Source organism: Lissotriton helveticus (genome assembly GCF_964261635.1).
Source record: "Lissotriton helveticus chromosome 1_1 unlocalized genomic scaffold, aLisHel1.1 SUPER_1_unloc_2, whole genome shotgun sequence".
NCBI classification, from domain to species: Eukaryota; Metazoa; Chordata; class Amphibia; order Caudata; family Salamandridae; genus Lissotriton; species Lissotriton helveticus.
Window position 1 is genome coordinate 1,053,199 of NW_027611659.1, and position 288,358 is coordinate 1,341,556.

The 288,358-nt window shown below is 47.9% G+C and overlaps 1 protein-coding gene across 2 annotated transcripts; it reads left to right on the forward strand.

Moving 5' to 3' along the window:
- The first annotated feature begins 23,615 nt into the window (after nt 1-23,615).
- LOC144805716 (pyrin-like) lies at nt 23,616-213,646 on the forward strand. 2 transcript variants are annotated; one of them, XM_078672216.1, is made up of 4 exons: nt 23,616-23,706; nt 123,692-124,005; nt 157,684-157,725; nt 212,614-213,646. In XM_078672216.1, the coding sequence occupies exons 2-4, from the start codon at nt 123,714-123,716 to the stop codon at nt 212,619-212,621; spliced, it is 342 nt and encodes a 113-aa protein (XP_078528342.1). In that variant the 5' UTR covers nt 23,616-23,706; nt 123,692-123,713; the 3' UTR covers nt 212,622-213,646. The 2 variants fall into 2 exon arrangements, with proteins under 2 accessions (XP_078528342.1, XP_078528341.1); XM_078672215.1 differs by lacking the exon at nt 23,616-23,706 and having other exon boundaries at nt 123,932-124,005.
- The last annotated feature ends 74,712 nt before the right edge of the window (nt 213,647-288,358 follow it).

Genomic DNA, 288,358 nt, shown 5'->3' on the forward strand with positions numbered 1-288,358 from the left:
TCTCTAGATCGTTGCCGAGCAGGCAGTCCACGGGCATGTCGGAGCGGACCGCCACTCGTAACTCTCCGGAGACGCCCCCCATTCGAACGGGACTTGAGCTATCCGGCAGGTGCGGACTGAGTTATCAGCTGCGATCACCCTGCAGGAGATGTGGGGAACAATCTGGGCTTCAGTGACTAGGTGCCATTTGACTGCGGTGATACTGGCCCCGGTGTCCCGGAGCGCCTCTATGTGGTGGCCATTGACAGTCACCTGCTGTCGGTACTTCTCGGTGTTGTCGGGCAGGGGGGCTCCTGGGACCATCTCCCTATCACCCAGGGAGACTAACATCATGGCTGCGGGGTCAGCTCCCTCGAACTCCTCTTCCCCCTCCTCTTCTAGGGCTACCGAGGTGATGTGGCGCACGGGGGGCCCTGCAGCGGCAGGCTTCTTGAATAAAGGGCAGCGGGGGTCATTGGCATAGTGCCCTGGTTGCTGGCAATGGAAGCAGGTTTGGCTGACTCGGGCCCTGGCTTGGCTGGGGGGAACCCTGCGCGCGCTGTGGGAGGCAAAGTGCCGGGCTGGTTTCTGGGGGGACTGCGCGGGGACCCTATCTGGGATCCCCTCTGTCTATTCTGACCCCCTCCTCCCCTCGGGCGGGATGGTCCTTGTTCGTTTCGGCCAGAGTCTCCCCCGGGCCCCCGGGGTACTCTGGTGCTCACCCAGCGATCGGCCTCGACGGCCAGCTTCCGGGGGTCAGCCAACTTGCTGTCCAGGAGCTGCTGTCGGAGTTCCACAAAGCAGTTCAGAGACAAATGTTCGTAGGCAATGAGGTCAATGAGCCCCTCGAAGGTGGATACTTTGCTGCCCTTGATCCACCCTTCCAGGGCCCGGCTGTAGAAGTTGACATATTCCACCCATGTGGTGCCGGGGATTTTCTTACATTCTCGGAAGCGTTGGCGGTACATTTCAGGGGTGAGTCCGTATCTTGTGAGGAGGGCCTCTTTCATGTGGCTGTAGGAGGTCTGTTCGGCCGACGGTAGGTCGAGTAGGGTGTCTCTCCCCTCACTCAGGAATCGCCCCCACAGCCCGGCTCCCCAATCTTTCTACGTAACTCGGCGGGAGGTCATGGCGACCTCGTAGGCCCTGAACCATTGTTGGATATCATTGTTTTTATAATATTCTTTGACCACATCCTTGGGGATGTGGACCTTGGGTTCCACCGGGGGAACGGACTCTCGGGTCGCCGATGTTCTGTGGTCTTCGGTCCTGGCCTTTAGTTCGATCTCCTTCATGCTGAGCTCGTGCTCCAGCTGGAGTCTTTTCCCTTCGTGTTCTCTCTGGAGTTTTTTCTCCTCCAGTTCTCTCTGGAGTTTCTTCTCCTCCAGTTCTCCCTGCAGCTGCAGCTGCTCGATGGCTAGCTTCTTCTCGGCCAGCTTGAGTTCTCCTTCCATCTTCAGACGGGCTAGTTCTAGCTCGTGGGTTCGGTTGCGTTCTCGGTCGGTCATCTCTTCTCGAGACAGAACTCTCTCTGTGCTGTGAGTCCGCGTCGGGGACTCTGCTCTTTCTTGCTCTGGGGCGTGGGTTTCGGTCAGGGGTGCTCCCCCTCCATCGGCTTCTGTCGGTGCTGGTGGTTGTGCTCCGGCCTCCACCCAGGTGGTTAGGGCTTGATGAAAGTCTTCTTTGGTGTTTAATCCCGTTGTCGGGATGTGGAGATCTTTGCAGAATTGCTTCATTTGTCGGTGCGTATAGTCCTTCAGGAGCTCCACCCGGAAGGTAGTCTCGTCTTCCATGATGCTCATGGTTGTTCTTCTTTGTTCGGGTAGTGTGTCAGTACTATACGATCCCTAGACGTAGGTTCTTATCGCGACGCTGCCACCAATGTTGGAAGGGGCAATCTCAGAGGGCCAGGTTATGCTCACCCGGTCACCCCAAGACCCACCTCTCCCACAGATCTTGCCGAGTCTTATCGTGAGGTCCTCACCGGGGAGGACTTCGAGTCTAGTATCGTACACACTGAGCTCACACCACACTTCGAACAGACACCACACCGTTGGGTTCTTAGTAACAAGTTCTTTATATACGGAATAAAAGAAGGAAGCACTTTTATGTACACAGTGATCGAAGGATCACAAAGTCGTTGCGGGTTCAGGGAGGGAGAAGCGGGACAGTCTTTTAGTCTCTGGGGCAGTACGGGGCGTACCCTACGCACAGCTCTCAATCCTCGAGCCGGGGGGTACGGACGATGATGGTCGTACTGGCTGCTTCACCTCCGTCGAGTCGGCTCGGTCGTGATGGTGGCCTCGATGGTCCAGCCGGACCAGAGTACTCCTCGAGCCGCGACGAGGTCAGCAGGGCTCGATCCGGAGAAGTTCGTGGGGAGCCGCGACAGCGTCAGCAGGGCTCGGATGGTTGCAGGTTCAAGCTTGAGCCGCGACAGCGTCAGCAGGGCTCCGGTGGTCTTAGAGGTCGAGCCGCGACAGCGTCAGCAGGGCTCCGATTGTTACAAGTTCAGCTCGAGCCGCGACAGCGTCAGCAGGGCTCAGGTGGTTCAGTTCCTTGTTGCGAAGAGGGAGCCGCGACAGCGTCAGCAGGGCTCAGAGGTTCAAGATGAGTTCTTCTTAGGGTCAGCCGCGATCAGATCAGCAGGCTTCAGGTCCAAGATACAACTGCCCGCTAGTTGTCAGACGGGCCCAGATATAGTCCATTAGCCCTTTGATGTCCGGACCCTCGCAGGCGGAGGTTGCAAGCCCTGGGGGCTGGTCGTGGGCGAGGTCGGGCGGTCGGCTCTTTGATCCTTTGAAAAGAGGGGTCCGGGAATTCCCAGACGCCCAGCGGGTCTGGAGCCAGCACTCGGGGAGGCCAGAGGTGTGATCGAAACGGGTCCATAGAGGAGGGCCAAAGGTGTGACAGATACCGGTCTCTCAGGGGAGGCCGGAGGTGCCATCGAAACTCCCTGGCTTATCTCACTCGGGGAGCGCTTACCCCCCAGCCGGGACTGGCGCGCCTTTGGAGTCTGGGTTTTGCTGGGGCCGGGGTCACGCTAGGCCCGGGGAGCCAGGGATGTCGGGAAGGGAAGATGGCGTCCGGGCCTTGTGGGGCATGCAAGGTTAGGCGCTCGGAGCCGGTCGTGGGACGGGAAGGGCAGGCCTGGTTGAGGTGCTAGGGGGATCTAGGCTTAACTGGAGTAGGGCAACCAGGCTCGGGGTGCAGGCTACGCTAACAGGGAGGCTGCGCAGGGGACTCGGGGTACAGGACTGCGCTCACAGGGTGTGGAGGGACAGAGGCGAACCACTCCACGAGGCCGGGTCCAACACCAGCTCTTCCCAGTTACCCTTTACCCCTCCCTTGTGAGAAGTTTCAAGATATCGATTGCTATAGCAGGCAGTTGCTGTTTTGCCATCAGTTTAATCCCTTGCAGTGTAACTTTGCTTTATTTATTTATTTGAGTCTTATATAGCGCATGGTTACCCTTGGGCATCCCAGCGCTTGTCAAGAAGTCCGTCAGACCAATGCAAAGCTATTCAGCGTGTTTAAGATGGGAAAAGATATGTTTTCAGAAGCTTCCGAAAATGAAGAAAGCAAGTCTCACGACGCAGCTGCAAAGGGAGCAAATTCCAAAGGGTGGCTGTATGCACCGAGAATCTTCTACCTCCAGTGCGAGCCTTATGAACTCTGGGGACCTGTAACAAAAGTTTTTGATCAGAGCGAAGAGCTCTGTTGGGTTTATAAGGCACCACTAGCTTCCTTAAAGAGGGGGGTCCTTTCCCTTGAAGAATCTTATGGGCCGTACAGAGAGCCTTAAACTTGACCCTCTCTCTCACCGGGAGCCAATGCAATGCTTTTAAGGTGGGCTTAGCTGATTGTCGCCTTGATGTATTAGTCAGCAACCTGGCCGCAGCATTTTGCACCTGCTGCAGCTTACTGAGTGTGGCTTCCGGAGCACCAAGGAAGATAGCATTGCAGTAATCAAGCCTGGAGATAATTAACCCCTGGATGAGTAACCTCCTCGATGACAAGGGGAGGAGGGGCAAGATTTTACGGGCTGAGCAAAGAAGCCCAAAGCAAACCCCCGCCGTTTTCTTGGCCTGAGTTTTAAAAGAGAGAGCCTGCTCCAGCCAGACTCCCAAGCTCTTGATCTCCTGCTTGGGGCTGGGGAGCTCCCCCAGGCAGCTAGGCCAGACGGACAAGGGGAGAGAGGGAGTCTTGTGCCCTAACAGCATAATCTCCGTCTTAGAACCGTTTAGTTTAAGTGACGATTCACTCATCCAAGTATGTACATTAGTCAGGCATAGGCGCAGCACGTCTGGCTTCTTCTCCAGTTGGGATAAAGCGACCACCAGCTGGGTGTCGTCAGCATAGCTTACAATTTTTATCCCAAAAGGGGCCACCACATCCTCCAGGGGGGCCATATAGACGTTAAATAACGTAGGGCTCAACGAAGAGCCCTGTGGCACACCGCACTGGAGGGGGATAGATGGAGACTTCTCGCTGCCTTCCCAGACCTGATAGGTACGGCCATGCAGAAACGACCTGAGCCATTGCAACGCAACTCCTGTGACCCCCACATTGGACAGCCGTTGGATCAACACTTGGTGGTTTACAGTGTCAAAGGCAGCACTGAGGTCCAGGAGGATCACTGCCACTGACCCTCCTGAATCCAAAATGCTCCTTGCTTCCTCAACGACTGCCAAGAGGGCGGGGTCTGTGCCCTGCCCTGGCCGGAAGCCAGTTTGAGAATCTCTCAGCAAGCCGTTGGACTCCAGAAAGATGGATAGTTGTCGATTAACCAGTCTTTCAGCGATCTTACAAGACCCGGCAACAGAGAGATAGGCATGAAGTTGGCCAAATCTGACGAATCTAGATTGGGTTTCTTCAGAAGAGCCTTTACGACCGCTCTTTTCCAGCTTGGCGGCACCACACCCTGAGTGAGTGATGTGTTAATCAAGTTCGCTATAGGAGCTGCAACCACAGATGTAGCTTGTTTCAAAAATCTCATTGGGGCTGGGTCCTCTGGAGAGCCACTCTTCATGGATCCCAGCTCCTTTGCGACTTCAGCTACAGAGATTGGACCGAAGGTATCCAGGCGGGGGCCTTCTCCTGCTATCTGATTGCCTATCTGTACAACCTGTGCGACCTGTGGCAGGGCAGCTATGATGTTCTCAATTTTTAGATGAAAAAATTCTGCTAGCTCTCTACACTTCTCAGCAGGATTATCCTGAGATGGTGGGGGCTCCGGAATTTTGAGGAGTTCCTTTACCACTGCAAAGGTCTCTCTCGAAGAATTAGAGGCACTTTTTATCCTTTCTTCAAAGAATTGCATCTTAGCACTGCGAAGGGCGTTTTTAGATGTTCTTATTGCAGTGCGATATTCATCCCGGCTTGCCACCTCCCAGTTTTTTCTCCAGATTCTCTCCAGTCTCTTGCATCCTTTCCTAAGGATGCGTAAGTCCGGCGAATACCAAGCGGCGGAACCCATCCTTTTACCCCTCTTTGCTACTCTTTTTTTGGGGAGAATGGCATCCAGGGAGTTGGTTATCCACAACTCAAAATCTGTATCAGCTGTAGCCGGATCCGCTGCTACCGGGGGGCATGAGCTCTCAAGTCTCGCAATCCAGTTATCAACTGATAGCCTGGACCAAGCTCTCTCCAGAGTACAAACTCTCGGAGAGGGGGCCGCTCTCGGGTCAACCTGCAGACTAATCGGGACCAGAAAGTGGTCGGTCCAAAGCAGCGGACAAGCGGGCAGAGCTGTAAGATATGAAATATTCGTGAAGATAGGATCAAGAAGGCGACCCTTGGAGTGGGAGGGTCCCAGGTTTTTTAGGATAAGATTATAGGCTTTCAGATCACTCAGCAGATCCGCCACCACAGAGTCCGTTTGGTCATTAAAATGGAGATTTAAATCTCCTAACAGCATAAAATTAGTTGTCGAGGAAGCCAACTGCGTGACTGTTTCCATCAAAGAGCCAATAAAACTCCCTAACACTCCTGGTGGGCGATAGATCAGGATGCCAGACACAGTCACCGTAGGAGACACCTGAAAAGAGAACTGGCAACTCTCACAGTCCAATACGTCACTGTTGTGCGCCTTACACACCAATGTGTCTCTATATATAATGGCAATACCGCCACCCCGCCCCTTATGTCTTTCAAGATGGTATATCAAAAAACCAGGGGGAAGGGCTTGAACCATGTCTGCGCCTGAGCTGGCAACAATCCAAGTCTCCGTCAAGAACAGGATGTCCAGTTCGTGATCTTGTATCAGGAAATTAATTTCCAGAGCATGACACGGAAGAGATCTACAATCAAGCAGCGCCATTGAGAAGGAGCTTTTTCCCTTAAATGGTAGCATAGTAAGGCATGTCCTACAGGCGGTGTAGGGTGATGAATCCTTATAGATGTACTTACATGAAGGCTTTTTAGGAGCTCGCAGCGACATAATGTCCTCTCGGGAATACGTTATCAGTGTTTCAGGAGAAAGAGCCAGCGAATCAGGCCCTAGGCCCGTCTGGGCCCGGACGGGCACAGACGGGCTGGACTCTGGCGTGACTCCGGCGCAATTACGGCGCGCCCGCTGCGCGTTTCCATGTGAGGATTAAGTAGGGAGCTCGTGTGTCCAGGCAAACACTAGACTACTGCCTCGAATGGCCAGTCACGTCCCAACCTCCACCCAAGATGGCCGACACGCTTTCCCCAAGACCAGCAACCCGCTAATGGCCCGCCAAACAGCGGTGAGGATCACCAAGTTAGAGTGCAAATAGGCGCTCTAATAGCAGTGCAAAAACGGCGATTATGACAGCAAATACGGCGCGTTTAAAACTGGGGCAAATAAATCAATACTACTGAGATACAAAACAGGGGAAGCAATTTAAAAAGCGCAAGCGCCTAGAATGCAGTAGCTGTAATAAAAAACGCTGGGAAGTGCAGGGCAGCGTCATGCAGGAAGCCTTGACCAGCTTGTGTAACAGTAACATTTCACAGACTGCCTTCCGAGTGCGTAAGCTTGAATGGAGCCCCCGCCACCCTTCTGGTTTTGAAACAAATACTCAGAGGCAACATTAGATGTTTTGCACATTGACCCTTTAATAATACAACGTTAGAGCAACTTCAGAATTATGCTGATCTGTAGGGATACGGCACTGCATAAAGGATGTATGGAATATTGGCTGTGAGTTGCAGTTTTAATGCCTTTTCACTTGCCTACCCTTAGTGGTGTGAAACGCACTGGTACCAGCATGCTGCACAGAGGATGGATGCATTCTTTAAGTTGCAGCCCTTTTGCTGTTTCCTACACACACTCACCTAGCACCATTTTTATGCACAATAAGCATTGGCATAGCCAATAGGTCTCGCCTTTGGGACCTTATAAGTGTTAACCATGCAACAGTTAATGTTGTTGCACCAAGGATATTGTGCTGCATAACTTAATACTTATATGGTCGCAAAAGCAAACCCTATTGGCTCTGCCAATGCTTGTTAGTATAGTTCGCAATTTTATCTCCCACAAGCATGCATTCAATCTCCTGTGGAATCCCAAGACCTCTGTGACTCTGTGCCTAATTTCTTCAAGGAAAAACCATCTCTAAACGAGAGCAGACAAAAGTAACCCTCAACACGCTAGACAGTTTTCAGCCTATCACTGTAGAGGAAATACACAGCTCCTTGGATGCAGCTAAGTCTGCCCCCCCCCCGGGGTCTCTGTCCACTTAAAATAATATCCCTTCTATCTACCTGCTGCACCCCAAGGATCCAAGAGATCTTCAATTGACCCGCTGCGCCCCAAAGATTCAGGAGATCTTCAATTGACCCGCTGCGCCCCAAAGATCCAAGAGAGCTTTAAATGCTCCAAATCAGGAATTATTCTGACAGAGTGGAAGGCAGCATGCGTACGGTCCATATTCAATTTAAAAAAACAACGCTGCACCAAAAACTCTCGGCAACTATCGCCCAATATCCTTGTTACCCCTTCTGGGCAAACAGCTGGAAGGCCTAATAAACAAACAGCTGGGATCCTATCTTGAACTCAATCATAATCTTGATCCCTCACAATCTGGCCTTCGCCCGGGGTACAGTACAGAGACTGTGCTCCCGGCCGGACCGATTCATTGAGACAGGGGGTGAATACAGGACTGCCATTGATGCTGATTGTGAGAAGTTGGCCTGGTATATGATGTTCACTATTCTAGTGAGCACCCTGCACTAGTCCAAACAACCCTTATGGTGATGGTTGTAAAGTCAACCTTATAGACCAGCTATCCTAGTGGTAGCATGGACAGAGCAGTCTTAGGCTAAACTCAAGAGCGCATGTGAAGCCAGATGTTTTACCATATTCAATCCCTTTAATACCAAGTGAAAGGACGCCACACAGGTTATATATATATAATATATGTATTTATTACTAAATTAATCCTCTGAACTCTTTATGAGGTCAGAGGCACAAGCATATAACAAGATACTCAATCAACATACAATAAGTTGCACAATATACAGTAATGCCCTAGGGGCACTTCGAACCATATACTAAAATAGTGGTATAAGAACCACGTCACGAACAAAGGATAGGCCTAGGGCCTAGGGAATTGCTGGGGCTACGCTGTACTATCAAAGGTTAGGAAGCAGGAGGCCCACGGGAAGCATGTGCAGTGTCTGAACACACACGCGGGTTCACATAGAGTTAGAATGGGAATGAAAGAATTGGAAACTAGTTCTTTTAGGTCACTTCCGACTAGACTAGGAAAAAGCTAAGTGAAACTAGGACACTAGGATAGTCAATCTTCACAGGAGCACCGAAGTACTCGCGTTACCTCACCCACAGGAAGCGGGTGCATAGGTCCCAAAGTGTGTCGGGTTTCGTCGTTGATTCCTATGGAGCCTCGAAGAAAGATGCTGCAGGCGACCAGGAGAGAAATGTCCGGTTGGATCCAAGGGCGGATCGAGGATGAAGAGTACCTGAAAGCAGAGGGGACAGAGTCTGGGTAACTAGCCAGTGACCAGGATGGAACCAGGAAGGAACCAGGCGATGTCGGGAAGCAATCAGGCGATGTTGTGAAGCTTGTCTCTGCTGCCACGTGGACCAGGAGGTGTCGACGACAACCAGGAGCTGGGCACGGACTGTCCCACGAAGCATCTCACTGTCGGCGGTGTCGGCTTCCAGATTGGAGTCAACAAGCCTTGGCAAAGGTAACCCATGCAGGATTCGAAGATGGCTTCTTGATCAGACCAGCAAGGTCTGATGGACATCTCCTGTTCAGGGAAGCAGGGTCCAGTCTGGAGCAACCAGGCCAGCATTGGAAATTCAAAGGTTCATCGTCACAGAGGCCACTAGCCAACGGGCAAGTGACCGGACAGACGCGTCGAGCAGGAAAATGCAGAAGGGCCCGACGCAGAACTCGTGGAGTGTGGAGGGCTGATCTTTGGTGCAGGTGGTGCTCGGGGCTGGGGCCTCTCTATCCCCAATGCACAACTTCGAATGTGCCTCAGAAGTTGCACGGAAAGCAATTCGCTGGCTTTCCAAGATGGCCGGTCCCACGTCTCGCGTCGCCTCCACGGGTCTCAGCTTTGCTGTGGCTGTGGATCGGGCTGAAGGAAGTCTGGGTCTTGTCAGGCTCTGTGTTCGGCTCTGGCGGGAGCGACAACAAAGCAAACCGTTGATCCCTTGATGGTGCCTACTTGCACAGGGTGGTCGCTCCTTGACCACAAGGGAGATTCTTCAGTCTTCTAGTTGCAGTAGAATGTCAAAGGTCCAGAGTTTCGTTTCAAGTTTCAGTCAGGATAAAATCTAAAGTCTTGGGACTCAGCTCCTACCTATATACCAAATCTAGGGGCTGGATTACCTGCTAGGTCCCTCCTATGGGTGAGACCCGGGAAGGGGGTGGCTACACCCCTTTCTCTTAGTCCAGTTTTGCACCAGAGCTGGGGCTAGCGTGCCCCAGCACCGGTTTGAACTGGACTATGCATGGGACACCTTGTGTGCCTCAGGCAGTGTCTCGTTTCATTCAACCCTCCCTGCCCCCAATACACTACGGGCTGTCTGGGGTGGTGCTAGCACCTCCCAAGACAGGAAACCTATTGTCCAAGCCTCCCTCGCTGGAAGGGCTCCCAGCAGCAGGAGGTCAGACTTGTGTCCGTGGCAGCAGCATCCATTTTGTGATGCTGAGGCTCTGGTTAACTTTAACCGGGATTAGTAGGAACAACATGTCTTCTCCCTCCAGAAGGGTGGAATGCTACCCCTGGCACCGGAACTGGCGAGGGGATAGTATTCCAAAGCGCATGACACCTTACACGACATGTTTTGATAAAGCCAAACCAGAGTTAGCATTTAACCGCGAGGTTCATAATACACTTAAGAGTATATGGTATGGCAATATCATAGAACAGCTATAAGGACATGGTTCCGAAAGCTGCAGACAGGCTCAGCTTATGCTAGAGCACCATCTCACATAAAACCAAGCATTCTGCCTTCAGGATTGTTAAGGCCTGCCATAGGAGTGACTTATAGGTGCATATGTGTCTATATATAAGGGTAAATATAGGAATACTACATCTAAGCAAGGGGTGATTACACCACCTTGCCCCAGCTGAGTGATCAGCCAGTTGTGTCAGATTGGATGGCCAGCATTTCCTGACAGACAGGCAGCAAAATGTCATCACGCAAAATGAGTTTAGACGAGGGTGTCCTGTAGGGCTCATGACAGAGCCTCACTTTGTTCAATACCTATATGGACCCGTTAGCAAAGATTGCAGAGCACTTTGGCTTTGAGATAATATCCTACGCTGATGACATCCAGCAGATGCATAGTCTAGGCCAAGACCTGATAATAGCAAAAAAACGTTTCGCATCAGGAATGCTAGCAATCTTCAACTGGATGACCGAGAACTATCTCCAGCTGAACCCAGAAAAGACGGCATCATGCTGCTTGGAAAAGCCCCCTCCAACCGGTCGGATGGCTGGTGGCCCCACCAATTGGACACTACCCCTGTGCACAAACTAACTGTAAAGAATTTGGGGATAAAACTGGACCACTCATTAACGATGAAAGATTAGATTGCGGCAACTACAAGCGCATGCTACTACAACCTGCGACTTCTGCGCAGAATTGTTCCCTTCCTCCCCATTACGGTCCGTAGAACTCCGGTCCAGGCCCTGGTGATAAGCAGACTGAACTATGGAAATGCCCTTTTGGCGGAAGCTAGCGAATCACTGCTCTCCAAGCTCCAGATGTTTCAGAATATGGCAGCTAGGCTTATTCTGAACCGCCCTTCTGGAACTCCCTCAGCGCCTTTGATGAAGGAACTGCATTGAATACCAGTGAAGAAGAGTTCCCATTTTAAGATCTGTTGCCTCACGTACAATGCTTTAAAAGGCAAAGGCCCATTATATCTCCAAAGAAAGATAACAGTTTACACCCCTAGCCACAATCTTGTATCCAGCGACAAAGCCTTACTGTGTCCACCCCGCATCCGCCAAACACGCACTGGGGAAAGACCTTCTCCTATCTTGCTCCAAGGTCACGGAACAAACTTCCCTTAACCCTGCGATCCACTCCCAAATACAGTAAATTTAGGAAACTACTTAAAGCCTACTTATTCTGAACCATCTGATACGTGTTTCCTGTTAGGATCTGCATCAGCGCCAAGATGCCCCCGAGTGTTGTTTCCATGCTGTAGTTAGCATTAATCCAGACTTGGTGTCCTTGAGGAGCTGGTTGTTGAGGAGGTAGTTGGTCAGACGCCTGTTGATGGTGGCCTGTAGGACTTTGGCTGTGTCCGGTAGGAGAGAGCTCGGTCAGTAGTTGTAGAGTTTGGTGAGGTCCATGGAGGGTTTATTCAGGAGGGCTGTACCAGCTTCCTGTTTCAAGGCTCTTGGGAAGAGGGCTGCATTGATGGAATCAATCAGGATAGGAGTGAGGACTTCACTGATAGTGTTTAGGCCATTTTAGGTATCGCGCCTAGCGTTGCAGTGGGCAACATTTCTCGTGCGGCGAGTATGGGGTCTGAAAGCTGACCACACACTTGTGCGTGTGGTTTTCCTTTCGCCGGCTGCCATTGGCTTTAGCGTGTTTTTTTTTTTTTTTAAAAGAAGGCACGCATTTGGGTAAAGGCAGGCGCATATCCCGCCTTTGCTCCACCCACGTCCCACCGGTGTCTGTTACGCGCACCATCGCGGCACAGACAGAAGGCTCCCTCGCCCCCGTTCCTCTGTGGTGCGCGCGCACCACTGGTTTTCTTTGTTCCGTGCCCACTATGAACTCAGCCTTCTCTAGGAACAGCCTCCCCTCTCCATCCTTACCTAATCCCATCTAAAGCCTCCCGCGCGCCAGGGTGGAAGCTTCCACTGCCAACAGTGCTTGAATCTGGATTTATGCTCCCTAAATAGAGCCTTTCGGCACTACCACTGCCCGGGCCCCCTTATAGGGGGACGGAGAGGCCTCACGAGGGCTAGCTCGGCGTCCTGAAGTGTGCAGCCCAGCTTTTTAGGGTGAGGAAAGAGAGAGGGCGAGCGGGAGCGGGAACTCTGCAGTGATTAATTTGAGCTTATGCTTTCAGGTGCTCAGCCTCGGCACTTAATTGGATTCCGGTGCTCAGCACAGCACCTAATTGTCAACACCATACTTAGAACAGTCTACCACATGGTGGCACTGCTCATCTAATCTAATATCTGCCTCCCCAGCCATTCCTTTAGCTTTGGGGACCTGGAATAATCAGAACTGTTGCATTTACATGCGAGAGAGATGGTTAGTAGTTGTTTTGGCAGTGATGACATGGGCAATGGGTGGTGCAAGCTGCAGTGGCTTCCTGGTCAGAGCCCTGGCACTTGATATTTTACAAATGAAGCACTGGAACTCTGCCAGTTTGGCTCTGTGCTTTGAAAATGTGGCATGTTGTTTACCCAGCAGCAGATGCGTAGCTTTGAATTCATCTCTGCGCCCGACAATGGAGCTGTCAAACGTGCTTCGTTCCAGTCCACCGTGTCACCCCCCACTGCCGCCGTGCCACCCCCACCGCATTCCACCCCCAATGCATGCCACCTCCCACCTTTCCGCCTCGAGCCCCATTTTGGCATCTTTTATCTCCCGCGATCTGGTTGTGCGGTGGCGCCTCGGTGGGTTCTGAGTAGGGCTTAGCGGAATTTGCGTAATCGCGTTACGCAAATCTCCACAAAATGGTAAAAAAAATTCTGCGAACACGCAGAAATTCCGCGAACACGCGGAATTGCTTGTTCGTGATGCTTTTTTACTGTTCGTAATCGCTATTGGCGTGCTCGGGGGAAAATATCTCACGAACACGCATTTGAGAACGCAAACAAGCATACAATTTCAATAAGTTGCGGAACGCAGAATTTTGGGCAATTTTGTGTTCTCCGCGGAACGCGAAATTACCTAAATTCCGCGAGCGGAAAGGAATTTACCGCCCAGGCCTAGTTCCCAGCCCGTCACACAGGTGTTTCCGCTGGGCTGACTACCGTTTGCCTCACCTCTAGCTCATCCCACGGTGTCTGCGCAGAGAAAGTTGAGAATATCTCAAGCTGCCGAAGGCTTGGTGTCCAGAGCACGCCTGCTGTGCTTTACGCTCCATCATTGGGACCATGACTTCTTTTGGAGGCGTATCCTGGTGCTAAAACAGCGGCTGCAAAGAGGTGCCTTCAGTGAGCTCAGACACCGCACTCCGCACTCTTTCTCTCCCCTTAGAGCAGGCGCCAGGCCCCGCTCCTTCTCTCCCCTTGGAGCAGGTGCCAGACCCCGCTCAGTTTGCACCAGACCCTGCTCAGTTTGCACCAGAAGGCGAATAAACTTCACATTGTACATCGTTCGCACCATAAAAGAAAAAATGAATTATATTTCATATCTGTAATGGAGGGCTTTTGGGCAAATACAGAGATGCCCTTAAATGACGTCAAATGTAGATGCGAGGAATCATCTCGCGACCTCCGGAAAAAAGAACACATTTTGTTTCGTTTTTGCAAAATCTGAGTTTTGACAAGTATTTTTTTTATTACCATTTATTTATGGTATTTGTACACATACATACAATACAGACGGGAATCGTTCTGTAGGTTACCAGCCTGAAAGAACACAATGTAAGTAGTTCATGCAAAACACCTTGGCTGGTTTCCCCTATGTTGGTAGGATAAGGATAGAGAGAGGAGAAGAGGAGAGTATGAATAAGTGTAGAAGAAGCAAATCAGACATTACCCAGCAGACATGATGGAGGTGGATATAGACCATTGGTACACAGTTCATTCAGTCTTTACAGTTTCGTTCACTGTGTCGGTTTTTCCCTCACCCCTGTAAGTATCAATTATAAGCGAGGGGGTTGACGGGAGGGTACAAACTACCACTCAAATAATAATGTATTTTTTTGGCATCAGAATCTTTGGGGTTCTAAGCTTAGGTGCTTGAGTCAACACTACTGTCAGTCGCTACGTGCAAGTGTTCTCCCATTTTGTGGCTGAATTTGCCTGATTGCAACAAGAGAGCCACTTACCGCTAGTGTTGGGAGCCATGTTTATTGTCGCTATGTTCATCTTGCTCATGGGTCATTTTATAGATTCATTTATTAATTCCTTTGTTTTGTATAGTGCTGCTGGCCCCAGTGCAGATGTATCTAAGCGCTTCGAAATATCTCTGCTGCCTTTATCTTTGAGGCACCTTTGGTTTAAGCCAGTTTCCACATAAGGTTCCTTGGCTGTATGGTGTCGGTCAGTCCACACACCCCAGAGTGCAGCGTGCCTTTATACCTGTACCCTGAGTCCACACGGGATTCTGATGACGTGCCACGCTGGTGGTGAGGAACATAGAGAGGGTTCCTCTACAGATGGCAGAATTAGGTTCCTGTTAAAGCATTTTCCTAATTATTTAATATTTTTTTAGGTAGTGATACTTTTAACTGACACAACTTAATTTTTTTTTTACTTTATTGTCCCTGGAAATCGCTGAGGTCTTATCTTTATTTCTGTAAAGCTGTCTCTTGCAAAAAACTAAAATAGGGAAATATCTGCTTTGCATTAGAAGACATGCCCGGCTCCTGTTGGATAACTGATGCTTCTATGACCACTCCTTCTGGCCATAGAAAGAGCCTTGTCTCACCCCTTCAGAAGTGCTCTGAAGTCTGCAGGAGTCACGCATGATGTGTACGTGGCGGTCGGTGCAGAGGTGGCATAGTTTCAAAGGTGTTGTGTGGCTGAAAGATATGTTTTCTATTGGTCTCTTTCCACTTACAGCTTTGCACACGCGAGTGGGTTCCTCATAGTGCCGGTAAATACCAGACATTAGGTGCACATTTGACCTCGCTCGTGATGTGCTTGTTTATGTTTACCTTAGTTCCCCACGTGGTTTCTCTTTTACTACAAGCCCGATAATCGACCAATGACCATTCTTGGTCTTTGGTTAGGTAGCCAATGAGTGCGCACCTTGCATTGTTGATATCACCAGAACCAATGACAATGTGCGCTAATTCGACCCACGTGACTATGTGACCAACGGCAGCGCGTTTTATAAACAGCCTCGCGCCTGCCGTCCGGTACCTCCCCAGTCGGCCAGGACGCCGACCTCGGAGTACCGACAGATAGGTAAGACAAGCCCCTCCATTTCCCGCTATGCTGCTGCATCTAGGCACAAGTTCTTTGGATGTGGCGGAGCCTTTTCTCCGTTACTCCGGGGAATGGCGTCATTTACTATGGATGCAAGCCCCATTTACAACCGGCTATCGATAGTGAGAAGTGTTCTGTTTTTTTGTGTGCATACTGTGATTAACATGTGTTTCACATGTTTTTTTAGAGCGGTGCTTCATCTTCCCCTGAGCCGCTGCCAGGTGGGGTGAGGCTAGTCTACCTTACAGATCAAGGTAAGGACTTACGACATTTGGCATTTGAAGTCTCTTTCCAAATGAATAACATTTGGCTCTATTAACATTAAGAGCGTTTAGATCAACTTCTTGAGTGTGATTTTAAGATTGATCCATAGATTATGGACTTACTTCATAGTCCATGAGATATTGATAGTTATACCCAAACCCCCTACCTCTTTTCTTTCCACAGTGATCGACACAGACTGTAAGGGCACTCGGATTATTCAGGTGACTGCGAGCACTTGTTTTACATTTCCTTGTGTCACTCTTTTCACTTCACTTATTATTAGTTCACGTTGTGCAGTAGCTCTAATTGTTTAGTTCTGGTCCTGATGAATGCAAGGACGTAATAGTCCCTATATTGCAGAAACATGTCGACCACCCTTACCTCAGGCAGTCTACATAATTAGACTGCTTAAGGTCGCACATATTTTTAATCTTGGTATTTAAGGCACGCATAGAATAAATATTATCTTGTGCTTTTTCTAAACCAATTTTAATACACATTTTGTCTTGGTTTTCTTTCTCACTCACTTTTTCTTGCACTGCACACCCCAGTCCCATTTTCTTAGTCCACTCATTAACATCGAGTGGTAGACCACACTGTTAGTGTCTACACTTTCTGAGGGACCCCTTTCCACCGGGTTGACCTCTGATTGTGGCACTGATTTTCTCAGACGGGTGGTCCGGATAAAATCCCAAATGATGAAGGGCGGATCCGTATGGTGACTGATGGGTAATTTCCTCATCCTTTGAGAGCCTCCTGTGCCGTAACAATTTAGAGGTGCTGGTGCCTTGGGTAACTTCTTTATACTTCTGGGCGCTTTTTTTGAGACCCTCTGGTACCTTTTGTTGTTTATAAGCACCTGCAAGGTGGCCATTTGAAGGCCTTCCCACCAGAGGACATTGCTTGCAGCCTCCTTGTGCATTGTCCTGGTTATGCACCTTTACTTCCCACCAGAGGGCATCGCCTGCAGCCTCCTTGTGCATTGTCCTGGTTATGCACCTTTACTTCCCACCAGAGGGCATTGCCTGCAGCCTCCTTGTGCATTGTCCTGCGTTATGCACCTTTACTTCCCACCACAGGGCATTGCCTGCAGCCTCGTCGTGCATTGTCCTGGTTATGCACATTCACTTCCCAACAGAGGACATTGTCTGCAGCCTCCTTGTGCATTGTCCTGGTTATGCACCTTTACTTCCCACCAGAGGGCATTGCCTGCAGCCTCCTTGTGCATTGTCCTGGTTATGCACCTTTACTTCCCACCAGAGGGCATTGCCTGCAGCCTCCTTGTGCATTGTCCTGCGTTATGCACCTTTACTTCCCACCAGAGGGCATTGCCTGCAGCCTCCTTGTGCATTGTCCTGGTTATGCACCTTTACTTCCCACCAGAGGGCATTGCCTGCAGCCTCCTTGTGCATTGTCCTGGTTATGCACCTTTACTTCCCACCAGAGGGCATTGCCTGCAGCTTCCTTGTGCATTGTCCTGCATTATGCACCTTTACTTCCCACCAGAGGGCATTGCCTGCAGCTTCCTTGTGCATTGTCCTGGTTATGCACCTTTGCTTCCCACCAGAGGGCATTGCCTGCAGCCTCCTTGTCCATTGTCCTGCGTTATGCACCTTTACTTCCCACCAGAGTGCATTGCCTGCAGCCTCCTTGTGCATAGTCCTGGTTATGCACCTTTACTTTCCACCAGAGGGCATTGCCTGCAGCCTCCTTGTGCATTGTCCTGCGTTACGCACCTTTACTTCCCAACAGAGGGCATTGCCTGCAGCCTCCTTGTGCATTGTCCTGCGTTATGCACCTTTACTTCCCAACAGAGGGCATTGCCTGCAGCCTCCTTGTGCACTGTCCAGCGTTATGCACCTTTACTTCCCACCAGAGGGCATTGCCTGCAACCTCCTTGTGCATTGTCCTGGTTATGCACCTTTACTTCCCACCACAGGGCATTGCCTGCAGCCTCCTTGTGCATTGTCCTGGTTATGCACCTTTACTTCCCACCAGAGGGCATTGCCTGCAGCTTCCTTGTGCATTGTCCTGCATTATGCACCTTTACTTCCCACCAGAGGGCATTGCCTGCAGCTTCCTTGTGCATTGTCCTGGTTATGCACCTTTGCTTCCCACCAGAGGGCATTGCCTGCAGCCTCCTTGTCCATTGTCCTGCGTTATGCACCTTTACTTCCCACCAGAGTGCATTGCCTGCAGCCTCCTTGTGCATAGTCCTGGTTATGCACCTTTACTTTCCACCAGAGGGCATTGCCTGCAGCCTCCTTGTGCATTGTCCTGCGTTATGCACCTTTACTTCCCACCAGAGGGCATTGCCTGCAGCCTCCTTGTGCATTGTCCTGGTTACGCACCTTTACTTCCCAACAGAGGGCATTGCCTGCAGCCTCCTTGTGCATTGTCCTGCGTTATGCACCTTTACTTCCCAACAGAGGGCATTGCCTGCAGCCTCCTTGTGCACTGTCCAGCGTTATGCACCTTTACTTCCCACCAGAGGGCATTGCCTGCAACCTCCTTGTGCATTGTCCTGGTTATGCACCTTTACTTCCCACCAGAGGGCATTGCCTGCAGCCTCCTTGTGCATTGTCCTGGTTATGCACCTTTATTTCCCACCAGAGGGCATTGCCTGCAGCCTCCTTGTGCATTGTCCTGGTTATGCACCTTTACTTCCCACCAGAGGGCATTGCCTGCAGCCTCCTTGTGCATTGTCCTGGTTATGCACCTTTACTTCCCATCAGAGGGCATTGCCTGCAGCCTCCTAGTGCATTGTCCTGGTTATGCACCTTTACTTCCCACCAGAGGGCATTGCCTGCAGCCTCCTTGTGCATTGTCCTGCGTTATGCACCTTTACTTCCCAACAGAAGGCATTGCCTGCAGCCTCCTTGTGCACTGTCCAGCGTTATGCACCTTTACTTCCCACCAGAGGGCATTGCCTGCAACCTCCTTGTGCATTGTCCTGGTTATGCACCTTTACTTCCCACCAGAGGGCATTGCCTGCAGCCACCTTTTGCATTGTCCTGGTTATGCACCTTTACTTCCCATCAGAGGGCATTGCCTGCAGCCTTCTTGTGCATTGTCCTGGTTATGCACCTTTACTTCCCACCAGAGGTCATTGCCTGCAGCCATCTTGTGCATTGTCCTGGTTATGCACCTTTACTTCCCACAGAGGGCACTGCCTGCAGACCTCCTTGTGCATTGTCCTGGTTATGCACCTTTACTTCCCAACAGAGGGCATTGTCTGCAGCCAACTTGTGCATTGTCCTGGTTATGCACCTTTACTTCCCACCAGAGGGCATTGCCTGCAGCCTCCTTGTGCATTGTCCTGGTTATGCACCTTTACTTCCCACAAGAGGGCATTGCCTGCAGCCACCTTGTGCATTGTCCTGGTAATGAACCTTTACTTCCCAACAGAGGGCATTGCCTGCAGCCTCCTTGTGCATTGTCCTGGTTATGCACCTTTACTTCCCACCAGAGGGCATTGCCTGCAGCCTCCTTGTGCATTGTCCTGGTTATGCACCTTTACTTCCCACCAGAGGGCATTGCCTGCAGCCTCCTTGTGCATTGTCCTGGTTATGCACCTTTACTTCCCACCAGAGGGCATTGCCTGCAGCCACCTTTTGCATTGTCCTGGTTATGCACCTTTACTTGCCAGCAGAGGGCATTGCCTGCAGCCTCCTTGTGACTTGTCCTGCGTTATGCACCATTACTTCCCAACAGAGGGCATTGCCTGCAGCCTCCTTGTGCATTGTCCTGCGTTATGCACCTTTACTTCCCAACAGAGGGCATTGCCTGCAGCCTCCTTGTGCACTGTCCAGCGTTATGCACCTTTACTTCCCACCAGAGGGCATTGCCTGCAACCTCCTTGTGCATTGTCCTGGTTATGCACCTTTACTTCCCACCACAGGGCATTGCCTGCAGCCTCCTTGTGCATTGTCCTGGTTATGCACCTTTACTTCCCACCAGAGGGCATTGCCTGCAGCTTCCTTGTGCATTGTCCTGCATTATGCACCTTTACTTCCCACCAGAGGGCATTGCCTGCAGCCACCTTGTGCATTTTTCTGGTTATGCACCTTTACTTCCCACCAGAGGGCATTGCCTGCAGCCTCCTTGTGCATTTTTCTGGTTATGCACCTTTATTTCCCACCAGAGGGCATTGCCTGCAGTCTCCTTGTGCATTGTCCTGGTTATGCACCTTTACTTCCCACCAGAGGGCATTGCCTGCATCCATCTTGTGCATTGTCCTGGTTATGCACCTTTACTTCCCACAGGCCCCAGTCTGGGGGTCTCCTGAGGGGGGCCCACAGAACGCCACAGGGGCCACAGGGCAGTGACATCACACAACACTATTCCTGCTCCCGCAGAAAGTGGTGGGACCCCCACAGCTCACAGAAATCCACAGGCCTCGCTCTGAATGGGGGTCTCCTGAGGGGGGCCCACAGCAGGCCACAGGGGCCACAGGGCAGTGACATCACACAACACTATTCCTGCTCCCGCAGAAAGTGGTGAGACCCCCACAGCTCACAGAAATCCACAGGCCTCGCTCTGAATGGTGGTCTCCTGAGGGTGGGGGGCACACAGCAGGCCACAGGGGCCACAGGGCAGTGACATCACACAACACTATTCCTGCTCCCTCAGAAAGTGGTGAGACCCCCACAGCTCACAGAAATCCACAGGCCCCAGTCTGGGGGTCTCCTGAGGGGGGCCCACACCAGGCCACAGGGGCCACAGGGCAGTGACATAACACAACACTATTCCTGCTCCCTCAGAAAGTGGTGAGACCCCCACAGCTCACAGAAATCCACAGGCCTCGCTCTGAATGGTGGTCTCCTGAGGGTGGGGGGCACACAGCAGGCCACAGGGGCCACAGGGCAGTGACATCACACAACACTATTCCTGCTCCCGCAGAAAGTGGTGTGACCCCCACAGCTCACAGAAATCCACAGGCCCCAGTCTGGGGGTCTCCTGAGGGTGGGGGGCACACAGCAGGCCACAGGGGCCACAGGGCAGTGACATCACACAACACTATTCCTGCTCCCGCAGAAAGTGGTGAGACCCCCACATCTCACAGAAATCCACAGGCCCCAGTCTGGGGGTCTCTTGAGGGGGGCCCACACCAGGCCACAGGGGCCACAGGGCAGTGACATAACACAACACTATTCCTGCTCCCGCAGAAAGTGGTGAAACCCCCACAGCTCACAGAAATCCACAGGCCCCAGTCTGGGGGTCTCCTGTGGGGGGCCCACAGAACGCCACAGGGGCCACAGGGCAGTGACATCACACAACACTATTCCTGCTCCCGCAGAAAGTGGTGAGACCCCCACATCTCACAGAAATCCACAGGCCTCGGTCTGAATGGGGGTCTCCTGAGGGGGGCCCACAGCAGGCCACAGGGGCCACAGGGCAGTGACATCACACAACACTATTCCTGCTCCCGCAGAAAGTGGTGAGACCCCCACAGCTCACAGAAATCCACAGGCCTCGCTCTGAATGGTGGTCTCCTGAGGGTGGGGGGCACACAGCAGGCCACAGGGGCCACAGGGCAGTGACATCACACAACACTATTCCTGCTCCCGCAGAAAGTGGTGAGACCCCCACAGCTCACAGAAATCCACAGGCCCCAGTCTGGGGGTCTCCTGAGGGGGGCCCACACCAGGCCACAGGGGCCACAGGGCAGTGACATAACACAACACTATTCCTGCTCCCGCAGAAAGTGGTGAGACCCCCCACAGCTCACAGAAATCCACAGGCCTCGCTCTGAATGGTGGTCTCCTGAGGGTGGGGGGCACACAGCAGGCCACAGGGGCCACAGGGCAGTGACATCACACAACACTATTCCTGCTCCCGCAGAAAGTGGTGAGACCCCCACAGCTCACAGAAATCCACAGGCCTCGCTCTGAATGGTGGTCTCCTGAGGGTGGGGGGCACACAGCAGGCCACAGGGGCCACAGGGCAGTGACATCACACAACACTATTCCTGCTCCCTCAGAAAGTGGTGAGACCCCCACAGCTCACAGAAATCCACAGGCCCCAGTCTGGGGGTCTCCTGAGGGGGGCCCACACCAGGCCACAGGGGCCACAGGGCAGTGACATCACACAACACTATTCCTGCTCCCGCAGAAAGTGGTGAGACCCCCACAGCTCACAGAAATCCACAGGCCCCAGTCTGGGGGTCTCCTGAGGGGGGCCCACACCAGGCCACAGGGGCCACAGGGCAGTGACATAACACAACACTATTCCTGCTCCCGCAGAAAGTGGTGAGACCCCCACAGCTCACAGAAATCCACAGGCCCCAGTCTGGGGGTCTCCTGAGGGGGGCCCACACCAGGCCACAGGGGCCACAGGGCAGTGACATCACACAACACTATTCCTGCTCCCTCAGAAAGTGGTGAGACCCCCACAGCTCGCAGAAATCCACAGGCCTCGCTCTGAATGGGGGTCTCCTGAGGGGGGCCCACAGCAGGCCACAGGGGCCACAGGGCAGTGACATCACACAACACTATTCCTGCTCCCTCAGAAAGTGGTGAGACCCCCACATCTCACAGAAATCCACAGGCCCCAGTCTGGGGGTCTCCTGAGGGGGGCCCACAGCAGGCCACAGGGGCCACAGGGCAGTGACATCACACAACACTATTCCTGCTCCCGCAGAAAGTGGTGAGACCCCCACAGCTCACAGAAATCCACAGGCCTCGCTCTGAATGGTGGTCTCCTGAGGGTGGGGGGCACACAGCAGGCCACAGGGGCCACAGGGCAGTGACATCACACAACACTATTCCTGCTCCCTCAGAAAGTGGTGAGACCCCCACATCTCACAGTAATCCACAGGCCTCGCTCTGAATGGGGGTCTCCAGAGGGTGGGGGGCACACAGCAGGCCACAGGGGCCTCAGGGGCCACAGGGGCCACAGGGCAGTGACATCACACAACACTATTCCTGCTCCCTCAGAAAGTGGTGAGACCCCCACATCTCACAGAAATCCACAGGCCCCAATCTGGGGGTCTCCTGAGGGGGGCCCACAGCAGGCCACAGGGGCCACAGGGCAGTGACATCACACAACACTATTCCTGCTCCCGCAGAAAGTGGTGAGACCCCCACATCTCACAGTAATCCACAGGCCTCGCTCTGAATGGGGGTCTCCTGAGGGTGGGGGGCACACAGCAGGCCACAGGGTCCACAGGGCAGTGACATCACACAACACTATTCCTGCTCCCGCAGAAAGTGGTGAGACCCCCACAGCTCACAGAAATCCACAGGCCCCAGTCTGGGGGTCTCCTGAGGGGGGCCCACAGCAGGCCACAGGGGCCACAGGGCAGTGACATCACACAACACTATTCCTGCTCCCTCAGAAAGTGGTGAGACCCCCACATCTCACAGAAATCCACAGGCCTCGCTCTGAATGGGGGTCTCCAGAGGGGGGCCCACACCAGGCCACAGGGGCCTCAGGGGCCACAGGGGCCACAGGGCCCCACATGACGCCCCTCCTTCAGGGCATCACTCTGGGCCCAGCAAGGCTTGATGGGAATCGGGGTATCTGAAAAGGTGCTGTAAAACCAGAGCCCTGCAGCCCCCCTGGGTGAACTGGAGACAGGGTCACGACAGACCGGGGGCCCAAAGGTGGCTTCCTGTTGTGCACGTCTGGGCTGTGTGAACACGCCTTCTTTAACTCCGACATGTTTGAGGTCCTGCCGCACAGTGAGGCCACATGACACATTTCATCATGCTTTGACAGGCAGACGCCACTTCCTCTTTAGGGTAAACCACGTGCAGCTGCTCTGTGAAGGGGAAGTGTTTCCAAAGAGCTGCAAGCAGGACTGTTTGCCACATACAATCTGAGATGAAACATTTGCGAGCTGTGACAGAGGGAGCGATGCTGTGAAGGTAAGAGGCTTTGCTGCCTGATTGTAAATAATCACAGGTCTGCCTGAGGGAGAGCTCTGGGTCGATGCAATGACCAGTGACGTAGGTGGGGGTTTAGTGAGGGGAAGTTTGTGCCCTAATGTAGTGAAGGAATGCCCCCCGCGATTGCTGGTTTGCTAGAATCAGGCCATCATTGAGGTGCAGGGGCCTCTCACACTCCGGGCCCCTTGCTCTACACCCCTGGAAACTGCCTTCAGATGATTCTCTTGGCTGTGCAGTGGTATGCCATGCAGTGGTAAGCTGTGCAGTGGTATGTTGTGCAGTGGTATGCCATGCAGTGGTAAGCCGTGCAGTGGTATGCCATGCAGTGGTAAGCCGTGCAGTGGTATGTTGTGCAGTGGTATGCCATGCAGTGGTAAGCCGTGCAGTGGTATGCCATGCAGTGGTACGCAATGCAGTGGAAAGTTGTGCAGTGGTATGCCATGCAGTGGTATGCTGTGCAGTGGTATGCTGTGCAGTGGTATGCCATACAGTGGTAATCCGTGCAGTGGTAAGCTGTGCAGTGGTATGCCGTGCAGTGGTATGCCATGCAGTGGTAAGCCGTGCAGTGGTGTGCCATGCAGTGGTAAGCCGTGCAGTGGTGTGCCATACAGTGGTAAGCCGTACAGTGGTACGCCATGCAGTGGTAAGCCATGCAGTGGTATGCCGTGCAGTGGTATTCCATGCAGTGGTGTGCCGTGCAGTGGTATGTTGTGCAGTGGTACGCCATGCAGTGGTAAGCCATGCAGTGGTATGCCATGCAGTGGTATGCCGTGCAGTGGTATGCCGTGCAGTGGTATGCCATACAGTGGTAACCCGTGCTGTGGTAAGCTGTGCAGTGGTATGCCGTGCAGTGGTATGCCATGCAGTGGTAAGCCTTGCAGTGGTGTGCCATACAGTGGTAAGCCACACAGTGGTACGCCATGCAGTGGTATGCCGTGCAGTGGTATGCCGTGCAGTGGTATGCCATACAGTGTGTTGCTGGGTAATGTCTGCTGGGTATCTTACCGGGCACTCTGGGTTTTCTATGATGTGTCATGGGGTCCTGGGTGATGGTGCAGGTACTGGGCGTTATCTGGGCCTCTGATATTAAGTGCTCTGCAAAGTGTGCTGCTGTGCTGTGCAGTGCTTTGTATTCCATAGGCTATGCAGTGGGTGGGTGCTGCTGGTTATTGTCACTGTGCTGTGCAGTGCTTTGTATTCCATGGCTATGCATTGGGTATGTACTGCTAGTTATTTTCGCTGTGCTGTGCAGTTCTTTCTATTCCATGGTCTATGCAGTGGGTATGAGGCTATGGTTATTGTCGCTGTGCTGTGCAGTGCTTTGTATTCCATAGGTTATGCAGTGGGTGTGTACTGCTGGTTATTGTCGCTGTGCTGTGCTGAATGCAGTGGAGTGTGCTGCTGGTAATTGTTGCTGTGCTGTGCAGTGCTTTGTATTCAATGGGCTATGCAGTGGGTGTGTACTGCTGGTTATTGTCGCTGTGCTGTGCTGTAATTTGTATTCCGTAGGCTATGCATTGGGTATGTACTGCTAGTTATTTTCGCTGTGCTGTGCAGTGCTTTCTATTCCATGGTCTATGCAGTGGGTATGAGGCTATGGTTATTGTCGCTGTGCTGTGCAGTGCTTTGTATTCCATACGCTATGCAGTGGGTGTGTGCTACTGGGTATTCTTGCTGTGCTATGCTTTGTATTCCATACGCTATGCAGTGGGTGGGTGCTGCTGGTTATTGTCACTGTGCTGTGCAGTGCTTTGTATTCCATGGCTATGCATTGGGTATGTACTGCTAGTTATTTTCGCTGTGCTGTGCAGTGCTTTCTATTCCATGGTCTATGCAGTGGGTATGAGGCTATGGTTATTGTCGCTGTTCTGTGCTGTGCAGTGCTTTGTATTCCATAGGTTATGCAGTGGGTGTGTACTGCTGGTTATTGTCGCTGTGCTGTGCTGTAATTTGTATTCCATAGGCTATGCAGTGGGTGTGCGTTGCTGGTTATTGTCACTATGCTCTGCAGTGCTTTGTATTCTATGGGCAATGCAGTGGAGTGTGCTGCTGGTAATTGTTGCTGTGCTGTGCAGTGCTTTGTATTCAATGGGCTATGCAGTGGGTGTGTACTGCTGGTTATTGCCGCTGTGCTGTGCTGTAATTTGTATTCCGTAGGTTATGCAGTGGGTGTGCGTTGCTGGTTATTGTCACTATGCTCTGCAGTGCTTTGTATTTTATGGGCAATGCAGTGGAGTGTGCTGCTGGTAATTGTTGCTGTGCTGTGCAGTGCTTTGTATTCCATAAGCTTTGCAGTGGGTGTGTGCTGCTGGTTATTGTCACTGTGCTGTGCAGTGATTTGTATTCCATAAGCTATGCAGTGGGTGTGTGCTGCTGGTTATTCTCGCTGTGTTGTGCAATGCTGTGTAATCCATGCAGTGGGTGTGGCCTGCAGGTTATTGACGCTGTGCTGCGAATTGCTTTGTATTCCATAGGCTATGCAGTGGGTGTGTGCTGCTGGTTATTCTCGCTACGCTGTGCAGTGCTGTGTAATCCATGCAGTGGGTGTGGCCTGCCGGTTATTGACGCTGTGCTGCGAAGTGCTTTGTATTCCATAAGCTATGCAGTGGGTGTATGACTGCTGGTATTGTCGCTGTGCTGTTCTGTGCAGTGCAGTACTTTGTATTCCATGGACAATGTACTGGATGTGCGACTGCTGGTTATTGTCGCTGTGCTGCGCAGTGTTTTATCTTCCATAGACTTCGTAGTGGGTGTGTGCTGCTGGTTATTGTTGCGGTGCTGCGCAGTGCTTTGTCTCCATAGACTATGCAGTGGGTGTGCTGCTGGTATTGTCACTGTGTTGTGCTGTGATTTGTATTCCATGGACAATGCAGTCGATGTGTGCTGCTGCTAGGGTCGCTGTGCTGTGCAGTGTTTTGTATTCCATCGGCTATGCTTGGGTGTGTGCTGCTGGTTATTCTCACTGTACTGTGCAGTGCTGTATATTCCATGGGCTATTCAGTGGGTGTGTGCTGCGGGGTATAGTCGCTGTACTGTGCAGTGCTTTGTATTCAATCAGCTATGCAATGGGTGTGTGCTGCTGGTTCTTCTTGCTGTGCTGTGCTGTGCAGTGCTGTGTAATCCATTGGCTATGCAGTGGGCGTGTGCTGCTGGTTATTGTTGCTGTGCCGTGCAGTGCTTTGTATTCCATGGGCTATGCAGTGGGTGTGTACGGCTGGTTATTGTTGCTGTGCTGTGCAGTGCTTTGTATTCCATGGTCTATGTAGTAGGTGTGTGCTGCTGGGTATTCTCACTGTCCTGTACAGTGCTTTGTATTCCCAGGGCAATGCAGTGGGTGTGTACTGCTGGTTATAGTCGCTGTGCTGTGCAGAGCTTTCTATTCCATAGGATATGCAGTGGGTGTGTACTGCTGGTTATTGTCGCTGTGCTGTAATTTGTATTCCATAGGCTATGCAGTGGGTGTGTACTGCTGGGTATTGTCGCTGTGCTATGCAGTGCTTTGTATTCCATGAGCTATGCAGTGGGTGTGTACTGCTGGGTATTGTCGATGTGCTGTGCAGTGCTTTTTATTCCATAAGCTATGCAGTGGGTGTGTGCTGCTGGTTATTGTCACTGTGCTATGCAGTGCTTTGTATTCCATAAGCTATAAAGTGGGTGTGTGCTGCTGGTTATTCTCGCTGTGCTGTGCAGTGTTGTGTAATCCATGCAGTGGGTGTGGCCTGCAGGTTATTGATGCTGTGCTGCAAAGTGCTCTGTATTCCATAGGTTATACAGTGGGTGTATGGGGGCTGGTATTATCGCTGTGCTGTTCTGTGCAGTGCGGTACTTTGTGTTCCATGGACTATGCACTGGATGTGTGACTGCTGGTTACTGTCGCTGTGCTGGGCAGTGTTTTGTCTTCCATAGACTTCTTAGTGGGTGTGTGCTGCTGGTTATTGTTGCGGTGCTGGGCAGTGCTTTGTCTACATAGGTTACGCAGTGGGTGTGCTGCTGGTATTGTCACTGTGCTGTGCAGTGATCTGTATTCTATGGACAATGCAGTGGATGTGTACTGCTAGCTAGGGTCGCTGTGCTGTGCAGTGTTTTGTATTCTATAAGCTGTGCAGTGTGTGTGTGCTGCTGTTTATTCTCATTGTGCTGTGTAGTGCTTTGTATTCCATCGGCTATGCAGTGGGTGTGTGCTGCTGGTTATTCTCACTGTACTGTGCAGTGCTTTGTATTCCATCTGCTATGCAGTGGGTGTGTGCTGCTGGTTATTCTCGCTGTGCTGTGCAGTGCTGTGTAATCCATTGGCAATGCAGTGGGTGTGTGCTGCTGGTTATTGTAGCTGTGCTGTGTAGTGCTTTGTATTCCATCTGCTATGCAGTGTGTGTGTGCTGCTGGTTATTCTCACTGTGCTGTGCAGTGCTGTGTAATCCATTGGCAATGCAGTGGGTGTGTGCTGCTGGTTATTGTAGCTGTGCTGTGTAGTGCTTTGTATTCCATGGGCTATGCAGTGTGTGTGTGCTGCTGGTTATTGTCGCTGTGCTGTGCAGTGCTGTGCTTTGTATTTCATGGGCTATGCAGTGGGTGTGTGCTCCTGGTTATTGTAGCTGTGCTGGGTAGTGCTTTGTATTCCATCGGCTATGCAGTGGGTGTGTGCTGCTGGGTATTCTTGCTGTGCTACTCATTGCTTTGTATTCCATAGGCTACTTAGTGGGGGCCCGATTCCCAGAACTAACTTAAGACAAAATCCTAAATTTACTACCATTTCCTCATTTTGGTATTCACAGAAGGCACCTACTCATTGATGAGTAAGTGCCTTCTGTGAACACCAGAATGAGTAAGTGCCTTCTGTGAGTACCAAAATGAGTAAGTGCCTTCTGTGAATACTGAAATGAGTAAGTGCCTTCTGTGAATAACAAAATGGTTGTAAGTTTAGGATTTTGTCTTAAGTTAGTTCTGTGAATCGGGCCCTGGGTGTCTGCTACTTGTTCTTGTTGCTGTGCTGTGCAGTGCTTTGTATTCCATAGGCTGTGCAGTGGGTGTGTACTGCTGGGTATTGTCGTGTGATGTATTCCTATAGGTTCTGTATCGATCCCCCTATTCCTGACCCTGTTCTGGTTAACAAGTTAACTAGCAGCCATCCCATGATGCAGAAACCGTTATCTGATTAAGCCACACTACGGCACAGGAACGTGTTATCTGATTAGGTCATAACGCTTGCCATCTAATTAGACAAGCGATATTCCTCCAGCCCCTGATAAGGCATACGGAGTTCTCAAAACAAATCAAACCTATGACAACCTGGGAAAAACCCTGCGGCCATTGTTTTGATTTCACCGAGAACTTCAGCAAAAGAATGTGCTAACGACCAGCTCGTATGACATCCTTATTGACGTATCTATGTCCATCCTTACGTCAATCTCGGCACCTTACAGGTATAAATATTACCGTATTGCCTTAAGCAAACACACGCGGTGGTGACGAGATCGGAGCAGCCAGACTTGCCGAAGCCCAGAGCAGAGCAGACCCCGCTGGCGCAGCCCCGCCTTCCTGACGCGCTGAGAACGAGACGCTGCCTTTCTCCTGCCGAGAAATCCAGCTCCGGCGCTTCCAAGCAGCCCTCGCAGGCAGCCTGGAATATCGAGACCAGAGACGAGAGATACCATCCCTCATTCATCCTAAATTCCAGGTACAGAACTGAATAACCCCTCGCAGAGAATTCTTGAGTCAGTCACTTGGCAAAAACAAACTTAACTTAAACTGCTACTTTCCATCCCCACCCACGTATTAGGCTTAGGTCAGGTACACTGGGGTAGGTGTAGTTAGAAACACCAGTTGAGTACGATTAGTCAAATGTATATGTGTATGTATCTATTTTATCCATTTTAAACCACCATATGGCTTAGAAACCATATAAATGTTTTTACAGTATTATTTTATCCTTCTGCTTTATTGTATGCACTTTACTTAACCATAAGTATTGCGATAATATCGATCCATTTCTCTTGTATGAGAAAAGAGACTGATCAATAAATACCATCTTTTATTGAACACGCACGTCTCTTCCTTTTCTCTACAATCTGGTGAGACTAAGAATGCACGTACTGACTGAGTAAAATAAGTTGTCTTTTGTTTTCACACGACTCTAGAGATACACTCTTGATTAGGGGAGAGCAAAGTTGTCATGTTCTATGGTTGTCAGAAACTAAATCCCTTCTTGTCTATCCAGGGAGGTTCAACTCCTCCTTGCCTATTCGAGAAAGTTTCTAGTGAACTCTGAGCTAGCTGGCAAACCCAAAACTTTAAGTCTAATATCGACAGTAGAAGACCTAGTTAACGTCTGGTCTAGGCCTATACTATTGAAGGTATTATTCCAATGCGCAGACCCTATTGGGATAATAGGAACTACACTACAGTCGCTGTGCTGTCTAGTGCTTTGTATTCATGCAGTGGGTGTGTGCTGCTGGGTATTGTCGCTGTGCTGTGTAGTGCTTTTATTCATGCAGTGGGTGGGTGCTGCTGGTATTGTCGTTGTGCTGCTTAGTACTTTGTATTCGATAGGCTATGCAGTGGGTGTGTACTGCTAGGTATTGTTGCTCTGATTCTTAGCACTTTGTATTCCATACACTATGCAGTGGGTGTATGCTGCTGGTTAATGGTTCTGTGCTGTGCAGTGCTTTGTATTCATGCAGTGGGTGGGTGCTGTTGGTTATTGATGCAGTGCTGTGCTGTGCAGTGCTTTGTATTCATGCAGTGGGGGTGTGGCTTATCTCAGCAATGCCCTTGCCGGCTGGTATTTGCGTCTTGAGAGACAGTAGGTAACAATTCAATCTGTCTATTATGAATGCACATGTGTGGTTCTGTGGATCAAAGGCAGACTTCCCTCTGAAACTCTGATTACACATTTCTGAAGGTCAGATGTTCAGTGCAGGGGACGGTGCTATGGAAAGGCAGGGGTCGTGTCCAGATGTTCAGTGCAGGGGATGGTGCTATGGAGAGGCAGAGGCCGGGTCCAGATGTTCAGTGCAGGGGACGGTGCTATGGAAAGGCAGAGGTTGGGTCCAGATGTTCAGTGCAGGGGATGGTGCAATTGAAAGGCAGAGGTCGGGCCCAGATGTTCAGCGCAGGGGATGGTGCTATGGAAAGGCAGAGGTCGGGTCCAGATGTTCAGTGCAGGGGATGGTGCTATGGAAAGGCAGAGGTCGGGTCCAGATGTTCAGTGCAGGGGATGGTGCTATGGAAAGGCAGAGGTTGGCTTCAGATGTTCAGCGCAGGGGATGGTACTATGGAAAGGCAGAGGTTGGGTCCAGATGTTCAGTGCAGGGGATGGTGCCACGGAAAAATAGAGGTTGGGTCCAGATGTTCAGTGCAGGGGATGGAGCTATGGAAAGGCAGAGGTTGGGTCCAGATGTTCAGTGCAGGGGGTGGTGCTACGGAATGGCAGAGGTCGGGTCAGATGTTCAGTGTAGGGGATGATGCTATGGAAAGGCAGAGGTCGGGTCCAGATGTTCAGTGCAGGGGATGATGCTATGGAAAGGCAGAGGTCGGGTCCAGATGTTCAGTGCAGGGGATGGTGCTGTGGAAAGGCAGAGGTCGGGTCCAGATCTTCAGTGCAGGGGATGGAGCTATGGAAAGGCAGAGGTTGGGTCCAGATGTTCAGTGCAGGGGATGGTGCTATGGAAAGGTAGAGGTCGGGTCCAGATGTTCAGTGCAGGGGATGGAGCTATGGAAAGGCAGAGGTTGGGTCCAGATGTTCAGTGCAGGGGATGGTGCTACGGAACGGCAGAGGTCGGGTCGGATGTTCAGTGTAGGGGATGGTGCTTTGGAAAGGCAGACGTTGGCTCCAGATGTTCAGAGCAGGGGATGGTGCTATGGAAAGGCAGAGGTCGGGTCCAGATGTTCAGTGCAGGGGATGGTGCAATGGAAAGGCAGAGGTCGGGTCCAGATGTTCAGCACAGGGTATGGTGCTATGGAAAGGCAGAGGTCGGGTCCAGATGTTCAGTGCAGGGGATCGTGCAATGGTAAGGCAGAGGTCGGGTCCAGATGTTCAGTGCAGGGGATGGTGTTATGGAGAGGCAGAGGTCGGGTCCAGATGTTCAGTGCATGGGAGGATGCTACGGAAAAACAGAGGTCGGGTCCAGATGTTCAGTGCAGGGAATGGTGCTATGGAAAGGCAGTTGTCGGGTCCAGATGTTCAGTGCAGGGAATGGTGCTACGGAAAAACAGAGGTCGGGTCCAGATGTTCAGTGCAGGGGATGGTGCTATGGAAAGGCAGTGGTCGGGTCCAGATGTTCAGTGTAGGGGATGGAGCTATGGAAAGGCAGAGGTCGGGTCCAGATGTTCAGTGCATGGGATGATGCTACGGAAAAACAGAGATCGGGTCCAGATGTTCAGTGTAGGGGATGGTGCTATGGGAAGGCAGAGGTCGGGTCCAGATGTTCAGTGCATGGGATGATGCTACGAAAAAACAGAGGTCGGGTCCAGATGTTCAGTGCAGGGGATGGTGCTATGGGAAGGCAGAGGTCGGGTCCAGATGTTCAGTGCAGGGAATGGTGCTACGAAAATACAGAGGTCGGGTCCAGATGTTCAGTGCATGGGATGATGCTACGAAAAAACAGAGGTCGGGTTCAGATGTTCAGTGCAGGTGATGGTGCTATGGAAAGGCAGTGGTCGGGTCCAGATGTTCCGTGCAGGGAATGGTGGTATGGGAAGGCTGAGGTTGGGTCGAGGTTCTTGGTGAAGACCTGGGTGTTGTTCAATGCAATGCATTTCTTAGGCGGGTGCCCTAGCGGAGGATTACTGCCTGCAATGAGCCAGACACAAACAGACACTTTGTCATGTATTGGTTGCTTTATAAACCTTCTTGCTTTCTCAAATTTGCATAAAAATGCACTATTTCCCCACTTAAAAAAAAATCCATGGGGGATAACCCCCCAAACTCCTCTTATGACAGTCGGCCTAGCGCGACACACTCGCCTAAGGGGAATTGTTCCAAACTTTTACACTGCATCACTTTGAAATATCGCCTGCCGCCACTGGACACGTGTCAGTAAATAAGGTACATGCATACGTCACAGTGACACATGTGAGACATGTAGACGAGGAGGATGGGTTTAGATTATTGGACAGGAAGATCTGGCGCTCAAGCATGTGTGATTCTGAGTAAGACTTCTGATTTACAGTTTCACAATGCAAACAGGTCAGGGGAAACAAACCCAGACAACAAAACAACCCCTGCAGTAGTGTAGGGAGGCCTACACCAAACAGATAAATACAAAGTCCTGTTCACACGTTATAGAGTAATAGGTCCTGGCTTCAGAACCCAAAATTAGAGACAATGTTCATTAGAATTAAAGGAATGAAGGTCAAACTCCAAATTTTGCATGAAGAAAAGATTTATAATTCAATCTTGATCAGTACATTTGACATAAGCCAGCCGACACGTGTAGAAGATGTAACTCTTCAGGGCTTTAAGTTCCTTATGTAAAATGGTGATCGCAGTAACGGTGTAGTAATCCAAACCGGCTGCGAGCGAAATGGAGTCAATAGCGGTAAAGAAATGACCTGACCCTGTTAGGCGTGTGAAACCGCATGGGGCACTAAGGACGGATACGTCCCAAGTTAGAGGCAGGGATCTGTATGTATTTCAGGTGGATCGCACGGATCGGTGCGCGGAGTAGCAAGCCAAGGATCCAGGTTACAGAATGTGAGACGTGCAGCGTGTGCTTGTAAATTCCAGATTCACACGGTGCTCGTGTGTAGGATCTCATGAATCGGAGGTCCGTTCTAAACCTGGAGTCTCACAGGGGCGGACACTTCATAGCTGTAAACTACTGGGGGGAGGGTCAGAATATTTGGGTCACAGATATCAGAGTAAAGGGCTACTGACTGCAGAACATGGACCACCAGGAAACTGTGAAAACTGATATATAAATAAGTACAGATTTAATATCCTGAACACATCTGTGAACCTTGAAAGTATAGACCTCACCAGGGTACGTGGACGTGCTGTTAGTTGTAAATCCTGACTTACCTCTGTATATTTACCTTTACGATGCTTCGGTGGGAGGGATGTTCAAGACTGAATATTGTTGTAGGTCAGTGTCAATCACTCCATCTTCTGGTGCCCCCCCCCCCGAGTGGGCGGTCCCAGGACAGTGCGAGGGAGGGTTCCTTGAAAGTGTGATACTTACAAAGAGGCATTATCTGGGTATACACAAAGCAATTTAAAACCCTTCCCAAAGGCATCTGCCCTTCTACACATACACCTGAAGGAGCCAGGAGTAAGTGGTGGAGCAAATGTGAGAATATAAGGTTAAGGTCCCATCTTAAAAGCGAGGAAGGGAGAAGGAAAGGCGGCTTTGGGATTGTAAATCTTATGTCTGGGGCTGAAATGTCTTATTTCTTTGTGAATTGGGTACTGGGTGTTTCCCAAATTCATCACACTTTTAGGTGCTGCTAAAATAAAAAAACAATTGGAATATCTGTTCCAATAGTAGGTTACGAATTCTGTGTATTTTTATTTTACTTTGGGTGAGGTCTTGTAGGGTCTTTTCAGCAGGCATATGAATCCACTAGTTGCCATACCATTGACTGACAGCTGCAAACATGCCACAGTACTCCCCCTCCTCAGGAAGCCCTTCACAGACCGATGACGCTAACCAAGTATCGACCCATCTACCTGCTCCTCTACCGGCTAAAGCCCTAGAGAAGATGATCAGGGTCCCACCCATCAACCTCCACGAAAAGCACCTCCTCAACACCACTCCCTTGAGTCTCAGGCCGCACCGCAGCATGGAAACAGCCCTCACCGACCTGACGACATCTGTATAATATGGACAGAAGAGACACCGCAGTCCTCATCCTCCCTGACCTCTCTGGAGCCTTCAATACAGTCTCTCACCCGATCCAAAATCAACGACCCACACAACATCTGTATGATATGGACAGGGGAGAAACCACAGCCTTCATCTTCCCAGCCTCTCTGCAGCCTTCAATACCGTCTCCCACCCGATCCACATTCAACAACCACATAAAGCCTGCATTCAAGTACCTGCAGTCCACTAGAGATGTTCCTTCTTGATACAGCGAAATCACAGTCTGTTATCCTGCTCCCGCTACCAGGCACCCTGAACCACCTCTGCCCCAAGTGTTACCACTCAACCTGACCTTTTCAACACCTACATGAACCCGCTTGTCAGCATCATCCACCCCCACGGAATCAGCGTCCTATCTCATGTCAACGACCCACAGCTGATACGATCCGTCTGCGACAAAAAACAAAAGCCTCAGACCAAACTCTCCCCTTGTAGGATGGAAGTTTTCAAATGGATGAAAACCAACGACCTCAAACTAAACATAGACAGGACGGGAGTTATGATATTCAGAAGATATTCCACGTTGAGGAACTCCACCTGGTGGCCAACAGAACTGAAACCCACACAATCCCTCCCACCAACATCAAGACCTTTCTTATCGTTATCAAGAACCAACCCACCAGGACCACCCAGGTAAACCCCGTCTGCGCCTCCTGCATCCACACACTCAAGGCGCTGAAGAAGATCTTCACACAGCTCCAAACCAGCACCCACAGAACCGTTAGCCAGGCGCTCATAACCAGGAAAGTGAACCACAGGAACACCCTCTACCCTGGGTTCAAAACGTAAATAACCTGATGACTCCAAACCATACAGAACTCTGCAGCCACAGTCAACCTCCCATGCAGACGTACATCACCCCACACTTCAGGGAACCCCAATTGCTTCCTATTCACAGGTTAGCTCTTTTCAAACTTCTCACGCTCACCTTCAAAGCATTACACAGCATGGGCCCAGCATACCTCAATAATGGCATCTGCTTCAAGAAACCCACCAGACACCACCCCTCACCCATTCTTCTACTTGCAGAAATACCACACACTCAGAGAAACAAAACACAACATAAATACCAAAACCATACGAAACGTAACATAACCAACCAAAAAAACCTTCATACATATGTATATATATATATATCTATATTCACTGAAAAAAACATAGGTTTTAGGCCTTATATAGTTAGGAATTAGCATTTAAAAAACCATTGAAATTCACTCAAAAAACTATAAGTTTTTGGGGGGTTATAGTTAACTGGACATTTCACTCATACAAAACCATTGAAATTGCTCCTATATAATTAGTTGTACTAACTATATTTCGCGCACCCGCAATCCACTGCTGATAATGTCACATATTACATCATTCATGACATGGTCAGTGACATCACTGATGACATCTCACATGACATCACTAATGACATCCTCCAGTAAATGTGGTTTGCTTCGTTATTTAAATATGCATCATATATATAGCAATTTGCATTGAAGAATGAGTGGATATATGAAAATAAATATTTGGATAGAGGATTTAGTAGCTGTGTAATGACTGTTTACTTTAACAATTTATAGTGTCTCACTAAATATAGTGAATAGTGACTAATCTGTGTGAATATCTGTATCACTTTGCCAGTTGTTGGGTAAAGTGGTTCTCCAGTTGGTTACTAGCTATGTGAAAGTCTATATTAGTTTTTGATTAGTTAACTGAGTATTTGTATGGGAGAGTGAATGTGTGTGTGGTTCGGTGGGAGGTGTGTGACTGCCCAAAGATGTGCGAATAGTTGATTCAGTAGATATATGAAGTTAAAACTACATGTTCTAACAGTTGTTTGGGTGAGTGAATGTCTTTATGGGTGTGGTGATGACTTTATAATACACTAAGTATGACTTACTATCTAAATGAATAGATGAACTGGTGTTTGTATAACTGTGTAGCCAAGTAAGTATGTAAGTATGATCAATTATTTACATAAGTGAGTACCATAACTTCATATGTGAATAGGTTGTGTGCTGGTGTGTAATGTCGATATAGGTGTTTAAGTATTTTTGCTAGTGTTCTATTGTTCTTCGACAGCATGTATGAGTGAATCTACAGATAAGTGATTAGATGTGTGTATACATCTAGGAATCTCTTAGTGGGTTTTTAGATGCTTGTATTGCTGTGTCAATGGATTTAAATATGATATTCTGTATTTTACAAAGAGTGATGAAAGATTTTACTAGTGTATGAAAATGTGTATGTGATTGTCACGTGGATGATGTCATCAGTGATGTCATTTGACATGTCATCAGGGATGTCACTGACCATGTCATGAATGATGTAATATGTGACATCAACAGCAGTGGATTGCGGGATTGCGGGTGCGCAAAATACAACAGCTAAACACTCAAAGTCGTTTTTTTTTTTTTTTTTTACGTGCGCGCAACGTGCGTGCACCTTGAATTTTTTTTTTTTAAATACATTTTTTTTTAGCTCTTCTTGATCCTTCACGGACCCCCTGAGAAGGGCTAAGGGTTCAGGAAGTCTCTACCCTGCCCCCTTTTCATGTTTTCCACTTTTCTTTTTCACTCTCTTCTGCCTCGGAGGTGCGAGCCCATGCGAAGGTCTAGGGGGTCAACGAGTCTCTTCCTCGCCTCCTTTTCATGTTTTATGAAAGTCAGGTGATACTCATTTACATGCGACGTGCGCGCACCGTGCCCGCACGTAAAGTCATATGACTTGAAAACGACACTTTTTATTGGTTCATGGCAGTTTCTGTTCTAGAATCTTCAAACACCCCACACACTTTCTTTACTATCTATTTCACTCTCTTGGAAGAAGGACCTTTCCAGTTTTCTTCAAGGATTGTTCCAGAGATGTCAGGAAGAATGGACTCCTCTTCAGATTCAAATGTCCAGGAACTTCAGGCACCTGCCAAGAAGAGCAAAACATCTTTCATTTGGAAATTTTTTATATATCCACAGGGGCAGAAAAAAGTAAATGCCCCAAAGGTGACAAGCACCATATGTGGATCTGTGCTCTCCAGGGGAAACCCTCAAAAGAAATATTCCTTTTCTATACACACTATGATTAGGCATGTTAAAAATGTGCACCCTGCACAGTATGCTCAAGCTTCCACCAGCGCCCTTGCTTCTCAAGTACCACCTGCTGTGCCCAGCACATCAAGAGGAGCACCTTATGCCTCACCATCCACATCAGCATTGGATATACGCCCGTTCCTCAGCAATGTGAACATGAGATGCAATATCTGCAACGAGATCCTCTGCTACGGGAAGCAGAGCCTCAGCTTGATTGAAATTAGAAGTACGCAGCACCAATGCTCCTAGAGGAGATAATTTATTTTTTAATTTGATTTAGTTTGTTCCCGTTTAACAGTTTTTCATTTCCTGTTTCCTGTTCTTGAACAAAAAACTCAAAAAAATATAAAACTTTCAAAAAAATATATATAAAAGAACAAAACAAAAAAAAAGTTATTTTAAGAACTAACTTACTAACTTCACTTTTCAAAAAAAGAGCTGTATTTCTTATAAACTGTGTCAGTCTTTTTTCGAATGAATGTGTAGTGTATAAATGAATGACTGAAATGACTGAGTGAAGGGGAGGAAGGGACTGAGAGAATGAGTAAGGAAAGGGGAGTATGATGAGTGAGGAAAGGGGAATCAAAGAGTGACTGAAACAAGGAGACTAAGGGTTGTGGAGTGAGGTAAGTGGAGGGGAAGGGCAGTAAGGAAAGAAAAGTGAGAGACTAGGAGGGAGAAAAGGGGAGCATGGAACAGAGACAGAGAAGGTAAGTAAGGGATGGAAAGGGAGAAGTAGAGCAGAGTGAAGGGAGTGAAAGTAAGCGAAGTGGGGTGAGGGAAAGGGTATGAGGCTGAGGGAAGGGGGTAATGGAAAGTGACAGATGGGGAGTGAGGGACAGAGAAGTGGAGTGAGGGGATGGAGGAACTTAAAAAACAGGACTGAGAGAAGGGGAGTAAAGAATGGAATGACAGAAGGACAGCGAGGGGGAGTGAGAAAAAGGGAATGGGAAAGTGAAAGTGTGAAAAATACAGACAGGAGGAAGTGTAGTGGGGTAAGGGGAGTGACGGTGAGTGAAGGACAGTGACGCTTACGGAAGGTGTATAAGGGTGAGGGAAGGGAAATGAGAGTGAAGGAAGGATATTAAGAGAGAGGAAAGGGGACTGAGAGATAAAGTAGGAGTGAAGGAAAAAGAAAGAGAGAGACAAGAAGAGTGAGGGAGAAAAAGAGAGAGAGAGAGTAAGAGAGAAAGAGAGGGAGAACAAGTGACTGAGAGGGAATAAGGCGGTTACACTGAGTGAGACAGAGACACAGAGGGAGAGAGAAAAGGAGTGAAGGAGAGTGGGGGAGTAAAGGAACGTTATCATCTGACTCAGATGTGGAGTTTATTGAAGAGCAGCCACATAGTAAGAAGACCAAGGTGTCCATCATCTGGAAGTTTTTCACCTTTCCAGAAGGGCATAGAAACCAAAGTTCACCTGCAAAATATGTGGTAGTGTGCTATCTAGAGCACACCAAATAAACACTAGACTTTTAGTATAAACACATTGATTACACACATAAAAAATGTAAAAATGTACATGATGATGTCACATATTACATCATTCATGACATGGTCAGTGACATCACTAATGACATCACTGATGACATCATCCAGTGAATGTGGTTTGCTTCGTTATTTAAATATGCATTGAAAAATGAGTGGATATATAAAAATAAATATTTGGATGGAGGATTTAGTAGCAGTGTAATTGACTGTTTACTTTAACAATTTCCATGTCATGAATGATGTAATATGTGACATCATCAGCAGTGGATTGCGGGATTGCGGGTGCGCGAAATACATAAGCTAAACACTCAAAGTAGTTTGTTTTTTTACGTGCGCGCAACGTGCGCGCACCTTGAAAATTAAAAAAAATATTAAAATGTTTTTTTTAACTCTTCGTGATCTGTCACGGACCCCCTGAGAAGGGTTAAGGAGTCAGGAAGTCTCTACCCTGCCCCCTTTTCATGTTTTCCACTTTTCTTTTTCACTCTCTTCTGCCTCGGAGGTGGGAGCCCATGCGAAGGTCTAGGGGGTCAACGAGTCTCTTCCTCGCCTCCTTTTCATGTTTTATGAAAGTCAGGTAATACTCATTTACATGCGACGTGCGCGCACCATGCCCGCACGTAAAGTCATGTGACTTGAAAACGACACTTTTGATTAGTTCATGGCAGTTTCTGTTCTAGAATCTTCAAACACCCCACCCACTTTCTTTACTATCTATTTCACTCTCTTGCAAGAAGGACCTTTCCAGTTTTCTTCAAGGATTGTTCCAGAGATGTCAGGAAGAATGGATTCCTCTTCAGATTCAAATGTCCAGGAACTTCAGGTACCTGCCAAGAAGAGCAAAACATCTTTCATTTGGCAATTTTTTATATATCCACAGGGGCAGAAAAAAGTAAATGCCCCAAAGGTGACAAGCACCATATTGGATCTGTGCTCTCCAGGGGAAACCCTCAAAAGAAATATTCCTTTTCTATACACACTATGATTAGGCATGTTAAAAATGTGCACCCTGCACAGTATGCTCAAGCTTCCACCAGCGCCCTTGCTTCTCAAGTACCACCTGCTGTGCCCAGCACATCAAGAGGAGCACCTTATGCCTCACCATCCACATCAGCATTGGATATACGCCCGTGTGAGGAAGGGTATGCAGCGGGCCGGAAAAGCAGGCGAGGAGGCCGTATATAGTGTGCTATACTGGCTGTTTATTTGCAGATAGTCACAGAGTGAGACATAGAAACCAAAACAAAGAAGGCTCAAGGTAAGGGATCCGCTCCGGGTCTTGAAGGCAGCTCGCTGGCTCCGGGTGTTCCAACGGCGGCTCCGGTGAAGTGGAGGATCCACGGAGGGTAGGAAGCAAAAGAGAAAACAAGGGACCGTTAGTCCTCTCCTAGTCTTAGGACACTCTGTACCGTTTACCGTCACCCGGGACGTGTTGTGGAAGGGACGGAAAGAGACAGTGAGGGAAGGGAGGTATCGGGAGGTAGGAACACAGGTAGGTACGAAGAAAGGGTGCTCAGTCGGAACGTGAAGGGAATGGCCGGGCATACAGTGGGGTGCTTTACAGATATACTACAGTGCAGGGGACGTGACTCTAAAGAGAGGGGGAGATATGTACAGGGATTTACAGGGACTCCTAGCGAGTAGTAAATAGGAAGGAGTAAGGCACTCACGTGGTCCGCCGTAACTCTCCAGGGGAGTTACGGCCGCTCTTCAGCCACCTCCAGCGGACTCCACCACTCCTCGGTCCACACGTCTGCTTCGCCCGTCTGCTCTCCGTCTCCAGCTTCTTCGCCGTCACCACCTCCAGTCCGAGGGTCCTGCCACGAATCTCCGACGGCGTTCTCTTCCTGGTTCGCCGTTTTATCTTGTTCTGTCGCTGCCTTAGGGGCGGGGCTTCCGCGGTCCGCGAGATTTGAGTCTGTCAGACTCGGTGTTCTGGTTGGTCCCTGGGGGAAAAAGAAGGGCGGGTTTCTCCGGGTTATGGCTGGTGCTGTGAGTTTTGTCCCGGTGATGGCGTTCTGGGGTCGGGGATACAGTCCGGTGGCAGCGAAGGAGGTAGGTTCGGGGAAGGGCTGTGTTCCGGTTGGGGTTGCCGGGTCGTCGTCTCACATCCCCTTTCCCTAGCTGTCCTTCTTGTACTGGAGGGAGTAGAAGGGTATCTCGAAAGGAAATCCGCATTGCCCTGATCGGATCCTTTCCGATGTTTGGTTTTGAAGTGGAAGGGCTGTAGGGAGAGAAACCATCGGAGGACCCGGTCGTTCTGCCCTTTGTTCCGGGCCATCCACTCCAAAGGAGCGTGATCTGTATAGAGGACAAAGTCCCTGCCCTCCAGATAATATCGCAGACTGTCCACAGCCCATTTGATGGCTAGGGCTTCTTTTTCCACCACAGCGTAATGTTTTTCACGGGGAAACAGCTTGCGGCTGACATAGAGGATGGGCCGTTCGTTACCCAGGGCATCTGTCTGGGACAGTACTGCCCCTAACCCATGGTCAGAGGCATCCGTTTGTAGGACAAAGGGTAGGGAGTAGTCGGGTGGAACCAAGACAGGACTTGAGGTCAAGGCTTCTTTTAAGTCCGTGAAGGCCAGCCAGGCTTCGGGAGAGGGGTTTCTTAACTTCTCGTCGGTTCGGCTTGATTTTTTTAGCAGATCCGTCAGGGCGGCTGCTCTCTGGGAAAAGTTAGGCACGAACCGTCGATAGTACCCGAGAAGCCCTAAGAAGGCTCGAAGGTCCTTTTTTGTTTGGGGAAAGGGAAGGGACCGAATTGCTACTGTTTTACTTTCCTGGGGTCTTATCAAGCCATCCCCCAGAAGAAAGCCCAGGTATTTTACTGTTTTCGCCGCCAGGGTGGTTTTGGCGGGGTTAATGGCGAACCCAAAGGAGCCTAGGGAGGAGACAACGTCAAATAGATGCTGCATGTGTTGGGGCCAGCTGTCGCTGAAGATGACGATATTATCTAAAGAGGCGCCGGCGTACTGTGAATGGGGTCACAGGACGTGGTTCATAGCACGCTGAAATGTGGCGGGAGCGCCGTGAAGACCAAAGGGCATGACTAAAAACTGGTATAACCCCTCAGGGGTGGAAAAGGCAGTCTTCTTTTTGTCTTGTTCCCTGAGAGGTATTTGCCAATACCCCTTGCATAGATCCAGGGTCGATATGTACTTTGCCTTTCCGATCCTCTCAATCATTTCATCGACCCTGGGCAAGGGGTAGCTGTCAAAGTTAGAGACCTTGTTGACCTCCCGGAAGTCTATGCAAAAACGGACTGACCCGTCAGGTTTTGGCACAAGGACGATAGGGGAATTCCATTCACTAACTGAGGGCTCTATGATTCCCATCTTCTGCATGGCAGCTATCTCTTGTCGTATAACCGCCCGACGGGCCTCGGGGAGACGGTAGGGCCTCAAGCGGACAACTTTCCCTGGTTCAGTCTCTATTGCATGCTCTGTGATGTTAGTTCGGCCAGGCGAAGAGGAGAAGACCCCTTTTAGCGGTTCCAGGGCTTCTCGTAACTCCTGGGTTTGTACGGGGGTCAGGTCAGGGTCAAGACAGGAGTCAAAAGAGAAAGGAAGGGGGTTGGAGTTTCCGGACAGAACAGGCCGGGGTCCTTCCCATTTTTTTAACAGATTCACGTGGTATATCTGGGAGGTTCCACGTGTAGGGTCTATTTCTACCTCATAGGTAACCCAGGTCACCTGCCGGAGGATGGTGTACGGCCCTTGCCACTGTCCAAGTAGTTTCTGGTCGGACGAGGGCATCAGGAGGAGTACCATATCGTTGACAGCAAAGACGCGGGACCTGGTGCCCTTGTCGTACTGCTTCTTTTGGCTGTCCTGAGCGCTCCCCAGGTTCTGTCTAACTATGTCCCTGATCATGGACAGGTGTGTTTTCAGGTTCTCAAGGTATTCGGGGAGCGGACGCGTACGGTCTGGTTCGGCTTCCCAGGCCTCCTGTGCCATGTCTAGCAGGGTACGAGGGGGACGCCCGTACAGCAACTCATACGGAGAGAAGCCTGTGCTACTCTGGGTTTTGCAGCGGAAGGCAAAGAGGGCCAAAGGTAGCATGTCCTCCCACCTTCTTGCTTCCAGGCCCAAGAGTTTTTCAGGGTTTGCTTTAGGGTGGCGTTGTAACGCTCCACCAATCCATCCGTTTGAGGATGGTAGGCAGAAGTTCTGATTTGTTTTATTCCGAGTTCAGCGCATACACGTTTCATCAAGGCAGAAACAAAAGGAGTTCCCTGATCGGTCAGGATCTCCCGGGGAAACCCCACCCGAGAGAATAGGGAGATCAGTGCTTTAGCTATCGTTTGGGTAGTGGGTTGGCGTAGGGGTATGGCCTCTGGAAAGCGGGTGGCATAGTCCACTACGACTAATGCATAGCGACACCCGCTACGGGAGGGTAAGAGTGGTCCTATGATGTCCATCCCTATTCGGCTGAAGGGGACGTCTATGAGAGGGAGGGGTTGCAAAGGTACCCTGGGGGGTCTATGTCGGCTGTTTTTCTGACATACGATGCATTCGCGACAATAGGTTTTGATCCTTTGATACACCCCGGGCCAGTAGAACTTCTCCAGGATGGCATGACTGGTTTTCTCGTCCCCGAAATGACCCCCCAACAGGTGGCTGTGGGCCAGGAAGAGGACTTTGTCCTGGAAGGGACCGGGGACAAGTAGCTGTGCGTTTTGTTGTGGCCCCCCTTTTCTGTAGAGCAACCCGTTTTTCTTAAAAAAGTAGAGACCTACTTGTAGGGGGTCTTCGTGGTCGAGGGCTCTTCCCCATGCTTCCTGAAGGAGGGGATCTTCCTGTTGGGCGGCTCTGAACTCCCTGTCAGTCTGCCACGGGTGGTCTTCAGTAAACGCGGGGAAAGCGCTGACAAACTCTTTCTTCTCTTTTCTCTTCTGGCTTTTAGTCTTGTGGGCTTTAGGTTCCGTCACTGGATGGGTCTGTCCCTGATAAGGAGCGTCCTTCCACCACTGTGTCAGGGAGTCAGAGGTGTCCTGGAGAAGCATGGGAAGTCCCGGATGTAGGAGAGTAGGGTCTGCTATCCTATGGTCACCCCAAATTTTTGCTTTTTGCTTCACTGGTTTTCGACTACTGAGGCTGTGGGCCTGCTGATCAGACCCCCAGCCTGCTGTTCTCTCACTAAATTAATGACACATGTGCTATAGGCACATACCAATTGGAAATGGACTCCTTGTCAGCCCCTGTAGAATGCACTATAGGTGCACAGGGCACAGGAGCCACTAAGGCCTACCAGGGGCTGCAGCATATCTTTTGCCACCCCTGGCTGGTTCTTAAATTGACACAACTGGCTGATCACTCAGCTGGGGTAAGGTGGTGTACACACCCCTTGCTTAGATATAGTATACCTATGTCTAAACCTATATCTGGACACATGTAAACCTGTGAGCCACTCCTATAGACAGGCCTCACCAATCCTGGAGGCTGGGTGCATGGTTTTTATGTGAGATGGAGCTCTAGCATGAGCTGAGCCTGTCTGCAGCCGTCGGGAACAAATCCCTAAGCTGTTTCAGGATAATGCCATACCATATACTATTAAGTGCCTTATAATCCTCGCGGTTATTTAGCAACTCTGGTTTGGCTTTATCAAAACATGTCGTGTAAGGTGTCATACGCTTTGGAATACCATCCCCTCGCCAGTTCTGGCGACGGGGATGGCATTCCACCCCTCTAGAGGGGTAAGACATGTTACTTCACTTTAATGCGGTTGATTTCTCCAAAGGCCTTAAGATCCACAAAATGGATGCCTCTGCCACAGACAAATGTCTGGACCCCTGGAGCTGACCGAAACCCAGTCAAGGGGGTCCTGGACAAAGGGTTTCCTGTCACAGGAGGGTGTCACCGCCCTCCAGACAGGAGATAGTGTATTGTAGCAGGGAGGTTTGAAAGAAACCAGACACTGCCTGGGGCGCACAAGGCTGCCCCTTGCATAATCCGGCCAAACCGGTTCTGGGGCACTCCAGCCCTCGTGCCAGGGCGGCCTGGATCAAAGGAAGGGGGTGTATCCACCCACTTCCTGGGTCCCACCCATAGGAGGGGACCTAGCAGGTAATCACGCCCACCAGATTCGAATAAGAGTGGGAGCAGTGCCAATGCACATCAGATTTCCTGGAAGAAACATTTGAAACGATATTCTGGACCCTTCGCCCTCCATCTCAACGTGGAAGCCCGAAGAATCTCCCTTGTGGTCAAGGAGTGACCACCCTGCAGCAGCAGGCACCATCCAGCCCTCGACGTCTACTTAGTTGCAGTTCCCGCCGGAACTCGAGCGACTGAGATCGACGAGATCAAGCCTGCCCAGCTTCTAACAGCCCGATCCACAGTCCCTGCAAAGCTGAGACCCGTGGAGGCGACCGGAAGCGTGGGGCACGCCATCTTGAAGTGACCACGAGACGCTGACCGTGCAGCCCACGAGTGACCCTCGAAGCTGTACACCGGGGTTTGAGAAGCCCCCACCCTGAGCTACTCCTGAACCGAAGTTCAGCCCTCCACACTCGACGAGTGCTGCGTGGGGCCCTTTGGCACGATTTGGCTCAACGCGTTGGCCCGGTCACTTGCCAGCTGGCTTGTGGTCCCTGTGCCGACGAACTACAAAAGAAGACTCGTGATTCTGGTTGCTCCAGATCCACACCAGCTCCCCTGAAAGGGAGCCCCGACTCTGACCTTCCTGGTCCGAGTGAGACGCCATCTTCCAATCCCGCGTGGATTGCTCTTACCAAGGCTTGTTTGCTCCAAACCGGAAGCCGACTGCACCGACGGTGAGAGCCTGCGTGGGACAGATCGTGACCTGCTCCTGGACGTCGCAGATGCCCCAGAGCCCACGTGACAGCGAAGAGAAGCGCCTCGACGACCACCTGATTGCGCCCGACATTGCCTGGTTCCGTCCTGGTTCCACCCTGGTCACTGCTGAGTGACCCAGACTCTGTCCCCTCTGCTTTCAGGTACTCTACAACTTGAGTCCACCCTTGGACTCCACCGGACACTTCGTCTTCACCCTGCCTGCAGCCCTTTCAGCTTCAAGCACCAAGAGCCTGCGTGTCAAAACCCGACGCCACTTCGACCCTGTGCACCCACTTCCTGTGGGTGAGGTAACTTTGCTCCGCTGGTGTTCCCACACTGGTGCACACCTCTAGGGTCTGTGTGTTAAGTTTTGTTCCTCTAGGTTCAGCGGAAGTGTCCTTAAACTTTAACTATTTGACTTTTACGCACCATTGGTTAACATTGGTGCATGCGTGCGCTTTCCGCACATCTCCCGAATCCCGAGGGCCATTCCCGACTTCAGCATTGCTTGTCCTGACTGCTCCCAGCGATTCCCTAGGCCCTAGGCCTAACCACTGTTCGAGTGGCCTCTCTTATACCACTTGTTTAGTATATGGTTTGAGTGGCCCCCTGCCCTCATCCATAATTGTGCAACTTGTATGTTTAAACAGTGCTTTTGATTTAACGCTTGTGCCCCTTTATTCATAAAGAATACTGGGGATTGTTTTTAGTAATAAACACATATATTTTTATAATATATACTTGTGTGGTGTCCTTTCATTTGGTATTACAGGATTGTATGTGGTAAAACAGCTCGCTTAACACGACCTCTTAAGTTAAGCCTTTAGGCTGCTTAGTCCATGCTACCCCTAGGATAGCTTGTCTAATAAGGTTGACTTACAACCAGACACCATAAGGGGATTGTTTGGTCAGGTAGTAGGTGGTTCCAGAATTGGAAACATCCCCTACCAGGCCAACTTCTCACATTGGTGAGCAGCGGTGCGGATTTGAGCTTGCTGTTGTTTTACCATTGCAATCTTTATATCAAATTGAAAGATCACATCAAGTACCTCTAGGTACATATAAAATCAAAAGCTTAGCATATTAAGTTCTACTGAACTTAGTAGTTGTAGGTTGAAGGGAGTAGCACACCCCTGACTACAACTCACTAGCAAGGTCCAGTAGGAAAACACTTAGTGTAGGTAAGTGCACCACTTACACCTCACTAGTAACCATGTCTGACACAGGAAAGGCCTCAGGGTCTAGTCCTGTGACAGTTGACCCTACCCAGGCAACTTTTGGATATGACAAACTAACCCGCAGAGACTTGATTGCCTTGTGCAAAGCAAGAGGGTTAAAAAGGGGCAGAAGCCCCACCTGCCTAACCCTGGTAGAAATCCTAGAACAGGATGACTTAGAGAAGGCTAAAGCAGCTTCCCTAGACACAGGAAATGGAGAGAACCCCCCTGTAGTTGATCCCCCTGAAGAGGAGGATGATGATGACTTGGATGAGGACTCAGATGCTGGGGACTTAGAAGTACAGGATCAGGGTAGCCAGGTTCCAGTTGGTAGGCTTAGCCAGGCCAACTTGGACCTACTGGGGAATGGAGAGGGCCAGCACCTCCCCAGAACCCAACATGTGATTCTCCCAGGCAACAGAAGAGTGAGATCTCCCTCAGGGGACTCTCATCTTTCTAGTGCCTCCAGAGAATCAGAGAGAGGCATGAGTGCTTCTCAGAAAGCTGAGCATAGGGCTAGAATGAGGGCTGTCAGACTCCAGATAGAGAGAGAGGAGGTAGCCCTGAGTCAAGCTAAGCTTACCTTAGCTCAAGCTAAACTTGCCTTGGCAAGAGAGCAGAAATTAAGTGGCTTAGATGTCACTGGTGGCAGCAATTTTCCAAGAGAAAAAGACAGGGCCTATGATAATAGAAACCTGACCAAAATTGTGCCCCCCTTTAAAGAAGGGGATGACATCCACAAATGGATGACTGCTCTTGAGAGAGCCTGCATGGTACAGCAGGTTCCTGAGAATCAGTGGGCTGCAATTTTGTGGTACTCCTTTTCTGAGAAAGGGAGGGACAGGCTCCTCACAGTTAGACCTGAGGATGCCAAAAACTACTCTGTTTTGAAGAGTGCTCTCATTGAAGGGTATGGCCTAACCACTGAGCAATACAGGTTGTTGTTCAGAGACACCCAGAAAGCACAGACTCAAGACTGGACTGATTTTGTGGAGTGTGCCACTAAGGCTTTGGAGGGTTGGTTACAGGGAAGTAAAGTTTCAGACTATACAGGATTGTACAATCTTATGATGAGAGAACAGATCCTTAATAACTGTACAAACCAGCTGTTGCATCAATACCTTATTGACTCTGATCTGACCTCTCCCCAAGAATTGGGAAAGAAGGCAGACAAATGGGTCAGAACAAGGATTAAGCAGAAACCCCAGAACCAAGGTGGTGACCAGAAGAAAACAGACCAGAAGGGTGGTAATCAGAATCAGAAAGATAAAGAAAAAGACCAGAAGTCTTCAGGCCCCCAAACTAATAGTAAGGAGGGTGGTTCCCAAAATGGTAACAAGAAGAAGAAGAACAAAGGTCCAAAGACACCTTGGTGTAATACCTGCAAATCAGTTTCACACTGGGGCAGTGAGTGCACCAAGGCAAATCCAGTTCCCACCACTACAGCTCCTAAAGCAACTGCAACCCCAAGTACAGTAAGCAGTGGTGGAACACAGTCCAAGGGTGTAGCTGGGTTGACCCTGGGTATTGAAGTAGGATCTGGCCTAGTCAGAGTCCCTACACAGGCAGTTCTCCTGTATGATGTGGACATTGAGTTGCCCACTGCAGTAAGCCCCACTAACCTGGGCAAATACAGGCAGACTCCCTTAATAAATGAGAAACTGGCTCAAGCTTACAGGGACACATGTGCTAGTGTCACCATGGTGACCCCTGGCTTTGTGGACCCTGGACAGATTGTACTAGGAGAGAGCTACCTAGTAACCAATGCAAGCAACTCCACTACCTCCCATAGTGTGGCAGTTGTGAACTTCTCCTGGGGAGGGGTTGATGGCCTAAAGAAAGTTGTGGTGAGTGCAGACCTACCAGTAGACTGTCTGTTAGGCAATGACCTTGAAAGCTCAGCATGGTCAGAAGTGGAGTACAGGACTCATGCAGAAATGCTAGGGATTTCAGAGCATGTCCTTGCCATGACAAGGGCTCAGGCTAAGAAGTGCCTTCCTGAACCAGTGGTGGATCTTGAGACAATAGACCAGCCACAACCCAAGAGAAGGAGCAAGAGAGGAAAGGCCTCGCCTTCCACCTTGCCCCAGGTTGAGGATCAGGTTTCAGAGGAAACTGATTCTGCAGTCCAAGAGGAGACTGTCTCTGAGGAGCTTGAACCTGACCAGGTTGAGTTTCTGGGGACAGGGGGACCCTCAAGGGCAGACCTGAGGCAGGCTCAATTAGATTGCCCTTCCCTTGAACCCCTCAGACAGCAGGCTGCTGCTGAGGCTGCTGGGGATGCCCAAGGTACCCATACTGTGTATTGGGATGAGGGACTCCTTTACTCAGAGGCTAGAGCCCCCAAGCCTGGCATGACCAGGAGGTTGGTGATACCTCTGCAGTTTAGGGGATTCCTCCTTACCTTGGCCCATGATATTCCCCTTGCAGGACACTTAGGCCAGAACAAGACGTGGGACAGGCTTGTTCCACACTTTCACTGGCCTCACATGTCAGAGGATGTCAAGGAGTTTTGTCGCTCCTGTGTCACTTGCCAAGCCAGTGGTAAGTCAGGTGGCACAACAAAGGCCCCCCTAATACCACTACCTGTGGTGGGGGTCCCCTTTGAGAGAGTTGGAATTGATATTGTGGGTCCAATGGACCCCCAAACAGCATCTGGGAACAGATTCATACTGGTGGTAGTGGATCATGCCACCAGGTACCCAGAGGCTATTCCCCTAAGGACCACCACAGCACCTGTGGTGGCAAAAGCCCTCATTGCAGTTTTCTCAAGAGTGGGCTTTCCTAAGGAGGTACTATCAGATAGAGGGACAAATTTTATGTCCAGCTATCTAAAAGCAATGTGGAAGGAATGTGGAGTAAACTATAAGTTTACCACCCCATATCATCCACAATGCAATGGGCTTGTGGAGAGATTTAACAAGACCCTTAAAGGCATGATAAAAGGATTACCAGAGAAGCTCAGGCGGAAATGGGACATTCTTTTACCCTGCCTGCTCTTTGCTTACAGAGAGGTCCCACAGAAGGGGGTTGGCTACAGCCCTTTTGAACTTTTGTTTGGCCACCCTGTGAGAGGTCCATTGTGTTTGGTGAAGGAAGGATGGGAGTTACCTCTCAAAAAGCCCAAACTAGACATAGTGGACTATGTACTTGGTCTCCGCTCCAGGATGGCTGAGTACATGGAAAGAGCATCCAAAAACCTGGAGGCCAGCCAAGAATTGCAGAAAGCTTGGCATGACCAAAAGGCTGTACTGGTAGAGTTCCAACCAGGACAGAAGGTATGGGTACTGGAGCCAGTGGCTCCAGCAGCACTCCAAGACAAATGGAGTGGACCCTATCCTATTATTGAGAAGAAAGGGGAAGTCACCTACTTGGTAGACTTTGGAACACCCAGGAGCCCTCACAGGGTAATCCATGTGAATCGCTTGAAAGCATTTGTAGACAGGGAGGACATGAGCTTGCTCATGGCCACAGATGGGGAACAGGAGGAAGAGAGTGACCCTCTCCCAGACCTGCTTTCCCAGAACCCTGATGATGGTTCAGTTGATGGAGTAGCCTTGGCAGGCAGCCTCACTGACCAGCAACAGAGGGACTGCAGACAAGTTTTGCAGGCTCACAGGCAAATGTTTTCACTCACACCCAGCCAAACTGACTGGTGTACCCATGTTGTGGACACTGGTGACAGTCTGCCTGTCAAGAATAAGATCTACAGGCAACCTGATCATGTCAGGGATTGCATCAAGGCTGAGGTGCAAAAGATGTTGGAGCTTGGAGTGATTGAGCCATCAGAGAGCCCATGGGCCAGCCCAGTAGTCCTGGTGCCAAAACCTCATACCCAAGATGGTAAGAGAGAAATGAGGTTTTGCGTGGATTACAGGGGTCTCAATGCTGTCACTAGGACAGATGCTCACCCCATTCCAAGAGCAGATGAGCTCATTGACAGATTGGCTTCTGCCAAGTTTCTGAGCACATTTGATCTGACAGCTGGCTACTGGCAAATCAGACTAGCTGAGGAGTCAAAGGCCAAGACAGCATTCTCTACCCCTAGTGGGCATTATCAGTTTGTGGTAATGCCCTTTGGTTTGAAGAATGCACCTGCCACTTTCCAAAGGTTGGTGAACCAAGTCCTTACTGGGTTGGATGACTTTTGTGCAGCTTATCTGGATGATATTGCTGTCTTTAGCTCCACCTGGGAGGATCACCTGATCCACCTGAAGAAAGTTTTGGAGGCCCTGCAAAAGGCAGGCCTAACTATCAAGGCCACAAAGTGCCAGATAGGGCAGAGTAAGGTTGTATACCTGGGCCACCTAGTAGGTGGAGGCCAGGTTCAGCCACTGGAAAGCAAAATCCAGGCCATACAGGACTGGGCTCCTCCAGTTACCCAGACACAAGTCAGAGCCTTCTTGGGCCTGACTGGGTATTACAGAAAGTTTGTGAAAAACTATGGGTCTATAGTGACACCATTAAATGACTTGACATCCAAGAAGATGCCAAAAAAGGTTCAGTGGACAGTTAGCTGTCAGAAGGCATTTGAAGACCTGAAGAAGGCCATGTGCTCTGCACCTATCCTAAAGAGTCCTGACTACTCCAAACAGTTCATTGTTCAGACAGATGCTTCTGAGTTGGGGGTGGGAGCTGTACTCTCACAACTTAATCAAGATGGTCAAGACCAGCCAATTGCTTTCATTAGCAGGAGGCTAACCCCAAGAGAAAAACGTTGGTCAGCCATTGAGAGGGAGGCCTTTGCTGTGGTTTGGGCATTAAAGAAGTTGAGGTCCTACTTGTTTGGAACTCACTTCCTGGTGCAAACAGACCATAAGCCCCTCTTATGGCTTAATCAGATGAAGGGTGAAAATCCCAAACTGCTCAGGTGGTCCATTTCCCTACAGGGGATGGACTTTACAGTGGAGCACCGCCCAGGGACTGACCATGGTAATGCAGATGGTCTCTCCAGGTACTTCCACTTAGAACATGAAGACTTATCTGGTCAAGGTTAGTTTAATGTCCCTGCGTTTGGGGGGGGGTTGTGTAGGAGAGTAGGGTCTGCTATCCTATGGTCACCCCAAATTTTTGCTTTTTGCTTCACTGGTTTTCGACTACTGAGGCTGTGGGCCTGCTGATCAGACCCCCAGCCTGCTGTTCTCTCACTAAATTAATGACACATGTGCTATAGGCACATACCAATTGGAAATGGACTCCTTGTCAGCCCCTGTAGAATGCACTATAGGTGCACAGGGCACAGGAGCCACTAAGGCCTACCAGGGGCTGCAGCATATCTTTTGCCACCCCTGGCTGGTTCTTAAATTGACACAACTGGCTGATCACTCAGCTGGGGTAAGGTGGTGTACACACCCCTTGCTTAGATATAGTATACCTATGTCTAAACCTATATCTGGACACATGTAAACCTGTGAGCCACTCCTATAGACAGGCCTCACCAATCCTGGAGGCTGGGTGCATGGTTTTTATGTGAGATGGAGCTCTAGCATGAGCTGAGCCTGTCTGCAGCCGTCGGGAACAAATCCCTAAGCTGTTTCAGGATAATGCCATACCATATACTATTAAGTGCCTTATAATCCTCGCGGTTATTTAGCAACTCTGGTTTGGCTTTATCAAAACATGTCGTGTAAGGTGTCATACGCTTTGGAATACCATCCCCTCGCCAGTTCTGGCGACGGGGATGGCATTCCACCCCTCTAGAGGGGTAAGACATGTTACTTCACTTTAATGCGGTTGATTTCTCCAAAGGCCTTAAGATCCACAAAATGGATGCCTCTGCCACAGACAAATGTCTGGACCCCTGGAGCTGACCGAAACCCAGTCAAGGGGGTCCTGGACAAAGGGTTTCCTGTCACAGGAGGGTGTCACCGCCCTCCAGACAGGAGATAGTGTATTGTAGCAGGGAGGTTTGAAAGAAACCAGACACTGCCTGGGGCGCACAAGGCTGCCCCTTGCATAATCCGGCCAAACCGGTTCTGGGGCACTCCAGCCCTCGTGCCAGGGCGGCCTGGATCAAAGGAAGGGGGTGTATCCACCCACTTCCTGGGTCCCACCCATAGGAGGGGACCTAGCAGGTAATCACGCCCACCAGATTCGAATAAGAGTGGGAGCAGTGCCAATGCACATCAGATTTCCTGGAAGAAACATTTGAAACGATATTCTGGACCCTTCGCCCTCCATCTCAACGTGGAAGCCCGAAGAATCTCCCTTGTGGTCAAGGAGTGACCACCCTGCAGCAGCAGGCACCATCCAGCCCTCGACGTCTACTTAGTTGCAGTTCCCGCCGGAACTCGAGCGACTGAGATCGACGAGATCAAGCCTGCCCAGCTTCTAACAGCCCGATCCACAGTCCCTGCAAAGCTGAGACCCGTGGAGGCGACCGGAAGCGTGGGGCACGCCATCTTGAAGTGACCACGAGACGCTGACTGTGCAGCCCACGAGTGACCCTCGAAGCTGTACACCGGGGTTTGAGAAGCCCCCACCCTGAGCTACTCCTGAACCGAAGTTCAGCCCTCCACACTCGACGAGTGCTGCGTGGGGCCCTTTGGCACGATTTGGCTCAACGCGTTGGCCCGGTCACTTGCCAGCTGGCTTGTGGTCCCTGTGCCGACGAACTACAAAAGAAGACTCATGATTCTGGTTGCTCCAGATCCACACCAGCTCCCCTGAAAGGGAGCCCCGACTCTGACCTTCCTGGTCCGAGTGAGACGCCATCTTCCAATCCCGCGTGGATTGCTCTTACCAAGGCTTGTTTGCTCCAAACCGGAAGCCGACTGCACCGACGGTGAGAGCCTGCGTGGGACAGATCGTGACCTGCTCCTGGACGTCGCAGATGCCCCAGAGCCCACGTGACAGCGAAGAGAAGCGCCTCGACGACCACCTGATTGCGCCCGACATTGCCTGGTTCCGTCCTGGTTCCACCCTGGTCACTGCTGAGTGACCCAGACTCTGTCCCCTCTGCTTTCAGGTACTCTACAACTTGAGTCCACCCTTGGACTCCACCGGACACTTCGTCTTCACCCTGCCTGCAGCCCTTTCAGCTTCAAGCACCAAGAGCCTGCGTGTCAAAACCCGACGCCACTTCGACCCTGTGCACCCACTTCCTGTGGGTGAGGTAACTTTGCTCCGCCGGTGTTCCCACACTGGTGCACACCTCTAGGGTCTGTGTGTTAAGTTTTGTTCCTCTAGGTTCAGCGGAAGTGTCCTTAAACTTTAACTATTTGACTTTTACGCACCATTGGTTAACATTGGTGCATGCGTGCGCTTTCCGCACATCTCCCGAATCCCGAGGGCCATTCCCGACTTCAGCATTGCTTGTCCTGACTGCTCCCAGCGATTCCCTAGGCCCTAGGCCTAACCACTGTTCGAGTGGCCTCTCTTATACCACTTGTTTAGTATATGGTTTGAGTGGCCCCCTGCCCTCATCCATAATTGTGCAACTTGTATGTTTAAACAGTGCTTTTGATTTAACGCTTGTGCCCCTTTATTCATAAAGAATACTGGGGATTGTTTTTAGTAATAAACACATATATTTTTATAATATATACTTGTGTGGTGTCCTTTCATTTGGTATTACAGGATTGTATGTGGTAAAACAGCTCGCTTAACACGACCTCTTAAGTTAAGCCTTTAGGCTGCTTAGTCCATGCTACCCCTAGGATAGCTTGTCTAATAAGGTTGACTTACAACCAGACACCATAAGGGGATTGTTTGGTCAGGTAGTAGGTGGTTCCAGAATTGGAAACATCCCCTACCAGGCCAACTTCTCACACCGGATAATCGCTCCCTAGAATGGCTTGTTCGGGGAGAGCGGGCACAAGACCAAAAGTGAGGGAGGTTCCGGGGTCGTGTCGATGCTGGACACGCACCTGGGTAGTGGGGTACTGTTTGGTGTCCCCATGGACACATTGGATGGCAACCATCCCCGTAGGACTGACTGGATGCGCCAGGTCTTGAGGCCTCAGGACACTTTGACGGCAGCCGCTGTCGGCAAGGGCCCTCAGTGGTTGACCGTCGATGGAAACCGGACAGTGGAATGCTGGTGGTGCGGCCCCTGGAGTGTTGCAGAGATAGTTCCTTACAAGGCCGACCTCCATCGGCTCTTCCTTCTGCGGGCACATCCGGGCGATGTGTCCGAACCCACCACACGCATAGCACTGAGGTCCTGGATTAGGGGGCCGGAATAGGACCGGTGAAGGAAACAGGGGTGTAGGTTCTGGTCTTCGACTTGGTAAGGGCCGGAGAGGACGAGACTGCGCAGCATTCGGGCCCCGGTGTGGATGCTCCTCCTTGCCCCGTTGGAGTTCCTGTGCCCGACTGAAGGCTGAAGCTATCTCAATGGCCGTTTCTAGGGTGAGTCCGGAATGTTGTCTCACCCAACGCTGGGTGGCCGGATGCAAGGAGTTCAGGAACTGTTCCAAATATATCTTTTCAAGGATGTTCTCCTTTGTGGAGGTCTCGGGCCGGAGCCATCTGTTTGCAAGATCCCTAATCCGAAAGGAGAGGGCCCTTGGGTTCTCTTGGGGCCTCTCTTTTGCCTGTCGTAGTTTAAGTCTGTAGGTGTCATCGTCAATCCCAAGACGTTCCAATATGCACCGCTTGATGTCCACATACGGGGTGGTCCCCTGTATGTTGGCCTGTTGATAGGCAGCTTGTAGGTCGCCCGTGAGAAGGGGACCCAGATACTGACCCCAACGGTCCACTGGCCAATTGGCTGCTTGGGCAAGTCGTTCGAAGTTCGTGAAGAAGTAGTCCGGGTCTTCTCCCGGGACGTACTTCTGTAACACCACAGAAGGGAGGGAAGCTAGTGGTCTCTGTTGACCCAAGGCCGTTGTTAACTTCTCCATGGATTGCTCGTGGACTGTCCCTTGTCCCTTCAGGACGTCATGAAGCTGCCCCCTGTCGTCCTCGGCGGTCTTTAGGAACTGCTCCATAAGTTTACCGAACTGTTCCTGGGATTCCGCCATCTTCCTGACAACGGCCTCCATACTTCCAGCTGATCCCACTTCTGACACCAGATGTGAGGAAGGGTATGCAGCGGGCCGGAAAAGCAGGCGAGGAGGCCGTATATAGTGTGCTATACTGGCTGTTTATTTGCAGATAGTCACAGAGTGAGACATAGAAACCAAAACAAAGAAGGCTCAAGGTAAGGGATCCGCTCCGGGTCTTGAAGGCAGCTCGCTGGCTCCGGGTGTTCCAACGGCGGCTCCGGTGAAGTGGAGGATCCACGGAGGGTAGGAAGCAAAAGAGAAAACAAGGGACCGTTAGTCCTCTCCTAGTCTTAGGACACTCTGTACCGTTTACCGTCACCCAGGACGTGTTGTGGAAGGGACGGAAAGAGACAGTGAGGGAAGGGAGGTATCGGGAGGTAGGAACACAGGTAGGTACGAAGAAAGGGTGCTCAGTCGGAACGTGAAGGGAATGGCCGGGCATACAGTGGGGTGCTTTACAGATATACTACAGTGCAGGGGACGTGACTCTAAAGAGAGGGGGAGATATGTACAGGGATTTACAGGGACTCCTAGCGAGTAGTAAATAGGAAGGAGTAAGGCACTCACGTGGTCCGCCGTAACTCTCCAGGGGAGTTACGGCCGCTCTTCAGCCACCTCCAGCGGACTCCACAACTCCTCGGTCCACACGTCTGCTTTGCCCGTCTGCTCTCCGTCTCCAGCTTCTTCGCCGTCACCACCTCCAGTCCGAGGGTCCTGCCACGAATCTCCAACGGCGTTCTCTTCCTGGTTCGCCGTTTTATCTTGTTCTGTCGCTGCCTTAGGGGCGGGGCTTCCGCGGTCCGCGAGATTTGAGTCTGTCAGACTCGGTGTTCTGGTTGGTCCCTGGGGGAAAAAGAAGGGCGGGTTTCTCCGGGTTATGGCTGGTGCTGTGAGTTTTGTCCCGGTGATGGCGTTCTGGGGTCGGGGATACAGTCCCGGTGGCAGCGAAGGAGGTAGGTTCGGGGAAGGGCTGTGTTCAGGTTGGGGTTGCTGGGTCGTGGTCTCACAGCCCGTTCCTCAGCAAAGTGAACATGAGATGCAATATCTGCAACGAGATCCTCTGCTACGGGAAGCAGAGCCTCAGCTTGATTGAAATTAGAAGTACGCAGCACCAATGCTCCTAGAGGAGATACTTTTTTTAAATTTGATTTTGTTTGTTGCCGTCGAACAGTTTTTCATTTCCTGTTTCCTGTTCTTGAACAAAAAACACAAAAAATATAAAACTTTCAAAAATATATATATATAAAAGAACAAAACAAAAAAAAAATATTTTTTAACTAACTTCACTTTTTCAAAAAGAGCTGTATTTCTTATACAGTGTGTCAGTCTTTTTTTGAATTAATGTGTAGTGTATAAATGAATGACTGAAATGACTCAGTGAAGGGGAGGACGGGACTGAGAGAATGAGTGAGGAAAGGGGAGTATGGTGAGTGAGGAAAAGGGAATCAAAGAGGGACTGAAAGAAGGAGACTAAGGGTAGGGGAGTGAGTTAAGGGGAGAAAACAGTAAGGGAAGGTCACTAAGGAAAAGCGAGTGAGGGAGGGGGAGTGAGAAAAGGGGAGCGGGGTGGAGACAGAGAAGGGGAGTAAGGGACGGAGAGAGGGAAATAGAGTATGGTAAGGGGAGTGAAGGTAAGAGAAGTGGAGTGATGGTGAGTGAAGGGGTATGAGGATGATAAAAGGGAGGTAAGTGAAAGTGAGAATTGGGAAGTGAGGGAGAGAGAAATTGAGTGAGGGAATGGAGGGACTTTAGAAAGCGTAGTGAGGGAAGGGGACTGAGGATTTAAATGAGTGAAGGAGAGTGAGGGAGAGCGAGGCAAAGAGAGCAGAAAAGACAAGAGGGGTGACATAGAGACAGGAGGAAATGTAGTAGGGGAAGGGGAGTGACGGTGAATAAAGGCCAGTGACAGCTACAGAAAGGGTATGAGGGTGAGGGAAGGAGAATGAGGGAGAAAGAGAAGGAGAGCAAGTGAGTGAGAGGGAGTGAGGTGGTTAGACTGAGTGACACAGATGAAGAGAGGGAGAGAAAAATGGAGTGAAGGGGAGTGGGGGACTAAACGAATGGGAATTAGCAAAAGTGAATGAGGAAAGTGAAGTAAGGGAAGAGGATTGACAGATGGAGTGAGGCAAAGAGAGTAAGGGGGAGTGAGGGAATAGAAGCAGGTGAAAGAGAATAGGAGTGATGCGCAGAGATAAGAATATGAAGTAGGAGAAGATGAGTGCGAGTTAGTGAAGGGCAGTGACAGGGAGGGAAAAAGAAGCATATTAAGAGAGAGGAAACAATAGTCAGTGAGAGAGAAGGATTTATGGAAAGAGAGAAAAAAGAAAAGGAAGAATGGTGGAGAGAGAGGCAGACCGTAAGAGAAACAAACAGAAAGAGAGTGAAGAAGTGTGAAGGAGTAAATCAGTTATACTGACTGAGACAGAGGAAGAGACTTAGAGACGGATGAAAGAAAGGAGAATGACGGAGAGAATAAAGGAAGGGGAGTGTGGAAAAGGGAGTGAAAGAGTGAGAGAAGTGGAGTGACTGAAGGTCAGTGAGGGATGATGTAATAGAAAGAGAGTAAGGGGGGAGTGAGAACAGATTGAGCGATACACCAACACAAGGTAGTGATTGAGGAAGATAGGAAAGAGAAGTGAGAGACATGCAGTGGAAAGAGGGAGTTAGACAAGGTCAGTTATGGTGAAGGAAGAGTACTTTTGGAGAGAAAAGGAGTGTAGAGGTGAATGAAGGGCAGTAATCACAACAAGAAAAGGAGAGTAAGATCAGTAAAGGAAGGTTAGTAAGAGAAAGATTAAAGAATGTGAAAGAGAGAAAGAAAAGTAAGAGACTGATGAGAAAGTATTTTTTGTTTGTCAAACTTACCTTATAAATAATGACAACTTTATAGTATATTTTAAAAAAAATATATACTATCTGTGGAAGAAAAGAAAACATTTAGTTATAATATATATTTCATAATATTAAAGTAAATAGGAGTGAAGGAAACAGAATGAGAAAGAGAGGAAGGGTAAGGGAGTGAGAAAGAGAGAGAGAGAGTGAGAGAGAAAGAGAGGGAGAGCAAGTGACTTACAGGAAATGAAGTGATTACACTGAGTGAGACAAAGGGAGAGAGGGAGAGAGAAATCAACTGAAAGAAGTGAGAGAGTAAAATAATAAAAATTAGCAAAAGAGGTTGAGGAAAGGGGAATATGGGAAGGGGATTGACAGATGGAATGAGCGAAAGAAAATGAAGGAAAGCTAGGAAATGGGAGCAGGAGAAAGGGAATGACAGTGATGCACAGAGAGGAAAACATGAAATGTGAGAACACAACTCAGATTGAGTGAAGAGCAGTGACAGTGAGAGAAGGGATAAGTGTAAGGGGAGGTGAGAGATTGAAAAAGAAACATTTTAAGAGAAACAAAAAAGAAGTAAGTGAAAGACAAGTATTTATGTAAAGAGACAAAAGAAAAGTAAAAAAATGGAGAGAGAGAGAGAAAGTGAAAGAGACAAACAGAAGGAGACTGAGGGAGTGTGAAAGAATAAAACAGTTATAGTGACTAAGACAGAGGAAGAGATTTAGACATGGGTAAAGGAAAGGGGAGTGAAAGGGAATAAAGGAAGGGGAGTGAGAAAAAATGAGTGAAGGAGTGTAATAAGTAGAGTGACTGAAGGTCAGTGAGGGATGCTGTATTTGAAAGAGAGTAAGAGGGGAGTGAGAACATATTGAGCGATACACCAACACAAGGTAGTGATTGAGGAAGATAGGAAACAGAAGTGAGAGACAGACAGTGGAAAGAGAGAGTTAGACAAGGTCAGGTATGGTGAGGGAAGAGTACTTTTGGTGAGAAAAGGAGTGTAGTGGTGAATGAAGGGCACTAATCACAACGAGAAAAGGTGAGTAACATGAGTAAAGGAAGGCTAGTAAGAGAGAGATTAAAGAATGGGAAAGTAAGTGAGTGATGAAAAAGTATTTTTTGTTTGTCAAACTTACCTTAAAAATAATGACAACTTTATAGTATATTTAAAAAAAATATATACTATCTGTGGAAGAAAAGAAAAAATTTAGTTATAATATATAATTCGTAATAGAAAAAAAAGTAGAAGTAAAGGAACCAGAAACGGAAAGTGAGGAAGGGTGAGGGAGAGAGAAAGAGAGAGAGAAAGAGAGAGAGAAAGAGAGGGAGAGCAAGTGACTTACAGGAAATGAAGTGATTAGACTGAGTGAGCCAAAGGGAGAGAGGGAGAGAGAAATGAAGTGATAGAAGTGAGAGACTAAAGGAATGGGAGTTAGCAAAAGTAAATGAGGAAAGAGGAGTAAGGGAAAGGGACTGACGGATGAAGTGTGGGAAAGACAGTGAAAGAAGTGCAGAGAGTGAAAGAGAGTGAGGGATGATGAGTAACGGGAGAGTGAGAAGAGACTGATCAATACAGCAAGACAAGGGTAGTGATGGAGGAAGGTAGGAAGAGAAGTGAGGGACAGAGAGGGGAAAGAGGGAGTTGGATAAGGTACTTCAGGGTGAAGGAAGAGTACTGATGGTGAGAGATGGAATGTAAAGGTGAATGTAGAGGAGTAAAGAGAATGATGGAAGAGGACTAACATAAACAAAAGGAGGGTGAGTAAGAGAGAGAGTGAAGAAAGGTAATAAGAGAAAAAGAAATAATAGAGTGATGAAAAGATATTTTGTTTTTGTCATACTTACCTTATAAATAATGACAAATTATATAGTATCTGTGGAAGACAAGGAAAAATGGAGTTATAATATATATTTCACAATACAACCGAAAATAGGAGTGAAGGAAACAGAAAGTGAAAGAAAGTAAGGGTGAGGGAGAGAGAGAGAGGGACAGAGTGACAGAGAAAGAGAGGGAGAACAAGTGACTGACAGGAAATGAATAGGTTAGACCGAGTGAGACAAAGGGAGTGAGGAAGAGAGAAATGGAGTGAAAGGAGTGAGACACTAAAGGAATTAGAGTAAAGAAAAAAAGATTGAGGATACGGAAATAAGAGAAGTGGATTGACGAATGGAGTGAGCAAAATAGATTGAAGGGGAATGAGGGAATGGGAGCAGGACAAAAGGAATTAGAGTGATGCAGAGAGAGGAGAACATGAAGTGGTGGAAAATAACTAAGATTGAATGAAGCACAGTGTCAGTGAGGGAAGGGATATAAGGGTGAGATGAGAGATATGATGGAAAAAACATATTAAGAGAAAGTAAAAAGAAGTAAGTGATAGAGAAGCATTTATGGTAAGAGAGAACAAAATTATAGGAAGACTTGCAGAGAAAGAGGGAGACAGTAAAAAAGACAAACAGATGGAGATTGAGGGACTGTGAGGGACTAAGTCAGTTATAGTGCCTTACACAGAGGAATAGACTGAGAAACGGATGGAAGAAAGGGAAATGAGGGAGGAAAAAAAGGAGAAAGGGAGTTAGCAAAAGGAAGTGAGGAAGTGAAAGGAGTGGAATAAGTGAAGGTGACTGAGGGATAATGTGAAGGAAATAGAGTAAGAGGGCAATACAGCAAGACAAGGGTAGTGATAGAGTAAGATAGAAAAGAGAAGTAAGGGACAGACAGGAAAGAGGGAATAAGGAGAATGAGAGAAGAGAAGTACGTTGAGGAATGGTAAAGGAGTGAAAGAGAGAGTGAAAAAAATAAAGAGAGAAAGAGAAGTAAGAGAGTGTTTTTCTTTGTCGTACTTACCTTAGAAATATAATATCTGTGAAAGACAAGAAAGAATCAAGTTATCTATAGTACTATTATAAAGAGAGAACTGTGTCCTTTGAGCCAGGTAAACTCGAAAAGTACACCACCAATCCAAACACACAAGACATCTTTGAAAACCTCAGGGCAAGCAGAAGGACATAGGCTATATAAAAATAAAAAATATACGTTGTTTAAAAAATTAGGAATAAAAATAAAGTAGTCCCTTGCAAGTAGCGCCGGCCGCGACGTCTGCGTGATGACATCGGGAAAGAACCTGGGCGTTTTAGTATTGTTTCAGCAAAGGGGACTACTTTTTCTTCGTTTTATATCTGCCCCGTTTTTATAAGGTATTGGCTGATGCCTGCAAGGAAACTGTCGCTCTTACTAGCGAGAGTCTGTTTATTCGTATTTTATAGTGCACTGCCCTTGGAGCTGGCAACACTGACCATCGGTGAAAAAACGGCAAAACGCTGAGGAAATCTCTCCACGGGACTACAAAATGACATCACAGCGGCCATTTTTGTAGTTCCGCCGGCTCGCGAAGTCAGTCCTTCCTCATTGACAAGTGTGTTGAGGGTGAACGGGGCATGCTACAATCTCTGGCATGGAGGTGGGGTGGGATAGCGCTAAGACAGGGGTCCCTCCTAAGCAACAAGCAGAGAGGCTAACGTTAATTAAATGAAGGGAGACCAAGCAGTGACCTGGCACGATAGCAATTTAAAGCTGATCTGGCTCACTTTCTATTTTAGCATCTACAGCGCTGAAGAAGCAGCAGAAAATAAACGGCATGCGTCTTTAAACCTCCTGTCTGTTTTGTGTGCACGGAGGCCTGCGCTATTATGCCTGGAGTGGAGGAGAGGGCAGGCCTAATCCATGAAACCGAACCAGTTATATATATTCTCTGCACCAACATTTTCCTTTGGAAACAAATTTGAAAGTAATCGTGCCTGTAAAGCTTCTTTGCCATGTTCACTCACTTTTCCAATTCTGATATCTTCAAGAATACTTTTAAAATCAGCCTCCTTTGCCTGTCGCATATTTTGAGTTAGTTCTGTATATTTGAAATATAACCATATATTAACATTTCCAATGCTTCCCAGGCACTTTCTGGTATCTTCATGTGTAATGGTTTGAAACGCTGGTTGTCCTTTCACAATAGTTAGCAGTAGTAGATCTCGAAAAACGATGATGTTTGCCTCCAAATAACACATCATACTCTGTTTTAAGAATTTGTTGCATTCTTCAATGCACAAAGGCAAGCATTAAATTTGATAACATGCTTACCTCATCAATAATGAGAAGTTTCATTTTTTTCAATACTCTGGAAACTTCACAACAAGCTTCTCCAGATGGCTTGTGGTATTCTAATTTATTTTTGTGCTCTACTGGCAGCATCAATAAACGATGTAAAGTAATCCCTTTAATGTTATGTGCTGCCAACCCAGTTGGAGCGGTAACAACACAAGAGAGTGACGACTCTGTTCTTTTCTGTAGATAAGTTGTAATTACTTTAATTAGGAAACTTTTTCCAGTTCCTGCTTCTCCACTCACGTACAGTCGAACAGGTTTAAATAACGTGCATGAGCACTCTTTTTTATCATGACATAAACCATGCTCAATCTGCTCTGTCACTTCATCGAATATTTGTTGTTGCTCAACATTTGGTTGTTTTTCCAATTCTTCTAAGTTTATTACATCCTCCTGAGCTTGTTCCATTGCTCTTTCCACCTCATCCATGGTAGTGGCTGCTTCATTTTAGATAATTGGTCCTCCTAGTGGATCCTGACTCAACGAAGCAGAACTTTGACTGTCTTGAGAACTGTCTCTAGCAATCTCTGCTGCAATTGTAGCTTCTTGCTGTATTTCCTCGTTCAACATTTGGAGATAATTAGTAAAAACAGGACATTCTATAGTATTTTTGATTGCGTTGAATGAATCTTCATAACTAAGAAAATCTCCAAGTAGTTCCTCTTCTGTACGCCATGGCTTAAAGAGTTGCAAAAGAGCTAAATAGTAAAATTCCCTTTTGTCAGCAGTTTCGCAACTCAGTTTTCGATGATTAATCAAATGTCCTTTTCTTTGTTTCACCAGACATCCTTCTGATCCAATCACAGCATAAACTCCTTTATTGATATCTTCTGTAATGTTCTTCTTAAAAGTATAGCTTTGCAGTACTTCATAGAGACAAACATTCTCAAGATGATTACTTCTATTTGGATAGTATGTATCCAACATATGTGTCTTCAAAATATTTGTACTGTTTGGTTCTCTCTCTGCTAAATACTCAATTTCTTGTACAGATTTCAAAACTCGTGTTCTTGCAAGACCTAAATTCACCCAAATGATTGTTCTAGATTTGGCATATAGACTTGCAGATGATAAGCGATCTGAACATTCCTATGCTCCGATTTCTTGATGAGACAACATCTTCAAACTGTAGCTGTACAATTTCCTGCTTAGGCTCTTTTCATGAGAAATTTCTTCCCACATTTCCTTTAGTTCTGTCTTTTCAGATTTCGTAATGTAAGAAGTTACATATCGAGCCACAGCAATGGAGTTGTCTGCAACATATTGAATATCCATGTTTGCATTCCACATGGACAAAATGACTGGGTATATATTTTGACTCTTCATTTCTTCTTAAGTTATAGGTATTTTTCTGTGAATTTCGTGTCACAGTATGTCGCAAAGATGACATAAAATGGTTCACTCTTCCTTTTGATGTTACTGGTTGTGGAAATCCAAAACAACATTTTGTGTAGAACTTGTCCTTTGATTTGTACTTTCGACAACAGTATTTTCCACAACGATGGGTTTGAAACCGCAAGACTTAGGGCCCGATGTAGGTAATTCTTATTTACCACTTCTTAAATACCGAATTTTACCGATTCGGTATTTAAGAAGTGGTAAATATGAAGGGGGGAGATGTAGGTATTTCAGAATCTGTAAATACCGAATCGTTAAGATTCGGTATTTACCGATTCTGTAAATACCGAATTGGTATTTCCCATTGATTCCTATGGGCTTTGAAGCCCATAGGAATCAATGGGAAATACCGATTCTGTAATTACAGAATCGGTAAAATTACCGAATTTGCAAGGGTGACAGGGTGTCACTGACACACTGTTGCACCCCTGTTCCTGGCTTGTGTGCCATGTGACACACAGACATGCCCTTAGGGCATGTGTGCCATGTGACACACAGACATGCCCTTAGGGCATGTCTGTGTGTCACATGGCACAGGTGTACATGCACAGATGTGCATGTACACTGGAATTCGTTATTTACCATGGAATAGTATTCCATGGTTAATAACGAATTCTAAAGGCCCTGTAGCACTGTTTAAAGTGCTACCTACATAAGAAAATACAGATTCGGTAATTTTACCAATCGGTAATTTTACCGAATCTGTAAAATTACCGATTCGGTAAAATTACCGAATCTGTATATTTTTCAAATCCCTACATACCAATGTCCAAATACCGGTCGGAAACGGCCGAAAATTGGTATTTTCGGCCGTTTCCGACCGGTATTTAGACACCTACATCTGGCCCTTAATGTTTTAAATTCTTTTGTTCTGTGTTTTTAGGAACAGCACATGTAGAATACTGTTCAATAAAACTCATCACTGTGTCATCCGAATCTGTTCCAAATTTGGGGGCCTCTTTAATCCATAGCAGCATATGTATGTGAGGAGCACCTCTTGCTTGATACTCCTTTCTCCAAAAGAAATCCAGAACCTCTCCAAGAGGAGGATTTTTTTGTTTGTGATAAAAGACATCATAGCTTCAAATCTATGATTAAAATACCTGCATACATTAACTGGATCCAAAGAGCACATTTCTCCAGGTGTCTTGTATTCTATATTTTCTATGTTTGCATTTGCCCCTCGAACAAATTGAAGTAAATCTTCCCAAGCATACTCAGCACAGCTTAGAGTAAGGAACCATGTAGGAGTTCCTAAGTTTCTTAGCATACATTTCAATTCCCCATGACGACGGTACCAATACTCGTTAGTACCACGCTGATATGCCATGAGAGTAATTAGCTGAGATTCCAAAACAGTGTCATTCTGTTGGACTTTATTCATAAAGTCCCTTGCCGAAACACTCTGCAGATGTAATCCACCTATTAGTATGTGGTTCACTGCATAAGAAAGTCCAGACAAGTCACTCTCAAACAGAAGATGAAACAAATATGGAATACATTGGCAAAACCTTGGATCTTCTGCATATAATCTTGATGTCTGGTATTCAGATTCTGGTATTTGCACAGGTCGCTCATCATATCGTCCACCTTGACCTGTTGGAAATAACTGAGGAAAACAACGAGCTTCCAAGCTTTCTTCCCATACACTAATGGGACTTCCTTTTGCATCTTTCATTTGAAATAACTCAATAGCATTCCCTATTACTTCTTTGGAATGCAATGGATGAACACTGTAATGTTCGTATATTTGTTAACTTCCGGACACATCCACTTTTTCAATTTGTCCAGCTGACAAATCACTGTCCTCTTCTACAGTTGTTTCCTCTTCTACTACATGTACATTTTTGTAGTATTGATTGTTTTTTACCAAATACAAGGTTGCCTTTCTCACTTTCCTAACATCCACTAATTCTTGCCAGGTTTTCTTGCTCTTCGTAGGTACGCCATTAACTAGAATAACTAGAGGTTCCTCTTCCACATTTTCAACACCAATTGTTTCAATATTTTTCTTTAAATCTAGAGGCAAATATACAACTCTTCCCTTTAATCTTCTCTGTAAATCAGAAGGAGGCAATTTCCCTGGCTTTGGATCGATACGAACAATAGCCTGAAATGGATGCACACATTGAATCAAAATAGACTCATAAATATTTAAATCCATCAGTTCAGAAGGAATATTTACCAACTCAAGATTATTATGTACAGCTCTAGCTGGCATTTTGTTTTCATTTAATTTATTATAACAATATTTACAAACACGTAGATCAGAACCCAAATCAACACAATTCTCTACCAACAACTAAGTTGCAAATTCCTTCCACTCATTATTATTCTCCTTTTCACTTTTTAAATATAGATCAACTAACCTGGTCTGATTTTTATAATGAATTCTTCTACAACAAATACAAGAAAAATTGGGCCTTTCTCCTGAAATGACCTTAAACCTTGTAATTTCTTGGTCAACATTTTCTGTAGTAAAACTTTGTACATTTTCTTCCATTACTGTATCAGTTTCTGCACTGCCCTCTTTTTCACAAAAGTAACTAACCTCAATTTCTTCACAAATGTTCTTCACATCTAATACAGATCCATGTATAAGAGCACTGTTTAACTGTTTTATCTTAAGTGCTGGACTTTTTACATAATACATCCTTCTTACTAATTTCCTCACTTCAGTATGATGCACTGCTAACATCCTAAAATGGTGAAAAACACTCTGGCATACTTTTTTAGAAAGACAAGTCAGAGAATGACCTTGCAAACCCGTTTTTTCTCTCACTTGGCAGGGGTCTAATTCTTGCAACATCTTAATCGTCTGTTTAATACTTTTCTTAGAATACTTACGTAAGAAATTGCGGAAATAAATCAATTGAATCCTGCCGTACACTACAAATACTACTACAATTCCAAGTGTACACTGGAGCCTTAGGACGTCTCCCTAAAACTTCAACAGATAACACCTCTTCTGCATTTCTTGGGACATTTTTCTCTTTTTCAATCACACAACCGTCCTTCACCTCATATGCTCGACCACTGGTGTCAACTGCATGCAACAAATCATTAGTCTGAAAGTAAGTCTCTTTATTAAAAAATGGCTCAGAGCTTGAACTATGCTTCCATTCTCCAGAAAAAACATTACAAATATGATTTCGATTAATTAGTCTTTTCCACTTACTTTTCGCTTTCAAAAGATTAATTGCCTTGTCTAGTGTACGAAGTCTATTGATTACTAAAATAAATAATTTCTTTTTTAATTCAAACGCTTCATCCACAGTACCTTCAATTTTTTTTTGCTTATAAAAAGCTGTTTTCCTTTTAGAAGTCTTTCCACTTTTCAACAAATTTAATACAATTCTGTTATAAATCATTCTCTTGCGAATTTCAACAAACATATTTTTTCTTGTGTTACTGTAGATAATTTGATCGCCACACACTTTTCCAAAAATGTTTTAACTCCTTTTTTTGATCTTTTCCACATTATACATATTTTTTTTTTCTTTCAGTTAATTTCCTTATAAAATCCTTTGTTGTCTTACCAGAAGCAATCTTCTTTTTCTCTGTACAATGTTGTTTAGATACATCTTGTAATTGTGTTGTCTTTGATAAGTAAGCTTGTTTATATTTTCTTCTTTTAGAATCCTTAGTAGGCATCTTGATTTTCTTTCTGTAGATAATAACAATCTATTGTGAAGAAAAAAAACATGTTATACACCACTACTAACATACTACATAGCAATTTCAACAACTACATGATGTAAACACTGATTCACTTCATAAGTAAGTTGAAGGTACAGCAACAGTGTCTGAGCAGAGTAGGAAATCATACAGTCACTGCTGTTTCTCAGTTTATGGCAGTGCAGCGGTGTTTCAACATTATAGGGGAATTTCCTTAGAATGGTGTTTCAAGGTTCTGAACAGTGCAGTGGTGTTTAGACAGTGTAGGAAGTCATGGTGAGATTCATATTTCTGACTTTCGAGTAATACAATTGTGCTTGGGCAGTGTACAGTATCATGCAAGGGCTAGGAGTTTAAAGCACTACATGTCTTAAACTCTAACTCACTGCATGAGTACATGTATTCCCATGTCTTAAAACACATATGCAGAGGAAGAGAAATGATTACTGCATGCTACTGAGAGACTTGCTATGGCATTTCTACAGCACGGCCAGGATCTTCAGTACACAGCATGGAGACTATTTCCAAATGAAGAGGCCTGACACACATACTGCATAGCAGTTTCTAGTACTGCATACCCTAAAGTGGAGAAGTGTGGCTCAATGTGGAGAAGTGTGGCTCAATGGTTAGAAGAGGCAGACCATGAAGCAGAGGTCAGATCCGGGACCAGGGTTCAATTCCCGACGCGGCAGGGTCTTGAGCCCAAAATGTCCACAAACTCGATAATTCTCGCCTCGGTGCCTGCTCGAATCACGGGGTCACACTCTGCAACTCCAGGCAATAGCTTGCTTAATCTACACTACGGCCCCCCGTGGCGGAATGCCTGGCTTTCACCTTGGGGATGCCCAGTACGGGTTATCTCACAGGGAAAAACCAGGACGGGTTCCCAAAGCAAGCGCTTATAGACCGTTGGTGATAATGCGCTATATAAATTACAATTACAATTACATACCCTAAACCCTAACACACTTCATCAGAACATGTATTCCCATATTTTTTAAACACATCAACAAATTAAATTATTACAATACTACAAAAAGACTCACTCGAATAATTTTTCATTATAAATTATAAATTTATTCATCCAACATTTCGTATTCCAATAAAACCTCCTACATCACTTTGTCCGGTATTTCATTTTGATTTTCCTCAAATTCAAAATTTTGATCTTCAAATTCTAAATCTTCCACCGCTTCCAGTAATTCACTGTCCAAAGTCTCATCAAAGGAATCTGCATTTTTTTAATTAATTTCCTCTGCAAAAGGTCAATCTATAAGGTCCTCTATTAGTTTGTCTTACATGTCAGAATTTAAAGCAAAGTTCTCCTGATGCTCTTCCATTGCACCAATATGATGATGTTGTTGCACCTTGCAAAAAATATAAACACTTAATTATATCATTTTCTCTAATAGATAATAAAAAACTACCTTTATCAATTTCATAAGTATATATATTCCCATATTTTTAAACACACTAACTATGCAAATTATTCTGCCACCTTCCTCTTAAATGAACACAGACTCACACTGTGATCTTACACACATAACAATATCCCTTCCAATCAGTAAAATGATTACTACAATCAAAGGGAGTCTTGCTGGGAATATTCTTTCATGTTTTACAACACTGCAGTTGTGTTGCAAGAGTTTTGAATATTTTTCTAGGAATGGAGTTTCAGGATTTAGGACAATGAAGTGAAATTAAAGCAGTGTAGTGAGTCAAGGTGGGACTGAGAATGTACAAATGAAATTCACTGAAATGATTACTGCATGCTACAGACACAGTTGCTTTTGCATTTCAACAGCACACCAAACATCTAAATTGCACAGCATAAACACAATTTGAAAATGAAGATGCCTGAAACACATACTGCATAGGACTTTCTACAATTACATCTCCTAAATCATGACTCAATTCTTGATTAAGATGATTTAGCACACAGAGGGAGAAAGAGGGTGTCAATTGGCAAAAGATATGCTGCAGCCCCTGGTAGGCCTTGGTGGCCCCTATGCCCTAGGCCTCATCAATCCTGGAGGCAGAGTGCGTGGTTTTATGTGAGATGGAGCTCTAGCATGAGCTGAGCCTGTCTGCAGCTGTCGGGAACAACTCCCTAAGCTGTTTCAGGATAATGCCATACCATATACTCTTAAGTGCCTTATAATCCTCGCGGTTAAATAGCAACTTTGGTTTGGCTTTATCAAAACATGTCGTGTAAGGTGTCATACGATTTGGAATACCATCCCCTCGCCAGTTCTGGCGACGGGGATGGCATTCCACCCCTCTAGAGGGGTAAGACATGTTGCTTTACTGAAACGCGGTTAATTTCTCCAAAGACCTTAGATCCACAAAAAGGATGCCTCTGCCACAGACAAATGTCTGGACCCCTGCAGTTGACCGAAACTCAACCAAATGGGTCCTGGACAAAGGGTTTCCTGTCACAGGAGGGTGTCACCGCCCTCCAGACAGGAGATAGTGGATTGTAGCAGGGAGGTTTGAAAGAAACCAGACACTGCTTGGGGCGCACAAGGCTGCCCCTTGCATAATCCGGCCAAACCGGTTCTGGGGCACTCCAGCCCTCGTGCCAGGGCGGCCTGGATCAAAGGAAGGGGGTGTATCCACCCACTTCCTGGGTCCCACCCATAGGGGAGGACCTAGCAGGTAATCACGCCCCCCAGATTCGAATAAGAGTGGGAGCAGTGCCAATGCACATCAGATTTCCTGGAAGAAACATTTGAAACAAAATTCTGGACCCTTCGCCCTCCATCTCAACGTGGAAGCCCGAAGAATCTCCCTTGTGGTCAAGGAGTGACCACCCTGCAGCAGCAGGCACCATCCAGCCCTCGACGTCTACTTAGTTGCAGTTCCTGCCGGAACTCGAGCAACTGAGATCGACGAGATCAAGCCTGCCTGCCTTCTAACAGCCCGATCCACAGTCCCTGCAAAGCTGAGACCCGTGGAGGCGACCGGAAGCGTGGGGCACGCCATCTTGAATTGACCACGAGACACTGACCGTGCAGCCCACGAGTGATCCTCGAAGCTGTGCACCGGGGTTTGAAAAGCCCCCACCCTGAGCTACTCCTGAGCCGAAGTTCAGCCCTCCACACTCGACGAGTGCTGCGTGGGGCCCTTCTGCTCTATTTGGCTCAACGCGTTGGCCCGGTCACTTGCCAGCTGGCTAGTGGTCCCTGTGCCGACGAAACTACTAAGAAGACTCGTGAATCTGGTTGCTCCAGATCCACACCAGCTCCCCTGAAAAGGAGCCCAGACTCTGACCTTCCTGGTCCGAGTGAGAAGCAATCTTCCGATCCCGCGTGGATTGCTCTTGCCAAGGCTTGTTTGCTCCAAACTTGAAGCCGACTGCACCGACGGTGAGAGCCTGCGTGGGACAGATCGTGACCTGCTCCTGGACATCGCAGATGCCCCAGAGCCCACGTGACAGCGGAAAGAAGCTCCTCGACGACCACCTGATTGCGCCCGACATTGCCTGGTTCCGTCCTGGTTCCACCCTGGTCACTGCTGAGTGACCCAGACTCTGTCCCCTCTGCTTTCAGGTACCCTTCGACTTGAGTCCACCCTTGGACTCCACCGGACACTTCATCTTTAACCCGCCTGCAGCCCTTTCAGCTTCAAGCACCAAGAGCCTGCGTGTCAGAACCCGACGCCACTTCGACCCTGTGCACCCACTTCCTGTGGGTGAGGTAACTTTGCTCCGCCGGTGTTCCCACACTGGTGCACACCTGTAGGGTCTGTGTGTTAAGTTTTGTTCCTCTAGGTTCAGCGGAAGTGTCCTTTAACTTTAACTTTACAACTTTTACGCACCATTGGTTAACATTGGTGCGTGCGTGCGCTTTCCGCACATCTCCCGAATCCCGAGGGCCATTCCCGACTTCAGCATTGCTTGTCCTGACTGCTCCCAGCGATTCCCTAGGCCCTAGGCCTAACCACTGCTCGAGTGGCATCTCTTATACCACTTGTTTAGTATATGGTTTGAGTGGCCCCCTGCCCTCATCCATAATTGTGCAACTTTGTATGTTTAAACAGTGCTTTTGATTTAACGCTTGTGCCCCTTTATTCATAAAGAATACTGGGGATTGTTTTTAGTAATAAATACATATATTTTTATAATATATACTTGTGTGGTGTCCTTTCATTTGGTACTACAGGATTGTATGTGGTAAAACAGCTCGCTTAACACGACCTCTTAAGTTAAGCCATTAGGCTGCTTAGTCCATGCTACCCCTAGGATAGCCTGTCTAATAAGGTTGACTTACAACCAGACACCATAAGGGATTGTTTGGTCTGATAACAGGTGGTTCCAGAATTGGAAACATCACCTATCAGGCCAACTTCTCACATTGGTGAGCAGCGGTGCGGATTTGAGCTTGCTGTTGTTTTACCATTGCAATCTTTGTATCAAATTGAAAGATCACATCAAGTACCTCTAGGTACATATAAATCAAAAGCTTAGCATATTAAGTTCTACTGAACTTAGTAGTTGTAGATTAAAGGGATTAGCACACCCTGACTACAACTCACTAGCAAGGTACAGTAGGAAAACACTTAGTGTAGGTAAGTGCACCACTTACACCTCACTAGTAACCATGTCTGACACAGGAAAAGCCTCAGGGTCTACTCCTGTGACAGTTGACCTTACCCAGGCAACTTTTGGATATGACAAATTAACCCGTAGAGACTTGATTGCCTTGTGCAAAGCAAGAGGGTTAAAAAGGGGCAGAAGCCCCACCTGCCAAATCCTGGTAGAAATCCTAGAGCAGGATGACTTAGAAAGGGCAAAGGAAGCTTCCCTAGAAACAGGAAATGGAGGGAACCCCCCTGTAACTGACCCCCCTCAGGAGGAAAATGAGGAAGAAGAAGAGGAGGAGGAGGACTCAGAAGTTGAGGACTTAGAAGATCAGGATCAGAGGGGTAGCCAGGTTCCAGTTGCCAGGCTTAGCCAGGCCAACTTGGACCTACTGGGGAATGGAGAGGGCCAGCACCTCCCCAGATCCCATCATGTTATTCTCCCAGGCAACAGAAGAGTGAGATCTCCCTCAGGGGACTCTCATGTTTCTAGTGTCTCCAGAGAATCACAGAGAGGCATGAGTGCTTCTCAAAAGCTAGAGCATAGGGCCAGAATGAGGGCTGTCAAACTCCAGATAGAGAGGGAGGAGGTAGCCTTGGCTCAAGCTAGACTTGCCTTGGCAAGAGAGCAAAAATTGTGTGGCTTAGGTGCCACTGGTGGCAGCAATATTCCTAAAGAGAAACCCAGGTCCTATGATAGTAGAAACCTGACAAAAGATTGTGCCCCCCTTCAAAGAAGGGGATGACATCCACAAATGGATGACTGCTCTTGAGAGAGCCTGCATGGTACAGCAGGTTCCTGAGGAACAGTGGGCAGCAATCTTATGGTACTCCTTTTCAGAGAAAGGGAGAGACAAGCTCCTCACTGTCAGACATGAGGATGCAAACAATTACAAAGCCCTGAAGAGTGTTCTGATAGATGGGTTTGGCTTAACCACTGAACAGTACAGGTTTAAGTTCAGAGACACCCAGAAGACACAGACTCAGGACTGGACTGATTTTGTTGATTGTGCAACTAAGGCTCTGGAGGGTTGGCTACATGGCAGCAAAGTACATGACTTTACAGGATTGTATAATTTGATTATGAGGGAGCAGATCCTAAGTAATTGTCAGAACCAGCTCTTACACCAGCACCTGGTGGACTCTGATCTGACCTCTCCCCAAGAATTGGGAAAGAAGGCAGACAAGTGGGTCAGAACCAGGATTAGGCCTAAGAATCAGGACAGTAACCAGAAGAAGGAGTCTACCAAGCCTCAAGATAAGGGTGGGGATAAAAGTAAAGAAAAGACTTCCCCAGGGCCCCAAAACTCCAAGGATGGGGGTGGGTCCCAAGACACTTCTTCAACTGAGAAAAAGCCTTATTGTTATCCCTGTAAACAGGTGGGGCATTACAAAACAGACAACTGTTGTCCCAAGAATAACAATAAAGAAAATATACCTCCAAAGCCAGCTTCAACACCTCCTGTTACTGTCAGCAGTAATCCCCCAGGAAGTGGAAGCACACCCAGGAATCTGGGTGGGTTTACTGTTGGAGCTCAGGTGGACCCTGGCCTCTCCAGGTCCCCATCACCCAATGATCTTGTTTATGAGACTGGCATGGGGTTTGCCAACTTCTCTGCTTGCCCAAATACTTTGAGCAAGTATAGACAAGAACCCATCATCAATGGTTTGAAAGTTGAAGCTTTTAGAGACACAGGGGCTAGCATCACCATGGTGGCTGATGGCATAGTCCCCTCTAAGCAACTTTTACCTGGTGCCACATACCAGGTTACAAACATTGATGGAATCCAAACAAATCATCCCATGGCAGTAGTAAGTCTCAGCTGGGGAGGTGTCATTGGCCCAAAGAGAGTGGCAGTGTCACCAAACTTGCCTGTAGACTGCCTACTTGGTAATGATTTGGAGATCTCAGCCTGGGCTGAGGTTGAACAGGAAACCCATTCTATAATGGTGAATTCCAATGGAAAGGTTAGTGGGGCTGTAATGGCTACAGCCCCAATTCAAGATGTCCTCCCTGAAAAGGTTGGTAGGGCTGAGAAACTCTCTGCCCCATCTTTAGCAAAAGCTCTTCCTGAACAGAATAGCAAAGCTGTTATGATAACAGCAGAAACCCAAACTGAGTCTCCTCCTGAAAAGGTTGGTGGGGCTGTGATGGCCACAGCCCAAACTCAAACTGACATGTGTGTTGTGAAACCTGAAATGATGGATAACTCCACACAAACTGAGAGCATGGAGGAGGAAGAGAAATCTCCCCCTCACCAGACTTTAGGACAGGATCAGCCTCCTCAGGGAACTGGAACTGATCTTACCCCTGATGAAGGAGCTGCCCCAGAGGTGGTTGGGCCTAGCCTGACAGAACCTCTGATGTCAGTGGACCCTTCTCAGGTGGGACCCAGTCTGGAGCAGGTAACCTGCCCCTCTCTACCTTGCCTTAGCCAGCCCAGGGCTGCAGAGGACAAGAAGGACAGTGAGACCCAGAGGGCCCCCTGTCAAATAAAGCACCCCCATCAAAAGATTAGGTGCACCAAAACTAGTAGCCCTAGTAAGGTGAAAACTTTAAAAACTCCTGAGGGAGCCCCCTTAAAAACAGTTAGGGACCTCCCACAGATGGATTCTGTTGGGCACAGCCAAACCTGGGACCCAAGGGGCCCAAACCTGAACTGTCCCTCCAGCAAGCCAAACAGAGGGACCCAGCCTCCAGCTTTAGGTAGCCAGAGGTTGACCCTGAGAGCACAGTGCAACTCAGTTAAAGAGAGAAAGGCACACATGGTGGAAGATAATTGGAGGAAGCTAAGCCCTAAATTAGTAGAGCCTCGCTTCAATACTCCATATCCAAACCAGCCTTTAACTTTGCATAAACACACCCAAGGTAGTGATTCCCTATGGTGGAGACCCTCTGATACCCTAAGGGTGAGGGACTGCTTAGTGGACCATGAGACAAGGGGTACCCATGCTAGTGCAGGTACTTCCTTATATGGCCACTCAGGCAATATAGGCTTACCTGGCCAAGGATAGCCTTATCTCCTTTCGTTTGGGGGGGGGTTATGTAGGAAGGTGGCTACCTGACTATGGTTACCCCGGATTTTTTGCCTGTGTTTAGCTGGTTTTTTGACTTAGTTGACCTGGTTCCCTGCTAATCAGGGCCCCAGGCCATCTGCTCTCTCTGTAAAATGGATTCCATGTACCCTAGGTACATACCACAATTGGAAATGGACTCCTTGTCAGCCCCTGTATAATGCACTATAGGTGCCCAGGGCATAGGGGCCACCAAGGCCTACCAGGGGCTGCAGCATATCTTTTGCAACCCCTGGCTGGTTCTTAAATTGACACAACTGGCTGATCACTCAGCTGGGGTAAGGTGGTGTAAACACCCCTTGCTTAGATATAGTATACCTATATCTAAACCTATATCTGGACACATGTAAACCTGTGAGCCACTCCTATGGAAGGCCTCATCAATCCTGGAGGCAGAGTGCGTGGTTTTATGTGAGATGGAGCTCTAGCATGAGCTGAGCCTGTCTGCAGCTGTCGGGAACAACTCCCTAAGCTGTTTCAGGATAATGCCATACCATATAGTCTTAAGTGCCTTATAATCCTCGAGGTTAAATAGCAACTTTGGTTTGGCTTTATCAAAACATGTCGTGTAAGGTGTCATACGATTTGGAATACCATCCCCTCGCCAGTTCTGGCGACGGGGATGGCATTCCACCCCTCTAGAGGGGTAAGACATGTTGCTTTACTGAAACGCGGTTAATTTCTCCAAAGACCTTAGATCCACAAAATGGATGCCTCTGCCACAGACAAATGTCTGGACCCCTGCAGTTGACCGAAACTCAACCAAATGGGTCCTGGACAAAGGGTTTCCTGTCACAGGAGGGTGTCACCGCCCTCCAGACAGGAGATAGTGGATTGTAGCAGGGAGGTTTGAAAGAAACCAGACACTGCTTGGGGCGCACAAGGCTGCCCCTTGCATAATCCGGCCAAACCGGTTCTGGGGCACTCCAGCCCTCGTGCCAGGGCGGCCTGGATCAAAGGAAGGGGGTGTATCCACCCACTTCCTGGGTCCCACCCATAGGGGAGGACCTAGCAGGTAATCACGCCCCCCAGATTCGAATAAGAGTGGGAGCAGTGCCAATGCACATCAGATTTCCTGGAAGAAACATTTGAAACGAAATTCTGGACCCTTCGCCCTCCATCTCAACGTGGAAGCCCGAAGAATCTCCCTTGTGGTCAAGGAGTGACCACCCTGCAGCAGCAGGCACCATCCAGCCCTCGACGTCTACTTAGTTGCAGTTCCCGCCGGAACTCGAGCGACTGAGATCGACGAGATCAAGCCTGCCTGCCTTCTAACAGCCCGATCCACAGTCCCTGCAAAGCTGAGACCCGTGGAGGCGACCGGAAGCGTGGGGCACGCCATCTTGAATTGACCACGAGACGCTGACCGTGCAGCCCACGAGTGATCCTCGAAGCTGTGCACCGGGGTTTGAGAAGCCCCCACCCTGAGCTACACCTGAGCCGAAGTTCAGCCCTCCACACTCGACGAGTGCTGCGTGGGGCCCTTCTGCTCTATTTGGCTCAACGCGTTGGCCCGGTCACTTGCCAGCTGGCTAGTGGTCCCTGTGCCGACGAAACTACTAAGAAGACTCGTGAATCTGGTTGCTCCACATCCACACCAGCTCCCCTGAAAAGGAGCCCCGACTCTGACCTTCCTGGTACGAGTGAGAAGCAATCTTCCGATCCCGCGTGGATTGCTCTTGCCAAGGCTTGTTTGCTCCAAACTTGAAGCCGACTGCACCGACGGTGAGAGCCTGCGTGGGACAGATCGTGACCTGCTCCTGGACGTGGCAGATGCCCCAGAGCCCACGTGACAGCGGAGAGAAGCTCCTCGACGACCACCTGATTGCGCCCGACATTGCCTGGTTCCGTCCTGGTTCCACCCTGGTCACTGCTGAGTGACCCAGACTCTGTCCCCTCTGCTTTCAGGTACCCTTCGACTTGAGTCCACCCTTGGACTCCACCGGACACTTCATCTTTAACCCGCCTGCAGCCCTTTCAGCTTCAAGCACCAAGAGCCTGCGTGTCAGAACCCGACGCCACTTCGACCCTGTGCACCCACTTCCTGTGGGTGAGGTAACTTTGCTCCGCCGGTGTTCCCACACTGGTGCACACCTCTAGGGTCTGTGTGTTAAGTTTTGTTCCTCTAGGTTCAGCGGAAGTGTCCTTTAACTTTAACTTTACAACTTTTACGCACCATTGGTTAACATTGGTGCGTGCGTGCGCTTTCCGCACATCTCCCGAATCCCGAGGGCCATTCCCGACTTCAGCATTGCTTGTCCTGACTGCTCCCAGCGATTCCCTAGGCCCTAGGCCTAACCACTGCTCGAGTGGCATCTCTTATACCACTTGTTTAGTATATGGTTTGAGTGGCCCCCTGCCCTCATCCATAATTGTGCAACTTTGTATGTTTAAACAGTGCTTTTGATTTAACGCTTGTGCCCCTTTATTCATAAAGAATACTGAGGATTGTTTTTAGTAATAAATACATATATTTTTATATATATACTTGTGTGGTGTCCTTTCATTTGGTACTACAGGATTGTATGTGGTAAAACAGCTCGCTTAACACGACCTCTTAAGTTAAGCCTTTAGGCTGCTTAGTCCATGCTACCCCTAGGATAGCCTGTCTAATAAGGTTGACTTACAACCAGACACCATAAGGGATTGTTTGGTCTGATAACAGGTGGTTCCAGAATTGGAAACATCACCTATCAGGCCAACTTCTCACAATTTGTCACTCTCTTTTAAAACTACACAAAATGGCGGCTATAGGGCGCGTGCGACGTGCGCGCACCTCACAACTTTTTTTTTAAAATGTTTTTTTTGCCCTTTGGGGTCCTTCAGGGACCTCCTCAGAAGGCCTAGGGGGTCAGGGAGACTCTACCCTGCCCCCTTTTCACACTTTCCACTTTTGGCCTCTGCCTCAAACAAAAAATGGCAGCCAACACTTCATCATTTCGTCCGAATAGAATGTTGACAGACGTCTAACAGCAAATCAGAATTCAGCTCGCCTACACCTGGTGCGCGCACGGTGCTCGCTTATAGATATTTAATTTTTTTTAACTCAATTTTCTCAACAACTACTGGAGGGATTTACACCATTTAAACAAAAAGGCGATCTGCGAATCAGACTCTACCTTTTTGCCAAATTACCAGGAAATCCGTTTAGCCGTTCGGACTGTAGCCGCGTCTAATCGTCCTATGGAAAATTGCATGGGGAAAACACGTTTTGGGACCCCCCTTTTTTCTCAGCCCCCCACTTGACAAATCCCCCAAAACTTTCAGGGAAGGAGCGGAGCAGAGCGGGCCATCTTCTCTGAGAAATTCGCGAAAATTCATCAACTGGCGCCAAAGTTATGTTCCGATTTCCTATGGAAACTTGGTCCTAACTATATATACCTACTGGCGACCGCCAGTAGGTAATATATCTATATATACATGCATATCATAACTCTCATCATAACTCTCATCCAGACTGGCTGGCAGACTGACTCTATACCTAAATTTACATTGCACACACTAGAAGACAAGGTCTCTTTACTTTGTCTGTACTGTATCAGGTACTCTTAGGAGACGGCCATTAACATATGGTTTACTGTAGCAAACACACTTTTAGGAGCTATAAAACAATAACACAAGGAGGGGCTGTCGGAGCTGGTTTCGGAGCCCCGGGCCTGTGCGCCATGGGACCTCCGAGAACCAACTGCCGGGGGCCCCGCATGAGTGTCGATTGCTGGGGGCCCTGGGTGCTGGGATCTTCCCCTGCCAAGACTATGGCTCCAGCCAGGGTCATGAGCTTCCCATGGCCCCAGACCCCCTGCACGAGTGTAGACTGCCGGAGGTCTTGGGCCCTGGACCTGGATCCTGTCTCGCCATAGTGAGAGGGGATGCCCCTACTGGGTCTCCCACTTATAGTTCAGATAATATTACACTCAGGGAAGTTGAACTGGCAATTGAGAAACTGCTCCTGAATAAGGCCCCGTGTCTAGATAAGCTCCCTGGAGATCTCTTCCGCTCTCAGCCAAAAATCTGGGCCCCATATTTGATGGTTTTGTTCAATGCTGTCTTACAGGGCTCCCCAGTACCGGAGACGTGGCTGGGAGCCGAGATCGTTCCAATTTTTAAAAAGGGCTGTCCGCTTGCTCCATCAAATTAGTCTACTCAATACTACCCAGAAGCTGATGGGCCGAATCCTGCTGGAGAGACTACTGGGCTGGATGGAGGAAAACAAAACTTTGACCACCCTCCAAGCCGGTTTTAGACCAGGGGTTTCGACTCTGGACCAGATCTTTCGACCCCAGGTCCTATTCTGGAAAACTGCAAGAGTAGAGGGTGGCAGCTCTACCTTGTTTTTGTGGACCTGCGGGCCGCATTCGATCTGGTCCCTAGGGAGAGGCTCTGGACGGTGTTGGAGGAACTTGGTCTCCCTCCTTATTTACTAGATGCCTTAATCCGGCTTCACGCGGGGAACTACGCCCAGGTGAGGTGTGGGAAAAACGGGGAATTATCCGATCGCTTCCCTGTTACTCGGGGAGTATGCCAGGGTTGCGTACTGGCCCCTACTCTCTTTAGCCTATATTTCAATGGCCTGATTGATAGACTCAATTGTGTCAGGGATAACGATTCTCCACGCCTGGCTACTGGTAGGGTGCCCGCTCTGATGTTCGCGGACGACACTTTGTTGTTGTTGTGGACATCATCGGGCATCCAGCGGGTTTTGGACAGGTTTGTTTCCTTCTGCGCCTCGCGGGGTTTGGAGATCAACTTGGAGAAAACCAAGTTTATGATCTTCAACCCCCCGAGGCACACCCGCCCAAACCCCACGTTGAATGGAACCCCACTTGAGCGAGTTAAGACCTTTATATATCTGGGGGTAACTTTGACTGAATATTTTACATGGGACCAACAAGTCTCTAAATCCTCCTTGAGACTTGCACAGATTATGGGTGGCATAGGCAGATTCCATAGTGCCTCAACTTTTAAACCGGCTACCCCTGCCCTAGAGATATACAAAACACAGGTCAGGTCTGCAGCCTTATATGCTGCTGAACTCTGGGGACACACCAATGCATGTAATCTTATGAAAGTCGAGAACTCTTTCATGCGACATCTCTTTGGTCTTCCACAAAGCACGCCCTGCTACCATTACGCTTGGACCTGGGTCTGGAACCTATTATTGATCTGGTGGCAGCTCGACCTCTGCTCTATTGGAGAAGGCTCTGGTCTGTGCCGGAGCTTGAACCTTTTAGAGCAGAATTCAATACTATTTGGGGGCAGTTAAAGAACAAGAATATACCTTGGCTGGCACATGTTAAGACTCTCCTTTACCAAATTGGTCTTCCCCAACTTTGGGATACACCGGAGGACAGTTGTTTGAGGATGCAGAGGACTGTACTGGTGGCAGCTGTAAAATCCGATAACCTCAAACTGCTACACTGTTCCACTTCCCTGGGCAGATTGTCCACTGAGTTCCTCATAACAAAAGTTGAATACTGGATGGAGGCGTTTTTGGACCTGGTGCAGCCGCCACTGGCAAGAAAACTATATATTCAATTGAGGCACGGCTCCTTACCAGTTGGGGCATTCACATCCAGATGGTCAAAAACGATGAAGGCTAATTGCCCTGCCTGTAATCACGCCAGGGAAGACATTACACATATCCTCTTTTTTTGCCCAGCATACAGCGAAATTCGGAAGTGTTGGATTACCCCATTATGCAAAAACCTGGGTTTTAGACATTGTATACATGCCTGTAGAGTCCTAACCTATGACACTGCCCCTCCCATTGTTTTTGCCGTTTCCCAGTTTTTATTCGGCATTTGGCGGAGAAGAACTGCATTTATCCATAAGGAATAATCGACTACTGTTTTTATGCTTTTCTATTCCTTTGATAACCAACGTTTAATAACGTTTTAATTCTGAAGTATTTATGTTTTATTATCCTGCTTGTACATATTTTATTGCACTTTTATGGTCATCGACCGAAATAAAGTTATCAAAGTGAGGAAGTGAGAATGCCCATAGGTGTCTTGGTGCTAGCTTTAATGCTATCAAGAAACAAGGAATGGAAGATTAAAGCTCATTCTGCATTAAACAACCAGGTTTTCAAAGCCTTCCTAAACATCAGTGGAGGGGGCCTGGCTCTAATGCGCCGGGGAGAGAGCTCCAAGCCTTCCTAAACATCAGTGGATTGGGAAAGGCTCTAATGTGCAGGGGAGAGTTCCAAGCCTTCCTAAAAATTAGTGGAGGGGGCCTGGCTCTAATGTGCCGGGAAGAGAGATTTCCAAGCCTTCCTAAACATCAGTGGAGGGGGCCAGGCTCTAATGTGCAGAAAGAGAGTTCCAAGCCTTCCTAAACGTCAGTGGAGGGGGCCTGGTTATAATGTGCAGGAGAGAGTTCCAAGCCTTCCTAAACATCAGTGGATTGGGCCTGGCTCTAATGCGCAGGAAAGAGAGTTCCAAGCCTTCCTAAACATCAGTGGAGGGGGGCTGGCTCTAATGTGCAGGGGAGAGAGTTCTAAGCCTTCCTAAACATCAGTGGAGGGGGCCTGGCTCTAATGTGCAGGGGAGAGAGTTCCAAGCCTTCCTAAACATCAGTGGAGGGGGCCTGGCTCTAATGTGCAGGGGAGAGAGTTCCAAGCCTTCCTAAACATCAGTGGATTGGGCCTGGCTCTAATGCGCAGGAGAGAGAGTTCCAAGCCTTCCTAAACATCGGTGGATTGGGCCTGGCTCTAATGCGCAGGAGAGAGAGTTCCAAGCCTTCCTAAACATCAGTGGATTGGGCCTGGCTCTAATGTGCAGGGGAGAGAGTTCCAAGCCTTTCTAAACATGAGTGGAGGGGGCCTGGCTCTAATGTGCTGGGGAGAGAGTTCCAAGCCTTCCTAAACATCAGTGGAGGGGGCCTGGCTGTAATGTGCAGGAGAGAGAGTTCCAAGCCTTCCAACACATCAGTGGAGGGGGCCAGGCTCTGATGTGCAGGAGAGAGTTCCAAGCCTTCCTAAACATCAGTGGAGGGGGCCTGGCTCTAATGTGCATGGGAGAGAGTTCCAAGCCTTCCTAAACATCAGTGGAGGGGGCCTGGCTCTAATGTGCAGGGGAGAGAGTTCCAAGCCTTCCCAAACATCAGTGGAGGGGGCTGGCTCTAATGTGCAGGGAGAGAGTTCCAAGCCCTCCTAAACATCAGTGGAGGGGGCCTGGCTATAATGTGCAGGAGAGAGAGTTCCAAGCCTTCCTAAACATCAGTGGATTGGGAAAGGCTCTAATGTGCAGGGGAGAGAGTTCCAAGCCTTCCTAAACATCGGTGGATTGGGCCTGGCTCTAATGCGCAAGAGAGAGAGTTCCAAGCCTTCCTAAACATCAGTGGATTGGGCCTGGCTCTAATGTGCAGGGGAGAGAGTTCCAGGCCTTTCTAAACATGAGTGGAGGGGGCCTGGCTCTAATGTGCAGGAGAGAGTTCCAAGCCTTCCTAAACATTAGTGGAAGGGGCCTGGCCCTAATGTGCAGGGAGAGAGTTCCAAGCCTTCCTAAACATCAGTGGAGGGGGCCTGGCTCTAATGTGTAGGAGAGAGAGTGCCAAGCCTTCCTAAACATCAGTGGATTGGGAAAGGCTCTAATGTGCAGGGGAGTGAGTTCCAAGCCTTCCTAAACATCGTTGGATTGGGAAAGGCTCTAATGTGCAAGGGAGAGGGTTCCAAGCCTTCCTAAACATCAGTGGATTGGGCCTGGCTCTAATGCGCAGGAGAGAGAGTTCCAAGCCTTCCTAAACATCAGTGGATTGGGCCTGGCTCTAATGTGCAAGGGAGAGAGTTCCAAGCCTTCCTAAACATCAGTGGATTGGGCCTGGCTCTAATGTGCAGGGGAGAGAGTTCCAAGCCTTCCTAAACATCAGTGGAGGGGGCCTGGCTCTAATGTGCAGGGGAGAGAGTTCCAAGACTTCCTAAACATCAGTGGATTGGGCCTGGCTCTAATGCGCAGGAGAGAGAGTTCCAAGCCTTCCTAAACCTCATTGGAGGGGGCCTGGCTCTAATGTGCTGGGGAGAGAGTTCCAAGCCTTCCTAAACATCAGTGGAGGGGGCCTGGCTCTAATGTGCAGAGGAGAGAGTTCCAAGCCTTACTAAACATCAGTGGATTGGGCCTGGCTCTAATGTGCAGAGGAGAGAGTTCCAAGCCTTCCTAAACATCAGTGAATTGGGCCTGGCTCTAATGTGCAGGAGAGAGAGTTCCAAGCCTTCCTAAACATCAGTGGAGGGGGCCTGGCTCTAATGTGCAGGGGAGAGAGTTCCAAGCCTTCCTAAACATCAGTGGATTGGGCCTGGCTCTAATGCGCAGGAGAGAGAGTTCCAAGCGTTCCTAAACATCAGTGGATTGGGCCTGGCTCTAATGTGCTGGGGAGAGAGTTCCAAGACTTCCTAAACATCAGTGGAGGGGGCCTGGCTGTAATGTGCAGGAGAGAGAGTTCCAAGCCTTCCTAAACATCAGTGGAGGGGGCCTGGCTCTGATGTGCAGGAGAGACTTCCAAGCCTTCCGAACATCAGTGGAGGGGGCCTGGCTCTAATGTGCAGGGGAGAGAGTTCCAAGCCTTCCCAAACATCAGTGGAGGGGGCTGGCTCTAATGTGCAGGGAGAGAGTTCCAAGCCTTCCTAAACATCAGTGGAAGGGGCCTGGCCCTAATGTGCAGGGGAGAGAGTTCCAAGCCTTCCTAAACATCAGTGGATTGGGAAAGGCTCTAATGTGCAGGGGAGAGAGTTCCAAGCCTTCCTAAACATCAGTGGACTGGGCCTGGCTCTAATGGGCAGGAGAGAGAGTTCCAAGCCTTCCTAAACATCAGTGGATTGGGAAAGGCTCTAATGTGCAGGGGAGAGAGTTCCAAGCCTTCCTAAACATCGGTGGATTGGGAAAGGCTCTAATATGCAGGGGAGAGATTTCCAAGCCTTCCTAAACATCAGTGGAGGGGGCCTGGCTCTAATGTGCAGAAAGAGAGTTCCAAGCCTTCCTAAACGTCAGTGGAGGGGGCATGGCTCTAATGTGCAGGGGAGAGAGTTCTAAGCCGTCCTAAACATCAGTGGAGGGGGCCTGGCTCTAATGTGCAGGGGAGAGAGTTCCAAGACTTCCTAAACATCAGCGGAGGGGGCCTGGCTCTAATGTGCAGGGGAGAGAGTTCCAAGCCTTCCTAAACATCAGTGGATTGGGCCTGGCTCTACTGCGCAGGAGAGAGAGTTCCAAGCCTTCCTAAACATCATTGGATTGGGCCTGGCTCTAATGTGCAGGGGAGAGAGTTCCAAGCCTTCCTAAACATGAGTGGAGGGGGCCTGGCTCTAATGTGCAGGGGAGAGAGTTCCAAGCCTTCCTAAACATCAGTGGATTGGGCCTGGCTCTAATGTGCAGGGGAGAGAGTTCCAAGCCTTCCTAAACATCAGTGGAGGGGGCCTGGCTCTAATGTGCAGGGGAGAGAGTTCCAAGCCTTCCTAAACATCAGTGGATTGGGCCTGGCTCTAATCCGCAGGAGAGAGAGTTCCAAGGCTTCCTAAACATCAGTGGATTGGGCCTGGCTCTAATGTGCTGGGGAGAGAGTTCCAAGCCTTCCTAAACATCAGTGGAGGGGGCCAGGCTCTGATGTGCAGGAGAGAGTTCCAAGCCTTCCTAAACATCAGTGGAGGGGGCCTGGCTCTAATGTGCAGGGGAGAGAGTTCCAAGCCTTCCTAAACATCAGTGGAGGGGGCCTGGCTCTAATGTGCAGGGGAGAGAGTTCCAAGCCTTCCCAAACATCAGCGGAGGGGGCTGGCTCTAATGTGCAGGGAGAGAGTTCCAAGCCTTCCTAAACATCAGTGGAGGGGGCCTGGCTATAATGTGCAGGAGAGAGAGATCCAAGCCTTCCTAAACATCAGTGGATTGGGAAAGGCTCTAATGTGCAGGGGAGAGAGTTCCAAGCCTTCCTAAACATCGGTGGATTGGGCCTGGCTCTGATGTGCAGGAGAGAGTTCCAAGCCTTCCTAAACATCAGTGGAGGGGGCCTGGCTCTAATGTGCAGGGGAGAGAGTTCCAAGCCTTCCTAAACATCAGTGGAGGGGGCCTGGCTCTAATGTGCAGGGGAGAGAGTTCCAAGCCTTCCCAAACATCAGTGGAGGGGGCTGGCTCTAATGTGCAGGGAGAGAGTTCCAAGCCTTCCTAAACATCAGTGGAGGGGGCCTGGCTATAATGTGCAGGAGAGAGAGTTCCAAGCCTTCCTAAACATCAGTGGATTGGGAAAGGCTCTAATGTGCAGGGGAGAGAGTTCCAAGCCTTCCTAAACATCGGTGGATTGGGCCTGGCTCTAATGTGCAGGAGAGAGAGATCCAAGCCTTCCTAAACATCAGTGGATTGGGCCTGGCTCTAATGTGCAGGGGAGAGAGTTCCAAGCCTTCCTAAACATGAGTGGAGGGGGCCTGGCTCTAATGGGCAGGGGAGAGAGTTCCAAGACTTCCTAAACATCAGTGGATTGGGCCTGGCTCTAATGCGCAGGAGAGAGAGTTCCAAGCCTTCCTAAACATCATTGGAGGGGGCCTGGCTCTAATGTGCTGGGGAGAGAGTTCCAAGCCTTCCTAAACATCAGTGGAGGGGGCCTGGCTCTAATGTGCAGGAGAGAGAGTTCCAAGCCTTCCTAAACATCAGTGGATTGGGAAAGGCTCTAATGTGCAGGGGAGAGAGTTCCAAGCCTTCCTAAACATCCGTGGATTGGGAAAGGCTCTAATGTGCAGGGGAGAGAGTTCCAAGCCTTCCTAAACATTAGTGGATTGGGCCTGGCTCTAATGCGCAGGATAGATAGTTCCAAGCCTTCCTAAACATCAGTGGATTGGGCCTGGCTCTAATGTGCATGGGAGAGAGTTCCAAGCCTTCCTAAACATCAGTGGATTGGGCCTGGCTCTAATGTGCTGGGGAGAGAGTTGCAAGCCTTCCTAAACATCAGTGGATGGGGCCTGGCTCTAATGTGCAGGGGAGAGTTCCAAGTCTTCCTAAACATTAGTGGAGGGGGCCTGGCTGTAATGTGCAGAGGAGAGAGTTCCAAGCCTTCCCAAACATCAGTGGAGGGGGCTGGCTCTAATGTGCAGGGAGAGAGTTCCAAGCCTTCCTAAACATCAGTGGAGGGGGCCTGGCTCTAATGTACAGGAGAGAGAGTTCCAAGCCTTCCTAAACATCAGTGGATTGGGAAAGGCTCTAATGTGCAGGGGAGAGAGTTCCAAGCCTTCCTAAACATCAGTGGATTGGGCCTGGCTCTAATGCGCAGGAGAGAGAGATCCAAGCCTTCCTAAACATCAGTGGATTGGGCCTGGCTCTAATGTGCTGGGGATAGAGTTCCAAGCCTTCCTAAACATCAGTGGAGGGGGCTTGGCTGTAATGTGCAGGAGAGAGAGTTCCAAGCCTTCCTAAACATCAGTGGAGGGGGCCTGGCTCTGATGTGCAGGAGAGACTTCCAAGCCTTCCAAAACATCAGTGGAGGGGGCCTGGCTCTAATGTGCAGGGGAGAGAGTTCCAAGCCTTCCTAAACATCAGTAGAGGGGGCCTGGCTCTAATGTGCAGGGGAGAGAGTTCCAAGCCTTCCCAAACATCAGTGGAGGGGGCTGGCTCTAATGTGCAGGGAGAGAGTTCCAAGCCTTCCTAAACATCAGTGGAAGGGGCCTGGCTCTAATGTGCAGGGGAGAGAGTTCCAAGCCTTCCTAAACATCAGTGGATTGGGAAAGGCTCTAATGTGCAGGGGAGAGAGTTCCAAGCCTTCCTAAACATCAGTGGACTGGGCCTGGCTCTAATGTGCAGGAGAGAGAGTTCCAAGCCTTCCTAAACATCAGTGGATTGGGAAAGGCTCTAATGTGCAGGGGAGAGAGTTCCAAGCCTTCCTAAACATCGGTGGATTGGGAAAGGCTCTAATATGCAGGGGAGAGATTTCCAAGCCTTCCTAAACATCAGTGGAGGGGGCCTGGCTCTAATGTGCAGAAAGAGAGTTCCAAGCCTTCCTAAACGTCAGTGGAGGGGGCCTGGCTCTAATGTGCAGGGGAGAGAGTTCTAAGCCTTCCTAAACATCAGTGGAGGGGGCCTGGCTCTAATGTGCAGGGGAGAGAGTTCCAAGCCTTCCTAAACATCAGCGGAGGGGGCCTAGCTCTAATGTGCAGGGGAGAGAGTTCCAAGCCTTCCTAAACATCAGTGGATTGGGCCTGGCTCTAATGCGCAGGAGAGAGAGTTCCAAGCCTTCCTAATCATCAGTGGATTGGGCCTGGCTCTAATGTGCAGGGGAGAGAGTTACAAGCCTTCCTAAACATGAGTGGAGGGGGCATGGCTCTAATGTGCAGGGGAGAGAGTTCCAAGCCTTCCTAAACATCAGTGGATTGGGCCTGGCTCTAATGTGCAGGGGAGAGAGTTCCAAGCCTTCCTAAACATCAGTGGAGGGGGCCTGGCTCTAATGTGCAGGGGAGAGAGTTCCAAGCCTTCCTAAACATCAGTGGATTGGGCCTGGCTCTAATCCGCAGGAGAGAGAGTTCCTAGGCTTCCTAAACATCAGTGGATTGGGCCTGGCTCTAATGTGCTGGGGAGAGAGTTCCAAGCCTTCCTAAACATCAGTGGAGGGGGCCTGGCTATAATGTGCAGGAGAGAGAGATCCAAGCCTTCCTAAACATCAGTGGATTGGGAAAGGCTCTAATGTGCAGGGGAGAGAGTTCCAAGCCTTCCTAAACATCGGTGGATTGGGCCTGGCTCTGATGTGCAGGAGAGAGTTCCAAGCCTTCCTAAACATCAGTGGAGGGGGCCTGGCTCTAATGTGCAGGGGAGAGAGTTCCAAGCCTTCCTAAACATCAGTGGAGGGGGCCTGGCTCTAATGTGCAGGAGAGAGAGTTCCAAGCCTTCCAAAACATCAGTGGAGGGGGCCAGGCTCTGATGTGCAGGAGAGAGTTCCAAGCCTTCCTAAACATCAGTGGAGGGGGCCTGGCTCTAATGTGCAGGGAGAGAGTTCCAAGCCTTCCTAAACATGAGTGGAGGGGGCCTGGCTCTAATGTGCAGGAGAGATTTCCAAGCCTTCCTAAACATTAGTGGAGGGGGCCTGGCTGTAATGTGCAGAGGAGAGAGTTCCAAGCCTTACCAAACATCAGTGGAGGGGGCTGGCTCTAATGTGCAGGGAGAGAGTTCCAAGCCTTCCTAAACATCAGTGGAGGGGGCCTGGCTCTAATGTGCAGGAGAGAGAGTTCCAAGCCTTCCTAAACATCAGTGGATTGGGAAAGGCTATAATGTGCAGGGGAGAGAGTTCCAAGCCTTCCTAAACATCGGTGGATTGGGCCTGGCTCTGATGTGCAGGAGAGAGTTCCAAGCCTTCCTAAACATCGGTGGAGGGGGTCTGGCTCTAATGTGCAGGGGAGAGAGTTCCAAGCCTTCCTAAACATCAGTGGAGGGGGCCTGGCTCTCATGTGCAGGGGAGAGAGTTCCAAGACTTACTAAACATCAGTGGATTGGGCCTGGCTCTAATGTGCAGGGGAGAGTTCCAAGCCTTCCTAAACATCAGTGGAGGGGGCCTGGCTCTAATGTGCTGGGGAGAGAGTTCCAAGCCTTGCTAAACATCAGTGGATTGGGCCTGGCTCTAATGTGCAGAGGAGAGAGTTCCAAGCCTTCCTAAACATCAGTGAATTGGGCCTGGCTCTAATGTGCAGGAGAGAGAGTTCCAAGCCTTCCTAAACATCAGTGCATTGGGCCTGGCTCTAATGCGCAGGAGAGAGAGTTCCAAGCCTTCCTGAACATCAGTGGATTGGGCCTGGCTCTAATGTGCTGGGGAGAGAGTTCCAAGCCTTCCTAAACATTAGTGGAGGGTGCCTGGCTGTAATGTGCAGGAGAGGGAGTTCCAAGCCTTCCTAAACATCAGTGGAGGGGGCCTGGCTCTGATGTGCAGGAGAGACTTCCAAGCCTTCCAAAACATCAGTGGAGGGGGCCTGGCTCTAATGTGCAGGGGAGAGAGTTCCAAGCCTTCCTAAACATCAGTGGAGGGGCCTGGATCTAATGTGCAGGGGAGAGAGTTCCAAGCCTTCCTAAACATCAGTGGAGGGGGCTGGCTCTAATGTGCAGGGAGAGAGTTCCAAGCCTTCCTAAACATCAGTGGAAGGGGCCTGGCTCTAATGTGCAGGGGAGAGAGTTCCAAGCCTTCCTAAACATCAGTGGATTGGGAAAGGCTCTAATGTGCAGGGGAGAGAGTTCCAAGCCTTCCTAAACATCAGTGGACTGGGCCTGGCTATAATGTGCAGGAGAGAGAGTTCCAAGCCTTCCTAAACATCAGTGGAGGGGGCCTGGCTCTAATGTGCAGGAGAGAGAGTTCCAAGCCTTCCTAAACATCGGTGGATTGGGAAAGGCTCTAATATGCAGGGGAGAGATTTCCAAGCCTTCCTAAACATCAGTGGAGGGGGCCTGGCTCTAATGTGCAGAAAGAGAGTTCCAAGCCTTCCTAAACGTCAGTGGAGGGGGCCTGGCTCTAATGTGCAGGGGAGAGAGTTCTAAGCCTTCCTAAACATCAGTGGAGGGGGCCTGGCTCTAATGTGCAGGGGAGAGAGTTCCAAGCCTTCCTAAACATCAGCGGAGGGGGCCTGGCTCTAATGTGCAGGGGAGAGAGTTCCAAGCCTTCCTAAACATCAGTGGATTGGGCCTGGCTCTAATACGCAGGAGAGAGAGTTCCAAGCCTTCCTAAACATCAGTGGATTGGGCCTGGCTCTAATGTGCAGGGGAGAGAGTTCCAAGCCTTCCTAAACATGAGTGGAGGGGGCCTGGCTCTAATGTGCAGGGGAGAGAGTTCCAAGCCTTCCTAAACATCAGTGGATTGGGCCTGGCTCTAATGTGCAGGGGAGAGAGTTCCAAGCCTTCCTAAACATCAGTGGAGGGGGCCTGGCTGTAATGTGCAGGGGAGAGAGTTCCAAGCCTTCCTAAACATCAGTGGATTGGGCCTGGCTCTAATCCGCAGGAGAGAGAGTTCCAAGGCTTCCTAAACATCAGTGGATTGGGCCTGGCTCTAATGTGCTGGGGAGAGAGTTCCAAGCCTTCCTAAACATCAGTGGAGGGGGCCTGGCTGTAATGTGCAGGAGAGAGAGTTCCAAGCCTTCCAAAACATCAGTGGAGGGGGCCAGGCTCTGATGTGCAGGAGAGAGTTCCAAGCCTTCCTAAACATCAGTGGAGGGGGCCTAGCTCTAATTTGCTGGGGAGAGAGTTCCAAGCCTTCCTAAACATCAGAGGAGGGGGCCTGGCTCTAATGTGCAGGGGAGAGAGTTCCAAGCCTTCCCAAACATCAGTGGAGGGGGCTGGCTCTAATGTGCAGGGAGAGAGTTCCAAGCCTTCCTAAACATCAGTGGAGGGGGCCTGGCTATAATGTGCAGGAGAGAGAGTTCCAAGCCTTCCTAAACATCAGTGGATTGGGAAAGGCTCTAATGTGCAGGGGAGAGAGTTCCAAGCCTTCCTAAACATCGGTGGATTGGGCCTGGCTCTAATGCGCAGGAGAGAGAGTTCCAAGCCTTCCTAAACATCAGTGGATTGGGCCTGGCTCTAATGTGCAGGGGAGAGAGTTCCAAGCCTTCCTAAATATGAGTGGAGGGGGCCTGGCTCTAATGTGCAGGAGAGAGTTCCAAGCCGTCCTAAACATTAGTGGAGTGGGCCTGGCTGTAATGTGCAGAGGAGAGAATTCCAAGCCTTCCCAAACATCAGTGGAGGGGGCTGGCTCTAATGTGCAGGGAGAGAGTTCCAAGCCTTCCTAAACATCAGTGGAGGGGGCCTGGCTCTAATGTGCAGGAGAGAGAGTTCCAAGCCTTCCTAAACATCAGTGGATTGGGAAAGGCTCTAATGTGCAGGGGAGAGAGTTCCAAGCCTTCCTAAACATCTGTGGATTGGGAAAGGCTGTAATGTGCAGGGGAGAGAGTTCCAAGCCTTCCTAAACATCAGTGGATTGGGCCTGGCTCTAATGTGCAGGGGAGAGAGTTCCAAGCCTTCCTAAACATCAGTGGAGGGGCCTGGCTCTAATGTGCAGGGGAGAGAGTTCCAAGACTTCCTAAACATCAGTGGATTGGGCCTGGCTCTAATGCGCAGGAGAGAGAGTTCCAAGCCTTCCTAAACATCATTGGAGGGGGCCTGGCTCTAATGTGCTGGGGAGAGAGTTCCAAGCCTTCCTAAACATCAGTGGAGGGGGCCTGGCTCTAATGTGCAGAGGAGAGAGTTCCAAGCCTTCCTAAACATCAGTGGATTGGGCCTGGCTCTAATGTGCAGAGGAGAGAGTTCCAAGCCTTCCTAAACATCAGTGAATTGGGCCTGGCTCTAATGTGCAGGAGAGAGAGTTCCAAGCCTTCCTAAACATCAGTGGTGGGGGCCTGGCTCTAATGTGCAGGGGAGAGAGTTCCAAGCCTTCCTAAACATCAGTGGATTGGGCCTGGCTCTAATGCGCAGGAGAGAGAGTTCCAAGCCTTCCTAAACATCAGTGGATTGGGCCTGGCTCTAATGTGCTGGGGAGAGAGTTCCAAGCCTTCCTAAACATCAGTGGAGGGGGCCTGGCTGTAATGTGCAGGAGAGAGAGTTCCAAGCCTTCCTAAACATCAGTGGAGGGGGCCTGGCTCTGATGTGCAGGAGAGACTTCCAAGCCTTCCAAAACATCAGTGGAGGGGGCCTGGCTCTAATGTGCAGGGGAGAGAGTTCCAAGCCTTCCTAAACATCAGTGGTTGGGGCCTGGCTCTAATGTGCAGGGGAGAGAGTTCCAAGCCTTCCTAAACATCAGTGGATTGGGCCTGGCTCTAATGCGCAGGAGAGAGAGTTCCAAGCCTTCCTAAACATCAGTGGATTGGGCCTGGCTCTAATGTGCTGGGGAGAGAGTTCCAAGCCTTCCTAAACATCAGTGGGGGGGGGGGCTGGCTGTAATGTGCAGGAGAGAGAGTTCCAAGCCTTCCTAAACATCAGTGGAGGGGGCCTGGCTCTGATGTGCAGGAGAGACTTCCAAGCCTTCCAAAACATCAGTGGAGGGGGCCTGGCTCTAATGTGCAGGGGAGAGAGTTCCAAGCCTTCCTAAACATCAGTGGAGGGGGCCTGGCTCTAATGTGCAGGAGAGACTTCCAAGCCTTCCTAAACATCAGTGGAGGGGGTCTGGCTCTAATGCGCCGGGGAGAGAGTTCCAATCCTTCCTAAACATCAGCGGAGGGGGCCTGGCTCTAATGTGCAGGGGAGAGAGTTCCAATCCTTCCTAAACATCAGTGGAGGGGGCCTGGCTCTAATGTGCAGGGAGAGCGTTCCAATCCTTCATAAACATCAGTGGAGGGGGCCTGGCTCTAATGTGCAGGAGAGAGTTCCAAGCCTTCCTAAACATCAGTGGAGGGGGCTGGCTCTAATGTGCAGGAGAGAGAGTTCCAATCCTTCCTAAGCATCAGTGGAGGGGGCATGGCTCTGATGTGCAGGGGAGAGAGTGTACAGCCTTCCTAAACATCAGTGGAGGGGACTGGCTCTAATGTGCAGGGAGAGAGTTCCAAGCCTTCCTAAACATCAGTGGAGGGGGCCTGGCTCTGATGTGAGGAGAGAGAGTTCCAAGCCTTCCTAAACATCAGTGGATTGGGCCTGGCTCTAATGCGCCGGGGAGAGAGTTCCAAGCCTTCCTAAACATCAGTGGAAGGGGCCTGGCTCTAATGTGCAGGGAGAGAGTTCCAAGCCTTCCTAAACATCAGTGGAGGGGACTGGCTCTAATGTGCAGGGAGAGAGTTCCAATCCTTCCTAAACATCAGTGGAGGGGGCCTGGCTCTAATGTGCAGGGGAGAGTTCCAAGCTTTCCTAAACATCAGTGGATTGTGCCTGGCTCTAATGTGCAGGGGAGAGTTCCAAGCCTTCCTAAACATCAGTGGATTGGGCCTGGCTCTAATGTGCAGGGGAGAGTTCCAAGCCTTCCTAAACATCAGTGGAGGGGGCTGGCTCTAATGTACAGAGAGAGAGTTCCAATAATTCCTAACCATCAGTGGATGGGGCCTGGCTCTAATGTACAGAGATAGAGTTCCAAGCCTTCCTAAACATCAGTGGAGGGGGCCTGGCTCTAATGTACAGAGAGAGAGTTACAATAATTCCTAAACATCAGTGGATGGGGCCTGGCTCTAATGTACAGGGATATAGTTCCAAGCCTTCCTACACATCAGTGGAGGGGGCCTGGCTCTAATGTGCAGGGGAGAGAGTTCTAAGCCTTCCTAAACAAGAGTGGAGGGGTCCTGGCTCTGATGTGCAGGAGAGAGTTCCAAGCCTTCCTAAGCATCAGTGGATTGGGCCTGGCTCTAATGTGCAGGGGAGAGAGTTCCAAGCCTTCCTAAACATCATTGGATTGGGCATGGCTCGAATGTACAGGGATAGAGTTCCAAGCCTTCCTAAACATCAGTGGAGGGGGCCTGGCTCTAATGTGCAGGAGAGAGTTCCAAGCCTTCCTAAACATCGGTGGAGGGGGCCTGGCTCTGATGTGCAGGAGAGAGAGTTCCAAGCCTTCCTAAACATCAGTGGATTGGGCCTGGCTCTAATGTGCAGGGGAGAGAGTTCCAAGCCTTCCTAAACAACATTGGATTGGGCATGGCTCTAATGTACAGGGGAGAGAGTTCCAAGCCTTCCCAAACATCAGTGGAGGGGGCCTGGCTCTAATGTGCAGGGGAGAGAGTTCCAAGCCTTCCTAAACATCAGTGGAGGGGGCCTGGCTCTAATGTGCAGGAGAGAGTTACAAGCCTTCCTAAACATCAGTGGAGGGGGCCTGGCTCTAATGTGCAGGGGAGAGAGTTCCAAGCCTTCCTAAACAACATTGGATTGGGCATGGCTCTAATGTACAGGGATAGAGTTCCAAGCCTTCCTACACATCAGTGGAGGGGGCCTGGCTCTAATTTGCAGGGGAGAGAGTTCCAAGCCTTCCTAAACATCGGTGGAGGGGGCCTGGCTCTGATGTGCAGGAGAGAGAGTTCCAAGCCTTCCTAAACATCAGTGGATTGGGCCTGGCTCTAATGTGCAGGGGAGAGAGTTCCAAGCCTTCCTAAACATCAGTGGATTGGGCCTGGCTCTAATGTGCAGGGGAGAGAGTTCCAAGCCTTCCTAAACATCAGTGGAGGGGGTCTGGCTCTAATGTGCAGGGGAGAGAGTTCCAAGCCTTCCTAAACATCAGTGGATTGGGCCTGGCTCTAATGTGCAGGGGAGAGAGTTCCAAGCCTTCCTAAACAACATTGGATTGGGCATGGCTCTAATGTACAGGGATAGAGTTCCAAGCCTTCCTAAACATCAGTGGAGGGGGCCTGTCTCTAATGTGCAGGGGAGAGAGTTCCAAGCCTTCCTAAACATCGGTGGAGGGGGCCTGGCTCTGATGTGCAGGAGAGAGAGTTCCAAGCCTTCCTAAACATCAGTGGATTGGGCCTGGCTCTAATGTGCAGGGGAGAGAGTTCCAAGCCTTCCTAAACGTCAGTGGAGGGGGCCTGGCTCTAATGTGCAGGGGAGAGAGTTCCAAGCCTTCCTAAACATCAGTGGATTGGGCCTGGCTCTAATGTGCAGGGGAGAGAGTTCCAATCCTTCCTAAACATCAGTGAAGGGGGCCTGGCTCTAATGTGCAGGAGAGAGAGTTCCAATCCTTCCTAAACATCAGTGGATTGGGAAAGGCTCTAATGTGCAGGGGAGAGAGTTCCAAGCCTTCCTAAACATCAGTGGATTGGGAAAGGCTCTAATGTGCAGGAGAGAGAGTTCCAAGCCTTCCTAAACATCAGTGGAGGGGGTCTGGCTCTAATGCGCCGGGGCGAGAGTTCCAAGCATTCCTAAACATCAGTGGAAGGGGGCCTGGCTCTAATGCGCCGGGGAGAGAGTTCCAATCCTTCCTAAACATCAGTGGAGGGGGCCTGGCTCTAATGTCCAGGGAGAGAGTTCCAATCCTTCCTAAACATCAGTGGAGGGGGCCTGGCTCTAATGTGCAGGGGAGAGAGTTCAAAGCCTTCCTAAACATCAGTGGAGGGGCCTGGCTCTGATGTGCAGGAGAGAGTTCCAAGCCTTCCTAAACATCAGTGGAGCGGGTCTGGCTCTAATGCGCAGGAAAGAGAGTTCCAAGCCTTCCTAAACATCAGTGGAGGGGGCCTGGCTCTAATGTGCAGGGGAGAGAGTTCCAAGCCTTCCTAAACATCGGTGGATTGGGCATGGCTCTAATGTGCAGGGAGAGCGTTCCAATCCTTCCTAAACATCAGTGGTGGGGGCCTGGCTTTAATGTGCAGGAGAGATAATTCCAAGCCTTCCTAAACATCAGTGGAGGGGGCCTGGCTCTAATGTGCAGGGGAGAGAGTTCAAAGCCTTCCTAAACATCAGTGGAGGGGGCCTGGCTCTGATGTGCAGGAGAGAGTTCCAAGCCTTCCTAAACATCAGTGGAGGGGGCCTGGCTCTAATGCGCAGGAAAGAGAGTTCCAAACCTTCCTAAACATCAGTGGAGGGGGCCTGGCTCTAATGTGCAGGGGAGAGAGTTCCAAGCCTTCCTAAACATCGGTGGATTGGGCCTGGCTCTAATGTGCAGGGAGAGCGTTCCAATCCTTCCTAAACATCAGTGGAGGGGGCCTGGCTTTAATGTGCAGGAGAGAGAGTTCCAAGCCTTCCTAAACATCAGTGGAAGGGGCCTGGCTCTAATGTGCAGGGAGAGAGTTCCAAGCCTTCCTAAACATCAGTGGATTGGGCCTGACTCTAATGTGCAATGGAGAGTTCCAAGCCATCCTAAACATCAGTGGAGGGGGCTGGCTCTAATGTACAGAGAGAGCGTTCCAATAATTCCTAAACATCAGTGGATGGGGCCTGGCTCTAATGTGCAGGAGAGAGTTCCAAGCCTTCCTAAACATCAGTGGAGGGGGCCTGGCTCTGATGTGCAGGAGAGAGAGTTCCAAGCCTTCCTAAACATCAGTGGATTGGGCCTGGCTCTAATGTGCAGGGGAGAGAGTTCCAAGCCTTCCTAAACATCATTGGATTGGGCATGGCTCTAATGTACAGGGATAGAGTTCCAAGCCTTCCTAAACATCAGTGGGTTGGGCCTGGCTCTGATGTGCAGAAGAGAGTTCCAAGCCTTCCTAAACATCAGTGGAGGGGGCCTGGCTCTTATGTGCAGAGGAGAGAGTTCCAATCCTTCCTAAGCATCAGTGGAGGGGGCCTGGCTCTGATGTGCAGGAGAGAGAGTTCCAAGCCTTCCTAAACATCAGTGGATTGGGCCTGGCTCTGATGTGCAGGAGAGAGAGTTCCAATCCTTCCTAAACATCAGTGAAGGGGGCCTGGCTCTAATGTGCAGGGAGAGAGTTCCAAGCCTTCCTGAACATCAGTGGAGGGGGTCTGACTCTAATGCGCAGGAGAGAGAGTTCCAAGCCTTCCTAAACATCAGCGGAGGGGGCCTGGCTCTAATGTGCAGGGGAGAGAGTTCCAAGCCTTCCTAAACATCAGTGGATTGGGCCTGGCTCTAATGTGCAGGGGAGAGAGTTCCAAGCCTTCCTAAACATCAGTGGATTGGGCCTGGCTCTAATGTGCTGGGGAGAGAGTTCCAAGCCTTCCTAAACATCAGTGGAGGGGGCCTGGCTGTAATGTGCAGGAGAGAGAGTTCCAAGCCTTCCTAAACATCAGTGGAGGGGGCCTGGCTCTAATGTGCAGGGGAGAGAGTGTACAGCCTTCCTAAACATCAGTGGAGGGTGCCTGGCTCTAATGTGCAGGGGAGAGAGTTCCAATCCTTCCTAAACATCAGTGGAGGGGGTCAGGCTCTAATGCGCCGGGGAGAGAGTTCCAAGCCTTCCTAAACATCAGTGGAGGGGGCCTGGCTCTAATGTGCAGGGAGAGAGTTCCAAGCCTTTCTAAACATCAGTGGACGGGGCCTGGCTCTAATGTGCAGGAGAGAGAGTTCCAAGCCTTCCTAAACATCAGTGGAGGGGGTATGGCTCTAATGTGCAGGGGAGAGTTCCAAGCCTTCCTAAACATCAGTGGAGGGGGTCTGGCTCTAATGTGCAGGGGAGAGTACCAAGCCTTCCTAAACATCAGTGGAGGGGGCCTGGCTCTAATGTGCAGTAGAGAGTTCCAAGCCTTCCTAAACATCAGTGGATTGGGCCTGGCTCTAATGTGCAGGGAGAGCGTTCCAAGCCTTCCTAAACATCAGTGGATTGGGCCTGGCTCTAATGTGCAGGGGATAGAGTTCCAAGCCTTCCTAAACATCAGTGGAGGGGGCCTGGCTCTGATGTGCAGGAGAGAGTTCCAAGCCTTTCTAAACATCAGTGGACGGGGCCTGGCTCTAATGTGCAGGAGAGAGAGTTCCAAGCCTTCCTAAACATCAGTGGAGGGGGTCTGGCTCTAATGTGCAGGGGAGAGTTCCAAGCCTTCCTAAACATCAGTGGAGGGGGTCTGGCTCTAATGTGCAGGGGAGAGTTCCAAGCCTTCCTAAACATCAGTGGATTGGGCCTGGCTCTAATGTGCAGGGAGAGAGTTCCAAGCCTTCCTAAACATCGGTGGATTGGGCCTGGCTCTAATGTGCAGGGAGAGCGTTCCAATCCTTCCTAAACATCAGTGGAGGGGGCCTGGCTTTAATGTGCAGGAGAGAGAGTTCCAAGCCTTCCTAAACATCAGTGGAAGGGGCCTGGCTCTAATGTGCAGGGAGAGAGTTCCAAGCCTTCCTAAACATCAGTGGATTGGGCCTGACTCTAATGTGCAATGGAGAGTTCCAAGCCATCCTAAACATCAGTGGAGGGGGCTGGCTCTAATGTACAGAGAGAGCGTTCCAATAATTCCTAAACATCAGTGGATGGGGCCTGGCTCTAATGTGCAGGAGAGAGTTCCAAGCCTTCCTAAACATCAGTGGAGGGGGCCTGGCTCTGATGTGCAGGAGAGAGAGTTCCAAGCCTTCCTAAACATCAGTGGATTGGGCCTGGCTCTAATGTGCAGGGGAGAGAGTTCCAAGCCTTCCTAAACATCATTGGATTGGGCATGGCTCTAATGTACAGGGATAGAGTTCCAAGCCTTCCTAAACATCAGTGGGTTGGGCCTGGCTCTGATGTGCAGAAGAGAGTTCCAAGCCTTCCTAAACATCAGTGGAGGGGGCCTGGCTCTTATGTGCAGAGGAGAGAGTTCCAATCCTTCCTAAGCATCAGTGGAGGGGGCCTGGCTCTGATGTGCAGGAGAGAGAGTTCCAAGCCTTCCTAAACATCAGTGGAGTGGGCCTGGCTCTGATGTGCAGGAGAGAGAGTTCCAATCCTTCCTAAACATCAGTGAAGGGGGCCTGGCTCTAATGTGCAGGGAGAGAGTTCCAAGCCTTCCTAAACATCAGTGGAGGGGGTCTGACTCTAATGCGCAGGAGAGAGAGTTCCAAGCCTTCCTAAACATCAGTGGATTGGGCCTGGCTCTAATGTGCTGGGGAGAGAGTTCCAAGCCTTCCTAAACATCAGTGGAGGGGGCCTGGCTGTAATGTGCAGGAGAGAGAGTTCCAAGCCTTCCTAAACATCAGTGGAGGGGGCCTGGCTCTAATGTGCAGGGGAGAGAGTGTACAGCCTTCCTAAACATCAGTGGAGGGTGCCTGGCTCTAATGTGCAGGGGAGAGAGTTCCAATCCTTCCTAAACATCAGTGGAGGGGGTCAGGCTCTAATGCGCCGGGGAGAGAGTTCCAAGCCTTCCTAAACATCAGTGGAGGGGGCCTGGCTCTAATGTGCAGGGAGAGAGTTCCAAGCCTTTCTAAACATCAGTGGACGGGGCCTGGCTCTAATGTGCAGGAGAGAGAGTTCCAAGCCTTCCTAAACATCAGTGGAGGGGGTCTGGCTCTAATGTGCAGGGGAGAGTTCCAAGCCTTCCTAAACATCAGTGGAGGGGGTCTGGCTCTAATGTGCAGGGGAGAGTTCCAAGCCTTCCTAAACATCAGTGGAGGGGGCCTGGCTCTAATGTGCAGTAGAGAGTTCCAAGCCTTCCTAAACATCAGTGGATTGGGCCTGGCTCTAATGTGCAGGGAGAGCGTTCCAAGCCTTCCTAAACATCAGTGGATTGGGCCTGGCTCTAATGTGCAGGGGATAGAGTTCCAAGCCTTCCTAAACATCAGTGGAGGGGGCCTGGCTCTGATGTGCAGGAGAGAGTTCCAAGCCTTTCTAAACATCAGTGGACGGGGCCTGGCTCTAATGTGCAGGAGAGAGAGTTCCAAGCCTTCCTAAACATCAGTGGAGGGGGTCTGGCTCTAATGTGCAGGGGAGAGTTCCAAGCCTTCCTAAACATCAGTGGAGGGGGTCTGGCTCTAATGTGCAGGGGAGAGTTCCAAGCCTTCCTAAACATCAGTGGAGGGGGCCTGGCTCTAATGTGCAGTAGAGAGTTCCAAGCCTTCCTAAACATCAGTGGATTGGGCCTGGCTCTAATGTGCAGGGAGAGCGTTCCAAGCCTTCCTAAACATCAGTGGATTGGGCCTGGCTCTAATGTGCAGGTGTTGGACAGGCCACATGAAGGGCTCGCTCCCTCCCCGCAGGACAGGGCCCGGGCCACCGTCAGCACCATTGCCCGGCCCAGCCGCCATCTTGGACACGGCACCACGCGGCCGTGCGGCCTCAGCCCGACCCCAACCCTGGGCCTGGCCAGGCCCCGACATCCCGGCACCACCCTCCACCCAGGAGGTGAACGGCCCACTTGGCAGGTCAATGGGAGTACGAAGTGTCGATGGCTCTCCCCCGCCAGGTGCCGAGCACCCCCAGCCTCCTCGGGCGCTGGCTCCACCCCCCTGCTGGGTGTCTGGACTCCCTCATCCCAGACCTCCCGACCTCCAAGAGCGAGGGTCCGGACATCAAAGGGCGCCAGACCTATAACTGAGGCAGCCCCAGGACAGGAAGGCAGTTGTATCCTGGAGTCGAGAGACACCGCGACGAACTCATCCTTGACGGACTGCTGGCGCTGCCACAGCCCTGCCTGTGAACTATTGTCCGGCCTGCTGGCGCTGCCGCGGCCCTCTGCAACCTTCATCCTCGTGGGACCTGCTGGCGCTGCCGCGGCCCTCTGCAACCTTCATCCTCGTTGGGACCTGCTGGCGCTGCCGCGGCCCGTTGTAACCTTCATCCTCGTGGGACCTGCTGGCGCTGCCGCGGCCCGTTGTAACCTTCATCCTCGTGGGACCTGCTGGCGCTGCCGCGGCCCGTTGCAACCTGCATTCTCGTGGGACCTGCTGGCGCTGCCGCGGCCCGTTGTAACCTTCATCCTCGTTGGGACCTGCTGGCGCTGCCGCGGCCCGTTGCCACCTACGACCTCTTTGGGACCTGCCGGCGCTGCCGCGGTCTGACCCCTCCGAACACCGAGCTCGAGGATTGTGAGCCATCACCGTTACACCCCCGTACCCGTGGGTACCCAGACTGTCCCGCTACCCCCTTCCCCTACTAGAGACTAGAATTGAGAGGATCATCGTGTCCTGATTGCCTTGTATCGTACCACTCTACTCCCAGAAGTGCCTATAAAAGGTGTTACCCTGAACTTTGTGTGGTGTCCATCTGTGGGGGGGAAGTTACCTGTCTGTGCGATCACTGTGCTCGGCCGACCCTCCAGGTCCCCGTCTAACATTGGTGGCTAGCGGCGCGATCCGAACCAACGCGTACCGTACAGACAGTAACTCACCCTACGACTAAAACCACAATGATGACCAAAGAGAGCGGATCGGCGGAGAAGTTCCAGATGGAAAAGCTGGAAGAATACAACCACCGAGAGCTCAAACAATTTTGCATGGACTTAGGCATTGCTACCACCGGGCTAAGCACAAAAGAAGACTTCAAAAACGCCCTAGAGGCCTGGACAGAGACAAATACCGCAACCCCCCGGGACCCCGCAGCCCCGGAAGTCAACACCACCCGGACGGAGGAACGGAGAACAGGCCCCTCCCATGAAGAGATCCAAGAGCGGGAAAAAAATAGATTACACGAGTTAGACTTGGCACGACTCAGATTAGACGGAGAATTGAAACTGGCGGAACAAAAAATAAACTTAGAACACTTACGGCTCAGAGAAGAGCGAGAGGAAAAACAGAGACAGAGAGACCTCGAAGAAAAAAGACTGGCATACGAGCACGAGTGCAAACTAGCGGAGATCGAAATGCGCAAACTGAACAAAAACCTAGGGGTGCCCGAGCAACCGCACTCCCCGGGTCCTACCGAGCAGAAGGTCCACATCCCCAAGGATGTGGTCCGAGAATATCACCGGAACGACGACATACAGCAGTGGTTCAAGGCCTATGAGATTGCCATGACCGCCCACCGGGTCGCTCGAAGTGACTGGGGAGCCGGTCTATGGGGGAGATTCGTCAACGAGGGTCGTGATGCCCTGCTGCAGCTTCCGGACCATCAAATGACGTCCTATGACCACATGAAGGCCGCCCTCCTCAGTCGATATGGACTGACACCCGAAATGTACCGCCAGAGGTTCCGCAACTGCACCAGGATCCCAGGTACGACGTGGTTGGAATACGTGAACTATTTCAGCCGAGCCTTCGAGGGGTGGATCAAGGGTAACAACGTAACCACTTACGAACAACTCTTCAATCTCATTGTGTGGGAGCACCTCTCCAACAACTGCTTTGTCGAGCTCAGGCAGCACCTCCTCGACAGTAAATTGACTGAACCCCGGCAGCTCGCCACCGAGGCTGACCGGTGGGAGAGCACCCGAGTGGCCCGGAGTGGGCCGAATGAGCAGAACAGAACCAACCAAGGTCACCATCGTCCCCGAGGAGGAGGAGGAGGCCCGGGCCGGGGCAGAGACGCCGCCCCGGCCGCACCCACTAACGCCACCCCGGCCCCAGCAGGCCGGGGAAACCCCCCGATGCGCCCGGGGTTCCGAGCTAACGTGACGTGTCATCGATGCCAGCGAGTCGGCCACTATGCCAGTGACTCGACCTGCCCGAAGAACCAGGCCCCCGGGCCCCGCCAGATGGCGGCCGCCGCCCTGGGAGAAGAACAAGTCTCCGAAGACACGGAGACCTATGAGTCGGAGCAGTTCGAGTGGGAACCCGCCGCCATGACCCTGGCATGCCTAGGAGGAAGAGACATGGTCCCGCGGACTCCCCTGCCCGCCAACACTCGGAAGTACAGCCAATGGGTGAGCATCAATGGGCGCAAGGCCGAGGCCCTGCGTGACACCGGGGCCAGTGTGACGGCCGTCCGCTGTCACCTGGTGACCCCAGAACAAATCCTACCAAACGTACTTTGCCCCGTCCGATCGGCAGATAACTCGGAGAGCCTGTGTCGGATGGCCTGCGTCCCCTTCGAATGGGGAGGAGTGTCCGGCATGCTGAAAGTAACTGTCCGTGACGATGCCCCCGTAGACTGCCTCCTGGGGAACGATCTCGAGAGCTCCCCGTGGGCCGCTGTGGAAAGAAGAGAGCATCTGGGGATGTTGGGTCTCCCGGACTGGGCGTGCGTAACCACCCGGTCCATGGCCACCCGCACCATCCCTAGACCAGAAGAACCAGAATGGGCAGCACCTCCGCCCTCGATCACTCCAGCAGAAGACTTCCTCCAGACCGACCACCCGGACCCCACCCCAGAGGGGTCCACACAGCCCCCCGAGCTTCCCGACCTGGCTCAGTGGCGTCAAGAAGGGGGGCCCACCCAGGAACAATTCCGGCAGGAGCAAAAGACCTGCCCCTCCCTCGAGGGATTGCGACAGCAAGCGCTCGCCCAGAGCCAAGGAGACACCACCGGGGCCCACTGGGTTTATTGGGACAATGATCTCTTGTACAGCGAACAGAAAATCGCAGAACTGGGGGCCGGGCGAGTGCTGGTGGTGCCCCTCCACTTCAGAGACTTCCTGTTGAACCTAGCCCATGATGTCCCCCTGGCCGGGCACCTGGGCCAAGACAAGACCTACCACCGCCTGGTGACTCACTTTTTCTGGCCCAAAATGAGGAATGACGTAGCCAACCATTGCCGGTCCTGCCCGACCTGCCAGGCCAGTGGGAAGAGCGGCCGCAAACTCAAGGCACCCCTACAACCATTCCCCGTGGTGACCACCCCGTTCGAAAGGGTGGGAATACACATTGTGGGGCCCCTGGACCCCCGAACAGCACAGGGACATCGCTTCATCCTGGTCCTGGTGGATCACGCTACCCGCTATCCTGAGGCGGTTCCCCTTCGTACGATAACAGCCCCAGTAGTGGGTCGAGCCTTGATGGGGATCTTCTCTCGAGTGGGCTTCCCCCGGGAAGTCGTCAGCGACAGGGGTACGAACTTTATCTCAAAATACATGAAGTCCCTCTGGCAACAGTGTGGGGTCACCTACCGATTCACGACCCCCTATCACCCTCAAGGGAACGGACTGGTTGAGCGGTTCAACCGCACGCTCAAAGGGATGATTGGGGGGTTGGAAGAGCCCCTCCGTCGCCAGTGGGATGTGCTACTACCGTGCCTTCTCTTTGCCTACCGAGAAGTCCCCCAGAAGTCCCTCGGCTTCAGCCCTTTCGAACTCTTGTATGGACACCCGGTGCGAGGCCCGCTCAGCCTAGTCAAAGAAGGCTGGGAAATGCCCCCTCTAAAGAACCCTCCAGATGTTTTCAAGTACCTCCTAACCCTCCGCAACCAGACCAGAAGGTTCAGAGAGATGGCAAAAGCAAACCTGGAGGCCAGTCAGGAGGACATGAAAAGGTGGTACGATCAAAATGCATCCTCCATCGAATTTGAACCCGACCAACAAGTGTGGGTAATGTCTCCCACCGAACCATGCGCCCTGCAAGACAAATGGACGGGGCCCTTCAAAGTAATCGAGCGCAAGAGCCCTGTCACCTATCTCATCGACATGGAATCTTCCCGAAACCCTCTCCGGGTCCTCCACGCTAATAGACTGAAACCCCACTTTGTACGCTCCGAACTCAGTCTCCTGATGGCAACCGACAATGGAACCGAGGAGGACTCCGAACCCCTTCCTGACCTCCTACGGTCACGGGAGAAGGACGGCTCCGTGGACGGGGTCCGACTCTCGGAGGCCCTCACCCTGGAACAGCGCCAAGACTGCCGAGTCCTCCTGCTCCAGTTCTCCACCCTGTTCTCCCTCACCCCAGGGGTCACCCCCTGGTGCTTACACGACGTGGACACTGGAGACAGTCCCCCTATCCGCCATCGGGCCTACCGCGTACCAGATCGGGTACGGGCCTGCATCCAAGAGGAGGTGGCCAAGATGCTCACACTCGGGATCATCGAGCCCTCAGACAGCCCCTGGGCCAGCCCAGTGGTACTGGTCCCCAAAGCGGCCGCCCCCGGCGCCACGCCGGAGCTCCGGTTCTGCGTCGACTACCGGGGCTTGAATGCGGTCACCAGAACAGACGCACACCCCATCCCCCGAGCAGATGAACTAATCGACCGCCTGGGAGCTGCCCGCTACCTCAGCATCTTCGACCTGACAGCGGGCTACTGGCAGATCGGTCTCACACCCCGGGCCCAAGAACGATCGGCATTCTCTACCCCTGATGGCCACTATCACTTCAAGGTCATGCCATTCGGCATGAAGAATGCGCCAGCAACATTTCAGCGGCTAGTAAACCAGGTCCTGGCAGGACTCGAAGGATTCAGCGCCGCCTACCTGGACGATATCGCTGTGTACAGCCACCACTGGTCCGACCACCGCCACCACCTCCGAGAGGTGCTACAGGCCCTCCAACGAGCTGGCCTCACGATCAAGGCCAGCAAATGCCAAATTGGCCAGGGGTCCGTGACCTATCTCGGGCACCAGGTGGGAAGCGGTCTGGTGGCCCCTCTGCAACTCAAGATCGCTGCCATCCAGTCGTGGCAGTCCCCCATCACCCAGACCGAGGTCCGCGCCTTCTTGGGACTCACAGGCTACTACCGGCGGTTCGTGAGGGACTATGGCAGCATCGTAGGGCCCCTCACGGAACTCACCTCCAAAAACCAACCAAAGAAGGTCAACTGGACCCCAGACTGTCAAGCGGCCTTCGAGAAGCTGAAGGCCGCCATGTGCTCCGCCCCGGTGCTCCAGGCCCCCGACTACAGCCGGGAATTTATCGTCCAAACAGATGCCTCCGACCATGGCGTTGGGGCAGTCCTTTCCCAGCTGAACCCCGAAGGACTTGACCAGCCAGTGGCTTTCATCAGCAGACGACTCCTGGCCCGAGAACGACGCTGGAGCACCATCGAGAGGGAGGCCTTCGCCGTGGTGTGGGCCCTCAAAAAGCTCCGGCCTTATCTCTTCGGCACCCACTTCCGGGTCCAGACCGATCATCGACCCCTGCAATGGCTCATGCAGATGCGGGGGAAAATCCGAAACTACTACGTTGGTCCATCTCCCTGCAGGGGATGGACTTCACTGTGGAACATCGACCCGGCCAAGACCACGCCAACGCGGATGGCCTGTCCCGCTTTTTCCGCCTCGACGAGGAAAGTCCCCAAGAAGATGGGTGACTCTCCCCGCCTTCAGCTGGGGGGGACGCATGTTGGACAGGCCACATGAAGGGCTCGCTCCCTCCCCGCAGGACAGGGCCCGGGCCACCGTCAGCACCATTGCCCGGCCCAGCCGCCATCTTGGACACGGCACCACGCGGCCGTGCGGCCTCAGCCCGACCCCAACCCTGGGCCTGGCCAGGCCCCGACATCCCGGCACCACCCTCCACCCAGGAGGTGAACGGCCCACTTGGCAGGTCAATGGGAGTACGAAGTGTCGATGGCTCTCCCCCGCCAGGTGCCGAGCACCCCCAGCCTCCTCGGGCGCTGGCTCCACCCCCCTGCTGGGTGTCTGGACTCCCTCATCCCAGACCTCCCGACCTCCAAGAGCGAGGGTCCGGACATCAAAGGGCGCCAGACCTATAACTGAGGCAGCCCCAGGACAGGAAGGCAGTTGTATCCTGGAGTCGAGAGACACCGGGACGAACTCATCCTTGACGGACTGCTGGCGCTGCCACAGCCCTGCCTTGTGAACTATTGTCCGGCCTGCTGGCGCTGCCGCGGCCCTCTGCAACCTTCATCCTCGTGGGACCTGCTGGCGCTGCCGCGGCCCTCTGCAACCTTCATCCTCGTTGGGACCTGCTGGCGCTGCCGCGGCCCGTTGTAACCTTCATCCTCGTGGGACCTGCTGGCGCTGCCGCGGCCCGTTGTAACCTTCATCCTCGTGGGACCTGCTGGCGCTGCCGCGGCCCGTTGCAACCTGCATTCTCGTGGGACCTGCTGGCGCTGCCGCGGCCCGTTGTAACCTTCATCCTCGTTGGGACCTGCTGGCGCTGCCGCGGCCCGTTGCCACCTACGACCTCTTTGGGACCTGCCGGCGCTGCCGCGGTCTGACCCCTCCGAACACCGAGCTCGAGGATTGTGAGCCATCACCGTTACACCCCCGTACCCGTGGGTACCCAGACTGTCCCGCTACCCCCTTCCCCTACTAGAGACTAGAATTGAGAGGATCATCGTGTCCTGATTGCCTTGTATCGTACCACTCTACTCCCAGAAGTGCCTATAAAAGGTGTTACCCTGAACTTTGTGTGGTGTCCATCTGTGGGGGGGAAGTTACCTGTCTGTGCGATCACTGTGCTCGGCCGACCCTCCAGGTCCCCGTCTAACAGCAGGGGATAGAGTTCCAAGCCTTCCTAAACATCAGTGGAGGGGGCCTGGCTCTGATGTACAGGAGAGAGAGTTCCAAGCCTTCCTAAACATCAGTGGAGGGGGCCTGGCTCTAATGTGCAGGAGAGAGAGTTCCAAGCCTTTCTAAACATCAGTGGATTGGGCCAGGCTCTAATGTGCAGGGGAGAGAGTTCCAAGCCTTCCTAAACATCATTGGATTGGGCCTGGCTCTAATGTACAGGAATAGAGTTCCAAGCCTTCCTAAACATCAGTGAAGGGGGCCTGGCTCTGATGTGCAGGAGAGAGTTCCAAGCCTTCCTAAACATCAGTGGACGAAGCCTGGCTCTAATGTACAGGGAGAGAGTTCCAAGCCTTCCTAAACATCAGTGGAGGGGGCCTGGCTCTAATGTGCAGGAGAGAGAGTTCCAAGCCTTCCTAAACATCAGTGGATTGGGATTGGCTCTAATGTGCAGGGGAGAGAGTTCCAAGCCTTCCTAAACATCATTGGATTGGGCCTGGCTCTAATGTACAGGGATAGAGTTCCAAGCCTTCCTAAACATCAGTGAAGGGGGCCTGGCTCTGATGTGCAGGAGAGAGTTCCAAGCCTTCCTAAACATCAGTGGACGAAGCCTGGCTCTAATGTACAGGGAGAGAGTTCCAAGCCTTCCTAAACATCAGTGGAGGGGGCCTGGCTCAAATGTGCGGTGTTGAGAGTTCCAAGCCTCCCTAAGCATCAGTGGAGGGGGTCTGGCTCTAATTTGTAGGGGAGAGAGTTCCAAGCCTTTGCTGCTCCAAATACAAAAGTTCTTCCATCCTAGGAAGATCTCTTAAACCTGGACATTACCTCACGTTTGGCTGTTGCAAACAAAAATGTTCTACCTGGGACATACCAGCAGAAGCTGTTTTTCAGGAAATCTGGACCTTGGTTGTGAAGCGCTTTGTAAGTAGTGCATGGAGCTTTGAACGTGATTCTCTAACTCGCAGCCAGTGCAGCTTCCTGATAGATTTAGACAGTGAAAAAAAAATGAAAAAATTGCACTTATATAGCGCGTGACTACCCGGAGGCCTCGCAGCGCTTATGACTGATTACTTGTAGCGAACTCCGGGTGAATCAACACGCTTTTGCAAACAGGTGCGTTTTTAAAGCCTTTCTAAAGGAAGTATGGTTATTAATCTCTCGAAGGGAGAGGGGAAGAGAATTCCAGAGCCTGGTCGCAGTATGGGAGAAGGAGCGACCGCCCCAACGAGCTTTGTTGATTTTAGTGGTTGTTACAAGCTGTAAGGAACTAGAGCGCAAGGCTCTGGAGGGTACATAAGGCGGAGCTTTGGGGTGCAGGATTGCCGGGCCAGTGCGATGGAAAGATTTGTGCACAATGCAGATGGCCTTAAACTGTACTCTGGCCGCTACTGGGAGCCAGTGAAGTTCTTTCAGCGCTTTCTTGGCTGACTGCCAGCGTGGGATGTTATATAGTAGTCGGGCAGCACAGTTTTGGATGACTTGCAGCCTATGGGTCACTGCCACCGGTGCTCCCATGTATAGGGAATTCCCATGATCCAGGCGAGAGAGTATCAGGGCCTGGACCATGATCCTCCTGGCCTGGAATGGGAGCAAAGGGAGCACTTTGCGAGACATTTTCAACAGCCCAATACATGTAGAGGCCGTTTTGGTGGCCTGGACCGAAAAATCAAGCGCTTTGTCCAGCCAGATTCCAAGGCTCTTTATCTGGGGTTTGGGAAGGGGGGGTGGGCCAAGACATGAGGGCCAGATGGAAGCTAGGGCAGAAGGCGGAGGGTTGCCCAACAGCATAATGTCTGTTTTCTCCCCATTGAGTCTAAGACAGGAAGATTGCATCCACCTGGCAACGGCCTCTAGACAGGGACCTAAGGTGGTAGACGATTCCTCAGAGTGGTCAAGAGAGACCAGCAATTGGGTATCGTCGGCGTAGGTAATAATACGCACACCAAAGGGATGGACTATCCTTTCTAGGGGTTCCATATAGGCGTTAAAAAGAGTGGGGCTTAGGGAGGAGCCCTGTGGTACCCCGCACCTAAGTGAATGCTTTGGGGAGACTGCCTCACCCTCATACACCTGGAAGAACCGTTCATCCAGGAAGGAGGTTAGCCATTCCAGGGCCGCGCCCGACACGCCCAGACCATTTAAACGCTGTAGCAATATAGCATGGCTGACCGTGTCGAACGCGGCGCTGAGATCGAGTAATATTATGGCGGCCTTTCCTCCCCGGTCCAACACAGCTCTAGCTTCTTCCGTCACCGCTAGGAGAGCGGTTTCAGTTCCGTGCTTAGGGCGGAACCCAGTCTGGGAGGCACGGAGCAGACTGTTGGACTCTAAAAAGTCCACTAAGATGTTATTCACGTGCCTCTCGAGCAGTTTGCTCATCCATGGGAGTAAAGAGATAGGGCGATAGTTGGCCAAGTTGTTCTGATCCAATGTGGGCTTTTTCAATAAAGCTTTCACCATCGCACACTTCCATGGGGGTGGAACGGATTTAGAGGTGATGGAGGCATTAAGGGTATCAAGAATGACCGGACGAATAATGTCAATGACACTGACAGATATTTTGTAATCCTCAATAACAGTTGTGCTGTGGCGTTTTGAAGAGATCGCAGCCTGTTCACGACGCGCTGATGCACTTTACATACAGTTCATTACATTAATTTATGTTAGAAAGTACTCACAAATTGGCTACCATTTTTTGCAGATCTGGGTGGATGAAAGGTAAGATATTTTTAATGGTCCTTTATGTGTGAAAGAGGAGGATGTCACTGCATTTATTTGAACTGTGATTGTGAGTATGCCATCCATTATTACCCCTAAATTCTGGGCCTTACTAAATGTAGGAAGGTGGATATCTGACTATGGTTACCCCTAAACTTTTTGCCTGGTGTTTAGCTGGTTTTTGACATAGTTGGCCTGGGATCCTGCTATTCAGGGCCCCAGGCTAATTGCTCTCTCCCTAAATTGGACTCCATGTACCTTAGGTACATACACAATGGGAATTGGTTCACCTTATTGGCCCCTGTAACCGTGTACCCCAGGTACCCAGGGCATAGGTGCTTCCAAGGCCTACCAGGGGCTGCAGCACGTATTGTGCCACCCCTGGCCTGGCCTCCATATTTGACACAACTGGCTGATCACTCAGCTGGGGTAAGTCGGTGTAAGCACCCCTTACTTAGGTGTAGTATCCCTATACCTAACCTAAAATGGACACATATGCTCCTATCAGTCACTCCTATGGAAGGCCTCATCAATCCTGGAGGCAGAGTGCTTAGAAATATGTGAGATGGTGCTCTGGCATGAGCTGAGCCCGTCTGCAGCTTTCGGAACCATGTCCTTTAGCTGTTTAATGATACTGCCATACCATATACTCTTAAGTGCATTATAATCCTCGCGGTTAAATGCTATCTTAGGTTTGGCTTTATCAAAACATGTCGAGTAAGGTGTCATACGAATTGGAATACTACCCCCTCGCCAGTTCTGGCGACGGGGGTAGCATTCCACCCTTCTAGAGGGACACGACATGTACCTAACCTGAACCCCGGTTAAAGTTAAACAGAGCCTCAGCATCACAAAATGGATGCTGCCACCACAGACACAAGTCTGACCTCCTGTTGCTGGGAGTCCTTCCAGCGAGGGCAGCTTGGACAAAGGGTTTCCTGCCTTGGGAGGTGCTAGCACCACCCCAGACAGGATTTTGTGTATTGGGTAGGACAGGGCTGAATAGAATCAGACATGCCTGGGGCACACAAGGTGTCCCTGTGCATAGTCCAGTTTAAACCGGTGCTGGGGCTTTCCTGCCCCAGTCCTGGCGCGAAACTGGACAAAGGAAAGGGGGTGTAACCCCTCCCCTTCCTGGTTCCACCCAGAGGAGGGACCTAGTAGGTGATCCGGCCCCCCAGATTCGGATAAGAGTGGGAGCTGTGTCCTGAGACTTCAGATCATCCTGAATCAACTTGAAATACAGAAGAAGACTGGACTTCGACATTCTGCTGCACAGAAGACAGAAGAGAATCTCCCTTGTGGCCAAGGAGTGACCACCCTGTTCACACAGGCACCAACCAGCAACTCGACATCTGCTTTGCCGCCGCCTCCCGCCGGAGCCTGAGCCCAGAGCCTGACAAGACCCAGACTCCCAGACTTCTCACAGCCCGATCCACAGTCCCTGCAAAGAAGGGACCCGTGAAGGCACCAAGAGACGTGGGACCGGACATCTTGGAAGACCCCCGAAAAGCTGACTGTGCAGCATCAGAGGTACCCTCGATGCTGTGCTTTAGGGTTTGAGAAGCCCTAACCTCGAGCAGCCCTTGCACAGAAGATCAGCCCTCCAGCATCTCCACGATCAGCGTGGGGCCCTTTTGCACTGTACCACTCGACGCGCCATCCCGGCCACTTGCCACGTGGCTAGCGGCCATCTTGGCAACGAAACCTACAACTTTCACTGCAGGTCTAGTTGCTCCAGACTTGCCCTTGCTCCTGTAAAAAGGAGCACCCGCTCTGACCTTGCTGGTCCGAGTGACAAGCCTTTTTTGATTCCTGCGTGGCTTGCATTAGCCAAGGCCTGTTTGCTTCCATCCGGTTGCCGACACCGCCAACAGCGAGAAGCCTGCGTGGGACAGCTTGTGACCGACTCCTTGACGTCTTTGACCCCTTGTGTCCACGTGGCTGCAGAGAGAAGCTACACCTCGATGCCAGTTTGCACCCGACATCGCCTGGTTCCACTCTGGTTCCACGGTAGTCACTGGCTAGTGACTTTGAACATTGTCCCCTCTGCTTTCAGGTCTTCACGACTTCAGATCCACCCTTGGATCCACCGGAACTCTTCACCTCGAGTCGCCTGCAGCATCTTCAGCTCCAAGCACCATCGACCTGCGTGACGAAACCCGACACTACTTCAACCCTGTGCACCCGCTTCCTGTGGGTGAGGTAACTCAGCTCTGCCGGTGTTCCCACACTGGTACACACCTCTAGGGCCTGTGTCTAAAGTTTCATCCTTCTAGGTCACTCGGAAGGTTCCTTTTTAACTAACTTTGTAACTTTTACGCACCATTGACATTGTATTAGTATTGCGTGCACTTTCCGCACTGCACCCGAGTCCCGCGGGCCTTTCCCGACTTCATCACTGTTAGTCCTGAACAGCTCCAGCGATTCCCCAGGCCCTAGGCCTCTTCACTTTCCTCATAGTGGTCCTTATACCACTATTTTAGTATATGGTTTAGGTGGCCCCTAGGGCTCATCCATATTCGTGCAACTTTTGTGTATTTAAACTGTGTTTTGTTTTAACGCTTGTGCTTCTGTGCTCATAAAGAGTATAGGGTATCTTTTGAGAAATAAATCTATATATATTTTCAATATATATCTGTGTGGTGTCCTTTCATTTGGTATTCAAGGGATTGTGTATGGTAAAACAGCTTGCTTCACATGCCTTTACAGAGTTTAGCCTAAGACTGCTTAGTCCATGCTACCCCTAGGATAGCTTGTCTATAAGGTTGACTTTACAACCTGCACCATAAGGGTTGCTTGGCATGGTACAAGGTGATCACTAGAACTAGTGAGCATCATATACCAGGCCAACTTCTCACATTGGTGAGCAGCGGATTGGGATTTGAGCTTGCTGTTGTTTTACCATTACAATCTTTGAGAGTATCATTTGAAAGATCATACAGGTACCTGATAGGTACACTAAAACAAGACTAGATATACTTAAGTTCTACTGAACTTAGTTGTTGTAGAGGATAGGGAGTAGCACACCCTGACTACAACTGCTAGATAGGTTCTGTAGGAAAACACAAGTGTAGGTAGATTGCAACACATCCACCACACTAGAGCAATGTCTGGAGCAGAGGGATCCACTGGACCCACCTCTGTTGAGAGTGACCCTCCAAAGGCACCATCCAAATTTGCTATCTTTCCATTTAAGGAACTGAGGCAACTGTGTTCCATGAGAGGAATCAAAACAGGTCCTACTCCTACAGCAGGACACCTCAGAGAGCTGTTAGACCAGTCTGAAGATCTAAAAGCCACCAAACCAGGCTCCTCAGGGACTGGAGATGGAGGCTCTCCCACAGAAGATGATAATTCTGAGGCCCCTGCCCCTGTCATCCAGATAGATGAGGAAGACCAGACCCCTGGGAATACTCAGCCTGAGGAAGAGGATGAGGAAGAGGAGGAGGAGGAGGAAGAAAGTGATTCTGATTATGGTAGAAATAGCCAGGTGTTAGTCAGCAGGCTTAACCAGGCTAACTTAAGCTTATTTGGGACTGAAGGTGGGTCCAACCCATTCAGACCCCCAAATGGACTTAAGCAGGAGCATAGGAGGAGGAGGAATCACTCAGGTGAATCCAATACTTCCCATGTTTCTAAAGGCTCTCATGGTAACTCCAGAAGGGAGTTGACTAGCCCTCAGAGAAGGGAACATGAGGCCAAAATGAGAGAGGCTGAACTTAGGATCCAGAGACAAGAATTAGAAGTTGCCCTGGCCAAAGAGAAACTTGCTAGAGCAAGGCAGCCTAGAGAGAGTGGATTAGGATCCACTGGTGGCAGCAATATCCCTAAGGATAAAGACAGGTCCTATGACAATAGAAACCTGAGTAAGATTGTGCCCCCCTACAAAGCTGGGGATGATATCCACAAGTGGATGACTGCACTTGAGAGAGCTTGCAAAGTACAGCAGGTCCCTCAGGAGCAGTGGGCAGCAATATTGTGGCTCTCCTTTAAAGGTAGAGGCCGAGACAGACTCCTCACAGTTATTGATGGGGATTCTAGAAACTACCTGGTCCTGAAGAGTGCTATGATTGATGGGTTAGGCTTAACCACTGAACAGTACAGGTTAATGTTCAGAGATACCCAGAAGACACAGACTCAGGACTGGTCTGAATTTGTTGAATGTGCCACTAAGGCTCTGGAGGGCTGGTTGCTGGGAAGTAAGGTTACTGACTATACAGGATTGTATAATTTAATTATGAGAGAGCAAATCTTAAGTAATTGTCAAAATCAGCTTCTACATCAGACCCTGGTTGACTCTGATCTGGCCTCCCCACAAGAATTGGGTAGGAGGGCAGACAAATGGGTCAGAACCAGGATCAGGCCTAAGAACCAGGGTGGTGACCAAAAGAAAGAGACTACCAAGCCTCAAGAGAAGGGTGGGGATAAAAGTAAGGAAAAGACTTCCCCAGGGCCCCAAAACTCCAAGGATGGGGGTGGGTCCCAAGACACTTCTTCAACCCAGAAAAAGCCTTATTGTCATGTCTGTAAACAGGTTGGGCATTACAAAACAGACAGCTGTTGTCCCAAGAATGGCAATAAAGAGAATATACCTTCAAAGCCAGCTCCTACACCTCCTGTTACTGTCAGCAGTAATCCCCCAGGAAGTGGGAGCACACCCAGGAATCTGGGTGGGTTTACTTTTGGAGGACAGGTGGACTCTGGCCTATCCAGGTCCCCTAACTCAGATACTCTTGTCTATGAGACTGGCATGGGGTTTGCCAATTTCACTGCTTGCCCAAACACTTTGAGCAAGTATAGACAGGAGCCCCTCATCAATGGCTTGAAAGTTGAGGCCTTTAGAGACACAGGGGCTAGCATTACCATGGTGGCTGAATGTCTAGTCCCCTCAAGGCAACTTTTACCTGATGCCACATATCAGGTGACAAACATTGATGGAATAGAAACCAAACATCCCATGGCAGTAGTCAATCTTAGCTGGGGAGGTGTCACTGGCCCAAAGAGAGTGGCAGTGTCAGCAAACTTGCCTGTAGATTGCCTACTTGGTAATGATTTGGAAATCTCAGCCTGGGCTGAGGTTGAACAGGAAACCCATTCTAGAATGGTAAATCTCCATGGAAAGGTTAGTGGGGCCGTGATGGCTACAGCCCCAATCCAAGATGTCCTTCCTGAAAAGGTTGGTAGGGCTGAGCAAACCTCAGCCCCATCTTTAGTTAACTTCCCTCCTGAAAAGATTAGCAGGGCTGTGATGGTAACAGCCCATACCCAAACTGAGTCTCCTCCTGAAAAGGTTGATGGGGCTGTGATGGCCACAGCCCAAACTCAAACTGATACATGTGTTGTGAAGCCTGAAAAGATGGATCACTCCACACAAACAGAGAGCATTGAGGAGGAAGAGAAATCTCCCTCCCACCAGACTTTAGGAAAGGATCAGCCTCCTCAGGGAACTGATCTTACCCCTGATGAAGGAACTGTCCCAGAGGTTGTTAGGCCTGGCCTGACAGAGCCTCTGATGACAGTGGACCCTGCTCAGGTGGGACCCAGTCTCGAGCAGGTAACCTGCCCCTCTCTACCTTGCCTTAGTCAGCCCAGGGCTGCAGAGGACAAGAAGGACAGTGAGCCCCAAAGGGCCCCCTGTCAAGTAAAGCACCCCCATCAACAGATTAGGGGCACCAAAACTAGTAGCCCTAGTGAGGTGAAAACTTTAAAAACTCCTGAGGGAGCCCCCTTAAAAGTAGTTAGGGACCTCCCACAGATGGATTCTGTTAGGTACAGCCAATCCTGGGACCCCAAGGCCCCAAACCTGACCTGTCCCTCCAGTAAGCCAAGAAGAGGGACCCAGCCTCCAGCTTTAGGTAGCCAGAGGTTGACCCTGAGAGCACAGTGCAACTCAGTCAAAGAAAGAAAGGCACACATGGTGTATAGTGATTGGAGGAAGCTGAGTCCTACAGAGGACTCTCACTTCAGTACTCCATCCCAACACCAGCCTTTAACTTTGCAAAGACCCACCGCAGGTAGAGATTCCCTATGGTGGAGACCCTATGATACCCTTAGGGTGAGGGATTGCTTAGTGGACCATGAGACAGGGGGTAACCAAGCCAGAGCTGGTACTTCCTTATATGGCCACTTAGGCAATATAGGCTTACCTGGTCAAGGATAGCCTTATCTCCTTTCGTTTGGGGGGGGTTATGTAGGAAGGTGGATATCTGACTATGGTTACCCCAAAACTTTTTGCCTGGTGTTTAGCTGTTTTTTGACATAGTTGGCCTGGGATCCTGCTATTCAGGGCCCCAGGCTAATTGCTCTCTCCCTAAATTGGACTCCATGTACCTTAGGTACATACACAATTGGAATTGGTTCACCTTATTGGCCCCTGTAACCGTGTACCCCAGGTACCCAGGGCATAGGTTCTTCCAAGGCCTACCAGGGGCTGCAGCACGTATTGTGCCACCCCTGGCCTGGCCTCCATATTTGACACAACTGGCTGATCACTCAGCTGGGGTAAGTCGGTGTAACCACCCCTTACTTAGGTGTAGTATCCCTATACCTAACCTAAAATGGACACATATGCTCCTATCAGTCACTCCTATGGAAGGCCTCATCAATCCTGGAGGCAGAGTGCTTGGAAATATGTGAGATGGTGCTCTGGCATGAGCTGAGCCCGTCTGCAGCTTTCGGAACCATGTCCTTTAGCTGTTTCATGATACTGCATATACTCTTAAGTGCATTATAATCCTCGCGGTTAAATGCTATCTTAGGTTTGGCTTTATCAAAACATGTTGAGTAAGGTGTCATACGAATTGGAATACTACCCCCTCGCCAGTTCTGGCGACGGGGGTAGCATTCCACCCTTCTAGAGGGACACGACATGTACCTAACCTGAACCCCGGTTAAAGTTAAACAGAGCCTCAGCATCACAAAATGGATGCTGCCACCACAGACACAAGTCTGACCTCCTGTTGATGGGAGTCCTTCCAGCGAGGGCAGCTTGGACAAAGGGTTTCCTGCCTTGGGAGGTGCTAGCACCACCCCAGACAGGATTTTGTGTATTGGGTAGGACAGGGCTGAATAGAATCAGACATGCCTGGGGCACACAAGGTGTCCCTGTGCATAGTCCAGTTCAAACCGGTGCTGGGGCTTTCCTGCCCCAGTCCTGGCGCAAAACTGGACAAAGGAAAGGGGGTGTAACCACTCCCCTTCCTGGTTCCACCCAGAGGAGGGACCTAGTAGGTGATCCGGCCCCCCAGATTCGGATAAGAGTGGGAGCTGTGTCCTGAGACTTCAGATCATCCTGAATCAACTTGAAATACAGAAGAAGACTGGACTTCGACATTCTGCTGCACAGAAGACGGAAGAGAATCTCCCTTGTGGCCAAGGAGTGACCACCCTGTTCACACAGGCACCAACCAGCAACTCGACGTCTGCTTTGCCGCCGCCTCCCGCCGGAGCCCGAGCCCAGAGCCTGAAAAGACCCAGACTCTCAGACTTCTCACAGCCCGATCCACAGTCCCTGCAAAGAAGGGACCCGTGGAGGCACCGAGAGACGTGGGACCGGACATCTTGGAAGACCCCTGAAAAGCTGACTGTGCAGCATCAGAGGTACCCTCGATGCTGTGCTTTGGGGTTTGAGAAGCCCCAACCTCGAGCAGCCCTTGCACCGAAGATCAGCCACCCAGCATCTCCACGATCTGCGTGGGTCCCTTTTGCACTGTGCCACTCAACGCGCCATCCCGGCCACTTGCCACGTGGCTAGCGGCCATCTTGGCGACGAAACCTACAACTTTCACTGCAGGTCTGGTTGCTCCAGACTTGCCCTCGCTCCTGTAAAAAGGAGCACCCGCTCTGACCTTGCTGGTCCGAGTGACAAGCCTTTTTCGATTCCTGCGTGGCTTGCATTAGCCAAGGCCTGTTTGCTTCCATCCGGTTGCAGACACCGCCATCAGCGAGAAGCCTGCGTAGGACAGCTCGTGACCGACTCCTGGACGTCTTCAACCCCTTGTGTCCACGTGGCTGTAGAGAGAAGCTACACCTCGATGCCTGTTTGCACCCAACATCGCCTGGTTCCACTCTGGTTCCCCGGTAGTCACTGGCTAGTGACTTTGAACATTGTCCCCTCTGCTTTCAGGTCTTCACGACTTCAGATCCACCCTTGGATCCACCGGAACTCTTCACCTCGAGTCGCCTGCAGCATCTTCAGCTCCAAGCACCATCGACCTGCGTGACGAAACCCGACACTACTTCGACCCTGTGCACCCGCTTCCTGTGGGTGAGGTAACTCAGCTCCGCCGGTGTTCCTACACTGGTACTCACCTCTAGGGCCTGTGTCTAAAGTTTCATCCTTCTAGGTCACTCGGAAGGTTCCTTTTTAACTAACTTTGTAACTTTTACGCACCATTGACATTGCATTGGTATTGCGTGCACTTTCCGCACTGCACCCGAGTCCCGCGGGCCTTTCCCGACTTCATCCCTGTTAGTCCTGAACAGCTCCAGCGATTCCCCAGGCCCTAGGCCTCTTCACTTTCCTCATAGTGGTCCTTATACCACTATTTTAGTATATGGTTTAGGTGGCCCCTAGGGCTCATCCATATTCGTGCAACTTTTGTGTATTTAAACTGTGTTTTGTTTTAACGCTTGTGCTTCTGTGCTCATAAAAAGTATAGGGTATCTTTCGAGAAATAAATCTATATATATTTTCAATATATATCTGTGTGGTGTCCTTTCATTTGGTATTCAAGGGATTGTGTATGGTAAAACAGCTTGCTTCACATGCCTTTACAGAGTTTAGCCTAAGACTGCTTAGTCCATGCTACCCCTAGGATAGCTTGTCTATAAGGTTGACTTTACAACCTGCACCATAAGGGTTGCTTGGCATGGTACAAGGTGATCACTAGAACTAGTGAGCATCATATACCAGGCCAACTTCTCACACTAACCAGTGCCAGAAGTGCCCATAGTCCTGTGTCCCCCAACTAGGGGTCCACAAAGGCGACTGAGATCCCAATAGCAAAACTGAATTCAGTTTTAAACAGTTCCGATTCATCTAGGTAGTGACCGCCATCATACAATCGCGGAATCTGGACCCTGTCTCATTTTTGGCCCTGTCCAAAGAAGCATCGATTTGAGTGCCGTGTGCATACGATGTAAGAGAGGAACCTTGCGATCTAATCACTTCAACTAATGGTGTAACATAGACAATAAGCAGAGTGGGGCTCAGCCAGGACCCCTGGGGGACCCTGCAAGGAAGTAAGAAAGGTTGGGTAATCACCTAGAGCTGCTGAATGTCCTTTATCCCCAGGAGGAATGAACTTAACACGTCCCAGGCTGCCCCAGTAATGCTAATCTCGGCCAGTCGGTCTGTCTTCAGCCGGTGGTTAACAGTATCAAACGCCGCTGAACGTTCAAAGAGAATGGGGCTACTCTGCCTCCCTGATTGAGGGACGATCAACCTTGGCTTTAACTAACGGTGACTCCGTGCTGTGGTCGCTGCGAAATCCACATTGGGGAGGGTCTAATGATTTTGCTGGGTTTGATTTGACAGTTGTTTATTTAAAATATTTTCAACAGTTGTGGCTGGCAGAGATAGCTGTGAAATGGGGCGGTCGCTGTTTGTGCCCAAAGGATTGAGGGAGGGTTTATTGATTATTGGAAGCAGCGATTCTCTCTTCCAGGTGGGAGGAAAGAAGCCTGCCCTTGGCATCAGTTGAAAGATTTCACACAACTTGGAGGCGGACGTATTCTACTGCCCTGGTGGTAGCCCATCACACAAGGGGGTGTGGCAGGGGGGCGTGGTTTCAGTACTCTGCTGTGTGTTAATGCTAGAACAGAAGTGGAGAATGAAAACACCCAACCCGGGGCCCAGCAACCCCCAAGTCCTGAGCCAGGGTCCCCTCAGGTCAGAAGTCTACTGGTAACGTAAAATAAAGCTAAAGGAAAGGTGCGGAATAAAAACAACTTTAAACAAGCATTGCCATAGCCAATAGGTCTCGCCTTTGGGACCTTATACTCCTGGCCACCTCATTACAGCTTCTTTGGGAGCTTAGTGTTTGGGGGCAGTCACGAGTGATGAGGACAAGGAACAGTCAAGCAGGACTATCCTCACTGATGCAGGTGGTAACACCTGTGTGGTCCAATGACATTTAGGATTGTGAAGGTCTCTGGTCCTGTTGGTGTTCATGAGTCCAAATATATTGAACGGTTTAATGTGTGATGTTTTTATTCTACACAATTGTGTCATTTTTCACAATGAGTTGCTATTATTTGACCCAAGTAGGTTTCTTACATGAATGTGTTTTCCACATGTCTATTTTGACATGACTGTAATAAAAGCTGTTCCACTAAGTTCACGGTCTCTGTAAGTTCTGTTGGTTCCTTGTTTGGGTTGTGTTCGGGCACAGGTCGTTCTGGGGGTATCTGAGTCCTAATGGCTGAGAAAGTGAGACACATGCATTGTTCATGCTCGACTTGCCGCTGATTTGAGTCCAAGTCAACTGTTTTTTCTTTAATCAGAGCTACTGGCCTGCCAACATGGTCCAAGTTTCCCCATAGGTTATTCTGGCCTCTGGCAAAGCAATGAGAATAAGCCCTGGGATGGTGAGTACCTCAGGTTGAATATGCACTATCATTCTTGGTGGAGGGCCCTTTGAACAAACTCTGCAAAGCTTCCGCATGGAATGGGGAGAAGTGTGGCGTGGAGTTGTTGGCTCGACCATTGAGGCAACACTAGTGACATTGGTTACTCGATTGAAGTAGATGACCTCCTGCAGCTGGAGGCAATCATCATATAGTACTTCTGCTGGTGCCCGGAAATTAATGTCCAGCCCACTGGTGGGTTTTGTATGACTGGTTATTGCTTGACCAAGGTTTATAAACTCACATCCAGTGGTCCTCTGTCTCTTTATCCTGTCATTGAGCCCTCTGTTTTGACAGATCTCATCCTGGTGGCACCCCACTGTTGGTTCTTTCATCCTCACCCGAAGGTTGTCGCCAACTCTATCCATCCTTCCAATAGGATAAGGGAAAGGACTGTCTATTTTACAAGGCCACCCTAGAAAATGTTATTTTCTGCATGCAGTATTTCTACTTCTGAATCAAAATGATTATTTCCAAGGAAATTCTAAGGGTTCTGAAATTCCCACCGGAAACAATTATTGGAATCCTGTGTCGCTTGGATTCCTTATGTTTGGGTGCAATGGCAGAGAAGTGGAAACAGATACAAGTGGTGAAGTCTCCAATGATGGATCCAAGACAAGGCTAAGGAATGGCTAACTCTTTAATCATTGAGAATTGATCATATGAGAAATCTCATGGCTGAACCATCCAAACAATGGTTCTGGTGCACCTCAAAGTGAGGTCACAAGCACAGAAGTGTGTGCTTTTCCTATCATTGTCCTTCTGAGTTCCTGCTTCAAGCCTTGGGTTCCAATAACAAGGTATGTGATCACTGGACAGTGGGAGGTGAAGACCCACGCACACCGTACCTAAGATATTGACTCGCACAGCCACTAACTCGAGATCCCTGGAGCAAGCTCACACATGCCACAGGACACAATTGGCCATGGGCAGCACAGGACACTAGGGCAAAAGCAAAACCATCATCCTACGTTGATGACACTCAACCCTGCCATGTGGAAGCGCGCCGCGCTCTTTCCCTACTGAGCCCCCGGTGGTCGGATAATCCAAACCCTGAGGATGGAACTCATCCCACTGACGTGGGTTAGGTGGAAGTCTGCAAGATCCTAACACCGACTTCCTACACAGTTCCCTCATTGGAAGAAACAAGAAACTCACAGACAACCCCAAGACTCCCAAGAGGACCAGGAATTGGCAACTCTACCATCAATAAGAACTTTGTATCATAAGCATGGCCACTGGAATTATGTGGCAATGGAGGGTCAAAGGATTGAATTATGTGGCAAGAAAAGGCAAGCTATGTAGCATAACGCAGCGCATTGTGAGGCTTTGTATGGCTACTTGATCATTTGGACATATATTAACATGACATAGGCAAATGCTGTAACTTATTACTACCAGTTAAACACATGAATACAGGCATCAGCAAGTGAAAGATGACCAGTTAACTGACCACTACCAAGGCTGGTGTGTTTTAAGTTAGTTTCGATTCCTTGTAGCTTTAAATATTTTTTGTTAAAATCTGCAGTTTTTGGACTTTGTTGTGAATTATTCGCTAAACACAGTAAATGACTAATTATACAGAAACATATCAGCAACTGCAGTTGTTGCAAAACATTCTGCCTCAGGATGTGCTCTGGAAGAAGAGGCAAACTCTATACGGGGGGGGGGTCACTTGAATTATGTGTCAAGGAAGGACTACATTGTGCGGCTGTATGGGCTAAACGATGCGGCAAGAAATGGCAAGTCATGCGACCTAATGTGGTACATTTTGTGGCAGAACTACTTCATAATGTTGTAATTGTTTCACGTGTTGACACTTTCTCTGCAAACATTGTATCTTATTAGTACCAGTGTAACCTCTAAATACAGTAATAAGCAAGTGACAGATGACTCGACACCCTGTGCATAGGGCCTTCCATAGCACGACAACACAGGTGGCAGCAATTTTAGTAACATTTGATCTGTTTGAGCAAGAAATAGTTTTTTGATAAAAATCTCGAGATGATACAACAGGTGAGGAATTGGGAGGCAAAGAAGCCAAATCTATAATTATGCGGAAAATGCCAGAGCTGCAGAATGGCATCTTTCCAAGGGCTCTGCCCCGCTGTGACCAGTCTCATCCATCCGTCTAGCTTGGATCCTGATCCAAGCGGACATTGCAGGAGAAAACGGTTTCCCTGAAGGCAGCTGGTGGTAAATCGTTTTTTAAACATCTGCTGAATTGCATTGCTATGTAGGATCAGCATTGCCTATGTGGGTGTCACTGTGTCTGCTTAGTTCAGTGGGAGTTCTTACTGGGGTTTCAGAATTTCTTAGTATTTTTTTCGGATGTCGGTGCGTAGTCAAAAAATAGGCATTTGCCAAATAGCCAGTAAAAAACATTTGCAAATGGCTAACTGGAATTTTTTTGAAAGGATATCACCAGGTAAATAAACATTGGAGACCTGGATTAGATACAACTGCTCTCAAATACGGATAATAGTGACAATAGCAAGTGGTTCTCCCCATGCACACTTCTTTTCTATGAAATATGTCACAAAGAAAGCTTTCCAGCATGATATTAATTTGGGGAGGTTTGTTTTATTTCATGCACTGAATACTAGGCAAAGCAGGACACACTTCCTGGAATGAATGCATTCTTCTGGCCAATGGCATTTCACTCACTAAGAAAATGTAAACAAAGCTTCAGAGTCTCATTAAACATGGACTCGGGTGCTTTGGACGCTCCACATGGCCTCTCTTTCTCTTCCTGTTGGGAAGAAGCCCTGGGGTGTTTGTGGTCATTTCCCTTTTACATTCAAGAAACGGTTCCAGCTGTGAGTTTTTTGTGTTTCCTGTTAGAAGTGCAGGGGCTCTTAGTGTCATGAATCCATCAGACCTCCGTACCTTGGACTGTGGGGCAGATCTCAGCTGAATTCACCTGATTCATGCATTTTCCATTGCAGGCACTGAGGTTGATGCTGTATAATGGCTGATGGAAGCAGCCCAGAGACCGCCTGGGATGTGATCTATCATTGTTTAGAAGAACTGACTGGACAAGAGTTCAGGCTCTTCAAAACTCGGCTCCAAGACTCTGCTGTGGAACCTGGACAGAAAAAGATCCCAAGATCACGACGTGAAGATGCCGACCGCCTGGATACCGCGAAAAATATGATCAAACATTACGGTGACCGAAGGGCCCTCGAGATCACACAACATGTGCTGGAGAAAATTCCCAGAAAGGACCTTGTTGAAGAACTTGAACCTCTCTTACAGAGATGTGAGTACCCGGATGTTGTACTGTGCACCTTGGCGCTGAGCGATGCATTCTTGATGAACTTTGAATAAAAAAGCATGAATTTGTATAACAAGTATTCTGAAACTCAATATTGAGGAGAACTTTGGGTCTGTGGATTGACTGCAGTGCTTAGTCAAGTCTTTGATTGTGATCTATTATGCACCGTTTTATCGTTTAATCTATTTGTGTACACTGTGTCCATAACTCCTCAGCCATGCTGTGATGACCCTGGTGAAAGGGTCAAGGGTCACCTCACAAGAGCACAACATTTCAATTGGGGGAGAAGATACATGGAGAGTGAAGAAGGGGCTGTTTTGTTGGTCACTGGTGCAACGTTTTGCTGTTAATCAGTCAGGTTAGTAGCAGAGGATGTCATTACTTACTGTGCAGACAACTGAATAGCAGAAATTATGAACCAGAGTCAGAGCCAAAAATCTTTATTAAAAGAGCAAAATAATACATTGTTTAACGAACAATGAACATGATAACATTTTAGTCAACATAATCAATACCCAGGAATTTATTTCCCAACAATACTACAGAGCTGAACTGCAGAGGAGATACACTTATAAACAATGAAACAAGTGAATTCATCATTTAAAAGAAGTAGGTGGCATAATGCAGGTTGACACTTTCTAATGTTTAAAAATCTTAATAATGGTTTTTAAAAAGTGAGACTCGGGTTAAGATAAAGTTAACAGAAAAACATAAAGTGCAGAGTGCTCTGTGCAGAAATTGAGTTGCATGACACAAATATAATTTAGCATCACAATATGCATCACTTGGGTACAAAACCAACAAGAAAGCAATTCCCATACTGAACCTAATCAAGTAAAATATTTTGTCTTGATTAAAATAAAAGGAAAGATAAGATTCAGTTTGTGGGGAGCTAAGTAACAATGAGTGCTCCACAACCCTTTTTTTGACCATCTCCTGGCTGTCTCTTACATTCTTCAAGTATAATAGGAAGTCATTTTTGAGCTTACCTTTTGGAATTGCAGATATCTTTCCAAGTCTATTAAAACAATCCTGCAATCCCAACTTCTCCAGTTGATCTTGCAAATAGGAGAGCCAGGGATTTTTTTTACACATTCCAATTTTAAACAATCCGAGATTGTCACGGTTCAGGGCTGGTTCCTCTTTTACCCAAATGCTACACCAAAGCATCAGAGGTGCTAATTGCATACAAGAGGACAATGGTATTACGCCCAATTCTTTAGGGCACATAATGGCCGGGGTACTTTTGGGTAGTGTCCGCGTGCGTCTTAACATGATATTCTCAGCTCTCTGGAGTCCCAGAGTGTTGGTGCAGCCCCAGACTCCAGTGCCATATAAAGTGACGCCGCATGTTCGTGCTACATATATGTCAATGATTGCTTTCATGGGCGAGAGCCTCATTATTTTGTAAATCTAAAAATGGCCTCCTCATTTTTTTCATTAAAAAGAATGCCTAAATAAGAAAAAGTTGGCACCTGGCTCAATATTTCATTGTTTAAATAAAATGTCTTAGTTTTAGATGATGATTTACTAGCTACCATAACATGCGATTTTACAACATTCGTTTTTAACCCAAGATCACTCATAAATTCATTAAAACTGGTTTCAAAGTTTTTGTAGTCCCACCCCAGTTCTTGACATTAGGACACAGTCATCAGCGTATAACAATGCTGGTAAAGACCTACGGCCTATTGTGGGTGCGTCTACATTTCCAATTCTGATGTGACTTTCTAGGTCATTTATTTATAAACAGAACAGGAATGCAGTGAGAACACATCCCTGGCAAACCCCAGAGTCCATCTTTATGGGTGTGGTAGGCTCGCCATCTGCTCCATATCGTACTTTTCCTGTGACTCCCTGATGCTTTGCGGCTAAAAAGTGGATGATAGATGGATCAATGCCCATGGGCAACATTTTCTCCCACAGTTTCCCCCTCTGAACCCAGTCAAAAGCAGACATCAGGTCCATAAACCCAAGGTATAAGGACCCTGACTTAGCCATGGTATACTTGCCAATGACCAGGTGCAGGTTGAGAAACTGTTCTACAGTGCCCAGGCCTTTCCTGAAGCCGTATTGGAAATTGGAACATTTCCCGTTTTCTGTTATCCAGGTCTCCGATCTGTCCAATATTACTCGTCCCATAATCTTGCAGGAACTGTCGATTAGTGAGATCGGTCAATAACATTTAGGATCCCACCTGTCTCCTTTTTTAGGTCTCGCGTAGTGATGCAGCGCGAACATGCTGCCATCGCTTTGTGAGGCATGCAGTATATACTGTAGCATGGAAGCTTCGTGGAAGCTCCGCCTACTCTCTGCCCATTGGCTTTTGTCTGAAATGCTGCCTTCCGATTGGTTTGAGGCTTCTTAGTCCCTCTTCATTCGTCACTTGTATCCTTCCACAGCTACCTGCCCCTTTACTTCCAATAGTATTTTCTAGGTCTCGTTGAAGCAATGCGCAAGCATTGTTTGGCAAGATATATAGTAAGTGTCTTTCAAAACTTTAAACACTGCGGATTCCATGCAGTTCATGTGAGAAATGCGCGTGCACTGAAATCGGCTCCCCCAACCCCTCCCACCAAGCAAGAAAAGCCAAGAACATCAAAGCGACCGTCCGCTTTGAGTGCATTTGCCACCAGCCACATCACGCGCGCCGCAGGTCATAAACAGGACTGTGAGGGGGACAGGCGGAAAAAGAAGCTAGGAGGTCTTATGCGTGGATCTATTTTTGCGGATTTTATTAAAGGTTGGTGCACAAAGAAAATAACACATATGATCCTTGGGAAGTGGAGTTCCAGATGGTGTTGATCGTCCTCTGGTGGGTATCTTCTTCTCCCCACGGGTGGTGTTGACAGGCCCCGGGTAGCGTGCAAAGAGAAGAGACAGAGGCGGTAAATGTATTGGTCACGGGTTATCTAGTAATGAAACACCATCACCAAGGGAGGAAACACAGTGTGCACAGGAGTCAAAATAAAGGTAGTGCTGAGTGACTGGAAGAAACGTTGCTATTTAGGAATCAGTGGCCCAGTTTTAGCTCGTTCCTTACTTCAGGACCCAAACTTTTACGTAGTGAATTAGGGAGTCCCCTTTTTCCAAACTGTCTGTGTATGAAACACTCGCTAATTAAGCACGTTCAAAAAAGAAAAAAATACAGCAGGGCTGCCACTCTGGGTTTGCGACCACTTTAGGTTGTCTGAATGACTGGGGAATGCTCTTACCGGGTGGTATTACTGCTATCATACGTCCGCCCCCCCCCCTTCATAACAGCTAAGGCAAAAGGAGGGCAAGGCAAAAGAGAGAAAGGAAATAAAACAATAACCAAGACCCCGGTATCCATCCTCCCTCTATGGATCACTCCCACCCCCTGCCCCCTAGCCCGATTCACATACCACGTCTGCCGTAACTCTCCAGAGTCACGGCGGCATACAGGCGTCCTCCGGGGGTGTCCACCAGTCTTCTGTCCAAACGTCTTCTTCGCCCGTGGCAGGCTCGTCCTTGGCGTCCTCCCGTCCGGCGCTGCTCTTGGGTCGATCCTCCGCTGGTCCGGTCTCCTCCCGTGGCAGGTTTCCTGGATCCCGGCTCAACGCGTTCTCCTCCCTGTCCGTGGCGTCTTCCGGGTTCTTCCTGCTGCTTGTCCGCTCCGCCCTCTTAAAGGACCCGCTCGCCTCCCATTGGCTGTCCTGCGGAGAAGAGGTCCCTGGGTTAGTTAACCCTTTGCAGACCAAGCCTGGCTGTTCCCTATGAAGACTCCGGTATGGGCTGAGCATGGGGTTACATGCGAGCTCCTCCTCACAAGGACCATCTGCTCGTGAATGCTGGCATGCTTGCCCAGCCCCCTCCCAGCGCTCGTGGCACATGCATTCTTTTGTGTCAAATTTGCTGCTGAGCTTCAACCAGTGCCGACATCGCGCCCCAGTTCTACGCTCCTCACATGTATCGCCCTCAGCTTCAACCAGCGCCCGTACCCCTGTTCTACGCTCCTCACACACTCTCTCACACTCTCTATCACACTCTCTCTCACATTCTCTCACACTCTTTCTCTCACACACTCTCACACTCTTTTACTCACACTCACACTCTCTCACTCTCTCTCTCACACTCTCTCTCTCACACATACTCACTCTCTCTCACACACTCTCTCACACTCTTTCTCTCACACACTCTCACACTCTTTCTCTCACACTCACACTCTCTCTCATACTCTCAATCTCTCTCACACACACTCACTCTCTCACACACACTCTCTCTCACACGCTTTCTCTCTCTCACACACACACACTCTCTCTCTCTCACACACACACACACACTCATTCTCACACACACATTCTTTCTGTCTCGCACACACTCACTCTCTCTCACACACACACTCTCTCTATCTCACACACACACTCTCTCTCACACACTCTCTCACACTCTGTCTCTCTCTCACACACACACTCTCTCACTCACACTCTCTCTCACACACACTCTCTCTCACACACTCTCTCACTCACACACACTCTCTCTCTCACACACTCACACTCTCTCTCACACACACTCACACTCACACTCTCTCTCACACACACTCACACACTCTCTCTCTCACACTCTCTCTCACACTATCTCACACTCTCTCTCTCACACTCTCTCTCTCACACACACACTCTCTCACACACTCTCTCTCTCACACTCTCTCTCACACACTCTCTCTCTCACGCACTCTCTCTCACGCACTCTCTCCCACACACTCTCTCCCACACACTCTCCCACACACTCTCTCACACACTCTCTCACACACACTCTCTCACACACACTCTCTCACACACACACTCTCACACACACTCTCTCACACACTCTCTCACACACTCTCACACACACTCTCACACACACTCACACACACACTCACACACACACTCTCTCACACGCTCTCATACACACACTCTCTCTCACACACACACACTCTCTCTCACACACACACTCTTTCCCTCACACACACACTCTTTCCCTCTCACACACACACACACACTCTCTCTCTCTCACACACACACTCTCTCTCTCTCACACACTCTCTCTCTCTCTCTCACACACACTCTCTCTCACACACACTCTCTCTCTCACACACACACTCTCTCTCACACACACACACTCTCTCGCACACACTCTTTCTCTCTCACACACACACTCTCTTTCTCTCTCTCACACACTCTCTCTCACACACACACACTCTCTCTCTCACACACAGTACAGCCTTCTACCACCAACACTCTACCACTCTATCCGCCACCACCCTATCCACCACCCTATCCACCACTCTATGCACCACCACTCTAGCTCACACACTCTAGCTCACACACTCTAGCTCACACACTAGCGCACACACTCTAGCGCACACACTCTAGCACACACTGTAGTGCCACCACTCTAGCGCCACCACTCTAGCGCCACCACTCTAGCACCACCACTCGATCTGCCACCACTCGATCCGCAACCACTTGATCCGCCACCACTCGATCCGCCCACCACAGGATCCGCCCACCACTCGATCTGCCCACCACTTGATCCAACTCCACCCTCCAACTCAAAAAACACCCTCTAACACCACCCTCCAACTCTACCCTTCAAACCCACCCTCCTAATCCACCCTCCTAATCCACCCTCCAACTCCACCATCAAAATCCACCCTCAAAATCTACCCTCCAAAACGACCCTCCAACTCCACACTCCAACTCCACCCGCCAAATCCACCATCCAAAACCACAATCCAAGTAACCTCTAACTCCACCCTCCAACTCAACACTCCAAATCCACCATCCAACTCCACCCTCCAACTACAAATCCACCCTCCAACTCCATCCTCCAAATATACCCTCCAGCCTCTAAATACACCCTCCAACTCCACCCTCCAAATACACCCTCCAACTCCACCCTCAAAATCCACCCTCCAAAACGACCCTCCAACTCCACACTCCAACTCCACCCGCCAAATCCACCATCCAAAACTACAATCCAAGTACCCTCTAACTCCACCCTCCAACTCAACACTCCAAATCAACCATCCAACTCCACCCTCCAACTACAAATCCACCCTCCAACTCCACCCTCCAAATCCACCCTCCAAATCCACCCTCCAACTCCACCCTCCATCCTCCAACTCCACCCTCCACCCTCCAACTCCACCCTCCAACTCCACCCTCCAAATCCACCCTCCAAATCCAAATCCACCCTCCAAATCCACCCTCCAAATCCACCCTCCAACTCCACCCTCCATTCTCCAACTCCTCCCTCCACCCTCCACCCTCCAACTCCACCCTCCAACTCCAACTCCACCCTCCAACTCTACCCTTCAAACCCACCCTCCTAATCCACCCTCCAACTCCACCCTCAAAATGCACCCTCAAAATCCACCCTCCAAAACGACCCTCCAACTCCACACTCCAACTCCACCCGCCAAATCCACCATCCAAAACCACAATCCAAGTACCCTCTAACTCCACCCTCCAACTCAACACTCCAAATCCACCATCCAACTCCACCCTCCAACTACAACTCCACCCTCCAACTCCACCCTCCAAATCCACCCTCCAAATCCAAATCCACCCTCCAAATCCACCCTCCAAATCCACCCTCCATCCTCCTACTCCACCCTCCACCCTCCAACTCCACCCTCCAACTACAACTCCACCCTCCAACTCCACCCTCCAACTCCACCCTCCAAATCCACCCTCCAAATCCAAATCCACCCTCCAAATTCACCCTCCAAATCCACCCTCCAACTCCACCCTCCAACTCCACCCTCCACCCTCCACCCTCCAACTCCACCCTCCAACTCCAACTCCACCCTCCAACTCTACCCTTCAAACCCTCCCTCCTAATCCACCCTCCTAATCCACCCTCCAACTCCACCCTCCAACTCCACCCTCAAAATCCGCCCTCAAAATCCACCCTCCAAAACGACTCTCCAACTCCACACTCCAACTCCACCCGCCAAATCCACCATCCAAAACCACAATCCAAGTACCCTCTAACTCCACCCTCCAACTCAACACTCCAAATCCACCATCCAACTCCACCCTCCAACTACAAATCCACCCTCCAACTCCACCCTCCAACTCCACCCTCCAAATATACCCTCCAGCCTCTAAATACACCCTCCAACTCCACCCTCCAAATACACCCTCCAACTCCACCCTCCAACTCCACCCTCAAAATCCACCCTCAAAATCCACCCTCCAAAATGACCCTCCAACTCCACACTCCAACTCCACCCGCCAAATCCACCATCCAAAACCACAATCCAAGTACCCTCTAACTCCACCCTCCAACTCCACCCTCCAACTCAACACTCCAAATCCACCATCCAACTCCACCCTCCAACTACAAATCCACCCTCCAACTCCACCCTCCAACTCCACCCTCCAAATCCACCCTCCAAATCCACCCTCCAAATCCACCCTTCAACTCCACCCTCCATCCTCCAACTCCACCCTCAAAATCCAACTCCACCCTCCAACTCCACCCTCCAAATCCACCCTCCAAATCCACCCTCCAAATCCACCCTCCAAATCCACCCTCCAACTCCACCCTCCATCCTCCAACTCCTCCCTCCACCCTCCACCCTCCAACTCCACCCTCCAACTCCAACTCCACCTTCTGTAATCTTCTGTCCTCAGGATCGGTCCGACGACAATAAGTACCACCTCTTGACCCAACAAAGCCTTAAGAAGCCGTAATGGCACAGGTCATCGGCAGGATCAAGTGAGGGATGGGAATGAACAACAAATGAGTCTGTGATCTCTAATGTCTTTGTTGTTCCAGTGAGGGTCAATAACAAAAAGTCTCGAATAATGATCCTTAAACTATACAAGTCTGTAATTAACAGGTCCAAAGAATAAGGAAAAGTTAACAAGACCAATTGCCTGATTGAACCATAATCAGAAACCTCTCAGCCGACAACACTGAGCGAACAGCTAGCAACCAACCGTCCTCAGCATGAGTACCAGTCCTGATACTCGCCAACGGAGGGCACTGTGCTAAGAAGCGGCCGACAATGCCGCTCGAATATCTCCAGAGAAAGCAGCCTATCTTGGAACTATACTTCTAGGATGTGCCGCACTTATGCAGAGCCCTCCACAAGCGTTCCACGCGGGAATGCCAAGCCTGACACTCGACCGCTATGGCAACTCGACGAGTGAAGACAAGGGAGCAGCCGCTCTACCTTTAGCCCTAGAGTTGAATATTGAGGGACAGAGAATGCGGGCAAAAACCTCCTTGGTTTCGCTTCTCTATCTACCTCTGCGGGAATGCCAAGCCGGACACTCGACCGCACTGTCAACCAAGACGTACGACCTCAAGGGAGCAGCCGCTCTACCTCGAAGCCCAGACACTGTTAGGAGTACCAGAGAATGCGGAAAAACCCTCCTTGGGTTTGCGTCTCTGACTGCTGATAGGAATGCCAAGCCTGACACTTGTGCACAAAAGTGCTCATGAAGCGACTTCAAGGGACCAGCCGCTCTACCTTGAAGTCCGAAGCAGAATGGAGCGCCAACAGAGAACGTGAGAAAAACCTCTGTGGTTTCGCGTCTCTCAGCTCCCAGGAACAGCAACCTCCGGCGTTCGGCTCAATATCTGACACCCGGTCTCCCTTGACGACATCTTTTATGGTGATGACTTCTGCGCATGTTCCGCGCTAAGCCTGCTGGGCCTTGTAGTTCGTCCAGCAGCCAAGTGTAGCTTCTTCCATCAACCCTTCCGTGAACAGGTACTGGGGCGGGGGGGGGGCTTTGGAACTTGACACCCTCCAACTCCATCCTCCAACTCCACCCTCCAAATACACCCTCCAAATACATCCTCCAAATCCAACTCCGCCCTAAAAATCCAACTCCTCCCTCCAAATCCACCCTCCAAATCCACCCTCCAAATCCACCCTCCAACTCCACCCTCCAAATCCATCCTCCAAATCCAACTCCACCCTCCAAATCCAACTCCACCCTCCAACTCCACCCTCCAAATATACCCTCCAGCCTCTAAATACACCCTCCAACTGCACCCTCCAAATCCACCCTTCAAATCCAACTCCACCCTCTAAATCCACCCTCTAACTCCACCCTTTAACTCCACCCTCTAACTCCACCCTCTAACTCCACCCTCTAATTCCACCCTCCAACTCCACCCTCCAAATCCAACTCCACCCTCCACATACACCCTCCAACTCCATTCCCTCCAACTCCACCCTCAAAATCCACCCTCAAAATCCACCCTCCAACTCCACCCTCAAAATCCACCCTCAAAATCCACCCTCCAAAATGACCCTCCAACTCCACACTCCAACTCCACCCGCCAAATCCACCATCCAAAACCACAATCCAAGTACCCTCTAACTCCACCCTCCAACTCCACCCTCCAACTCAACACTCCAAATCCACCATCCAACTCCACCCTCCAACTACAAATCCACCCTCCAACTCCACCCTCCAACTCCACCCTCCAAATCCACCCTCCAAATCCACCCTCCAAATCCACCCTTCAACTCCACCCTCCATCCTCCAACTCCACCCTCAAAATCCAACTCCACCCTCCAACTCCACCCTCCAAATCCACCCTCCAAATCCACCCTCCAAATCCACCCTCCAAATCCACCCTCCAACTCCACCCTCCATCCTCCAACTCCTCCCTCCACCCTCCACCCTCCAACTCCACCCTCCAACTCCAACTCCACCTTCTGTAATCTTCTGTCCTCAGGATCGGTCCGACGACAATAAGTACCACCTCTTGACCCAACAAAGCCTTAAGAAGCCGTAATGGCACAGGTCATCGGCAGGATCAAGTGAGGGATGGGAATGAACAACAAATGAGTCTGTGATCTCTAATGTCTTTGTTGTTCCAGTGAGGGTCAATAACAAAAAGTCTCGAATAATGATCCTTAAACTATACAAGTCTGTAATTAACAGGTCCAAAGAATAAGGAAAAGTTAACAAGACCAATTGCCTGATTGAACCGTAATCAGAAACCTCTCAGCCGACAACACTGAGCGAACAGCTAGCAACCAACCGTCCTCAGCATGAGTACCAGTCCTGATACTCGCCAACGGAGGGCACTGTGCTAAGAAGCGGCCGACAATGCCGCTCGAATATCTCCAGAGAAAGCAGCCTATCTTGGAACTATACTTCTAGGATGTGCCGCACTTATGCAGAGCCCTCCACAAGCGTTCCACGCGGGAATGCCAAGCCTGACACTCGACCGCTATGGCAACTCGACGAGTGAAGACAAGGGAGCAGCCGCTCTACCTTTAGCCCTAGAGTTGAATATTGAGGGACAGAGAATGCGGGCAAAAACCTCCTTGGTTTCGCTTCTCTATCTACCTCTGCGGGAATGCCAAGCCGGACACTCGACCGCACTGTCAACCAAGACGTACGACCTCAAGGGAGCAGCCGCTCTACCTCGAAGCCCAGACACTGTTAGGAGTACCAGAGAATGCGGAAAAACCCTCCTTGGGTTTGCGTCTCTGACTGCTGATAGGAATGCCAAGCCTGACACTTGTGCACAAAAGTGCTCATGAAGCGACTTCAAGGGACCAGCCGCTCTACCTTGAAGTCCGAAGCAGAATGGAGCGCCAACAGAGAACGTGAGAAAAACCTCTGTGGTTTCGCGTCTCTCAGCTCCCAGGAACAGCAACCTCCGGCGTTCGGCTCAATATCTGACACCCGGTCTCCCTTGACGACATCTTTTATGGTGATGACTTCTGCGCATGTTCCGCGCTAAGCCTGCTGGGCCTTGTAGTTCGTCCAGCAGCCAAGTGTAGCTTCTTCCATCAACCCTTCCGTGAACAGGTACTGGGGCGGGGGGGGGGCTTTGGAACTTGACACCCTCCAACTCCATCCTCCAACTCCACCCTCCAAATACACCCTCCAAATACATCCTCCAAATCCAACTCCGCCCTAAAAATCCAACTCCTCCCTCCAAATCCACCCTCCAAATCCACCCTCCAAATCCACCCTCCAACTCCACCCTCCAAATCCATCCTCCAAATCCAACTCCACCCTCCAAATCCAACTCCACCCTCCAACTCCACCCTCCAAATATACCCTCCAGCCTCTAAATACACCCTCCAACTGCACCCTCCAAATCCACCCTTCAAATCCAACTCCACCCTCTAAATCCACCCTCTAACTCCACCCTTTAACTCCACCCTCTAACTCCACCCTCTAACTCCACCCTCTAATTCCACCCTCCAACTCCACCCTCCAAATCCAACTCCACCCTCCACATACACCCTCCAACTCCATTCCCTCCAAATCCACCCTCCAAATCCAAATCCACCCTCCAAATCCAACTCCACCCTCCAAATCCAACTCCACCCTGCAAATCCAAATCCACCCTCCAAATCCACCCTCCAACTCCACCCTCCAAATCCAACTCCACCCTCCAAATCCATCTCAACCCTCCAAATCGAAATCCACCCTCCAAATCCACCCTCCATCTCCACCCTCCAAATCCACCCTCCAAATCCAACTCCACCCTCCAAATCCAACTCCACCCTCCAACTCCACCCTCCAAATACCCCTCCACCCTCTAAATACACCCTCCAACTCCACCCTCCAACTCCACCCTCCAACTCCACCCTCAAACTCCACCCTCCAAATCCACCCTCCAAATCCAACTCCACCCTCCAAATCCAGCTCCACCCTCTATCTCCACCCCCTAACTCCACCCTCTAACTCCACCCTCCAACTCCACCCTCCAACTCCACCCTCCAAATCCACCCTCCAAATCCAACTCCACCCTCCAAATCCAACTTCACCCTCTAACTCCACCCTCCAACTCCACCCTCCAACTCCACCCTCCAACTCCACCCTCCAACTCCACCCTCCAAATCCAACTCCACCCTCCAAATCCAACTCTACCCTCCAAATCACCCCCCCAACTCAACCCTCCAACTCCACCCTCCAACTCCAAATCCAACTCCACCCTCTAACTCCACCCTCAAAATCCAACTCCACCCTCTAACTCCACCCTCTAACTCCACCCTCTAACTCCACCCTCTAACTCCACCCTCTAACTCCACCCTCTAACTCCACCCTCCAACTCCTCCCTCCAACTCCACCCTCCACCCTCAACTCCACCCTCCAAATCCAACTCCACCCTCCAAATCCAAATTCACCCTCCAACTCCAAATCCACAACTCCACCCTACAACTCCACCCTACAACTCCACCCTCTAACTCCACCCTCCAACTCCACCCTCCAACTCCACCCTCCAACTCCACCCTCCAAATCCAAATCCACCCTCCAAATCCACCCTCCAAATCCACCCTCCAACTCCACCCTCCATCCTCCAACTCCACCCTCCAACTCCACCCTCCAACTCCAACTCCACCCTCCAACTCCACCCTCCAACTCCACCCTCCAAATCCACCCTCCAAATCCACCCTCCAACTCCACCCTCCATCCTCCAACTCCTCCCTCCACCATCCACCCTCCAACTCCACCCTCCATCCTCCAACTCCACCCTCCACCCTCCACCCTCCACCCTCCAACTCCACCCTCCAACTCCAACTCCACCCTCCAACTCCACCCTCTGTAATCTTCTGTCCTCAGGATCGGTCCGACGACAATAAGTACCACCTCTTGACCCAACCAAGCCTCAAGAAGCCGTAATGGCACAGGTCATCGGCAGGATCAAGTGAGGGATGGGAATGAACAACAAATGAGTCTGTGATCTCTAATGTCTTTGTTGTTCCAGTGAGGGTCAATAACAAAAAGTCTCGAATAATGATCCTTAAACTATACAGGTCTGTAATTAACAGGTCCAAAGAATAAGGAAAAGTTAACAAGACCAATTGCCTGATTGAACCGTAATCAGAAACCTCTCAGCCGACAACACTGAGCGCACAGCTAGCAACCAACCGTCCTCCGCATGAGTACCAGTCCTGATACTCGCCAACGGAGGGCACTGTGCTAAGAAGCGGCCGACAACGCCGCTCGAATATCTCCAAAGAAAGCAGCCTATCTTGGAACTATACTTCTAGGATGTGCCGCACTTATGCAGAGCCCTCCACAAGCGTTCCACGTGGGAATGCCAAGCCTGACACTCGACCGCTATGGCAACTCGACGAGTGAAGACAAGGGAGCAGCCGCTCTACCTTTAGCCCTAGAGTTGAATATTGAGGGACAGAGAATGCGGGCAAAAACCTCCTTGGTTTCGCTTCTCTATCTACCTCTGCGGGAATGCCAAGCCGGACACTCGACCGCACTGTCAACCAAGACGTACGTCCTCAAGGGAGCAGCCGCTCTACCTCGAAGCCCAGACACTGTTAGGAGTACCAGAGAATGCGGAAAAACCCTCCTTGGGTTTGCGTCTCTGACTCCTGATAGGAATGCCAAGCCTGACACTTGTGCACAAAAGTGCTCATGAAGCGACTTCAAGGGACCAGCCGCTCTACCTTGAAGTCCGAAGCAGAATGGAGCTCCAACAGAGAACGCGAGAAAAACCTCCGTGGTTTCGCGTCTCTCAGCTCCCAGGAACAGCAACCTCCGGCGTTAGGCTCAATATCTGATACCTGGTCTCCCTTGACGACATCTTTTATGGTGATGACTTCTGCGCATGTTCCGCGCTAAGCCTGCTGGGCCTTGTAGTTCGTCCAGCAGCCGAGTGTAGCTTCTTCCATCAACCCTTCCGTGAACAGGTACTGGGGCGGGGGGGGGGGGGGTTTGGGAACTTGACACCCTCCAACTCCATCCTCCAACTCCACCCTCCAAATACACCCTCCAAATCCATCCTCCAAATCCAACTCCGCCCTCCAAATCCAACTCCACACTCCAAATCCACCCTCCAAATCCACCCTCCAACTCCACCCTCCAATATCCATCCTCCAAATCCAACTCCACCCGCCAAATCCAACTCCACCCTCCAACTCACCCTCCAAATATACCCCCAGCCTATAAATACACCCTCCAACTCCACCCTTCAAATACAACCCTCCAACTCCACCCTCCAACTCCACCCTCCAAATCCTCCCTTCAAATCCAACTCCACCCTCTACATCCACCCTCTAACTCCACCCTCTAATTCCACCCTCCAACTCCACCCTCCAAATCCAACTCCACCCTCCACATACACCCTCCAACTCCATTCCCTCCAAATCCACCCTCCAAATCCAAATCCACCCTCCAAATCCAACTCCACCCTCCAAATCCAAATCCACCCTCCAAATCCACCCTCCAACTCCACCCTCCAAATCCTAACTCCACCCTCCAAATCCATCTCAACCCCCCAAATCGAAATCCACCCTCCAACTCCACCCTCCAAATCCACCCTCCAAATCCAACTCCACCCTCCAAATCCAACTCCACCCTCCAACTCCACCCTCCAAATACACCCTCCACCCTCTAAATACACCCTCCAACTCCACCCTCCAAATACACCCTCCAACTCCACCCTCAAACTCCACCCTACAAATCCACCCTCCAAATCCATCTCCACCCTCCAAATCCAGCTCCACCCTCTAACTCCACCCTCTAACTCTACCCTCTAACTCCACCCTCTAACTCCACCCTCCAACTCCACCCTCCAAATCCACCCTCCAAATCCAACTCCACCCTCCAAATCCAATTTCACCCTCTAACTCCACCCTCCAACTCCACCCTCCAACTCCACCCTCCAACTCCACCCTCCAAATCCAACTCCACCCTCCAAATCCAACTCTACCCTCCAAATCACCCCCCCCAACTCAACCCTCCAACTCCACCCTCCAACTCCAAATCCAACTCCACCCTCTAACTCCACCCTCAAAATCCAACTCCACCCTCTAACTCCACCCTCTAACTCCACCCTCTAACTCCACCCTCCAACTCCACCCTCCAACTCCACCCTCCAACTCCACCCTCCACCCTCAACTCCACCCTCCAAATCCAACTCCACCCTCCAAATCCAAATTCACCCTCCAACTCCAAATCCACAACTCCACCCTACAACTCCACCCTACAACTCCACCCTCTAACTCCACCCTCCAACTCCACCCTCCAACTCCACCCTCCAACTCCACCCTCCAAATAAACCCTCCAAATACACGCTCCAACTCCACCCTCAAAATCCAACTCCACCCTCAAAATCCACCCCCCAACTCAACCCTCCAACTCTACCCTCCAACTCCAAATCCAACCCCACCCTCCAACTCCACCCTCCAACTTCACCCTCCAACTCCACCCTCCAACTCCACCTACCACCCTCCAAATCCAACTCCACCCTCCAAATCCAAATCCACCCTCCCAAATTCACCCCCCAACTCAACCCTCCAACTCCACCCTCCAACTCCAAATCCAACTCCAACTCCACCCTCAAAATCTAACTCCACCCTCTAACTCCACCCTCTAACTGCACCCTCTAACTTCACCCTCCAACTCCACCCTCCATCCTCCAAATCCAACTCCATCCTCCAAATCCAACTCCACCCTCCAACTCCAAATTCACCCTCCAACTCCAAATCCACAACTCCACTCTACAACTCCACTCTACATCTCCACCCTCTAACTCCACCCTGTAACTCCACCCTCCAACTCCACCCTCTAACTCCACCCTCCAACTCCACCCTCCAAATAAACCTCCAAATAAACCCTCCAAATACATGCTCCAACTCCATTCCCTCCAAATCCAACTCCATCCTCCAACTCCACCCTCCAACTCCACCCTCCAACTCCACCCTTTAACTCCACCCTCCACCCTCCAAATCCAACTCCACCCTCCAAATCCAACTCAACCCTCCAAATCCAAATCCACCCTCCAAATCCACCCTTCAAATCCACCCTCCAAATTCACCCTCCAAATCCACCCTCCAAATCCACCCTCCAACTCCACCCTCTAACTCCACCCTGCAACTCCTCCCTGCAACTCCACCCTGCAACTCCACCCTCCAACTCCACCCTCCACCCTCCAAATTCCACCCTCCAACTACAACCTCCACCCTCTAAATACACCCTGCAACTCCACCCTCCAACTCCACCCTTCAACTCCACCCTCCAAATACACCCTCTACCCTCTAAATACACCCTCCAACTCCGCCCTCCAACTCCACCCTCCAACTCCACCCTCCAAATACACCCTCCACCCTCTAAATACACCCTCTAACTCCCCCCTTCAACTCCATCCTCCAAATCCAAATCCACCCTCCAAATCCACCCACCAAATCCACCCTCCAACTATACCCTCCAACTCCACCCTCCAAATACACCCTCCAAATCCAACTCCACCCTCCACCCTCCAACTCCATTCCCTCCAACGCCATTCCCTCCAACTTCACCCTCCAACTCCACCCTGCAACTCCACCCTGCAACTCCACCCTGCAACTCCACCCTGCAACTCCACCCTCCAAATCCACCCTCCAACTCCACCCTCCACCCTCCAACTTCCACCCTCCAACTAAAACCTCCACCCTCTAAATACACCCTGCAACTCCACCCTCCAACTCCATTTCCTCCAACTCCACCCTCCAACTCCACCCTCCAACTCCATTCCCTCCAACTCCACCCTCCAACTCCACCCTGCTACTCCACCCTGCAACTCCACCCTGCAACTCCACCCTCCAACTCCACCCTCCAACTTCCACCCTCCAACTACAACCTCCACCCTCTAAATACACCCTCCAACTCTATCCTCCAACTCCACCCTCCAACTCCACCCTCCAAATACACCCTCCACCCTCTAAATAAACCCTGCAACTCCACCCTCCAACTCCACTCTCCAACTCCACCCTCCAACTCCACCCTCCAACTCCACCCTCCAACTCCACCCTGCTACTCCACCCTACAACTCCACCCTGCAACTCCACCCTCCAACTCCACCCTGCAACTCCACCCTCCAAGTCCACCCTCTAAATACACCCTCCAAATCCACCCTCCAAATCCAACTCCATCCTCAAAATCCAACTTCACCCTCCAAATCCAAATCCACCCTCCAACTCCACCCAAATTTCCACTTACTTCACATTCCCCAATGTCGTCCGAGAAAAATGGTATCTCACTTGCGTGGATAGGGCTAGTGCTCGCGACATGAATAGACACAAAATGGAACGTGGACACACCACAATTTCATAGTGAAAAATAACCCTTTTTTGGCAAAGTGCCTAGCTGTAGTTTCTGAACCCTAGCTCTGCCGGCACCCACGGAAACCTAGAAAACCTATACCTTTTTTAAAACTAGAAACCCATGGGAATGCAGGATGGGGTGACTTGACTGCCTCCCACCAGGTTCTGTTACCCAGAATCCCTTGCAAACCTAAACAATTGTAAAAAAAACCACATTTTCCTCAGATTTCTGTGGTGGAAAGATCCGGAATCTGCGTGGATCCACAAATTTCCACTCACCCAGCGCCCCCAAAGTCTTCCGAGAAAAATCGTACCTCACTTGCGTGGGTAGACCTAGTTCCCGCGACATGAAACGGCGCAAAATGCAACATGGACACGCCACAATTTCACAGTGAAAAATGACCCTTTTTTGGCAAAGTGCTAGCTGTAGTTTTTGAATCCTAGCTCCGCTGCCACCTAGGCAAACCTAGTAAACCTATACATTTTTAAAAGCTAGATACCCAGGGGAATCGATGATGGGCTGACTTGACTGCCTTCCACCAGGTTCTGTTACCCAGAATCCCTTGCAAACCTAAACAATTGACAAAAAAACCACATTTTCCTCACATTTCAGTGGTGGAAAGTTCTGGAATCTGCGGAGATCCACAAATTTACACCCACGCCGCGTTCCCCAAAGTCTTCAGAGAAAAATGGTACCTCACTTGCGTGGGTAGGCCTAGTTCCCGCGACATGAAACGGCACAAAACGCAACATGGACACATCACAATTTTACAGTAAAAAATGACCCTTTTTTTGCAAAGTGCCTAGCTGTAGTTTCACATCCCCTCGAGGAGGACGCCGTATTGAGGACTGGGCAGACCGACAGGCCATTGTGAAGCGATTTTGAACTTTTGAAGTGACTTTACTCAAGTTGTAGTGTACCTATAACTAACCACTGACGTTACAGCCACGTCTGTCCAGGCCCATTTACTGGCATTTACTTAGCGACTACACTGCTACAGATAAATCCTACAGCAGCTGGGGCACATTCCTGGCTCACGCACTCTAGCGTTCTTTCCTGACTGTTCTTCCTTACCTGCCGAACAATCTTCTGATACCCTTACTGGGTTAGAATTATCACCAGTTTTGGGGGATTGATTTTTTCGTATCCATTAGGATCTAGCCCTGAAGAATTGGAGTGTACTGTACTCCAATGAAACACATGTCGGCTGGCGCTTTAAAGCAACAAGATTAACAAGTGTCAACTGCTTTTCTTTTCTAATTTCGCAAATTGTCATATTACATGTTTTGTTATGTGTGTGCACGGGTTTTCTTCCCTTCTCTTGGAGGCTGTGACCTCTTGGAGCACTTGGGATCACCCTTGATGGGCCCATACTAATAACATGAATAGCACTTGGGTCAGACTTGCAATAAATGTAAAAGGTAAATGTAGTACTTGTATAGCGCATGAATCACCCCCGAAGGGGTCTCAAGGTGCTTGTACGCATACCGCTGTGGAATCCTTCCTGGTTTTTCCCTGTGAAGTGCCCACTCCTGGGCACCCTGTTACATCTAGCTTATGTCTTCCATTTCCCTTGCTTAGACTTCCCTGTTGCTTAGCCAGTGTAGGTGGTAGAATGCCTGATGACATCTTAGAATGTTGGTGCCTGGCTTGTGTGTGTGGAGTGGCAGTTTATGGCAGGCAGGCTGAGCGACAGGAGAACAGCTCCTGGTGGGGTTACAATTACATCTATATATCTCTTTATTATTAACTCAACCTGGAACTAAGCTACAATAAATCAAACCTATTTTTATATACTGGATGCTGGACTTTTAATTGTTACACACCCCCAAGGTGAAGCCAGGCATCCTAGCGCTGTTGGGGCCGTTGTGGAGATTAAGCAAGCTATTGCCCAGAGTCTTCTGAGAAAAATCGTACCTCACTTGCGTGGGTAGACCTAGTTCCCGCGACATGAAACGGCGCAAAATGCAACATGGACACGCCACAATTTCACAGTGAAAAATGACCCTTTTTTGGCAAAGTGCTAGCTGTAGTTTTTGAATCCTAGCTCCGCTGCCACCTAGGCAAACCTAGTAAACCCCTACATTTTTAAAAGCTAGATACCCAGGGGAATCGATGATGGGCTGACTTGACTGCCTTCCACCAGGTTCTGTTACCCAGAATCCCTTGCAAACCTAAACAATTGACAAAAAAACACATTTTCCTCACATTTCAGTGGTGGAAAGTTCTGGAATCTGCGGAGATCCACAAATTTACACCCACGCCGCGTTCCCCAAAGTCTTCAGAGAAAAATGGTACCTCACTTGCGTGAGTAGGCCTAGTTCCCGCGACATGAAACGGCACAAAACGCAACATGGACACATCACAATTTTACAGTAAAAAATGACCCTTTTTTTGCAAAGTGCCTAGCTGTAGTTTCACATCCCCTTGAGGAGGACGCCGTATTGAGGACTGGGCAGACCGACAGGCCATTGTGAAGCGATTTTGAACTTTTGAAGTGACTTTACTCAAGTTGTAGTGTACCTATAACTAACCACTGACGTTACAGCCACGTCTGTCCAGGCCCATTTACCGGCATTTACTTAGCGACTACACTGCTACAGATAAATCCTACAGCAGCTGGGGCACATTTTCCGCCGTGGAAAAGCATGTGTAACTTCACTGCGGGGGCCCGTTGCAGGCCCCCTAGGTGAAGGGGGGGGGGGTGCACATGGGGGGTACCTATGGTACCCCCCTGCATTTGTATGCGGAAAGCGGCAGGCACCGCGCGGTGCCTGCCTCTTTCTGCATACAAATGCAACACCTGCATTTTTTACATTGCTGCGGGTGCAGCTTGAAGCCGCACCCGCCGCAATGTTAGTAATAGAGGATGTGACCGCCAGGGTGGCGGTCACATCCTAATCGCACAGGAGGGAACGCCGCAGCCCATGCGGACGTTCCCTCCTCCTCAGTGATCGTGGACGGACGAAAGTCCGTCCGCGATCATAATTGGCCCCATAGTGTTTTAGCAAAGCTACGATATTATTTTCAAAGTCATGGCCAAGGAGGTTACACCGTGGAGTTTACGCCCGCATTGTGAAGCACAGATGCAGCTTGTTTCTGCGAGACAGCAAGGAAGTGTCAGCATGAACGTGGAGTGAGAATTTTCAAGTGTCAAATGCTTCGTGCTTCGGCTGGGACACAAGAAAAGGTACTGTTTTGATTACATCTGCCGCAACTATACCATATGCACGGGCAAGTCAATGTGGAGAAGATGATACTGTTAATGGAGGATGTGTAACTCAGTTCAAGTTTGTCGATGGACTCTGGATCGTGACAGATTCCAGCAATTTGAGGACAAACATTTCTACCATATCAGGACCTCGGGTGAGAGATCGCTCACCGCAGCTTTAAAATTGCTGTTTGCTTAATTTACCTGTGTCATTATTCTTGTTAGTTTCTATGATTTCCATTTTTCCATATTTAGACCTTCGTATGTCCTTAGTTTAAGAATACCCATAATATGTGCGTGTGTGTTTTGAGGTTTAAGGTAACCCTAGATTGTCATGGATTTAAGGATACCCTTGGTTGTCATTGGGTTATGGCAGTGGTTCCCAAACTTTTTTGACCTGTGGCTCCCTTGACCTAATCGGCAGTTGGCCGTGGCTCCCCACCATTTTTTTACCGGTGGGTCGGGGTATGTACTTCCTGTTGCCTTCCTTAAAGTAATTGGGACGCAATGAAGGTATTATAATGGTTGGAATTATTAATCTCATCCACTAGCAATCACTTTGGCTACCACTTACAGTCCACACAAATGTGTCCCGTACTTTAAATAAACATATTAAGACGTTTGTATGGGCAGGCAAAATACCTCATCTCACATCGGCAAGGACTCCCCCCTACACTGCGGCTGCAATTTCCCAAATCGTGTGCACTAGGCTGACCAACTGTCATAGGGCAAATTCAGGACAGTGAGTGTAAAAATTCAGGACAAAGGGACTAAATTCAGGACAAAATTTCAAGACAAAAGGTACATTTTACCGACACGTCAGAGGTGGTCGTGCAATCCATTCACCCAGTCACTTATTCTTCCAACCATTCACCCTTTCAGTCATTCATTCTCCCATTCTCTCTCCATCCCCCATTTCACTTATCCACCCACCCACCCATCTACTCATCCATCCATTCATCCTTTCACTCATCCATCCATCCTGATTCATCCACACTTTCACTTCTTCACTCATCCATCCATTCTTCATCTACCCACCCTGTCACCCCATCCATCTGTAGTCATCCATCCATCCACTCTTCCACCCAGCCATCCATTCACTTACTCATCCATCCACTCACTTACTCATCCATCCGCCCAGTCATTTATCCTTCCATCCATTCACCATTTCAGTCATTCATCCTCCCTTTCTCTCTCATACCCCTTTCACTTATCCATCCATCTACCCACCCATCTACTCATCCATTCATGAATCCATCCATTGATCCTTCTACTCATCGATTCTTTCACTCATCCAGCCATCCGTTCACTCATCCAGCCATCCGTTCACTTCCATCCACCCTTTCACTTCACTCATCTATCCATCCTTTTGTCCATCTACCCCCTTTCACTCACTCACTCAATCCTTACATCCACCCTTTCACTCATCCATCCATTCACCATTTCACTTATCAATTCATCCATCCACCCATTCACTTGCACATCATCTGCCCTTTCATTCATCGATCCATCCTTTCACTCACCCATCCACCAATTCACTCGCCCATCAGCCGCCCTTTCACTCATCCATCCATCCATCTTTTCACTCACCCATCCACCCTTTTACCCATTCATCTACCCTTCCACCCATACATCCATCTATTTACCTTTTCTCTCATCCATACTTCCACTCATCCATTCTTTCATTATCTATCCATTCCCCCTTTCATTCATCCATTCATCCATTAAGTAATCCATCCAGCCATTCACACATTCCTTCCCTTATTTACTCACCCACCTTTTCACATTATGAGGTGAGCCTTTGTCTGCAGGGTTGCAGACAGAAGAGGCCCATCAAGAACTTAACTACAGCAAGGGGTGGGGGAGGGTTCACTATGCCCCTGCACATAGGCAATCTGAAGACTTAGAAGTGATGAGCCATGCATGATGCACAGTGCCAGGATGTGAGGTGACTGTGACATGGTGTTGTTTCCAGGGCTTCAAGTTGTGTAAAAAAAAACTGGGGGGTCTCTTCAAAGGGGTGTTGGATGTAATTAAGAGCGCAGTTTAAAATAGCTTGGGTAGAAATCTGCGCTTAGCATAGTGTTGCGCCCGACTGGTATTATTTTGTCTCTGTCATTGCATCCAGATATATAATACAGCAAGTATCATTACACCTACAACAAGCCAGGACTATTGGCTTTGTCAATGGTTGCTAGTTCCTTAAAATAAAAAAGCAGCAACCACGGCTTTGTTCAATGCAATATTGAAAATACGTCAGTACTAAAATGAGGAGACAGTGAAAGAACATAACCCGTTCTTTTTAAGTTGTTTTACATCCTTCTTTAAATTAACTGTTTTCTACCGTTGCAGCATGGGCGTTTTACATTTTATCATACAGAATGCCCTGCTGTACACTGAGGCAGGAGGCCGCCACCACATGCTGTCACACCCCCAGACTGCCCCATTGACATTCTGTATGTGGCAATTACCCCCATACAGAATGACAATGGGCGGGTGGGGCTGCGCTTGTGCTCGAGGAGGAGTGCGAGGCGCCCCCATGAAGGGGCTGAGGCCTCTCAGAGGGAGCAGCGCTGCTCCCTCTGATGGCCAAAATAACAAACAAAAGGCTACGGACGTATTTAAGGATGGTTGGTCACCCAAGTGTGCGCGGCGCCCCTGGCACCTCATTACGGCGCACCGGGGTGCCGCGGCGCACAGTTTGGGAACCACTGGGTTATGGGATACCTATAATATGTTCGTTTTGGATTTATAGTTCCCAAAGGAAATTTTGGCTGTATTATGGGTTAATAAATACCCTGATTTGATTTATGTATTGGACTGTGCGTTATTGATAAGCACGTAGTGTATTTTTCGGACTGTGTGTTACGGGTACACACGTGGGAAGTTTACCTATGGTGTAACTTCTCCTATTTGGTATTGCTGTTACCCTGTCTGTGGTTAATGCCTCCAATAGGTATTTGGACTGTGCAATTGATTGTGCACGTTGAGTTTGGTATTTCTAATAATTTATTTGCTTTGGATTTAAGCTGACCATTATAATGGTTGCTTTGGGTTAAGGGAAACCCATATATATATATTTTTTTCTTTTTGGTTGGTACAGTTGGGGGTTGTAGATCCCTCGTCTGCCACTGTTGTGTGCCTTAGTTTGTGGTGCACTTGACTACTCATGATTGTGCCCATAGTTTGGGACATGAGATTTGTAGATAGTGTCCACTGGTTTTGAAGTATGTTTTAATTAACTTGCTTTCTTTTTGTTTGTGATCTTTTTGAAAAGGAGATAGGTGTAGTATTTGAGTTCTCATCCATCTTCATTTGTCCTCATTTGTATGTTTGGCAACTTTCATGCATTTGTTGTTGTGATCACTTTAGCATGGAGATGATGTATAATTTTTCTTATAATTACATCCTCTTTTGTAGGAACGTGTATTTTATCATCTTCACATGTATTATTTGTTTTCTATCATTATGAAAGGGGGATGTGTTATAATGTACATTTACTTAATACACCCTCCCTGCAGAAGTTCTCTCCCTGCTGCTCAACCACTGATGATGTCAAATGGAATGTTGATAGTGTTTAGTTTGGAAGAGTGTGTCAGTTAGTGTGGAAGGGCTGAGCAGTGGAGAGCCTGCTCCTGGTGGGGCACTCTTATGGATCTAACTACATCTGGTCACCTGTAACTAAGAAGAGATCTAAAGAATAAAGCAGAAATCATATTACCTACTTCACCTGGTCTACTCATCATTTCATCATTTTAACAGAATGCCTTCATGGAGGCATACATGGTCTGGCCCTTCATCTCTAGTGTCAAGAGTGAGTCTCACCCCACCATGGGCATATTCCTCCATGAGCTACCCAGTGCTCCCCTAGGACTTTGAGTACCCTCAGAGGTACCTCATAAGCTGAGAACCATCTCTCTATATTGTCCCCATCACATAACTGGGCACCAGGTCCTTGGGTATGCGGACCTTCAATGGGACACTGCTGGTATGCTGCCACCATTACTGCTGGACTCCATCTGCTTTGCTCTGAAGAACAGCTCTCTGAGACTGAGCTCATGGGCCCCCCTCTTCTCCTCTATGGCCAGTCTCCTGCTCGCCAACCTCTCCTCAGTTTCCAGTTTTAGTTTGACTAGCTCCAGCTCCATCTCCAGTTTGAGCTTTCTCTCCTCTCCTCCCTCCTGTCCTCCAGCTTCACTTGTGACAAGCCCCTGGAAGACACGCCGCTCCCTGCCCCATGCTGATTCTCCTCCTGAGGGTGGGGGATGGGTGGCATTCCTGCAGGTCATAATTCTCCTCTGGGTCCTGGTCCTCATCCTCTTTCAGACCCAGCTCCCCCTCAGGGTCATCCTCCTCTGTTGCTGCTTGCAGGCCCTTTACTTCCTCATTGGCTGTGAATCCACCTTAGAAGCTTTCCAGCCTACATTTAGCCACCTCTCTTTGCAGAGCATTTACAGCTTAGACCTAGGGCCAGATGAATGACCCGCAACTTGTGTCTCGCTAATTGGAATACACAGCAGTGTCTCAGACACTATTTACGATTCCTAATGGGGTCGCAAAATGCATGCCTCATTAATATTAATGAAGCAGGCGCAATTTCCGACCCCTTTAGGAATTGCTAGCACTCACTGGGATGGTGGCCTGCTGGGGTCAGCAGAACACCTTGTCTTTGACTGCTTTTTTAATACAGCGGTTTTATTTTTTTAAAGAAAAAGAAAAATGACATATTTCTGTTTCCTTTTTTTAAGGGCAGGCTGGGGTCTCTGAGTCCACTGCCTGCTCTTAAAAAATATTTTCCCACAAACTCACAAATTGCCAGTAGTTTACCACCTACTGAAAGCAGGTGGTAATCTGCTTGTATTTTGCGGCCACAAATGCGGTCACAAAACATGAGTACACTAGCAGCCCGTCCCGACATTGTCCGGGTATGAATTGCTGCCGGCCAGTAGTATATTGTTTTGTAGGATTTCGTTTTGATAGCATTTCTTATCTGTGACAGGCCTGTGAAACGCTCCGATTCACAGTGCACTGCTGATGAACATAAGAGTGCGCGTTCAGTAGTGTGTGAACTCGAGTTTCCCTACTTTATTTTTCCTTGCAATATTATATAGCGTGAACTCGACAACATGGCATGAGAACAATTTACTTTACAGAAGAACACATTCATTTGTGGTAGGCACGGGGAGACAAAGCGATTTACCTGGAATCACAGGATGTTGAGCTGATGCCGAGATTCGAACGTAGCTCCCCAGCTCTAAAGTTCGCAATTCTAGAACTTGTGGCGGGAGGTGTGTCTAAAAGTGTATGTCGGTGCTGGCCATCAATGAGAGAGACCTGTGCATTTTTCAAATCGGTGGTGAAAAAATATGAGTATGTTGCTGGAGATGTGGGCCGCCGTCCCACTAATGTACGTACCGGGGGAGGGTAAACACCCATTATCCCGCAACTTTCTTTCGGCATACCATCACTCCGCATACTTTCATTACGAAAATACAATGACTCCGCAATGCCATTATAATGCATGGCATTACATTTTATTTGCTTTTACCACGCATACATTTACAACGAAATTCGTTGTAAATGCATGAATGGTAAAAGCATGCCTTTTTTTATGTTTGGATAAGGTAAGTATGGGTATAGGGGTATATGTTTTGGGGTACTGAGGTATATGTTTGGGTATGGGTATTTTAAGGGTTCAGATATAGTTTTGGGTTATGGGGTACAGGGGTAGTTTTAGGGTTTAGGGATAGGTATGGGTTTTGGGGTACAGGGTTATTTTTAGGGTTCAGGGCTAGGTTTGGGTTTTGGGGTACAGGGGTATTTTAAGGGTTCAGGGCTAGGTTTGGGTTTTGGGGTACAGGGGTATTTTTAGGGTTCAGGGCTGGGTTTGGGTTTTGGGGTACAGGGGTATTTTAGGGTTGAGGGGTAGGTTTGGGTTTTGGGGTACAGGGTTATTTTTATGGTTCAGGGGTAGATTTGGGTTTTGGGGTACAGGGGTATTTTTAGGGTTCAGGGCTAGGTATGGGTTTTTGGGTACAGGCATATTTTTAGGGCTCAGGGGTAGGTTTGGGTTTTGAGGTACAGGGGTATTCATAGGGTTCAGGGCTAGGTTTGGGTTTTGGGGTACAGCGGTATTTTTAGGGTTAAGATGGGTTATTGTTAAAGGGTGTTGGGGTATGGGTGGATAATGATTATGGGGTGCAGGGGTATTCAAAGGTAGCAGGGAGGACACCCGGAGCTGGAATGTACAGAACCTGGGAAGAAAAAAACAATGAAATATTGTGCACAACGCTGGCTTCTTTTTTTCCGTAATCCCACGCCCCGCACGCGCCCACGCCCCCAGCACACGCCCACAGCACACGATATGAAACATGGCATGAAGGGCGGAACGTACCACACGCCCCCAGCGTTTGTCACGCCCCAGCACACGCCCACAGCACAACGTAGACACACCCACAAGGGACTACTTTGCTGGCAGGGTTCTTTTACCTTTTAAATGTATATGGTGGGCGTCTGCAAAGCCTGTGTCCTTCTGCTGCAACTGCCCTTTCCAACGCTGTTGTGATTGGTGCTGTGGTTCCTGAGATTACCCGCCTCAAAGGTTTGGGCTCTCTCTGTATTATATTAGTATAGATAGCGTGTTGACTCGCTATTAGGAAGGGGCGCCCCTTCCTAATAGCGAGAGTCGCAAATGCTATTTTGCGAGTCAGTGACTCGCAAAATAGCATTTGTACATGCTATTACCCTTTTTTGTGGCCGCAAACGGGAGGTCGTACATCTTGCCCTTAGTGAGGTTGTTGACATCAATCAGCTGCATCTCCATGGTAGTAGGGGAAGGTAGGGTTACTAACATTTACAAAATGAAAATAGCCAATGGAGATTTAGGAGAATTTAGAAAGCCTTTAATTGGCCGTAGGCATGAGATGGCAGTGTACACCAAATCACTGTATGGCACTGAACAAACACACGTCCTGTCATCGCAGCTGATCACCTGTTAGAAATTGGACTACTGGGGTGAGAGCCCTGTTTAACCTGCAACCACAATCCTAGTCAGGACATGGCACAAGCAAACCCCAAATTAACCTGTGCTCAAACCCCAGACAGCATGACACAGATTAGTCAGACTTAAGTTGGAGGCAGTATGTAAATTATTTGTGACACACTTCAAAAAGTAAAACAGTAAAAATAAAAGTATCACACACCAGGTTAGAGGAATAGATCTATTAATAAATAAAACAAGACCAAAACGACACAAATCTATTCAGCTGAACCAGAGTTAAGAATTTGTTAAGAATACACTGGAATACACTGGAATTTAGTGCCTCAAAGCATAAAGCGCCAACTGCGGCTATCTGGTCGAACTGGACCGGGTCAACGTAATAAGTTAAGTTTAATAAGTTTAAGCTGATCGTGATGGAGCGCAGGTCGGTTCCAGTTTCACATTAGTCCAGCTGAAGTTTTACCTTCTCAAGTTTTGTTCCAAGAGTCCTGTTCACGTTGGAGGGGGTAGCGAGGAGCAAGGAGAGCATTGCGGGCAGCGATCTACATGGCCCAAGGAGCAGGCCAGGGATCGCGGATGTGTTTGCGCTGGAGATCCTCTGCGAGCGGTCGATGATGCAATGAGATAGGCTTGTGGCGGCTAGTGCTGGTCAAGCAGCGCAGTTCCGCTGCAAATAATCCCTTTCAAGGTCGCTGAAAGCCCAAACGTTTTATTTAAGAGCTCAAGAGCCGCACCAAGGGTCCAGGACTTGAGAGGCACCTCTTGGAGGTCAGGAATTCCCTGAAAATGTGCCCAGGAGCTGTTGGGAAGCCTTTTATGTGCCTGAGGCTATCACATGGACATCAGACAAGCCCTTTGAGTCACTCTGGGTCCTGGGTTCAAGATGAAGTTTCAGGTCCAGTCCTGCCCCAGGCCAGAGGGTGGATAGAAGACAGCAGGTCAGCACAGCAGGGCAGCAAATCTTCCAGAGCAGCAGTCCAGCAGACAATCCTTGTAGCTACCCAGCAGTCCTTCTTCCTGGCAGAGTATCCACAGGTCCAGAAGGGCGCTGAAGAGGTGGGGTGAAGGCCCTGTTTTTATACCCTGGTGCCCTTCTCCTAGAAGGTGGGAGTAGCTTCTGGAAAGGTTTTTTGAAGTACATGGAATTTCCTGACTCTTCTGCCAAGTTAGCTGCAATGACAATAGAGGATGATAAGGCCCTTTGTGTGAAGGCAGGGCACAGGCAATTTGGTTGCAAGTGGGGCTGTGCTCAGCTCCACCCTCCCATCCTGCCAGCCGATGGTCCATCCAGGCACGACTAATCCCTCTATTGTGTCGGTGTGGATGGAAGTAACAGAGTCTAGCTGTCAGTTACACCAAGTCATGTGACCCAAGACAGGCTGCAGGCAAAAAAGAGCTAATGGCAGAAAAATTTAATTTTTCTAAAAGTGGCATTTTCCAAACTGTAATGAAAAATACAACTTTACCATAAAAGAAGGTTTATCTTTACAATTTCATATGTACCAAACATGGCATATCATGGAATTACAGCCTATTAAATGTAATAAGGAATCCCAAATGTTATCCTATGGGAGGAGTAGGCCTCACAGTGATGAAAAACGAATTTGGGAGTTTTTCACGACTAGGACATGTAAAACTTAAAAGTACATATCCAAACTTTAAATTACACCACACCCCACCCTATGGGCTACACAGTGCCTACCTTAAGGGTGCCTTATATGTAATAAAACAGGAGTTTAAGGCAAGGGTATTTTAATGCCAAGTTGACATGGCGGTGCAGCACTGCATTAAGGCAGCATTTGCAGGCCTGGGACATAATTTAAGGTGCTACTAAATGGGTGGCAGAAGAAGTGCTGCAGAGCCATTTGTAGCATTTAATTAACAGGCGATGTGTACATGGTATCCCACTCTACAAGAGGCTAATAAGTAAATTATATCAAGAAACTTAAGGCCAACAGAAACAAAAATACAGCAAAAATTGGACTTAAGTATGCAAAACTTTTGAGGGCTTACCACCCTAAGGCCAACAGGGCTAACGCCTGTTATCAATCCACTGTGCCTCCAAGGAGAGTTGGAACTGGACAGACACTCGGCTCCAGCCATGCTAACCAGTGAGCATGGTTCAGTCAGGTGAGCACCCGTACATGGGAATCGAGGAAGCTGGCTAACAAGTTCAAGTTCAAGTTCAGGAATTTGTATAGCGCACTACTCACCCAGAGGGTCTCAAGGCGCTTGAGGGAGGGTGGGTGCATTACATATCGAATAGCCAGGTTTTTAGTTGCTTTCTGAAGGAGAGGTGGTTCTGTGTAAGTCAGAGGTGAGTGGGGAGAGAATTCCGAGTTTTGGCTGCTAAGTAGGAGAAGGATCTTCCTCCCATGGTGGATCTGTGAATGCGCGGAATTGCGGCGAGGGCTTGGTTGGATGATCGTATTTGGCGGGTGGGTGTGTAGAAGGACAGTCGTGTGTTGAGGCATTCGGGTCCTAGGTCGTAGAGGGACTTGTATGCGTGGGTGAGGAGACGGAACGTTATTCTCTTGTTGACGGGGAGCCAGTGGAGATCCTTCAGGTGACCGGAAATGTGAGCCTGACGGGGAATGTCCAGTATGAGTCTGGCTGAAGCGTTTTGGATGCGTTGGAGTTTTTTCTGTAGTTTGGCTGTGGTTCCGGCGTAAAGGGTATTTCCATAATCCAGTCGGCTGGTGACCAGTGCGTGGGTGACTGTCTTTCTTGTTTCGGTGGGGATCCAGCGGAAGATTTTTTTGAGCATGCGTAGGATGTTGAAGCATGAAGATGAGACGGCGTTGACTTGTCTGGTCATCGAGAGGGAGGAGTCTAGGATGAAGCCCAGGTTACGTGCGTGATCTGTAGGTATGGGTGCTGTACCCAGGGCCGGTGGCCACCATGAGTCGTCCCAGGCAGAGGGGGATGATCCTAGGATGAGGACTTTCGTTTTGTCCGAGTTTAGTTTTAAACGGCTGTTCTTCATCCATTCGGCTACTTATTTCATTCCTTCGTGTAAATTGGTTTTGGCAGAGTTTGGGTCTTTGGTGAGGGAGAGGATCAGCTGGGTGTCGTCTGCATAGGAGATGATGTTGCGGTTGTGGTGGCGTGCGATGGATGCGAGGGGACTCATGTATACGTTGAAGAGGGTGGGGCTGAGTGAAGATCCTTGTGGTACACCACAGATGACTTCGGTGGCCTCTGATTTGAATGGGGGGAGGCGGACTCTCTGGGTTCTTCCGGCTAGGAACGAGATGATCCAGTCCAAAGCTTTTCCTTGTATTCTGACGTTGTTGAGGCGTTGTATGAGGGTGCTATGACATACTGTGTCGAAGGCGGCGGAGAGGTCGAGTAGGATGAGGGCAACTGTTTCTCCGTTGTCCAGTAGCGTTCGGATGTCGTCTGTAGCTGCGATGAGGGTGGTTTCGGTGCTGTGTTTGGCACGGAAGCCGGACTGTGAAGGGTCCAGGGAATTGTTGGATTCCAGGAAGGCGGCGAGCTGACTATTGACTGCTTTCTTGATGACTGTGGCAGGGAATGGGAGGAGTGAGATGGGGCGGTAGTTCTTAAGTTCAGAGGGGTCTGCTGTGGGTTTCTTCAGGAGGGCGCTGAGTTTGGCATGTTTCCAGCTTTCCGGGAAGGTAGCGGAGTTGAAGGAACAGTTGATGACACCGCGGAGATGGGGTGCGATGATGGAGTCTGCTTTGTTGAAGATGTGGTGGGGACATTGGTCGGTTGGCGATCCTGAGTGAATGGAGTTCATCAGGCGGATGGTGTCCTCAGTGGTGATTGGGTTCCAGGCAAAAAGGTTGTGAGAGTGCTGTTTTGGTTCAGAGGTGGATGGAGTGGGCTATTCATCGGACTGGTTTTTAAAGCTGTTATGTATGTCGGCGATTTTGTTGTGGAAGAAAGAGGATAAAGAGTCGCAGAGGTCTTGAGAGGGAGTGATGTCGTTGGTGCCGGCGGTGGGGTTGGTAAATTCTTTGACGATGTTGAATAGTTCCTTGCTGTTGTGGGCGTTGTTGTCGAGTCGATCCTTGAATGCAGATTTCTTGGTGGATCGGATCAATTGGTGGTGTTTGTGGGTGGCGTCCTTGAAGGAGGTCTGGTTGTCAGTAGTTGGTTTTTTTCTCCAGGTTTTCTCGAGGGTACGACAAAACTTCTTGGATTTCTTAAGGTCATCGTTGAACCAGGGGGCCTTTTTGCTACTTTGTTTGATCTGGTGGTTTTTCAAGGGTGCTAAATCGTCAGCGCAGTGGGTGATCCATTGTGTGATTTTGGTGGCAGCTTGGTTTGGGTCCGCTGATATGGCAGGAGGGTTTTGGTTAAGCGATGTGAAGAGTTGGTCGGTGGTGATTTTGTTCCAGTTTCTTCGAGGAATAGGTTGTGGGGGGTTGTGGGTCGTGGTCTTTTTGTAGCTGAAGTGAACGCAGTTGTGGTCCGTCCAATGGAGAGCTGTGGTGTGATCGAAGGAGATGTGTTGCTGGAGGTGAACATAGGGTCGAGCGTGTGTCCGGCAAGGTGGGTGGGGGTGTCAACAAGTTGTTTGAGTCCGAGATTGGCCAGGTTGTCCAGAAGGGTGGTGGTGTTGCTGTCGTTTTTCTTTTCCAGGTGGAAGTTGAGGTCTCCCAGTAGAATGTAGTTCTCGGAGGTGAGGGCATGTGGGCTGATGAAGTCGGTGATGTCTTCGTTGAATTGTGTGCGGGTTCCTGGTGGTCTGTAGATGAGGGTGCCTCTAAGTGTGGTCTTGGGGTCGGTGTGGATCTGGAAGTGGAGGTGTTCGACGGTCATGAGGTTATCGTCAGAGCTGGTCGTGATTCTGATGGTATTCTTATGGACGATGGCGATGCCTCCTCCTGTTTGGTTAGTGCGGTCTTTTTGGATGATCTTGTAAGCGTCCGGGATGGCTATGGCGATGTCGGGTGCTGATGAGGCGTTCATCCAGGTTTCTGTAAGGAAGGCGACGTCCGGCGATGCAGTGTCGAGTAGGTCCCAGAGTTCCGTGGCGTGTCTGTGGATCGAGCGGGTGTTCAGCAGGATGCACTTCAGGTGGTTGGAGTTAGAGCTGTGTTTGGAGGTAGTCGATTTGGTGTGGGTCCTGGTGCAGGCGAACTTGTTGGAGAGCTTGCAGGAGTGGCAGGCGAATGGACCATGGGTGTGTCCTGGGGCAGCTTCGCAGCATTGTGGTGTGCGTCCGGGGTTAAGGGCAAAGAGGGTAGCGGCGTCATACGTTATGCAGGAGGAGTGGGGTTTGCGAGGACCAGGGGGTCTGGCGCTGGGCGCGGTCCAGGCACGGACGGGCGTAGACGGGCTTACCTTTGGTGCACCTTCGGCGCGCATAGGGCGCGACCGCTGCGCATCAACGCTGCGCGCAAAAGCATCTGTCATATGTGGATGGTGGAGGGGGGTGGGGCGTGGGCGGTAGCGGGGTGGAGAGACGGGCTGAGGCAACAACAACAACAAAATGGCAGAAACAAAAGGAAAGCGAAACAGGGCGAGACTGTGGCACAAACTAAGCTGACTGTATGGGCAGATGCACAATCGGGCAAAGATTACTTCAAAAATTAAATTAATGCGAGCAGAGCAATGCGAGCGCTACAGTTACAATGCAGGCAATGGCGCACAATCGCACTGAGATAGCGCTACAGGTACAGACAATGGCAGCAGAGCGAGCGGTGCTTTAAATTATCCTGAAAGCGCTACGGTACCACGGAGCCTCGTCAGCAGATTGGAGCACTACGATGTCACAGTGCCTTGGGAGCGTGGGGGGTGGCAGGCAAGAATTCTCCTTAAGACCCGGTGGTGGGATAGAGCCATCACCTTCAATTTGAATTTAGTTAGGAGTGAGAGAAACTCCATGGTATGTGGGCCCAACAAAGTGGCTGGTTCATTTGTGTTTTTCTAAAAAAGTGAGAGACGCTTGGCAAGAGTGGGACTTCTATGACGTTTATGGTTTTTTTGGTTTACATTGCGGTTTGGGGCGTACTTGTAACAGAGAAAGGAGGGCAGGGTCAGAGAATATACCCAGAGTACTCTCATAAGTGAAAGAGAAATAGGAAAAGACAGAACCAATAGAAGAAAGGTGAAAGTAAAGCACAAGGAATTACATCGGAAAGGCACAGAAGAGAAACTTTCCTGACCTTGTTTCTTTTCTGAGGGTCTCCAGTCCCACATAAGAGAGAAGCTTAGAAGTAAAAGAAGATAAGGACCTTACAAGAGAAGAAGATACAAGATACAACATACAAACATTTAAAGTCACAGCATTCAGGAAAAAAACATTCTGACAAAATACCTATTACAGCTACCAAGTCTCACCTCCAAAATATTGGCCTGTTGCATGATATATATTGTATACCACGTTGATAAATTTGTACAAAGGATTTTCTCTTCTTTTTTTTCAGACTCCAATAATAAAGGCAAATCATGTAGAGCAAACGTGGAAGGTAAGATAAATACATTATTAAGTTCCACTTCCTTTGTATTCCTAAGGATACGAGGAAAAATAATTTACGTTTTTTGTAAATGATTCAGCGTCCTAAACCATCCTGTTATGGTACTTGTCATTGTAATTTCCTGTTAAGGAAGATTCTGTGTGCCCACCTGCCAGCTCAATGACCCACCTCCCACCCGGCTGTTTGTACATCAGGTGAACATCAGGTCATGTAACCATCTGGACGCGATTCTTCTCCTCCCAACTCACGATTCAAGAATTAAAACTGAAAGATGAGTGAAGAGCAAAGGAGGGTGGAAAACTCAAGAGAGAGATGGAGGGATGGGTAGAGTGGGTAGAACTGGCAGAGCACGGTTAGGGTGGGCAGGCTGAAGGAACAGAGGTCAGAATTGGGCTGGGGTGAAGGGAAGACTGGAGGTAAGAGGGCAACAGGGATAAGAGAAAAAGAGAAAGTAGATATACTAGAATAAAGCAGTCAGCCTAGGAGAAATGGGGGCAGAATCAAAGGAGAAAACAGGCAGACTGGTGGAAAGTCAGCAAGGGTAAGTGGGCAGAATAGGGTGAAGGCCCTGGTTACTTACCAGTAATCTTCATTTTTTCAATTCCTTATTCCTCGTTACATTACTTACTACTTGTAGTTATCCCCCCTTTCTAAGGATATTTGAGGACAGTATTGCTCTAAAGGTTGGTCCCCAGTTTATTCCTGAAGTGAATTTCTTCCTCTCTTTCTTCCTTTAACTCTGAATCTCTTGGATGTGGTAAGAGCAGTTAAGAATTATTAGTCCGGATCGGCTGAACTTAGAATGAGTGTCTCCCTTCTTGTCAATTTCAGCCAGGTCAACAGAGGGAAACATTCCCTTTCCATGTTATCTGTTGGATTAGGAGGTAATCTCTTTTTCATATAGAAAAGTTCATGTTGAGTGGCCTGGTTCCTTTCAGCAATCTCCAGCCTGGGGGCGGCTCCTCTAGGGCTGCGGGGTGGGGCCCCCTCCTCCGATGTTTGTGCTGCTGCGTCCTGGCCTCTCATTCCACTGTTGTTGATGATCACACGTAGAGCTTGTCTCAGAGGACAGCATTGCAATGTGGAGCTGCCATTCTTACATCTAAACCTAGATAGAGCTGATATCCCCTTGCCCGGCAGATGCATACATGTTTTCAGTTATTAAAATTGTTGTTGCATGAATTTCCTCATCTCTTATCTGTTATGCTTCGGTGTTTCTGCAATTAGAAAGGAATGGGGCGAGGAATGGATGAGGAGGTAATGCCTGGATTATTCACTGGTAATCTTCATAACTCTGATTTCTTATTCCTCATCCTATTACTTACGTCCCTCCCTTCCTCCCTCCTTTTAGGTCTCGCCTACGCAGCGAGATATATATGAGGGGGTTTACCCAAACATAGTCACTGACCTGGGTTCTAATAGTACTAGGAGGAAGGGGTCCCAGTGTGAACAGGAATTAATAAACACAAATCACGAACTAAAATTCACAAAACAAATCATGTATCCACACTGCTTTAATTCATAATGGGATAAAGTATAATCAATACACAAAGCAATTTTATATGCAATATAGGACGGTTGCGTGGTGCCCAGGTGGGAGGCAAGGAAAAGGAAGTGAGAGTCAAAGTGAGGATGTGAGGATAGAAAGAATTGGTGACAATAAAATCAGACAATTAGCAATATTATGTTTACGAGTTAAATACGAAACATGGTGACCGGAGGTTCAGGCATATAAATGAGATGGCATACTTCACAAAGTACAATAATTGTTACAATGATGGCGTGAAGTTGACAAAAAGGAAAAGTAGTAGTCGACGTTTTGACCCTCTATATGCTGGGATCAGTTGTGCCCTTGCTGTGAGGTCTTCTTCAGGACCAAACGGGGGTGGGGGCAGGCAACCTAATGAGAATAGATAAAGGGAACATATATTATTCAACGGAATGAGAGTCAAGCGAAAATCAGGGTCAGCGCACTATGGACGCTGCTTAGGAAAGAGAGCTGTAGCCATCGATTGCCTTTTTCAGGCTAAAACGTGCACGCGTTCTATTGCCTTCAATGGCAACTCGTGCACGTACGGCGATTTCCTTGCGGGAGCGCGCGGCGCCATGTGTTAGTAATCACCACAAACACATGGTGCCCCCGGCTCGCTCCTCAAGGGAAAAGCTTTGGTTGCTCTGGGCCGCACTCCCTTCAACCTTCCCACTGTTAGCGCAATGCACCCGTGCTTGTTAAACACTTCTTGTAAGAAGAAACGTACCTCATTCATTCAGGACATTCCAGTGACGTTCTGAAACTTAATTTTCAGTTTTTCTTTTTGTTCACACAGCAGGGAGATGCTTTGGAAGAAGAAATAATTTCCCAAGTCTCACTGTCTCTTTAAAATTGCTCCTGCTTTGAGAACAGTGTATTTGATGTAAACCCAAATTGATGTGAATGTTTCCACGAACATAGGGGCATATTACCAAGGGCCTAATCGCCGTTTAGCTGCACTTTTCGCCGCTAAAGAGGCAATATTTATATCGCCCTATCTGCAAGCTGTCGCTAACAGCAGTTAGCGACAGCTTTCTGATGAAAGCGACCGGTTTGGATGCTGCTTTGCATGTCAGCGATATTTATCACTAATGACATGCAAAGTAGGCGTTCCCGACCAACAGACCTGCAAAACAGCCACTAACAGGCCTGTCACCTATTAGCAAGGACGCCCTGGCCCCGGTTAGCAACGTAAAAAGTCGTGCTAACCGGGGTCATTGCTGTTTTTTAAACACCTGCTAATATCAGGAGTTAGCAATACCTAACATGGGGGGTGGAGTATGCTGATACGACCACAGGGTTGTATCAACAAGGTTTTCCACCTTCCCCATGCTACATCGCTGCTTTTCTCGCGATGTTGGCCCTTCCCTACCGCTATCGCTGGAATATATATCACCATGGCGCTAATTGTTGCTAATACAGCGTTAGTGTGGTGATATATTCCAGCGATAACTGGCGATGGAAGTATTTGCACTAAGCGCGCTCTGCGATATTTTTCGCAGCTTCTTGATAATATGGCCCATAATCATTCCACCGGTTTTTCTATTCCATTTTAGAATTTGATGTTTGTATTTCCATCTGCTGATAAATGCTTTCCCTGAATTCTTGTAGTTTGAGATGTTTACTTAATTTGAGCGAATGAATCGAGTTTGCAAGGTGTGGTCTTGAAGACTTTTCAAGGCCTAATTTGAGTAAGACATTTTAGTTGGTAATGTGTTTTACTTCGATTACACCTAATCCTTGGCATCCTTCACTATCCGGGTCAAAAGCTAAGAAAAGTTCGGAATCCAAATGTAAATTCTTAGTGTGTGCATAGAATGAACAAAAAGAAACTGTGTGTTTCACATATGGAATTTAGATGCTTTTTAGGTCGCGCCTGCATGAGCATGCGGTAATACATGCACTTCCGCTTGTGGTACTTATGTGTTCTATAATGGGCTTGGAACTCATCCATTGCCTCCCATTCATTTCCATCCCTGTCACTCTTCTTTGCTACCTTCTAGTTGAGAAGTGCTTGACATGCGTCATTTCCTTTTCTTTCGGTGATGCATAGACCAAGTACAGATTAAGTTGAATTAGTCTCCTTCCGCTGGCCATCTGTTGCTCACACTGTGTTTCAAGTACTATTTCTTTAATTTTTTTTAAAAAAAGCAATCTGACGGAGTTAACGTTGGCCGAGTCATAGTGCTTTTAAAATAAAAATACATATATAGTACAAAATCGTCCCGAGGTCATTGGAGCGCTTATATGAGCACCAGATTGCATTACACAAGATAAGATTAATTTATTTCCTTTTTTTTAGGTCTCGCCTACGCAGCGTGCATTTGCTGCATAGGAAACCTTTAGCTATTGTACAGCTCTTTTTCCAAGCACATACTCGTGCTTGTTCGGCATACAGCTTGCGGGAGTGCGCAGCGGTGCGCTACAAGCACAAGTGTGCGCTTGGATAAAGAGCAAACAGGTGATGGTTAGCGAGCGCGCGCGTGCCTGCAATCCACCCCACACCTCCCACTTGTTTACTTCTTCAAGTCTGAAGGCTCAAGCACGCCCAGGTGCACGAGTTGTCTCCTGTGTGTGCGCGCGTGCACTCCCCCCACCCCTCCCACTTGTTAACTTTGCCTCCCAATGGAACTTAAGATACTTAATATACTGCGCTTCTTCATGTGACACTGCACTGAGAGCATGGCCAGCTGACGGCACTTGCATTTTTAACTTGTTTACTTGTTCTATATGTGAAATCGGCATCACGCTGTCTCCATTGTAGGAAGCATTGTGTACTAAGCATAGGGAGTACCTTCCTGATTTCAAAGGTTGTCGTACTATGAGTGTACGGTGGATACTTGCCAAAGCACATGGGCATTGTGAGATGAGTTGGGAGGAGGCGGCGTTCATGTATCCATCTTCTTTCACGTAGTCCTCATTATTTTGTTATCGTGTGCACCTTTCCTCGTCCCAATGACCGCCAGTTGTAGGTGCCCTGTTATATATTGTTTCGTGCCCAGGCTGCACCTCTTCTCTTTTAGGGTCTCCTACTTCTGCTGCCTGCACTGTAATTAATCTGTGTGCGAGATGAGCTTGGAAAACAGCTGTGCCTATGCTACTGTCCATGCCACACATGTTATGTGCATGAGAAACTTGTGCAGTGTTTGATCTGTGTTTGCATAACTTGCACTACCCCTGCTATACCTCTTCAGTGTTTGATGGAAGCTTGTACTGCTGATGCTTGTGTGGTACCTGCTGCATGTTATAGAGACTTGCAGTTCACTATACGAAGCCCCATTGATGGTCTTTGCCACTGCTTGTTTGTTAAATATTTGGAGATAGAAGCTGTCAGTTCCTCAGATAGCGGGCAAGTCCTCTAGGAGCTACGTGAGGCTGGCATCGAGCTGGTATATTGAAGTAACTTTCAGACCTTCCTCCACCTCCCCATGCGGCCTTGCTTCCTTTACATGCAGTGTTTTGTACATTGATCTCACTATTGGCTGTAACATTTAATTCACCTTCCCATTGTATTGCTGGTGCATTCCTTCCTCCATAGTTTGGAAAAAACCTCATAAATGATAGTTCATTGGTCCTGAGGTTTCAGGAACTGCCTTCTGAAGCACGCTTTCACACATTCGATATACACAGTTTGTGAATGTCACTTTATTACAGTTATGCTGTTAACCTCGCAGGGTTTGGGAAGTCGTATTATCAGATTAAAGCTCAAGTACGTGTGCTTTCCTATGCCACCATTCGAATTAATGTTATTAGCCGATTTTATGTCAAGTGCTGTGGGTTGCTGTCCTATACATACCTTTAACTATTTATTACTTTCAGTTGGGTTTGTTCAATTGATTTAGTTGGAATAAATCAACAATGCAAGTACCACAATGCATTGGGTTGGTAAATGAAAGCACCAACACGTTAACATGTGAGCATGTTATTGCAGGAAAGAAAATATATTTTCTCAAGGGAGTGTCTGCTCTGTTAATGAGGGGTTGTCACATGACCACAGGAGGTTCACCTGAAGAACAAGCATTGGCATAGCCAATAGGTCTCGCCTTTGGGACCTTATAAGTATTTAGTTATGCAGCACAATATCCTTACTGCAACAACATTAACTGTTGCATCGCTAAACACTTACAATGTCCCAAAGGCGAGACATATTGGCTATGCCAAAGCTTGTTTTATGTTGGAGACTTTATAGAGGCTTGGTACATCAGGATGAGTGGTAAGCACTGGTCCCTGTAAGGTGCATGAGCATGCGCACCTCTGTCCCCCCGAGCGTGCTGTGTTTTGTGTTAAGCGTGCACACACATCACATCCCGAGAGAGCGTTCGGGCCATAGTTTTAAAACGCTCCTGCACTTGCTGCATTTCTTTTATGTTAAATACAGCCCATGACGGGCGATCAGGTTAACATAAATACTTTCTCAAATGCCCACTATCAGTCCCGAAGCTCTATTTAGAAAAGAAATGCCCTGGTAAATCTGTCCCCTGATAAAGTTGTTGGAGGTTATTTAAAAAAAGAGAAAGCTTAAGAAAGAGGTGCTTGGTAAGGGTGACATTGGTGAGTTTCTCTCACCATAATAGCAACTAGTAATGAATGGGACGAGAAATGGTTGAGGAGGTAATGTAAAGACTGTGGAAAGAGAGCAGATTCACGGTAATGAGGGGTGTAGTTTCTCTGGTACTTACCGGTAATCTTCATTACTCCAAGTCATAGTCTTCCTCGCCACAGTCCTTAAGTCGAGAGCACCTCATGACTAGTGCACAGCATTCACCTGTAAAAATACAAAAAACTATTGCTATGATGCCCACACAAAAATTGCCCCCACCCTCAGGGAACGAGAGAACTAATGCAGAACTGTGGAAAGAAGACTATGACTCAGAGTCAAAAGTTTACTGGTAAGTAACTGAGTCATTACCTACCTCTTCCGTCTTTGTTGCCACACTCTTTACATCATGAGCGCACACCCAAGCCATATTTAAAAAATCAAAAGAGACAGAAACAATGCAACACCCAGGGCCTGAGTCACAAAGATAAACCTCTCTTTTTGTGTACAGTTGTGCTTGTTTACTATTCACAAAGGGATTTGCAAGTAGCATCTCTACGAGTTTGGACTCTCCACACATAAAAAGACCCATCTTTTTATGTAAGTATAACTTTACCTTTGTGAATCAGCCCCAATGTGATTATTCAAGACACCAATATCAGAGACACACAAATAAACATATCCCACTGCAGAAAGCACATATGAACTGAAGCAAGTGGAGTAAACTTCACCCAATAGTAATTAATTTAAAATGGGAAATGAAAGTATGATGGTCAGATCAAATGGCTGCTGTGCATATATCTTTGAGCGAAGACCCCTTAAAAGCTGCCCATGAGGAAGAGACCGCCCCAGTGGAATGTCCCTGAACCTCAGAAGGAAAGGAAAGACACGCCCTTTGGTGAGCCAAAGCAGTCGCTGTTTTAATCCACCTACGAAGTGTGGAAACAGTACGCTTAGGACCAGATTTGCTTGAGCGCACGAGTTAAGATGGCCACAGCTCGATGAGCTCCTCACCACGTCTGCCCTTCATCGTCGATTCCTGCAATTAAGGAGCCAGAATTAAAATGAATTATGCCGGCAGTAGCGTTTTAACGCTTTTGCTTGCCAGTGGGATGCTTGTCTAGTTCCTCTTCGCGGCAGAAGGAGTCTTTTTCCTCTCCTGTTTCTTCATCGGTCTTCTATCACAGGTACAGCTGAGTCTTCCAGTCAGGGGGGCAGAGCAACATTCTGGAAAGGGCGAGGCTGTAGCCTAGTCACTCCCACAGTCAGATTTAGCTGCTGCATCTCCTTCTCCTGAAAGGTCTTCCTTTTTATAAATATATCCTGAAATTTATATTATATTTGGTTGCAGAATTTAAATTTTTGGAAGTATGGAGAGCAAAACTACACGTTCAATATAACAAAAGGAGGCAAAATATTTCTCCACCTCCGGTTAAATAAAAAATGGTAGATTCTAGTGAACCTTCTTTGGCTTTACTACTTGATGAGATTCATGCAATTCATTCTAGCACAGATACTATTGATTCTGCAATTAAAAATTTACAAAAAGACATGGCTAGTCTATCAATGGAAATATCTGACAACACAATTAAAATTCAGGACAATAAAGTTAAACTTAGTTTCTCACAGCTTGTAGCAAAAATACCTCCTATGTCTAACCTTCTTCTGGAATTGGAAAATCGTAATAGAAAGTATAAATTGCGTATTTTTTACTTACCAGAAGACGTGGAGGGTAATGATTGTAGGTTATGCTTGGAGAATTTGTTACATGGCCTCCTACAGATAAAGTTTCTAGAGAAATTTGAAATTGATAAGGCACACAGCTGCTTCAGAACGACCAAGTACGATGCATGCGTCAACCTGCCAGAGCAACTCAGAGAATCCGAGACAAAAAAGCTTTCCGAGACAGCCATTGGGGGCCCAATTTACCTGGGGCCCTCTGAATCGGTCTCAGGGGTGCACATAAATCTCCCTGATCCAACCATGCACACCGTGTTGGGCACCATTGGGTGCCCACCACAGAGTGCCCGCTTTTCCCCAACCACCTGTTTTTTGCTATGGGAGTCTGTGTACGCATCGCTACACAGGCTTCCATAGACTTCAGTGGGAGTCCGACCGACCCGAGTCTGTCAGCGCACAATTGCATCGTACTCAGTCGGACAGAGGCCCGGAGCCCGATTCGCTCGGAAAGCCCTCCAGGACCGAGCCGTCCGGATGGCTTTTCCAGCGGGATCATAATCGACACCTGAGTATTGATACGAACAGCAGCAAGTAAAACAAAAAAAAAAGTAAGGCTGCGGGTAACAGGGGGTCAAATGCGGACCCCCAAAGTCCAGCTCCGGGAGCTATTGCGAGCCGGAAGCTCCGACTCAATCCTGCTGTCTGAATCGAGCATCGTACTGGATCGGTCGGAATTCGCCTCCATTGCGCGCCACGGTTAGCTTACAGCCGAGACGTACGGAGCGGTTTGGACCCGGAAACGATTTGGATGGAGATTTCACGCTTGTCTGCATTGTACTTCGATGTCCGGACCCGTGTACGAACCAGATGGAAATTCAGCCTCCGAATCCAACCCGCTAATGCCGAACCCGATTCGGAGCCCTTCCGCCCGAGATCAGAATCGGCCCCTATATGTGACCCTTTATTAGACAGATTATCACAAACTAAATATCGACAACCTAGAGCTTTTTTTTTACTCTAAAGTCATTTTTTAAAATATTGAAGTTGGTTGATATTTGGCCGTTGCATCATCCTACTGAGAACATTTTTACTTTTTTTCAAGGCCTCATAGCTCTTATTCTAGATTAGATTATTTATTAGTTTCTCGCAAATGAATTCACTCAGTCACCTCACCACATTGCTATAATATTGATATTTCTGACCATGGTGTTATTTCTATGGTTCTACAATTTAGAATTCTCAAGCTCATTCTAGATGGCTTATGAATGCACATATTGTTAATAAATAATAAAGCAAACATTTAATCAGCACTTCAGGATTATTTTACTTTTAACCCAGAAGTCTCTGCATCCATGGTAACTCGATGGGATGCCCTTAACGCATACATTAAAGGGACATTCATTTCTCTTATGGCTCGTAAAAAGAAATCATTCAATTTTAAAATTATAAGAATTGGACAAACAAATTGCAACATTTGGGAGACTTTTCATATCATCTAAAAACCCCCATTTAAAATAAAATTGCAAACGCTGCGTTATGAGTTTAACTAAATATTAAGTAGAAGAGCTGGTATACAACTTTCTCATTCTAAAGCCAAGTTTTGTTTTAATGCTAATAGATTTGGAAGGCTCCTGGCAAACTATTACGTATTAAAAAAGATGAAACTCAAATAAATTCAATTAATGGTTGCAATGGAAAGATTGCATTATCCCAAAATGGATATTGTTAATGAATTTCTAATTTATTACTGAACCTTACCTAATAAACCTAATTTAGAAGACACTTCCCTAATTGATCACTTTTTACGTAAATGTTGATTACCTAAAGTTTCTCAGTTAACTAAAGATAAATTAGACTCTCCAATTAGTATGGAAGGGTAAATCTCCAGGTCCTGATGGAATTCCAGCGGAATTTTATAAAGAATTTGCCTTGCAAATTATTCCTCATTTATTTAAATGTTTCACCTTTTTTGGTGCTTCAGGCTCAACTTCTGGTTCTTTTACTGGAGCTTTGATTATATTTCTTCCAAAACCTAACAAAGATACGCCCATTGTATCAAATTAAATCAAGATTGTAACCTCTAAGCTAAAATTATTGCAACCAGATTGACCTCCATACTAGATTTCCTTATTCATCCTGATCAGTCTGGTTTCCTGAAAAATAGATATCCTGTCAATAACATAGTCCTGGCTGTACTAACAGCAAAATCAAACCCACTCAGGAGTCGTGTGATGGGCTGGCTCTCTTCTTCCAAGAAAAAATTAACAAGATCGTGGAAGGCCTGAAAGATGTGACCCTATCCACGCCTTTGGACCAGGAAAAGATATTTAACAACAACCTTAACTGGGACAGTGACTCTAACTCGGCTGTCCGTAAGGTCATCTTGGATGAATTCACGATGCCTTTGGAAGAGTAGTTTGCCCGAGTGGCCCTTGGAATCTCCTCCGGGTCACCCTTGGATCCTATTCCCCATAAGATAATGAAAGAACTTGCATTAGAGATATTTCCTATCCTACGTCAGCTGTGCTGCCAATCCCTCAATAATGGAGTGGTGCCACCGAGCTGGAAGCAGGCTATTATTATGCCGCTCCTGAAAAAATCCACACTGGAACCAGGCTGCCATAAGAACTATAGGCCAATTTCCCTCTTACCATACCCAGTCATGATCCTGGAATGTTTGGTTAGTAGGGCGCTGTCCCTCTTTCTGGAGACAACAATAAATTGGAAGAGGAGCAATTTGGGTTCAGGCCTGGTCACGGAATGGAGACAGCCTTGGTGACTGTCTTAGATAACCTTCGAATGCGGCATTCGATACGGTCAACCATGATATACTTCTTTCGAGGCTGGAAACCCTAGGAGTGACAGGTGTGGCATTGAGATGGATGCACTCCTACCTATCTGATAGATGGCAAGCAGTAGCGCTTCCACCGTATCAATCAGAGTTTGTAAAAAATGAACACGGGGTACCTCAGGGGTCCTCAATCGGCCCTATTCTGTTCAATGCATTTATGCGACCACTGTTAGAGATTATTAAAACGCACAACATCAGCGTAGTCAACTACGCCGATGACACCCAGCTTATGGTGTCCCTGGATGGCGTCCAGGCAGATTCCCTGGAAAGCTTTCATGCCTGTATGCTTGAAATGGTGAAATGGCTGAGGGACAACTCGCTTCAATTTCACAGCGAGAAAACAGAGATTCTACACTGTAAAGTGGGGGCGATCCCTCGAGTACTTCCAACTGATTTTTTGCCAATAACCACAGATGGCCCGTTGACACCTGTGAGCACAGTACGTAATCTGGGGGTCAGTCTTAATGAAAAGCTGAATCTGGCGTCCCATGTCAACAAACTGGTGGGAGGCTGCTGTACTCTCATCAGAGGACTTCGGAAAGTGCTACCATTGCTTCCAGTCCAGGCAAGAACCACGGTAGTCAGGAGCATTATACTGAGCCACCTGGATTATTGTAATGCCCTGCTCTTAGAGTCCCCAGGATGTCTGATTGCCAAACTCCAGGGTATCCAGGCGGCAGCAGCAAAGCTTGCTCTGACTCGAGCACGCCGCTCCTCGCCGACATTAGCACTGGCGGAGCTGCACTGGCTCCCAGTGACCCAAATGATTCTGTTCAAATCTTTATGTATAGTGTTCAAAGCACTTCATGGACAGGGACCCAAACTGCTCCAAGATTCCCAGGATAAAGAAAGCAACCCTGGGGGGAAGAGTATTTGACGTGGCAGCTGTCCGCCTCTGGAACCGTCTTCCTCTGGAAATCAGGAGCATACAGAACTTAATGCTGTTCTGTTAGAGAGTCAAGATGTGGTTCTTCCCCAAAGTTTGATCCTTGACTTAGTCACATGGTTCTCCACATTAGCTGCCTTCCTTTCATGTCAGCTGCCTTTCTCTCCCCAGCTCTCTCTTTATGCCTCAGCGCCAGGATGCCCGAAGGGTTGCAGTGCGCTCTACAAATGCTAAAAATAAAATAAATAAATAAAACACTAAATTCTTATTATCTGCTTTTGAACAGGAGATTTCCATATCTTTATCATCTGGAGTGCTTGCATTGGATGCTGAAAAAGCTTTTGACAAAAATCATAATGATTTTTATTTCATACCTTATTGGCATTTAATGTTGGTGATTTGTTTATTCGCATGATATCTGCTCTCTATTCTAGCCCTTCTGCTCGCCTATTCATTAATGGTCACATTTCTAATCATTTGTTTTTCTTTTTAGAGGTAACAGACAAGGTTGTCCCTTGTCTCTGTTGTTATTTCTTCTTGTTATTGAACCCTTACTTACTACTATTTGAATATGTATTGCTATCACTGGTATTGATATCAAGGAAGTTATTATCAAAACATTAGCATATGCAGATGATATACTTTTGTTTATTAGTAATCCTGAATGCTCACTCCCTCCATTATTAGATATTATCTCATTATATTTTCAGATTTCAGGTTATACATTAAATACGAACAAAACTGTATTTGTTCCTCTCAATCTTCATTGTACACCTGAAATGTTACCTATACAAGAAATAATTTGCCAAAGGGATTAAATTGAAAACCTTAGAATTCAGTTTTCCACTTCTATAAAAATAAACAATTACATTAAATTGTGAATCTATTATAAACTATATTAAAGATAAATTCACTAAGTTGTCTGCATTACACCTTTCATGGTGGGGGAAAATTGATTCAATAAAAATGGTAATAGCTCGTAATTTTTTTTTATTCCCTAGCTATGATCCCTCGTCAATTTCCTATGCAGGTATATAAGAATGTTGATCAGCATTTTTGTAAGTTTTTTTGGAATATAAATCACCCCGTATGGAAAAATAAAATGGAGGGTTTGGTTTGCCACATTTTTTAACTATCATAAAGCATTTGCATTAAAACAAAGCTCTCTTTGGTTTAATCATTCCTACCTTAATAATCCCCCTACATGGCTTTTAATAGAAAAAGGTTTGATAACGATTTATCCTTTACCTACTTTGCTAACTATGTCTCACACTTCAATGTTAATTAATAACTCAGAGCATGATTCACAAAAGTAAATTGAGACTAAATTCTAACTTTACGACTTTTGGTATTCACAAAAGGCATTTACGAGTCATAAAGTTAGACTTTTGTCTCAGTTAAACTTCAGTTTTACTTCAGTTAAACTTAAGACCAAAACTTAAGTTTGACTGAGACAAAAGTCTAACCTTACTACTCGTAAATGCTCTTTGTGAATACCGAAAGTCGTGTAATTAGACTTTCTTCTCAGTTTACTTTTGTGAATCAGGCCCTCTATTATTTTGAAATCCACAAAGTTAAAATTTCACGATTTAGATTCACTTTTTCAGAAATCCATGAGACTTCAGACACTGGAACACCATCTTGTCAGCTTGCAGGCCCTCCGTAAAAGAAGCGCAAATGAGCCAGTTATCAAGATAGGGAGAAACCAATAACCCCAAGGCATGCAGGGTACCAACCAAAGGAGCCTCGGTCTTTGTGAAGACTCAAGGAATCTAAGAGAGGGCAAAAGGAAGAACACAGAACTCAAAATGGTGCCCCAGTGCAAAGAATAGCAAAGTCTTCTGAGAGGAATGGTGCATCGATAAATGAAGATTGATATCCATCAGGTCTGTAGAAGCCAGAAACTTGCTAGGGCAGATGAAGTACTTCATTCCTCCAAGCACCCCCTGGGACTGCTGTTGCCCCCCGACTCCTGTCTCAGCGCTGTTCCACTCAACTCTAAATACAAGGGTGTTGGACTTTGGCCCTTAGGGCAGGTTCACCCCTAGACTTTTTGCTTTAAATGGGGACCTGGCAATGGTGATTTTTGGGGTTCTGCGCACCTTCACTGTGTCCCAGTGGAAAGTGCGTGCGCACTTTGAGTGCATGTGCTGAGCTAGGCCTGCCCGCCCATAGGAATGCATGGGGAATGTATGTGTCCCTGGTAGTTCCTGATGCGTGGGGTGTACAGGCTCGAGTTTAGTATGTGTGAACTCGTGGGAGTGAATGCTGCGCAACGGTATGTGCGGCTTGTATGTGTCTAGTGGGGAAGTGTCATTCCTAGACATGGCTGTACGTGTGCAGTGAGGGTGCTGGAGTGTGATTGGCTGGAGCTGGCTGGCATGCCAGGCTCCAGGAAGTCTGGATGGGTCTGCCCGGTGGTGAGTGGGAGATTAGCATGCTGATGGCTGGGGAGGAGTGTACCTGTGTCCTGAATGAGGCTGGGTTTTCCCCTGACAATGCTGGCTCCGCCCCCCTGTGGTGCGTCTAATGACCCAAGCCCTGCCAGTGAATAGAGAGGGTGGTTGAGGTAAACAGAGTACTCAAGAACCAGATGCGACTGGTTCTGCCGCCACCCTGCACCTTCAGACAAAGGAATGTACTGTATAAAAATGGGGCTGTGTCCCCACAGAAGTTGTTCTTTCCTGATCCTACTTGAGGGGGGCTGCTGCTGCTGCTGGCCAGAGGACCGCCACTTGGACTGTCTCCCTGCCTGGAGACCCAGTGAGCTGTCTCTGGGCCCAGCCTTGCCCCCCCTGCCTTGCTGAAGGACTTTCCCTGGATTTTTGCTGGCTTCCAGTGCTTGGAAGCGCTGCATCTTGACCCGTAGCGCCTGGGGGCACTGTATTGGCTCTCTAGCGCTGAGAGCGCTTTACTTTTAGCCCCTAGAGCGCCTGGAAGCGCTTTATTTGCTTACAGCGCTTGAGAGCGCTTTCGTTTTGTCCTAGCGCTTGGGAGCGCTGTTGTTGTCAGCCGGTCCCCACCCGGCGTGTGCCCGCTTGATTGGCCGATTTTGAAGTCCCCTGGCGAGTGCCCACCTCGCCAGGGACCTGGCCGCCATAGCGAGAGCCCACCTCGCTTAATATTTAATTCCTGGAGGGAGCCCACCCCTCGTTTTCCTGCTCGAGAATTACCGCCGCCCGGCCCGCGACCAGGAAGTCAGGCAGGCCGGGGACGGGGCTGCGGGACAACTCTGTGACGTCATTCCCGGGCCGCGCTCTGATTGGCTGCGGGCCCGGGACCTGACATGCAACCAGGAAGAGAGAGCGGCGCCTGCCTTCCCGGGGCTCCCGGGACCGAGGGGGAGCCCTGCCGGCTCCCGTGAAGAGGAGGAGACTGGTACCTGAGTTCGGACCCAGGCGAGAGCCTACCCCGCGCTGGGCCACCCCAGAAAGAAGACCGCCGCCTCGAGGGACACCCTGGACTCAGAGGAGTCCGAGCGAAGTGCAAAGAGAGAGCCCCGAGGAGCGGGAGCTCTCATGTGTCCCCAGTGAAGAGGAGGAGCCCCTCCCCCGCCACAGGAAGCCGGTGAGTGGGGCCCCGGGGGCATTCCTTCTTTGAGCCCGGAGAGGCTCTGGCCGCATATTTGTTTCAGCCCACGAAGGGCTCAGGGGGCAAAAGTGGTAACGAGCCCTGAGAGGCTCCATCCAGGGCCATTGTCAGTTTGAGTCCCCAGGAGGGGACTCCGCCGATTTGCCCGCATTTTGTGTTTGAGCCTGAGAGGCTCAGGGGTTATTTGTTTATTCAGAGCCCAGCGAGGCTCCAAGGGGACAGTCATTCTGCAGAGGCTGTGAGGCTCCCCCATCGTGTTGGCCCCATCAATTGCTACACAGCTGCCCAGCACTTTGTGGGCAACTGCTCTGTTTAGGCCCCCTGACTTTGGACACAGGGCGTCCTAGCCCCAACAAGGCCAGTTGGCCTAGGGACAGTCACAGGTGGTGACTTATGTGAGTTTGGCGCAATTGTTCATTTTACACCTCTGAATGTATTGTTGATGCATCATGTGTTTTCTTCCTTACACCTCTGAATGAATGTTATGCATTGCATCATGTGTTATGTTCTTACACCACTACAGGTAGTGTGATGTGTAGGTGGTTGTTTTCTCCCTAGTACAGGTGGTGCTAGTGAGGTCCTGTTACCAGTGATTACTGGTTGTGTGCTCTATTTTTATATTGTGTGCTACAGTGATTTTACATTCTAAGTGCTATTTCTGAAAGTGTTACTTCTGATTCCTGACAGTGGTCCAGGTGGCCCTGTCTTGTACATATCCCCTGTAAATTCTGCCCGTGCCTCTGGCACATTGTAAAGTGTGTGTTTTTATCTAATGTGTTTTGGTGTAATACAAAGGCTATTTTTATATAACCTTGTGTGGAGTTTCCTTTGTGGTGGGTCCTGGGTGTTGTTGCTGGGGTGCGTGCGCAAATACTTAACTTACATCGCCTCCAAGTTTAGCCTTGCTGCTTGCGCCACGTTACCTAGAGGGTGAGCAGGGGTTATCTTGGCGTGTAACTCCCTTGCCCTGACTTGGGAGTGGTGGTCTCTGACTGACTTTGGCGAAAGCCCTGGCCAGCCAGGGATCCCATTTCCAACAAAGGGTAAGGGCCCCCACCTAGACCTACTAATGATGCTGCCACTCCCCCTTCCACCCCATCTCTCCCTCCCGCAAGTCAGGTTGGCACGAATCCTCCCAATGTGTTCTAGAATCAGATCAAATCAAGGGATAGTATCTCCCCTAGTGCTGCCAGAGAAGTTCTCACCACTCCCCCAACCTCTAGCATACGCCATTAAGTCTACGCTGCCGCCCCTGCTTCCTATTCTTGCTCTTCACTCTCTCGCCTAGTAACTAACAATCACCTCACCCTCTGCTCACCTAATTTTCCCCGAACGTTCCCGGAACCTCCCACTGAGCTTGCGTTGCCCTCTTCTCTCCCCTCCCCCCAGTAACTAAGCTTTAGGAGGTTCAAGCTCCCGCACCTGGCCTCCCGCTCATGCCACCAGACCCTGTCCTGACCCCTCCGGCCCTTGCCTGCAAGTACAACCTACACCCGTAGACTTTGAATCCCTTAACACTAGAGCATCCATCATCGTTTTGAGAATCCAAAAATCCCTATTAGACTTGAAGAACATCTTTCTCCTCACAGAACACGCTATCGCCACCCTCAAGCCCTCTCTTAACTCAGTCCTGTCCCTACTCACCATACCCACCCTCCAACCCATGCCGCTGGCCAGCAGACACCTTAACCCGTACACACATCCCAACTACCTCTCAGAGGAGGAAACCCTAGCCCTTCTCTCATCCTACATGACCGCTCCCAGCTCCCCGTCCTCCTGACAAGAAAGTTGATCACCTGATTACCACTATCTCAATCAACTAAGCATGGGCGGATTTTGCGGATTCGCGATCCGCGAATTTGCGGATTTGCGTATTCGCGGATTGCGAAAATACGCGAAATCCGCGAATTCTCGCGGATTAGCGGATTTTTTGGGGGTGTGTGTGTTCGCACGGGTTTCTGCAAGTTCGCGAGGGTTTTGTACTATTTCGCAAATTGCGAACTTACTTGTCGGGTCGCCAGTTTAGCGAACTTGTTGTTTGTACGTGCCCAGTCTGTTTGCTAAGCTTTCTTCATCACTGCCACTCTCTGTCACCACTGGCACTCTCTTTGGTCACCCATGCCACCCTCTGGCTCACCCATGTCACCCTCTGTGTCATCACATCACCCTCTAGTTCACCAGTGTACATTATTGGGGCAAAGCAAAGCACTGCCATCCTCTGTCAACACTGGCACTCTGGTTCACCCATGCCACCCTCTGGCTGGCACACCCATGCCACCCTCAGTGTCATCACAACACCCTCTGATTGACCACTGAGTGAACAAACACCTGCTAAGTGCCTTAAGTTTTGCAAACAACAACACCTGCCCTGCCCCAACTGACATTAATGAAGGCTGGCACCTGCTTGTCTGCTCCCTTTCCTTTTTGTTGCAAATGCAAAGTAAATAATTTTTTTTAACAGGATGCAATGGCATACTTGTAACTATTCTGTGACTGATAGAGCAGGGTCACACAATAGTTGCAAGTAGGCAACCGGATTCTGGAGGGCCCCTTCAGGAAGCACTACAGGTAAATGGTTACAAATGAATAGCTCGAACTTTTGCACCTGCTCGTTCGTTTTGCTTTTGCAAAACTCGTTTTTCGGTAATTTCGCCCTATTCGCGGGGCGCGTCGTAGTGCGAACTCGCCCGTGGAAGCCGCGAACTCGTGCGAGTTACCTCAAGGTTGAGTATGGGCGCCGCCATTTTGTTTGCGTGACGTATTTCCGTTTCCGCCCGCTAAGTGTAATCTCGCCCGACTCGCGCCTTGCGAATACAAGTTCGCACGAGTTCGCGAGAGAAATCGCGTGCGAACTTACTTACTCGCGCGTGATCGGGCCGCCATCTTGTTTTTCATTCATTCCTATGTGTCTGGGTATGGTGTTTCTATCCTCTCTATATCTCTGCCATCCTTTGCTTGTTTTACTATTTTTTTGATCTATTTAACTTATTTTCTATCCCTGTATTTTTCTAGATCTATATTTTTGTGTTTTAGGCTATTTTTGTTTACTTTTGAACTACTTTTTTAAACTTTTACTTTCCTTCTTCCCTACTCTTATTTTTTTTCATTTTGTCTCTTCTTTACTGCTCACACCTGCCCAGAACAAGAACATGGTCAAGACAGCTGTGAAGCTGCCCAAGACGGGCACCGCAGCCCGTGCCCGGCTCCCGTGTGGTCGATTGAGGGCGGAAATGGTGGTGCCTCGGGAGATTTTCAGCCCTGAGGAGGTGGGCGCACTTGTTTTTTACGTGCAGCGCCGTCTCCCCAGGACCATCGCGGCAGGCGGCAGGATTGCTGCTGGTTACACCAACAGCCAGGAGCGACGGAAGCGGTGGGCGCAGGTGTGCCGGGCCCTTTTTAAGATCACGGGGGTCCAGCGCACCTACAATCAGGTCACCCACCGCTGGACCGACATCCTTGACCGAGAGCGTGACCTGCTAGACGTGCTGGGAGTGGAGGTCCCCGGTCTTGGTGAGTAGTAGTAGCAATTTTTTCATTAATATTTCAAAATCTTCTGTGCATTTCATGTGCACTGTTCTCCTTCTCTGTGCCGGTGCCACTGCTTATTTGTTATCTATTTTGTGTTCATTTAATTGGGCTGAGTATGAGTGTATGTTACAGAACTGCGTAATGCTAGACACAAAGGGGCAGATTTACAAGCCCCTTGTTCCACGTTTACACTGCCTTACCTGATGCACAGCGACGTAAACGTGGCGCATCCCTGCGAGTCATGCACAACGTGATGCATCTAAGGAGATGCGCCACGTGAATGCCTGGGCCTGCGCCTCAATGGGTGCGTTCCCACGCAGGGGGGGAGTGGGGGGTGGGTGTTAATATACGCCACACCATGGCGCCTCTCTTGTGGCGCTGCGTCACAAAATTGACGCAAGAATGGAGCAGAAGAGCTGCAAGGGGCTTGTAAATCTGCCCCTAGAGTAGAGGCTCAGGTGCAGTCCTTCCTTTGTAGCCCTCTTTTTGGATGAAATAGTAGGTTCTTGTTCTTTCTAAATGTTTGATTTGGTTGACAAGGACATCGGCAAGCAGCAATCATCAATGTTTTCTGTTATTTCTTTCATGTTGTACGTTAGGTCCGCCCAGGGGCAAATCTGCTGCAGCAGTGGCTCCAAAGGAGGAGGATGCAGGCCAGGGCGGCGAGTGCTCCTTTGCTGGCCCCAGTAAGTTTTCTTTTAAATATAGAGGACCTATTGTTGTCCAAGCATTCCTAATTTAATTGTTTTGAAATAGTGTTTAGATAGGAGCAAAATCAATAATCCTACTGTTGCAGGGACAATTCTCCACAAACCGAACTATGGACACCAAAGACCAGAGTAATAATATTTCAGAGGGGCGTGTTTGGCACACTGTATAAATAAACCTGGTAGTGTCAGCAGCACAGATTCCTCCTTCCAAAAATTGCAAAACTTTTCGCTCAGTCACTCTAGTCCGGACTCTCTAGAGGAAAAACTACAGAGTCAATTCAAGTTTAAAAGCTTTATTAAAAGTTTAAGTAAACACATATATTAAAATAAAGTTAGTTGGAAATGGAAAAGTGCTTGGTGCTGATTTGATGAGTTCTGGAATGGTACACATTTCTTGTGGTCGAGCCGAGCTTTCACCTGGTTTCAAGTTGATGTTCCTCTCTTGTCATTAGAAGTCCAGTTTCTGTCTGTTCAGAGAAAAATAATGTGTGTTAAAAAATTAAGCAAGCATTCAACAATTGTGACAAAAAAATTAAGCAAGACAACAGCTTTCCCTGGAAGGAGGGACATTTACTTTAGACTACAGTAGACAGTCAATTACTTTTTCAGTTGTTTTCACATTTTTTCATTCATAGTCCAAATACTAGTGGAGTGGTGTAATCTAACATTCTTAAATCTATTTTGTAGGTGGAACATCTGGTGGCGGGGCCAGCTCGGATGTGGTCATCATTGACTCGGAGTCCGAGGGTCAATCTGGGGAGGAGTCGGACCAAGAACAAGTACAGACTGTGAGGCAGGAGACAGTGGCGGTGGCGAGTACAGGTAAGCTGGATCATGGTACTATCTGACTCTTAGATAGGATATGATGTGTATCCAGTGGTGGCCCAGTGACAAATTACAATATGGTAATTACAGCAGGCTGGGACCGAAAGACAGATAGAGGCAGAGACAGAGAGAGAGGAAGACAGAAGGAGAGATAGAGAGGGAGGGAGCCAGAGGGAGGGTGAGGGAGGGAGACAGAGAGAGAGAGACAGCGAGGTAGAGGGAGACAAAGGGAGACAGAAAGAGTGAGACAGAGAGAGAGAGAGAGAGAGAGAGAGAGAGAGAGAGAGGGAGGGAAACAGACATATCGCCTGGGCCTGGTGCAGATGATACGGTTGCTGGTGTGGTTAACGGCTCAGAGGAAAAATCACTCACTTCTGCCAGATCTCTTTCATATGAAAGAGCACCAAACCAAGGATACAAGAGAGTTGTGGGAAGGGAAATGGTGATTCAAGCGCCCCTCCCTGTGGACGCCCATGATACTGGCCTGAATAGTTTTGTACTGCCCTGGCTAGTTGCTAGTTGTACTGTGACACAACTTCCTGCTGAATCATTTTGTGTTAATCATATTCCTAAAGAGCATTGCTTACAGATTATGTCTTTCTTTCTTCATATAGTTGGCAATACTAAAACCTCCAAACCAACGAGGAGTATGCTGGCTGTACTGGCCCGGCAACGGAGGCTGGAAGCAACTGTTGCGGAATATCGGCGACTGGTGGACCTCGAGGGGGATGACACGCACTCCAGTGCATCCAACTTAACATCGTCTACATCCTCCTCTGTTACCCCACGTTCTGCCGGTAAGCACAGTGCTCCAGCGAACCGGAGCCGTGCCGGAAGACGCCACCGCCGAGCAGCAAAAGCTGCACCTCGCAGCACTGTTAAAGGTCGCTTGCGCCGTGCACTCCGCAGAGTGTCAGACCTAGAGGCGGAGGTCCAGAAATGGCACAAATTTCAAAATGTGGTGGAGGGCCTCCGCCTAGAGCAAGCCATCCTCCAAGAAAAATATGATGCCCTGGCCCTAAAGCATGATGCCCTGGAGGCCAAACTTACCAGCTTGCATCCATAGAGTGTCCCTTGCCCCTTTTTTTGAGACTGTTGGGGGGTGGGAATTGGGAGTTGGGTTTTTTGGGGACTTTTGAGGACTATTTGTTGGGGTTAGGGAGGGTCTTGCGGGAGATTATTTTGTTAGGGATATAAATATACTTTTTCAAACTTTATCTGAGCATACCTGTTTTTTTACTACTTTTGAGCTGGGTGGGTGGTGGTTTTGCAGTAATTTCATTTAACAGAACACTGTCATCGTGTTGGTTCACGTGCAATAGGCCAAATGTTTTCCTAAGTAAATGCCTGTCACAGACTTTGTCAATTCAAGAGCCCTAGGACTTTGCTGCTAGTACCACTGTCACTCTCTCGCCTCTCCGAATACTCCATTATACTACCTCCCATCCAAAAGCTTATCTTACCTGTAATTTGTGTTTGAGGGCTGGCTCCACCTGGAATTCACAGAGTCCTAACGCGTTCTGCAGCAGGGCCACAACTGGAGTTTCCCGGCGTGGATTTTCTGCAAATCAAAAGCAATCAACATTAGAAATGTGGTAGCGGTGCTGACACAACCCTAAAACCTAGAAACCCCAGAGACAGCACCCCTGAGACAGGCAAGCGAGCAATAGAACGCCTACACGTTCACGTGCAATAGGCCACATTTTTTCCTAAGTAAATGCCTGTCACAGACTTTGTTAATTCAAGAGCCCTAGGACTTTGCTGCTAGTACCACTGTCACTCTCTCGCCTCTCCGAATACTCCATTATACTACCTCCCATCCAAAAGCTTATCTTACCTGTAATTTGTGTTTGAGGGCTGGCTCCACCTGGAATTCACAGAGTCCTAACGCGTTCTGCAGCAGGGCCACAACTGGAGTTTCCCGGCGTGGATTTTCTGCAAATCAAAAGCAATCAACATTAGAAATGTGGTAGCGGTGCTGACACAACCCTAAAACCTAGAAACCCCAGAGACAGCACCCCTGAGACAGGCAAGCGAGCAATAGAACGCCTACACGTTCACGTGCAATAGGCCACATTTTTTCCTAAGTAAATGCCTGTCACAGACTTTGTTAATTCAAGAGCCCTAGGACTTTGCTGCTAGTACCACTGTCACTCTCTCGCCTCTCCGAATACTCCTTTATACTACCTCCCATCCAAAAGCTTATCTTACCTGTAATTTGTGTTTGAGGGCTGGCTCCTTCATTTCTTCATTTCTTCATTGTGCAGAATCCAGGCATCAGCATTATGGGTAATGGATAGGGTGAGTCTGGAGGAGGAGGACTCAGGATAGACGACCAGGACTGAGTTCTTGTCAACTAACTGTTGTGAACCGGTGGAATGCTGCTGCATCAAAATCAAGACAGTTCTGCTGATGTGCTTGTTGTTTGATTGGGTGATTACAGTTTTGTTGGGAATGTGATGAAGCACTTGCTAAAGAAAGACAGACATACAGGAATAAAAGTGAATAAGGAGGACTATTTACAATTAATGAATGATTGATTGAGTCATTTTCAGAACTCGCTGTCAGGGAAGCAGAACTCGTCCTCATACTCTGCTAAATCATCAGTCGGGGTTACTTCTGGTAACTGAGGAGAACTTTCCTCGGGTAGGGCGGTGTCCTCTTCTTCCTGCGTGCATTCTCGTACTCTGTAATCTGGTGGTATGAAGTGCTGGTTCATCTTTATCAAGGTGAGCCGCTCCACATTTGCGGGCAAGAGGCGGGACCTTTTGGAAGTCACAATGCCACCAGCAGAACTAAAAACACGTTCTGAAGACACGCTTGCGAGTGGGCAAGACAAGTAATTGATAGCCAGGTTGGTGAGCTCTCGCCATATTTTTCTTTTCCCATGCCAATACGCCAATGGGTCCTCAGTAATATTGACCTCTGTTGAGTCATCCAGATAGGCCTGCACCATTGAAAGAATGTCCTCCCGGATTCCTGTACTTTGCACTTCTGTGTCCTTTCTAGGACCAGGAAACCCTAGCTGAGTTAGCCAACTCGCTTCAGACATATCGCATGTGCCTGGTGCAGATGATACGGTTGCTGGTGTGGTTAACGGCTCAGAGGGAAAGTCACTCACTTCTGCCACAGGCACAGATGGTGAAGTGCTTTTTTGGGACGCCTGATCGCCTGCTGATTGACTAGTAGTACTGTCTTCTCCTACAGTTTCCTTCCGTTCTATTTCAAAACGAATGGCTGACTGAGCTAGCCAACCTTTGTACTCTGTAACATCCGATGTTTCAAAAGGAATTATTACTTTGCCAAACAATGGCTTTTTGTAACGTGGATCCAGAATAGTAGCACAAATGTAGTGCTGTTGTTTCTTGATATTTACAAGCCGTTCATTGCTAACTAGGCGTTGTAATAATCTCTGCGCCAACTCATGTGCTTCGTTCTTTCCAACGTCCTTTAATTGTGAAGACACCACCTTGACTTGGTGCTCGAGCTTCAGCAACAGTGGGATAGCTTTGCTCAAAGAACAGTCCTCCCTGCTCACGTCACGCGTGAAGACCTCAAAAGGCCGAAGCATGTCTGTCAGGCTTTTAACTAGCTGCCATTGCTCCACCGCTAGCATCATTCCTGTCGTATCACCACCCAGGTTGTAGAAATACTCATTGACTACTGGAAACAGCTCATGCAGACGCTCAAGCATGTAGAAGGTTGAGTTCCAACGTGTTGCTACCTCCTGGATAAGTGCTTTCACTGGCATTCTACGTTCATTTTGCTTGCGCCTCAGCTCCTTCCGGGCCTTAAAAGAATGGTTGAAATGTGTGCATATTCTTCTGCAGATGGTCAGTGTTTTGTCGACTGCAAGTTCTTTTTTCAAAAAATTTTGCACAACAAGGTTGATACAGTGCGCCAAACACGGCACTCTGATATAGAAACCGTCCTCCATGGCCTTAACTACATTCCTGCCATTATCTGTAGAAACATAACCAACCTTGCAATTTCTTGGGCGCAGCCATTTCAAGACCTTTTTGTTAAAGTCAGCCAAAATGTTGACTGCAGTATGACTTTTCTCCATGCCAAACATGGCTAATGTTGCATGTTTACGAGCACCCTTAAAAATCTCGACCAAATCACCACCTGCATTTATCTGTTTAATAACCCCTGAAAAAGAGACCCAGTGTGCAGTGATGCACATGTAATCAAGGGCTTGGCAACTGGTCCACATGTCTGTTGTCAGGTGTATAGTGTGAACAGCACTCTTCTGCAAAGCTGCCCCCACCAACTCAAGCACCTCTTTGTGTAGTGCTGGAACAGCAACCCTGGCAAAATAGTACCGGCTAGGAACCTTCCATTTAGGGGCCAATGTTGCCACGAGTTCAAGGAAACCCACACATTCGACAAACGAAAAAGGGAGAAGGTCCACCGCTAGCATTTTTGCCAGCTTAGTGTTATAGAGGCGTACAGTTGGGTGGTTGCGTTGAAATTGCGCATCTGAGGAGAACATGCCTGAAATGGTGCGCTGGACAAATTTACGGGATGATGCGGATGCCTTCTTCGACCCACTTCTGATCAGTGTTGACATTTTCCGCATTGGTGTGTCTCCCAGACTCTCAGTGTGCCTGCTATGTGTTACGGAGGGTGTGATGCTGCAAGGGGTACTGGGTGCAACCGGACACATGTCTGACGCTTCTTCTACCTCCCCATCATCTTCAGATGAAACACCTACTATGGGTATATTTTGGCCACTTGCCCTTTGGGATCGCTTTCCCTTGACTTTTGCTAGGTGCGGAAACCATTCGACAGCGTGCTTTCTTTCAAGATGACCTATCTGGCCTCCGGTTCCATAGTTGGTACCAGTCTTACCACGGCTAACTCTAGTCTTACAAATGCAACAAACGGCTATGTTATCATATTTTTCATGGACACTAAAAAAGTTCCAAACTGGGGACTGGAAACTTCTGGTTTTGCCGCACGAGGTGATACTGCTGCCAATGCCAGATGAAGCAGTGGTGGATGAGCCTTGCAGACATCTACTGGGTTGTGCAATTATTGCAGCAACCTTACTTGAGGGAGTCGAGCGGGATGGAGTCCCCCTCCGGGGAGAAAATATGGGAGCTGTAGGTTTTGTTGAACTTGTGGTACTACTTGACTGCGTTGGTGGTGCTACCAGTGGCACGTCGCCAGGGTCACGCTCAGCATGACGTCGGGATAGGGTGTAAATGTCTGTCTGCTGCATGGCCGGTGTGGCTGGACTGACATGTGTGATGACTAGGTCATTGCTGTCATCCTCTTCAACAACATCAGAATGCACCACTTCATCAAGTCCGACGTTCGGATCCATAAGTATAAGCTTTCCGGGGCCCTTCCTTTTAACATTTGATACCTTTCGCAGCTCATGGTGTGCCTCCCTCTCAGACATCGGAGATGGTTGCCAATCCAGATCCAGATCATCGTCTGATGGAGCGGGGCTTGAAGAGGAACTTCTACACATCCTCCTTGATCTTTTCCTTGCTGGGGAGCTGGGAGAAAATGAATCATCAGGAGGAGTGGCTTCGTCTTCCTGACATGATACCCCGGCTCCAAAGTCAATTTCCTCCTGTGCCCCTACTTCTGGAAGAACAACCATTGTGGGAACTTGCACCGCTCCATGGCCATCTTCACTGACCTCTACTTGCAAGTCTCCATGGACCTCTCCTTCTCGGCCTTCTCCTTCTCGGCCTTCTCCTTCTCGGCCTTCTCCTTCTCGGCCTTCTCCTTCTCGGCCTTCTCCTTCTCGGCCTTCTCCTTCTCGGCCTTCTCCTTCTCGGCCTTCTCCTTCTCGGACAGCTCCTTCTCGGACAGCTCCTTCTCGGACAGCTCCTTCTCGGACAGCTCCTTGCGCATGTACTTCTGCTTGTACTAGTAGCCCATGCAGTTGTTGTTGCGGCTTTGGTTGTTGAATAGTACTTGTGAGATGAGTTAAAACCTGTGTTGATGGCGTGCTGCTACTTTCTTGCGATGATCCAACATCACTGGTCGTTGGTGATTCAACAACTAAACAGGCTACCTGTGCAGCACTCATGGTGGGCCTTTGTTTTTTTGGTTGTTGTTGCCCAAAAAATGTCTTGGTTGAGCAACCAGTCGCCTTGGTAAGTGGTGCCACTTGCTTCTTCTTCTCCTTAGTAGAGACATATTTCTTGGAAGAGGACCTACGGGCACCTCTTTTTGGAGCCATCTTCTTCAGATGTCTTAACAACAGGCCGCAGCAGCACTTCTTCCTGGCACTGATGCTCAATGATGATGCGTAGTTTTGTGCACCTAAACGCAAATGAAGACAGAGGAACATCAGTAAATATAAATGTTGCATATCTAGCGCTTGAATAAACAGTTAGCAAGTAGGCATTTATGAATACACACGTGCACACCACACAATATGGAATTTTCATAATTAGGATTTGCTAAATTTTTGGGAAACAGGAATTTAACAATGATCCAAGAGAGCACACACACAGAGGGTTGTGCTTTCATGTACCCCTGACTCCGCCTGGGCACCATGGGTGAAAGCAAGGCACAATGGGTGTAGGCCTATGTCTCATAGCTCACTGCCTGCCTTCAAAATGGCCGCTTGACCCCCCCATCCACATGGCCAGGACCATGCCTCAAAATGGCCACCACCAACATAGCCAGCACCCAACCCCTACTCCAAAAAGTGAAAACACACAACACAAATCAAATCACCACAATCCAATGCCATCCATCCATTTTCAGAAGGCTTATGCTGCCTGCTGGTGGTTTTCCGGTGCAAAATTGCATTTTTTACAATTTCGCGAGTGCGAGATTGTTGCTTCACGGCGCGAACGTGGCAAAAACCCACAAAATCCGCGAACAGACCGATTCTGGGCCCCCCTGGGCATAATGGATGACATCAGAGCACAGAATCATGTTAACAAAAATAATTTCAACAAAACAGTTGTATCATCCATGCACCCATAAATAAGCCTGGTGGTTTTCAATTCATGTGCAGCAGAATTGTAATTTTTACAATTTCGCGAGTGCGAGATTGTTGCTGCGCGGGACACGAGCAGTGCGAACACAAGCAAAAACATCCTCAGCTCGCGAACTTGCAGATTTTCCCCCCAAAAAGTCGAAAAAAAAACACACACAAAAATCACCACAAACAAACAACATCAACTTACTTCTTTGTGAAATCAAAATTCGAATCCAAAATTAATCCAAAAAGCCTCAAATCCAAATATCCAGCAGCAACCACAAAAAGTAATCCTTCCCAGTCAAGAATGATCGAAAAGTGGCCAGGAAATGGAGGAGCTTGCTGGACAGGAACAGGAAGTTGGAGACTGGGGCACTTCCTTCACCCCACCCCTATGGGAGGAGCTTGCTGGACAGGAACAGGAAGTTGGAGACTGGGCCACTTCCTTTACTAAGTAATTTTTGTACTTTCGCTAGTGCGAGATTGTTCCTGCCCGCGCCGCGGACCGCGAGCAGCGCGAGCAGTGCGAACACAAACAAAAAATCCGCTTCGCGCGGATTTTGCGTATTCTCGCCGCATCCGCGAGAGTTCGCGGATTGCGGATTCCCCGAAAATACGAAAAATCCGCGAGCGTAACGGATTTTACGCCCATGCTTACAATCAACACCTATAGATCATCATCCCTCCGTAATAGAGGAGTCAACAGCAATAACGTAACACAAGTACCCCTATCCTCACCTTCCTACAGCACTTGTCCCGGTTCCCCTCTCTCTGGCCTCCTTCTTAACTGCCGCTCAGCTGCGAGACATGCCTCTGGCATCGCCGCCCTCATCCTAAGCCATAAAACTGATGTAGTTATCCTAACCGAGTCGTTGCTCGGCTAGGATAACTACTAGATTCTTCCTCTCCTTACCTTGATTTACTGGTCCCACCAAACAATAACATCATTAGACTTGATAGATAAGTAAACAAGCATTTGCAATGCAATAGGTCTCGCATTAGGAAAGTTTGAGCTATTGGTATTGTAAATCACAAATCTTTTTTTTATGTTTTGGTTTTGAAAATAGCTAAATTAATAGCTTTGTCATTTACAATGCCAATAGTTTTAACTTTCGCAACTGTGACACCTATAGCATTTGTAATGCAATATGTGTTGTATTTACGTGACTTAGATGTATTGATATTACAAATAACAATGGCCTAATAATTCATACTTAAATGAAAGTTATTGTAATTTATAATGGCAATAGCTTAAACTTTTGTAAATAACTTTCTAAAAACCTGGTGAAAGCAAAAAATCTGGGTGGATTAAAAGGATGGAACCCATTTGCATTATGACGTAGTAACAGTTGTTCCTTAGTTTTGTCCTATATACTGTCTAGGTGGTGGTGAAGTTAGCACATCAACATGAATTTGACACTGATTCGACATTGACTGAACTAAACCTCAAGAACTACGGCTTTTAAAAAGTTGTAAGAGTAGGATAGCACAAAGGAGTGATAAAGTTGTGAGACCTTATCCAGGGCAGTGAATAAGTGTGCACTTGAAATACCAAGGACCCACTGAATTCAGAAAAGAAATGGTGGTGGTGGTGGGCGTGGTGGATGTGGCGGTGGATGTGGCGGTGGATGTGGGGGTGGATGTGGGGGTGGATGTGGCGGTGGATGTGGCGGTGATGGTGGATGTGGTGGTGATGGTGGATGTGGTGGTGATGGTGGATGTGGTGGATATGGTGGTTGATGTGGTGGTGGATGCGGTGGATGCGGTGGATGTGTTGGTGGTGGATGTGGTGGTGGATGTGGTGGTGGATGCTGTGGTGGATGTGGTGGTGGATGTGGTGGTGGATGTGGTGGTGGAAGTGGTAGTGGATGTGGTGGTGGATGTGGTGGTGGATGCGGTGGATGTGGTGGATGTGGTGGTGGTGCATGTGGTGGATGTGGTGGTGGGTGTGGTGGATGTGGCGGTGGATGTGGCGGTGGATGTGGTGGTGATGGTGGATGTGGTGGTGGTGGATGTGATGGTGGTGGATGTGGTGGTGGATGTGGTGGTGGATGTGGTGGTGGTGGATGTGATAGTGGTGGATGTGGCGGTGGATGTCATGGTGGATCTGGAGGTGATGGTGGAGGTGATGGTGGATGTGGTGGTGATGGTGGATGTGGTGGTGGATGCGGTGGTGGATGCGGTGGATGTTGTGGTGGTGGATGCGGTGGATGTGGTGGTGGTGAAGGCGGTGGATGTGGTGATGGTGGATGCGGTGGTGGTGGTGGATGGGGTGGTGGTGGATGTAGTGGTGGTGGGTGTGGTGGTGGTGGGTGTGATGGTGGTGGGTGTGGTGGATGTGGTGGTTGTGGTGGTGGATGTGGCGGTGGATGTGGCGGTGGATGTGGCGGTGGATGTGGCGGTAGATGTGGCGGTAGATGTGGCGGTGGATGTGGCGGTGGATGTGGCGGTGGATGTGGCGGTGGATGTGGTGGTGGTGCATGTGGTGGATGTGGTGGTGGTGGATGCTGTGGTGGATGTGGTGGTGGATGTGGTGGTGGATGTGGTGGTGGTGCATGTGGTGGATGTGGTGGTGGTGGGTGTGGTGGTGGATGTGGCGGTGAATGTGGTGGTGATGGTGGATGTGGTGGTGGTGGTGGATGTGGTGGTGGATGTGGTGGTGGATGAGGTGGTGGTGGATGTGATGGTGGTGGATGTGGCGGTGGATGTCATGGTGGATGTGGAGGTGATGGTGGAGGTGATGGTGGTGATGGTGGATGTGGTGGTGGATGCGGTGGTGGATGCGGTGGATGTCGTGGTGGTGGATGCGGTGGATGTGGTGATGGTGGATGCGGTGGTGGTGGTGGATGGGGTGGTAGTGGATGTAGTGGTGGTGGGTGTGGTGGATGTGGTGGTGGTGGGTGTGGTGGATGTGGATGTGGCGGTGGATGTGGCGGTAGATGTGGCGGTGGATGTTGATCCAGCGGGCTATAGAAAATATATCATAAACTACGCTACCCAATTTCATAACCTATAAACAAAATTCTAAACTATACATGGACCCATTTATGAACCTGATATATTTTTGGGCCTACTGAATCAGGTGGTCAAATAAATCTATATACACATTATTTACAAACCATAAACATTTTATACATTTGCAGAAAGAATATTGTCATTAGAATAAAACCCAATCATTTAAATGACCACTATAGGCGACGTGATCTAGCTAAAGGTAACCTATACTTCTAAATAACCAAGACCAGCTTGTTTGTCAAAAAGTAAGATTTTATTTTCTAGATAATAGTATATATGTTGTAAGTTTTATAATTGAATTTTATTAGCATTAAAGCAAGCATGATGGTAAGAAATAAGGAAATTACAATTTAAGCAATTGAATCAATTTAAAGAAATTATATAAAGTTTAGCATTTCTAAAACCTATTTCCCTAACTGAGCTAAATAGACAGAAATTAAAGTAAAGTTCTTTGAGGATTCTTACGTGCTCCACGCAAAGTCCAGCAGCACATCACCCTCATCGGAAAGTCAGAAAGCAGCAGCCAGCCCAACCCTAAGGGCATGACTTTTTATACCTTTCTACGCTAACTAAACTAGCAAAGGAAAGTTTTCAGAAATACTCGACGTCCCATTGGTTGAGAGTGACAAGTGACATGTCACCCGATTCTTAAAAAGTTCCACAAAATCATGTCTTACAAAGACCATTGTCTCTTCCACGTGAAGCCAGAGGCTTCCTGCGATTGCAACTTTGTTTTAAGTCATGCTCGCAGCTTCCATAGTCTTACAGTGCAACTTCCGCGGATGCCAAGTTAAGGACTGACAAAAAGTTCACTTTCGACCTTGGCCATGTCCGACAGAATGATGTCAGCTCATCAGTTTTTGCTTTGTGAATGCATCTTCAATAAACGTTTTAATTCAGAATGGGCGTCTCGTGACTTTCTGCAGAAATATGGATTAGCTTTTATTTTGCGGCTCAAATAGTTAGGCCTCAAAAGCAGGCAACTTATGATTTCTAGTATAAAACAAACACAAGAAAAGTATTAATGTAAGAAATAAAGTATATTCTGTATCCACCCCATGGTTTACTAAAAAATTAACCCACCCGATTAATCAAAATGTTACCTAGCCATTGCAAACAAATAAAGCAGCGTTTATATTTACCAGTCTCCGTTTTTCTATGAGACCCATATGCACCTAGAATAGTAGAAATGACATCACACAGACAAGAATAAGCAAAACAAGCACATGCTTATTTTAAATATGCAGCAGTTAGTAATGACAAAAACGAAAACAATAAATTATTTTATTATTTTGCACGAACAAAAAGATGCAACATTTATGCACGTTTATGAGCACACATGTTAGTCCCCCCACGTGTAAAGTTTAATCTAGGTTGTATTAGCACGACATATCACAAATCATTAATAATTTTATTCATGTTATGGAAATGTGACTTTGCGAGTTTAAACAAAATTTTGTTTTCTATCTCGCTCCATCAACTCCCTCATCTGGTGATTAACAAATCACCACACCAGCACTCAAAATTTTGGTAAATTTAATTTATAAGAAATCGATTCAAATTCAATTGTATTAGTAAACCTAAAAGTCTGTTTCAGCATAATCTTTGCAATTAACATGACGCTCTCTATGTAACTCCTGCAACTCAATCTCCCTTTCCTCTTCTTTTCTGAGTTTATAAATTCTCTTCTTTTCTCTCAAATGCTTCTTTCTTTTATGCAACAGACAACCTACTTTAGTCAAAATAAAAATGAATATAATTATAATCAAAGGTGCCAGAATCTTGCCAAGAATTGAACTTCCGATATTATGAAACCAGTTTTTAATTGCTTGAAACCTATTTGAAAGTTTCCCAGTAAAATCTTCTTCTTCTAAAGGAATTATTTCAGAATGCATTTGTGTAATATTCTTAATATACATTTCAATATTTTTACTTTCATCCGGTATATATGTACAGCAATGTTGGACATGTAAAATGCCACAGACTCCTCCCTCTTTTGCTAAGAGTATGTCTAAAGCAAGACGGTCTTGAATTACCATGGATCTAATTGCAATAACTTCAACATTCACTAATTGAAACCCATCAGCAGTGTCAGTTGATAATCTATCAACTATAGTGGACAATTTTCTGATTCTCCCTGCATTTAGGGTTATACCAACAAAAGGTATTACAGCTTGAAAAATATCTCCCAGAACTTCAGTAAAAGTTTCTCTTTTAGCTCTATTTACATAATTATGAATTTTAAATAATCCTTCTGAATCTCTGTCAACATGAAACACTTTAGGAAAAACAATTCCCACATAACAAGTTCCATACCAATGGTCTGGAAGGTTGTAGTAGGCTTTGTCACCACAAACAAAATAAATTCCAGGAAAGATAGGATCTTTTCCACCTTTAAATCCCCAACCTCCCATAATCTGATAAGTATCTTCACAGTTGCTTGCACCTACAAAATAATTATCAAAAAGTGTGTTATCTCTTCTAATGCAAAGCTTTCCACTAACAGGTTTGTCTATGTGAATTGCAATATTTTCAAGCATTTTGCCATTTAGTTTCTCATCCTCTTTTTGCCAGAATGATGACTTAGTCTGCTTGACTAATTCATTTCTCTTATAAATTGCTCTTCTCTCCTCAACCATATTCAGAAATTTCTTCCCTTCAGCACTTAATTTACATGTTAGATTATTCTTGTAAGCATACTCATAAGTGAGTTCGTTAGTAACAAGGAAATATTCTCTCAATTGTTTAGCTTTCTTATGCTTATTTAAAGCATTATCAATCTTGATATTAGCAAAAATCTCATCATAATTTGAATAGTAATATTCTAAACGACCAGTTTGATAAAATAAACTAGTTAATACACTACATGTAACAGCATAAGTGAGAGGAAGCATATTATATGTTACTCCCTCAGAAACAGAAGCGGGTAACTTAACGCACACATAACAATCCTTTGCATCCATTACCTTTACATATTCACTCAAAAGCTTTGTGAATGTATTGCTTGAAAAATCACCTATTGATTTATCTTGATGAATGTTAGGCTGATGATCAATTACTTTTGCAGATGCACTATGTTTAGTTTGGCTAACCAGAGCTTTGCTTGTTATGTTAACTTTGTGTAATTCTCTATTCATTTCTAAAGGTATAATCACAGCTAGTATCAACCAGAGCAGAACTAAAATGAGCAGACACACCAGAGTCATCTTACAGCATCTTTTAAAAACAGAGCATTTTGAAGTGCTCTCCTTAATGTAAGGCATTTTTAGGTTAGTTTTAGCCTCAAAAATAAAATAAAAATAAAAATAAATTTTAAAATTTATATACACCCCCCTTTTAAAATATTTTTCTTTTTATAACCCTAAACAAGATTTCTTCGACCTTATGTCATACATAAGTTTTTCTTCTACTAGACAGTTTTTCTTCGACCTTGTGTCAACTAACAGGATTTCTTCAGCCTTATGCCAATTTAATAAATTTGTACTTCAATCATTGTCACTAATTTCTTGGATTTCGTTTTCTTCTTCACTACTATCATATATGTCAATAACAGGTGGAATTACTAAGTAAGTCCACTCAGGAGACTTGTATTTCTGGTTTGGTCTAATTATTCTCTTCCCTTTTCTTGATATCACTTCTATTTTCCTTCCAACTCCAACCTCTTTTCCAGGACTCTTTTGACTACTGATTTCTTCAACTTGTTCTAATGGCTTTTTAATCAATCTGACTCTCAATCTTCCACCAGGCCAGTAGTCTGCTTTTCTCACGTACTTCTTCTTTGGTTCAGAATTATTCGATTCTGATTTCCAAGTCCTTTTCTTTCTGTTTTCACTTCCACTTTCCACGTCACTTTCCTCAGTTTCGTAGTCTGAAATTCCAATTGACTCAGGAACTTCTCTATTCGGCAATTTCACTCCTTCAGGAACTTCGCTTTGTCTTCCATCACTGGTACTCGGTAATTCGTTCTCCTCCTCTTCCTCAATTACCTCTAGCTTCCCAGATTTCGGATTTTTGTTCCTTACTTCAGAGCTTGTTCTCTGCCTTTCGATACTCTCCTGGTCTGAAACTTCTTTTGGTTCAGCTTCTTTGTCTTCAACATAGACAACCGAATCCTCAGTTATCTTTCCTTTTAACAGATTCTCTTCACCTTCAGAATCTATTTCAATTATTTCTAAGTCTTTTCTTGTCAGATTTCCATTCACCGGCACAGTTTCCAGATGTCGACTTTCTTGTCGATCTTCAGAATCTGGAATTACTTCACCTTCTGTTCTGTCTTCTGCTTCAGAATCAGAGTCATCTGTGGTATCACTTTCAACATCAGAATTCTCAGGAGTTGGTATTGGAATAGTATGACTTGGATGAATCCAACGCTTCAATCCTCTGCACTTTACAGCATTAGTAGTGATCAAGATTACCTGCCTAGGTTTCTGCCATCTAGGAGATAGACAATTCCTCCTCCGATGTACTTTCGTTCTGACCCAGTCTCCAGGTCTCAGATCATGTGTCAAAACTTTGTCATTTGATTGAGCTTCAGTTCCCACCTGATTAGACACAGAAGTTACCATGTCAGATAACCTTTTACAGTAATCCAAAATTGCACTGTCATTTATGCTCAACAGTTTACCTACAGGTACAAAAGCTTGCCTCATAACTCTTCCCATCAAAATTTCATGAGGACTCAAACCTGTCTTTTTATCTGGTGTACTTCTTATTGACATCAAAACAAGTGGAAGAGCATCAGTCCACTTAACTCCTGTCTCTAGACACATTTTCCCAATTCTGTTTTTGATAGTCCCATTTATTTGTTCAACTACACCTGATGCCTCTGGTCTGTATGCACAGTGTATTTTCTGCTCAATACTCATAGCTTCGCAAATTAACTTCAACAGTTTGTTATCAAAATGGCTTCCTCCATCACTCTCAATAGTGACTGGAAAACCGTACCTTGGGATGATTTCTCTTAGCATTAGTTTTGCTACTGTAATTGAATCACAATGTCGTGTAGGAAAAGCCTCTACCCACCTTGAGAACAAGCATACAATTACAAGTACATATTTCAAACAGTTGTGTAAGGGCATTTCAATGAAATCTATTTGTAACCTGGTGAAGGGACCACCCTCTCGACCAATTATTCCTGTCCCCACCACTGATTTTCTGTTTGGATTCATTTGTTGGCATGATAAACACCTTTGACAAAAAGATTCTGCAATTGTTCTAAATTTGGTATTGAACCATGTTTCTTTAAACAGTCTGACCATAGAATCTCTTCCTAAATGTGCAGGACCATGATATAATCTGGCCATGTCAGAAATCATGCAATTTGGTAAAACTACTCTGCCATCTTTGTAAACCCACACTCCATCTTCATCACGTTGTCTACAATCTGATCTTAACCACTGGTCTTTTTCTTCATCATCTGCTTCGTTTTGTAAATCTCTAATCTCATTCCATGTTTCAACAATAGTTGTTAGCATTAATGAATTTGAATCAGTTTCTGTACTTCTATTCCGATTGTAAGAATAATTTTTCCTTGCACAGTACTTTGCTGTTTCATCTGCGAAGGCATTTCCTTTGGAAATATAATCAGTCCCTCTAGTGTGTGCTGCACACTTGACTATGGCAATTTCTTTTGGCAATTGTATTGCTTCAATTAATCTTCTAATGAAAACTGCATTTTTAATTGGAGACCCTGTTGATGTCATGTATCCTCTCTGTGACCAGAGTTGTCCATAATCATGCACAACTCCGTACCCATACTGACTATCAGTAATGATGGTAACTCTTATATCCTTTGATATTTCACATGCACGAATTAAAGCAATTAATTCAGCTACTTGAGCTGAACGAACTCCTTCAAGACATGATGCTTCTTTAATGTTTTCGACTGTACAAACTGAGTATGAAGCTTTCAAGACACCACCTTCGGATCTTAAGCATGAGCCATCTACAAAGTAGACAAAATCCGATTCAGACAAAGGTCTGTCTTTGATGTCTTTTCTTGGTTTTGTGCAGAATTCCATGACATCTAAACATTCATGTTCTGTCTCAATGTCATTAACGATTTCTGAATCAGGCAGTAATGTAGAAGGATTCAGATTCAAACATCTTGAAATCGAAACATTATCTGCTCCTAGTATGATTTTCTCATACTTTGTCAATCTGCTACTTGTTAAATGTTGAGTCTTACCTCTTGTCAGTAATATTTCAACTGAATGAGGCACAAAAACTTTCACAGGAAATCCCATAATGATTCCTTCACTTTGTTCAAGACTGATACTTGTAGCTGCAACTGCTTTCAAACAACCTGGTAATGCTTTTGCAATTGGATCAAGAACTGCAGAAAAATATGCAATAGGTTTCTTTAGGTTTCCATGTCTCTGAATTAACACAGATAATGCACATCCTTCTCTCTCACTGCAATACAGTTCAAAATCTTTCTCATAATTTGGCATACCCAAAGCAGGAGCTTGGCATAAGCTCTTTTTCAAGTTCTCAAAAGATTCCATCTCAACATCATTGAGAATAATTGGATCCTTTACATCTGATTTGGTCAGTCTTTGTAGTGGTTTCGCAATTACTGAAAATCCACTTATCCATTGTCGACAGTAACCTACCATTCCCAGGAACATTCTGACTTGTCTTTGTGTTCTTGGCGGTAACATTGCTTGAATCATTTTTATTCTCTCTATTGTTACTTGTCTTTTTCCCTTTGCAATTCTGTGACCAAGATATTTCACTTCCTGTTTGCAAAACTGTAGTTTTGCTGGGGACACTTTATGTCCTTCTTCTGCAAGGCGATTTAACAGAATTATTGTGTCTGTTACACAATTTTCTCTTGTCTTAGCAGCTATTAACAAATCATCAATATACTGCACCAACGTTGACCTACCTGGTAAGTCTAAATCTTCTAATGATCTTTTTAACAGTTCGTTAAAGATTGAAGGACTTTCTGTATAGCCCTGAGGGATTCTTGTCCATCCAAGGGTCTTACCTTGGAATCTGAAAGCAAAGATTTCATAACTGTCTGGGTGTAGAGGAACAGTAAAGAATGCATTGCAAAGGTCAATGACTGTATACCATTCAGCATCATATGGAATCTGAAATAGAATCACTGCTGGATTTGGAACCACAGGACAACATGGAATAACAATTTGATTAACCTTTCTCAAATCTTGTACGATCCTAAATGTTCCGTTAGCCTTTTTAACTCCCATAATTGGTGAATTACAAGAGCTACTCTTCATTTCTTCCAATACACCTTGCTTGATTAATTTTTTAATTACAGGTGTAATACCTTCAATTGTCTCTGTTTTCATTTTATATTGTGGAGTGTTTGGAAATTCTATTCCCTGCTTCAATGCAATTTTAACAGGATCTACGTTTTTCATCAGACCCATCTCATTTCCAGTAAAATCCCATATTTCAGATTTCACTGTTTCTTTTAGCTCTTCAGGTAAATCTTTTTCTTCAAATGCAGGAAACAATTTTGTTTCTTCTGCTTCCATCATCATCATTGTCATTCTGTACAAACTATCTTCCTCCATTGTTTGTAATTCAACTCCTTCAGGAGAACAATATATTCTGCAATTCATTTTACATAGTATGTCTCTGCCTAATAGATTTACTGGACTACTATTACAAACCACAAATCTGTGTTTGTCTCTGTAATTTCCAATTTCAACTGGTACTGGATCAGTTAAGTCTGTTTTAATTTGCTGATTACTTACTCCGACAACTTGGATGGTATCCCCAGAGAGAGGTAGGTTTTCAATTTCCACTGATCTAACAGTAGAACGGGTAGCACCAGTGTCCACTAGAAAGGTGATGTCTACATCATTAACTTTCCCGTTTACATAAGGACCAGACTGGTCAACCTCAAGAGTGGCTCCAACAACACACTCTTCCTCCTCTCTCGGGCACCGTCAGCAATAATCATCAGTATCACTGTCTTGACTTTCTGTCAATAAAAACTGTTGTGAAGCATTTTGCATTTGAACCCTTTGCTGCTTTTGCTGTTTTTGTGGTTTTATTACCTGTTCACATCCCTGAAATCCCACGTTTGGATTATATTTTTGAACTCCCCCACAATTCGGAAAAGGTGGTTGTGGCAACTGGTCTTGACGATTATTCACCTGTTGTTGTTGCTGTTGTTGTAATTGTCGCTGAATATTAAATTCATTTAACCCCTGTTGCATCTGTAGCTGTTGCTGCACGTTAACACCATTCTGCATCTGTGGATTCAATAAGGGATTCTTTAAGTTTCTAGGAGGATGAGGACACTCGTCCCTCCAATGTCCAATTTCGCCACAATTAAAACAAGGTAATCTTTGTTTCAGCTCTTCTATCTTTGGGCTAAATTTCTTTTGGAAATTATTACCTTTAAACTTTCCTTGTATCTGGTTCGTATTTCCAGTTTGAACAAAATTAGTGTTCTTATTTCCCATGCTGGCAATCTGTTGCTCAGCTACTTTTACCTGTGCCCACATGGCTTTCTCCTTCAGCTTCTTCTGTTTTACTTCTAATTCATCGCTACAATATTTTGCCTTTCTCAGAATATCATCAATAGATAGTGCTTGCCATCCGACAATACTAGTTCTGATCATTTCTCCAATTTCAGGTTTTAGTCCATAAACAAATCTATAGATAAAATGACTCATGTCTTTCTCATCTAATTTTTCATAACCACTGTATTGTTTAAAGATTAACAGTAGTCTTTCATAAAAAGAATGAACTGATTCTTTTGTTTCCTGCTCTGTTCTTTCTATTTTAACCCAATCAACTTCTTTGGGTGGAATTTTGTTTTTCATCCAAACAATTACTTTCTCATAAAAATCCATTACGAGTGGATTTGGGGCACCTGTTTCTTTGATTCGCTCAGGTTCTGTTTTTGGCCAACTAATAGATATTTTACATTCTGTCCAAAGATCAGATGGAACAACAATGTCAAAAAATCCATCCAAATCAATCCACAGAACTTTTGACACTTTGATAAATCTATCGACTTGCCTGTACCACTCAACAGGTTTCTCTCTTAATTTCGGAAAGTCATTTGTGAATAACAGAATGTCCTGTCTCGACCATGGGACATGAACATATCCTCCACCTGCAACTTCTCTCATTGGAAATTGTTTTGACATTCTTTCTAATCTTTCATCTTCCTTCCTTTTAGTCCATTTCACTCTCCATTTGTTCAGTTCTCCTAGCTTTTTAATATAGACAATCAAATCTTTAATGTGAACTATTCTTCCCATTGAGTTCAAACTCTCAATGTCGTTTTCTGAGAAATCTAATCTGTAATGTTTTGCAAAATTCTTTTGTTTACTCACATCGATTTCAAGTTCTGCAGCTAGATCCTCTAATTGATCATATTTATTTTTCGTTTTCCATTGAATACTTTTGCAAATGAATAATAGTTCATCATCCCGATAGTAATTTAAACTATCTGGGCCAATTGTTCCAATTATTAATTCTTCAATATTTGCTTTTAATTTGGCCACATCAAGCTTTGGTGTGGTTACCCTGACTTCAGGACTTCCTACATCTGACATAGCACCCATTGGTGTTTTTGGAGATAAATCCTCATTGAAAGTTAAATCAGGCATTCTCGATCTAGAAGTGTTTAATTCAGTCAAATCTGAATAAAATTTTTCAGCAGGCTTTTGAATTTCTGTATTTAAAGGAATAGTTAATCCAGTTTTGTTTGTATTTCTTTGTTCAAATACAGGCTGAACAGGACCTATTGTTACTGGAACTGTGACAGCTTCCATGCCTTTTGTCATTCTTTTAATTAATTCTTCTTTAGACCTTAAGTATTCATTATAATCATCATCCTCAACATTTCTTGTTTCTCTTGCATAATCTTTTGGAGGTTCCCTTGCTCTTGGAGTCATTGAAAAATGTCTACCCTCATTTCGAGCATTCTCAAATTCTGGTCTTCTAGGAGTTTCAGTGATTTCACAATTATTTGGATAAAGTTTAGGAGCTTCATTAATTGGAGGTGCACTCGGTGAAGTTTCAGTAGAAACCACCGGAGTAGACCATGATCTAGGAGGTCTCAAAGGCTGATTAGGCTGTTTATTTTTAGCAGTTGTATATATTTCTTCCATAATTGCATCCTCAGATTCACTTTCCATAGATTTTCCTGTAGGAGAACCCATTACCATTTCATGAATTAAATACAATCCTTCACTCATTTTTCCCTGTCTCCACATTCGTAATCTATCTTCATGAGTTTCTCTTTTCCATGATGGATTTTTAGAAGGTCTTTTAATTCCACTAGCTTCTCTTTGTAACTGATACATCTCATCTTCCCACTCAACTAAAGCTTCAAATTGAGTTGGTCTCGGTTTTGGAACAAGAGCATTCATTTTCTCTCGTAAGTTTCTTAAAACTCTTACATTAAATGAACCATCATCAGGCCAAGTCAAAACACCATCGTTTTTAGTATAACGTTTCCAACTGTCGAACCATAAGACAGTATGATATCCGTATTCACCTTCCATGTACGCTGCAGGTGTTTTATACTTATGAAGTAGTTTACCACCTCGCGTTTCGATTTTCTTGTCAGGTGAAAATAAATTCTTAAATTTCTGAAATAATGTTGTCTTTTTCTCAACATGTTTAAAATGATAACTCATTTTTAAGAGTTAAATCTAATTCACAAAATCGTTCGTAAAATATTTCCGGGATGTTCCGCAAAAACAACCAATCCGTGCGCGAAACACACCAACAAGCCAATGGCAGTTGAGCTACGTCAGTTTCCTGCTCAACCAATAATTTTGGAGATTTTCCTAAGGACCAATCAGCTCACAGGCCGTCAGAGACTCAGGAGCCAATCAGAATACAGCTTGTGACGTAGGTCACCCAATCCCAGCGCGGCTCTGTGACGTACACAGCAGCTGCGGTTTCTCGCTTCTCACTCCTGGCGCTTACCCCTCCTTCACAAAATCTTTTCACAGCGCCATTTTAAGAACACTTTTCAGTGTAAATTAATTCTTAACAATGACTTATAAAGACAACATCTGTTCGTTTCACTAATTAGGATAGTTTACATACATTCAAGTATCCACACTTCGGAATAGACGGCGCTATTCACACTAAGGATAATATTCAATTGTCAGTAGAGTAACCTTACCCCACCCTTCTAACACGTATAATTATGAACTCGCTTTGCTCTGAACCCACCGCGAAGTGAAAGTTCTAAGAGTTCCACTTGAACATAAAATACAACTCAAACTCGCACTTTTACACGGAAAATTCCCTAAATTCAAACACACACGAAATCCGTACAGGACTCTCACCTGTTTATAGAAATCATGCACCGTTAGCAAAATAACGACGTTATCCGTACAGGGCTCTCACCTGTTTATAGATATGAAACATGTACCCGTACAGGACTCTAACCTGTTTATAGATAATCATGCACCGACGTTAAATTTTACCCTTCACTCAAGCTCGGATATAACTAATACTCTCATCACAGTGAGTTTTATGGAAGGCGCTTTGTCCCTATTCTCATGCTGCTTTGATTTCTTAGAAAATCCTCACTATACAAGATTCAGACCTAGCCCTAAAACTGTGCTGCTCGGCGACAACACTATGGTACACGGCGATACCTCTTGTGATACTCGGCGATATCACTACAAACGAACAGATGGCTTGCGTGACTAATTTCTCGCCACACAATCTATACCGGTATAGCTTACAGATAGGCACGAAAAACGAACTTAACAAGTGTTAAAACATTAATCCTATTTGCATACCATGACGGAATCCTTAGCAACCAACATGTTACCTTGGTTACCCCTTAGCAACCATCAATTTCTGCTACCAGATAATTGATCCAGCGGGCTATAGAAAATATATCATAAACTACGCTACCCAATTTCATAACCTATAAACAAAATTCTAAACTATACATGGACCCATTTATGAACCTGATATATTTTTGGGCCTACTGAATCAGGTGGTCAAATAAATCTATATACACATTATTTACAAACCATAAACATTTTATACATTTGCAGAAAGAATATTGTCATTAGAATAAAACCCAATCATTTAAATGACCACTATAGGCGACGTGATCTAGCTAAAGGTAACCTATACTTCTAAATAACCAAGACCAGCTTGTTTGTCAAAAAGTAAGATTTTATTTTCTAGATAATAGTATATATGTTGTAAGTTTTATAATTGAATTTTATTAGCATTAAAGCAAGCATGATGGTAAGAAATAAGGAAATTACAATTTAAGCAATTGAATCAATTTAAAGAAATTATATAAAGTTTAGCATTTCTAAAACCTATTTCCCTAACTGAGCTAAATAGACAGAAATTAAAGTAAAGTTCTTTGAGGATTCTTACGTGCTCCACGCAAAGTCCAGCAGCACATCACCCTCATCGGAAAGTCAGAAAGCAGCAGCCAGCCCAACCCTAAGGGCATGACTTTTTATACCTTTCTACGCTAACTAAACTAGCAAAGGAAAGTTTTCAGAAATACTCGACGTCCCATTGGTTGAGAGTGACAAGTGACATGTCACCCGATTCTTAAAAAGTTCCACAAAATCATGTCTTACAAAGACCATTGTCTCTTCCACGTGAAGCCAGAGGCTTCCTGCGATTGCAACTTTGTTTTAAGTCATGCTCGCAGCTTCCATAGTCTTACAGTGCAACTTCCGCGGATGCCAAGTTAAGGACTGACAAAAAGTTCACTTTCGACCTTGGCCATGTCCGACAGAATGATGTCAGCTCATCAGTTTTTGCTTTGTGAATGCATCTTCAATAAACGTTTTAATTCAGAATGGGCGTCTCGTGACTTTCTGCAGAAATATGGATTAGCTTTTATTTTGCGGCTCAAATAGTTAGGCCTCAAAAGCAGGCAACTTATGATTTCTAGTATAAAACAAACACAAGAAAAGTATTAATGTAAGAAATAAAGTATATTCTGTATCCACCCCATGGTTTACTAAAAAATTAACCCACCCGATTAATCAAAATGTTACCTAGCCATTGCAAACAAATAAAGCAGCGTTTATATTTACCAGTCTCCGTTTTTCTATGAGACCCATATGCACCTAGAATAGTAGAAATGACATCACACAGACAAGAATAAGCAAAACAAGCACATGCTTATTTTAAATATGCAGCAGTTAGTAATGACAAAAACGAAAACAATAAATTATTTTATTATTTTGCACGAACAAAAAGATGCAACATTTATGCACGTTTATGAGCACACATGTTAGTCCCCCCACGTGTAAAGTTTAATCTAGGTTGTATTAGCACGACATATCACAAATCATTAATAATTTTATTCATGTTATGGAAATGTGACTTTGCGAGTTTAAACAAAATTTTGTTTTCTATCTCGCTCCATCAATGTGGCGGTGGATGTGGCGGTGGATGTGGGGATGGATGTGGCGGTGGATGTGGCGGTGATGGTGGATGTGGTGGTGATGGTGGATGTGGTGGATGTGGTGGTGGAAGTGGTGGTGGAAGTGGTGGTGGATGTGGTGGTGGATGTGGTGGTGGATGTGGTGGTGGATGTGGTGGTGGAAGTGGTAGTGGATGTGGTGGTGGATGTGGTGGTGGATGTGGTGGTGGATGTGGTGGTGGATGCGGTGCACTAGTGACTCACAGCTGCCAAGGTTTCCGATTGCCATTGTCACATATTCCTAATTTCAGTGTAATTATGTGTGATATTCCAATGACTACAAGTAACAATTTTTTGTGAGCAAAATCAAGCAATGAAGACGAGGAAAGCATCAAAAATATTAGCAATGACACCTGTGCTCGGAGCGAGTAGTTGTTTTCAAGCAGGTCCGACCAACACTGTAGTGGCTCACCTGTCACCCCAGGACACAAAAGGGGGTTAGTGCGTCTGAACAACGCGGAAAACAACGCAGTACAGTGAGAAGAGACTGCAGTGTGGCAGTCTGTTCAGAATAAATGTCATCATGAACGTGCGGTACGCTAAGTAGCGTAAAAGTATATTTTTATTAGGCAGCATTATCAACTTTTAGATTATACCTCACTCCAGGATAGGAAGCGGGAGCAGCAACTCCGTGGCCTGCCTCCGCTTACGGTCGACTTTGGCTTCCGGCTCGACTTTCCAACTGGTGTAGTTTCAGGTGCGAATCGTGGCGTGAGTTAATTATTTTGTATGCTATCAAAGATGCGAGATACTTAAATATCTCTCAAGGGAATATAGTACACTTCAATATTATTGTACACATTATGTAACATGTAGGGTGAAAGGAGAAGCCCCACAGCCCCGATGAATAAATGGTAGCTTCTTCACGGGCCGTGTGAAAGCCAGAGCGGGTCACTGGGTGAAAGGAGGAGCCCCACAGCCCCCGGCGATTTAATAGTAGCTCCTTCACGTGTAGGCACGCGCGGCAACATTATTAAAGGCGATCTTTAAAGGCACACACCACTATGCTTTAAGTAAAGATTTGTACGTGTAATCCCCACGTTGGCGCCAGTGCTAACTTACAAAATAAAACAAGCATTACCCGGCTGCCGTTGTGCTCGTGGTGCCTTGGCGGGGCTGCGCTGTTCCGGAGCGAGAGGGGAGAGGCAGCTGCCTGGAGTGAGCGGTGAAAGAGGACTGTACTCTCTATGCAGGAAAACAAACCAGTGAAAACGAAACCTAAGAGCCGCGCGCGTGAGCTTCTACCGTAGACAGCTCACGTCGCGCGGCTCTTAGGTTTCGTTTTCCTAAGCGCATGGCAGAGTCGCGCTCGCACACATGCGCGCTCACGAGGTCAAATCCGACATCCGAGACTGAAAGCGCGTGCACCTCCCTGTCCCAGCGCGTGCACCCCCCATTTACAAATACTAAAAGTATACTAAAGTATACACGAGGTCCGTTCGCTACGCTCGACCTAAAAAAGGGGGAGGCATTGCTTGCATCTACCTCCTTGTCACAGAACTCCATGCAGAACCCATGGACTCTTGCGAATGTCTTGCCCTATCCATTAGTAACGACTCTACTCAGTTGTGCATCTTCTACCACCCCCCGGGCTAGAATGACACGTTCATGGATCTCCTCTTGAAAATCATTACTGCTAAAGTTACCCCCCATTCCAATGACATTTTCCTTGGTGACTTTAATCTGCATTGGAATGACCCCAATGACTCCCAGGTCAACACTGTCAAAGCCTTCCTAGCTGACAATCACTCACCCAGGTCTGCACCCTGCCAACCCACTCAAAAGGCGCCACATTGGATTGGAACATCGCCACGGCATCGGCGGTCAGGCTGAATACAATTGATCCATGTGACTGGTCGGACCACCACGCCATCACCTTCCTAATACCTGACTGCCACATGAAAAGACATGGGAAACCTGTGAAACCGAAACCGAAACGTTAGCTCAGAGACACTAAGAACTTTGACCTCGAGAAGCTGACTGCTCGCTGCGAGAATGACCTACACCCCCCCAAATCTATCTAAGGTCAGTAACCTCACAGAGCACTACATCTCGACTATGTCCAACATATTGATTGATCTGGCCCAGTTAGAGCTCAAAAGGTCCCAAATCAAAGACAAAAACCCCTGGTTCAGCAGACCCCTCAATAGCAAAAGGCGAGCTCTCCGACTCAAAGAAAGAAACTGGAGACAACACCCCTAAGCCCCCCAGCTTAAACTTCTATGCCAGGCCAGAAACACATACAAGCAAGAACATCTTCATATTTAAAAAAGAGTTTTTGAGATCAGAACTGGAAAATGTCAAGAACAGACCCCGCAAACTGTTTAAAATAGTCAAACTTCAATCAAACAAACTAGCAAAATCATCCAAAGAAACTACAAATTCATTAATAACATGTGATGAGTTCTCCTCCTTCGTTACAACCTAAATCAATTTGTTAGGTATCAAACTTAAGGCCAGATCAAACTTCCTTCCTCCTCTTACCGGGACTCATCTCCCCTCTCTCCCACTTGTGGCACTTTATGTGGCCATTCCATCTCGAAAATTCTATCCTTCTTAAAATCGAATACCCACTTCAACGACCCTCTCCCTGCCAACTGCTTGGCAGCGACCTCCTTACTCATCACTCCCATCTGGACTACAATATCTTTTTTTGAATACATCTTTTTATTAACAATCATCGACATACAAGCAATCATAAAATCCACTCAATATCAATAGAGGCATGACAATTTGAGGCAATAATCCTTCACATTATACACAGTAAAGACATTTCAAGGAGGGAGCAGGTCATCTAGTTCAATACTTTGTGGGGGAGTGCAAATGTCTCCACGATATGTTTTCACGGTGTCCATATGCGGGACCACTTTCTAGGACAGCTTCGGGCAGCATATACTGTCTTTTCCCTGACCATACACCAGTCCATACTCGACTCCCATGCCCCCAGCGTGGGGGGAGTTGCCGCTCCCCAGTCCTGAGCGATGTTTCTTTTGGCTAGCATGAACCCCAGAGTGGCCCACTGTGTTTGATGGGTGTTCAAGTCGGTTGGTTCCCATATGTTCAGTAGGCATCTAAGTGCTTTAGGGTGAATAGCAACTGTGAGGACTGCCCTCATGACTTCATGTATCTCCCTCCAGTATGTTTGAATGTGTGTGCACTCCCATATGATGTGCATAAAGGTGCCTATTTGGCCACAACTTCTGCAACAGTCTCCTGTTTCCGCTCTTCCCATCTGTACTAGTCAGGGGCCACACATGTATATCCTATGCAGGATTTTAAGCTGTACTAGTCTTAATCGTGCTGGAATAGCCACCACCTGAGGGGAGGATATCGCCTCCTGCCATTCCTCACCATCCATTTCTATACCATCTGCTACCCATTTCTGTTGCAATACAGAGATAGGATCTTCCATATTATATATTAACTTATTATAGATTAATGAGATGGTCTTATCCGGCAGGTGGCCATCCAGTATCCTGTCCTCCAACGGGGATGACTCGGGAAGGGAGGAGCCCTTTGGAAGGAGTGAGTGTAATGCATGGCTAACCTGTGTGTAATGAAAAAGCTCAGTGTCAGCTAGCTCGTGTTGACTTTGGAGAGTGGCAAATGTTTTCACTCCTCCCTTTTCCCATAAATCTTTAATTTGTGAAAGACCAATCATATCCCATTTATCTAACTCTTTCGATGTCCATAGATTACCTAGTTGTGCTGAATCCCTCAGGGGAGTGGCCAACGTCAGTCTACGCTCCCATCTGACGGATATGTTTGCGGCATGCCATACACATACTGAGTGACCAGTGGGGCCCGTCATCTGAGGCCGGCCAGGTTTCGAGTAGAGTGAGCTATTATAATTCCCTCCCGGAAGGAGCCACCTATCCATACGGTAGCCTGGATCATCAAGGCCACCGTAGGTGCCATGATTGATAGCTGCCAGGTGTGCAGCCCAATAATATTTCTTTATATCTGGGAGACTGATGCCTCCATCATACCATTTTAATGTAAGTTTACCCAAGGCTATGCGTGGCGTCCCATTCCACAATAATTCTCTCTGAAGGTTTTTCAATTTCTTTAAAATATTTCAGTGGAATAGGATCAAGTGACTTTTGCAGGGCATAGAGGTGAGGTTCCGTAAAAATTATTACGATGTTCTGGGCATTACCGAATATGGACGAGTTTGGTATCTACGAACCGTAAATGACGAGTTCGGCAGGTGTGTGTATTTTCGCTACGCTACCTGCCAGGGTTCGTCTAATATTACGTGTTCTTCATCCGAACCCTTGGGTTCCATTTTAGATACGGCATCCATTTTGTTTCTTGCCCTCACGTAGTCAGCGAGCAGGTAACTGTTCGCCCCCTGACCCTCTAGTTCCCAGCCTTGCGGAAGACGCATATTCCTTTCATGCGTCTTTATGGCCGGAGGAATGACACAGCAAAGGCAAATGGTTCAGCTTGAGGGTAATCTGGTCGTGCCGGCTTATTGTGACAGCCTTGCAGGCGATGGGATCCAACTCTTTGATCCTACGATCATGCTTCCGATATTACCCCCTTACTCTTTTCTCTACACGTGTCTGACTTCCTTGCAGCTGCTCTTGTCTCTTCTTCTTTGTCATTTACAACTCTAATGGGTGTGCCTAATGGTGGGAAGATGTACTTTTACAGTTGGGAACCGGCATTGCTATTGTAATTATGTTTCGGGATTCTGAACACATGAAAGCGACCTCTTTGAAGTTTACTGTGGGAACCGGATTGTAATCTTTTGTCCACATGTTATGCAATGGCAACATTCTGTATAAAAGAGAGCAACCTACAAACACAATTTGAAGCAGACTCGCAGAACTACTCCATGTACTTCTTATGACTCTTGTTTCCCTGCAGTAATAAAAGCTGATCTTTGACGCCGAAGGAAGTGTCCTGTGTCTCTGTAGTTTGTGCGCCGAAACAGGTATCCCATGAAGGTTATAGGTGTTGTTCCCTGGCACCGCTGGTACTGTTAAAAGTCCAGTCCTTCAGTTGGCGCCCAACGTGGGGCGACTTCAGCGGTACCGGTCCAAAGCCTGATGATCGTGAGGAACTTCGTGTGAAATCTCCGAGGGAAGGTGCACCCCGCTTCATCGATCCTGTTGTCGAAATAAGTGGCCCGAAGTTTTTCCCTGCGAAGATTCCCGCCTCCTGACGGCTGCGACGGACCGATGCCCTGACTGTCGACCTGTCTTCGACGCCCGGCGCAGACCTTACGTACAAGCGAGACGATAGACGGGCCTTCCTGGTGACGCCATTGAAGTTCTGAGTTAAGTATTTGTGGGTCGCTCCCAGTCCTTAGTGGTTGTTCTAGCTTCTCGAAAGCTTTGTTGTAGCCTTTAAGGCTTTGTTGTAATAGCTCACTGAGCTTTGTTATAGCCTCCTCAGGCTTTGTTGTTAGCTCTCCGAGCTTTGTGGTAGCCTTAAGGCTTTGTTGTATTGCATGGTTCCATTGCATTTGTGGTTCTTAGTATTGGTTCTTAGTATTATTTGACAGTTGCAATTGCCAAAAACCGAGGGTTTTGACTTACACGAGGTTTTATTGCTTCGGTAATCCTTGAAGTTTGATACTAGGTTAGTGTGCACGATGCCTAGCCATAGTGGTTTGTTTCGTATTTTCCAATGTTGCGCAATGGATTCCCGGTTGGAGGACTCGTGTCCGATACCTCCAGTTGGAACTCCGATACATGATCTTTATAGTCGACATGGGGTGGGTCCTATAATATATAATGATTACTGGGTCCGCTATACAAAGAAAGACGGTGACCTTAGATGGCCACCACATGGAACTTTTGAACTTTCAATTTTAGACAATCTTGAGGCTAAATTATTTTTAAAGAAAGCTAGGCCAGCTATGTTTGATTCCTTTCGGATATGGCGTAAAGAGGCCAAGCAGAAAGAAATCAAACAACTTAAAAAGGATCAAAAACAAGGGTTCGTTCCGATAATGCAAACTATACGAGAATGTAAACAGGAAAAAGAAGAAAAGGAAATGGAAATCTCTACTAGATTGCATCACATGAAAATAGATAAATGTTATCCGGTTTTACCGAATAATCTAGAAAAGAAAGAAGAAGATTTGAAGGAGGATTCCTTGTTGTCATATTTGATGAAATCACCACCTCCTTATGTACAGGGTGCTACTGCTCCTGTAGCTGCTCCTGTTGTTCCTCCTGTTGTACCCCTTGTTGCTCCAGCGGCTGCGGGTCAGCCCGTTGTTAACCCTACGTTTGTTCCACCACCTGTCCTTGTTCCTACTGCCCCTGTACCTGTACCTTCGCAGACTGTTGTTTCTGCTACTCCGACTACCTGGTCCGTTCCTACTATGTCTTCCTTCACCTCTGGTGTTGTTGCCCCTGTTTTTCTTTCCCCTTCTGTTCGTAAGCGTGTTCCTAACTCTGTTGCTACCCTTTATTCACCTCTTTCTGGTCCATTATTTTCGTCTAATTTATCTGAAACTCCTCAGAGACGGAGTCAGATCCCTAGTGGTAGGGAGAAAGAGACGTTAGTAACCATGGCACATAGGTGGATAAGACATCCTGCTAATTACACTCCACGTGTGGTCTTCGACACGTTTTCTCAGTTTAATGAGCCTACGCAGAGATTCGTGTTTGAGGAGATGTGTAACTTTTTGAGGGAAGAATGGTATAATGATGATGTAGATAACGTACCGTCCGACATAATTGAACTTCAGAATCACTTTTCGAACGGTATGATTATAGGTGAAGATGTACGACGTGCCGTGGAACGCTTATTAGCGTTCAGATCCACAGCACATTCTCGGGTGTCATTAGATGATACCACTGAGAATTGGAAAGCGGTTCCTGGTCAGTATCCTATGAGAGAGGTTCCGCCACTTTGGGTGCCTGGTGACCCTGCTGCTAACCCTGCGGTTTTACCGCATTTTCGAAGAGTGTGGATACATCTTCCATGGAAACGATCGGAAGTTTTGCAAGTGAAGCAATCCTTGCCCGATCCGCGTAAAAATCCGGCTGGTTATTATAAGGAGTTATCACAACTGGTGGAAGCTTCTATTATGAACCTTGCCGATATCGACATGTTGTTCGGTAATGTTGTACCGCAACCAGTTTGGGCTAAAATTCGTCAAGCCGATCACGCAGTTGAATTAGGGGGTGATTGGGCTGCATTGATAGCGGCTGATGGACTACAAGTTGGTGGGGCTAAGCCTGACCAGTTGATCTTGGATTTGCCTCAGAAAATAATTACGCTCATGAAAACTCTCATGCCAGCGATGAAGGTGAACTGGGATAAGTTATCAGCTTGTAAGCAAAAGAAAGACGAGAGTGTCTCGGATTTCTTTACAAGGTTTGAGGAAGCGTTTGTCGACCACAGCGGCCAGGACATGGGCGCTGAAGGAGGCCAGCGGTTATTTGTTGACAAGTTCGTATCGAATTTGTTGCCTGAACTAAGCAACAAATTGAAGAATTCGGAGAGTGCGTGGGCAGTTTCAACCCCTGCGCAAATACTAGCAACGGCCCAGTATTATGAGAATAGGGAAAAGGAAGAAAGTGATCGTGCAGAAAAGAAAACGAAAGAGCTCAAAACGAAGGTTTTGTTGCAGCAAGCATACCCTCCACGATCAAACCAAAATGATTCACAACAGCAGTATCGACCACGAGCACAGCCTGATAGGATGCAGCCGCGCTCTGACAGCTTTGATTATAGATCTTCACTTGGGTATAATCAGTGCGCATATTGTAGGAAAGAGGGACACCTAAAATATGATTGTCTTGCGTTACGGGACCGCCTGAATGGTGTGTCAACACGAGGAAACCGTGGTGGTGGTCCTCAACAGGCATCACGAGGTAGAGGTCGTGGTTCATCCCAAAATCAGATTGATCGCCATCAAAATCAATCGGACGCGAATAATTGTTTCGACCAGCGAAATACGGGGTCAGTTCGATCTGCACAGTATAATGTGGATGATTATTACGTAGAGCATGAGACTGTTGTAAATGACCATTACTAGGACAGCCAACGACAAAGAGAGGGAGTAGTGTCAGTTCCGGTCGATCAGAGTGGGCCTTACGTTGCAGTGGCTACATCGGGTGTAGTTGAGCCTTTTCTGTTAGACACTGGTGCGACAAAAAGTTCCATCATGCATTCGAAACTCCCTGGCGCACCTTTGTCTGGCTTAACGAACGTTTCCGTTGGATTCTCTGGCGCCCCTGTTAGTAACCCAGTCTCTAATCCTTTGCCTCTTATGATTGGACCTCGTGAGCTAACGGCTCCACTGATTCTATCTACAGGTTGTGGTGAAAATCTTTTGGGCCTGGATTTGTTGAAACGATTATATGCAACATTGTATTGTTCCCCCGAAGGAGTGGAGCTTACATTGGGACGGAGAGTGATCTCTCCCATGTATTTGTCGGTCGATAAATTCCCACCGGAATTGAGTTCCCTCCCTGCGTCCCTATGGGCCACAGGTCCCAACGATGTGGGCCTGTTAGACATTCCACCCTATGTGATTCAATTGAAACCAAATGCGCGATTACCGCGTTTACCTCAATATCGTATTTCTCTTGAGGGCGAACGAGCGCTGTTAGCAATCGTTCATGATCTCATTGGAAAAGGTGTTGTTGAAGAAACTCGTGGAAACGTGTGTAATAGCCCTGTATTGCCAATTCTGAAACGAACTGACCCAACTAAACCTCCTGTGTATCGTTTCGTTATAGATTTGAGAGAGGTAAATAAAATAGTGGTTCCACAATTTCCTGTGGTTCCTGACATTACGGCCTTACTAACAATGATTCCGGCATCTGCCTCCTGGTTCACGGTGATCGATCTAAAGAATGCCTTCTTTAGTATTCCGATTGCCGAGGAAAGCAGAGACCTATTCGGATTCTCATTAGGTGGTCGCAGTTTTAGGCTAAAACGCGCTCCACAGGGCTACTGTGAGAGTCCGTCAATCTACAGCCAAGCACTTAAAGGTCAGCTTGATGCCTTTGTTTTACCAACGGGTGCAGCTTTGATTCAATACGTTGATGATCTTTTAGTGGAAGCTGATACAGAAGCTATTTGCAAAACAGCTACGGTATCTTTGTTACACTATCTACATGACTTACACCACAAGGTATCGCCTTCAAAGCTCCAGTATTGTTGTCAAGAAGTTACCTATCTAGGTCACTTATTGTCAAGAGAAGGGAGAAGGTTGACCCCAGAGAGAATTGCAGCGATTACCCGAATGACTGTGCCAAAAACCCAGAGAGATGTTCGCGCCTTTTTAGGTATTACGTCCTATTGCAGACAATGGATTCCAAATTTTTCATTGTTGGCGAAACCATTGATAGCCCTTACGTGCAAGGATGTTTCATCCCCATTGCCTTGGACTGAAGGGTGTCAGAGAAGTTTTTCTGAATTACGTAATGCGTTGTGTTCGACTCCTGTGTTGGGTACTCCTGACTACAGTAAGCCGTTTACACTATACGTTCACGAGAGGGATGGTTGTGCGTTGAGTGTTCTGACACAACCTTTTAGCGGCAAACAACGCCCATGTGCCTATTTTTCTTCGACTTTAGACCCAGTAGCAAGGGCCTTGCCGAGTTGTTTAAGGTCTACAGCGGCAGCTGCGGCGTCCATTCGACAGGCCGCAGGTCTAGTCATGGATAATATGCTTACGGTAATGGTTCCACATGCAGTTGACACTCTATTGAATCGAACGAAAACTCAACATCTGACGAGCGCAAGATTGTCTGGATATGAGTTGACGTTGCTGGCCAGTCACATACGGATAAAACGATGTAATGTGTTGAATCCAGCAACATTGCTGCCGATCGACACAGAATCAAGTGGTGAAGCAGTACATGACTGCTATCTCAGAACTGAGGAGGAAACTAAGGGTCGTATTGACCTAAAAGATACTCCATTGACAGATCCCGATGGTACTTTGTATGTGGATGGTTCCTGTTTTAAGTTGCCGAACGGTGATGTGACAACTGCGTATGCTGTAGTAACATTGAGAACGATTGTGGAAAGCGCAAGATTAAGTCAGAATTCGGCTCAGGCTGCCGAGTTAATCGCATTGACAAGAGCATGTGTGTTGTCTAAAGATAAACGGGTGAATGTGTTTACAGATAGCCAGTATGCGTTTGGTGTGGCACATAGTTTTGGACGACTGTGGAGAAAGAGAGGATTCCTTACGTCGCATGGCACGAAGATTCAACATGGTCAGCTTGTAAATGATCTTTTAGATGCACTCACATTGCCTAAACAAGTGGCCATAGTCAAATGTAGCGCACATCAGAAAGTAACAGATGATGTGGGTCGTGGAAATGCGTTTGCGGATGAAACGGCTAAAGAGACGGCTAAAGATTTGACGAACAGAATGTATGTTACGAGCTCAGTGAGATGGCCAACAGAGACTGGTATGTGTGAAGACACATTTGAAAGTGTGAAAGGAATACAGAATGAAGCCACTGAGACAGAGAGGACTAAATGGAGAGAGAGCACGGGAAGATTGGATGAGAATGGATGTTGGGTTGATTTATCAGAGAAGCAGAGATGGATGTTACCGGATGCGTATGTGCTCGCTGTTGTTACAATGGCTCATGGTATGGCGCACATCAACACTAAAGGCATATGCAAGTTGTTGTCTCATGTATGGAAGAATGATGGGATTACTAAGTGTGCCGAGAGAGTGGTTAAGAATTGTATGGTGTGTTTGATGCACAATCCTGGTAAGGGCACCCCCACTCCACCTGGCCATTTTGCCCCTCCTACATACCCTTTCGAAGTCATCCAGTTGGACTTTATCCACATGGACTGATGTAATAACTTGAAGTATGTGTTGGTTGTGGTATGTGCATTCTCTAGGTGGATTGAGGCCTACCCCCTTAAGGATAATACGGCTTTATCCACAGCAAAAATTTTGCTCAAAGAGTATTTTCCCCGCTACGGAATGCCTCGGGTCGTATGGTCGGACAACGGAAGTGAGTTTGTTGGGAGTGTGATGAAGAGTGTGTGTCGCGGTTTAGGGATAGTACAAAAATTTCATAGTGCAAATCATCCACAATCAGCAGGTTTGGTGGAAGGATATAATGGCACTCTAAAACTGAAATTGGCTAAAATTCAGGCAACAACTGGTTTATCATGGCCCGACGCTTTGCCTCTGGCTCTCCTGTCGACCAGGGCAACTGTACACTCTCGAGTAGGGCTCAGCCCATATGAGATTGTGTTCGGCCGTCCTGCTAATGTATGGGGAGTCCCAAGACCTAAAGAATTTGATAGAATTGAATACCCTATGTTGATCGATTATCTCTATGATCTGACTGCTAAATTGAGTTTGATTCACCAACAGGTCTTTGAGGCTCTGCCGTCACAAACAGAGGGTCCTGGTCATCGGCTCCAACCAGGAGACTGGATCCTCGTCCGGAACTACGGACGAAAACGAAACCTTGAACCAAGATTTGTGGGCCCGTTTCAGGTACAGCTGGCTACGAGGACGGCGGTTCGACTACACGGACGTCGGAACTGGGTACATGCTACCCACACAAAAAGAGTCCCGCTTCCTCTGCCGTCGGACACCTGGATGAGAAGAGGTCTTTCTTCATCTGAGACCGACACTCCACAACGTTTCGTTCCATTCAGCGAAGCTCGGCTTGTATCTGACACCGTTGTTGATTCCCCTCAAACAATTTCCTCCACGTCAACCTTGGAAAATTTGACTGTTGAACAATCACCTGAACAATTGAACACTCCTTTGCCGTCCAATCCACTGTTTGAAGATCAGACTCACCCTGGAAGTAGCCGATATTTTCTTCGTCCACGAACAAGCCACAAATAAAAAGATTTTTTTGTTTCTAGGTTCTACATTGCTCTGAAAACAGTGGACATTATATATTGTGTATCTTTTTCTTTTTCGTACAGCCAAGAACATTATTTAGCTAGAACCTACCATCCAGGTTGACCGTAAGGCCGTGCGGGTACTTCCTTCTGTTTAGCAGCTATCGACACAAGGTTGGTTTCTATTATCGATTTCTGGGAACTCCTGGAAATTGATAACCGCTACTCAGAACGAAGTGCGTCAAGAACGTCGCGGACGGTCGTTAGGGGATGGAATCATCATTGTCTGAGCTGTCGAAAAGAGAGGAAATTTTGGCGCAAAGACCTGCATTGCATAAAATATTTCATACGAAATGGTTTTTCTTACAGGTGGTCATACTGTTCCTGACTATATCTATGTTGCTGGTGGGGGGAGTATATTATGGGTCCCAATTCTTATTGTCTTCTGCTACATCTACTCTCCCATCTCGTGATCTATATTTCGTTTCTACTGTCTCTCCACATTCCTTTTATCTTCTGCCTCAACACGAACAAGTCAGACGTGCGGAATTCAGAAACAACTCTTTTATTCAACTCTTGCATCAGCATCAGTTAGTGGTAAACACTACCAACTGTTGGGTGTGTGGGTTAATGCCACATACCATGGATAAGGGTATTCCGTACTTAGTTCTGCCTTATAGTGCACAAGGGTCAGCTCGAGCATTACAAACTATGTTCCGTAGCGCACTAGATTCCTACCCCCATCGAGAACCACGCTCAGCAAACTCTGGTCCTGGTCCGTACCACAAGACTCTGGCGAGAGCTATTGCAGACTTAGATAGAGATATTTTTGACGCATCGCTCATCCCAGAGGAAGAGGTGCGAGCATATAAGGAACTAAGTGAGGCTGAGTACAGCTTATCAGTGGGTGAGAGGCAGCTTAAAAGCTCACCACCGATATGGATTGTACCTCACCTTGGTAATTTCTGCTTGAAAGGTCTTGGTCGAAATCCGAGAGCTCAGTTTGGGGAGAGTGCTTGTACCGAGACGTATGTCTTACCGACGCTCTCTTCCCCTGTCTTCCTGCCTGCCAAGGGTACCTACTTTGTATGTTATGATCGAGCCTATACGTGGTTACCTCATGACTTCTCGGGTACCTGCTATATTGCGAATCTTTTGCCTCCCACTTTCACTGTGGCCTCTGATTATCACAGAAATAGAATTGTGAGAGGTGTGGTTAGCAAAGAAGATACTTCCGGACAAGAAGCGGGAGACTTCTTTAAGGGTTTCCTACCGTTCTGGGGACCGATGGTTAATAGCAGGAACTTGAGGCAGTTAACTCGTGTAGTAGAATCAACTGCCAACATAACTGCAAATGCCCTTGGTAATTTGACAGCCGAACTCCAGGCGGATAGACTAATGACGTTGCAGAACCGTATGGTTCTAGATATCGTTCTAGCAGATAGAGGTGGGGTTTGTAAAGTCATCCATTCGAGCTGCTGCGTATTCATACCTGATAACGCTCCAACGGTTTATCAAGCCATCTCTAAGTTGCACAAAATTTCGGAGTCCATACACGTGGACGAAGGAAATTGGACACTTCTGGGATGGTTTTGGGGTCTGATATCAACTTGGGGTTGGAAGATTCTGATGATCATAGGGGTTGTTGTGACATTTCTGTTCTCATGTTGTCTTTGTGTGCAATGTGGTCCTGCCTTATGTGGCCTTTGTGCTACGACGTGTATAAGACAGCCCGTTGTCACCAAAGAGGCATTGAAGGATAGAATAATGTATCAACAACATCTGGATGATCTGATGAGTATCGAAATCGATTATGATTCCGACTAGTGCTTGCCTACATGAGGGCAAAAGGACCGTCTGAGGTTCCGTAAAATTTATTACGATGTTCTGGGCATTACCGAATATGGACGAGTTTGGTATCTACGAACCGTAAATGACGAGTTCGGCAGGTGTGTGTATTTTCGCTACGCTACCTGCAAGGGTTCGTCTAATATTACGTGTTCTTCATCCGAACCCTTGGGTTCCATTTTAGATACGGCATCCATTTTGTTTCTTGCCCTCACGTAGTCAGCGAGCAGGTAACTGTTCGCCCCCTGACCCTCTAGTTCCCAGCCTTGCGGAAGACGCATATTCCTTTCATGCGTCTTTATGGCCGGAGGAATGACACAGCAAAGGCAAATGGTTCAGCTTGAGGGTAATCTGGTTGTGCCGGCTTATTGTGACAGCCTTGCAGGCGATGTGATCCAACTCTTTGATCCTACGATCATGCTTCCGATATTACCCCCACACTCTTTTCTCTACACGTGTCTGACTTCCTTGCAGCTGCTCTTGTCTCTTCTTCTTTGTCATTTACAACTCTAATGGGTGTGCCTAATGGTGGGAAGATGTACTTTTACAGTTGGGAACCGGCATTGCTATTGTAATTATGTTCCGGGATTCTGAACACATGAAAGCGACCTCTTTGAAGTTTACTGTGGGAACCGGATTGTAATCTTTTGTCCACATGTTATGCAATGGCAACATTCTGTATAAAAGAGAGCAACCTACAAACACAATTTGAAGCAGACTCGCAGAACTACTCCATGTACTTCTTATGACTCTTGTTTCCCTGCAGTAATAAAAGCTGATCTTTGACGCCGAAGGAAGTGTCCTGTGTCTCTGTAGTTTGTGCGCCGAAACAGGTATCCCATGAAGGTTATAGGTGTTGTTCCCTGGCACCGCTGGTACTGTTAAAAGTCCAGTCCTTCAGAGGAAACGGGGGAGGGGCATCATTTTAAAAATAACAGCCTTGCCTAGAAGAGAGAGGGGAAGGGATTTCCAGCTGGCTATGTCCCGCTTTAACCGTAGTATTGGAGGAAGAAGCTTTTTTTCGTATCGAAGTGCAGGGTCTAGGGAGAGAAAAATCCCCAAGTATTTCAATCTCGTGGCACTGATCTGAATTTGACAGTTACGGGGTAAGACTGGTAGACCTCCCTGGAGGACATACAGGTGAGACTTAGTCCAATTGATCGTAAACCCAGAATATCTACCGAATACTGCCAAAATGTCCAGAACTGCAATTAGGGATTTTTTTGAATAAGTTAAATAGAGTAGTTTGTCATCCGCATAAAACGAGATGCTGTCCTCCCATTCAGGTGACCAACGCATACCTCGAATAACTGGATCCCGTCGGATCCATGCTGCCAGGGGTTCCAATGCTAAAGCAAACAAAAGGGGGGAGAGCGGGCATCCCTGACGAGTACCCCGGCTCAAGACAAATGTGTCCAACTTTTATTATTAACCACAACTTGTGCCAGTGGCGTCGAGTACAGGAGGCAAACCACCTGAATAAATTCCTGGCCGAGCCCCAGTTTTCGGGGGACCGCTATGAGATAAGGCAACTCAATAGTATAAAACGCCATGGTGGCGTCCAAGGAGACAGGATAGATGGTTCCAGGATCGTGTCCACCCGACCTAGGACCCCATGGACTTGGTGCAAATTTAATGCTGTGTTCCAGTGCGGTATAAACACGAATTGGTCTGGGTGCACCAGGTTAGAAATTAATTCATTTAGTCGGTTAGCTAGTACTTTGGCATGGATCTTGGGCTCGGCATTAAGGAGGGAGATAGGTCTATATGAGATACAATCTGTTTTGGGTTTGCCTTCCTTATATATTTGAATTTAAAAACATTTATTTAGCGCAACTTTTACCGAGCGGTTTCATGGCGGTTTACAGATAATAACCGATACCAGCAGCAAGAAGAGGCTAGACAGCGAAAGCTCGGGAAAAAAGCAGAGTTTTAAGACTTTTTCGGAACTCTAAATAGGAGGGTGAAGTGCGGAGACGCACAGGGAGAGAGTTCCAAAAAACTGGGGCAAGAACCGCAAATTGTGCTCCACCAGCTTTCTTCTTTTTAAAACGGGGGGTAGCCAAAAGTGCCATGTGGGTAGAACGCAGTTCTCTGCCCGGCAGGTAGGGCTTGATAGCTGAGCATATGAACTCAGGAGCAGTACCCATCCTGGCCTGAAAGGTGAGGCAGCCAAGTTTAAATAAGGCTTGTTCTCTCACGGGCAACCAGTGTAATGCCTGCAACAAAGGAGTGGTGTGATGAAATTTAGGCAGGCCATAGATCAGGCGAGCGGCCTGATTCTGCACTAGTTGCAGACGATGGATGACATAGGCCGGCGCGCCATTATAGATTATGTTACCATAATCAATGCGCGAAAGCACCATTGCCATCACAATGATTTTTAGTGCCGGGAGAGAGAAAAAGCGGGAGATCTTCCGGATTGTCCTAAGGGAAAAGAAACAAGAGGATATCACTGCACTAACTTGGGAGTGGACAGAAAGTTGTGAATTAAGAAGGATCCCCAGGGTTTTGACTTTAGGGACCGGGAGTGGGGGAATACCAAGTGACAGGGGCCAATGGGAAGGGGACCAGGGACTGCAACCACCTCCAGTCAAGACCAGTTCTGTCTTATCCGGATTGAGTTTGAGGTGGTTGCAGTTCATCCAGTCCTGGATGAACAGCATAACTGTTTGAACATTCTGGGCGGATGAGGGGGAGTGGGAAAGATTAAAGATTAGCTGGAGGTCATCGGCGTAATTAAACACTGTGACCTCGAGCTGCTGTAACATAAAAATGAGGGGGTAGATGTATAAATTAAACAAAAGAGGGGAAAGTGAAGAGCCCTGGGGAACACCACACACCACCTCACAGGAGTCAGCGGTAAAACCAGCAAGATGAACAGCTTGAGCCCTCTCACTCAGGAAGGACTCGAGCCATGAAAAGGCTAGGCCCTCTATGCCCGCCGCCCTGACACGGGTGAGGAGGATGGAGTGATCCACCGTGTCAAAAGCGGCGGACAGGTCCAGCAGGATGAGGGCTTGCGGGAGGTTGATGTCGATGCCTTCCCGTAGCTCGTCCATCACTGAGACCACCACCTTCTCCGTGGAGTGGAGGGGCCGGAAACCCGCCTGGCAGGGAGAGAGGCAAGTGGGTACTGGTAACATGTGTTTCTAAAACCTTTCCCAAATAAGGCAGGAGGGAGATAGGGCGGTAATTTGAAGGGGATGAGGGATCAGCGCCGGCCTTTTTTAGAATTGGGATGACGACCGCTGATTTGTGGAAACTAGGAACATCACCATTGTTGAGTGAGTCGTTGAGGAAGGTAAGGGGCGGGGTAGGACAAGCTAGAAAGATTTCTCTAAGAATGTGAGCGGGGCCAAAGTCCAAGGGAGAGCCCGACTTCACCCATTGGAGTAGAGGGAGGAGTGTGTCTTCAGTCAACAGGGGAATGCTGGTTAATTTGGAGACAGAGGGGGGAGGGGAGGGATTGACAAATGTAGATGATGGAGGAGGGATGTTAATTTTAATCTTTGCAACTTTCTCAATGAAAAACTCATTGAGCGAGTTGCAAAGAGATTGGGATGGGGGGATCGTAGCCATGGCTCTGTCAGATAAGGCCAGTTCATGCACAGTAGCAAAAATTTCTGTCCGGGACTCCGCTGCCGGTATCCTGTTAGAGTAAAATTCAGTTTTGGCGTCAAGGATGCCTTTTTTATAAATCTGAAGGACAGATAAGTAGGTGGTTTTTAACACAGGACAATACGCTCTTCTCCATGCTCGCTCGGCTCTCCATGCAGCCAGTTTCTTCACCTTGAGATCTGAGGTGAACCATCGGTTAGCTGCATGGGCCCGCTTGACCGAGATTCGTCCCAAAGGGGCGAACTCATCGCCCGCCCGAGTCAGCCAGTTGTTAATGGTAACCAGCTGAGCCGAGGCTGCAAGGCCTGAAAGGTCAGGGGCGGTCTTGGCCAGAGACGAGCAGAGGGACGGCATATCAACTTTACCCCATTTCCTGATCCAGATGTTCTTGGGGAGCTGGGATTTAGCCTCAGGGGCTAAGGCAAGGGAAAAAGAAATGAGCTAATGGTCTGACCAGGGGCAGGGAGAAATAATGGGGGGCGTTGTGGGGACGTTCAGAGCCCAGATCTGATCCAGCGAGTGACCCTGAATGTGAGTGGAACTGTGAATATGGGGTGTGAAATTGAGACTGATCATAAGATCAGTAAACTCTTTAGAAAGGGAGCTTTCCGCGGGATCGTTTGGCCAAAAATTGAGGTCACCTAGGACTAACACCGACGAGTTATTTATCGCCAGTGTAGCCAGGAGGTCTTGAAAGCTGGAGAGAAAGGAAGGGGTGGAATGAGGGGGGCGGTAAATCAAAACAGAGGTCAGGGGTGTCTGATAGGAGGTCGAACGTACTACCAGATAGTCTACTTCGGGAATGGGGGGGAAGGGAAGGGCCTGAAAGTGGAGGTCAGTGCGAGCTATCAAGGCCACTCCTCCACCTCTCCTGCCCTCCGGGCGATCCGCTCGAATGGCAGAGTATGAGGGGGGCAATGCAGCTAGTATATTGGGCAGGGAGTCAGCCTTGAACCAGGTCTCCGTTAAGAACAGGAGATCCGGTTCGTGTGTATCGATGTAATCAAATAGCTCGTACTGATGGTTGACCGCAAATCTAGTATTCAGCAACGTGGCCGTGGTGTTAAATACCGGAGTGTGAAGGGTAAAGGGAAGCGGGGAAACAGGTAAAGGAGTGGCAAGCGAAGGGATCAGCTGTGATATAATCGGAGGCGGTGTGGAGGAGGAGGGAGAAAACAAACCAAGATGGATCAAATGAGCGGTAATAGAGGGCCCAATTGTGCCGAGATTCCAGTAAGAACAAAGCTGGGAAGAAGAATATGTGAGTAGGGGGACATAGTGGAGCACCCCTAGCCCCTGCCGGCCGCGGACGGGCGCAGACGGGCTTAACTCATGCGCAACTCCGGCGCTCCTTCGGCGCGCCCGCTGCGCTCGTCCGCTGCGCTTCCGGCCGGTCATTGCAATTTAAAGCCAAACCCCACCCCCAGCTAGAGCGCAACGCGCGTCACCGCCGGGAACCAGGTCCTCACGCAAGATGGCGCCTGCCCTCCACAACAACCGGCACGTCAGCCATGATGGACCGGGGCAGGGAGGCACACCCCACGTAGGGAAACGAGTCTTAGATCACCAGCTGTCTGGTAAGAGCTTAAAGGTAATGATGCCAAAATTACTAAAAAGATTTTTAAAAGTCGCGCTGCCATGCGATGTCAAGCGGCTGACAGAGGTAAAATCCAGAGGGAATGGAGGGGGAGGCAGAAGAGCTCTAAGCTGTCCTGAAAGCTCGCAGTCTGCCCCCAGCGCTCAGCGGACCTTCTGTTGTGCTGCCACCACACTTACCGGAACCGCGAAGCGCCTCAATCCTGTGGACAATTTAAAGCCAAACCCCAGCCCCAGCTAGAGCGCAACGTGCGTCACCGCCGGGAACCAGGTCCTCACGCAAGATGGCGCCTGCCCTCCACAACAATCGGCACGTCAGCCGTGATGGACCGGGGCAGGGAGGCACACCCCACGTAGGGAAATGAGTCTTAGATCACCCGCTGTCTGGTAAGAGCTTAAAGGTAATGATGCCAAAATTACTAAAAAGATTTTTAAAAGTCGCGCTGCCATGCGATGTCAAGCGGCTGACAGAGGTAAAATCCAGAGGGAATGGAGGGGGAGGCAGAAGAGCTCTAAGCTGTCCTGAAAGCTCACAGTCTGCCCCCAGCGCTCAGAGGACCTTCTGTTGTGCTGCCACCACACTTACCGGTACCGCGTAGCGCCTCAATCCTGTGGACAATTTAAAGCCAAACCCCACCCCCAGCTAGAGCGCAACGCGCGTCACCGCCGGGAACCAGGTCCTCACGCAAGATGGCGCCTGCCCTCCACAACAATCGGCACGTCAGCCGTGATGGACCGGGGCAGGGAGGCACACCCCACGTAGGGAAATGAGTCTTAGATCACCCACTGTCTGGTAAGAGCTTAAAGGTAATGATGCCAAAATTACTAAAAAGATTTTTAAAAGTCGCGCTGCCAAGCGCTGTCAAGCGGCTGATAGAGGTAAAATCCAGAGGGAATGGAGGGGGAGGCAGAAGAGCTCTAAGCTGTCCTGAAAGCTCGCAGTCTGCCCCCAGCGCTCAGCGGACCTTCTGTTGTGCTGCCACCACACTTCCGGAACCGCAAAGCGCCTCAATCCTGTGGACAATTTAAAGCCAAACCCCACCCCCAGCTAGAGCGCAACGCGCGTCACCGCCGGGAACCAGGTCCTCACGCAAGATGGCGCCTGCCCTCCACAACAATCGGCACGTCAGCCGTGATGGACCGGGGCAGGGAGGCACACCCCACGTAGGGAAACGAGTCTTAGATCACCCGCTGTCTGGTAAGAGCTTAAAGGTAATGATGCCAAAATTACTAAAAAGATTTTTAAAAGTCGCGCTGCCAAGCGCTGTCAAGTGGCTGATAGAGGTAAAATCCAGAGGGAATGGAGGGGGAGGCAGAAGAGCTCTAAGCTGTCCTGAAAGCTCGCAGTCTGCCCCCAGCGCTCAGCGGACCTTCTGTTGTGCTGCCACCACACTTACCGGAACCGCGAAGGGCCTCAATCCTGTGGACAATTTAAAGCCAAACCCCACCCCCAGCTAGAGCGCAACGCGCGTCACCGCCGGGAACCAGGTCCTCACGCAAGATGGCGCCTGCCCTCCACAACAATCGGCACGTCAGCCGTGATGGACCGGGGCAGGGAGGCACACCCCACGTAGGGAAACGAGTCTTAGATCACCCGCTGTCTGGTAAGAGCTTAAAGGTAATGATGCCAAAATTACTAAAAAGATTTTTAAAAGTCGCGCTGCCAAGCGCTGTCAAGCGGCTGATAGAGGTAAAATCCAGAGGGAATGGAGGGGGAGGCAGAAGAGCTCTAAGCTGTCCTGAATGCTCGCAGTCTGCCCCCAGCGCTCAGCGGACCTTCTGTTGTGCTGCCACCACACTTACCGGAACCGTGAAGCGCCTCAATCCTGTGGACAATTTAAAGCCAAACCCCACCCCCAGCTAGAGCGCAACGCGCGTCACCGCCGGGAACCAGGTCCTCACGCAAGATGGCGCCTGCCCTCTACAACAATCGGCACATCAGCCGTGATGGACCGGGGCAGGGAGGCACACCCCTCGTAGGGAAACGAGTCTTAGATCACCCGCTGTCTGGTAAGAGCTTAAAGGTAATGATGCCAAAATTACTAAAAAGATTTTTAAAAGTCCCGCTGCCAAGCGCTGTCAAGCGGCTGATAGAGGTAAAATCCAGAGGGAATGGAGGGGGAGGCAGAAGAGCTCTAAGCTGTCCTGAAAGCTCGCAGTCTGCCCCCAGCGCTCAGCGGACCTTCTGTTGTGCTGCCACCACACTTACCGGAACCGCCACTATGTTGGTTATTCGTTGATCCTTTGGTAACTCCTCTCTTTCTCTGCTTTCCTCTAACATGGCTTTAAGATGAGTAGCCAATTTATCAGGGTTAAGTTTATATAATTCGATTGAAATGCTGTTAGGGCCATGGGCTTTCCCTGAGTTCAGTGATCTGATCGCCTGCGCTATTTTGTCTGTTGTCAAGGGGCTGTCCATTAGTTGATGCTACTTCAAGGAGAGGGTTGGGAGTGTTATGTCCCTCAACAATTCAGCAGAGGCTTCTTCGGGGTATGGTGCTACTGCGGTATACATCGCATCAAAATGACTGGAAAAGTGATTCGCAATTTCTTGAGGGTCGGTGATGTAAATATTGTTAGCCTCTTGCTGAACCGGGACCAATATGTTCACCCATTCCCATTTATCAGGCCAAGCTATCAATTTTCCAGCTTTATCCCCTAGGTCATAGATCCTACTGATTTACTTTTTTCCCCAGTATTTTAGCCTTATCTGTAACTACCGCCCTATATTCATCCTGTTTAAGGCGCACCAAGTGGAGCAAAACTGGTGTGGTCATTGTTTCCATGTCTCCTTCTAAGTGGTGGATCTCGTCTTCTGTGTTAGACACTTTCTTTTGTTGTTCCTTCTTCTGTCCAGATATTAGGGACATGGGGGCCGATTCACAGAACTAACTTAAGACAAAATTCTAAACTTACTACTTTTGGTATTCACAGAAGGCATTTAATAGTAGTAAAGTTAGGATTTTGTCTTACGTTTGACTTAAGTTTGACTAAAGATAAACTTAAGACAGACTTGAGACAGACTTAAGACAAACTTAAGACACAATCCTAACTTAAGTCTGTCTTAAGTCTGTCTTAAGTCTGTCTTAAGTTTGTCTTAAGTCTGTCTTAAGTCTGTCTTAAGTCTGTCTTAATTTTGTCTTAAGTTTGTCTTAAGTCAAACTTAAGAGAAAATCCTAACTTTACTACTACTAAATACCTTCTGTGAATACCAAAAGTAGTAAGTTTAGGATTTTGTCTCAAGTTAGTTCTGTGAATCGGGCCCACAGCTTCCCCCCTAAATACCGCATTGAAAGCTTCCCAGAGTGTCTGGGAGAAGTCTACTGTACTCGAGTTTTCATTGAAGTAAGTGTCCATCGCCTTGGTGAGTTATTTACGAATTTTGGGGTTGGGCAGATACCAGGGATTAATTGGGACAATTCTACCCACCTTAACCTGATCCAGGAGTATATGTACCCATATCGGTGAGTGGTCGGATATGCCCCTAGCTAGGTATCTGATTTCGTGAATATGTGAGATTTGAGGGCTAGGGATCAAAATGTAATCTAATCTGGACAGTCTGCGGTGGGCTCCAGAGTGGAAGGTGTGTTGTATTTTCTCAGGGTTGTAAGTACGCCAGCCGTCCACCAATCCCATTGTCTCCAGAAAGTCCGGTAGCCATCTATTAGAAGGCCCTAATTCATGCGGGGGGTGATGGTTCAATCTACCTGAGCCCAGTGAATTGAAATCGCCTCCCAGTAATAACATTCTCCACGATAGTGAAAGGAGAGTGGTACGTAGGTCCTGAAATGTAGTAGTCTGGAGGCCAGGTGGGACATAAACAGACATTAATGCCAGGACCCAGTAATACCTATATAACGGCCCCTGTCATCAGGCCAAATGGAATCTGCGCTGAGGGGGAATGTGTTTTTTTAGAATAATACCTACTCCTCTCGAACTTGTTGTGAACCCCGCATGCGCCACCAGTTTGTACCCCGACCTGCACATCACTTTACATCAGCTTCCTATCAGGTGCGTCTCCTCAAGAAGTACTATGTCAGGGGCCTGTTTCCTGACCTATTGAAAAACTATACTGCGTTTAATTTTATCCCCAAGCCCGTTGACATTCCAGCTCAGAATTCTGGCACTCTTATCCCACTACATATGCATTAAACCTAGTGGAAAAACTCAAAGCCTCAGTAACGCCTATCACATTGCTTGTCGATGGAAAAACTGCAACAAAGAACAAAAACAAATCTCCCCTCCAACAACCCCCTCCCTGATTCCCTGCCCTTTAAACTGCCAATACTAAACTGGCAATGTGCCTGTCGCCCAACTGCGGTACTAAATAAAGAAAATGAGGGTGTGTGGTACCCCGCCCCCCCACCCCTCTACCCCAGAACACTTTATTTGTCTCTGAGAGGAAATGTTGCTCCATTGTACATCCTGTCTATCAAGCTAGTTTCACCCCCTTTACCAGTCTCACTATGTCCGCCAGTGTCCCTCTTCGTTGCTTTTAGACTAACTGGATGAAGTCAGAGAAAAAGGTTATATCGGCATTATCAAGTGTAAGTGGAGGCAAGATTCTGGCGAATTAAAGTATTGCGTTGCGGTCCGGGTAGTTGAGGATCCTGGCTAGGATAGGTTGCGGGGGCCCCGGGCCTCGGACGTCCCCCCGGGACTCTGTGAGCTCTTTCAACGATGAAGAGGTTGCCAAGTCCTTTGGGTTTGAGATGTTGAAGGATGAGCTCTTCCACAAATAGATCAACTGATTCTCCTTCAGCTCTTTCGGGGACCCCTAATAAGCGTACGTTATTGAACCTAAGGTGTCCTTCATAATCATCCAGGTTAGTTTCTGCGAACTTTCGAAAAGGTTGCAGTTCGTGAATTTCGGTTTGTAGTTGCGAGGTATCTTCCACAAGGCTGGTAGTCTTGAGTTCCATCTGTTTAAGCCTCTCATTGTTTTTATTGAGATCTGCCCGGATAAGGTTCGCCTTGAGCGTTATGGTGTCCGTTTTGTGTTCAAGTGAGGTTTTTATCTCCGCTATGGCTGTCATGACATCCTTAAGAGTAGGTTCTTTGTCAGGGTTCCCTTGCTCTCTTGCATTCCTATGTTTAGGGGAGGACTCGAGTATGCTCTCCTTAGAGAAGCATATTTGTACAACTTATTAGATTGTACTGTCTTCAGGCCCCTTGTGGATGCCATTTTGCCTTCCTTCGGGTTTCCCACTGAGTTCCGCAGCGGGGCCTATTAGCCGGCCCAAACAGGTGGGAATTTTGCTGTATGGTGTGAGAGATAAAAGTACTGCAGGCGCTGGGTTGATATATGGGTGCAGTGCTTGTCGGACAAAGTAGGTGAGATCGTGGGAGGCTGGCGATCATTATGCGTCCAGGATGCTGCCTCAGTAAAAAGCTGTGGGGCCTCCCCCACTAACTAATGGAAATGGTGCCACTATGTTCCTTCAGGAACGTCCCTTGTGGGGTCTGTGATCACCCTTTCACAAAATTATTCATCTGCCACATCGCAGAGAGCTCGTGCTTCACTGGCCTTCCGCACTCCTGAAAGCCTGGTTGCACCCAAGTGATTACCCTTTTCGGCTCTGCATCTAGCGGCCATCGCCAGAGAAGACATGGTTTGGCAGTTCGGGCTGGACTGTTTCCATGAGGCACAGGGTCTAAACTGATTTGCATATGGCCATGTCTGAACTGGGGTGGCGTGGTGAACATAATAACGATGGATTAAACCCAGATCTGTGACTGGGGGTGAATGTTTTGCCAATGTGCAACATCCGTCCATCATCTTGTGTGTTAGGCTGTTGGCCCATGTGGGAAGGGTCTGCCCAGACGTGGGTTCCGTGCTCACTACACCACTGGAGTCAAGTTATCCTGGCTGATGACAGCTGATAGCCAGAAACCGGTCCTAGGATGCTTGATTCCGGTCCAGGGAAGACATGGCTTGGCAGTTCGGGCTGGACTGTTCCCATGAGGCACAGGGTCAAGACTGATTTGCATATAGCCATGTTTGAACTGGGGTGGCATGGTGAGCAAAATAACGATGGATTAAACCCAGATCTGTGACTGGGGGTGAATGTTTTGCCTTTGTGCAACATTCCGTCCATCATCTTGTGTGTTTTGCTGATCGCCGCGTCCGAAGCAACACTGGTGGGGTGGGGGCTCGCCGCTCCTCACTCGGAGCTTCCCTCCCCACCGCCTCCTTTACAGCTTTTTGGGCCGGATCTTCTTCTTCTCTAGTGGAGGCTCACTGGTGCACAACGCAGAGTCTGCCAATCCTGTTCTGTGCCGTCCGCCCCGCAGTCACACCGATGATCCCATCTTCCGCTTAGTGCTGCAATTGAAGGCCGCAGCAGAGGTCAATTTGGGGCGAGCCTTTCGGGCAAAACTCAAAGTTCTTCCGCCTGCGTCGTCACGCATGTCCCATCTCCAATCACTCGAGATCCCGGCGCTCTTCACTCTGCAGGCCGTGTGGTGCCGAGGGGGATATCTCAGCATGGAGATCGACTGCAGACTCCGTTTTTTCCGCCTTGTATTCCAGGTTCCTTTTGATTGTCAATTTCCTCTTCAGATAGAAGGATATGTGGGTCGGATATGTGGTTTAGGGTCAGGGTTAACAGAGCTCCACTAAGCAGCGGCCATTACGCTACGCCACGTAGCCACGACCCCCTCCTCGACTACAATATCAATGCTTCCCTTCCTCAAGGATCCATATCTGACTCCCTGAAAACCGGGCAAGTCATCCCCATCGTAAAAAAATCCACTCTGAATCCGGCAATTCCAGACAGCTTCAGACCAATTTCTAATATTCCTCTTCTTGCGAAAGTGCTGGAAAAATGTGTACAGCCACAACTAAGCCAACATGTCGCTAATTTCAATTTGTTTGACAATTTCCAAACATGGGTCAGGCCTGGGCACAGCACTGACACTACTATTCTTCATATCGTAGATGATGCTATCCAAGCCCTTGGCCAAGGCAAAACCTACCTTATGATCCTTCTGGATATCTCTTCGGCATTCGACACCATCAACCATGAGAAACTTCTTGAACGCCTCGAACACGCGATGGGTCTAGGAGGTACCGTCATCAAATGGTTTGGTTCCTTCTCCAGAACCACACCCAGGGATTCTTAGTCAACAACAACCTATCTGCTCCTTCCCCGATCTCTGTAGGTGTCCCTCCAGGCTCTACTCTGTCCCCTACCCTCGTCAATCTTTACCTTGAACCATTAGCTGACATTCTTCACACGGCCAACATCTTCCACATGTACGCCGATGATACTCAGATATAAATCAAAATGTCTTCTCTGGTGGAGATCACCCAACTCAACGACTCCCTAAAACTGACTGTTCAATGGCTCACCAACAACCAGCTCAAACTGAATCCCCAAAAAACGGAGTTCCTTCTCATCTCCCCCCTAATTACTCCAATGGAATGGATTAACTCGATTACAGCACTCAACTGCACACCAACCATAGTGGTATCTGCTAAATCTCTCTGTATAACCTTGGACAGCAACCGGAATATGCACAAACACATCAACTCGATGACCAAAATGGCCAGGTTCCATCTGAGCTACTTGAGAAAACTAAAAGCCTTGCTTTATACTGCGGACCTAAACATCGCAGTTCAGGTGTTAGTTATCTCCAGAATTGAATATGGCTGCTCTACCCTATCTGGCTTACCAAAGACTTCCACAGCTCCTCTAAAAGCTTGCCTCAATGCAGCAGTTAGCCTCTTATCTGGCTCAAAACAATTTTACCACATTTCACCACATCTGAAGGCCTTGAACCAGCTTCCTCTCGAGGCCAGAATCCAGCTCAAGCTGTCCTGCATCACTCACAAAGCCCTGTACACGAACTCCCCGGCATACCTCGCCCAGACAATTGTGGTATCTGGGAAATTCAGAAACTCCCGGTCTGCCAGAGACCTTGTGCTCCAGTCACCCGCTTCAACAAGGAAAAAACTTATAACGGAGCGTTCTCTGGGGCTGCACCAAGAATCTGGAACTCGCTACTATCCTCCATCAGAAGAATACCTTCTCTATTAATCTTCAAAAAAGAAGCTAAAACCTTTCTAATGAGCAAATTCCTCCAATTACTCTCCTTGGTCGCACATACCGCCTTCTATAATGACGTTTGTTTTCTGTGCATAATCTCCTGTACTGCTTGCCACTCTCTGTATACCAATTCTCACTCCTTCAAATGTTCTGCCGGTTCTCTCTGCCTTTTGCAATCATTTATCCCCTTGTATACAATTGCTATTTTTTCCCTTTTTATCGTTAACATGTCCCTCACTGATTTTGGTTCTGCACTGAATATTGTATGTAACCATGGTTTTTGTCCTAATGTGTTCAATTCCCTAACCCCCATTCCTTCTTTTTTGCCTATGCCTAAACTGTACGTAATGTGTTTATCCCTGTAAAGTGCTCTGATACCCCAATGGGTCATGTTCGCTCTCTATAAAACCTCAAATAAATAAATAAATAAATGTGTTGTAAACTCACCATTTTTTATTTTTGATGATGTATGAATTGGTTTACTCCCTTGAGATCCAAAACCAGATGAAATTCACCTCTGAGCTTTTCAACCAAGAACATAAGTGAGCAGCAGCCTTGCCCCCACTCTTCCTCTGGCGCTCGGACAGTATCCCCCTGTGCTACAAGTTCTTGAATTACGCTTTGTGCAGTGACTGTAGTTAAGCACATGTCTGTTCAGTGAGTGATGTGTCTGGAGGCTCAGTGAGACACTGGTATGTAGGTTGACAAGATGAGAGGGGCTCCAGGGGTGAATGGGGCGCTATAAGAGTCAGTGAGCTCTATGTCTGGAAGCTCAGTGAGATGCTGGTGTTGTGGCAGATTGACAGGATGAGAAGGGTGATTGAGTGCTGTTAGTGTCAGTGAGATGCTAATATCAGTCAGACTAACGAGATGAGAAGTGCTACTTATTGGTGACTGAGACTATAAGGGTCAGTGAGCTCTGTGTCTGGGATCTCAGTGAGATGCTGGTATCGTAGCAGACCGACAGGATGAGCAGGGCTGCTGAGGGGTGACCGAGAGACCATAAGGGTCAGTGAGCTTTGTGTCTGAAATGAAGGTTAAATATTGGTATTGTAGCAGACCGTCTGCCTGAGAAGATATGCTGAGAGGTGATTGAGAGACTGCAAGGGTCAGTGACATGCTGGTATTGTATAAAAATAATTATCTTTTATATAGAAATACCACAAGACCATAAACAACAAAAATAATCCTCAATACTATTGGAAATCAAGAGTTCTGGTTAAAAAGGCTTAAATCAAAGTTCTGTGCGAGTCAGTTGCCCACTCAAGTGTCGGCAGACTCGGTCACAGTACCTTTACTTGATGTGGCAGGCACGCCAGAACGCCGGTTCTGGCGTTCATCGCGTTGCAGAAAAGAAAGCGGTGCAGCGACAGAGCGGAGTTCGGAAGCTGGCGTCAATCAGTCCGGACAGCGGTACAAGTCGGGCGGTGCGTCGCGAAGTGTGCAAGCGGTGCCCAACTCCGATGCGTTTACAGGACTCGAAGTCAGCAACAGTGATCATGTCGGTCAGACCAGTTCGATTTGGCACATCGCGGTGTCCACAGGTTACGGTGAAGGCAACGGCTTGGTGACGGCGTCAGGATGGAGTCGCGAGCTCAGAGCTTGTGTTGAAAGATGCAGAAGTTGTTCGATGCGGCGCCTACAGGACACTGGGTTGGTCGTGAGAGTAAGTCACAGTTCCCTGCCTCTGTAGCCACTGAAACAGCATTTCCAACATCAATCCACAGAGGCTGGTGAAGTCTCCTGGTCCTGAGACTTCGGTCAGGGGCAAGCTCTGCTCTCAAGCCCTTGGAGATCCTTCACAAGTTGAAATAAAGCACACAAAGTTCCTTTCTCCTTCCTTTGGCAGTCAGGCAACCACTACAGGCCAATCCCCCAAACAGCACTTGAGCTCATGGATAATCTCTCCTCAGTAACTTCAGGTTCCTCTCCACAGCAAAGGTTTCTTCTTGTAGTCCAAAAGTGATCTAATTTCTTGGGATCAGGGTCCCAATATATATACCACAAAATCCTTTGTCCTCTAAGGGTAGAGGGGCCTTTTTGTCCAGTCCAAACCAGTTCTTGAGCACTCTGTTTACATGACTCCTTCTTTCCTTTCACAGTGCAGAGCAGAAACATCAGACGCCCCACAGGAGGTGGAGCCAGCATTGTGGAGGGAAAGCACAGCCCTGGAGCACTTTGTTGACATGATTCCTTCTCTCCTTTCACAGTGCAGGGAAGAGACATCAGACGCACCACAGGGGGTGGAGCCAGCACTGTGGGGGGCAGGCAAAGTCCTATTCTGGTCCCAGGTGCAACTCCTCCCCCCATCTAGATGCAGATCTCTCGATTCACCACTGGGAGGACTCATTCTGTCTCCTGGAATTCCCCAGCCCTGTCACTCAAAACTCGAGACAAGGAATACACAACCTAGCAGAGGCAGGCTTGGAAAGTTAGACAAGAAAATATCTACTTTCTCAAAGTGGTGTTTTCAAACACAGAATGTTAAAACCAACTTCACTAAAAGATGTATTTTATCATTCTTAGTCCAGGCATACTAAACTCAAATTTCTACCATGTTCCTTGAGTCAGTTAGGATTATAAGATGTAATTATCTAACTGCCTATTCTGGCCTATGGAGAACAGGTATCCTTGCAATAGTGAAAAACAAAAATGGATGTATTTCACTATGAGGACATGCCACACATACCAGGGCATGTCCTACCTTATACTTACAATGCACCCTGCCCTTGGGCCTACCATAGAGGTGTCTGATATGAAGAAAAGGGAAAGTTTAGGGACTGGCAAGTGGGTGCATGTGCTCAGTCAACATGGCAGTACCAGACTGTAAACAAACTCTGCAATGGCAGACCTTAGACACATTTTACAAGGCTGCTTATGTGGGAGCACAACCAGTGCTGCTAGCCCACCAGCAGCATTTGGTTTACAAGCCCTGGGCACTCCTGGTGCACTGTACCAGGGTCTGACAAGTAAACGAAATCAGCCAATCATGGAATCACGAATTAATACATTAATTAACAATAGGGAGCACATGCACTGTGGCACTGGACAGCAGTGGCACAGTGCCCAAAGCATCTAACACATGAGGCAACAGCAAACATGGAAGGGAAACCCACACCAATGGTGCCGGGTCTAACACTGACACTGTCAGGATGTCATTGGATAATGGAACTCCAGTGATGTTAGTCCTCCTCGATCTGTCAGCAGCCTTTGACACCGTCTCGCATCGCATCCTTTTGAACAGATTGCGAGAGTTTGGTGTCAGAGGCAGAGCCTTTAAATGGATGATTCAAAGTTATTTATCTGACAGAACACAATGTGTCCAGCTGGACTCTTTTGTGTCTCAAATCACTCTGACAGACAAGGGAGTGCAACAGGGATCCATCTTGAATCCCACCTTGTTTACCGTATATGTGGCTCCCTTGGCTTCATTAGAAGGTGTGAGTTTGAGACCATATTCTACGCAGATGACACACAGCTGATAGTCCCTACTGAGGATCATGCTACAGTAAAAAAACTATAGTTTAAAAACTGTATGTCCAGCATAGCAAGATCGATGAGTGAGAATTTTATGGAGCTCAATGCCACCAAAACAGAGATATTATTGTTTGGGAAAAGCCGAGGAATTGTGGACTTCAAATTGGGGCCATCTGAATTAGGAGAAGCACCCTCCCCAAAAATCTGGGCTAAGAATCTAGGCATTAGAATCAATAATAAATTATCGATGGAAGAACAGGTGAAGACATTATCAGGCACCTGTTTCGGAACAATGCCGATGTTTAGAAAGATCTTCCCCTTCATCCCTCTATCGACAAGAAGCCCTCATCCAGTCACTCCTCGTTAGTCGACTCGACTATGGCAACACCTTATTGGTTGGAATAAGGGAAGACCTACTTTCCAAACTACAGGGGGTACAAGATACGACTGTCCGCCTTGCCCTCAATAAACCAGCACGAACCCCCTCTCTACTACTTCTTCGCCAATTACACTGGCTTCCTATTAGGAAACGAGCTATTTTTAAACTATTATGTACGTTCTTTAACTCTCTTTAGGGGAATGGACCAGCCTACCTCAAGAAGAAGCTTGTACTGTATCGACCTGTACGTCAGTTGAGATCCAGCAAACCCAACCTGCTTCGCACGCCGCGTGCCAGGAAGGCAAAATGGGTGGTCCGGGCTTTTCCCATTTAGCCTATTGGAATAATCTCCCTGAGGAGATCCCGGCATGCGCCGAGCTGTCTCAATTCAAAAAAATGCTCAAGACTTGGCTGTTTTAAGTTTATGCTGCTCATTGGGTGTCATCTTCTCAAACGCCGAGAGATACACCTGGAGATGATTCGCAGCCCCATACAAATGACTTTAATAATAATAATAATACTAATATAGTGGTATTGTAGCAGACTGTCTGCATAAGAAGGGCTACTGAGCAGCCACTGAGGTAGATATAGGAGTTAGTGAGTCCTGTGTCTTTTATCTCGGTGACATACCAGCATCAAGTTAGGCTGACAGGATGAGAACGGTGACAATGGGGTTTAAGGGTCAGTGAGTTCTAAGTCTGGGATTCCAGCGAGATTCTGGTATCATAGCAGACCGTCTGCATGAGAAGGGCTGTTGAGGGGTGAGGGTCAGTGAGTTCTGTGTCTGGGGTCTCAGTGAGATGCTGGTATCATGGCAGACCGTCTGCATGGAAGGGCTGCTGAGGGGTGACTGAGAGACTATAAGGGTCAGTGAGCTCTGTGTCTGGGGTCCCAGTGACATGCTAGTATCATAGCAGACCGAATTGCGATTTCAAGTCATAGAAGTCATTGATCAGAAAACGGATCGAGACAATATCAAATGGTTATCGCAGAGAGAAATCTGGTGGATAAAATACATGGAAACAATGATTCTGAAGGGCCTCAATGATAAAATTGACATGTTTTGTTTTCTGTAGAGAACCCAGAACTCTAATTAGAGTATCTCACTAGTCAGTAACTGATCCGCTATCCACGTATAGCTTAACACTTCACAGTCTTCATAACATTCTATTTGATAACATAATGATCAGACTATTGATCCTCTCCCTAAGAAACTTAAGTAGCTTCAAGAGTTAGTTATTTGTAATAAGACAGATCATGAGTGATTGTTAGATTCATGTTGAAAATTCAAACTTTTTTTAGTACTAATATATTGTGGTTTACTGTTACTATGACCAAAATGTGGGCATCAAAAGGTTCTGTGGTACAAATAAGATTATGATTGTAAATAGGACTCTCCTAACGCTGTGGAATTAACAAATGGAAAAGAGCATGTTTATATGTTATGTCAACAAAGGTGTATAAGCATAATGTTTGGTAATGATTAATGGCAAACTGCATTTATTCACCTATATATGTCAGGTAAATAAGTGTTCACAGCTAAGATAGATTAAATGAAATGTGCCGTTGCATCACAAAATTTGCACATACCATCATGACCGATACCAATATATCCCCGTGCACGAGCGTTAGTTTTTCAATAATATGGCCGACACGATTTTGTGGGCAAGCGTGAGTCTTTTATCTTCAACAATAATTTTTAACTTTCCGTAATATATCCGGTGCACATACATCGGCATCATTGCTGCGAATTGAACAGCAAGTCCAGAACCGCGCAAGTTCAGAACAGATTACTACCATAGTTGCCCATAATAATTCCGCGTACACTATCATGTAGCTACTACAATATAGTGGACACTATTTCGTGTGTAGGCGTTAGTCCTTCGTCTATCATGATATCTTTAAACACACCCGGAGCATTAATTCCGGTGTGACGAGTGTTGGAGAGTTGGTGCATGCACGTTGAAGAACTGCTCAGGTAAAGTGGTCTACCGCGTTCTCTACATAACTCTTACTCGCGACTAAGTAGGAATATATATCTGATCAGTGTGTCCATGTTTAATTACAGAGCACGATGCTGTAATATCTGAACATTTGTGTTGTTAGTGGCGGAGAGAGGGCGAACATTTTCAACTCAAAAGCACAGGTATATTATTTAATTAACAACTCCATTAACTTAGACCCGTGGTTACTTAACAAATATGTAGTTGACCTTGGTGTGTTTATTTGAACACAGGGTACAAGAGTACAGTTTTGTGTCTGGGGTCTCAGTGAGATGCTGGTATCATGGCAGACCGTCTGCATAGAAGGGCTGCTGAGGGGCGACTGCGAGACTATAAGGGTCAGTGAGCTCTGTGTCTGGGGTCCCAGTGAGATGCTAGTATCATAGCAGACCGTCTGCATGGAAGGGCTGCTGAGGGGTGACTGAGAGACTATAAGGGTCAGTGAGCTCTGTGTCTAGGATCCCAGTGAGATGCTAGTATCATAGCAGACCGTCTGCATGAGAAGGGCTGCTGAGGGGTGTCTGAGAGACTATAAGGGTCAGTGAGCTCTGTCTGTGATCTCAGTGAGATGCTAGTATCATAGCAGACCGTCTGCATGAGAAGGGCTGCTGAGGGGTGACTGAGAGACTATAAGGGTCAGTGAGCTCTGTGTCTGGTATCTCAGTGAGATGCTGGTATCAGAGCAGACTGTCTGCATGAGAAGGGCTACTGAGGGGTGACTAAGAGACTATAAGGGTCAGTGAGCTCTGTGTCTGGGATCTCAGTGAGATGCTGGTATCGTAGCAGACTGTCTGCATGAGAAGGGCTACTGAGGGGTGACTGAGAGACTATAAGGGTCAGTGAGCTCTGTGTCTGGGATCTCAGTGAGATGCTGGTATCGTAGCAGACTGTCTGCATAAGAAGGGCTACTGACGGGTGACTGAGAGACTATAAGGGTCAGCGAGCTATGTGTCTGGGATCTCAGTGAGTTGCTGGTGTCATAGCAGACCGTCTGCATGAGAAGGGCTCCTGAGGGGTGTCTGAGAGACTATAAGGGTCAGTGAGCTCTGTCTGTGATCTCAGTGAGATGCTGGTATAGTAGCAGAGCGTCTGCATGAGAAGGGCTGCTGAGGGGTGACTGAGAGACTATAAGGGTCAGTGAGCTCTGTGTCTGGGATCTCAGTAAGATGCTGGTATCGTAGCAGACCGTCTGCATGAGAAGGGCTACTGAGCAACCACTGAGGTAGATATAGGAGTTAGTGAGTCCTGTTTCTTTTATCTCAGTGACATACCAGCATCAAGGTAGGCTGACAGGATGAGAACGGTGAAAATGGGGTTTAAGGGTCAGCGAGTTCTGTGTCTGGGATTCCAACGAGATGCTGGTATCATAGCAGACCGTCTGCATGAGAAGGGCTGCTGAGGAGTGACTGAGAGTCTATAAGGGTCAGTGAGCTCTGTCTCTGGGGTCCCAGTGAGATGCTGCTATCATAGCAGACCGGCTGCATGAAAAGGGCTGCTGAGGGGTGTCTGAGAGACTATAAGGGTCAGTGAGCTCTGTCTGTGATCTCAGTGAGATGCTGGTATCATAGCAGACCGTCTGCATGAGAAGGGCTGCTGAGGCGTGACTGAAAGACTATAAGGGTCAGTGAGCTCTGTCTGTGATCTCAGTGAGATGCTGGTATCGTAGCAGACCGTCTGCATGAGAAGGGCTACTGAGCAACCACTGAGGTAGATATAGGAGTTAGTGAGTCCTGTTTCTTTTATCTCAGTGACATACCAGCATCAAGGTAGGCTGACAGGATGAGAACGGTGAAAATGGGGTTTAAGGGTCAGCGAGTTCTGTGTCTGGGATTCCAACGAGATGCTGGTATCATAGCAGACCGTCTGCATGAGAAGGGCTGCTGAGGAGTGACTGAGAGTCTATAAGGGTCAGTGAGCTCTGTCTGTGATCTCAGTGAGATGCTGGTGTCATAGCAGACTGTCTGCATGAGAAGGGCTGCTGAGGGGTGTCTGAGAGACTTTAAGGGTCAGTGAGCTCTGTGTCCGGGATCCCAGTGAGATGCTACTATCATAGCAGACCGTCTGCATGAGTGCTGAGGGGTGACTGAGACTATAAGGGTCCGTGAGCTCTGTGTCTGGGATCTCAGTGAGATGCTGGTATCATAGCAGACCGTCTGCATGAGAAGGGCTGCTGAGGGGTGACTGAGAGACTATAAGGGTCAGTGAGCTCTGTGTGTGGGATCCCAGTGAGATGCTGGTATCATAGCAGACCGTCTGCATGAGAAGGGCTGCTGAGGGGTGACTGAGAGACTATAAGGGTCAGTGAGCTCTGTGTCTGGGATCTCAGTTAGATGCTGGTATCATAGCAGACCGTCTACATGAGAAGGGCTGCTGAGGGGTGACTGAGAGACTATAAGGGTCAGTGAGCTCTGTGTCCGGGATCCCAGTGAGATGCTGGTATCATAGCAGACTGTCTGCATGAGAAGTGCTGCTGAGGGGTGACTGAGAGACTATAAGGGTCAGTGAGCTCTGTGTCTGGGATCTCAGTGAGATGCTGGTATCATAGCAGACGTCTGCATGAGAGGGGCTGCTGAGGGGTGACTGAGAGACTATAAGGGTCAGTGAGCTCTGTGTCTGGGATCTCAGTGAGATGCTGGTATCATAGCAGACGTCTGCATGAGAAGGGCTGCTGAGGGGTGACTGAGACTATTAGGGTCAGTGAGCTCTGTGTCTGGGATCTCAGTGAGATGCTGGTATCATAGCAGACCGTCTGCATGAGAAGGGCTACTGAGGGGTGACTGAGAGACTATAAGGGTCAGTGAGCTCTGTGGCTGGGATCAAAGCGAGATGCTGGTATCATAGCAGACTGTCTGCATGAGAAGGGCTGCTGAGGGGTGACTGAGAGACTATAAGGGTCAGTGAGCTCTGTGTCTGGGATCTCAGGGAGATGCTGGTATCATAGCAGACCGACTGCATGAGAAGGGCTGCTGAGGGGTGACTGAGACTATAAGGGTCAGTGAGCTCTGTGTCTGGGATCTCAGGGAGATGCTGGTATCATAGCAGACCGTCTGCATGAGAAGGGCTGCTGAGGGGTGACTGAGAGACTATAAGGGTCAGTGAGCTCTGTGTCTGGGATCTCAGGGAGATGCTGGTATCATAGCAGACCGACTGCATGAGAAGGGCTGCTGAGGGGTGACTGAGACTATAAGGGTCAGTGAGCTCTGTGTCTGGGATCCCAGTGAGATGCTGGTATCATAGCAGACCGACTGCATGAGAAGGGCTGCTGAGGGGTGACTGAGACTATTAGGGTCAGTGAGCTCTGTGTCTGGGATCCCAGTGAGATGCTGGTATAGTAGCTGACCGTCTACATGAGAAGGGCTGCTGAGGGGTGTCTGAGAGACTTTAAGGGTCAGTGAGCTCTGTGTCTGTGATCTCAGTGAGATGCTGGCATCATAGAAGACCGTCTGCATGAGAAGGGCTGCTGAGGGGTGACTGAGACTATAAGGGTCAGTGAGCTTTGTGTCTTGGATCTCAGTGAGATGCTGGTATCATAGAAGACCGACTGCATGAGAAGGGCTGCTGAGGGTGACTGAAAGACTATAAGGGTCAGTGAGCTCTGTGTCTGGGATCCCAGTGAGATACAGGTATCATAGCAGACTGTCTGCATGAGAAGGGCTACTGAGGGGTGACTGAGAGACTATAAGGGTCAGTGAGCTCTGTGGCTGGGATCAAAGCGAGATGCTGGTATCATAGCAGACTGTCTGCATGAGAAGGGCTGCTGAGGGGTGACAGAGAGACTATAAGGGTCAGTGAGCTCTGTGTCTTGGATCTCAGTGAGATGCTGGTATCATAGAAGACCGACTGCATGAGAAGGGCAACTGAGGGGTGACTGAGAGACTATAAGGGTCAGTGAGCTCTGTGGCTGGGATCAAAGCGAGATGCTGGTATCATAGCAGACTGTCTGCATGACAAGGGCTGCTGAGGGGTGACTGAGACTATAAGGGTCAGTGAGCTCTGTGTCTGGATCTCAGTGAGATGCTGGTATCCTAGCAGACCGTCTGCTTGAGAAGGGCTGCTGAGGGGTGACAGAGAGACTATAAGGGTCAGTGAGCTCTGTGTCTGGAATCTCAGTGAGATGCTGGTATCATAGCAGACCGTCTTTATGAGAAGGGCTGCTGAGGGGTGACTGAAAGACTATAAGGGTCAGCGAGCTCTGTGTCTGGGATCTCAGTTAGATGCTGGTATCATAGCAGACCGTCTGCATGAGAAGGGCTGCTGAGGGGTGACTGAGAGACTATAAGGGTCAGTGAACTCTGTCTGTGATCTCAGTGAGATGCTGGTATCATAGCAAACCGTCTGCATTTGAAGGGCTTCTGAGGGATGACTGAGACTATAAGGGACAGTGAGCTCTGTGTCAGGGATCTCATTGAGATGCTGGTATCATAGCAGACCGTCTGCATGAGAAGGGCTGCTGAGGGGTGACTGAGAGACTATAAGGTTCAGTGAGCTCTGTGTCTGGATCTCAGTGAGATGCTGGTATCCTAGCAGACCGTCTGCTTGAGAAGGGCTGCTGAGGGGTGACAGAGAGACTATAAGGGTCAGTGAGCTCTGTGTCTGGAATCTCAGTGAGATGCTGGTATCATAGCAGACCGTCTGCACAAGAAGGGCTGCTGAGGGGTGACTGAAAGACTATAAGGGTCAGCGAGCTCTGTGTCTGGGATCTCAGTTAGATGCTGGTATCATAGCAGACCGTCTGCATGAGAAGGGCTGCTGAGGGGTGACTGAGAGACTATAAGGGTCAGTGAACTCTGTCTGTGATCTCAGTGAGATGCTGGTATCATAGCAGACCGTCTTCATTTGAAGGGCTTCTGAGGGATGACTGAGACTATAAGGGTCAGTGAGCTCTGTGTCTGGGATCCCAGTGAGATACAGGTATCATAGCAGACTGTCTGCATGAGAAGGGCTGCTGAGGGGTGACAGAGAGACTATAAGGGTCAGTGAGCTCTGTGTGTGATCCCAGTGAGATGCTGGTATCATAGCAGACCGTCTGCATGAGAAGGGCTGCTGAGGGGTGTCTGAGACTATAAGGGTCAGTGAGCTCTGTGTCTGGGATCTCAGTGAGATGCTGGTATCATAGCAGACTGTCTGCATGAGAAGGGCTGCTGAGGGGTGACTGAGAGACTATAAGGGTCAGTGAGCTCTGTGTCTGGGATCTCAGTGAGATGCTGGTATCATAGCAGACCGTCTGCATGAGAAGGGCTGCTGAGGGGTGAGTGAGAGTCTTTAAGGGTCAGTGGGCTCTGTGTCCGGGATCCCAGTGAGATGCTGGTATCATAGCAGACCGTCTGCATGAGAAGGGCTGATGAGGGGTGAGGGTCAGTGAGCTGCTTGTCTGGGATCCCAGTGAGATGCTGGTATCGTGGCAGACCGTCTGCATGAGAAGGGCTGCTGAGGGGTGAGGGTCAGTGAGCTGCTTGTCTGGGATCCCAGTGAGATGCTGGTATCGTGGCACACTGTCAGATCAAACAGTGCGATCCTTACCTTCTACGTCTATGCTGTGGCTCTGCAGACACAATGTGGACCCGGCCGTTGTTACTCGTGGATGTCGAAATCAAGAAGGAAGAATGGTCGGCGCTAGAGAAGAGGGTCTTGTTAGTAGAGCTCTTCTGAATCTCTCAATGAGCTGCTGTCAGGCCTTAAAGGCTGTGATAGTCCCAACTAACTTCCTAACCTTTTTCTCGCAATTATCTACCTGTGATCTGCTTGTGTATGTTGGATGATGCTTGTGAAGGGTCTGGTGAAGACGTCAGGTTATCCTCAGTGATCCTTCTATGGGTTTGGCTTTACAGACCGATCTACAACACAATCATTACTTAATTACAGTTAGTTAGAATAGATTTAATCTACATCATGTAATTGCTACACTATTTTATTTGTCAACTTATACAACTTGGAGTGTAGTTTTAAGGTTTCCAGTGTTCTCTCTGGTGGTTCTTTCACATCAAAGAGTCTGCAACAATATATTGTCTCTAAGGGGCAGATTTATGTTAACTGGCGCATCCCCAGGGATGCGCCAGTTAACATGCGCCACAGTGCGCCACAGCTCCGCCACCCATGGTGCGCCGCATTTATGATGCGGCGCACCATGGGGCAAAAACGGCACAGATGCGTGACGCATCTGTGCCGTAAAGGTGACGCATTGCTGGAGTTGTGTCGCAAGCGCGACGCAGCTCCAGCAAGGCTCGGGGGTGCCCCATCTCCACAATGCTGCGTCAAGACCTACGCCTGCTTCAAGCAGGCGCAGGCTTTTGACGCAGCATTGGCCTGAAAGTGACTGAGTGAAATCTTATAGATTTCACTCAGCCACTTTTGCGAGGCGCACCTGCCCCGGAACGCCCACCCTGCGCCGGAACGCCCACAAGCGGCGCAGGGCTTTACAACGTGACGCATCTGCCTAGATGCGTCACGTTGTAAATCGTTCGTAGGGATGCGCCACGTTTACGCCGCCTTGCGTGACGCAACAGCGGCGTAAACGTGGCGCAAGTGCCTCATAAATCTGCCCCCTAGCTCCTAGAGGTTTTGTGAATAATTCTTTTTTGAAAACTGATTTTCTACTCTGGTGTTTGGGAACTCAGTGATAAGAGCTTCAAATTTGCAAATGTGAATGAGTTATTGTTCTCTCAAATCCTGTCTTTTTAATGCATATCTATGCGTAATTTACACAAAAAATGTAATCTTGAAAGCTATGCGAACAAAAATATTGAACCGAGCTATCATACAAAGAACAAAAGCAAAGCAGCTCTAAAGGTATGGGGTCAAGATAAGAAGCATCTGGTATTTGGAAAATGTAATTTTAATTTAAAATTTAACTTCTACATGCCTACATCTTCCCATACTATCCTTCCATTTACTTTTCATGGTGCAGTAATGAAAGAATCGAGACAGAAGGGGATTCTAACAATTGGTTATTTTCATCATGCTAATGCACAGATTCACTCTTTTCTTGAATTACAGGATTTGTTTAATTTGTGGTAGGCAGATTTTTATAAATATTTACATGTATGGATTTCCTGTTTAACAACATAAGAAAACAAAATTCTGATTAGAAATTTATGACTAAGATTCCTTTAAATGAAGCTATGAGATTGAGGTATACAAAAGGATTCATATTTGCATTGCTGATACAAACTCAGAATAATGACTTAGAGGTACAGAATGATAAACGGAATTAGCAATTGCGCTTGGAGGATATGTACGTACAAGAATCATTGGCTTTGTCTGCTAAGATTATTCCACCAGCTAATCTGAAAGCCCAACCTTTCAAGACAGCCTTTCATTTATATTACACCCCTGCAAGAATGCTTAAATGGGGGTGACTGTGATGGGAAATGTAACAGATGTGCACAGACTTGGCAGACATAGTACATATGCTTTATGCAAGTGTAGAGCTAGTCCCATTGACACAAGGAGTAGGTGGCTGTTTGAGTAACATAATTGAGACACCAATGGTGGTCACCCCGTTGATGATGATGCAGGGGGGGTTGGCGAGAGGGAGGATGAAATGAGTCCAGAAGGAGACTGTGTTTAGTTTTCATGGCTATGGCTGAGATTGTGTTTCGCCTCTGACTGTATAAAACTGGACGCCCCTAGTTTTAATATGTGGAGATCTAGGTTCTCGCCGGATACAATATGGAGATATCATTATATAAACTTAAGGGACATAGGGAACAGCGACAGGGGGAAATGATGTGGGCTTGGGTAACTGAATGGATGGAGGGTTGGTTAAGCTATTGCTACACCGTGTTTATAAGATGCATATATGGATGTTTTATATTTGTGGTATGGATTGCTGCGATTGGGAAAGATGCGCCTGCACTTTAACCTGGGGCATTTGCCTATTTTTAATCATAATTGAATCAATTGCTTTTTCGTGGTCATGGACTTAGAATGTGAATGGATTTTTATAATCATGTCTTAAAAATGTGATATTTAATGCTTTAGAAAATCAATAAAAAAAATATCTTTATTTTACTCATGTAATTGCTACATGTTTTCATTCATCAAATTAAACAACTTGGAGAGTGATTTTTAGCTTTCCATCTTTCTCTCTGGTGTTTCCAGCACACCGAAAAGTCTGTAGAATTTATTTTCTCTCAGCTCTCAGCTCCCAGAGGTTTCAGGAAGTCTTTTGCAATGACTGATTTTGTACCCTGGTTTTCTGGATTTTTCATGGAAGACAAGCGTGCCTACCCTCTTCCTTTTCTTTGCAGGAGCTTCTGTTGTTGGCCAGAGGAATGGGAGACTGAGGACATGGTGGAGCGGCTACTGGATGAAGTCAGGTAAGTGAGCGATGATGAGGAGAACCCCCTGCTCTGAAGTCCTTGAGGCAAAGCACGTGAAGCCTGGGCGTGGTTTAAATATTGACCATGGCCAAGATGGCCAACAAGACTTGATGAAATCTTGAATGGCTTCAGGAAATCCGGTGTGGAATTACTTTTCCCAAAACAGCACAAGGCGCTCCACATTAACAGGGTGGAGCACCTGATAACGATAAACCAATTGAAAATGGTGTGCAATCCACAGGGGAGACTGAGGAGCTCTGAGGGTCAATGAGCTCTGTGCCTGGGGTCTCAGTAGGATCTCAGTATGATGATAGAGGTAGAGGAGGAAGGGCTACTGAGCAGTAAGAGATTGGGTTATTGGTTAAGGGGACACACACACACCCAATTGAAGCAACAGCCACAACCCTCATCAGGGTGAACCACAAAAGGTACTCATCCTGTGCTTAACCCTCTGGTAGATTGGCTGAAAAACAGGCTGCCTTAACTTAGGGACAATCTGTAAAGTATTTATGCAGCACTTGAACAGTGATTAAAATGAAAACACAACAGGAGAAAAACCTCAAACCAATTTAGAAAAGTAGGATACATTTTAATAAATACAATTACACCAACAATGAATTATATCCAATCTGTAGAAATAGAGTAATGAATTATTTTAAGTTTTTTGTTTCAAATAGCACCTAAAAGGTCAAACACCAACCACAGGTATCTGGGTAAGCGAGTCCACGACTAAGGGCCTGTATTACAATGCCATCGGATTCAGCTCCGACCCTCGGTCGGAGCCATTCCTACGGCATCGTAAGCTCCAGTTCGGATTCATTTCCAACTGACCGATTATGATGGAGTCGCTCGGAAATGAATCCAAACCGGATTTCTGAATGATTTCCGACAGCCTTTCCGTGCTGGCCTTTCCGACACAGAAAGACTATGGGAATACGGCTTTGGGGGTCTCCAACAGGGCCCCCATGGGTGCAAAGCCTCTGGATGGTGGCCTAGGGGGCACCTATGGTGCTCACCTGTTGGGAACTGCACTCGGTGGTAGGCACTGACATCATTTCACAAAACCGAAACTGAAATGAGCCTTTAGGCTCATTTCAGCTTCACTTTCTATGTGCTCAGGGGGCTATCTCAGCCCTCCGGCACGTAGAAAGACGGGAGATGTATCGTTGGAAAGGGGAGAATCTCCCCTTTCCAATGGTACCCCTTCCCAGTGGATCATCAAGATCCACCCACTAGACACCAGGGAGGCAGGAGAAGCCCCTTGGGCAAGGGCCTTTGTTCCCCCAAACATTTTGGCCATATTCAGTCTTTCTGCCCCCCCCCGGGGGGCAGTAGCCCCCAATCTGCCAACCCGGGGGGGCAGAAAGCCCACTTGAGGCCAGGGATTTTTTTTTCATATGTAATTAGGGTGGGGGCTGCCCAAAACAGGCATGCCAATGCCCAAACACCCTGCCAGAATTGTAGCCTTTCTGCCCCCCGGGGGGGGGGGGGGGTAGAAAGCCCCCAATTTACTCCTGGGGGGAGAAAGCCCACTTGACGCCAGGGATTTTTTTTGTTGCCACCTGTAATTAGGGTGGGGGCTGCTCAAAATGGGCACACCAGTGCCTCCACCCCCCGCCAAAATGACAGCCGTTCTGCTTCCCTGGGGGGCAGATGGGTCAGTAGGCCCCAATCTGACCACCCAGGGGGGCAGAAAGCCCACTTGAAGCCAGGGATTTTTTTGTTGCTATATGTAACTAGGGTGGGGGCTGCTCAAAGCGGGCATGCCAATGCCCAAACACCCTGCCAGAATTACAACCTTTCTGCTCCCGGGGGGCACATGGGGGCAATAGCCCTCAATCTACCCCTGGGTGGAAGAAAGCCCACTTGACGCCAGGGATTTTTCTTTGGGCAATTTTAATTAGGGTGGGGGCTGCCCAGAACTGGCACACCAACGCCCCCACCCCCTGCCAAAATGACAGCCTTTCTGCTTCCCCTGAGGGTCAGATAGGGCAGTAGCCCCCAATCTGACCCCCTGGGGGGCAGAAAGCCCACTTGAAGCCAGGGACGTTATTGTTGCCATACGTAATTAGGGTGGGAGCTGCCCAAAATGGGAATGCCAATGCCCAAACACCCCTTCACAATTACAGCCTTTTTGCCCCCCCCCGGGGGACAGATAGGGGCAGTAGCCCCAGTCTGCCTCCCCTGATGGGAGTCAGAAAGCCCACTAGATGCCAGGGATTTTTCTTTGGGCAATTTGAATTAGGGTGGGGCTGCTCAAAACGGGCAGGCCAATGCCCCCCCACAAAAATGAGTCTTTCTGCCCTCCCATATTTGTGTGGTGAAAAGTTCTGAAATCTACATGGATCCACAAAGTTTCACCCACTCCATATTCCCTAAAGACTTCCAAGAAAAATGGTACCTCACTTGTGTGGGTAGCCCAAGTTCCCGCAGCAAGAATTGGCCCAAAACGCAACGTGGACAGACCACACTTTCACAGCAAGAACTGACCCTTTTTTGCAAAGTGCCTAGCTATAGATTTTGAATGCTAGCTCTACCGACACTTGGGGAAACCTAGTAAACCTATACATTTTTGAAAGCTAGACACCCAAGGGAATCCAGTATGGGGTGACATGACTGGCTTTCACCCGGTTCTGTTGCTCAGAATCCCTTGAAAACCTCAATATTTGTTAAAAAATACCTTTTCCTCATATTTATGTGGTGGAAAGTTCTGGAATCTGTGTGGATCCACAAAATTCCACCCACCCAGCATTCCCCAAGGTCTTCAGAGAAAGATAGTACCTCACTTGTGTGGGTGGGTAAAGTTCCCAAGACAGGCAAGGGCCCAAAACCTATTGAATATGTATAGGCATTTATATAGCGCACTACTTACCCGTAGGGTCCCAAGGCGCTTCGACCGCTGCGAAACCCTTCCTGGCTTCCCTGAGAGATGGTCCCTTAATGGGTATCTCCAGGGTGAGACCAGGCATCCCCGGCGGTCTGGTGGGGCCGTTAGTGAAGATGAGGCAAGCTAATGCCCAGAGTTGCCGAGTGTGATCGCTGATCAGAGTGGGCACCGAGGCGAGAGAATTATCGAGTCCGCTGACCCTGGTCCAGAAACCTGCCGCGCCGGGAATCGAACCCTGGTCCCGGGCCGTCCTCTGCTCTCGGGTCTGCCGCCTCTAACCAGTGAGCCACACTACCTCACCTATTGCGGCGACATCAAAATTACCCATCACAAAACAACCTCGTTTTGCACAGGTGTCCCACAAGTTTTTGGCCCCCGGGTAAGTGGCCATCTAGGGAAATATACCAAACTCACACATATCTGAAACCTAGACACCTAAGGGTCCCAAGTGAAATGATACCTACAGATTTTGAAGTTTTCAAGAGATTCTGATCAACAGAACCTGGTGAAAGCCTGTTATGCTACCTCACTTGTGTGGTTGGGGCAGGGGCCTGTGAATTTTAAAATGTCTTTTTTAGCCAATTCTACATTGGACACGCACACAAGTGAGGTATCATTTTACTTGGGACCCTCAGGTGTCTAGTTTTCCGTCAAGCCTGGGAACAAAAACTCATGTGACCCCGCCCTTGCAAAACCAGGGCATTTTCGGACACATAGGGTGCATATGCGTTTTTGGTCCCGGGGTCTGCAGCCATCTAGGGAAACCTAAGAAACCCACACATTTCTGAAAACTAGACACCCGGGGGAGTCCAGAGAGGTATGGGTTGTGTGGGCCCCCAACATTTTCTTACCCAGAATCCCCTGCAAACCTCACATTTAGCTTAAAAAACACATTGTCCACATATTCTTTGCATGGAATCACCGTGCCGGCACACATTTCCTAACCCGCAGCATTCTCCTTAGTGTCCCGAGTAAAATGATACCTCACTTGTGTGGGTGTCCAATTCAGAATTGGCTAAATACGCATTTTTTCAAAAATGTATCGCTTAGAATTGTCGGTGCTAGACCCTAAATCCCTATGTTTTGGACTCTTCCCATTCACAGGCCCTTGCCCCAACCACACAAGTCAGGTATCATTTTACTTGGGAGACTGAGTGGAATGCTGTGGGGTAGGACATTTGTGCCGGCACGGTCATTCTATCCAAAAATATGTGGAAAATGTGTTTTTTCTGCAGCTAATTTTGAGGTTTTCAGGGCATTCTGGGTAGGGAAACATAGGGGGATCCACGCAAACCATACCTCCCTGGACTCCCCCTGGTGTCTAGTTTACAGAATGTGTGGGTTTTGTAGTTTCCCAAGATGGTCGGCGAGCCCGGGGCAAAAAACCCAGGTGACCCCCCTTGCAAAACCAGGTCTTTTGTGATACGTCATTTTGATGCCCCCTCAATACGTTTTAAGCCATTGCCTGTCGTGGGTCCTTGGCCAACCCACGTCAGTGAGGTATCATTTTCATCAGGATACTTGCGGAACACTGGGTGGTAGGAAATTAGTGGATCCACGTAGATTCCAGCACTTTCTCAGACAGAAATTTGAGAAAAAAGGTTTTTTTTTTTAGCTAAATTTGAGGGTTGCGGGGGAATCTGCGTAGGAAACCGTTGGGGAGCCACGCAAGCCAAAGCTTCCTGGACTCCCCTGGGTCTCTAATTTTTAGAAATGTGTGGGTTTGGTAGGTTTCCCTAGATGGCTGGCAAGCCTGGGACCAAAAACTCATGTGACCCCCTTTGCAAAACCAGGTCATTTTCAGATACATAGGGGGCATCTGCGTTTTTGGTCCCGGGTTCCGCAGTCATCTATGGAAAATCTACCAAACCCACACATTTCTGAAAACTAGACACCTGGGGAAATCCAGCGAGGTATGGCTTGCGTGGGTCTCCCAACGTTTTACTACCCAGAATCCCCTGCAAACCTCAAATTTAGCTGGGAAAAAAATCTCTTTTTCTCAAATTTCTGTCTGGAAAAGGGCTGGAATCTACGTTGATCCACTAATTTCCTACCACCCAGCGTTCCCCCATGGCTCCTGATAAAAATGGTACCTCACTCATGTGGGTGGGTCAAGCACCCGCGACAGGCAAGGGCCCAAAACATATTGAGGAAACATCAAAATGACCTATCACAATACAACCTGGTTTTGCAAGGGGGGGTCCCATGGGTTTTTGGCTCCGGGCGCAGCGTCTATCTTAGGAAACTACCAAACCTACACAATTCTAAAAACTAGACCCCCTGAGGAGTCCAGCGAAGTATGGCTTGCGTGGATCACCCAATGTTTTCCTACCCAGAATGCCCTGCAAACCTCAAATTTAGCTGAAAAAAACACATTTTCCCCACATTTTTGGGTGGAATCACCATGCTGGCACAAATGTCCTACCCCACAGCTTTCCTCTCAGTCTCCTGAGTAAAATGATACCTCACTTGTGTGGCTAGGGCAACGGCCTGTGACCTGGAAGAGCCCAAAACCTAGGTATTTAAGGTATAGCACCAACAATTCTAAGCACTACATTTTTTTAAAACTGTGTTTTAAGCCAATTCTGCATTGGACACCCACACAAAAATATGTGGAAAATGTGTTTTTTCTGCTAAATTTGAGGTGTGCAGGGGATTCTGGGTAGGGAAACGTTGGAGGATCCACGGACGCCATACCTCGTTGTACTCCTCCAGGTGTCTAGTTTTCAGAAAGGTGTGAGTTTTGTAGATTTCCCTTGATTATAGCGAGCCCGGAGCCAAAAAACTAGGTCTCCCGCCCCCAAAACCAGGTAGTTTTGTTATAGGTAATTTTGAAGTCTCCACAGTACAATTTGGGCCATTTCCTGTTGCAGCTGCTATGCTTACCAACACACGTGGGATACCATTTTTATCGGGAGACCTGGAGGAACGCTGGGTAGTCAGAAATTTGTGTCAGCCTGATGATCCTACAACTTTCTCACACAGAAATGTGGAAAAAAATGATTTTTTTCAACAAATTTGAGGTTTGCCGGGGATTCTGGATAGGGAAATGGGGAACCCGCACAAGCCATACCTTGCCTGACTAACCCGGGTGTCTAATTTTCAGAAATGTGTAGGTTTGATAGGATTCCCTAGATGGCCGCCGAGCAAAGGGCCAAAAACTCGCAGGACTCCCCTTGCAAAACCAGGTTCTTTTGTGATAGGTAATTTTGATGTCGCCTCAATAGGTTTTGGGCTCTTGCCTGTCGTGGGTACTTCAACCACCCACGCTAGTGAGGTACCATTTTTATTGGGAGACTTGGGGGAATGCTGGGTGGTAGGACATTTTTGTATCCAGGCAGGTTCTAGAACTTTCCACCACAGTAATGTGAGGAAAATGTTTTTTTTTTGTTTTTTTTACAAATTTTGACGTTTTCACGGGATCCTAGGTAACAGAATCTGGTGAGAACCAGACATGTCTTCCCGTCCTGGTTTCCACTGGGTATCTAGTTTTAAAAAATTTATAGGTTTGTTAGGTTTCCCCAAGTGCCGGCAGAGCTAGAGTTAAAAATCTATAGGTAGGCACTTTGCAAAAAAAGGGTCGGTTTTCACTGTGAAATTGTGGTGTGACCACGTTGCGTTTTGCACCGTTTCCTGTCTCGGGCATTAGGCCTACCCAAACAAGTGAGGTACCATTTTTCTCTGAAGACTTTGGGGAACATGGGATGCGTGGAATTTTGTGGATCCATGCAGATTCCTTAACTTTTCACTACAGAAATGTGAGGAAAACGTGTTTATTGACACATTTTTGGGTTTGCAAGGGATTCTGAGTAACAGAACCTGGTGAGAGCTTGTTAAGTCACCCCATAATGAATTCCCCTGGGTGTCTAGTTTTAAAAATGTATAGGTTTGCTAGGTTTCACTAGGTGCTGGAAGAGTTAGGGTTCAAAATCTACAGCTAGGCACTTTGCAAAAAAAGGGTCAGTTTTCAATGTGAAAATGTGGTGTATCCATGTTGCGTTTGGGGCCGTTTCCTGTTGCAGGCACTAGGTCTATGTAATGATGGGATGTCCACACGTTGAGTAGTATTTAGTGATGCTTTATTCTAAGTTGTATAGAGAGACCCCACCAGGAGCATCCATCATGGTACTCAGCCCAGCCAACTGTAAAACTAACAGGCAGGACACCAACATTCTGAAAGGTGCATCATATGAACATTCCAAAGGAGGGAGAGAAGGGTAGCATAGGGAATATCAAGATACTACATTACCCTTTCCTCTCAAACAGATAACAAAAAGCTAAAAACAAAAAGCTAAAAATAGCAACGGAGAACAGAAGGAAAAGAAAGTTAGAGAATTAAGCAAAAGTGGAAAAAGGAACAACTCATAAAAAGAGAATAAAGAAAGAAGAATGCGAAAAACGCATACACCGTATAATTTATATAAACCATCCTCTCTTCATATAGAACTTAAAAGGAAGAAAACAAAGGAAGACAATAAGAAAAGTGAAAGAATGAAAGAAGGTTACATTTCAAGAACAAGAAAGTTTGGAATAGAAAAGGTGAAAATTCATCAAAACACTATTACCTCTAAGCAAACTACAATACGCAATGCAAGAGATAACAGTGTAAAAGTTGCAATAAAATACATTAGATCTAAACATATTTAGCATATAAAGCATAAAAGCACATAAATAGAGAAACACAAGCTAAATATGTGGATGTAAAACTTTAAAAACTTAGGGCCAAGTTCAAGTTCATGCATTTGTAAAGCGCACTACTCACCCAGAGGGTCTCAAGGCGCTGGAGGGAGGGGTTTACTTTTTATCGAATAGCCATGTTTTCAGTTCTTTTCTGAAGGAGATGTGATTCTGAGTAAGGCGGAGGTGGGTGGGGAGTGAGTTCCAGGTCTTGGCAGCCAGGAAGGAGAAGGATCTGACACCCATGGTGGTATTTCGGATGCGCGGGACTGCGGCGAGGGCTTGGTTGGATGATCTTAGTTGGCGGGTGGGATAGTAGAAGTACAGTCGGGTGTTGAGGCATTCGGGTCCTAGATTATAAAGGGCCTTGTGTGCGTGGGTAAGAAGGCGGAAAGTAATTCTTTTGTTGACGGGAAGCCAGTGGAGGTTTTTCAAGTGACCGGTGATGTGCTCTTGGCGCGGGATGTCTAATATGAGTCTCGCTGATGCGTTTTGGATGCGCTGGAGCTTTTTCTGCAATTTTGTTGTAATTCCGGCGTAGAGTGTGTTGCCATAGTCCAGTCGACTCGTGACCAGTGCATGGGTGACAGTCTTTCTTGTTTCGAGGGGGATCCAGCGGAAGATCTTTTTGAGGATGCGAAGGACGTTGAAGCAGGAGGACGATACGGCGTTGACTTGTCTGGACATTGAGAGGGAGGAGTCTAGAATGAAGCCAAGGTTACGTGCATGGTCTGTGGGTGTGGGCGCAGATCCCAAAGCGGAAGGCCACCAGGAGTCGTCCCAAGCTGAGGGGGAGGATCCTAGGATGAGCACCTCCGTCTTGTCTGAGTTGAGTTTTAAGCGGCTCTGTTTCATCCATTCGGCTACTTCTTTCATGCCTTCGTGAAGGTTGTTCTTGGCGGTGTTGGGGTCTTTGGTGAGGGAAAGGATTAGCTGGGTGTCGTCGGCGTAGGAGATGATGTTGAGGTTGTGTTGACGTGCGATGGAGGCGAGGGGACTCATGTAGACGTTGAAGAGGGTGGGACTGAGTGAGGAGCCTTGGGGTACCCCGCAGATGACTTCGGTGGGCTCTGAGTAGAATGGGGGGAGTCGGACTCTCTGTGTTCTCCCGGCTAGGAATGAGATGATCCAGTCCAAGGCTTTTCCTTGTATGCCGATGTTGTTGAGGCGTTGTATGAGGGTGTTGTGACAGACAGTGTCGAAGGCGGCGGAGAGGTCGAGTAGAATGAGGGCCACTGTTTCACCGTTGTCCAGGAGTGCTCGGATGCCGTCGGTCGCCGCAATGAGGGCGGTTTCGGTGCTGTGTTTGGCTCGAAAGCCGTTCTGTGAGGGATCCAGGGAGTTGTTGGATTCAAGGAAGGCTGCTAGTTGGCTATTGACGGCTTTCTCGATGACTTTGGCCGGGAAAGGGAGGAGGGAAATGGGTCGGTAGTTTTTCAGATCTGAGGGGTCTGCTGTTGGTTTTTTCAGAAGGGCGCTGAGTTTGGCGTGTTTCCATATTTCTGGAAAGGTGGCGGAGTTGAAGGAGCAGTTGATGACATCGCGGAGTTGGGGAGCGATGATGGAGTCAGCTTTGTTGAAGATGTAGTGGGGGCAGGGGTCAGAAGGTGAGCCAGAGTGGATTGAGTTCATGAGGCGAATGGTGTCTTCAATAGTGATTGGGTTCCAGGAGTTGAGGTAGTTAGTTGGAGGGGTGGGATCTGAAGGGGGTGGGGTGAGTTGGTCATTGGAAGTATTCTTGAAGCTGTTGTGGATGTCGGCAATTTTGTTGTAGAAGAAGGAGGATAGCGCATCGCAGAGGTCTTGAGAGTTAGTGATGTCGTTCGATGCTGCGGGAGGGTTGGTGAATTCTTTGACGATATTGAAGAGTTCCTTGCTGTTATGAGAATTGTTGTCGAGACGGTCCTTAAGTGCTGATTTCTTGGCGGATCGGATCAGTTGGTGATGTTTGCGGGTGGCTGTCTTGAGGGAGGCCATGTTGTCTGAGGTTGGTTCTTTCCTCGAATTCTTCTCCAGGGTGCGGCATGTCTTCTTGGATTTTTTAAGGTCATCGTTGAACCAGGGATCTTTTTTGCTGGATGATTTCGACTGGTGTTTTTTCAGGGGTGCTAATTCGTCCGCACTGTGGGTAATCCATTGCCTGAGGTTGGTGGCCGCTAGGTCTGGGTCCGTTGCCAGAGTGGGAGTGTTTTGGCTGAGTGATGTGAGGAGATGTTCGGTGGTGATTTTGTTCCATTTTCTTCGGGGAATGGGTTGTGGACGGTTGTGGGTCAGGGTTGTTTTGTAGCTGAAGTGAACACAGCTATGATCCGTCCAGTGGAGGGCTGTAGTATGATCGAAGGAGATGTGCTTGCTGGAGGTGAAGATAGGGTCGAGCGTGTGTCCGGCTATGTGAGTGGGGGTGTCAACAAGTTGTTTGAGTCCGAGATTGGACAGGTTGTCCAGAAGGGTGGTGGTGTTGTTGTCGAGAGTGTTGTCAAGGTGGTAGTTGAGGTCTCCTAGAAGAATGTAGTCCTCGGAGGCGAGGGCGTGCGGGCTGACGAAGTCAGTTATGTCGTCGCTGAATTGAGATCGGGTGCCTGGGGGCCTGTAAATGAGGGTTCCTCTAAGTGTGGTCCTGGGGTCGGTGTGGATCTGGAAGTGGAGGTGTTCGGCGGTTGCAAGATTGACGTCAGAGCTGGTTGTAATTTTGATGGTGTTTCTATGGACGATGGCGATGCCTCCTCCAGTTTTTTTTTTTTTGGTGCGGTCTTTTCGAATGATCTTGTAAGTGTCCGGTATGGCTATGGCGATGTCGGGGGCAGAAGATGCATTCATCCAAGTTTCAGTAAGGAAGGCGATGTCAGGTGACGCAGTGTCGATTAGGTCCCAGAGTTCGGTTGCATGTCTGTGGACCGAGCGGGTGTTCAGTAGGATGCATTTCAAGTCGTTGGGTTCGGAGCTGTGTGTGGAGGAAGTGTGTTTGGTGAGGGTCCTGACGCAGTTGAACTTACAAGAGAGGCAGGAGAATGGGCCGTGGGTACGTCCTGGGGTAGCTTCGCAGCAAAGTGGGGTGCGTCCGGCGTTGAGGGCGAGGAGAGTAGCGGCATCATAAGTTACTCTGGGGGGTTGGGAGCGGCATAGAGCAGGGGGACGGGCGCTGGGCGCGGTCCAGGCGCGGACGGGCGCAGACGGGCTTACCTTTGGCGCACCTTCGGCGCGAATGGGTCGCGTTCGCTGCGCGTGAACGCTGCGCGTTAAGGCATCTGTCATAAATGGATAGTGAAAGGGGAGGGGCGAGGGCGGGGCAGCTGGGAGGCGGGAGCGGGGTCGAGGGCCGGTCTGGGAGGCACAGTAAACAAACAAGCAACAAGATGGCTGCAAGCCACGGTAGGGAACAGGATGAGATTGGGCACGATGTAGCAGGCGATCGACTGGGCAGCACAATCAGGCAACAAATTGCAAAGCGAGTGTCAGAGCAATATGATAAGGCACAAAATAAATTAAATGACGGTCTGTTCAGCAAGATGTAGTGCGCTCAGATCTAGTAAATTGCAAAGCGCGCGTCACAACAGTCTAATAATGCCAATAAGGGCCAGATGTAGGTAATTCATATTTACCGACTCTTAAATACCGAATTTTACCGATTCGGTATTTAAGAGTCGGTAAATATGAAGGGGGGAGATGTAGGTATTTCCAGATGTTGAAATACCGAATCTTTAGAATTCGGTATTTACCGATTCGGTAAATACCAAATCGGTATTCCCTATTGATTCCTATGGGCTATGAAGCCCATAGGAATCAATGAGAAATACTGATTCGGTAATTACCGAATCGGTAAATACCGAATTCTGCAAGGGTGCAGGGGGTGTCACTTTGACACCCTCTGGCACCCCAAAAATAGGCATGTGCGCCATGTGGCACACAGACATGCCCTAAGGGCATGTCTGTCTGTCACATTGCTAGGTGTGCATGCACACATGTGCATGCACACCTGATTTCGGTATTTTGACACCCAATTGAATTGTGTGTTAAAATACCGATTTTGTAGGGCCTTTGGGACTCAGAAGAGTCCCACCTACATCTGGGATTTACAGATTCGGTACAAATACCGAATCGGTATTTTACAGAATCGGTAAATTTACCGAATCGGTAAATTTACCGATTCTGTAAAAATATGCCCCTACATACCAATTCTTCAATACCGGTCGGTAACGGACGAAAATACCGATTTTCGGCCGTTACCGACCGACCTACATCTGGCCCTTAGACTCTAAAAAGTAACTGGTAAACTAGTATAGGTGAATAAAAACACAAAACAAGTTTAAAACACTAGATAAATAATGTTATAGGACTATAACCTTAGCTAAGCTCCTCTGAAAAAAATACACACTCCCAACAGGTCAAAAAAATAAAAATAGACGGGGTCCGTGTGGACAACTGACATAGTGTCAGGTGGGACTAAAACCCACTACAGTTATTAATTTAGTAGATGGGACTACAACCCACTACAAACTAATGGGACTGAAACCCATATTAAAAACATTATATAAAGTAGATGGGACTATAACTCTCTACAAACAAATGGGACTAAGACCCATCGCAAATACATAGAAATAGTGCATGTGGGACTAAAACCCCTTGTAAGCAAATGGGACTGAGACCCAAAGCAAATCAAACAGGTGGGATTGGAACCCACAGTAAGCAAATGGGACTAGAACCCAAAGCAAATATTTAGGAAACACAGATGGGACTAGGACCCTCTGTAAGCAAAAGGGAGTGTAACCCATTGCAAAGACATTTTAATAACACAGGTGGGACTAAAACCCACTATAGCCTAATGGGACTGAAACCCAAAGGATCACGCTATGCCAACTGGCATATTGGGGTGATGGGACTAAAACCAAACCCTCACACTAAAACATGTTCCTAAGGGAAATGGGACTTTAGACTCACCCCTATGCTAATCACAGCTCAAAAGTACAAATAATGAGAATTACCATACTATAAAGATACACAAAAAGAATAACATTTTCTTGTACCTGTTAAATCAAATATAATACTATGAAGAATTCTACATGACCATAAAGTGAAAACAAACTCTTAAACCCACATTTCTAATGTTAAAGCTAGTAATAAGGCAATGACAGTGGTATGTTAGGAGGAAAACAACAAAACTACATTTAAAAGCATAAGTACACCTCCTGCCATCCTGCGCCGACAAAGTGCTATTCTTAGACATGTAAGCACCACAATATCAGAAAATTTACTGCCCCTTAATGTAAAAGCAAATAGACAGATGAAGAGGTGCAGCACAGGAGTGCAATCATTTAAAGATCATACATAAGCAATTAGTCATGTTTTTGAACACCGGGGCTCGATGCTTGCCCCCGAAAAATATCCTTATAAAATGAAGAACATACTGGGATTTAAGACGGGGCTTCGTAAAACTCCGTGATATACATGAGGAGAATTGCACAGTACCTTAAAGTAGCAATAATCGTAACAACCTCTGTCAAAAATGAAATGAGGAAAGACCTGACTAGTCTTGCTGACAAGATGACGAAATGCAGGCAATATAAACAGCGCTGGAAATAACTGGAGTCACGGGAAGTAAACACGGCGGCACGCACAGTGACGCAAGGCAGGGTGGCTCACATCATGGAGCATCGGCTGAAGGTGCAGGAATAGCAGCACGTCACAAGAGCTTCGAAAAAGGCATGAGGTGAGTGCGCGTAGAGCGAAAGACACGCGCTGCATATTTAAATATGAAAAGACAGTTGAAGAGACGCTGGTTTAAAGACTCTATTTTCCCTTAAAAACGATAAAAATGATGAACATAAAATAGAATCACCACAATTGCCTTTAAACTCTGGCATTTTATGAAAAATAACAACCTAGGCAATTCATTGCTTAAGACTCATGGAACAGTGACAAAGGAGAAAAAAATACTAGATAAATGAATCAGTGACTTAATTTTGTTAACACAGTAAAAATAAAAATAAAAAAACCATTAAAAAGTTGGTTCTCAACTAGTGTTAACCAACTACACCATTTAGTCAAACCATCAATACATGAAATCACAATATGGTTAAAAGAATTACAGTTAAAATTTGAGAAAAAGAAAAAGAAAAGGAAGAAATAGATGGAAAGAATAAAAGTGGCAAAAAAGGGATTGTCTCGACGCGCGTTTCGGCGACCAGCGCCTTCTTCTGGAGTAGCCACAGATTGCCTTTGCGATTTTTCAAGGGTAGCGGTTATTATCGATGAGTATGAAAATAATGTGTATTAAAAGTTTAGGTATTTTGGACCAGATTGTGGTGGATAAACCCTAGTCTGGCGAGAATAGTGCTTCGTATCCGGGACCGTTTTTCCTCTCTTAAGGTTATTTTCTTCAAGTTAGAATCTTCTGATAATATGGATAGTCAGGGAAACTCCTGGTCGCAGAAGATATCATGGAATACAAAGTTCTGTTTTTTTTAATAAAAACTAGGTGAAAACGTCGTGGTGAAGACGAACCTCCAAATATGAGGTGCAAGTTTCAGCTTCACACGATTTTAAAATGTAGCTGAGCAGACCAGGAGTGATGTGACCGCGAGCTGAATCGTTACGATGAATATAGAGAGCCCTCTACATTCATTCATGATGATTTAAATTGCTCTGAGTCACACGTTTGGAAAATGTCAAAAGAAATATTTTACTGCCAATTTAGACATCGTGTGGTCTGTTTAAAACAGTAGGAATGATCCTTGGTGAAACTGCAGAGAAAACACACGGTGTTTTGTGCTTTAGAAAAAATATAGATGATAGTCTGTAGGAACAGCAGACAAGTTCAAATGCTCTTGGCAAAGAAAAACATAAAAGGGACAATTTTCAATCGATAAAAGTCACCGCTGGAAAAATATCCATACTAGGTCAAAAACAAGTTTTCCCAAACAGCGTAGAATGAAAGTCAATGCCAATTCTCTATTGAAGGCATAACAGAGGATGAGCCAGGAACAACGATTTTGGTTTAATCCATTAAAAGGTACAACTTCAAAAGAGGGCACAGCTCCAACACAGCATAAATTTGGCTCTCCTTGTAAATAGGACAAAATGCAGAGTTGGCCAGAGAAAAGCTTACCCTCATGTGAGGATACAGCCTGAGTCCCAAAGTCAGTACAAACAGGCTTACCCAGCATCAGGGCACAGCTCCAAGTTAAAATTTGTAGAGTCACTGTTACATAGGACGACTGCCAGACTGCTGTGGGCGACCGGTTGTAGGTCACTGGTGGGGTCAAAACACCAGTTGGGGTAGCTTTTCTTGTTGCAGGAGGTCTTTTCAATAATGTGTAGTTTTCTTTCTTAATATCTTCTAGTTTGAAGTACTTCTTGACTTGACAGGTGTCGCCATGAATGTAATGATGGGATGTCCACACGTTGAGTAGTATTTAGTGATGCTTTATTCCAAGTTATATAGAGAGATAGACAGAGACCCCACCAGGAGCATCCATCATGGTACTCAGCCCAGCCAACTGTAAACTCTCAGGCAGAGCACCAACATTCTGAAAGGTGCATCATATGAACATTCCAAAGGAGGAAGAGAAGGGTAGCATAGGGAATACCAAGATACTACAGTCTACCCACACAACGTAGATACCATTTTTCTCGGATGACTTTGGGGAACGCGGGGTGAGTGACATGTTGTGGATCCACGCAGATTCCGTAACTTTTCAGCGCGGAAATGTGAGGAAAATGTGTTTTTTTGACAAATGTCTATGTTTTGCAGTGGATTCTGGGTAACAGAACCTGGTGAGAGCCAGTCAAGTCACCCCATCCTGAATTCCCCTGGGTGTATAGTTTTCAAAAATGTATAGGTTTGCTAGGGTTTCCCTAGGTGCTGGCAGAGTTAGGTTTTAAAATCTGCAGCTAGGCACTTTGCAAAAAAAGGGGGCAGTTTTCACTGTAAAAATAAAGTGTGCCCACGTTGCGTTTTGAACAGTTTTGTGTCGCGGGTACATGGCCTACCCACACAACTAAGGTACCATTTTTATCGGGAGACTTAGGGTAGCACAGAATTGTAGAGTAACTGTTAACCGCTTCAGCGCGGCGCAGATTCCTGCGCTGTGCTGAACGTTCCATTGAGCCAATGGAACGATGACGGAACGGTTCTGTCATGAGCACAGCTCAACCGTCGCTCATGACGGAACCGTTCTGTCATAAGCATGGAAGGGGTTAATACCTATTGGCTTTCGATGCATTTTCGACTTCTAAATGAAAGACAATGTGTAAAAAAGAAGTCATTTTAAAAAAGGACTCATAATTCTCATGCTAGTATGGGTACTCACAATTTCGGAAATGTGCAAATATCTACTGTTTCTAAACAATATTTTAATCAAATTTCAGAAATACATTGGTGTCTTTCATTCCGATTTTTCCATGTATATATTTTCCCAAATTAATTGCAATATACCCGGTAAAAAATAAAAAAAACATTGCAAGACACTGCTCAGTTATTGGCTCTGGGTTAGTTGGGTTCTTGGTGAACCTACAAGTCCTAAATATCCCCACAACCAGAAATGACCAGCGGATGTAACGGTATATTGCTTTCAAGCAGATTTCCTCATTAGAAGAAGTTGCAGGTGAAAACGTTGACACAAATAGCTGTTTTTTAAACTAATTTTCAATTTTTCATATATTCAACTGTTAATTTCTATAAAGAAACTTTGAAGGATCTGCACAAATGACCTCTTGTAAAATTCAGAATTCTGTCTTCTTTTGTTAAATGTTTAGCTTTCCAGGATCCTTTATTGCTTTCATACCCATTTCTACCATTAATTGGAAGGAGATTGAAAGCACATAAAATAGCAAAAATAGGCTATGTCCCAGAAAAATGCCAAAACTGTGTAAAAAATTTGGTTTTCTGAAAAAAATCTGCTTGTCCCTGAAAGCTGGTAAAAATGGGCCATCAGCCCCACAACCCCTTTGTTGATACCATTTGCAGGGAAAAAAAAGATGCTTTCAACTGTAGCCCTTTTTCCAATTTTTCCCTAAAAAACTACATTTAATTATATTTTGGCTCATTCTGGGTCCCCTCTAGGGGAATTCACAAACCATGGGTACCTTTAGAATCCCTAGCCTATTTGCTATTAAAGACTTTCAAAACTGTACTTTGATACATGTGCCCCTCAGACGTTTTTTAGGAAGAGCGAATCCGTTTCGGGGAGGCTGCGGGCTGGAGCCAAAGAGATCCACGAGGTCGGATTCAGTGACTCGGATGTTCCTTTCACCAGTATTTGCTGCTGAAGAGAATAACGTAGTATGAGCTACCGTGTCGTCAGGCCGACCGGCTATGCAGCTTGGGTGGATAGGTCTTCTGTCGGTTTGTCAGGAAGTATTTGGTGAAAGCTTTTCGAAGTCCCAACTGTAAGAGTTATCCTGGAGCAGCACCTTTAACAGCACTTCCAATGGTCCAGGACAGGAGGGCACAACTTAGAGGTTAGGACTCACTCCAGCAGAGGCCAAGTGCAGGGTTTAAGGTCTGTTTGCCCTGGGTTCAAAGCGATGGCCCACTTCTTCTGCAAGCAGAAAGGCAAGTCTCAAGATGCAGGGCAGTCCTCCGGCAGCAGGGCAGGCCTCAAGCAGCAGGGCAGGCCTCAGGCAGTGGGGCAGGCCTCAGGCAGTGGGGCAGGCCTCAGGCAGTGGGGCAGGCCTCAGGCAGCAGGGCAGACCTCAAGCAGTGGGGCAGGCCTCAGGCAGCAGGGCAGACCTCAGGCAGCAGGGCAGGCCGCTGGCAGCAGGGCAGTCCTCAGGCAGCAGAGCAGCCCAGGCAGCAGGGCAGGCCTCAAGCAGAAGGGCAGGCTTCAGGCAGCAAGGCAGGCCTCAAGCAGCAGGGCAGGCCTCAGGCAGCAGGGCAGGCCTCAAGCAGCAGGGCAGGCCTCAAGCAGCAGGGCAGGCCTCAAGCAGCAGGGCAGGCCTTAAGCAGCAGGGCAGGCCTCAGGCAGCAGGGCAGGCCTCAGGCAGAAGGGCAGGCCTCAAGCAGAAGGGCAGGCCTCAAGCGGCAGGGCAAGCCTCAAGCTGCAGGGCAGGCCTCAGGCAGCAGGGCAGGCCTCAGGCAGCAAGGCAGGCCTCAAGCAGCAGGGCAGGCCCCAGGCAGCAAGGCAGGCCTCAAGCTGCAGGGCAGGCCTCAGGCAGCAAGGCAGGCCTCAAGCTGCAGGGCAGGCCTCAGGCAGCAAGGAAGGCCTCAAGCAGCAGGGCAGGCCTCAGGCAGCAGGGCAGGCCTCAAGCAGCATGGCAGGCCTCAAGCGGCAGGGCAAGCCTCAAGCTGCAGGGCAGGCCTCAAGCAGCAGGGCAGGCCTCAAGCAGCAGGGCAGGCCTCAAGCAGCAGGGCAGGCCTCAGGCAGCAAGGCAGGCCTCAAGCTGCAGGGCAGGCCTCAGGCAGCAAGGCAGGCCTCAGGCAGCAGGGCAGGCCTCAGGCAGCAGGGCAGGCCTCAGGCAGAAGGGCAGGCCTCAAGCTGCAGGGCAGGCCTCAGGCAGCAGGGCAGGCCTCAGGCAGCAAGGCAGGCCTCAAGCGGCAGGGCAAGCCTCAAGCTGCAGGGCAGGCCTCAGGCAGCAGGGCAGGCCTCAGGCAGCAGGGCAGGCCTCAAGCAGCAGGGCAGGCCTCAGGCAGCAAGGCAGGCCTCAAGCTGCAGGGCAGGCATCAGGCAGCAAGGAAGGCCTCAAGCAGCAGGGCAGGCCTCAGGCAGCAGGGCAGGCCTCAAGCAGCATGGCAGGCCTCAAGCGGCAGGGCAGACCTCAAGCTGCAGGGCAGGCCTCAGGCAGCAGGGCAGGCCTCAGGCAGCAAGGCAGGCCTCAAGCTGCAGGGCAGGCCTCAGGCAGCAGGGCAGGCCTCAGGCAGCTGGGCAGGCCTCAAGCGGCAGGGCAAGCCTCAAGCTGCAGGGCAGGCCTCAGGCAGCAGGGCAGGCCTCAGGCAGCAGGGCAGGCCTCAAGCAGCAGGGCAGGCCTCAGGCAGCAAGGCAGGCCTCAAGCTGCAGGGCAGGCATCAGGCAGCAAGGAAGGCCTCAAGCAGCAGGGCAGGCCTCAAGCAGCAGGGCAGGCCTCAGGCAGCAAGGCAGGCCTCAAGCTGCAGGGCAGGCATCAGGCAGCAAGGAAGGCCTCAAGCAGCAGGGCAGGCCTCAAGCAGCAGGGCAGGCCTCAGGCAGCAAGGCAGGCCTCAAGCTGCAGGGCAGGCATCAGGCAGCAAGGCAGGCCTCAAGCAGCAGGGCAGGCCTCAAGCAGCAGGGCAGGCCTCAGGCAGCAAGGCAGGCCTCAAGCTGCAGGGCAGGCATCAGGCAGCAAGGCAGGCCTCAAGCAGCAGGGCAGGCCTCAAGCGGCAGGGCAGACCTCAGGCAGCAGGGCAGGCTTCAGGCAGCAGGGCAGGATATCCGAGTAACATTCAAGCGCCAGATGAGTGACAATCAGAGTGACATTGTTTCCTGAATAAAACCACACATTTAAGTGGATGGAAAGAGATAAATATCCGAAATGAGGCCGTTTTAAGCAATGAAAAGCTGTAAAAAGATCTTAAAACTGCTTCAGAGCCCTGTCACTGCCCTATTGCCCTTTCTAAGATGATCGTTCTCTCTCTTTAATTAAGATGTACCGTCGACAGTCATTCCATGTCAACAGTGAGGTCCAAGTGGAATGTTTTTTAAGGATAGAAGGGGTGCCTTTTCTGTTTTCATACTGCTATTTTAAAAACATTATTTATCTTTGGCATTCATGAAAACACAAACTATTTTTTTCAAAAGGACTGTTAAGTTAGATTGGCCTGTGATACCTGATCAGTAGAAGTGTACCCGCCCCCTGAGGAAGGAGGACTGTGTAGGCCACTGGAATTATTAGGCAAACGAGGAACAAATTACACAGCAGTATTCACTAAAAAAATATGCAGCAAGAAAAGGCAAATTATGCGGCATAATATGGCACATTTTATGATAGAACTACTTCATTGTTTTATATTTTTCATCGCTGGTAGCCCTGTCTGGGAAACAATTTCACCTCATTAGTACCAATCGAACACCCAAATGAAGCAATAACAAATCAAAACATGACCTGCCAACCTGTCAGAAGGACCTTCTGGTGCGCAGGAACTCGTGTCACCATGTTTTTAGTAACTTTTGATTTGCTTGATTTAGACACATTTCTCTTTGTTAAACTCCACAGAATATGCAGCAGATGATGGATTATGGAGCAAATGCGGCAGATCCGTATTCATGTACAAAATGTCGCAGCTGCAGAATTGCATCATTCCAGTGGTCCTGGGTATATGATTAGCCTCACAAGACATCTTATACCTTTACTATGTCATTGACAGCAAGTTTTAGAGAACAAATGATTTCTCAAGTGTTGATGAAAGATAAAAATCAGATTATATGTTTTTAGTCTGAACCGGTGCTGGACACACCTGACTGCTAGGTAGGAGGGTCATCAGGCTGCAGCAGAGCAGAGCTGATTGCAGTTCAGGAGGAGCAGGCTTACTGCGGATTGTAGCTGATGTTGACGTGGAGCAGGCTTACTGCTGATTGTAGTTGATGAGAAGCAGGCTCACTGCTGATTGTAGTTGATGAGGATCAGGCTCACTGCTGATTATAGTTGACGTGGAGCAGGCTTACTGCTGATTGTATTTGATGAGAAGCAGGCTTACTGCTGATTGTAGTTGATGAGAAGCAGGCTCACTGCTGATTGTAGTTGATGAGGATCAGGCTCACTGCTGATTATAGTTGACGTGGAGCAGGCTTACTGCTGATTGTATTTGATGAGAAGCAGGCTTACTGCTGATTATAGTTGATGAGGGGCAGGCTTACTGCTGATTGTATTTGATGAGAAGCAGGCTTACTGCTGATTATAGTTGATGAGGGGCAGGCTTACTGCTGATTGTAGTTGATGAGGATCAGGCTCACTGCTGATTATAGTTGATGAGGAGCAAGCTTACTGCTGATTGTAGTTGAGAAGGGGTAGGCTCACTGCTGATTATAGTTGACGTGGAGCAGGCTTACTGCTGATTGTATTTGATGAGAAGCAGGCTTACTGCTGATTATAGTTGATGAGGAGCAGGCTTACTGCTGATTATAGTTGACGTGGAGCAGGCTTACTGCTGATTGTATTTGATGAGAAGCAGGCTTACTGCTGATTTTAGTTGATGAGGAGCAGGCTTACTGCTGATTGTAGTTGATGAGGATCAGGCTCACTGCTGATTATAGTTGACGTGGAGCAGGCTTACTGCTGATTGTATTTGATGAGAAGCAGGCTTACTGCTGATTGTAGTTGATGAGAAGCAGGCTCACTGCTGATTGTATTTGATGAGAAGCAGGCTCACTGCTGATTATAGTTGACGTGGAGCAGGCTTAATGATGATTGTAGTTGATGAGGAGCAGGCTTACTGCTGATTGTAGTTGATGAGGAGCAGGCTTACTGCTGATTGTATTTGATCAGAAGCAGGCTTACTGCTGATTATGTTTGACGAGGAGCAGGCATACTGCTGATTGCAGTTCAGGAGGAGCAGGCTTACTGCTGATTGTAGCTGATGTTGACGTGGAGCAGGTTTACTTCTGATTATGGTTGACAAGGAGCGGGCTTACTGCTGATTGTAGCTGATGTTGACGTGGAGCAGGCTTACTTCTGATTATGGTTGACAAGGAGCGGGCTTACTGCTGATTGCAGTTCAGGAGGAGCGGGCTTACTGCTGATTGCAGTTCAGGAGGAGCAGGCTTACTGCTGATTGTAGCTGATGTTGACGAGGAGCAGGCTTACTGCTAATTATAGTTGACGTGGAGCAGGCTTACTGCTGATTGCAGTTGATGAGGAGCAGGCTCACTGCTGATTGCAGTTGATGAGGAGCAGGCTTACTGCTGATTGTAGTTGATAAGGAGCAGGCTTACTGCTGATTGTAGTTGAGGAGAAGCAGGCGTACTGCTGATTGTAGTTATTGTTGATGAGGAGCAGGCTTACTGCTGATTGTAGTCAATGAGTAGCAGGCTTACTGCTGATTGTAGTTGATGAGGAGCAGGCTTACTGCTGATTATAGTTGACGTGGATCAGGCTTACTGCTTATTGTAGTTGATAAGGAGCAGGCTTACTGTGATGCAGCGGTTCTCCGGAAATAATTTCTAAAACCATCACACCTTTCCCTGAAGTACAAATTCATACATATACTCGACAGTGGGGCCCATGACAGCTCGAGTCACTCACATAATACTTACACCCTACTTCATGGATCGGTGAAATTCAAAAGAGAGCAGCTGTATCATAGCGGGATGTCTAAAACTATAACTGAATATTTATACTATTTACACCTGCAGTTTAAATGAGTTTACCATGGTTTACATTAACAAAGCATGTATCTAGACACGCCGCCACTGTGGTCAACGGATCTGCTAGTAAAAATTAGGCGTAGGAATCCTCAAGACCAACTTAATTCTCCATTTATGTAATTTTTATTAAAAGCAAATTTAACATGTCTAAAGTTTATTCACCTTATTAATTTCTTTATTCAAAAACGACATTTAAGAAAAATAAAGATTTTATGTCAAACGGTTAATTTCATTTAGAAAATTCAGAAATAGACATTTATTTAGATTTCAGAAATTTACGTTTTTAGCAAAAGACAGATAGTTCCCAAACTTCATCCTATCTCCTAACTTCCCTAAGTAATAACCTCACCTAAAGTTCAAATCTCATTCTAAAAAATAAGAAAATGATTCAAAGTCTTACATCTCAGTAAAAACCAGCATACGGACAGCATCCCGGTTGGAAATCGAAAAGGAGTTTTTTTCCTCAGTAAAATCAGCACTTTTTATACCTTTTTCACTAGCTCTATCTATCTAAAAGAGTAACTTTCAACATAAATTCGAGTTCTGATTGGACAATTTGGGGTGGATGCGCATCACCTCATCATTACAACATTCATTCCGCTTCCGTCAGCTAGATTTTAAATGGGTCATTGTTTTGGGCCACGTCCGGCCTAGTCCTGTTCTCTGTTGGTAACTTTATCAAACTTTCTCACGTTCAGAACCATTGTGCTCATCCTTTTTTTGGCAGCCATCTAGACTTCCAGGCCACGTCGTCCTTGAACTGCATTCACTCCAGGCACAAGCAGCTCGCATTCGAACTCAGACTTGGGATTGCGCATGCTCCGTTCATTTTCTATTCGCATTTCAGCAAGTCAGCCATCTTTTGCAAGGCCTCACAGGCCAGAAGGGAACGATCATAGAAACAAACACAAACAAACATTAATTTTAGAATTTTAACCCTTCCATTTACCTCCCCCTTACTAAGGTTTTCCCTATTAGTAGTTACCTAGCAAATAAGCAACATTTAGGCGTAATATACTTACTTATCCTTCGGTTTCTGCCACAAATACGTAAACAAAAGCACATTTATGCCGCATTCCGTTATTTCAAAAGCTGCTTATTAGTTTAGGACACGACAGAATCACATAATTAGTTAATTATAATTGCAAAATAAGCAAAGTTAATTCCCACGTGTACTTGTGTAGGTGCAATTTTATTCTAGGTTGATGAATTCCACACATCATTCCATTAGTTCATGTTATAGTTATGGAAGTGTGACTTTACAAGGGGAACACAAAATGTTGTTTCTCCACTTTGCTCCATCAACTGCTGATTGTAGTTGATGAGAAGCAGGCTTACTGCTGATTGTAGCTGACAAAGATCAGGCTTACTGCTGATTATGGTTGACGAGGAGAAGGCTTACTGCTGATTGTCGTTGACAAGGAGCAGGCTTACTGCTGATTATAGTTGATGAGGAGCATTCTTACTGCCGTTTGTAGTTGCTGAGGAGCAGGCTTACTGCTGATTATAGTTGATTAGGAGCATTCTTACTGCTGATTGTAGTTGCTGAGGAGCAGGCTTTCTGCTGATTGTAGTTGATGAGGAGCAGGCTTACTGCTGATTGTAATTGAGGAGGAGCAGGCGTACTGCTGACTGTAGTTGACGAGGAGCAGGCTTAGTGCTGATTGTAGTTGATGAGGAGTAGGCTTACTGCTGATTAGAGTTGATGAGGAGCAGGCTTACTGCTGATTGTATTTGACGAGGAGCAGGCTTACTACTGATTGTATTTGATGAGGAGCAGGCTCACTGCTGATTGAAGTTAACAAGGAGCATGCTTACTGCTGTTTATAGCTGATGAGGAGCAGGCTTACTGCTGATTATGGTTGACGAGGAGAAGGCTTGCTGCTGATTGTAGTCAATGAGCAGCAGGCTTACTGCTGATTGTCCTCGACGAGGAGCAGGCTTACTGCTGATTGTAGTTGATGAGGAGCATTCTTACTGCTGATTGTAGTTGATGAAGAGCAGGCTTACTGCTGATTGTAGTTGATGAAGAGCAGGCTTACTGCTGATTGTAGTTGACGAGGAGCAGGCTTACTGCTGACTGTGGTTGATGAGGAGCAGGCTTACTGCTGATTGTAGTTGATGAGGAGCAGGCTTACTGCTGATTGTAGTTGATGAGGAGCATTCTTACTGCTGATCGTAGTTGATGAGGAGCAGGCATGCTGCTGATTGTAGTTGCTGAGGAGCATTCTTACTGCTGATTTTAATTGATAAGGAGCAGGCGTACTGCTGATTGTAGTTGCTGAGGAGCATTCTTACTGCGGATTGTAGTTGCTGAGGAGCATTCTTACTGCTGATTGTAGTTGATGGGGAGCAGGCGTACTGCTGATTGTAGTTGATGAGGAGCAGGCATACTGCTGATTGTAGTTGATGAGGAGCAGGCTTACTGCTGATTGTAGTTGATGAGGAGCAGGCTTACTGCTGATTGTAGTTGATGAGAAGCATTCTTACTGCTGATTGTAGCTGATGAGGAGCATTCTTACTGCTGATTGTAGCTGATGAGGAGCATTCTTACTGCTGATTGTAGCTTATGAGGAGCAGGCGTACTGCTGATTGTATTTACCAAGAGGCCTCCTTTTCTCCTGCAGATGGGTGTCCCTTGTTTACTCAGGATGAGGCAGGACGGCTTGTGTTGTGGTATCTGCCTAATTGGAGGGAAAAGTCTGAAGCTGGCTAGTGCTAGGGGGGCTTTATTAAGTGTGTCCAGCTCACCCACATCATCTAGACCAGTGCTTTCCAAAGTGTGTGTCCTGACACAGTACTGTGTCGCCTCCCATGTGTGGGTGTGTCGCGCTGCGATGGCGTCTGCGGGCATTTTAGGGAGAATGCTTGCATTCAGTGACACATTACAGTCCAGCGATGTACGGAGAGGAAGGAGAAGCGTTAGGCGAGCGTGAGGCCTTGTTCCCTTTACCACGCAGAGGCCACTGAGTCACCTCTGCTCCCCAGGCACTGGGGAAGTGAAATCTTCAGTGTTTAAAACTCTGTTTAGGTCGCACGGGATTGCATTTACAAGTGGGTTAGATTTCAGCACACCATGTAATTACCGGTTGGTCTAAAGACCACACTACCCCAGCCCCCTCCAGCATATATTTCTGCAAGTCAAAGCTGCTTGGCTCCTAGGTATCAGACTTGAATGGTGTGATAAATATCATCTATCAGTCAAGGTAGGGTTGGTACCCGACAAGTATTTTACAATTCTGTCTAATCTAGATAAAAGCACTCGAGATAAGCACCTAAATCCAGCATTTTTAGCCTTTGAAATGTAATTTTAATGCCGCAAATTCAATTTAAATGCCTTTCGAGTATCCTGGAATTTTGAGCATTCTTCCTATTTTAATTTAAAGTTAACCGATGTAGAATTACGGTGTTGAAAAGGAGCCCTGAAGACTTTATACAAACTATTTAATAAAGTGGCATAATCTGATCTGTCCAGAAAGTTACATTTTGTGCAAATGGTTGATGTTTTTTCCGCAAAAGTGTATCAACCCTCTCTCCGGAGGACTCGTAATCAAAGCATGTAGCCTGGCAGGGCGTTCTGATCAATCAATCAATCAATCAAGACATTTATAGAGCGCGCTACTCACCCGTAGGGTCTCAAGGCGCTAGGAGGGGGGGGTGCTGTTACTGCTCGAACAGCCAGGTCTTGAGCTTCTTCCTGAAGGAGAGGTGGTCTTGGGTCAGGCGTAGGTCGGTCGGGAGGGAGTTCCAGGTCTTGGCGGCCAGGTAGGAGAAGGACCTTCCTCCTGTTGTCGCTCTTCGGATGCGGGGGACGGCGGCGAGGGCGTGGCTGGTTGATCGGAGGTGGCGCTTGGGAACGTAGAAGTTGATTCGGTTGTTGAGGTAGCTCGGGCCTTGATCGTGTAGGGCTTTGTGTGCGTGGGTGAGGAGACGGAAGGTTATTCTTTTGTTGACGGGGAGCCAGTGCAGGTCTCTCAGATGTCCGGAGATGTGGCTGTTTCGTGGGATGTCGAGGATGAGTCTGGCTGAGGCGTTCTGGATCCGCTGGAGTCTCTTCTGGAGCTTGGCGGTGGTTCCGGCGTAGAGGGTGTTGTCGTAGTCCAGTCGGCTGGTGACGAGGGCCTGGGTGACAGTCTTCCTGGTCTCGGTGGGGATCCACCAGAAGATCTTCCGTAGCATGCGCAGGATGTTGAAGCATGACGAGGAGACGGCTTTGACTTGTCTGGTCATGGAGAGGGAGGAGTCCAGGATGAATCCCAGGTTGCGTGCGTGGTCCGTCGGTTTGGGTGCGGTGCCCAGGGCGGGGGGCCACCAGGAGTCGTCCCAGGCGGAGGGCGAGGAGCCCAGGATGAGGACCTCCGTCTTGTCTGAGTTCAGTTTCAGGCGGCTGGTCGTCATCCACTCTGCTACATCTTTCATCCCTTCGTGCAGGTTGGCTCTGGCGGCGGCGGGGTCGTTGGTCAGGGAGAGGATCAGCTGGGTGTCGTCGGAGTAGGAGATTATGTTGAGGTTGTGTTGGCGTGCGATGGCCGCGAGGGGGCTCATGTAGACGTTGAAGAGGGTGGGACTCAGCGAGGATCCTTGAGGGACGCCGCAGATGACTTCGGTGGCCTCTGACTTGTACGGTGGTAGGCGAACTCTCTGTGTTCTTCCGTCGAGGAAGGAGGTGATCCATTCCAGTGCCTTCTCCTGGATTCCGACGTTGCCGAGGCGCTGCACTAGGGTGCGGTGGCAGACAGTGTCGAATGCCGCGGAGAGGTCCAGGAGGATGAGGGCCGCTGTTTCTCCGTTGTCCATCAGGGCTCGGATGTCATCGGTGGCAGCGATGAGGGCGGTCTCAGTGCTGTGGTTGGCTCGGAAGCCAGACTGTGAGGGGTCGAGGGCTCCATTCGTCTCGAGGAAGGCGGATAGCTGTTTGTTAACGGTCTTCTCGATGACTTTGGCCGGGAACGGGAGGAGCGAGATGGGACGGTAATTCTTGAGTTCGGTGGGGTCCGCTGTAGGTTTCTTGAGTAGAGCGCTGAGTTCGGCGTGTTTCCAGCTCTCAGGGAAGGTGGCGGTGTCGAAGGAGGTGTTGATAATGTCCCGCAGGTGGGGTGCGATGACAGCGTTGGCCTTGTTGAAGACGTGGTGAGGGCAGGGGTCGGTCTGAGATCCGGAGTGGACGGAGTTCATTGTGCGGACGGTGTCTTCGGTGCTGATCGGAGTCCAGGCGCGGAGGGTGGTGGTGGGTGGTGTTGCTGCGGTCGTGGCGTGTGTCGGTTGGATGCTGAAGCTGTTGTGTATGTCCGCGATCTTGTTGTGGAAGTAGGAGGCGAGGGAGTTGCAGAGGTCTTGTGACGGGGTGATGTCGTTGTTTCCGGCGTTGGGGTTGGAGAGCTCTTTCACGATGTTGAAGAGTTCCTTGCAGTTGTGTGCGTTGTTGTCCAGCCGGTCCTTGTATGCGTTTTTCTTGGTGGCGCGGATCAGTTGGTGGTGTTTCCGGGTGGCGAGCTTGAGGGTGGTCATGTTGTCCATTGTTGGTTCCCTTCTCCATACTTTCTCGAGGGCTCGGCAGTTCGTCTTGGAGCTCTTGAGTTCGTCGGTGAACCATGGGGCTTTTCTGCTGCCGGGTCTGCTGGGCGGGGTCTTCAGAGGGGCGAGTTCGTCCGCGCAGTTGCTGATCCACTTCGTGAGGTTGTCAGCGGCCTGGCTGGGGTTCGCTGAGCCGGCAGGAGGGTGCTGGCTCAGGGAAGCGGTGAGCTGGTCGGCTGTGATCTTGTTCCAGCTTCTTCGGGCAGCCTGTTGCTGGTGGTGGTGGATCGTCGTTCTTTTGAAGGTGAAGTGGACACAGCTGTGGTCCGTCCAGTGGAGTCCTGTGGCGTGGCTGAAGGTGTCTTTGGTGGATGAGAAGACGGCGTCGAGTGTGTGTCCGGCAAGGTGGGTGGGGGTGGACACCAGCTGCTTGAGTCCGAGGTTGTCGAGGTTGTCGAGCAGGGTGATGGTGTTTCGGTCACTGTTGTTCTCCAGGTGGAAGTTGAGGTCCCCCAGGAGGATGTAGTCGGCGGAGGGGAGGGCATGCGGGCTGATGAAGTCGGCGATGTCCTCGCTGAATTGTGTGCGTGGTCCCGGGGGTCGGTAGATCAGGGTGCCTCTGAGGGTGGTCTTCGGGTCGGTGTGGATCTGGAAGTGCAGGTGTTCGGCGGTGGTTAGGGTGTCGTCGGTGTTGGTCGTGATGCGGATGGTGTCCCTGTGGATGATGGCGATGCCTCCTCCCATCTGGTTGGCGGTGCGGTCCCTCCGGGTGATCTTGTAGCCCTCTGGGATGGCGATGGCGATGTCAGGTGCTGAGGAGGCGTTCATCCAGGTCTCCGTGAGGAAGGCGATGTCGGGGGCTGTGGTGTCGAGGAGGTTCCAGAGTTCGACGGCGTGTCTGTGGACGGAGCGGGTGTTGAGTAGGATGCACTTGAGGTGGTTCCTGCTGGTGTTCGGCTTGGCGGGTGCGGGTGCAGGGTAGGTCCGGATAAAATCAACAAGAGAGACTAATCACGGCGGCAATTGTGAAGGGATGTAAAGTTACTTGCCATTGGAGTTTAGGACTGTGAGATGAAGGAGATCACTTGCCATTGTTTTGGAATTGGAGCATTTATATCTGACTTTGATGAACAAAACCAAGACTCTTACCATGCAAAGCGGCAATATAACTTTTAAGAACAGAACCTTGCATATTACAGTAACCTGGTCTTTCTTCACATTCGTGCTGGCATCGCCTCTGGACAGGTCAAATTTAAAGATGGACCATGAGTTTGACTTGGAGTAGCTAATGCTTAGTATTCCTAGGTGTTTGGTAGCATACGTAATGAGCATATTTTGCATGCTAAAAACACTGTAATTATATTTGTTTTCCTGAGCCGCTCGTTGTGTGTTTTTTGCATTTCCGAACAGCTCGTAACAAGACACTATATTTTATTTGCAACTTCATAGTCTGTTTTATTTTCCCAAACAGATGTTTAACACATGAACTTTATTCCCTTAACAGGTGCTTTTTCCTTGTGTACTTGGTTTTAATTTTAGTTGGTTTACTGATATTGCTTGAAATTAACAGCCCCCCTCCATGAGCACGAATGAATATGGGTCAGCGGGGCCTCTGGTGTAATAAAACCATGGCTGCCCTGAAACCATGGTCACCCAGCAGTAAGTAATTTAGCCACCTTTCAGCAAAGAATGTCCTTGCTTGGCGCAGTGAGCAGTGGGAAACATGCCCCACTGCCAAAAAATACATTCTGCTGAGTGGCACTTTGCTGACCGAAATCACTTCTGCGTGAGCTTACTGAAGCCCAGAATAAAAAACGAGGAGCATTTCGAATTTTACTTCAGTGGAGAAGTTTAATTTAATTTTCTGTACTACTGAAGTAAACTTCATGCAACTGCTACAGGGGAAATCGAGTTTATTCACAACCAAACACATACATGAAGCTCCCTTACTGAAGAGCTGCCACCATAGCTGAACGCAGGATTGCAATCACGAATCAAAATCCTGGGCACCAAGGCAACAATCACTGATCAACCTGGCAGCTCACATTATAACTTTTCTTCTCTCTTTACACAATAAGCAATAAACCATAGAAAAGGAATATGCCTTTGTTAGAACAAGTTCACAATTGCTTTATTAACCTTCCTACTTTCTCAAATTTGCTTGAAAATGCACCATCTGCCCACTATTTTTTCAGAATTTTCACCCCCCGATGGTGGTTCGGGCTCGCATGCTATGCTCCCTCGCATTACCGTGTCCCTAGTTGAAGATTCTCTAAAAGGTGTGTCACCAACATGAAAAGTTTGGAAAGCTGTGATCTAGACCAATGGGCAGGAGGTGATTCACTCTCAAATCACTTAGAGGCAGATGTATCATCGCCATCATTTGCGATTCCCAAATAGCGATTTTTTAGAAATCGCTATTTGGGAATTGCAAATTGGGATGTATGTAGAAATTCGCTATTTTTTTGCAATTTCTTAAAATTCCTTAATTGCGATTAACAAATTGCTAATCGCAATTAAGGAATAATTTCCCATTCATTTCTATGGACCAGGAGGCCCATAGGAAGGAATGGGAAGGTATTCTCAATTTGCGATTCGCAATTTGCTAATCCCAAATTGAGAATAATTTCAAGGGTGTCTTAAGGACACCCTGCTGCACCCCTGAAAGTTACATGTGTACGCATATGGCGCAAATACATGCCCTTAGCAGCCACATGGCACCTTTACAAATGCCAAAAAGTGCATTTGTAATGGAATTCGCGAATTATCACTAACTACAAGTTGGTGGTAATTTGCGATTTCTTAGCCTAAAATTGCAAAAAATAAATGCTTTATACATAGCATTTAAGGAATCGCAATTTGCGATTCCTTAAATGCTTACGCAATAGTAAGGAATCACAAAATTTGCGATTCCTTAATATTGCGAGGCTTTTTACTTGATACATTCCATTTTCCTATTTTTTTGTCGCACACGCTGCTTTTTAGTGATTCCCAGCGTTTGCAATAAAAACATGGTTTGATACATCTGCCCCTAAGTCCGGGGGTTTGGGCCCAGAGAGAGCCATTCGATTTGCAGTCTCACTGGCTGCAAACATACGATGCTACACCATGATGACACACACCCACATACACACACACCCTGCATTTGTCATGGCGGTATGGTAAAATAAATAAAAATGAACCCATTCCATAGAGGGTACCTGCCACTAGGAATGATGACAACTGTGGCCCATAAGGGAACAACAGAAGGCTCCACTGGATCCATGTGAGCCTGGCTGCGCCCAGCAGTGCTTGATGTTATATTTAGTGAACAAGAGCTTTCTGTCACTGTGAGCCACTGACTTTGCAGCTGGTATCAGAGAAAAAAGGTCTAGCAGAGCAAATTTGAATTTCTTTTCAAAGATGCGCAAGTTGTGGAAACAACATATCAATCCCAGACAACACTAGTGTGCTCACCACAGCAATGTGAATGAGCCCAGCCCACAGCTTCAGTAAGTGTGTGTAGATAAATTGCCTCTGGTATGCTGAAGCAAAGAAAGCAGTTGAAGAGCACCTGGGCTACTTTTGTTGATAATTCCTGTAGCACCAAACCACACATTAATGAAGCCAGAGGATGCTGAAATGTATGCATGAATGCATTCTGTTGTGGCGAAGCGAACAACAGCGCTTAAATGCATGAATCTAACCCCTGATATGTGGTAGTTGCAAGGGCTGCAGTCCTCTGGGGACAAGGCAGTCCCAATGCAGCAGGGCAGGACTGCCCTCTGAGGAACAAGGCAGTCCTTCTGGTGACCGGGTCTGGTGGCTTAGTGGGCTAGTGCGTCCTATGTAGGGGTCTGTGTTCGGCCTCATGGTCACAGGTTTAAATCCCGGGAGGTCCACTCAGCCTTTGCTCCTTCTGAGGTCGATAAAATGAGTACCATTGTGTTAGGTAATATAGCATCTGTTATTCAATGGCAAGATACCCAACTGGGTGAACATGCACTTTACAAATATGTTTGTCATGTTACACATATGTTATGTTCCACAGGTCTAAGAGTGTACTGATGAGTAACTCAGGAGGACCAATATTTATACCTGGTGCATGCTTTGAAGTGGGGGAATCTTCTAGGCTACCCCCAAATCTGGTTCTGGAAAGTTCCTTCCTCTTCTTACCAAAACTCTAAGAAGTCTGGAGTAAGAAAAGGCTAATGTGAGGTACCTTTGTGCATATGCTGGAGGAAACCCCGTTGAAGTACAAGTGGGTCAGGGAACAGCTCTGTCCCTAACTATTCTGGCAGGATGGCCAATCCTGCCAAGACTAGGTAAACTTTAGTCTCACTGTCTGAGAGAAAAATCAAAGCCCAACCGCTAAGCTATTTGTAGTCATGTGACCCAGTAGACTGGCAACAGGCACCAAATGGTTAAAAAAGAAAATGCCAACTTAAAAACAAATTGGCATTTGTAGACCTGTGATTTAAAATCTGTCTTTGCCATTAAATAGGTTTTAATTTACAATACATTTGAGTCCAAATTTGACATCCCTATCTGTTCCAAATCAAACGTTAGCACTTATAATATATAATAGGGTAACTCACTGTTATCCAATGGGAGGGATAGGCCTTATAGTAGTGAAAAGGGAATTTAGAAGTTTTTTTACTACCGAGACGTGTAAAACGTGAAAACCACATCTTCTACCTTTTAAAAGTAGGGACTGCTTAGTGCTGTGAAGAAATGTCTTTTTGCATGATCATCCTAAAAGATTTGGAAAAACCCTCCTGGTTTTCCAAATCTGAGAGTGCATTGAGGCCTGCAAACCAGACCTCAGTGTTGGTTCTCTGACCCCTTTAAAAGGTATGATTTATTGGCCTATACCAAATTGGCAAAAATTAACTCACTTATATGTAGGCCTTGGCAGTTAACTCCGCCCCGTTCGAGTAGATTGCGGAGTTCTGCACTCCGTACTCCACAGAGTTTGCGGTGTGCCAAAAACTCCACTTCGCGTAGTGCTCGCGCTCGCGAATGGTAAATTTGCGTGTGCGTGCTGCCTCTTGGGTAAAATTTCTACCCTAGCGGCAGGAAGACCTGCACGAACGGCAGTTCGCACTGCACTCCGCCACTTGCACAACTTTGCTGAGTTTTGTGTCACTTCATTGAGTTCCGCGTAGCAAAACTCCGCGAACTAAGCCCAGGCCTGCTTATATGTCCCTAGTATATGGTAACAGGGGTACGAAGGGCCTGTAAGTAAGAGAAACACTTCTTCCTACTCATTTTGCTTTCTTAACTCTGGGAATTGTTACAAGTTTTGCAGTGCAGGATTTTAAGTTATGGTTCAGCACGTGCCAGTAAAAAGACTGCCAAAAGTATGCAGGACCTTCACTGTACAAGGCCTTGTGACGGATGCAGAGGGTTTTAAATTTGACCCATTTGGTTACCGTCAACCAATGAATGTTACAAATGCTTTTGAAGATTGACCACAGAACTTACGGCCAATGCAAAAGGACTTACAGAAGTTATGAATCTAGATTTTAACCATTGGGTGAAGTGGATATCTAATGTAAAGAAATTAATGATGACCCTTGGCCTTAAGGATTGTTGGGACAATCGAAATCCCCCAAGTAAGGCTGAACTTAAACGTCTCTATTGGGACTGGGTTGACATGAGGGATCTTAGCAGTCCAAATGCGAGACGCTAACTGAAGAATTTTTCCAACATAAACAATGTAGAAGCCTTGAACCATATCTGGATGTAATCCAGTCACCAAGAGACAGGGCGCTCTATTTTCAATTTAGATTTGGGTCACTACCGACCCAAGTGTTTAATGTTTGTTTGTCCGGCGTACGAAAAGGCGAGGTCTACATGGCTGACGCCAATCTGCAAACAACTAGGTACTCTCGATCATTGCACTGCATCACGCATTTTAAAATCTGAAGTGAAAACCTTCTTTGTTTGAGGAGTGGCCACATTTTTGAGTTGCGCCTGGATAGTCAGGCATAAAGCCTTACGAAGGGTGATCTAATTGCACTTTACGAGCCCCATGAATCACACACTACAAATCAAGATAAACTGCCAAATATTGTTTGATTTAACACCCACACACCATCACCTATATAACGTACATCGGGTTTTATTCTTTTTAAACAACAAATTGTTTTAAATCATGTGTTTTCGTAATCAAAATGGAATGCTTTATTGAGATTAAATGATGTGTTGTTATGTTCTGATCTATCAAATATTATGTATTTGATATGATTTTTTATGGTACTTTTTAATTGCATATAGTTTATTTAGAAATCCTTTTTCAATGCTTTTATGATACTTCCTATCGAAATAAAGCAATTTGATTGACTGACTGAATTAAACTTGGGAATCCTGAGGATCAAGCGAGCAGCCGCTTTCTGGAATTAATGATGTTTCAGCTGCAACTTTTTCTGTAAATAAAGGGCTTTGCAGAAGTCTATTCTTGATAGAACTAATGCGACAATGACCAACGTCTGCAATTCCACTGGAGTGAAAGGAAACATCATCCTCAGAACCCTAAGAAGGTGAAACAGGAAGATGTATTTTTGTTTATTTGATCTGAAAAGCAAAGCTGTTTATCAAACTACATTCTGGTATTTAATAACTTTCTGAACAGTACAGGGGGTGCCTAATGAAAAAGGCCACCAAGACGTGTTCCAGAAAGAGTGATTGGAGCCAAGAAGATTAATTTTGTTTTCGGAATTCAATTTTAAATAATTATCTTCCATCCAGGTGACAATGTTGAGCAGACGTTCCTTGAATGTAGTGTCTCTCACATCAGGACAAAGTTGTGTGGTGGGGACACCAAAAGCGCCACACGTGTGGCGTTGATTTAGACACAAAGTTGGGCCATAGGCTCCTCTCATTAGAAAGCGTACAAGGTGTTAATCAAGCCGCGTTGTTTCCATCAAAGTCAAAACTTAGTGATGTGACAGCCCGTGCGTTAATCGCGGGGGAAGATGTCCTGTCTCCGTAGTGAATCCGAAACGGGACCATCTGATCCTAGGGACTGAAAATTTTGCCTGAGTCAAAGATCGAAAATGACATGTTGGAAGGTAGGGATGGAGTAGGTCATTCAGGTACAAAAGAATTTAGTGAAAGAAATTAGTGAAGGTGCAGAAAAAAGAGCTCAGAACACCGCTCCTTAGTTTAACACACAGTACAGAGTGAGAATAAAATCAGCAGTCATACCAACTGTACCACTTTATTACTAAATAAGGTATGCACAACTGAATTAAAAAGGCTGGTAGCTTATTATTGCGTACCACTACCTGTAACCAACATGTTTCACTGCACAGTAATCTTATAGCAGATTCATCAGGGTTAGCACTCTGTTACTGCACCAGCGTTGGACATCTTTAAAAATGATTACAGATACATACCTTACTTTGTAATAAAGTGGTACAGTTGGTATGACTGCTCATTTTATTCTCACTCTGTACTGTGTGTTAAACTAAGGAGCGATGTTCTGAGCTCTTTTTTCTGCACCTTCACTAATTTCTTTCACTAAATTCTTTTTGTGTTGTGAAATGTTTGTTCACTGGAAATGGAATGGTAACCGATGATGAGAAAGGGGCAGAGTATTGGTAAACATCTAACCAATTTTCCCCGAGGGTGTTCGCCCGTGAGGTGCCTTCCGCTCCGCCACACTTTTTTCTTTATTTTCTTCTGTTGTTATTATTTATGTGTGGTTGTATGTACTGCCCTAGTAGGGTTGACATCATAGGTCGTGTCGAGTTGAATACACACGGGAACCCCCGAGTAGTAGTTGTAAACAGTGTTTAGCCATGGACAGTAGGGCATTAGAGACAATAGATACCCAACCATAGAGGGGGTAGATCTAGAATCTGACGACAGAGGATTCTTGAACAGGAAGTTCTCATGCCCGTTAGATGATTACTAACTAAGGTCCTGGGTACAGGGATTTCTTGTGTTGGAATTACATTGAGTGGAGGGCTTTCCCTGAGATACCCGTTTTTTCCCTATAAGCTCCCCTTGTTATTGGATAGTGTAAAAGGGAGCCTGGTACCTCCATACAATGACTCCTGCACGAAGCCTACAAGGAAATCAAAGGTGCCAGGTAGGCAGTGTAGCAGTGATTTGCAGCACAGCGAATGCTAAGTGAATGCTAAGTTGGCAGGGTATGCTCAGACGTGAGTCCGTTGCTCACTTTGCCACTGGATTCAAGCAAGCCTAGCTGAAGATGGCTGGAATACCAGAAACAGGTCAGAAGCTTGATTCCAGTCCAGGGCATGGCTTGGCAGTTCGGGCTGGACTGTTCCCATGAGACACAGGGTCAGACTGATATGCATATGGCCATGTCTGAACTGGGGTGGCAGAGTGGGCTAAAGAACGGTGATGGATTAAACCCAGATCTGTTGACTGGGTGTGAGTGTTTGATTGGTTCAAATGCTCAGTCCATCACCACCCCCTTTTGTACCGCTTTGTTGACCACAAGTTGGCAGGGTATGCTCAGACATTAAGATCCTTGTTCACTTTGCCACTGGATTCAAGCAAGCCTGGCCGAAGACAGCTGGAATGCCAGAAACCGGTCCTAGGAAGGTTGATTCCGGTCCAGGGAAGGCATGGCTTGGCAGTTCAGCTGGACTGTTCCCATGAGGCACAGGGTCAAACTGATTTGCATATGGCCATGTCTGAACTGGGGTGGCAGAGTGGGCTAAAGAACGGTGATGGATTAAACCCAGATCTGTTGGCTGGGTGTGAGAGTTTGATTGGCTCAAATGCTCCGTCCATCACCACCCGCTTTTGTACCGCTTTGTTGGCAGGGTATGCTCAGACGTTGAGTCCCTTGCTCACTTTGCCACTGGATTCAAGCAAGCCTGGCCAAAGACGGTTGGAATGCCAGAAACCGGTCCTAGGAAGGTTGATTCCGGTCCAGGGAAGGCATGGCTTGGCAGCTTGGACAGGATTGTTCCCATGAGGCACAGGGTCAAACTGATCGGCATATGGCCATGTCTGAACTGGGGTGGCAGAGTGGGCTAAAGAACGGTGATGGATTAAACCCAGATCTGTTGGCTGGGTGTGAGTGTTTGATTGGCTCAAATGCTCAGTCCATCACCACCCCCTTTTGTACAGCTTTGTTTGCCATAAGTTGGCAGGGTATGCTCAGACGTTGAGTCCCTTGCTCACTTTGCCACTGGATTCAAGCAAGACTGGCTGAAGACGACTTGAATGCCAGAAACCGGTCCTCAGAAGCTTGTTTCCGGTCCAGGGAAGGCATGGCTTGGCAGTTCGGGCTGGACTGTTCCCATAAGGCACATGGTCAGACTGATTTGAATATGGCCATGTCTGAACTGGGGTGGCAGAGTGGGCTAAAGAACGGTGATGGATTAAACCCGGATCTGTTGACTGGGTGTGAGTGTTTGATTGGTTCAAATGCTCCGTCCATCACCACCCCCTTTTGTACCGCTTTATTTTTCATTGGCTTGTGTGTTTGTCCTTTATAAATGCGGCCGTCTGATTTATTATGATTTATTATGAGGCTTGTTAGTCTCTCCTGATGATGTCCTTGTTGTTATTTGTATCCTCCCATGGCTACTGGCCCCTTTACTTGGATGTTGCACAGGCGTGTACTAATTTCCTTTTGGAACCAGAGACCGCAGCTGCTCCCGTTGTTGTGCCTTTCTCGCCGCCGCCCCCCCCCTCACACATTGAGTCGGCCCTGAGGCCATGAGTGATCCACGAAAACTATTGATTTATGAAATGCAGACAAGATTCCGATACAAGTAGATACCTCAAGATTTCCCAAAAAAACTAACGGTTGAAATAAAGAAATATTGAAAATTAGTAGGAAAAAACTGTCATTTGCAACTACATTTTCATCAGTAACTTTTTGTCACTATACCTTGCAGCTCTCAGCAGATTCCAGAATGTGTGGTTTGAGTCAAGGTTTGAAGTTTGCAGGGCATTGTTAGTAAGAAAATGTGGTAGGATCCATGTGAAGCACACCACCCTGGATTCCCACGGGTGTCGTGTTTTCAGAAGGGCCCCAGTTGGGATAAATCTCCTATCTGCCCCTATGGAGCAGAAAGACACTATTGCCCCTTCTGAACGGTTGTTGGTCTAGATCTCAGGATAGGCCACTCCCTTCTGTTGTCTGTGTTGGCTCAGTTTTGGAATCCCTGGTGTTTGTTGGCCATTCTGCTCCCTGGGAGGGGGGCATTGGGGTGAATACTACTATCCACCTCTGGGGGTGATATAAAACCTATTGGGCCATGGAGTGGGGAGAGCATGAGCCCATGCCTGCGGGGATGCCCCCCAAAATAATTGTTAGAACGCGGAGTATCTAGTTGGCAGAGGAAGGTACCTTTGTCCAAATAGGCACTCTTTGAGGTTCTGTGATTTTCGACTTTGCTTCGTATCTAGCCGCCATTTTGTGTCCGGTGTTGCCTTTACTCAGACAGCACGGTGCACGGATTCTGACGAGCAAGTTAGGTTAGATTTTCTTGCTCACAATTAGATCATGAGTGGTCCACAGTATAGTGTGCGCGACATCTTGGATACTTTTCTTCAATGGAATGCGCCAACGCAGAGATATGTTTTTAATGCTATGTGTAATTCTCTTGTTAAAGGATGGGGAGATATGGATTTGGATTTACCTCCTCAGGGTTTGTTTGACATACAGGCTAAATTTGATAAAGGACTTATTGTGGGTTCCGACGTTGAGGATGCCGTCCAGACACTTGTCACTTTTAGGTCTTCCTTTTACTCTCAAGCTTCCCTTGAACCTGATCCTGCGGTTCGGCGTAAAATAAAACACTATCCTATGCGAGAAGTCCCTCCGATATGGAGAGATGAGGTTCCACAAGCTGGCACTGTTCAGGCTATCCCAACACATTTTCAGCGTATATGGGTACATGTACCCTGGAAAAGATCGGAAGTTTTGGCACTTAAACAGTCTTTACCGGACCCTCGTAAGAATCCTGCTGGGTATTATAAAGAAGAGCTGTCTCAGACTGTTGATGCGTGCATTATGAATTTAGCAGATATTGATTTGCTGATTGGAAATGTAGTCCCTCAAGCATATCTGTCATAGAAGATTCCCTTTGGGCACCTTAATTCAGAGACAACAATTCTATCAAATACATAAACAGATATTAAATCACACAGAAATCTATCAATTGAAGCAATGAATAAAATATTAATAAAAACCAATAAATTCAGCTAGCACATCTAAAGGTTCTTGTACAGCGAAACAACAGATTTCTAATTTAGGCCACACAGAATTTTCTGTAATATATAATGTGAGAGGACATAAGATATGTATACTTCTCCCGTATAAAGCGGAACTATACAAATTTCTATATATCTACCTTATGTAGGCTCTTATCCAAGGCAGACTATGCTTCGTATGTTTTCAGCCACAGATGGATGGTTATGAAGAAGACTATAATCACAAAGGGAAATGGATATTAAATAACATCATTTCTCGATTAGCGATCCTAGATATACGGATCAAAGACGCTATACTCACTTATTAGTCACGTCTAGATACTTGGTAATGGATCTTGTGTTGCTTGTCTATGGTTATCCGTGATTATATAGACATCAAACCTACAAGATATATACGTGTATCCACTTAGTTATCCAGTAGCCCCACATATCATAGCAAAATTTATAAGAGACCGGATCTCAATACTTAGAAAACGTTCAATTTATGATTAGTGTACACGCAGTAAGGTAGACATAGATAATAGATGGCATGTGAGGCGTATCTACACACGTCTCCTCGAACGTAGAGCTATAAGGATTAAGAGATAGAGAGGGACTCCCATCAATATCACTCTTCTATATGGCTTATAAAGTCCAAATAATGAGGCCGCTCTACTTACATTTTTTCTTTTGTATCGATGGACCTCAGCCTACAAAGCTATATCCAGCCTCTCAGCCTTGTTTCTTTAAATGTATACAGCCTCTGTGAAGGGAATCACAGGCTCAAATTATATATACTACGTATATAAGGCTAAACTATCCTAGGTTCCACATTCTAGGGCCAGAACATACCTTGAGAAAGAGTGCGCCAATGTCCCGCGTGCTCAGATTCGTAGGGAAGAACACGATCAAGCTTTAGGTTGTAATTGGGCTGCTATTATTGCCGCGGATGCAGCACAAGTAGGTGGTGCTAAACTGATGCTTTGATTACAGAATTGCCCGGTAGGATCATCACTTTAATTAAAACGTTGATGCCCGCCTTGCTTGTTAATTGGGATAAGTTAGCTGCGTGTAAACAGAAGAAAGACGAGAGTGTCTCCGATTTCTTTACCCGTTTCGAGGAGACGTTCATCGACCATAGTGGTCAAGATATGAGTACTGAAGGTGGACAGCGATTATTTGTGGATAAATTTGTATTTAATTTACTTCCAGAATTATCGCATAAATTGAAAGATTCTGAGAGTGCGTGGGCCGTTTCTTCGTCTGCCCAGATATTAGCCACTGCTCAGTACTACGAGAATAGGGATAAGGAAGAAAAGGAGAGAGTGGAGAAAAAGACTAAAGAATTGAAAATGAAGATTCTTTTGCAACAAGCTTATCCCCCTCGTTCTGCTCAGTGTCAATTGCAACAGCCTTCACAGTTTCAAAGATTGTTACAGAAACCTACACCTTTTGTTCCAAGACCTTGGGTGGGTCCTAATCAATGTGCCTACTGTAAAGAGGAAGGTCATTTTAAGAGTAATTGTCCGGTTTTATTACAGCGTAATGGTGGACTGCCAGGGCCACGAGGCCGTGGTGGTTTTCAGTCAGCACCTAGGGGTACAGGGCGAGGTGCGTTGTCTCAGGAACAGCGTTCTTTTCCCCCTAGGAATACTATGAATTATTTTGATCAGCAGAATTCCCAGTCCGCACAATATTACAATGACGATTATTGTACTGAAAGTGAGAATGTTGATTTTCATACTAGCTAGGACAGCCATGGACAAAGCAAGGGAGTGGTATCAGTTCCAGTTGATCAGAATGGGCCTTATGTTAACATTGTTGCATTGGGTGTTTCAAAACCATTTCTTTTGGATACTGGTGCAATGAGAAGTTCTATCATTCACTCCAAACTCCCTGGGGCACCTTTGTCTGGCTTAATGAATGTTTCTGTAGGATTCTCTGGCACCCCAGTTCGCAACCCGGTTTCTTGTCCTTTGCCTATTTCCATTGGTCCTTATGATTTAGAAGCCCCGCTCATTTTAACGACTGGTTGCGGTGAGAATTTGTTGGGTTTGGATTTATTGAAACATCTACATGCAACATTGTATTGTTCCCCCTCTGGTGTACATCTCACTTTGGGTGATAAATTGGTTTCTCCTATGTATTTGTCTAAAGATCAGCTGCCACTTGAATTGCGTTCACTTCCTGCTACGCTTTGGGCCACGGGTCCGAATGATGTTGGTTTGCTCAAAATTCCACCTTACGTGATCACTGTGAAGCCTGATGTTAAATTGCCTCACATTCCTCAGTATAAGATTTCTAATGATGGCGAAAGAGCTTTGTTGGCTCTTGTTCATGATTTAGTTCAGAAGGGTGTGGTTGAAGAAACGAGAGGAAATGTTTGCAATAGTCCTGTTTTGCCTGTTCTTAAATGTACTGATCCTTCTAAGCCTCCTGTATATCGTTTTGTGATTGATCTTCGAGAGGTCCACAAAATTGTTGTCCCTCAGTTTACTGTTGTCCCGGATATTACTGCCTTGCTCACAATGATCCCTGCTTCAGCTGTTTGGTTCTCAGTTATTGATCTCAAAAATGCTTTCTTTAGCATTCCTGTTGCTGAGGAGAGTAGGGATCTCTTTGGTTTCTCTCTTGGAGGCCGAAGTTTTCGATTTAAGCGTGCACCTCAAGGCTATTGTGAAAGTCCCTCCATCTATAGTCAGGCTTTGAAATCTCAGCTTGATGCTTTTTCTTTGCCTCCTGGTGCTACTCTTATTCAGTATGTGGATGATCTGTTAGTGGCTGCCGATTCAGAGGACGTTTTTTGTAAAAATGAGACTGTTTCGCTTTTGCGACATTTGTCTGATTTGCACCACAAGGTGTCACCTTCTAAATTACAATATTGCCACCAAGAGGTTACCTATTTAGGTCATCTCTTGTTGAAGGAGGGAAGGCGATTGACCCCAGAACATATTCATGCAATTGCACGAATGTCTGTACCATCCACACAAAGGGAGGTGCGTGCCTTTTTGGGCATTATCTCGTATTGTAGACAGTGGATTCCGAATTTTTCCTTGTTGGCTAAACCTTTGTTGGCACTTACTCTGAAAGATACACCCCAACCTCTCCCTTGGACAGATGAATGTCAGAAGAGTTTTACTGATTTACGTACTGCTTTGTGTTTTGCTCCTGTGTTGGGTACTCCAGATTATAATAAGCCTTTCACACTGTATGTACATGAAAGAGAAGGTTGCGTGTTGTCAGTCTTGACACAACAATTTGGAGTCAAACAAAGGCCATGTGTTTATTTTTCGGCTACATTGGATCCAGTAGCCAAGGCATTGCCTAGTTGTCTCAGAGCATCAGCAGCAGCAGCGATCTCCATTCGTCAGTCTGCTGGATTGGTGTTGGATCATACTATTGTTGTTTTGGTTCCACATGCAGTGGATACTCTCCTGAACAGAACGAAAACGCAACATCTCACAAGTGCTCACTTGTCTGGGTATGAGTTGACGCTTTTGGCTAGTCACATACATATCAAGCGATGTAATGTTTTAAATCCAGCAACATTGTTACCTATTCCAGAAGAGAAAGATACACAAGAACAGCATGATTGTTTTCTTCGCACAGAGGAGGAAACTAAAGGCAGGATAGATTTGAAAGACACACCACTCGTGGACCCGGATGGGATCCTATGGGTGGATGGGTCTTGTTTCAAGCTTCCTAAAGGCGAAACAACTGCAGCTTATGCTGTTACTACTTTGTATACAGTAGTAGACACTGCGCGTATCACACAGAATTCAGCACAAGCAGCAGAGTTGATTGCACTAACGAGAGCGTGTGTGTTGGCTAAGGGAAAGAGAGTGACTATTTACACCGATAGCCAATACGCCTTTGGCGTGGCTCATAGTTTTGGTCGTTTGTGGAAGGAAAGAGGATTCTTTACTTCCCATGGGACTAAAATACAGCATGGTCAGTTGGTGACTGACCTTCTCGAATCACTTGCCTTGCCTATTCAGATAGCGATTGTGAAGTGCAGTGAACACAAAAGGATTACTGATGATGTGGGTCGCGGGAATGCTTTTGCAGACGAGGTAGCGAAGGAAACAGCGAAAGATGTCAAGAGTCGTATGTATGTTGCAGGTCCTGCAAGATGGGTCAGAGAAGTAGGTATATGTGAGGACACAGTAGAAAGTGTGAAAATGATCCAAGAAGAAACAACAGAGAAGGAATTGAGTAAGTGGAGAGAGAGTACGGGAATGTTGGACGCGACAGGATGTTGGACGGAGTTATCAGAACACCAACATTGGTTGTTACCAGATGCCTATGTACTGCCTGTAGTTACCATGGCACATGGTCCAGCTCACATCATTGCAAAAGGAATATGCAAGCTTTTGGCTCCAGTATGGCAGAATGAAGGTATCCCTAAATGTGTGGAAAATGTGGTAAAGCATTGTATTGTTTGTATGATGCATAATCCAAGAAAGGGAACCCCAACTCCAGCAGGTCATTTTGCTACCCCTGCGTACCCTTTTGAGGTATTACAAATTGATTACATTCATATGGAACGTTCCAATAACCTCAAGTATGTCCTGGTGGTGGTGTGTGCCTTTTCCAGATGGATAGAGGCCTACCCCCTAAAGGATAATACTGCTTTGTCCACTGCCAAAGTCCTCTTGAAGGAATTCTTCCCAAGGTTTGGTTTGCCGCGCATTGTCTGGAGTGACAATGGAAGTGAATTTGTAGGTCAAATTATGCAGAAAGTGTGTGCGGGTCTTGGTATTAGGCAGAAATTCCATGCGGCAAACCACCCTCAATCAGCGGGTTGGGTAGAGTGCTATAATGGCACTCTTAAGCTCAAATTAGCAAGGATTCAGGCCAGCACGGGCCTCGCTTGGCCCGATGCCTTACCTTTGGCACTTCTCTCTACGAGAACAACTGTACATTCTCGTTTAGGACTTAGCCCTTATGAGATCGTTTTTGGGCGTCCAGCCAATGTCTGGGGAGTCCCTCGACCTAAAAAGTATTCTGATATTCCATACCCATTGCTGATTGATTACTTGCATGACCTCACCTCTAAATTAAGTGTTATTCATCAACAGGTCCAAAACGCTTTGCCGGAAGCTTCCTCAGATCCAGGTAATTCCATCCAACCTGGCGACTTTGTGAGTTTAAAAAAACTTTCAGAGGAAAAAGAACCTGGAACCTCGTTGGGGGCGGCCGCGACAAGTGCTTCTGGTGACGCGTACAGCAGTGAAGGTCGTCGGGAAGAAAAACTGGGTCCACGGTGTGCACTGTAAGAGGGTACCCTTGCCTTTACCTTATGACCAGTGGGTCCGAGAAGGCGTAGGCGACAGTGAGAGTGAGAAAGTACCCCGATTTGTACCTTTCAGTAGTGCACACCTAGACTGGACAAGTTCTGAGAAAGAAGATGGCGACGTGTTGCATGAAGCTGTACCATCACATAAGCGATTGAATACAATGGACCCAGAGACTTTGTTTCGAGACCAAACGATACCTGGCAAGACACGGTAGAACCTAAGACCTAGGTTGACTAAAGACATTTGAACTTTTTTTTGTGTTTTTTCCTTTTTCTTTTGGTTACTCTTATTGAAAGACATTTCCTTTTCACTATCCATCAAGTTGCAGGGTCACGGTATGAGTCTTAGGCTGTGACCTGAGTAGTGACCTAGGTCAGCAGGACTTGCAGTGTCATAGGACGGCTAATAATCACAACTAAGTGATCCAGGAAGATTACCGTGAGCAACGCCTTAGAGAATGGATAATAAAGTGGAAGGGAATGATAGAAAGGTTCAAATGAAAAACAAGTATAAAAAATTATTGTTCAGTCGATGTGGCGTAGCATTGTGTATTTTAGTATGTTTATGTATTTTATTAGCTTGTGTGGGTTGGGTTGCCCACACTATGCAGCAAGCACCTGCTCAAACTTTTGTTTCCTTGTCTTTTCCTACTACTACCTCCCCGCATAAGTTCTATACACTCCCAGATCATGAGCAAATCAGGAGAACGGAATACTTCAACAATTCATTCATCCAGTTGTTACATCAGCATCAACTGGTAGTCAACACTACTGACTGTTGCGTTTGTGGACTCATGCTCCATAATGCTGAGAAAGGGATGCCATATTTAGTCCTTCCATTTTCCTATGAAGGTTCCGCTTGGGCCTATTTGGCTATGTTCTCTAATGCATACCAGAACCAACTTCGATACCCTCCTGATGGTCCATATAATGGTGGAGCAGATTTTACTCACAGTCCTTTGATAAAGGGAATAGTGACTTTGGCTAAAATTGCCGACATTGGTAAGATTCCCGTTGATGAGAAACGAGCAAATGATGGTTGGAACGTGACTCGTTATGTTACTAGCCTCACTGATAGGGCTCAACAAAGAAGATCTTTGCCAATTTGGACCGTACCTCATAAAGGTAATTTATGTCTGCAGATAAATGGCCAAAATAATAAGAACAAACAGGAAAAGAATGTTTGTTCCCATACATACATCTATTCACCCTTGATTTCTTCTCTGTTATACATGGCTTCCCACCTATTTTTCAGGAACATGTTATGTGGCTTTCCTCCTTCCCCCGACATATACTGCTCCTTCAGGTCATCACAGAAAAAGATATGGCAGAGGGGTTATTGATTCTGGAGACACAGCTGGACAAGAGGAAGGAGACTTTATCAAAGGGTTTCTTCCCTTTTGGGGCCCAATGGCCAATAGCAGAAACATCAGACAGCTAGTTCATGTTGTTGAGGCTACGATAAATGTGACTTCCGGAGCCTTGAGTAATTTGACAGCCGAACTTTTGAAAACTATTGATTTATGAAATGCAGACACGATTCCAATACAAGTAGATACCTCAAGGTTTCCCAAAGTAACTAACGGTTGAAATAAAGAAATATTGAAAATTAGTAGGAAAAAACTGTCATTTGCAACTACATTTTCATCAGTAACTTTTTGTCACTATACCTTGCAGCTCTCAGCAGATTCCAGAATGTGTGGTTTGGGTCAAGGTTTGAGGTTTGTAGGGCATTGTTAGTAAGAAAATGTGGTAGGATTCATGTGAAGCACACCACCCTGGATTCCCACGGGTGTCTAGTTTTCAGAAGGGCCCCAGTTGGGGTAAATCTCCTATCTGCCCCTATGGAGCAGAAATACACTATTGCCCCTTCTGAACGGGTGTTGGTCTCGATGTCAGGATAGGCCACTCCCTTCTGTTGTCTGTGTTGGCTCAGTTTTGGAATCCCTGGTGTTTGTTGGCCATTCTGCTCCCTGGGAGGGGGGCATTGGGGTGAATACCACTATCCACCTCCGGGGGTGATATAAAACCTTTTGGGACATGGAGTGGGGAGCGCACGAGCCCATGCCTGGGGGGATGCCCCCCAAAAGAATTGTTAGAACTCAG

Bases quoted from the DNA above. Each gene is read 5' to 3' on its own strand.
- LOC144805716 (XM_078672215.1), top strand. From the start codon at position 123,943: ATGTGCTGGAGAAAATTCCCAGAAAGGACCTTGTTGAAGAACTTGAAC. The intron at 124,006-157,683 runs GTGAGTACCCGG...CTTTTTTTTCAG, and splicing joins TGAACCTCTCTTACAGAGAT to ACTCCAATAATAAAGGCAAA. The intron at 157,726-212,613 runs GTAAGATAAATA...ATTCACCAACAG, and splicing joins ATGTAGAGCAAACGTGGAAG to GTCTTTGAGGCTCTGCCGTC.